This window comes from Hemicordylus capensis, chromosome 11, assembly GCF_027244095.1.
Source record: "Hemicordylus capensis ecotype Gifberg chromosome 11, rHemCap1.1.pri, whole genome shotgun sequence".
In the NCBI taxonomy this organism is placed as follows: Eukaryota; Metazoa; Chordata; class Lepidosauria; order Squamata; family Cordylidae; genus Hemicordylus; species Hemicordylus capensis.
In genome coordinates, this window is record NC_069667.1 from 5,662,777 (window position 1) to 5,883,993 (window position 221,217).

General features: G+C 46.6%; 2 protein-coding genes across 4 annotated transcripts; one reads left to right on the forward strand and one right to left on the reverse strand.

Annotated features, from left to right (window-relative positions):
- Positions 1-541: 541 nt before the first annotated feature.
- On the forward strand, positions 542-120,812 carry AMMECR1 (AMMECR nuclear protein 1). Its single transcript, XM_053273477.1, has 7 exons — positions 542-826; positions 29,269-29,950; positions 72,318-72,428; positions 100,518-100,632; positions 110,633-110,723; positions 113,293-113,389; positions 116,479-120,812. Exons 1-7 carry the CDS (start codon positions 634-636, stop codon positions 116,591-116,593), a joined length of 1,404 nt encoding a protein of 467 aa, XP_053129452.1. The 5' UTR covers positions 542-633; the 3' UTR covers positions 116,594-120,812.
- TMEM164 (transmembrane protein 164) lies at positions 99,187-168,877 on the reverse strand. 3 transcript variants are annotated; one of them, XR_008311583.1, is made up of 8 exons: positions 168,665-168,877; positions 166,624-167,224; positions 146,614-146,663; positions 144,293-144,359; positions 132,055-132,133; positions 129,323-129,423; positions 119,278-119,383; positions 99,187-102,459 (listed from the first exon to the last, which is right to left on the reverse strand). XR_008311583.1 is itself a non-coding variant. In XM_053273478.1 (7 exons), the coding sequence occupies exons 2-7, from the start codon at positions 167,089-167,091 to the stop codon at positions 128,133-128,135; spliced, it is 972 nt and encodes a 323-aa protein (XP_053129453.1). In that variant the 5' UTR covers positions 167,092-167,224; positions 168,665-168,873; the 3' UTR covers positions 122,110-128,132. The 3 variants fall into 3 exon arrangements, 2 of the variants coding, with proteins under 2 accessions (XP_053129453.1, XP_053129454.1); XM_053273478.1 differs by lacking the exons at positions 99,187-102,459; positions 119,278-119,383 and adding an exon at positions 122,110-128,339 and having other exon boundaries at positions 168,665-168,873; XM_053273479.1 differs by lacking the exons at positions 99,187-102,459; positions 119,278-119,383; positions 168,665-168,877 and adding exons at positions 122,110-128,339; positions 168,517-168,637.
- Positions 168,878-221,217: the final 52,340 nt, after the last annotated feature.

The window sequence follows — 221,217 nt, forward strand, 5'->3', positions numbered from 1 at the left end:
GTAGAAAGCAGCTGCCGATGTTCTTGTGGGAGAAGGCTGGGGTTCGCCCGGTGCAGCTGCTCTCCGACTGCCGCTCAGCAGCTGGAGCGCTTTCGCCTTCTGGGCACCAGGACGCGGCTGCTGCGCTGAGATGCCTCGGCGGGGGGGGGAGAACGAGAAGGAGGCACGCAGCCCGCGGCCTCTGTGGGCGCCTCCTCTCTCTCCCGGCCGCGGGGACAAGCGGCGCCGGCCGGCGATCAGGGGCCACCCCCGCAGGGGTGTCGCCATAATTGCGCAGATGGGTGCAAAGAACCTGGGCCCCCAGTTCGGAAGGGCCCCCCGGCTCCACCCGCCTCTATTTCCTTCATCCTCTCCCTCACTCCGGGGGCCACTATACGCCCCCCCACCTCCTCTGGCTACTCCGCCCCGGCACCCCGCCTGCCCAGCGCGCTCCATGGCACGGCCCCCGCCCCGCCTTCCAGCCTCCGCGCATCGCCTTGCGCGCTGCCGCCGCCGCCGCCGCCACTCCTGCTCGGGTTGCAGCCAGCCATTGAGAGCCGGAGCTCTGGCGGGGAGGGGGGGCTCCCGGCTCCCCTCCCCTCCCCCTGGGCTGCCGCTGCTGCTGCGGATGCAAGCGGCGGCGGCGGCGGCAGCATGCTCCAGAAGTGCGCCTACCTGCCCTGCGCCCTCTGCTCCTTCCTCTTCGCCTCGCCCTTCTCCTGCGCCGAGCCCCGCAAGGACCACCTCGCCTGCCGAGCGGCCAACCCGCCGAGCCTGGGCTCGGGCGGCAGCGGCAGCAGCGGCGAGGGCCCCCCGAGCCGGATTGCAGCCTGCCAGCCCCAGCACGGTAAGCAGGACGCGGCGCGCCCGCTGCTCCGCCTCGCCGGGGCCCCCTGCCCTGCCCTGCCGCCTCCCTGGAGAGGACGGTGGCTCCCCGCCTTGGCGTCCCGGGCTTCCAGCGGGCCTGGCAGGCGCTCTCTCGCCCCCCCCCATCTCCACGCCTGGGGGGGTCTTTCCCCAGAGCAGGCCGGTCGGCCTCCAGCCGGCCTGGCGGGGAGCATGCCGCGCTGCTGGGCTCCGATTCAGAGCCCCCCCCGCCCGGCTGCAGGGAGCGCAGGCCACTGCTCTTGCCTTCCTCGGATGCATCGCAAGAAGAAGGTGCCCCCGCCCCAGGCTCCCTCTTGGAGGACCCCAAACCTCCTCTCCACGAGGCCATGAGCCGGGTGGGACCCCTGCCCGGAGGGGCTCTTAGCCCCGGACTTCGGGGCCAAAGTCCAGGACCCCCTGGCGGCCGGCGAATCCTCTTTAGTCTGTCCTGGGGTGTGTGGTGTGTGTCCTCCAGAACCTACGTGTGTTTTTTTTAAAAAGGATGCTTCACTTAGCGGGGCGGGGGGGCTCCTCCTCCAAAGGACTTAGGTGCACCTTTGCCCACCCATTTTGGTCATAGGTTGCCTCTCAGGGGGCGGATGCTCAGAGTGCCTTCTCTCCGGACCTCTCTGGAGTCCCTGTCCTGGATGCTTAAGCCACCCAGTGTTTGGGGAGAGAGGCAGATTCTGCACCCCACCCTCTTTTGCCCTGAGAGAGAGATCGTATTTACCTGAATCCAAGACTAGGTATTGTCCAGGTTCTTTGATGTTAGAAATTGGGTCCTTTGTCTTAAATCCAGATTCCTCTGTATTTCACTGCTTTATTTTCAGGGGCTCATCTTACATCCAGAGTCCTCTACTATTCGGGTAAATACAGTACTTGGCCTCCTAAAGGCCCACACATGTTTGGCCCTGGGTACCATCTCAGCGCCCGCTCGCCCCGCCCCCCATGCTCATAGCAGTAGTGGCTCACTCTAACAAACCGGGGAGGGGGCACCAAAGGAGGCCGCTCGGATTTCGCCTCACCTTCTGGTGCTGTCTGCAGGCTGGCGATTTGCCTGGTAGAGCTGTGCAGTTCACCACACAGCTCTACCTGATGAACAGCCAGCTGGCAGGCAGCGTGGCTCTCGGGCAGGGCGGGAGAGAGAGGAGCTGCCCGGCCTGTCTCCTTGGATACCTCCCTGGCTTGTTAGGATTGGCTTCTCCTGGCTCATAGAGATTTGGGTCTTGCTTCCCTCTCTGGGGTTCCTGTTGATGGTGGTTGAGCAACCCAGTCAGGGGAGAAAGGCGGGTTCTTTCTGGCCTTCCATGCTCTTTTGCCCCAAGAAAGATACTTGGCCTTCCAAATTTATATAGACCATGAGCCAGGCCCACACACTCCCATCTCAGCGGGATGAATGCTCATCGTGATTTCTGGCAACGTCTTGCCCTCCCAAGTCAGTGTCGACTCTGAGCGACCACATAGATAGATTCCCTCCAGGATGATCTGTCTTCAACGTGGCCTTTTAGGTCTCTCAGTGGTGCATCCATTGCTGTCACAATCCAGTCCACACACCCTGCTGCTGGTCATCCTGGGTTTGTGAGCTGTGCGCGCCCCCAATTTTCAGTTGCAAGGTAGGAAGGAAAACCTAGATAGCTTTTCCTCCTACCTTGCTTCCACACAATCACTTCTACTCCTTCTTTATCCCTTTCCCCTAACCATTAGGGTAAAATTGCAGTCGTTTTTGGTTAGGGTAAATGGGAAACACCTATATCAGGCAGCAGCAATATAGGAAGATGCTGAAAGGCATCATCTCATACTGTACAGGAGGAGGCAATGGTCAATCTCCCCCCCCCCCGTATTCTACCTAAGACAACCACAGGGTGCTGTGGGTGCCACGAGTCGAAATCGACTTGACGGCACACTTTACTTGTAAAGGTAGGGTAGGGTAACAATGAACAAATCGTTGTACTTTCTCCGTGGTGTGATCTTTGTGGAACATTCCTTCTGATTGTTGTCATTCCTCTGACAACACTGAAAAAATTGTATTTTAATTTTTGTGCTTTTTGAACTGGTGAAAGCTTTTAAAACACCGTTGCAAATTTGGCCACGGCAGGCTTGATGGTCAAGACAAGAAAAGCGCAAGAACCCCCTGAAAGCTGAAAGTCTTGGAATCATCCGTAGGGGTGTGCACGGAACTGCAGAGCTGCGGTCTGGCACTGTGGCGGGGTGGGTTTTCCTTTAAGGGCGGGGGAAGGGTGGCCACACGCATGCACGTCGGGGAGACGTGAAACTCGCGCCCAATGTGCGTGTGCGCAAAAGGCTCCGTGCAGCCTTTTGCACTCAAGTGGGAGAAGGGGCGGCAGGGAGGTATCCTGCCGCCCCAATTACTACATAGAATGCGCGCGCTGGAGGGGGGAAAGTGGTGGGAGGGGTAAGCAAACCCTCCCCCGCCCTTAAAGGAACCCCCCCCCCACCTGAACCGGCCAGGTCCAGACCGGTCCGGACCAGTCCGGAGGCCTTTAGAATGGCCTCCGGACCGGTCCGGGCCCATCCCTAATCATCTGTGTGCAGAATGAGTTTTGTTTGGGGCGGCAGATATCAAGGCCGTGTCCATGCACGTCCATTCAGAGTGAGGCCCTCCTGATTCAACTTGAGCAGGCTCTAAAATTAACTGAGCAGACATCAAAAACCGTACGAGTGCCCGCATATGCACACGCCTTAGAGGGAACACTGCTTGCAATGCGATCACCTCTTTTTTTTAATCTTTAGGGTTGCAGACCTTGTCAAAAACCACGATAAGCATTTGTTCCCCCAGCTGGTGCATATACTACAGTGTTTTGATGCTTCTTCACAGCAGCATGTGAATTCAGAAACCCAGAAAAAGACATCTTGGGGTAATACGGCCCTTTCACACATTACTCAGAAGCAAACCGAGGTTGTGGATAGTGGCTAATCCTGACTCCTGTTGTGTGTGCCTCTTTGAGATGCATTTGCAAGGATGCACCAGTGGTCATATTCAGACATTATGTTTCCCTAAGATGTCCTGGATGTACACCTTTAAAAGTGTGAATGTGTGAGCAGGCCCTTATAGGAGAGAAACTAGGAGAGTTCTGCCCACTTTTTCTCTACTGTATGTGTTTAGCAAAATCATGAACCCCATTCACATATTAGCCCTGTTCAAACAATATGTTGGGAAAGTGTACAGATGCCTATACACTCGCATGTGTTTTTGTGTGAATGCCTGTATCTGTTTGTTTCAGAAGTGAACGTGGGCACAGGTCCGTCCCCCGGAATTCAGGGCACTTATAAGAAGTAAACTGCCATAGCTGCGTTCAACATAACATGTGAATAAGTGTACCTGTGTATCGCTCTCCATCTGTGTGCACTGTACATGCATACGAGTGTCATAATATGTGAATAGGGTTCATATAATCTGAGTTTAGTATACAGGTACAGATCTGTATACAACAACAAAAAATATTTACATCCCGCTTTTCAACAAAAGGTTGCAAAGTGGTTTACATGGAGAAATAACAAATAAATAAGATGGCTCCCTGTCCCCAAAGGGCTCACAATCTAAAAGGAAACATAAGATAGGCACCAGCAACAGTCACTGGAAGGATGCTGTGCTGGGGACGGATAGGGCCAGTTGCTCTCCCCCTGCTAAATAAAGAGAATCACCACATTAAAAAGGTGCCTCTTTGCCCACTTAGCAGGAGATCTGTACACAGGCAGAGTTATTCACATGTTATGTTGAGCACAGGTCCAACCGTGCATGTATCCTGCATTACGGGCACCTGTATCTGTAATGTCACTTTTCAGATGCACAGTCATTCACACACAAAAATATACAAGACATCTAAATGCAGGTACCACACACTGTCTGCCTAGGGCTCATAAAAAGCTGTGATTCTAATGTTAGATTCTGCTTCCAGTGAAATGCCTGGCTGACCCCAGGATCCTTTCTTCCCCTGAGCCATGTTTGGAAGGGCGGTATATAAATCGAATGAATGAATAAATAAAATAAAATAAAAATAACAGATCCCGCTAGGCCCTTGAAAGCGAACTCTTCAAAGAGTCCTTAGCCCAGATTCAAAAAACATCTGTGATCACAGGATCTTTTTAAACTGGGGTTAACGGCATCTGCATAAACAGGACCCAACACTTTTGTTAGGAGGCAGGAGAAGCCACTTTAGAAGAGAGAGGAAATCAAAGTGGCGAGAGAAGAAATTTGGGGTTGATCCTTTCCCTGCAGCTTCTTTCCTCCACTTTGCTACCCAAAGGCTTCAGAAAGTGAATATACATTTCGAACCTGGTAAAGGGTGAAGTGGCTTTGGGGAAGGAGTGGTTTGAAATGGAGAAATGGTGGCAGAGATACAGAAGGCACTTTCTCCCTTCTAGGTCTCCATTTTAATTTGCCTTCTCCTGAATTGACCTCTTCTTCTTTTTTTTCTTTTTTTTAAAAAAAGGCTTCTGGGTACATTTACAGTACATGTCATGTGCTGTTAGTAAGTTACTCGTTTTATCTTTCTCCCAGGGGCTTTGGGTAGGGAAGGGATTAGAGTTTCTTTCAAATTTTTTAAATGGCTGAGTTTGTATCTCACCAAAGACAGGATAAATACTTTATTTATTTATTTATTTATTTACTTGCTTGCTTGCTTGCTTGCTTACTTTCTTATCTATCAAAGACAGTGCTTCCCAACCTTAGCTCCCCAGATGCTGTTGGACTACAACTCCCATCATCCCCTGCCATAATGGCCATTTGTTTACTTTGCCCACATGGTATAGTGGTTAGAGTGTTGGACTAGGACTGTGGAGATCTGAGTTCAAATCCTCATTCAGTTATGACGCACACTGGGTGACCGTGGCCTCGTCTTCCTCAGCCTAGCCCGCCTCCCAGGATTGTTGTGATGTTAAAATGAGGAGGTTGTGTAGGCTGTCCTGAGTTCCTGGGAGAAAGAATGGGCTTGAAATGTCAGTAATAATAAAATTATAGCCATTGCTGGACTGATTTAAAAGCACAGAGGGTGTTGGGTGTTTGATTCAAGATATGCTAAAATACTGAAACACCAGTAAAGCAGAACTGTGGGTTCCCCCTTGCAGAACCCTGGGAATAGTAGTTCTGTGAGTTCCCCCCTAACCCTGGGAATAGTAGTTTTGTGAGTTCCCCCCTTACCCAGGGAACCCTGGGAATAGAAGTTTTATGAGTTCCTCTTACAGAACCCTGGGAACTGTAGTTTTGTGAAGGTTCTGAAAATCCTCTGATCCAGCTCCATCCTATCAAGCCCTGTGGCACAGCTGTGTCAGTGGTTGTAGTGTAAACGTGTCCTCACTCCATGGGTTTAGGAGCATCCCAGTGCCAACAAATGATCCCATAATCATGGAGGGGTTTAAAAGAAATATGTAGGAACATAGGAAGCTGCCATATTCTGAATCAGACCATAGGTCCATCTAGCTCAGTATTATCTTCACAGACTGGCAGCAGCTTCTCCAAGGTTGCAGGCAGGAATCTCTCTCAGCCCTATCTTGGAGAAGCCAGGGAGGGAACTTGGAACCTTCTGCTCTTCCCAGAGCGGCTCCATCCCCTGAGGAGAATATCTTACAGTGCTCACACATCATCTCCCATTCGTATGCAACCAGGGTAGACCCTGCTTAGCTAATACAAAAGCTACAGTTGCAAAAATTGGCTGAAATACTCTGCAGATGCCTCCTGTATCTGGTGCTTCAAAGCCGATCTGTCTATTTCAGCGCTGATGTCAGAGGAGTGACTTGATGCTAAATGCATCTCTCTGGGATCACCATCATTCTGCTAAAGTGAGCTTCTGAGCGGCTAATGCCAGACAAGCACACAAAACAGAACAGCTCCTTTGCAAAACGCTCAGCGACCAACAAAACTGTAAGACATTAATATCCATCCAGCCTTAGCAAAGTGGGATATCATCAAAGGCATCCATTTAAAAATGGCAGCCAAACCCAGGAGCCCAGATCCGAAATCAGGCCTGCCGGCTGATCTTATAAACAGTTCATCAGCACATTAGTGGGCAACTTTAGTTCACTGTGGGAGGGAAAAAGCAAGGCTTGTGTTTGACGGTGTTTGACTGTTGCATGTAGGATGCTTGCCTAACTGTGTTGTGGAAGATTAATAAGACATCATTCCAGTTTGAATAGCTCTTCAAAAGACAATCGGTTCTGTGCCTGAAACATTCAAGGAACAAATAACTTCCTTCTTGTCACTCTGATCTCAGTCGTTATGGCTGCAAACTATGGAAGATAGTCAGCAGTCTGGTTCACACAATGAGGTCCTGGCACACAGTCAAAAACTGTGTTCTAACCAGGTTTGGGAACTGTGTGTGCTCTCAATTTTCAGTTGTGTGGAAGCAAGGTCAGAGGAAAACCTGGGTAGAGATGATTGTGTGGAAGCAAGATAGGAGGAAGAGCTACCCAGGTTTTCTTCCTACCTTTCTTCCACACAATCACTTCTACCCAGGTTTTTCCTCTTACCTTACTTCCACACAACCAAAAATTGGAAGCATACACAGCTCCCTAATGTGAGTAGAACAGTTTTTGATTGTGTGAATGACCTCAATAGTTTGAATCTTGGTTTAATGTGGGTTACCCACATTCACGTAATTATGTGAACCCATGCCATGGAGAGAATCTCGGATGCATCTTGGGTCACACACCACCTTGGCGTGGGTTCACAGAATCCGCATTAAACCTAGCTTTTCCTCCTCCCTTGCTTCCACACAACCAAAAATTGGGAGCACACACAGCTCCCAAACCTGGATAGAACACCTCTATGTATTTCAGCTCCTTTAACAAATATGTTCAATATGGATGTGGGGTGGTCAGATTTGTATGGCAGATGGCACACATCAAAAAAATCCACCTTCAATTGCTGGATTCTTTATTTTAAAAATCTGTTTAGTGCAACCTAGACAATTTTGCGGTGATTGATGGGAACAGTTGGTTGCTCAAACAATTCCTGCTTGTTTCAAATGCCTGAAAAAGCCGAGTTATTTCAAACTCTGCACTGGATTTTGGATAACCAAGTTCTGGTTCTCTGTTCCTCAGGAAATCTGATGCATTAGTGAGTCATTCCCTTAGAATGTTGAAAGGAACCAGGGTGAAATCTTCGCTCAGGGTGAAAACAGATAGGGAAACCATCACCACTTTGGATCTCCCCTGTGAGGCGAACTGAACATAAGCACTGCCCTCCAAGATTTCAAGAGGCCACGAGAGTGTGGTCACACTCACTTTACAGCGGGGCTAGCAGAAGGTTGCCGGTTCAAATCCCCGCTGGTACTATATTGGGCAGCAGCAATCTAGGAAGATGCTGAAAGGCATCATCTCACACTGTGCGGGAGGAGGCAATGGTCAACCCCTCCTGTATTCTACCAAAGACAACCACAGGGGCTCTGTGGGTGCCAGGAGTCGGAATTGACTTGATGGCACACTTTACCTTTACCTTATCACTTACAGACAATGGGCTGTCCGTATGGCTAAAACTGCCACAGGCAAACTTCCAGACCAGTAGATAAGCAGTAAGCAATGGTCATAGGAACATGGGAAACTGCCATATACTGAGTCAGACCATTGGTCTATCTAGCTCAGTATTGTCTTCACAGACTGGCAGCGGCTTCTACAAGGTTGCAGGCAGGAGTCTCTCTCAGCCCTATTTTGGAGAAGCTGCCAGGGAGGGGACTTGAAACCTTCTGCTCTTCCCAGAGTGGCTCCATCCCCTGAGGGGAAGATCTTCCAGTGCTCACACATCAAGTCTCCCATTCAGATGCAACCAGGGCAGACCCTGCTTAGCTATGGGGACAAGTCATGCTTGCTCCCCCAAGACCAGCTCTCCTCTCCACACTTTATGCAATTATGGCCCTGGGTATTTCAGAGAGCACCTTCTTCGCTATGAGCCCCACCGCCCATTGAAGTCACTTGAGGAGGTCCGTCTCCAGTTGCCGCCAACTCTGGCTGCACAGAGACGGGCCTTCTCAGTTGCTGCCCCGAGATTGTGGAATGCCATCCCTACTAAGATACGAGCCTCCCCATTTCTGGCAATATTTTTAAAACTTCTGAAAACACATCTCTTCAAGCAAGCTTTCTCAGCTTTTTAAAACTTGTTTTTTAATTGTTCTGGCTATTTAATTGTTGTTTTATGCTGTTTTATAATTTTTGTTTTAATTGTTAATTGATTTTAATGATGTTGTTTTAATGTAAATTGCCCTGAGCCTTTTGGAAGGGCGGTATAAAAATTTAATAATAAATAAAAATAAAATTTAGCAGGGGGAGAGTAACTGGCCCTATCCACGCCCAGCACAGGACCTCCAGTGACTGTTGCTGGTGTTTCTCTTATGTTTCTTTTTAGATTGTGAGCCCTTTGGGGACAGGGATCCATCTTATTTATTTATTATTTCTCTGTGTAAACCCCCCTGAGCCATTTTTGGAAGGGCGGTATAGAAATCAATCAAACAAACAAACAAACAAACAAACAAATAAATAAATAATAACTTTTCCCAAAATGCTGCTACAATTACCTGGCAGGAAATAGAGGTTAAAATACAGAACTTGACTGCATTATTTATTTATTTATTTTCATTTTATTTCATTTCTATACTGCCCAAAATGTGCATCTCTAAAGAAATATTATTATCTTTATCTGCTAAAAGAAACCAAATGTAAAATTTGTCAGATCAACCAAGAAGATCCTTTATCGTGGGTGAAATTAGTTTATGGCACAAGCTGTCCTGATCCACATGGGCAAAAATGTTGCTGAACAGGGATATTTTTGTATCTGCCTTCTAATAGGGCCGATGGGAGAGTGTTGAAAGAGAAGGCCCACCGATCTCTGTGCACAATCAATGTACCCAAATATGATTCCGTCTGAAAGCTGGGAATCTGCTTAAGAGCCCTGTAGGATCTAGGCACCTTACTTAAATCACTTTGGATTTCCGTGTCCAAAATCCATTGTTCAAAGATTTCCTTGGTCCTCTCAAAACTGCTCAAAGTGGGTGAAGATTGCCATCAGCATATACTCTCTGTGTGGCTTTTCATCGAATCTTTTGCTATCCCTGGGTTTTGAGAGGGCCAAGGCAATCTTTAAACAACGAATTTACAACCATCCTGTTGTAGAAATCTAAGTTCAGCTTTAGCCAATAAATGATCATGGCCGTACCATTTTTTGCTTAACATGTGCCTAATTTTATTTCACTGCTAGCAAAACTGGTCTTGTAGAAGCAAGCATGAATGGCCTCCATTGCTAAGCAGGGTTTGCCCTGGTTTGCATTTGGATGGGAGACTACATGAGTGAACACTGTCTGCTGTAAGATACTTCCGTGGGAAAGCATCTGCTTTGCATGCAGAAGGTCCCAGGTTCACTTCTTGGAAGCATCTCCAGGTAAGGCTGGGAGAGCTGCTGTGTCAGAGCAGACCATATGGAACGAGAGAGATCAATGGCCTGATTCAGTAGACGGCAGCTTCCTATGTTCCTAACGGCATCTTTTCCTCTGACACTACAATGTATTGAAACACCCTGAGCCATTCTTGGAAGGGTGGTATAGAAATCAATCAATCAATCATTCAAATAAATAAATTAAATTAAATTAAATTAAATGTATTGGGCCAGTTGTACATTTTGTGATGCTTTGACTTTCTTCAGTGATATCCTTCCAGAATGGGCCTCTTCTTCTACATCAATCAATCAATCAAAGTTTATTGTGGTCGTGGACCAATAAGGAGAGCTGGTCTTGTGGCAGCAAGCATGAACTGTCCTCTTTGCTACGCAGGGCCCACCCTGGCTTGCATTTGAATGGGAGACTACATGTAGGAGCACTTAATAGCAATAGCAATAGCAATAGCACTTACATTTATATACCGCTCTATAGCCAGAGCTCTCTAAGCGGTTTACAATGATTTTAGCATATTGCCCCCCAACATTCTGGGTACTCATTTTACCAACCTCGGAAGGATGGAAGGCTGAGTCAACCTTGAGCCCCTGGTCAGGATCGAACTTGTAACCTTCTGATTACAGGGCGGCAGTTTTACCACTGTGCCACCAGGGTTAGGGTTAGCGCCACCAGGATATTCTCCTTAGGGGATGGGGCTGCTCTGGGAAGAGCATCTGCATGCAGACGGTCCCAAGTTCCCTCCCTGGCAGCATCTCCAGATAGGGCTTGGAGAGACTCCTGCCTGCAACCCTGGAGAAGCTGCTGCCAGTCTGGGAAGACAATACTGAGCTAGATGGACCAAGGGTCTGACTCGGTATATGGCAACTTCCTATGTAACCTCCTATGTTACTTATAGGTTGAAAACTAAAATCTCACTTATAAATAGCTTGAATAAATTCTTGGTGCTTCTTACGTGCAGCTACACAGAATTTAGCAACGTTTTGCTGCTGCTTCCTATATTTGTGATGGGATTCTGCTGTTCCACTGACTTGCAGATCTGCTCTACCTGGCTAAGAGTCTCCTGCCACAAATGGAAAAACCAGAATTCTCTGCTACACGATAGTCCTAAGAGACGTACAATGAAAGCCACCCCAGGGACGGTTATGTATATTCGTGGAAAAGCCGACCCCATGTGTGAGCTCAGCTTTGAAGAGATTTCCATCAGCTTAGCCAGAGGAGACTTCCTGTGTTGGCCACTAGAGGGTAGCAAAGCACACGTAGTCAGCCACATCTTCAGATTTGGGCACAGGGGCTGGTTCAACCCGGAATTAAATATAAATATAAATGCTGTCAAGATGTGTGTGTGTGTTCATCTGTTAGTGGAACTGCCGAGTTTGGCAGGGTGTGTGTGTGCCCTCGAGATCCTATAGCAGTTCACACGGTTGTCATCAGAAGTTTGCTAACTGGGAAGGAGAGCTGGTCTTGTGGAAGCAAGCATGACTTGTCCCCATAGCTAAGCAGGGTCTGCCCTGGCTGCATATGAATGGGAGACTTGATGTGTGAGCGCTGCAAGATATTCCCCTCAGGGATGGAGCTGCTCTGGGAAGAGCAGAAGGTTCCAAGTTCCCTCCCTGGCAGCATCCCCAAGACAGGGCTGAGAGAGATTCCTGCCTGCAACCTTGGAGAAGCCGCTGCCAGTCTGTGAAGACAATACCGAGCTAGATGGACCTATGGTCTGACTCAGTATATGGCAGCTTCCTATGTTCCGATGAGTCATGTTGCTCCCCACAGCAAGGCCATCTGGAGGCCAGAACGCAGCCCGGCTTCCCGGAAATCTCTCCATGCACCGTACAAAGAGCACGTTGCATTAGGGGATTCCCCCAAAGCCAGACACTCTAGGAGCCTGGCTCTGTGGCTGCTCAGGCTGCGGGGAGCCCAAGCAGACTCACGACTGGTTACCAGGGTGGAAGGGCATGCGTGCACCTTTCTCCCTTGGTCATAGCCTGAGTACAGAACTCGGGCGATCAGGCCCAAGCCCGTTGCTCCACACAAACGGCCCTGCCCAGATAGGGCTGTGCGAAGCCCAGTAGGGCTGCTCGTGTCAACAGCCTCCGCGTGTTTGGTGGCCAAAAAAGATATGGCTGCTGTGCAACAGTAGAGGTCCAAAATGCCCCCCAAATGGGCCAAACTGGCCCAGGGAGATTGGGGGGGGGGCGACAAGGGGAGAGAGAACCACCGGAGATACCCCCACGGCCGCTGCAACACCCCCAAGGCCACCACAGCGTAAGTCATTTTTAAACCAAATTTAACGCCTCCCACTACCCTCAAGCCAAGCCAAAACTGGCCCAAGAGGTTCGGTTCAACCTTGGACTGAACCAGACCCGGTTCGAGGTTGAGTATCCGAACCGGCCCAGTTCAAGTGCGAACCAGTTCGAATTCGAACCAGTTTGCACACCCCTATAAGAAGCACCGGGGGGGGGGCAGTTGTCCTCTTTCCCCTGCTTGTAGGCTTCCTGAGAGCCCTCGGTTGGCCGCTGCGTTAGGCAGGATGCTGGATTGGATGGGCCTTGGCCTGATCCTGCAGGGCCTTTCTTACGTTCTTAAATGCACACAGAGACCCTCTGCTAACTCCTTTGTGCTTCGATACCCAACTCTCCCCAGTCAGGCAAAAGGGTTGTTTGTACATTCCAGGGACTTTAAGCAGCCGACATGTTTTAGTGCCTCTTTGGTTACCAAACAGTTAAAGAAGCTGGGATGCGCGATCAAACACCTGGCCTGTTCTTTGGTCTTTCCTGCCATTTCATTTAACAAGCTCTGCAGCTGAACTGCAGCCTGGTAGTTCATCCCCTACCACACATATTTAGATATCCAGTCATTATGAATCCATTGGCCATTCTTTTATTATTATTTATTTATGTATTTGATTTCTAGACCGCCCTTCCGAAAATGGCTCAGGGCGGTTTACACAGAGAAATAATAAATAAGTGAGATGGCTCCCTGTCCCCAAAGGGCTCACCATCTAAAAAGAAACCTAAGATAGACACTAGCAACCGTCACTGGAGGTCCTGTGCTGGGGGTGGAGAGGGCCAGTTACTCTCCCCCTGCTAAAAAAAAAGAGAATCACCATGTTAAAAGGTGCCATTTTGCCAAGTTAGCAGGGGTTGCTTTTGTGAAGCAAGGATCATAATGAACATCTGTTATTCATGTGAATGTCAAATTAGACAAATTCATGGAGGACATGTCTATCAATGGCTACTAGTCTGGTGGCTATAGGCCACTTCCAGCCTCAGAGGCACAATACCAGTTGCAGGGGAGCAACAGCAGCAGGAGAGAGGGCAGGCACATACCTCTTGCCTGTGAGCTCCCCAGAGGCATCTGGTGGGCCACTGTGTGAAATAGGATCCTGGACTAGATGGGCTTCCTTGGGCCTGATCCAGCAGGGCTGGTCTTATGTTCTTAAATGGGTGCCCAAAGGAATTTATTCCATGCAGCTTTGCCACTAGTTAGTAGGAGAGACAGAATAAAATGGCAGCCTGAAAACCTGGCTGCCAGGTATTGCCTGGTAACTGTTCATTGGAATGAAAACTCAGCACAATCTCTGCCAGTTTTTCATTCCCGGTGGTGATGGATGAGGTGGAAAATCAAATTCCAGAGGGGTGACAGTCTGTCGCAGGACAACCCAAAACAGAACCTTGTGTTGTCTTAAAGATGTTTGTTGTGGCAGAATGTCAGATGTATGGCTGTCTTAGAGCTAAGGCCTGGTGTGTGTGTGTGTGTGTGTGTGTGTGTGTGTGTGTGTGTGTGTGTGTGTTGTGTGTGTGTGTGTGTGTGTGTGTGTGTGTGTGTGTAAATCTCCTTTGGTTCACACAATCACACGGATGTCAATAACCCACATCAAACCTAGATTTGAACAGTTGTGTGAACCAGGCCACAATGATCATTTACAACAATATGGTAGTTCCTAATGATAGATGCATACTTCCGACAATATGGTTCTTGTAGCATGGATCACGCCAGGAGTCCTGTTCCTTCCACTCTTACATTCAGTTGAAGGTTCTTCACCACCTGGTGTGAGGCTGCATTTATTTGCTCTTCAACAGTCTGTCATCAGTGTGGATTTAATACGGATTGTTCTTTGGGTTGAAACTGTAGTCGGAGAACATAAGTGTTCTCCAGTGTGTTAGGAACAGTCCAAAATATATCTTGGCACTGTGAAAAGGTAGGCTCTGAACTTCCTGCTGCCTAGATGTTCATAAACATGCATTGTCTTCACTGTACCCAAGAGTTAAATTGCACCTATTGATAGAATCATAGAATTTTAAAGTTGGGAGTCTTGGGAGTCTTCTGGCCCACCCACCCCCTACACCCACCCTGCTCAGCAATCACTCTCAAAAGTCCCATCTTCAGGTGGTAGAAGACATTTTCCTCTGGTTTCAAAATCCCTCCATGGGGTTTCTAAATGCAGAATTCTCCAAGCCCATACAAATTGTAGGTAGCCAGGTTGGTCCATAAGAAAAACGCCCAAAGCAACGTTCTGGTAATTCCTTTGCCATTTTGGAACGTAGAAAGATAGGAAACTTCCATATACTGAGTCAGACCATTGGTCTATCTAGCTCAGTATTGTCTTCACGGACTGGCAGCAGCTTCTCCAAGGTTGCAGGCAGGAATCTCTCTCAGCCCTGTCTTGGAGATGCTGCCAGGGAGGGAACTTGGAACCTTCTACTCTTCCCAGAGCGGCTTCATCCCCTGAGGGGAATCTCTGACAGGGCTCACACTTCTAGTCTCCCATTCAAATGCAACCAGGGCAGACTCTGCTTAGCTAAGGGGACAAGTCATGCTTGCTACCACCAGACCAGCTCTCCTCTCATCCGTATGTGTCTATGGATACATTTCATAGAGCATCATTTATTTGCTCTCTGGTTCTGTTGCTTTTCCTAGAATGTTTGGAAAAATCATAGGAACATAGCATGCTGCCTTATAGGGAGTCAGACAATTGGTCTATCTAGCTCAGAATTGTCTACACCAGCAATTCACAACTTTGCCCCTCCAGCTATTTTTGGACTACAACTCCCATAATCCCCAGGTAGGGGTATGCATGGACTGTTTGGTGCAGTTCAGTCTGAATTCAGATTGAACTGCGGGTATGCGGACTGGTTTTGGTCAAACCGATAGGCTGGGCCGGTCGGTTCAATGAACTCGCTCGAACCGGTTTGAAGCAGTTTGCAATTGAACTGCTCGAACTAGTGTGGTTTACAGTGGTCCGGCTCGCAAACGAACCAGTTCTGCACATCCCTGTTCCCAGCCACAGTGGCCAATAGTCAGGGATGATGGGAGTTGTAGTCCAACATCTTCAGGAGGGCCAAAGTTGTGCAGCCTGATCTACACTGACTGGTAGCATCTATCCAAGGTTGTAGGCAGCAGTCTTTCCCAGCCCGACCTGGAGATGCTACCGGGAACTGAAGCTAGGGTCTTATGCATGCAAAGCAGATGTTCGGGCACTGAGCTCTGGCCCCATCCTTCTTCATGAATCTCTTTGGACAAATTAATCCCAAATTGCCACTCCCTGCAGTTTACCTTTTGCTTTATGCCTTCCACGCTGAGCCCCTCTGCTTCCAGAGTTTAGAGACCCTGTTTGAAATAAGCATGTATGGTGCAGGAGAGGAAAAAGCAGAGCATACTAGACGCCTAAGCATGTCTTTTAAGAGTCTAATCAGCCAATTAGGGAGGGAGAGAGGTGGCCATTGACTTTAAATCCCTTGGCACTAAATAAGTATATTTATTGTTTTAATGGGAAGTGGGATCCTGGGCTTGTCTGGAAATAAATGAGTGGTCTGAGCTCTCATTTCTCTCCAACAAGGGCTTACCCCCGCCATATCTATATCTATATATCTATATCACAGTGTCCGTTCCAGGCACTTTATCATTTTACAGCACAGAATAGGTCTCAGGGTGAATTTGAGGTGAACAAAGGAGCCACTAAGCAGGAGCAATGGCAGCATTTGCCACCTGCGAATGGGAGATAAATGAGATCCATTTCTCCCCAGAGCAGGAGCAGCCTCTGTTTGCCGCTTTAAAGCGATCGACTTTGATGTTCTTGCAGAAGGTTTTACAGACAAGGCTCTCCCCAACCACCACCAACAATCCACTCCTGATTGGAGTGTGCCAATCCACATATTTTCTGGATTGAACCCGACCTCCCTGCGGGGGGGGGGGGGGAGGCTATCAGGGACCAGGACAGGCAGGGCTTTGTTTTTCGCCGAAGGGAGGCTGCAAATTCTGGCTTATGGGGTGAAAGAATCCAAAAACTCCGGGGCTTCTGCTTTCTCCAAAGGTGTTGATGGAGGTGCTGATGGCTATGCTAATGGTCCATCTAATCCCTCGAATTAAAATGTTTCCAATCTGCTGCAAAGCAGATTTGCTCTAGGCATAGAGCCATGTGTGAAAAACCTCCTGCTGACTTAATGTGCTTCATGTGTCTTCCGAGCAGCAGCATCAACAAATATTTATATCCTGCTTTTCAACAAAAAGGTTCCAAAGTGGTTTACACAGAGAAATAACAAATAAATAAGATGGACCCCTGTCCCCAAAGGGCTCACAATCCAGAAAGAAACATAAGATAGCCACCAGCAACAGTCACTGGAGGTCCTGTGCTGGGGGTGGAGAGGGCCAGTTACTCTCCCCCTGCTAAATAAAGAGAATCACCTCAAAGCAGGGGCGTATCTAGGGTGGGGCAGGCAGGGCACGTGCCCCGGGTGCCACTTGAAGGGGGCGCCATTTCTTAAAATTAAAAAATTAAAAAACAGGGCCACCAAAAACAAAATGACCACTGGACATGCTCAAATGGCCTCTGTGAGGCCCTAGACCATGCCAGGCCTTGCAGAGGCCATTTGAGCAAGCGTGGTGGCCATTTTGTTTTCAGCGGCTATTTTTTAAAAAACAATTATTTTAAAAAATGACCACCGTACATACTCAAATGGTGCCTGTGAGGCCCTAGAGGCCAGTGGAAAACTTTGCAGACCCCCCACAGCAGATCCCCGAAGGGGCTACAGGTAATTTTTTTAAAAAAATTAATATAATATAGGTCACTGTACACATATTTAGATTGGCACTATGTACAGAGAATCAGGGCTTGTAAATACTGTGCTGAGGTTTATGAGCCAAGATTGTATTCATTTGCTCTTACTTTGCTTCTTGTGATAAGTGAGTTAAATGTGATGTCTTAATAATATGGCTATTAATGGTGAGTTTGTCTTAGAATCAGTGTGAAATCCTTAGTATTAAGGCCCACTGGGAGTTTCTTGCTCTTTCTCTCATTTGAACTGTCTTTCTGAAATACTAGAATATATTCCAAGCAGTGACACAGTTTACTCTGCATATTGTTTAATTATTTTCAGAGTATCTGGTAAAAGTCAAATTCTCAATTTATTTTTAAAACTTATGTAATTGTGATGCTACAATGTATAGCAGAGAATTAGACAGGCACTTCTATTTAGTTTTTCCAAGTATACCTCCGCATAATATTTAGGTATTTCATGAGCCCCAGCATACTGAAATTTGTAGTTTTCCAGCATTTTGTTGGTCTGGCTACGTCCACTGCTAAATAGTTTTTGAAAGATGAAAAGTTTAACGAGCTTGACTTGTATTTTTCAGTTGATATTATGGTAAAGTTATCTGAAAGGTGGGTGTCAGATGTTTGGACAGGGGCGCAATTTCAGTGCTTGCCTTAGGCGTTATTTTCCCTAGATACGCCTCTGCCTCAAAGCTGCCTCTTTGCCCAGTTAGCAGGGATTAGCTAACCAGGAAAGGTGACAGGGGGAGGAGATATAGGTGAAGAAGCTGAAGGAGCCATGGGGTTGCTTAATGAGAAAAGTCTAAGCAACCCAATACTGAAGAACCCGTCCTGGTCGCCTATAGTGCATTTCAGCAACAACAAAACAGCTCTCAAAGAGGTTGAGGAACTTAGGAGCAGTGTTCCTAATTTGGAGGAGAGCTGGTCTGGTGGTAGCAAGCATGACTTGTCCCCTTTGCTAAGCAGGGTCCACCCTGGTTGCATATGAATGGGAGACTAGAAGTGTGAATGGGAAACTAGAAGTGTAAGATATTCCCCTCAGGGGATGGAGCTGCTCTGGGAAGAGCAGAAGGTTCCAAGTTCCCTCCCTGGCAGCATCTCCAAGACAGGGCTGAGAGAGACCTCTGCCTGCAGGCTTGGAGAAGCCTCTGCCACTCTGTGAAGACAATACTGAGCTAAATAGACCAGTGGTCTGACTCAGTATATGGCAGCTTCCGGTGTTCCCTCTAACAGGGAGACCCAGATGTTGTTGACTACAACTCCCATAATCCCCAAGCAAAAGCTATTGCAGCTGGGGATTCTGGGAGCTGTAGTCAGCACAACATCTGGGAATCCCTGTTAGAGGGAACACTGCTTAGGAAGCTGCCTTCTTCCAAGTCAGGCCATTGGTCTATCTAATTTGGTATTGTCTACACTGACTGGTAGCAGTTCTCCGAGGTTCCAGGCAGGAGTCTCTCTCAGCCCCTCATGGAGATGCTGCTGGGATGTGAATCAGGGGCCGGCTTCTGCACACAAAGCAGATGCTGTTCCACTGAGCTATGGCCCTATCCTCAGCATCGGAAGCTGCCTTCTACCGAGTCAGACCATTCTGAGGTCTATCGAGCTCAGTATTGTCCACACTGACTGGCAGGGGGTTCTCCAGGGATTCAGATGCAACTCTCTCCCAGCCCTACCCAGAGATAGATAGATAGATAGATTGATTGATTGATTTAACACATTTGTATACTGCCTAAAACGCAAGTCTCCGGGCGGTTTACAACAAAACAATAAAAACAACAGATAAAAAGATTAAAACATTAGAACCATTGAAATTTTAAATTTTAAAAGCACAATTAAAACAGTATCTTGTTAAAAGCCCGAGTGAACAAATGCGTCTTGGCTGCCCTTTGAAAAGTTGACCGAGATGGGGAGGCTCTTATTTCAGCAGGAATTGTGTTCCAAAGCCTCGGGGTAGCAATGGAGAAGGCCCGTCCCCGAGTAGCCACCAGATAAGCCGGTGGCAACCTCTCCAGATGCACTCAATGGGCGGTGTGGTTCATAGCAAAGCAGACGTTCTCTTAAATAGATGCTGCTGCCAGGGAGATGGTTCTCTGTCCCAAAGGCAGGGGTGGTCCTTTGATGAGCTGAGGTGGGGTGCCTGCCTTGGGTGGCAGATTATTGGAACGCCACCTGGGGGTGGGGGCAAGATACCCCTGCAGCTGCCGTCGAAGCTGCTCAGACTTTGCAAGGAATGCCTCCTTTCCTCACACCGCTTGCAAACCTTGCAAGAAGCACCGGGAGAGAAGAGCAGGCTGCTACTGCGAGAGACCTTCCCTCTTCTCGGTTTGCCTATGCCATTTCAAAGCTTGCCAGGGTTGCTTTGGAGAGGGGACTGGCCCCCACCAGTTGGGTTGCCAACTGTCCCTCATTATGCAGGACGTCCCTCATTTCAGGAGAGAAGAGCTGGTCTGGTGGTAGCAAGCATGACTTGTCCCCTTAGCTAAGCAGGGTCCACCCTGGTTGTATATGAATGGGAGACTAGAAGTGTGAGCACTGTCAGAGATTCCCCTTAGGGGATAATGTGGCCACTCTGGGAAGAGCATCTAGGTTCCAAGTTTCCTCCCTGGCAGCATCTCCAAGATAGGGCTGAGAGAGACTCCTGCCTGCAACCTTGGAGAAGCCGCTGCCAGTCTGGGTAGACAATACTGAGCTAGATGGACCAAGGGTCTGAGTCAGTATTTAGCAGCTCCCTATGTTCCGATGTTGGTCCCTGTAGGGACAGCATTTCCCCCTCATTTTGGTGGCGGGGCATGCAGCTTCTTATTTTGAGACGTTTTGGGTTGAAAAGTGGTATAACTAGAATATGTTCTAAATCCAGCCCTGCTGGATCAGGCCCAAGGAAGCCCATCTAGTCCAGCATCCTGTTTCACACAGTGGCCCACCAGATGCCTCTGGGAAGCCCACAGGCAAGAGGGGAGGGCATGCCCCCTCTCCTGCTGCTGTTGCTTCCCTGCAACTGGGATTGAGAGGCATCATGCCTCTGAGGCTAGAGGTGGCCCACCACCACCAGACTAGTAGCCATTGATAGACTTGCCCTCCACGAATCTGTCTAAGCCCCTTTCAAAGCCATCCAGGCTGGTGGCCATCACCACATCCCATGACAAACAATTCCACAGAATTCCGTGGCACTCTGCCTTGTAGGCTGGGAAATGTGCCTCTAGTTCCTTAAACGCAGCCGTTTTAAGGAACAAGGGGATGATCTTACAAAATGGCAGGTCTTGGGGAGGGATGCTACATGTCAACCACTTCCCAAGCTCCTTGTGCCTTGTAGGGTGGGAAATGTGCCTCTGGCTCCCTATATGCAGAAGTTCTAAAGAGCAAAGGAACACATTCACACACCTTATACAAATCTATGGTGCAGCCACATTTGAAGAACTGCATACAGTTCTCATCACCATACCTTAAGAAGAACATTGTAGGACTGGAAAAGGTGCAGAAGTGGGCAACCAAGATGATCAGGGGCCTGGAGCACCTTCCTTACGAGGCAAGGCTACAACACCTGAGACTTTTTAGTTTGGAAAAGAGGCGACTACTGGGAGGGAGACATGATAGAGATGTATAAGATTATGCATGAAGTAGAGAGAGTGGACACAGAGAAATTTTCCTCCCTCTCTCACAACACTAGAACCAGAGGTCACCCCATGAAACTTGCCAGGAAATTTAGGACCAACAAAAATATGTATTCACACAGTGCAGGATGGAATTTTCTGCCACAGGATGTGGTGATGGCCATTAGCTTGGGTGGCTTTAAAAGGGGCTTAGACAGATTCATGGAGGACAGGTCTATTAATGGTTACTAGTCTGGTGGCTGTGGGCCACCTCTAGCCTCAGAGGCACAATGCCTCTCAATCCCAGTTGCAGGGGAGCAACAGCAGGAGAGAGGCAAGCCCTCCCCTCTTGCCTGTGGGCTTCCCAGAGGCATCTGGTGGGCCACTGTGTGAAACAGCATGCTGGACTAGATAGGCCTTATTGGGCCCGATCCAGCAGGGCTGTTCTTATATTGATATGTTATGGTCTTATTCATTGTGTACCCAGCATTGTATCGAGGGTAGAGGAAAAGCATGCCCCGCCCCGATTGTGGCTAGTACACAATCACTTCCCCCTCCTCCTAGTTCAATTTTTGCCAACTCGGGGCCTTTTCTTGGGAATGTACACGGGGCGTGGAGCCTGGCTGGATGTTCCTGCTACCTGGCTTCTGGCCACGGGAACAAGCCTCTGGTCTTTTCTTGGAGTACAACCCCACCTAGAACAGATTGCCGCCTAGAACACTTGACAGCCCCACCTAGGACAGATTGCCATCTAGAAACACTTTCCTGGCTGGATGAGCCACCTACCAACAGCACCTTCCTTATCCGAATGGAGTGTCAGTAGGTTGGCCCTCATCCAGGCTGTTACAGATCCCAGCACTGATTCAGCACCTCCGCAACCTCACCTGACTCTGATGAACAGGAGAGATTATCGCTAAGTGTCCTCAGCATATTGATGGCTCCTCACCCTAAACCTTGGGATGAGCTGACTCATTGACTTCATGTACGTAGCAACATAGGCAGCTGCCTTATACAGAGTCAGACCATTGGTCCATGGAGCTCGGTATTGCTTGCACTGACAGGCAGCGACTCTCCAAGGTTTGAGGAAGGGGTCTTTCCCAGCCCTACCTGGAGAGGCTTGCCAGTGATTGAACCTGGGACCTTCTGCATGCAAAGCAGATGCTCTGCCACCGAGCGATGCCCTCAGACATATATATGTTAAACAGAAGTAGGTTCTGGTGACTGGAGGGGAGTTGTGGTTTGGGGTACACCTCATGGGAGGAGAGCTGGTCTTGTGGTAGCAAGCATGGCTTGTCCCCTCAGCTAAGCAGGGTCTCCCCTGGTTGCATTTGAATGAGAGACTACATGCGTGAGCACTGTAAGATGTTCCCCTCAGGGGATGGGGCTGCTCTGGGAAGAGCACCAGCCTGCTTGCATGCAGAAAGTTCCCAGTTCCCTCCCTGGCAGCAGCTCCAAGATAGGGCTGAGAGAGACTCCTGCCTGCAACCTTGGAGAAGCCGCTGCCCGTCTGTGAAGACAATACTGAGCTAGATAGACCAATGGTCTGACTCAGTATGTGGCAGCTTCCTATGTTCCTGTGTTAGCTCAGTACATGAATGGAAGGAAACCCCAGCCAAAAATGAGCTAGAAAGCTGCATATCGAGTGGGTGAGACTGTTTCCCTCAATGCCCAGATTCAGGCGAGGAAGGATGCTGTCATCATAGCAGAGGTGAGCCTCGAAACATATAGCATTAAAAGTGCTGCTTTGGCTCGACCATCACAACTCCTCCGAGAATCTTTTAGGCAATATTGTTATCTGGATCATTACAATCTGCCTCCCCACCCCCACCCCGTCCTTTTCCTTTTCCTCCCTGTTGCTGTTTCAGCTACATTTTCTCCTCCCACTTTTCAGTTATTCTGTAGCCCTCGTCTGCTCTGTTTCAACAGCTGCCAGGTTCTGCTCCCCCAAGGCTGTTTCAGCAAGAAATGATTCACAATTTGCTAAATTGGTAGATACTAACATTTTGGAGTCCTTGTGGCAGAAAGTGGGCCAGCCCAGTAAAACAAAAAGTGCCTGCCTCTCCAGTGCATTGCTGTACAGGGTGGCTTACAATAAAAACAAGAAAATACAATGTTAAAAAAAAACCCAACACTTCTGACAACAATTAGAAACAACAATACAAAGGCTAAAATGGATTACAACCGGAAAACCTATTAAAACCAGTTTTAAAATGCCTCTTGGAAGAGGAGTTTTCAAGTTTATTATTTATGTATGTATGTATGTATTTACATTTTATATCCCGCTCTTTCTCCAAGGAGCCCAGAGCGGTACACTACATACTTAGGTTTCTCCCCACAACAACCCTGTAAAGTAGGTTAGGCTGAGAGAGAAGTGACTGGCCCAGAGTCACCCAGCTAGTTTCATGGCTGAATGGGGATTTGAACTCGGGTCTCCCTGGTCCTAGTCCAGCAGTCTAACCACTATACCATGCCAATATTTTAAAATGTTCATCAGGGAGGGAGACTGGCGAAACTCCTCTGAGAGAGCATTTAAAAAACAGGGCCATCACTGACAAGGCCATGTCCTGGTCCCCACTAACCAGATCTGTGTCAGTGGTGAGGCTAAGAGCAGGGTTTGTGAATAGGGAGTGAAGGACCCTGGCAGATTCATTTGGGCGAATGTGGTCTGACAGATACCCCGGTCCCAAACCAGGTAGGACTTTGAAGGTCAAAACCAGCACTTATCTCAGAAGTTAAAGTGTGGATTTTAATTAGGAGTCACTTTTTATGGAAGAACATTCAGAAATGAATGCATTATTATATGCTAGAGTCATATAAAACTAATGATAATTTTACAAATTGACAACACTAACAAAATATTTGCCTGTTTGCGCAAGAGACGCTGTTGTCAGATACCCTAAGAATGATATTACCTTTATTTTCAAGATGTTGAGGTCATTCACACAATCAAAAACTGTGTTCTACCCCGGTTTGGGAGCTGTGTTTGCTCCCAATTTTCAGTTGTGTGGAAACAAGATAGGAGGGAAACCTGGGTAGAAGTGATTGCGTGGAAGCAAGGTAGATGGAAAACATGGCTTTTCCTTCTACTTTGCTGCCACACCTGTATTGTAGGAGCTACACTGGCTGCCAATATGTTTCCGGGCAAAATACAAGGTGTTGGTTATAACCTATAAAGCCCTAAAAAGCTTGGGCCCTGGGTATTTAAGAGAAAATCTTCTTCGTCATGAACCCCACCACCCACTGAGATCATCAGGAGAGGTCCGTCTGCATTTGCCACCGGCTCGTCTGGTGGCCACTCAGGAACGGGCCTTCTCCACTGTTGCCCCGAGGCTTTGGAATGCACTCCCTAGTGAAATAAGAGCTTCCCCATCTCTGACAGCTTTAGAAAATTCTTTAAAGACTCATCTGTTCACCCAGGCTTTTAATTAATATTGTTTTAATGGTTTTAATGCTGTTTTAAAATATTGTTTTAAAATTTTTAAATTGTTGCAATGTTTTAAATTTTTTTTTCTGTTTTAATTAATGTTTTACTTTCTGTTTTTATTTTATTTATTTTATTATTTATTTATTTATTTGATTTATATACCGCCCTTCCAAAATGGCTCAGGGCGGTTTACAATTAAAACAAACCACTAAAACAATAAAAAGCTAAAACAAATTAAAAACAATATAACAACGATCAACAATTTAAAAACATTTTAAAACAGCAATTAAACAATTCCAGTAATTAAAAGCCCCAAAATCGGGTTAGAATTTAAAAACCCTGGAAAGCCAGGGCAAACAAATACGTTTTAAGGGCTCTCCTGAAGGCTAATAAAGAATTCAAATTATGGATTTCCGCAGGGAGCGCATTCCACAGCCCCGGAGCAGCTATAGAGAAGGCCCGCCTCTGAGTCGCCACCAGACGAGCTGGTGGTAACGGGAGACGAACCTCCTCAGATGACCTTAATGTGCGGTGGGGATCATGCAGAAGAAGGTGCTCTCTAAGGTAACTCGGGCCTAAGCCGTTCAGGGCTTTAAAGGTAATCACCAGCACTTTGTATTTTGTCCGGAAACATATCGGCAGCCAGTGCAATTGCTTCAAAATAGGCGTAATATGGTCTCTCCAGGTTACCCCAGCGACCAATCTGGCTGCCGCATTCTGAACTAATTGAAGTTTCCGAACTACGTACAAAGGCAGCCCCACGTAGAGCGCATTGCAATAGTCAAGCCAGGAGGTTACCAGCTGGTGCACCAACCACTGTTTTTTGTTGTAAACCGCCCAAAGACGTAAGTTTTGGGTGGTATAAAAATATGTTAAATAAATAAATAAAATAAGGTGGATGGACTCGATTACAACAGCAATGATTGCACCACTGAGAGAGCGTAAAGGCCAAGTCTTCAGATCATCCTTCAGATGTCTTCAGAACATCCTGGAGAGAATCTATCTATGTGGTCGCTAAGAGTCGACACTGACTTGACGGCACTTAATCAATCAATTATTCATGAAAATGTCACATTCTTAAATTTTTCTACTAATCAGGGTGTCCTGGATTACATATGTGCCAAACTTCAGGTTACTGGCTTGTATGGTGTAACCATTTGGGGGGTTTCAACTCCAAGCCCCCCATTTTGGAGGAGGCAATGGTCAACCCCTCCTGTAATCTACCAAAGACAACCACAGGGCTCTGTGGTCGCCAGGAGTCGAAACCAACTTGATGGCACACACATGTCCACTTCTGCAGACTTTTAGTGAAATCACGGTGTATTTATATTGTTTACAAGTTTACTTTGAAAGTTTCTATCCCACTTTATCTTGTCCAAAGACAACCCAAAGCAAGAAACAACCTTAACAGAACCAAAACAACAAAAACAAACCAAAAGATAAATAGTACCGTAAGAAAACAAACAATAAAATATGGTAGACAATACAACCAGCTGAATTCTCACACAAAAAAGAAGTAGCAAAAGCAGCAGCTCACTCAAATACAGGTAAGATCTATTAAGCCTAAATACTTTCTCTTATTATGGCACCTCATGTACGCCATACAACACCAGAGATTCTGGCTGAATGAAGTTTGGTAGATAGCCTTTAGAAGCAGGACTTATTTACTTCATTCAGCCAGAATCTCTGGTGTTGTATGGCGTACATGAGGTGCCATAATAAGAGAAAGCAGTTGCAGGGGAGTAACGGCAAGAGAGCGGGCGTGCCCTCAACTCCTGTCTGTGGCTTCCAGCGGCATCTGGTGGGCCACTGTGCGAAACAGGATGCTGGACTAGATGGGCCGTGGGCCTGATCCAGCAGGGCTGTTCTTATGTTCTTATGTACTTTCTCCATGATCCAGGTTCTTAAGATTTTGTAATGTTAGAAGCCTGGCTGGCCTCTCTGGATCCTGGCATTTGTCAAAGTTGGTGCCATTGTCCTGCTTCTCAAGGCTATCTACCAAACTCCATTCAGCCAGAATCTCTGGTGTTGTATGGCGTACATGAGGTGCCATAATAAGAGAAAGCGGCCCTGAAGATACCCAGCTCCCATGCCATTAGGACCTTTGTAAAATGTTAGAGGTTTCCTAATTAGCTACTATTCAACCAATCAATAACACCACCTATAAAATATCGTTTTATTCCTTGGAATCATAGTGATTGATTAAATGCCATCAAGTCGGTGTCAACTCTTAGCAACCACATAGATAGATTCTCTCCAGGATGATCGGTCTTCAACTTGGCCTTTAAGGCCTCTCAGTGGTGCATTCATTGCCGTCGTAATCGAGTCCATCCACCTTGCTGCTGGTCGTCGTCTTCTTCTTCTCTTTCCTTCAACATTTCCCAGCATTATGGACTTCTCAAGGGAGCTGGGTCTTCGCATAATGTGTCCAAAGTATGATAGTTTGAGCCTGGTCCTTTGTGCCTCGAGTGAAAATCCTGGATTGATTTGTTCTATGATCCATTTGTTTGTTCTCCTGGCTGTCCATGGTCTCCTCAAAAGTCTTCTCCAGCACCAAAGTTCAAAAGCATCCATGCTTTTTCTGTCTTGCTTCTTCATAGTCCAGCTTTCGCATCCATAGAGTGTCACGGGAAAATCCATTGTCCAAACAATTCTAATCTTTGTAGATATAGACCAGCAGCAAGGTATAGTACAGTGCAATATATTGCAGCTGGGCATGATGGGAGGTGTTGTCCAACAACAGCTGGGAAACCTCAGGCTGACCATAGAGTTGTGCAAGTGGTGGAGGATAAAGTGACAGTTTTCAACCTCTCGTAATCTTAGAACTGCAGGGTTCTAAGCTGTGGATTCAGGTGGGGAAATTGACCAGCATTGAATTCAGGCCATGTAATTGACCAGTAGTGGATTCAGGGAAATTAGAGAAAGTACTTCTTCACACAATGGAATTTTTTGAATTCATGGCCATAGGACATAGTGCTGGCTACTGGCTAAGAAAGCTTTTAAAGTGGGATGGGGCAAAGTCATGAAGGATAGTCCTAGCAAAAAGCTTATAGCTAAGGTAGTTAAATGTTTGGAGAGAATATGCCATTTAACACCAGGTCTCATTTACACAATTGAATCTCGGTTTAATGTGAGGTTATCAACATTAGTGTGATTGTGTGAACCCATGCCAAGGCCGGAATCTCAGCTTCACCTTGAGCCATGAACCACTTTGGCATGGGCTCACACAATCATGCTAATGTCAGTAACCCTCATTCAACCTAGATTTGAACAAGTCTGTGAACCAGGCCAAAGTTTTTGGGAGTGCACCAATGGGGGAAGCCCTTCTTTCTTTGCCTGGGAGTTTCCTGGAAGTATCTGGGTGTTTATTGTGGGAAATACAAAGGTCAGCTACATGGTCCTTTGGCGTGATCCAGTAGGACTCTTCTTAGGGGTGCATGCCCACCTTCCACACACACATCCTATGTGTCACCGTGGTGGTCTTATTAATGTGCAAATGAAATAAGAGAAACACCACTAATAACTGTGTTCCATATCTGAGCCCCTGGCAAAAATTAAACCGTGTTTGATACTTTTAAGATATGATACATTCCTAGCAATCGATGACTGCTGTAAATTCTGACAGGCCACTCTGCTAATATAGGATGGTGCTGCATAGCAGTGGAATAAAGGCAGTTCCCTAAAAATAAGAAAATCGTGCAACACCCAGTAAAAGGCACAGAGGTCTAAATATGTTTTGCTTCTCCGCTCATGTTGCCCAACCCGTTTCAACAGCCAAGCCATAAAGCTTCCAGCAGCTCAGTTGGGAAATGAAAGGATTCCACTGGGGAAGCCTGGGGCCTTATGCACGTTTCCCTGGGAGTAAGACTCCCTGAGAAGTCAGTGGGGCGGCTTCATCAGGAGGTCTGCGTAGGACTGCAAGAAGAGCAAGTTGCAGGGAGCACATCTTAGCCTTCAAAGGTTCTCAGGTTGCCTTTACTGGGAATCAAGCCATCGCCAGCACCTCCACAAACAGATCGCAGTGATTGTTTGGGGTGGTGTGTGTGTGTTCCCCCCCCCGCCAATGTCTGCGTGTTTTTCTGTCTTGCTGACTCAGGCACAGCCTTCTTTCCTCCTCTGCACACACCCCCCCCCCACGCTTCCAAGCCAACTCAGGTCACGTTGTGAGTGATGTTTTCGCAGAGCATCTTCGGCATTCTCCGAGTCAGGGGAGGGCAGCGAACAGAGCGAGTGGGGGCTCAGCCCCCCACCCCTGCGGGTCCCATCCACCCCTCCGCCAGCCAGCGTGCAGGGCAGGCGTGCCGCCCCAGAGTTGCCAGGGCCGTGGTCGTGGGAACCGTCGGCGGGGAGGGAGGAGAAGCCGGTCAGGGGTGGCGCGCGGGGGGGGGGGGGGGAGGCAGACATGCCAAAGGTGCCTCGGTCTCCACGGAACCCACCAGCCCTGCTGAAGGGCTCAGTCACCCGCAGGCAGCCGACTAACGCGCTCTCTTCTCTCTCTCTCTCTCTCTCTCCCCTCGTCCTGCTCCATCATCCCCCCCACCCCCCGTCTGTCAAATCCCTTTCTATCTGCCTATCTAACCCCGGCCATTATCCCCACCCTCTGGGTCCTCTGCGCCCCCCCTTTCCCTGCACCTCTCCCTCCTCCCTCCCCCCTGCTGGTCCCTCTCCTCAAGCGGCTCTCCCTCCTCCCCTCCACTGCATCCCCCTCCCCTCCCCCTCCATTATCCATCCTCTTCCACCTTGTCCTGGCACGACCCCCCCCCCGCCATTCTTTCCTCCTCCCCCTCCCCTTTTCTCTCCCCCATCCCCCCCCCCGTTGTCCATCCATCTCCTGCTCCTGGCTGGCACGACCCCTCCTCCCCCCCCCGTGGCCCTCCCTCCCTCCTCTTCCTCCTTCCACCCATCCCTCCCCCCTTCTCCACTCCCCCCCCCCCGCATCCCCCCCTCCCGCTGTTGCTGCTGCTGCTGCAGGCGGAGGAGGCGCGCCGGGCCCGGCGGCGGGAGGCGGGGCGGGCGGGCGCACGTCGTCGTCGTCGTCGTCCCCCGGCCGGCCGCGCGGCCCCCCCGCCATGGGTCGGAAGCGCTGCTGCGTGGGGGGGGGAGACGGCGGCGGCGGCGGCTCCAAGATGGCGGCGGGTTGCTGCGGGGTGAAGAAGCAGAAGCTCTCCAGCTCCCCTCCGTCGGGCTCGGCAGGCCCGGGCGCCGCCGCGGCGGGGGCAGCAGCGGGCGGAGGCGGCGGAGGGGGGACCCACTGCGGCGGCGGCGGCGGCGGCGGCGGCAGCAGCGGGGGGCCCGGCTCGCTCCCCCCGCCGGCCGGCCCCCGGCTCTTCAACGGCCTGGGGGGGCTGGCGGGGGGGTCCTCGGGCTGCGCCCTCTCGCAGCCGCCGCCGCCGCTGCCGCCGCCCAGCTGCGCCGCCGCCGGAGGAGCGGGAGGGCCCCTGGCCGCCGCCGCCCCCCCCGCCGCCGCCCCGGGACTCGCCAGCCCCGCCGCCGCCGCGCTGCTCTCCTCGCCGGGCGCCGGGCCTGGCGGCGGCGGCGGCTGCAGGAAGATGGTGGTGTCGGCCGAGATGTGCTGCTTCTGCTTCGACGTGCTCTACTGCCACCTCTACGGCTACCAGCCCCCGCGGAGCCCCCGCTTCACCAACGACCCCTAGTGAGTAGTCGGGGGGGGCCCGCGCGTGGGGGGTGGGGGGGTGACCACCTCGGGGGGGGGCGCCGGGCTGGCTGTGTCTGGGGTGTGTGTGTGTGTTGCTCCCCCATATCTGGCTGGGACCCCCCTCGCCCACCATGGCTGATAATGGCAAGTACAGCTGTAGTTCCCCCATGCACACACTTCGCGCCCCCCCCACACTTCACCCTAGAGTGCCTGTGGGAGACAACCCCCCCCTTGAATAAACCTGAAAGTTGCTGCTTCCCATGCACACTTGCATTCCCCCCCCCCCCGCCAAACACACATTTTATCCAGGAGTATTTGTAAATCTCCCACCCCAGCAATAGTTGCTGGAGCTCCCCATGCACATATCCCCGCCCCCCACATACACTTCACCTTAGAGTGCCAGTGGGGGGGGGACCCCCCACCCCCCATGTCTAATAAGCCTTGAAGCTGCTGCTTCCCATGCACACTTGTATTCCCCCCCCCACCAAACACCCATTTCACCTGGGAGTATCTGTGACCACAACCCCCCCTCCATGTCTAGCAATAGTTGTTGAAACTGGAGTTCCCCGTGCCCATATTACCCCCCCACATACACACACACATCACCCTAGAGTGTCTGGGACCCCCTTGCAATGTCTAATAAGTCTTAAAAGCTGCCGTTTCCCATACACACATCACCACCACCCTCATTTCACCCTGGGGTATCTGTGTCACCCCGAGTCTAGCAATAATTATTGAAGCTGAGATTCCCCTTCCTTACTCTCCCCCCCCCCAACCGCTTGCCCTAAACTGTCTGTAACCCTCCATATCTAAAAATTCTCAAGCCTTCAATTTCCCAGGTACTTGTATATTTCCCCCCCACGCACACACACACATTTCAACCTAGAATGTCTACAGATAACCCTGCACACATCTCACAGTAGTGGTTAAAGCTGCAATTCCCCATGCACACATCCCCCCCACACACACTTCACCCTAGAGTGCATGTGGTCCCTCCATTTCTAACAATAATTATTAAAGCTGCCATATCCAATGCACAAGCTTATTTAAACCCCACACTTCAGCCTAGAGCATCTGTGCCCACCCCCCATATCTGTGTGCACCCTGGTGCCTAGTAACAATTTCTTTAAGCAGAAATTCCCTGTGCACACATGTATCCTCCCCTTTGTCCTAGAATATGCCCCCCCACCACCACTCCAATGTCTAATAATAATTATATCTATCAAAACCATAATCCCCTGTGCACACACTTATTTCGGTCTCGAGTGTTGGTGACTTCCCCATCTGCCTGCCCCCTGCATCTAATAATAATTAATACTTATTAAAGCTGCCATCTGCATGCATGTGCTCATTCTCCCCACTTTGCTCTAGAGTGTTTGTGGACCCCTCCATGTCTAATAATGATTAATTTTGATTAAAGCTGCAATCCCCTGTGCACTCACTCTGTCTAGAAGTAAGCTCCCTTGAACATGGCTGGGTTTACTTCCAAGTAAGAGGGCACTGGATTGAGCAGTGCAAGTGCCTCAACTTGCTGGATGCTTGCAAAGTATATATTTTTTCAAAGTACAAAGAACCTTGCCTGCTAGCTTCCAGGCTTTTTTTTTTTTTTAATTTTGCCAAGAAATATCCTGTAACTTCTGGATGTGTTTTTAGGCCACCAGCGCTTGGGCACCCTCCAATTCATGGTGCCTCCTTCAAGCTGTCTGTGTCTAATTCTCCCCTAAATTAGTCTCTTGCCCCATAACGGGCCCCACACTGAAAGATAAGTTCTCTAGTCAGTAGCTTCTTTCTCCATTCTGTTGCCCTTGAGTGTCCAACTACCTCTGAACACACGATCCATTATCATTTCTTTGTGAGCCCCCATGTCTGTTCAAGCTCTAGGGGAAACCTCTACAACCCCCTTGGGCAGATTTCTTGAACAACCCACTCCAAAGCTTCTCACTTTGCTCCACAAGAACACCCCAATAAGACCATATGCTTCTTTACCAGTAGTTTCCCTCCTCCATCCTATTTCTCTAGGGTGCTTTTGCTGCCGTTTCCCAGCTCTGTCCGCAACTTTGGATGAGTGTTCTGGATCCCAGAAGTGCCCCCAGTCTCATCACACCAGGGGACCCCCCCCCGCTCCACTTTTCTAGGACAGCTCCCAGTACCCCATCTCAAATTCTCCCACACCCTGCATGGTTCCCTCTGCAGTCCCTCTTGAAGAAACTGGTTTGCTGGGACTTTTCATTATTACCTTCCTTCTTCCCTTTCCCAACTGTCTGTTTAACTGCATGAGATTTAGCACCCAGCTACCCACTCCTGGATACCCTGTGCCTTGAGGCCACTCTGTGTTTTCCCTGCTCCCCCCCTCCTGCAGCAGTATCCTGCCTTTCCCAGATTTGTATGGCAGCCAGCTCTGTTAGGGCTCAACACACCCTAGCAGGCAAAAATGCATTTCCCAACCCAAGCATCTTCCATAAAGCTAATGTGGGGACTATCAGAGGGGAAAGAGACAGTGGACAGAAATGGTGTGTAACCCTTCTATTTACCCACCAATTTCCCCTTGAGACACCCCCCCTCCGCACCCTTGCAATTTTCCATCTAGGGTTTCCCTGCAATTTTTAAACTAGGATTTCCCTCCAGCTGAGTCCCAAGACAGGAAGTAGGCCCACTAGGGGGAAGAAGTGTCCAGGAGAGGGCAAATTGCAGGATATGAGGCTTTCTAAGTATCCCACCTTCCTTGCTTAAAGTCCCCTACATGGATTTGCTAAGGCAATATACAGTGGCTGTTTTGCTAGCATTCTCTAGTGGATAAAGTTCCCTTTCCTTCTCCCTCCCCGTAAGCTACAGCACACAGATATAGCACCTTTCCAAAGATTCCACCTCAGCAATTTCAAGCAAGCACCTCCACCACTCCTTAAGGGGTGTTTCCTGATCACACTGCAGGTTTCCTCAAGCTGACCTCCCCATCTGCCAGTTCCAGCTTCACCACAGCCTTCTCCACCCATGTGTGCTCAAACTGCTCTAGAATGCTTCTGTTCCCTCACCGCTGGCAGCCAGCACAAATCCCTAGTGGGTATCCCCTTTCAAAATGCATCACTCTCTCTTATTGCTCTTTATATGGGGGCCAGTCCCCTTGGCACAGATTCTTAAGAACCAATCTCAAGAGAATAGCCACTTCCTCACTTTCCAAATTATCTGAGTGTGCTTGGAGCTCCTGACAGTAAGGGCAATCCCCAGATGTTAGTCTTTTAATTTTAAATATTTTGCACGTTTGTTAGGGAGTTAACCCTACCACGCCCAGTCTTCCTTCCAAGTAGACGTGCATAACTAAGACCAGTACGCAAGCTACAATCCAAAGTGAGTACACCCGCAACCCCCTTAGGGGCCCTTGGGATCAGTGTTCCCTCTAAGAGGGATTCCCAGATGTTGTTGACTACAGCTCCCAGAATCCCCAGCTGCAATGGCTTTTGCTTGGGTATTATGGGAGTTGTAGTCAACAGCATCTGGGAATCCCTGTTAGAGGGAACAGTTCTCTGGACCCCTTATGCTCTGAACTTCCTACCTCCTCTTCGTAGCATCCACATCTGTCTGCTAACTTCATTGCAAGAACACTTGCACAAGCTGTTCTGAACAGCTGCCAAATCCTCATGCCAAAGACCACTGTGCAATTCCGTCTGTGAACTGACTAGAGAGAATCTCGTCCAGTGAATCTCCTGGCTTTCAGTTTCATCTGGCTATTGACCAGAGAGAATTTCTGGGCTTTCAGTTTCATCTGAGTATTGGCCAAAGAGAATCTCTGTCCAGTAATCCCTTGTGTGTCCCCTGCCATGTTCTCAGACCCTCCTAGGAGGCTTCTGAGGCTGTCCCTTTATGGTTGCTACTCAGACACCAGTCTCTCTGCTCTGCCACTCCCTGCTAGGGAATATCCTCCTAGTGCTTAGCGAAGCTGCTCCAATTCCCAAGTGGTCCCCTTAGGCTGGGGACACATCCAAGACCACATAAACATGTCAGCTGCTTCATTAACGCCCTGTCTTACAAAAAGGGTCCTTCAAGAATGGTCGAGTCCAGTCTTCCAGTGTGTCCTTGTGGTGAAGGGAGGATTCTAATTTGGATGGCGAAATAAAAATAGGGAATTTGGGAGAAATTCTGCAACAACAAACAGGAGATTGTGTAGCACAGGAACTCCATATTAGCACCTACAAGCATCGGCCTGCATGCAGTGCCTTTTTCATCAGCGCCCCTAGAAGAGCACCTGATTATCTCAATTAGTGATCTTCACTATTTTTCAAGCTGGGGCACTTTGGCAAAAGGCGGCGGGGGGAGGACACTTCAGTGTGAGAGCCATATCCCACTGTGCTGACTAGGGATGTGTACAAACCGGTTCTGAAACCCCGTATTCAAACTGGTTCGAGAGTGTGTGTGTGTGGGGGGGGTCACTTTGCCCACCCACTTCTGGTTTTACACTGACCAGGATGGCAAGAGGCTATACAGCCACCCCGTGCCAGTGGTTTTTGGAGCAGCGCCAGAGGGGGAAGCACGGTTGGGGAGGTCAGGGCACCCTCCCCACACTTCAAAGCGACCCCCACTGCCTCCCAGGTGTGCACAGAACTAGTTCACAGTTCTGTGCACACTAGTTCTGAACTAGTTCTGTGCACACCCCATACAGTACTGCTCTCTAAAAGAGCTGGAGCCCTCTTCCCATGAGCTTAGGAGGAAAGTGCTGGGAAGGGGCCCCCGTATATGCCTTCCAAGATAGTACAGGGGCTCGAGAGGGCTCTGTTTCGGACACTGGGCAAAGCATAGCAATAGCACTTACATTTATATACCGCTCTATAGCCGGAGCTCTCTAAGTGGTTTACAATGATTTAGCATATTGCCCCCAACATTCTGGGTACTCATTTTACCGACCTCGGAAGGATGGAAGGCTGAGTCAACCTTGAGCCCCTGGTCAGGATCGAACTTGCAACCTTCTGGTTACAGGGCGGCAGTTTTACCACTGCGCCACCTGGGGCTCAAAGCATAGCACTGCATGGTAGGAATGCTAATTGCTTCATGGCAGGGGGTGGGAGGGGGGATATGCAGAGTTTTCGGCTTCCACTGTAGCTTCACTGCAGGACCAATAAACAAAATTCATCAGGAGGACACAGTTAGGGGTGATTGGCGGATCTCACTGATGTGCTTGTTGCTTTAAATCAGGGCTGCTCAGCTTTGGCCCTCCTACAGATGTTGGCCTACAATTCCCATAATCCCTGGCTATTGGCCACTGTGGCTGGGGTTTATGGGAGTTGTAGTTCAAAAACAGCGTGGGGGGGGCTATGTTGAGCAGGCCTACTTTGAATAGTATTTTCTCACCCAAGCACCTATGCTGTTGCTTTATGAGCCTCCAGTTTCACACGGACCTCCTAACTTCGACGACGCCCCCTAATATGGCTGCGCTGTATTCCTGTGTACTTTGCCCTGGAAAGCCCTGCCTCATAATCAATTTCTGCACTGCCTCCAGCTGCTGTGGCTTCATCCCTTTGTCAGTAACCACTAGCAGAGATGTGACCTCTGGCTCGCCCTGCTCTGTACCCAAGTGACTGCCACTATTGGTCGGAAACAGGTGGAAACCTCTCACGTGTTTGCTTCTTTAAAACATTCCCAGGGGCCACTTTAACCCCAGAAGGATCTGGCAGTCTCTAGGCTCTGGATGTGTGGGAAGCCTGATGTGACTGTGCTCTCCTTTGTCTGGGTTTTGGAACCTCTGTGGAAACCCTGTAGTGATCTGCTCACTTGCATGGCTGCAAACCCATATCTTTGACACCTTACTCCCCTTCCAGTTTTGTCAGGTTCTTTCCCATGCATCCAGTGCCTCGAATGCTCACGGCCAGGGATCCACAAAGCCCTTAGCTCACCCGCCAGCCATTATCTGTGGTTACCACCAATCCCCTCCGATCTTTTTCTGGCACATAGGCGGAAGGCTTAGGAGAAAAGCGAGTCTTCTGTCATTTGCACGAGGAGATGATAAGAAATGAGGGAAGCCCTCTCCTGCTGCTTAGAAAGGATGTCTGTTGTTTTTGATCTTCTCAAAAATGGCAGTGGAAATGAGATCTCTGGGGAGGAGATCTGTGTGGTGCTGGGTGTCCTGCTCGCCAGAGGGCTGGGAGGTGCTCACCACTGGCGAGGTGGCAAGTGGATTTGTAGATTCCTGCTCTGGGCTGCCTAGATTCCTGCTGGGCTTCCATGGGCACACAGCATGTAGTACTGGGCACAGATTTCAGCTGCCTAAGAGCCTCAAACATTTGTCTTTCTTTACACTTATGGCTGCAAAAATATGCTTGGGAAATGCCTTTTGGAATCTCAGATGCTGGAGCAGTCATGGCATGAGACTCCCACTGACGGTAGGCAGGACCAGAACTTCAATGCCCTTGGCAAATAGAACAGCCACAGAAACTCTAGATCGGGGTAGGCAAGCTTGGTTCTCCAACTGTTGTTGAACGACAACTCTTGGGAGTTGTTGTTCAACAACAGCTGGAGAGCCAAAGTTGCCCACTCTGATCTTGACTGTAGAAGAATGCAAGAGTACTTGGTGACACAAAGGATTAAAACTAAGCATATTGGGAGGGTAAAGTCAATCACAACTTCACCAGTGACACCATATCCACCAAATGAACTCTTCACTGTATAGCCAAGGCTATGCTCTCACTGTTTGCCAAATATCCCATCCATGTCATACGTCTTTGATATCTTTGCTCACAGTGTGTCACACTGATAAAACATGCACCCCCTTTTCACTCTTCTCCACCTCTTCGCAATCTCTGTATATGCATGAAAGACAAGGATTTCAGTTGTTGCCCCTTAAGTATCTCTCTGTATGCTATTGCCTTGGTTTTCACTTGCATCCTTTATAGCACTGAGGAGTAACGAATGCTGCATAAAACTAGGCTAGCTCTTTCTGTGTTCCTTGGAGACTCCTTGGTTTATATTAGCCTGGTCTTACCACTTATGCTGGGATATTCTTCAGTCCCAAGTTTAAATCTAGATGGTCACTGCATGTGTGTGTGTTTGTTCAGAGGTGGATTTGCACTGGAAGTCCTGGAATATGGTTCTTGATGTTTGTAGTGTAGCTCATTACACACTGTGTGATAATCACCTGCTCTCCGCAAAATTCTCAAGAGTGTGTGTGTGAAGGTGCTGCCTTACTGGATCAAACCATTGCGTTGTCTGTACTGGTATTGTCGCTTCTCATTCTCAGTGTCTCTCCAAGGTCTTGGGGAGCAGTATTTATTCTCAGCGCTGCTACTAAGATATTGAGGACTGAATCTGGGACCGTCTGCATGTAGAGCGTGAAGGCCAGTCTTTCTAGTGACGCAAGCTTGGGTCCCTAGATGATGTTGGATTACAACTCCTACCCACAGCCATCCCAAGCCCCATTGTGGCTGGGGATGATGGGAGTTTTAGTTTGATGACATCTAGGGACCCACCGTTAAGAACTAAAGCAAAGAAATAATAAAGCTTTTGGGGAGGTTTTTGACTCTAATATATAATAACTGGGATCCAAGTGTTCTGTATGGTGTTTATGTTCATGCATGCAGACTCTTCAGCTTCCCCTCTTCCAGCAAGAGTCCGTCCCAACCCCTGCCCAATTTGAGAAGGCCCTCTAGAATAGAACCATTTGCTGTGCATGGTGAGGCCGCAGCCCAGGGAAGTATCTTCCCCTCTGTGTGCACATGGGAAGCTCTCTTCACTCATGGAAACCATGGAACTGGAGGCAGTGGGGGTGACATAGATCCTGGCCACTCTCTTTCAATACCTAACCAGCACGCTCTTCGGTCCTACCAAATTTCATCTGAGATTGAATCTTGAAAGACTTCTCTGTGCCTCTTAACTTCACCCTCACCTTTGTGGGCATCAGTCTTGGTAAAGCCTTTTTAACCCCCAAGCTGTACGTGTTCATGGAGGCCACCTTCTGTGTGGATTAAACATTATGGAGGAACAAGAATGAACATATACAAGACGGCTCTATCTCACTGCAAAACTGGATCTTGTGGATTCCCCCTCTCCCCTTTTGTTACTTTGATATGGGTGTGTGTGTGTGTGTGTGTGTGTGTGTGTGTGTGTGTGTGTGTTAGGGCTTTTCCCCAATGTTTTTATGTGGGTGGGGTATGTGTGTGTCACTTCCTAGGTTCTCTTCCAGATTGAATAAACTCTTGCGTGCACACACAGCCATTTAGAAGGAGGATCTGTTTCTCTTCTCCGACTCCACAAAGTGTTCGCATGAAAACTTGAATAGAGTATTTAATTCCAGAAGGGTGACTGTGTTAGTCTGTCACAGTTAAAAACAACAGAGAGTCTTGTGGCACCTTAAAGACTTAACAGATTCATTGTGGGATGTGCTTTTGTGAGCCAGAACCCCTTTGTCAGATGAGTTAACGAGAGAGAGCCGACTTCCACTTCAGTGTTTGATTAATAGGACAGAAATGAATTCCACCCACAAGTTATTTTGTGACTCACGCCCACAGGACAAATTTATCTGTGGAACTGCCTTCACAGTAAGCTGCTTAGTGATTGCTGCATGCAATCAAGTTGTGAGTGTTCGGGGCTCAATGGGGATGGTGGGAGTTAAGCCAATGGGGAGGATTTGACTGTTAAACCTAATATATACGAAGGCAGTTCACATGATCATGAACTGGGCAGGATGCATATTTGGGAGCTGTGCATGCCCACAGATTTGGGTCCCGTGTGAGTTAAAATCTAGGTTGGAGGAGGGGAGAGTGATCGTGTGGGAGGTGAGCACGGGCTGTGATGGCATTGGTAATATGCAGGGTAAAGGTTCTGGGTAGGACGAGGCTGTCGGAGCCTAAGCCCATCTCCCACATGATCATTTCCCCTAGGCCTAGCTTTTTGACTCACACCCATCAGGATCTCACACAGCCCCCAAAACTGGGCAGTTCCTACCCAGTTAATGGTCTTCCTACCGAGTTAATGGTCATGAAAATGGCCCTCCTAACTGGGCTCCAAAGCACTCCGTGTGTTGTGGATGCTCATGCATGGTCTCTTCAGCTCCCCCTTTTTATGACAAGTGCATGGATTTTGTTTGCACGTGGATGTTCAGTCTTGAGTGACTTCACTTTCACGGGGAGGAATGAACCTGAGGTTTCTTCTTTGTGTCACCAGTATTGTTTAACCTAGCAAAATGGTGCTTATTTTGGGGGAAGTGTTTATTTTGGAAAAGTTAAGTAGAATCAGACTGAACCTGTGGCACAAAGCTGATTTAAGGGGACCACACTGTGCTTGTGAAGCTGTGAAGAAGGCTTCTTTCACCATAATGGTATCTGCGGAATGCCTGTCTAGCGGAACCGTTTAAGGCAGCGAGGACATTTGCAACCCTTCAACTTTTGTATGGATAAAATTACTTGCACTTGGTCTGACTTGGGTGCTGATGCCACCATGTCAGTGTCTACTGCTCTGTCGGGTCCTTTCTTGCTTAGGTAGATTTCCATTGGAGAGAGAAACAAGGTTCTTGACCAGGTTTGTACTGTTGGTTGGATTCATGCCATTTCTCGTTGGCCACATCTAGTGTGGAAAAGCTGGCCCTTTTGATCATGGCAGAGGTCTGAGGATGAAATGTGGGCCACTTTTGCAGTGTGTGGTGGATGTCGCATTTGTTGAAAAAGTTGTTTGGCCAACACCCACGCTACGATTTCCAAGAAAGATCATTCATCAGGGCGGTGGGGTGGGGGTGGTGGCACAAGAAACTGCTTTTCAGATTTGAAGCTCTGATCTTACCCTTGGATGACTTCTGGTTTGGCCTTGTTAAAAAATAAATAAATCACAAGTCTCCATGTTGGTCCGTTAGAAAATTCGGAAAGGTACCTATAGTAAATACATTTATTGGGACCAACCAGTGTGACACAGAGACTCAAGCCAGCTTTCAAATTCCCCCAAACTTGAAACATCAAGTTGAATGCTGAGCAAAGCAAAAATGGCATTACACAGGGTAGGAGTCCAGAAGTCTGGCATTTTAACAGCCACATAGGGACTATGATGTTCCTTAAGGTTCTCCTCTTCAATGGCTTCATGGAGCTGGTGCCTGAATGTGTCCAGAGGTTTGGAGGGAAGTGTCAATACAACACACCTGGGTTTGTTGGTTTGGACCCAGGGCAATTGTCTTCCTAAACAATTGTCCTAAGCCTATGGGCTGTTTTATCTGGATGATCAGCTGAAGCTCAATACAGCTAGTACAGAAATGATGATGCTTGGTTGGACCATGTGTTCTAGAGGAGAGCGTGATGACTGTGCTTCAGTGTTATCCCCTGCTAACTGGGCAAAGAGGCACCTTTTTGAAATGACGATTCTCTTTATTTAGCAGGGAGAGAGCAACTGGCCCTATCCACCCCCAGCACAGTATCCCTCCAGTGACTGTTGTGTAGGGACGTGCACAAAATGGATTTTGCGTTCTGTTTCGAGCTCAAAACTAAATGCAGACGCCAAAACGTTTCGTTGAAACAGCAATTGGTTTGGTTTTGATGGAACAAACATCACCAATGTTTCAAGTGTTTTGGCCATAGGGAGCAATGGGGAGGCTCGAAACACCCCCATGGCTAGCTCCTAGGGACATCAAAGTGGGTTGGGTGGTAGGGCACGATGGGTGCTACCTACCACCCAACCCACAAAAGAAATGGTCAAGCAGGCAATTTTAAACACAATTTTAACCTTTCCCCTTCCAAACCCCCATAGGATCGGAAGCTAGTACCAGAAACCCAATCAGCAAGAGAAAAACAAGCCTCCAAAATGGCGCTCGAAACAGCATTCTTTTGTTCTGAGCTTGAAACAAGCCCTTTATTTAAAGGGTGTTTTGTTTCAAGCTTGAAACACTTGAAATGGCCCATTTCGAGGCAAAATGTTTTGACTTCAAAATGTTTTGTACATCCCTACTGTTGCTGGTGTCTGTCTTGTGTTTCTTTTTAGGTTGTGAGCCCTTTGGGGTTAGGGGGCCATTAGATAGATAGATAGTTTCTCTGTGTAAACAGCGTTGGAAGCTTTTGTTGAAATGTGGTATATAAATATTAGTTGTAGTAGTGTTACTCTTTCCCTTTAAAGAAGGGTCACATAACTTTGGCCCTCCTGTGGATGTTGGGCTGCAACTTCCATCATCCCTGACTATGACTGGTGCTGCTGGGAGTTGTAGTCCAAAAGCAGCTGGAGGGGCAGAGTTGTGAAGCCCTGCTTTAAAGAGGACGTTTGGCTTGACTTTTGCTTTGCTTCCGGGTCCTCATGTGGCAATTGTGGCCAGGGTGCTTTCTGTCAAGGGCATCTGATAACCCAGCAGTACCCCCGTCTAGACAAACAGGAGTTTGGCCCCTATTAGCATGCCTTAGTAGCCTGACTCGTGCTCTGTGCCTGGTGGGGTGGCTTACTGAAGACAGTTTTGGAAAGCTGCAACTGCTGCAAAATGTGGCTGTCCAGCTTGTAGCAGGAGAGGGGCTGCAGGGAAGCAGATCACAATAGAAACTGACTGGGAACCATGCTGCGGTTTGTTATTAACTGCCTTTGTTTTTAAGGTTCTGGTTGGTATCTCTTTAAAGTAGTTTTTAGCATTTTTTTTGTTGTTAGCCACTTTGGGATGTTTTGTTACTGCAAGGTGAAATGGAAACAAGAGGAAATTCACTACACTTTCTCTGAAGGGAGGAGAACAGGTCTTGCAGTAGGGAGCATGAATTGTCCCCTTTGCTAAGTGTGGCTCAGTGATATAGGTAAAGTGTGTCGTCGAGTCAGTGTCGACTCCTGGTGCCCACAGAGCCCTCTGGTTGCCTTTGGTAGAAAAGAGGAGGGGTTGACCATTGCCTCCTCCCACACAGTATGAGATGATGCCTTTCAGCATCTTCCTGTATCGCTGCTGCCCGATTATAGGTGTTTCCCATAGTCTGGGGAAACATACCAGCGGGGATTTGAACCGGTCCCATTAGGTGGCTTACTGGTCTTGCGGTAGCGAGCATGAATTTTCCCTGTTGCTAATCAGGGTCCACCCTGGTTTGCATTTGGATGGGAGACTATGCGTGATTGCTGTAAGATATTCCACATAGTGGATGGGGTCATGGCAGTGGAAGAGCATCTGCCAGTCAGAGCTCACGAAACTGAGCTAAAAGGACCACTGGTCCGACTCAGTAGAAGGCAGCTTCCTAAGTTCTTATGTACCTTGTTGGAACCCTTCAACCCAACTGCTCTCTAGCAGGCAATGACTTCCTCCCTTTCCTACTTTAGGGCTGTACTAGCTGGTCTTATGGTAGCAAGCATGAATTGCCCCCTTTGCTAAGCAAAGTCCACCCTGCTTTACATTTGGATGGGTGACTACATGTGAGCACTGCCTGCTGTAAGATATTCCCCTTAGGGGAAGGGGCCATAGCATCACCACCTTTAGGGGAAGGTGGAGCATCTGCTTTGCATGCAGAAGGTCCCCGGTTCACCCCCTGGGATCTCCTGCTAGGGCTGGGAGCCTGAAAGCCCGGAGAGTCGCTGCCAGTCAGTGTAGTAGGGGTGTGCAGAACAATGTGTGGTTGGAGCATTCTGACTTCAAACTGGGCCGTTCTGAGTTCGGAACAGGTGAAGGGCCTGTTCTGAGCTCAGAGTGGAATGGACCCGTTTTGAGTTCGCAACACTCGGACCGTTCATAGTGCCCTTTGGACTCTAAAATGGCACTCTTCTGGCTCTGCGCATGCATGGCAGCCGTTTGCGTGGTCAGCACCACCACTCAAATGGCTGCCACACATATTCCATAAGAGCGCCATTTTGAAGTCCAAAATTACTCTCGGAAGGGTCCAGCAGAACGGGGTTGTCAACCAGCTTGACTGATGGTTCCGGCGGAATGTTCCATGGATCTTGCGTTCCATCCTGAGCTTGGAACAGCCCGTTGGAGTGCAGTATTGAGGACAATACTGAGCTTGGTGGACCCATCATCTGACTAGATGACAACTATCTTCTCTTCCTCTGAAACTGCAATGCCCAGGGCCAGCTGTACGTTTTGTAATGCTGTGACTCTCTGCAGTAGTGTTTGAATGTCGTAACAGAAATAAAATACAAATAAGGTAGGCAAACAAAGTAATAAAATAGCAGATAAGTACATTAAGAAACGCTACATTTGTTCAGCTATTTTCGAAAGGAGCGTAGACGGTAATACTGAAATGGTAAATTGGTTTAAAGAAGAAATAATAAGCTTTGTGGAACATAGCCATAGCTTTGAAGTGGTTAACAGAGTGTACAGTTTGTACTCACGTTCTACTTTTTGATGTGACTTGTGGTTAGTGGAAATAGCAGCAAAATGAGTATGAATTGGGATCTTTTACATACTTATTTGGAAAGAAATTGAGGTTGTGCTTGGGATGAGTGACTGACAACCAGTCTAAATGACTCACTAGTAGTCACGAATAACTTGTCCCATTGATTTCAGTGGGACTACTTGTGAGTCATTTAGTCTGGATGTTGGCCAGTGTAAACAACTAGACTCGAGAAGGGAACAGTTGTGAAAGCTTTGTGTTTGTAATGGCAGTTTTTATGGGTGTCAGTTTTCTTCACCTTCACTTTATTCCATTTTGGATGAAAACTTGCCAAAGTAATGACAAGCCCATTATTATAAATGCACCCTAATCTCTCTTGTAACTTCCAACCTGTTTTCTTTCAAACTTTTCAAAAATCTTTGATAGCGATCTTAAAGTATGTTGCTGTGAGGCTGACTTAAGCTTACTGTTGGCCTGTGTTCTGCATACTTGGTGATGACTTCACTTCCTAGTATGCAGGGACGTATCTCTCTCTTGCACACTGCCCTGTTTGCTTGCCTTTTCATGTGGGTTCTCCTTTCCTCTCTCTGGCGCTTTGTCTCATCTGAGCATTGTTTCTAGGAACCCTGAAGTTGCTTGTGCATGACAGACTTCCGTTGCTGCTTTGCATTCTTTTGTTCTCATGGAGCCCTGTTCTCTAAAGCCAAAGTTGAAAGCAGTTCTGGTGAAATAAGCTAACCTTGACCAGTGTGTATGTGGTGCAATAAACATGTATTTCCAGTACTTTCGAAAATGTTCAGACAACTAAGCAATCTGTGCAAATGTGAAATTTTCCTCTGGCTTGGTTCAGATGATAGTCCAAACCATAGTCTGGAGGAACAAAAATTAACCCTGGGCACCTGCAATGGATTTTGTCTTCATTTCCTGTGCAGAGTTAACTGAAGCTTGCTGTAATGTCCAGCAAACTGAGGTTAGTACTTGCCCTCCAGATCTGAATCCAAAACCCACTTCAAGCTGTGATTTCTAGACTTTGCATTTACTCTAATCCAAGACAAGGTTTCCCCCCAGTTCTTTCCAGTTAAATATAGGGAGTCATCTTGAATTCAGAGTCGTCTTTCTTTCGGGTAGATACAGGTATAATCAATAAATTTTAAAAGGTCATAAACTAAAGGTCTGATAAAACAGGTGTGTGTTCAAAAGTCGCTTGAAACAACCAGAAATCTGGTCCTATATTCAGAGTTGCCTTGTGTTTGAATAAATATGGATACACAAAAACAAAAAACTAACCATAGTTTGCTGATTTGGCTTCTGTGGCAATCTGTTTGATAATAAGCAGGAAACTGTGGGGAGAGTTCTACAGGTCATTCACAACCCATCTGTCCTGATTTGACAGAAAGTTGTGTAAAACGTTACCTAAATGTTTAGGGTCCATATTGACCAGAGCATGCAGCCTCCATGTGTTGTGCACCTTTTACAAGATCCTTCTATTCTGCAGGGTATTCATTTTATATCTGAATTTTTTTTTGCTTGCTTGCTTGTTTATTAAGAGATTTAATATACAACCACATCTACAGACTCGGCAGTGTACAGACAAGAACAGCATCTGAGATTTAAAATTAAAGAGAGAGAGAGAGATTTAAAGGGCAAACACCTGCCTAAATAATTATGTATATACTGCTTTTCAACAACAAAAATTCACAGAGCAGTTTTTACAGAAAAAGAAAAAAAGTAATGATGACCCCCTGTCCCAGAAGTGCTCACAAGCTTAAAGAACAGAGAGAAACACTACCAGCAGCAGCTATTGGGAAAACACTGTTCTGGGGTTGGTTAAGGACAGTTACTCTTCCATTGCCATGTATGAGAGTCACCACTTTAAACGGTGCCTCTTTGCTCAGGTTGCTGGGGTGCTATATTTGCTCAGATTCAGAATGCAGAAGTGGGCACATAACATGAGCTGTGCTCCCCTTTCAGAAGTCTGGAACTAGCTGTCCGTTGTCCAGTGCTTGGGGAAGAAGTTGTATCTCAGGGTTCTTAGCTTCCCCTCAGATCATCCTGTAGCTGGCAGAAATCTGTCCCTGAGAGTCATGCAGCCCTTGGGGATGTGGTTCCAGCAAAAGGAGCAATGATGGGGGAAAGTGATGTTGCCCATTGCTCCTTTCCCCCAGAAGCACTGTGCATCACATAGAAGTATGCATGAGCTTCAGGGAGATATTTCTGCCAATTACGGGGCGATCTGATGGGAAAGTGGGAACCCTCAAATTCACCCTCCTTATTGCACACTGGGTGCAGCCTTAGTGAGGAAGACTGCCGAAACAGATGTGCAAACTCTCATTCCGTGCCCCCTTCGGTACTCCAGATTTGAGCCACTGTCTTCCTGCCCCATCAGGGCTCCCAAAGTGACTCTGAATTATAAATAAGTCTTTTAAAAAACCCAACATTCCAGCAAAAAAAAAAAAGTATAGCAGCAAAGTTAAGATGATGATAGCAGTCTCATAAAGACAGTGATAATCCTGAAAATGTTCCTGGTTTGTCTTTTGCAAGAAGAAAAATGTTCCTTTTTCTTTGTTGTTTCAAGTGCCTGAGGAACGTACCCTTCCCTTTCTTTTGCTGTGCCTGTGCCATTCACTTAATTTTTAAAAATACACTTATTGTGTAATTTTGCTCACAGATATTAAAAGGCTTTATAGAGCTGCTCTACTTGCTTTTTATCATTTGCACATGAATTGGTAAGGATTTAAATATGCTGCCGGTGTGCTCAGCAGGGAATCCTGGCCCTCTCCAAAGAGAGATGGCTGAATGTTTTGGTGCCAAGGAGGGCAAGTATTGGGAGGAACTGCAGAACAAATGTGTGATCAGGCCCTCCTTGAATTAGCTAAAATTCTTGAAGCAAATGAGGGGAAATTAAATCTGTTGGTGGCCTCTCTTTTGAACTTGTGATTTTTTTTTAACCTACAGAATCTTAATAGCTCTAAATCGGCAGCACTGAAAATATCTTAAGTGTGGATACTCCATTAATTGTACCACGGGCACTGTGGAAGTGAAACATGAGCATGAGTTATGGCCTGGAGCCCACCACATTTATGGCCAATTAGGTTAATTAAGCTGGTTTTGATATTAAATTAATTGCCGCCCTCCATCCCATGAGGCTCTTGGTGTGGGACAAATTGGCTGCCCTGAGCTAAGCTGTCTGATTCAATGCTCCGTATTGTAGTTTGCTAATAGATTGCTTTATTTATTTATATATAGTCATTTTCTGGTGAGTATAGTTAAGTGTTGGCACTCTGAAACGATATTTGGAAGTGTTACAGAATATGCAGAGCAACATGACCAATGGTTTGTCAAGGTGAGGGAAAGTGGCGCATGTGAGGAGGCCGTAACCGGGCTGTGCTGGAGCACTGGGCCCAGTCCAGAGAGTTCAGAGGAGCCCCTCTGCCACTGACGTGCCGCCACCTCGGATTACAGATATCTTCTCACTGCCCCATTAAGGTTTTTTTAAAAGGGTAGGTGGGGTTCCCCCCTTTGCTTGTAAAAAGAAATCCTCACTGGATTGCCCTTTACAAGCATGTCCCCTCGAACTGGTTCCATTAGAATCGGGGGCCGGTTCGCCTTTTGGGGGGGTCCAAACTAGTCAAACCGGGCCGGTTCTGTTTGAACCAGGTTTGAATAGATCCGGTTATGCACACCCCTATGAGGCAGTCATCTCGCGAAAGGGAATTGTCTGGACCTAGGCAGTGCTAGGGTGGGAGGCAGCCTGGGAACCTGCTCTCTGCCGCTCTGTATTCCATCACAAACGAGAGGCTAGAAATGTGAAAAATAAAACCATACATTTATTCTGTACTCTGGGCCTTCACACATTTTCTTTGACTGTCAGAGCTGGGCAGTGGACATTTGACACAATTTCCAGACTTTTTGGTGGAAATTGGAAGGTAAATGGGCTTCCTTTTATCCTCTTTACACGTAGCCTACTCAGAACAGAGAGAGGGCTCCTTGGGGCAAATAAAGCTTTTGTTGACTAACTGCACCTCTGAATAGCCTAGCCACCATAGTTAAATTCCTGTGCACCATGGCTTCCTGGTGCCTGGGATTTGGCAAAAGATAAAGTGCGCCATCATGTTGATGTCAACTCCTGGCACCCACAGAGCCCTGTAGTTGTCTTTAGCAGAATACTGGAAGGGTTTACCATTGCCATCCCCCGCACAGTATGAGATGACACCTTTCAGCATCTTCCTATATTGCTTCTACCAGCAGACTCTTGCTCCCTAGGCAAGTTACTTCCCCGCTGCGTGCCACCACCAAAAAGGCCTGCTCTCTAGTAGCCATCTTATCGCCACATAGAACCCCCTTCTGTCCATCTAAACGCATGTGGAAGATGTTTCTTCTTTGTTTTAGATGATCTAACTTGATTTTATTGAGGGGGAAAATAAAAGTAGCACAGGGATTTCAAAAGCAGCAAGAGGCCACCCGCAAATGCAGCAGGAGGAAAGATCAGCAGGAGGAAAGATAGCTTTCCTGCCGCCCTCACTGTTCACAGGGCTCCACCACCTGCTGCAATCTAATTACCTCCACCAAAGCAGACAATGCCAAGCCCAGACAGATGTAGCAACAGATGCTAATCTGGTCTCAAGGCCTCTCCCGGGTGCCTGAAGTCTCTGCATGAGACCTTCCCTATTAGGCTGGTCATAAATGTCTAAGCCTCAATTAAAACCTGTTGGTTTCTTAGCCCTTCCTTTTGAAACTTTCCCAGAACTACATCCATTGATGCTATAAAGCTTAAAGGTTGGCAAGCCATGGATGAGCAAAAGATGTATAGGCTGCATTATAGGCACTGCAGCCTATAATAACTGGCTTGTGTCTCAGTCTCTGATGTAGCAGCGTTTCTGGATTGCGTTGTTCAATTGTGCTGACCAATTTTTCAGCAGTGACCAGTTAAATACCTGCTTTTCTTCTCCTCGCCCCTCTTTTTTTGGTGGCTTCACACAGTGTTTGAAAAAGTCGAAGCACTTCATGTTCACCAGGCAGTTGAAGTAATGAAAACTGTACGTAATTGATAGTTCTGGAGAAAAGCCAAGGGCCAGAAACTCCTTCACTGACGTATGCGAAACCATAGAAGGTATCATCTCTATGCCTTGTTCTGTTGATGTGCTTAGGATAGTCCAAATAGCCGTCAGAAATGTCCTGAAAACAAGCTCTTTGGCTTCTGGACATCTTGACCTTGCAAGAAGTACCTGTGAGGAAACCAACAGTTCCCGTTTCTGAACATGTTTGATTTTATCCAGTAAATAAGGATTGCAGAGATACATTTGTTCAGGCTTTTAAAAAAGGACTCTTAAAGACCTGCCTCTTTAACAGGCAACCATTCTGTTCTGTCTGCTTGATGAAAAACAAGATATATACAGGTGGCCCTCATTATTCGTGGGGGTTCCGTTCTCGCCTGTAGGCACAAAGCGGAAATTGTGAATAATGAAACCTTGGGGTGATCAGAGGTGCTCTTTCCCCTGGACTTTGGGGATGAAGTCCAGGGCCGCCACAGCCCCAAGGGCCCCCCAAATCCTTTTTAATCTGTCCCAGGTGGTGTGGTTGCCCAGTGGAGCATGATGATGTGTAATGTTCAGGGGAGGGGGGCCTCCAAAGGCCTTTAGGTCCAGGCTCCAAAATTATCTAGGTGCACCTCTGGGGGTGATTCACATGATTGCCTGGGGAGGGCGCGGGGGGAAGCTGCTTTTGGAGCAGGGTGGAGGCATCCGGGGCCGGAACCTTTTGTTCCAGCCTCCGGGCATCCTGTGTGTTACATTGGGGACTCCCCCCTCAGACGGGTGCTCTATGCTCCCATCTCTGTTGACTCCTTGGGCTGCATGCAACCTGAGGAGTCGCACAATACCCCGTAAGCCAGGTTCCTTAAGGGGGTTAGGCGGGCAGGGAGTGGAGGGACCTGCGAGGATCCCACCGCTTCTCACAACCAGCCTAACCCTCCTTGGGGCAGCCCTAACCCTCCCCCCCCCCGCCAAAAGGCCAAAAAAGCAAAGGGAGCAGAAATAAGAGAAGAAAAGGAGAGTACCTTATTCTCCAGCAGTGCCTCCCAAACTCCAGAAAAGGGTCGAATATTCACAGCCAAATTCTTTTTTTTTTAAAAAAAGATAAGAGCCACAAAATGGCTCTCTGCTGGAAAATTGCAGCTGGAAATTAAATCAGAAATTATTTTCAGGTCATTTACAGCTACTCAAAACCACAGACAGGCTAATTTCACCTATCTTTCTTCAAACAGATAGTAAAACTTGCTGACCCAGTTGTGGATATGCAAAACCGTGGATACGGAGTCTGCGGAGAATGAGGGCCACCTGTAGAGTGAGGCCTTCGATTTGTGCTCACATTGTGTTCATCATGGTGTACAGAAAGGCAGGAAATTGAGTGTATGTGAGCATTGAAAATGAATATGCATTTGGGGCAGGGAGAAGGAGAGTGGGGTGAGAGGTTCATTCTTTTTAAGCTTCTCCAAGTCCCCATCCTTTTTTTTTTCCCCCCAGCCCAGGCGGGCGGGGCATTGCCTTGGTCAAAACAGAGTGGTAGTTGCCTTGGCCAAAAGTGGTAGCCGGGGTCATCTCTTCTAACCCTGTCCCCTGGTCCCTCAACCTAAATATGCCTTGTCCTCAGGATTTTAACACCTCCCCTCCTAACCCAGAAACCATTTGGAACAGGGTTGACTCCCCACCTGTTGCCTTCTAAACCGGGTTCCTTGGTTTTGGGTGTGTTTGGGCAGTGGAAGGGATCTCCACATATTGGGGGTATTGCTTACCTCCATGGCATTTCTGTTGATGGCGGTTGAGCCACCCAGTGTCAGGGGTTTTAAGAAGGTTTTTCCCCAAGCGAGAGAGACCTGGTCCTCCAAATTTAACGATAATTAAGGAAGCATCTGGACAAGAAGAAGGTTGAGCGTTTGGAAGCTGGAGTTGGTTGCCGGCAGGAGGAGTCACGCTTGTGTGATACTGAAGTCGCAGCACCCAATCTGCTCCTGTATTAATTTCCATGTTAACCGGTGGCCTTGCTGGCCCCATTCCCCATTTCCTTAATGACATAACTGCTCCTGCTCTCGTCCTTTTCTTGTCTTCATGCGGCATTCATGCTGGGGATAAAGTTAATCCTTGCATTGATTCAGCAGCTGTACTATATATCCCATTACAATTTAAGCACAAGGGTTTAGGTTTGCTATTTCAGCATAATCCAAGGTGTTTGGGTACTACAGAGACACACCACGATGGTCTGAAATCTAAACAGTTTGCATCATAATGAGTTAGCTCAACCCAAGTTGTTTCACCCAGTCTCCACAGCATATATATTTATATACAGGAGAACCTTGTTACACGCAGATTCAATATCCATGGTTTCATGTATTCACAGGTGTCTTATTGACAGCCGTTTTCAATATCCGCAGATACAAAAGGGTTAACACCATGCATCCGTGGTTCCTAGAGGGCTGGAAGTGACCGCGGAGGTCATTTCCAGCTGCCATTTTGACTGTGGGAGCCATTTTGTGGCTCATTTTTACAATCTGTGGTTTGGGGGGGCTGTTTGGGGCATTTGGTTGGCATTGCTGGATGCTAGGAGACCCACAGAGCATAGTAGGGCACTTTATTTGGCCCATTTTTGTGGGGGGTTTGTGGGTTTTTTAGTCTGGGAACATAACCCCCGCATTCCCATAGACTCAATCACTGTCCCCGCTAACAGGGATTCCAAGATGTTGTTGACTACAACTCCCAGTATCCCTAGCTGCAATGGCTTTTGCTTCAGGATTATGGAAGTTGTAGCCAACAATATCTGGGAATCCCTGTTAGAGGGAACACTGGACTCAATTACTCAATTTCCATGGTAATATGCAGGAACGGAACCCCCGTGGACAACGAGGTCCATCTGTCTGTCTATGTACTGGGTGGGGTTGCTGTATCTTTTCCAAGACTTGCCGCTGATGTTCCTGTTGGCTGTACTACTAATGCCAAAGACGTTCAGTGGCAGATGGAGCCTTTGTGTATCTTAAACTGAAAGCAGTAATAAGGACGAGGACATCCACTACTTTATTTTTAGCTGGCTAATACAAAACGTAAGCAAGCCTTCTCCTATGTTTTGAAGCCGGTAGCTCCGTGATGTTAGAGCTGTCCTCCTGCCGCCAGTCCTTTCCCCCAGAACCCAGAAATGGCCCAGCGGTAAGAACGCAAGAGCTGCACAGGACCAAGCCAAAGGCACAGCTTGTAATCCTTGTTTCCAGCCAGATGCCTCCAGGAGAGTTGCATGAAGGCAACTTTGCCCACAACTGGGGTTCAGAGATACACTGCTGCTGAACATGGGGGTTCCATTTTGCTGTAGTGGTTAAGGCCAGGCTCCTCCTCCTCATGCATTTTTAAAGGCATCTAACCAAGTGGCCATTGCCATGACTTGTGCCATGAAACAGCGGGATGGCAGATTTTGATTGAATGATTAAGTGCCATCAAGTTGGTATCGACTCTTAGCAACCACATAAATAGATTCTCTGCAGGGTGATCTGTCTTCAACTTGGCCTTTTAGGTCTCTCAGTGCTGCATTTGTTGCTGTTGTAATTGAGTCTGTCCACCTTGCTGCTGGTCGTCCTCTTCTTCTCTTTCCTTCCACTTTTCCCAGCATGATGGACTTCTTGAGGGAGCTGGGTCTTCGCAAAATGTGTCCGATTTTAGTCATCATTAATTTACTTACTTTACATTTATATCCCACTCTTCCTCCAAGGAGTCCAGAGCACTGTACATAGTTGTGTTTATCCTCACAACAACCCTGTGAGGTAGGTGAGGCTGAAAGAAGTGATTGGCCTACAGTCACCCAATGAGCATCATGGCCGGGCGGGGATTTGAGCTCCCACCCTAGTCCAACCACTCCACCATGCTGGCTCTCGATTATACTTCTTGGTGATATCGTGATGAGATCTCTCTCAGTGGTGGCATTTCTGTGGACTATGGTCCTGTTAATCAGTGTCGGTGTGGAGAAATTGTCTTCCTCAGACATTGAAATGTTTTGACAAGAACAATTTCATAAAGAGATCCTTTTTACTTCTTATATATTGTTGTTTGACTATTTTGGAGACAGCAGGTTGAGCTTTATGGGCCACTGTCTTATGACTGAGGTGTGGCCTTCTCTGTTCTGTTGCATCATGGACCAGAAATAAAACTGAACTCCTCCCTGTGACATTTTGACACCTGTGGGCAAACTTGCAAACAGGTACTTTCCTGGTTTTCTGTGGCAAATAAAATTAGACAGGAAGCTTTACCAAAGTCCTTGTTTTTTTCTGTTTTTGTTTTTTTTCTAAACACCAAATTCCTAATATAAGTGAACTAGTAACTTCAGAGATCATTTTTTGCACAGCCAGCTTATGAGTACATCTGGGTCAACTTGGTAAGCTCTGCAGTCTACCCCCATGACAGAAGATCTTTAGCGATTTCCTCCCCTTGCAGGAAGGATCCCAATTCTCCTTTTCTGAAGCAGGGAGAGGTTTGGTTTGTATGTTTGCTTGTAGATTTGCTATAACTGATGCAGTAAATCTCCACTATCAGAAGCACTTAAACGAAGTTGCAAGCCCAGTTCCCTTGTGCTTTAGATCAGAATAAAAATAATCTTGTAAAAAGCTTCTAGAAGGCTTCCCTTTTGGCTGGTTCTGATGCTGTTTTTAGCTTTCCATAGTATAGTGTAATATACTGTAGGAAAAGAAAAGATTGTGCCGCCGAGTCGGTGTCGACTCCTGGCGACCACAGAGCGATGTGGTTTTCTTGGTAGAATACAGGAGAGGTTTACCATTGCCATCTCCTGCACAGTGTGAGATGATGCCTTTCAGCATCTTCCTAGGTCGCTGCTGCCTCATATAGGTGTTTCCCATAGTCTGTGAAACAGACCAGCGGGGATTCGAACTGACAGCCTCTTGCTCCCTAGGCAAGTTGCTTCCCCGCAAGTCAAATTGGAATTAGATTTATTATTTTAGTAGAGGATAAGGATTTTATTCCTGGCTAGGATGGAGATTTGCTTGGGCTGAACCAATTCAGAATTGGTTGCCTGGAGCAATCAATACCTTGCTGTAAATGTGGGGAGGGGAGTGTTGATAGAGATTTGACTCTAGAAGGTCCACATGGAGTCAGGCTCTCTTACTTGGCCCTTTCCTTTGCATTGCATTCTAGTCCCTTTCCTTTGCATGGAATGCCTTATTGCACTTGTTGGAGGCTGTGTTGGCTGAGGATGATGGGAACTGTAGTCCAGCAACGTAGGAACATAGGAAGCTGCCATATACTGAGTCAGACCATTGGTCTATCTAGCTCAGTATTGTCTTCACAGACTGGCAGCGGCTTTTCCAAGGCTGCAGGCAGGAATCTCTCTCAGCTCCATCTTGGCGATGCTGCCAGGGAGGGAACTTGAAACCTTCTGCTCTTCCCAGAGCGGCTCCATCTCCTGAGGGGAATATCTTCCAGTGCTCACACTTAGCTAAGGGGACAAGTCACGCTTGCTACCACAAGACCAGCTCTCTTCTCCCTCAATGTAGGAAAGCAGTCTTTGCATATAGGAAGTGGTCTTGGACTTACCTGTTTGATAAAAGGCCAGGGATTCCATTTTAAGATGTTACAAGTGTTCATTTTAACATATTTGTAGTTCCAGTTCAGATTTCCTTTTACTGGGTTATTTCTGAAGAGACTATAACTAAAATGTAAAATAATAATAATAATTTTTTTAAAAAATTCAAAAAGTCATTTTAATTAACCTGCAGTGCATAAATCTGTGCAGTGATTTTTAAACTCTAGTTTTGTGTTTGCCAGATTGAGGTTTATTGCAGCAATGGAGATCCCCACTCCCACCGCTGAGTGTTCTTAGCCAGAAACACATTTAGCAATTTCTGACCTTTTGTATCTGCAGTGGGTCTGCTTTTTATGTTGGAAAGAGAAAATGCTAATTCTCCAAAGATGGTTAACAAACTTTCAGTCGAAGCCATCTGTGAAGTGCTGTTGACAAGCGTGTGTAACGTGCATCCAGTGATCTCTGCACCAAAATGTAACCGCTTTAATGATGCATCACGAGTACCTACTTCTCTACGAAGTTGTCGGCGTGTTTCAGTGGTTTCTTTCTTTTGCTGTCTTTGATGGATGACTAAATGGGGAATCCATGGAAGATGATGATCAGCCTTTGCGAAATAAATTCTGGATCCTTTTGTATCTAGTGGAACACGGTTATGTTGCAGATAAAGCAGTAGAGGCGTCACAGATGATAAAGGAATTGTAAGCAAAACTGGTGCTTTGAACACGGACTGATCAAATCATACTTCTGAGAATGGATTTCATAGAAGTACAATGCTCCGTTTGCCATAGCACTCCACCACCACCACCACCACCACCACCGACTTGCAGTAAATGTTGTTTTTGTCTATTTAAATCAGGCCTGCTCAATTTAGCCCCCACCCCTGATGTTTTTGAACTACAGCTCCCATAATCCCCAGCCACAGGGGTCAATAGCCAGGGATTCTGGGGATTGTAGGCCAACATCTGCAGGAGGGCCAAAGTTGAGCAGCCCTGATTTAAATGAGTGTGTGTTGTCAGAGGCGCTCTTACCCCTGGATCTCCACAGCGCCAGGGGGCCCCCAAATCCTCTTTTGTCTGTCCTGGGTGGTGTGATCGCCTGGCTGAGCATGATGATGCTTGATTTGCAGGAGAAGTGGGGGGCTCCAAACAGTGTTTTCTCTATTTTTTTTTCATCTGTGTGCGGAATGAGTTTTGTTCTGGGCAGCAGTATCAAGGCAGTGTGTGCACACGTGCATTCAGAGTGGGGCCTTCCTGATTCAACCTGAGCGGGATCTAAAATTAACTGAGTGGACATCAAAAAATGTGTGTGCACACGCACACACACGCACACACACACACGCCTTAGAGGGAACACTGGTTCCAAAGGCCTCTAGGGCCAGGCTCCAAAACTACCTAGGTGCACCTCTGTGTGTTGTGTAACATTCATTTGAAAAATATATAGACAAAACTGGGTCTGTAAACAGATTTGGTTCACGGGAAGCCTTTCTGAAGCCAGGGGTGTCATTAGGGGGCAGCCCATGGGGCACGGACCCCCAAATGAATTACTCAGAGTCCTGAATCTCATCAGCCCCCTCCCTCCTCCATGACCTCTTCCAGAAAAAGAAGCTCAGCTGTGGAGACACCTGCACAGTGCTGGGCAGAGAGCTCCTCCTGGCCTCGCCTAGGCTCTCTGCTGCCTCCACCTTCATAGGTGCTGTAATATAGTATTAGAGACTTTAAAAAACATACATAATTATTCCTGGGATGGGTTTGATTGAGTGATTACCAAAGGGCAGCCGTGGGCCTGGATCTTTTAAGTACCTAGCAACGCCCTTGTCTAAAGCTGTTTTTCTTCCTATGTGCCACATGATTTCTTTTTATAGGGCTACCCATACCTTTTACATGTCAAAGATAAAGCAGCTAGTGGATCCATGGTGCGTCCTTGGGGTTGCGGAGGGAGTGTGCCGTTCCCGTTTCTAGGAGTGTGTTTCAAAACCCTCTAAAAGAAGAAACCTCCCTGTAGTGTGGAAAATATGGGAGGGAAGCAAAAGGCTGAGGGGGCAGGAACTCATCCAGCAAACCCCCTTGAAAAAGATAGTGGAGAGGTGCAGAAGAAGAGGCTTGCCACCAAACCCCAATGTCTTTCGAAAATAATCAGTGCTTGGGGGGAAAGATTCTGGTTGGTTTAGCTCAGTTTTTGGTGCTGCCCCCTGTTTTTCCTGTTTCCCCCTAAAAACAAAGCGCTCCAGTTGAACTCGGAGTTGCTTGATCCAGGGGGTATCGGTGAGGAGGAGTAACTAAAGCTGGACAGGCTTGGCTTTAAGATAGTCAATAAAACTGAATGAAGAGTTCGGAAATGGCTCTTCACAGCATTTGTTATGAGATACTAGCAGTTCCTGTAAATCAGACCAAGGTGGACCGTCAAATCCACACGAAGTGCTTGGTATTCAAGTGGCTGGAGTAATTGCAGGAGCTGTGAAGTGTCTTTGAGATGCTGTTAATCCTGGGAAAGGTTGCCTTTTAAAACTGTAGTAGAAGAGTGTTGGCCCCGCTAGATCAGAACAGCTTTTTGTTCTTAGTCTTCCAGAACCACCCACGCAGTTCTTTGGAGGTGGTCTTGAGTTGGATGGTCTAATGTGCATCAGATGCCTGGAGGTGAACTTGTTCAAGAGCTTTGTGCCTCCTGGTCAGAGGTCATAAGTAATTGCTGGCTATCGCAGTCGTTTTGGAGAGGAAGCCTTCCATCTTATTTGTGTATTTTTATTTTTATATGTAAACCGCCTTGAGAACTTTGGTTGTGTAAATATTTGTGGTAGTAATATATGTATGTACAGACATCTACAGATCACTTTGCCAGCTTGCCAATGGTGAGTGCCCCCAGCTCTCTGGCAAGCAGGAAACCTAGCACCACACTGATCTTTTTCCCAGATGTCTCATTTTCACTGCCATTCTTGAGAAGGTAAGAAACAGCAGTAATCCTTTCTGAGCAACAGGAGAGGGCTTCCCCTGTTTCTTACCACCTCCATCTCCCAGTGCAAATGACAGAAGACCTGCTTCTCTCCTAAGCCTGTGTGTCAGAAAAGGATCTGAGGGCAGAGAGGGGCTTGGTGGTGACCACAAATAAGCACTGGCTAGTGAGCAGAGCCTAAACTTGTGCATCCCTGGTGTTTTTATTTTTTGTTTTAATGTTTATATACCTGCCCTGCCCCTCCAGTACAATACAGCTCAGGGCCTCTTGCAAATAATAGCAGAACAATAAAAGAGATAAAGCAATAAAAGCAGTTTAAAGTTAAAAGCAAAACAGTAAAACAGGTAAAACACCAGACAGTATAACATTGCCGGAAGATCAACTAAAACAGACCCAGTTAAAACTGGATTTCAAAAAATTAAAAGCCCATCAGATACAAGATGCAGTAAAAGGAATTAACAAGCCTCTCTAAACAGATAGGATCGTTTTAAAAAACTGAGAAAGTGAGCATGGTGGAGCTCTTCTGGGAGGGCGTTCGTTCCCACAACCAAGAAGACCCTGTCTGAGAAGTTTGCGTCTCAGGATGCCAGTACTAGAAAGGATGGATGAATGAATGGACATCTGTATATGGGTGGAGGGTGAGGATTTGGTGGGGTGTCTCTTCTGGAAGCCATTTTGCCACTTTTTAAATTCACTTTCCACCAACATCCTTCAGCCTGCCTGTTTTTGTGGGGGGCTCTGGGGTCAGCAGCTAATGACCACTCTCTTGGGAGCAAAGTAGACAACATTCTTCCCCCGCTCAGGTTTGGTACAATTTTTGTACTGCAAGAATCCCTGCGCTACGCAGGGAGTTTAGTCCCTTTTTTAGTTAGTTAAATCAGATTGCAGAATAGATCAGAGCTTCAATTTGCAGGTTACTTGACTGGACTTTACTGAATGTCATGGTGGGCATGTGTGCAATAACATATGCTGGCACTTCCAGTAGTTCTTGGCTCCAAGCAAACTGGTGCAGGTTTATCTTTTGGTAACTTCTTAAAATTTCTAAGCAAGTTGTATTTGGCAAGGCGAGCCTGAATAGTCCTGATAGATTAAGCAGTCTTTTGTAAGCATATTAGTTGCAGTCAGCTTTAAAAGTGTGCAGCTTCCCCAAGCTTTCTTTAATTGCTTTGTGGTGGACAGGAGCAATGATTTAAGCACTTCAGTTTGTTGCAGGGTTTAGAGAGCCCAGTTGAGTTAACAGTTGGAGAGATGCTTTTTTTTTTTTTTTTTAAGTCCATACCAGGCTAAAATAGCAAGCAGGGAGGGTAAGGGTTCCAGGCAGAGTGGGTGCTGGCAGTTAAATATACAATGTGTTTGTGAGCCCTTTGTGAAAGGGTGTTAATGAGAAGGGGGAAGTGAGGAGTGTAGGAAGTAGCTGTTTAATGATTCAGACCCTTGCTCCATCTAGCTTGGCGTTGTCTACACTGACTGGCAGCAGCTCTCCAAGGTTTCAGACAGGAGTCTCTCCCAGCCCTACCTGGAGATGCTGCCAGGGATTGAACCTGGGGCCTTTTGCATGCAAAGCAGAAGCTCTGCCACTGTGCTACTATAGGCCCCATCGTCCAAAGGTAGCAACCTTTGCTTTTGTTAGCTGCTTACATAAGTACATATTTAGCTGCCTTCTACTTAAGGCTGAGCTAGGTGGATCGTTGGCCCATCTAGCTCAGTACTGCCCACACTGACTGGCAGCGACTCTCCAAGGTTTTGTGCAGGAGTCTCAGCCCTACCTGGAGATGTTGTCAGGGATTAAACCTGGGACCTTCTGCATGTGAAGCAGATGCTCTACCACTGAGCTGTGCCCCAGTCCTTTCAACGAGGAATCCTAATAAACTCCCGAGGAACTCTAGAATCCCCCAGAATACAGTTTTAAAAACTGCACTGGGCAAGTCTGAACAGGGCCCCCTTTCAGTTACTTCCGAATTTGGATAGCAATCCCATTGAGCGAAGGTCCCATCCCTATACTTTGGGGAAAGGCTGGAGAGCTAGGTGCAAAAGAGAAGTAAGAGGAGGAGAGGGAAGAGACGTTCAGGGAAGACAGTTTGCATTCCTCCAGCTACAGCAGCACTTGTGGCCCAAGCCAAATGCAGTCCACCAGCTACTCAGCACAGTCTGCTGAGGCTGGTCAAGCCACTGGTGTCTTCCTGTTTGCTTGGGACTGGCAAAACACAGGTGTTTCCAAACATCTGGCCGGTCCCTGACGAACCGGCTGCATTTGGCTTGAGGTGTTGCAGGCCTGAACACTAGGATGCCATTTTCCAAGATTAGTCATGGGGAGGAAAGCTGGTCTTGTGGCAGTGAGCATGAATTGTCCCCTTTGCTAAGCAGGGTGTGACTTGGTTAGCAGGTGGGTGGGAGACTACATGGGAGTGTTTTAAGATATTCCCCTTAGGCAATGGGTCCATAGTTCAGTGGAAGAACATCTACTTGCATGCAGGAGGTCCCAGGTTCCCTCCCTGGGAGCATCTCCAAGATAGAGCTGGGAGAGACTCCTGCCTGCAACCTTGGAGGGCTGCTGCCAGTCTGTGTAGACAATACAGAGCTAGATGGAATAGTGGTCTGTCTCAGCCCAAGGCAGCTTTTATGTAGAAAAATTGGGAGATGGTTCCATAGCTCAGTGGTGCAGCATCTGCTACTTTGCATGCAGGAAGTCCCAGGTTCACTCCCTGGCAGCATCTCCAGGTAGGGCTGGGAAAGGCTCCTGCCTGCAGCCTTGGAGAGCCGCTGCCAGTCAGTGTGGACAGTACTGAGCTAAATGGGCCAGTGATCTGACACGGTTTAAGGCAGCTTTAAAAGTTCCCTTTTAAGGAGGTCAAACAGAACATCATGGTCTCCTCTTGGGAAGGAGGTGAAAGCGAATCGCTCCATCCTCCAAGAGTTAACCCTGTTGACAAAGCTGATGGATAGAAGACAGCCGCCGGGGCTCCCAGCCTGGGACAGCTCCCACGTGATCTTGGAGAGGACAAGGTCCGGCAAGCCGTGGCTCGACCCCCTCCCCCCGGCACCACACTGAGCAAGTGTCCGTGCATAGTTTCGACAAGTTCTGCTCTTGTCACTCACTTGGCATGTGTGAGCAATGCTGTGCCATCGGTCGGTCCCCACATTTCTGCCTCCTCATGTTCAGCGCCACATTCTCAGACTGCTGAAGCAACACTATCCACTGCATTGGTGTTCCGGGTTTGCACAGTGGTATTTGGACACCACTAAATAAAGCAAGCACACTCAGGATTGCAGGAAGGCATTGAGGGGAGGCCCTTTTGGCTGCTTTGCAAGATTTCCGAGGTGGATGGGGATGAGGCGGGCAGGTTTGCTTCCCACAATAGGGGCGCCACGTCGCAGCTGCTCTGCGTGAGCACCTGTTAGTGGAATCTCCAGCCGATCAGACCCGCCCCCCGGTATCTTCCATGCAGCCGCCAACCATGATTGTGAAACTCTGACTTTCCATGCACTAGAAGGGAGACTTTCAACAGCCTTATTCCTCCTTGTTCGCTACTTTATTTACTAAGTTGGTGCTTGAGCCAAGGCAGACGATATGCCAGTTTGAGTCTCCGTGTTTGAATAAATGTGAATGGGGCCAAAGCTCAGTGATCGAGCATCTGCTTGCGTGCAGAAGGTCCCAGGTGCAATCCCTGGCAGCTTCTGGGAAAGAGCCTTGCCTGCAACCTTGAAGAGACGCTGCCAGTGTAGACTATGCCAAGCTAGAGAGACCAGTGGTCTGACTCGGTATAAGGCAGCTTCCTTTGTTCCTAGCCGCTCAGGGCAGGGGTCCTGAACTGGATCAGGGCAGTGGTAAAGGGATGATAGCGAGCATGAATTGTCCCCTTTGCTAAGCAGGGTCCACCCTGGTGTGGAGTTGGGTGAGTGGCTACATTTGAGCACTGTCTGCTGTAAGATATTCCCGGTAGGGGATGGGGCCGTAGCTCAGTGGTAGAGGGTCATGCCGGGGGTCCCGGGTTCACTCCCTGGCAGGATCCCCTGTTAGGGCTGGGAAAGGTGGGCCATGGATCTCACTCTGCACAAGGCACCTGCTTCCTATGTTCTTGGATCTGTGCAGACACTGTTTACATTTTTAGAAAACAAGCATGCAGGCTATAGCCACACCATAGGCATGTAGTCTCACTTGACGCTCACCACAATTGCTTACATTCAGTCTCTCTTGCAAAATAAAACAGCATAAGTTCGACACAGCTTGCATGAATCAAGATCATAAAATTGGGTGGGTGGATGTGCCTGCGGAGTATCTCTCCCTTCTCCTCCTCCTCGCATTGCCACATAATATAATTTGTCATGTAGCTTGCCCTCAGTATTAGCCGTAACCTGGATCTAAGGCCCAGTAATTCAATTTGGTCTGTATAGACGGGAACCAAAGCGCCAGAGCAGTGTGCAGATTCCAGCCGGTGTTGGGTTGCTTATGTTCATCTTGCAAAGGGCACTTACATTTTATTTCTCTGGGCTGAACTTCTTTTAAGAAGAGCTTTTTTTAACATTGGGGATTCAGATATGTTAAATGTATGCAAGCTGGTTGTTTTGTTTTTTGTTTTTAAATAGACCTTGGTTAATAAGATTTTCTCTTTGCTGTATTTTTGGAAGAGGCTCAGTAGCCAATGTGCTATAAATAGGGATTTCAGGCTGTCCTAAAATCTGCTCACTTAACTGCTCTGCGATCTAACAATGTCTGAAAGGATGCACTCCTTGAAGAAGTCGCTTGGTTGGCAGTTTCTTGAGAGAGAAAGAGACAGAGAGGTGAAATGCCCATGTCTAGTCTGCTACTAACCTTTGACCATTTATGTGAAAGAAGCGCAGAACAACCTGTCAGACTCGTTTGGCCCTGCTTTAAAAGCTGTTGCATCAAGTAGTTTTGGAATGTCCCATCCCCAGATAAGAGCTGTGGAAAATGACACCTGGAGATATTCAGAGGCCTGCTTGAAACGCCCACGGTCTGCCAGGTCCCCACTTTCCCTTGGTGCACATGGATTCCATCCTCTGCTTCTTGATTAGTGATAACTGCCCTGCTGTCTGAAATGGGCAACTTTTCATCACTGCTGTCCACAGTCTGCTTCCAAGTTAGGCAAAGCACACCATGGCTGGTGGGAACTATAGTTTGCCCGGCTTGGAGGTTGGTGACCCCTAGGGTTGCCAGGTACAGAAGGTGGGTGGAACAAGTGGAAATCAGTCATTTAGAAAGTGGAAATAGTGGGTGCTATTTGCCAAATGTGTCTCCAAAACGTCTCCACTTGGCATAAAAATCTACATAAAATCTGCAAGTGTTAATTAGTACAATGTGTGCATGCTTTGCTAAAAATAGGATGATTTGAGAATAAATACAGCTCACCACTGTGGAGAAGCCATTGACCTGGAGAGCCATGTGTCTGCTCACTCTGCAGTCTTGGTGCTAAGTTCTCAAGGCGTCTGCTTAACCTTAGGTTTGCCATGAGCCCTTCATCCAACTGCAAGTGGCAGAGTACCTCACAGCTGTTTAGTAAACTGGCCTCCATAACTAGATTGTCTGCACCAGTGTTCCCTCTAACAGGGATTCCCAGACGTTGTTGACTACAACTCCCAGAATCCCCAGCTGCAATGGCTTTTGCTTGGGAATGATGGGAGTTTTCAATGGTTGACTTTTTTGGGCACAACAAACAAAGTGTGACTCATTGCCTTTTTAAAAAGGTTTTAAAAGAACTGTGTAAAATCAAGCAGATCAGCCCTACCCCAAATATGGTGGGCAGATCGAAAAAGGGAAGCCAACCGCACATCTACTAGCCACAGTTTATTACTTGTGATCCTGTGATGTGGTGCTATTTAGGAGATGATCATGTGCATGCCTATGCACCATGTGATTTTCATATCTCTGCTAATTAGGCAAAGAGACAGCTTTCAGCATGGTGATTCTGTTATATTTAACGGGGTGGGTCTACCTTGTGTTTCCTTCTAGACAGTGTGCCTTTTGGGGACAGAGAGCCTTCTTCTATATGAACTGCCTTTTTCATTGAAAAGCGATATATAGATAGTAGCAAGTATGTATGTATTTGGTGGAACATCTTTCATTCTCCTAGGGAAAACGGAGTGCGCAGTCTCTCTGCACTCATCAGAATACTGGCTGTGAATTAAAGAAAAAAGTTGGGCAATTGGCTTTAATTAAAAATTGCACAGAAGGAATCAACTAGCCAAGCAGTCCATGGCAAGAACAACTCAAAACATAAGCATGAAAAGCACAAAGCTGGAGCAACAAGATGCAAACATTGCCCCCGCTCCCATCCTAAACTCTTAATCATACTATATCTTCTGATGGATTTTTGTTATAAGCCACTTTGAAATCCAAACTTGGCTGCAAGACTGGGTATCTATCTATATAATACTCTAAGACGCACCCGTAGCTAATCCCATGCGTGGCATCTCTCGCGAGAGTTCATGAGCAAGTGGGTGGGGGAGAGGAAAGTGGCGGCGGCAGGAAACATAAGGCCAACAAATGGGCAGGCAGGGAGAGAAGGCAGCAGCGGGGGGGGGATAAAGCGAAAGTGGTGGCGGGGGGGCGGAAGAAAGCAGCGGGCAGCTGGAAAAAGGGGCTGGCCAGGTGGCCAGCCAGAGAGAAAAAACATTGGAGGGGGGAAGAGGGAAGAGGAGGGGGAGGGCCGGGAATGAAGGAGGGGGCCGAGTGAGGGAGAACTAGAGGTGCAGATGCTCTGCATCTGGGCCAGCTAGTAAATATAATAAATATTGAAACTGATATTTCATCTATGGCAGCTGGGAAAGTTTCAAGAGTCTGGTTGTTCTGATGCCTAACGGCTTGGTGCAAATAGCTGGGATTAGCTCTGCAGCCTGTAGCTGGCACTTTTTCCGGCCTGGATCGCCTAAGGCTGCTGTTGAATTCTAAAAGAGAGATGAGTTGAAAACCCCATTTTACTTTTCCCCCTTAAAGTGTTTGGGAAAACTGAGGGATTTCCTCTTAGAGAGCATGTGCTAGTAAGGGTGAGGAAGGGAAGACCCCACCAGATGGTTATCAGCATTGCACCATCCAGAGTTCTCTTTCTTGCTCATGCCTAGAGTGTGATGCAATTAAAGATCAATCCGTTTATCAGCCTGGGACAGGTCCATGGAGGGAGGGGATTGGAAGCCCAGCTGCCTTCTCTTTAAATTTGCCTGGCCTTTCCCCTCTCATGTTGCCTTGACTTTCCGTTCCCTACAATAGTGGGATGAGAGCTGGTCTTGTGATAGTGAGCATGAATTGTCCTCTTTGCTAAGCAGGGTCTGCCTTGGTTTGCATTTGGATGGCTGACTACCTATGAGCACTGTAAGATATTCCTCTTAGGGAATAGAAGAGCTTCTGCTTGCAGGCAGAAGGTCCCCGGTTCAGTCCCTGGAAGCATCTCCTGTGGGGGCTGGGAAATACTCCTGTCTGAAACCCTTGGAGATCGGTTGCTAGTCAGTGTAGACCAGAGTTGCACAACCTTGACCCTCCGATAGATGTGTGACTACAACTCTCATAATCCCTGGCTATTGTCCACTGTGACTGGGGATTATGGGAGTTCCACAACAGCTGGAGAGCCAAGGTTGCCTACCTCTGATATCAACCCATTGGACGGGAACAAAATCAGACTTGGGTAACTTTGCGGGGGGGGGGGGGGGGGCTATACATCCCATCATCCTTGGCCTTCAGCCATTGTGCCTGGGGATAATGGGAATTGTACTCCAAAAGCAAGAAGTTATTGAAGACTGGGGTGGGGGTGGAATCATTCGTGATTGCTTTCTAAAAATGCTTCCATTTTTTAACCATGCGTCTCAACATCTGCGCTGAGCATGGCCGGTTGACTTTAATGCCTCCCGGAGCAGAAGAATGTATTGGGCTCTTGCTGCTGGGAGCGTGACGGGTCCTGGATCATTAGCTCTTGCGGCTGCGGACTGATTACTGAAAGAGCGTGCACTTTTCTGGCTTTGCAGAGTTCCTCCAGTGACATTGTGTAAAAGTAGGTCACTGGTACAGTTTATGGAGTTGGTTGTAAAACATTAACGAGGGGGAATGCTTCTGGAGCTGCCTTTCACTCGGCAAGAATAAAGTCCCTATTCACAGCACAACTGTGGAGGTCTGGAATTGCTCGACATTTTGGAACTCGTAGGCTTTTTTAATTTCTTGCTTTCAACTTTACACAGTGATCCAAAGATAGTGATCCCTTCCAAAAGATGTTCCATAAGCATTCAAGACTTTTAAACCTCAGAATATCTTTTTGAAAGGTGAAAAATACCTTTAAAAAAAAAATCCAGTTCTGCCTTATCTATTGTTGTGATACAGAAGGAGGTTTCAGGATTCCATTCCCAAAAGGGCAAAAATACAGGAACATTTTAAAGTAAGATGCATTAGAGAATGCATCTGCCGGGGGGAGGAGGGTAATATCTAGCATTGCCCAGTGTAGTTTTTAAAAGTGTTCTGGGAGACTTAAGAGTTCTGTGGAAACTTTTTAGGGGTTCCTCAATGAAAGGTATGGGGTCGTAGCTCTGAGGTAGGGGATCTGCTTTGCATGCAGATGCATGCAAGGTTCAGTCCCTGATATCTCCAGGTAGGGCTGAGAACACGAGGGCTGTCCCAAAGGTTCTCAGCCTGACCATGAAGGAACCCACCTGTCGAAATTCATAGGGGCTACTTCTCAACATAGTCCTCTATTAAGCACACACTTTGTCCAGCAGTTCTCCAACACCTTTATCCCTTCAGCATAGAAGGACTTGTCCAGAGTGTCAAAATAAGCCTCTACAGCTTGGATGACATCAGCCCCGGAGGGGGAATGGGCACCAGCCAAACGTTTTTTGAGATTAGGGAAGAGATGATAGTCTGCCAGGGAATAAGGCGTGTGCTGAAGCAGTTAGAACCCACAGTCATGGTTTGAGCCATGGTGACAGTTGACGTGCGGCTTGGCGCATTGTCCTAAAGAAAAAACACCCCTTTGGTCAATTTTCCCTGACCAAAGGAAAACACCTTGAAGGTGTTGAAGATTAAACTTGTCTCTCAGTCACCTCACTCAGCAAGTTAGCATAATATTTATTTATTTATTGTTAAATTTATATACCGCCTTTCATTAAAAACAATCCCAAGGCGGGATAATATGCACCGGTCATGGTGTGCCCCTTTTGTAGATAATCCACAAGCACCACCCCCTCCTCATGCCAAAAAACTGTTGCCATGACCTTGCCTGCTTTTGGGGATGGACTTGGCTTTCTTTGGAGTGGGGGAGTCAAGATGCTTCCATTGCTTGGACTGCTGCTCACTCTCAGTGATGAACCCATATTTCATTAACAAATCCATATAGATCAGGCCTGCTCAACATAGGCCCCCCCAGCTGATGTTGAAGACAACTCCCATAATTCCCAGCCACAGTGGCCAATAGCCAGAGATTATGGGAATTGTAGGCCAACGTCTGCAGGAGGGCCGAAGATGAGCACCCCTGATCTAGATTGACCATAAACTACACCAGATTATCCCTTGATGTGTTCTGTCTAATGGGTTTCTGATCTGGTGCGAGATGTTTGGGACACTGTCTTATACTGAATCATACCATTGGTCCATCCGGTGCTCTGTCTACACAGACTGGCAGCAGTTCTCCAAGGTTTGCAGGAAGGAATCTTTTCCATGCCTATTGACCATCCCCTAAGCCTGGGCTGCACAACTTTGGCAGTTGTACCAAACTGGAGTGGTAGTATCTTCCCTGACTATTGGCCAAAGTTGGAGATGGGAGTTGTAGTCCAGCAACAAAGGGCCAAAGCAGTGCAGCCCCTGCTCTAAGCATAGAGGAGTGTGGAGCGGGTTTTAGGGTATAGTTTCAATTTATGTGGAGCAAGCCTGACCAGCATCCTGTGTGAACCAAATGTGTGCCCTACAATGCATTACAGGCCCTTCAATTGAAGGGCGTTCTGTTCCAAACTCGGAACACTCAAAACGGCCCGTTTCAAGGCGGAACGGTCCAATCTCAGAACGTTCTGCACGTCCCTAGTGGGCTGAGAGATGGAAATTGCCCAGGAACATTCCCTGAGCTTCATAGATACCCAAGGATTTGAAGCTAAAGACCTAGATAGGATTTAATACCATACACCCAAGTTCAGTAGCACTGTTGGTTGCAGACTCTAAAAGGTCGGCATCTCGTGGCAAACTTGTGTTAACTTGGAGTTTTCAAATAACCTAATTCTGTACAGTGGTCAACTATCCATATGGATGGAGGCTTATCTCCAGTTTATAAATCTAAATATTTGCATGTATTTATAAACTTACATATTTATTTTCAGTCACTCTCATCATATATGCATGCACTCATCATATGAGCAGCTAAGTAGGAGCAAAAGCAGTAGAAAATAACTGATCACATCAGCCTCATTCAGACGCTATAAAATCGCCCTGCTGTAGCTGTGTGCAGTGGGGCAAAGTTCCGCCCCTGCTATGTCAATCACCTCCGCGCCCCATGGCTCACACTTACAGCAGGGCTTGTCTGAAGAGGGAAGCGCCCGACCTGTGATGGCGGACACTTCCGTGATTGTGAAGCTGGATTGATCCAGCCCCACTGTAAGCATGGATGGCAGGGCACACTGCTGATTGACACAGCAGGGGCGAGACTTCCTCCCCCTTCGTCCTGCTGAGCACAGCTACAGTGGGGCAAATGAGACTATTAAAAATGTGTTGTCTTGTTCTCTCAGGCAACAGCCCAGCTACCCTGTTTCTGCCTGCCACGACAGCAAGGTAGCCACCACTGTGTCTCTTACCAATATCTTCATGCCATATTTGGCTTATCCCAACTTTAAAGAATGTCCCCCCTTAAATGATTGGTGTGTGGGGATCAGAGAACATATGGCTGAGGCTATTGTCATAGATTCCCTTGATTCACCGCTGCAGTCCAGACACGTGAGCATGAATAAGTTTTGTTTCAGACACATGGTGGCTTCCATGGATTTAGAGCACAGATATGAGCATTATCATATCATAATGCTTGGGCATTAGCATTGCTAGGATTGTGGTTTAATTTGCATCATAGATGGGTTGAAATTTTTCCCACCTGTGGAAAATTTTCTGTTTCTAAAAATTCATTGTTTCACTGGTAACAATGAAAGAATGCCAGTGCAATATTTCATTTACTTATTCAGTATATTTATATACTGCTCCACACTCACATCTGTAGGCGCTTTACAACAAACACTACACAAAATTAAAACAGTAAAAGCCGTTTCAGAGCAAATCCATAGTTCTATGCATCTAATTAAAAGCGTCAATGAACAAATATGTTTTGAGAGTCTTTTTAAAAGCTCTCTGACTTGGGGAGGCTCTTATTTCAGCAGGAAGCAGACATGGCAGTTTCAGAGTTATGATTGATGTTTTCCAGGTGATTCTCCCTAGGAACTGCTTGAGAGAGTGACTATACATCTTCTTGATTCCTCAGCAGGAGGGTAATGTGGGGGCAGGGGGCTTTTGCTAGCAATGCCCGCTGACTTCGGAGTCCCATGCCTGGAGCTTTAAGCTGTGCCGAAGTTCATGAGGAAATATTCAAGTTCCTACGTGGTCGTCAAAGTAGTTGCACCACTTCAGCAATTTTTTTTGCAGAATCAAATCTCCTCTCCCTGCCTGGAGAATTACAGTGATGGATGGTTATTAATACATGCAGCGCTCATGTAGTCTGTGCAAAGGCTTTGTGTGTCTGACATCCTGTAGCAGGTTTACAAGACTGAATTCTGCTTTGCATTGGGCTCTGGACTGGAGTGCTTCCTAGATTTCAGCTGGCTGGTTTGCTCCCAGTGAAGTTTCCACGTTGCTCTGAAAGGCCTTGCTCTGCTCATCTTTCCAAAGCAAGGCTGTCTGCCAGCAGCAGCAGCTTTGAATCAGAAGGAGGAGTGTTTTCCTTTGCACAGACTTGTGTGTGTGTTGGTATAATTTTTTCCCTTTCTTCCCTTGTAGAAAATTCACGGTACTGTTTGGCTCTTGGTATTTCTCCGCAGGTAGCAAAGATGAGCTTTGATTAGAGGTCTTTGTGTTTCCCCCAGATTTCTGACAGCTGATGCACATTTTTTTAAATCAAAGTTGTAGATATGCTTCCCTTTCCAAAACATCTGCCTTTTGAGTCCCAAAACATCCCAACATCAGCATGATGTTGTTGACCACACAAATGACGCCTGCCCTGCGCAGATAACCATGTTCATGCTGATGTTACGTAGGGGGTTACTGGGATGTGTGCTGCTATGGACCTAGTCTCCTTTTTCTTAGGTTCCCTTTCGAATTTTCCTAAAAGTGCTCGGACCACACTTTGGGCACATCCCTTTTACAATTTTGACTATTTATACAATCCACTTTAGATAGGCCACTCTCTTGCAAAGTCGCTTTCATAACTAGCTCACCTTTATCTGTGACAAAACAGGACAAACTTCCTTTTGAAGTTCACCTCATAACCTTTCTCTGTAGCATACCTAACTGACATCAGACTGGACTCAAATGTGGGCACAAACATAGCATCCTCAATAGTGGCTTTCACTGTTTCTCCTGTTTGCAGTGTAGACTTGTAGAACCTCTGCCTTCAGCAAACATCTGCTTCCCATCCACTAGAAAAATGGAGACTGTATAATTTGTGTCCAACTTAGTAAATCTTTCTCTTTTTCAAATCAAATTGCTGGTTGCACCTGAATTAATACAGATTCCAGCGTTGCATTTTTTTTTAAACTAGCTCATAAATTCACCTCTGTTTTAGCAGCATATGTTTTATGTTTATCAGACTTATTCTCTCTTTACTTCCATGCATTTTTCTTTCTTTGCCTAGGTGACTCACTTCTCTTGAAAAGTGATATCACCTCCTTTTTAGTTACAAATTTGTTGTTCTGAGGACATTGAGCCTTCATGTGTCTGTGACTCCCACAAACAAAACGCTTTGTTCATTTGATCAATTTTAAAGGCATTTTCTTCACTTGACTTTAGTTGATGCCCTTTGCCTCTGCAAATCAAAGTCTTCCAAGTGGTTTATTACAAACTCAAAACTCAAATAATCTTTGGCTTCTGATACATTTACAATAGGCTCAAAGTACTCTGGAAGACTATTCAATAACAATCCAGTCTGAGCTGTATCAGGCTAAATTACTTGCTAGGCTTGCAGCTGTCGTGGATTCTCCAACATCTCATTTACATGCTTAGACAGATCATCTCCCTCCTTTAGTTTCTTATTACACATTTTTATAACTTGATGCACCTTGGAGACAGCTGACTTTCTTTCCGACAATTTCTTCAGAGTCTCCCACATGCCCTTTGCATGCTGTTCATTTCTTAAATGCACCAATATAGAGTCACTCACCAATGCTTGAATTGTCCCAGGCCTGTCTGTCTTCTCCTTCTCTGACAGGGTGCTCTGATTCCTGCCTGGAATCAGCCCTGCTGAATGGCTTTTTAGGAGCATCTCCATTTTGAAAGACCACCATTCAAAATCTGGACCTTGTAACGTCTCAGTCTCTTTGTAGCACTTATCCTGTCTCTGTCTTTGAGAAAACCGTTTTTTTCTTATTCAGGCTAATTACTTCCTTCACCAGTCTCAGAGCTCTGGGCCCATAACCCTTTTGAAAGGGGTTTGAGGAGAAACAGTGAAACCCTCACACAGCAGACTAAAGAAGATTAACCCAAGAGATTATCTGGAGATAATGAGTTGAGGTTGAGTTCAAAAAAACAAAAAGATTTATTAAGAAACTACTGAGAGAGAAACTTAGAGCAACATACCCAAACATGTACTAGCCTTCAACAACTGAATCTGACTGACTCTAACTGACCAAGAGAGACCTATTAACATCTCATCATGTCTCTAGTGGCCAGAAGAGGTTACTGCCGTGCTAAGAGCAATGCTTTAGAATTCTCACTTCTAACACTATGCTCTTGTACAACACCAGATTTCACATAAATGGTATCTCTTTGAGTTCTAAGTAGGTGAATGAAGGAAGCAAAGGGGGAGAAGGAGTTGAGGGACCCCGACAGAGCAGCTGAAATGGCCAGATTCTAGAATGGATTTGTAAACATGATGGGTTCACTGCAGTGACCAAAGCTATTTGGTCAGAATTGGTAGGTATGTCTGGGTATTGCAACCTTTCTTTAGTGTGTCCTTTTCTCCACCCTATAAAAGCCATATGAACAGAATCACACTGTTCTGGTTGATGTTCTGGATATTATAAAGGAGATAGCAGGGTACATTTTAACATACGATCCCAAAATAGTCCTCATTGGTTATGTCAAAGGGACAGTTCTAGAGGATGACTTAGAGTTGGCTTTTTGCTTATCAGCTACAAGACTCTGTTTTTCATCTTTTTTTGAAATGTTCACATCCACCTTCATTAACAGTTGGTATAAATGTATTTGGTACATCACACTACTTACACAATTAACTTGTTTTAGAAGATCAAAAGTGAATGTGAAAGCTGAAAAATTGGTACAGTGATGGAATTCTGTTTTTTGGGGGGGGGGGATTCAAAATCTAATGATTGGTTAGTTGGTTGTGGTTTTTGGTTGTGACCTTATTTATTGCATTGCATTGCATTTCTATACTGCCCTATCCAAAGGCTCTGGGCAGTGTCTTTGATTTTTTTGTATTATATTTTTTCATTTTAAAAAATCCCTATTCAGTTACGATGCTGAATGTGCATACAGGTGTCTAAATACATGTGCATATGTTTGTGTGAATGACTGCATGTATGTTCACTTTAAAAATGAACTTTGGTACAGGCTGCCACAAATGCAGGTCACAGATTGTGCACCATGTACATAGTGTACATGTACATAATGTGTGAATAGAGCTAATGCGAGAGAGTGGGGTGCAGGAGAATTGGTTTCATCTTGTCTTCAAGGTCTACAGGGAGTCTTGTGTTGACCCCACACATTCTGAGCTCACGGCTCTGTCGTTTTCTCATGAGGAACAATGTAGAAATACTATTGCTGCAGTTGGGCGCTGTGTACTGTCTCACATTCTGTCAATGGTTCTTATAATATTGCATGAGAGATCACAAGAGAATTTGTGAATTCTTCCCCTGCTTTCTTCTTTTATTTGTGTTGCCCATTCTGCCCTTCCACTGATCTCTTTGGGCCGAGGTGTGTGTGTGTGTGTTTGACATATTCACAGCAATATGTGCAATGAACCTTGAGGCGTATGTATATGTATATATATATATATATATATATATATATAATTCTCTAAGATGTACTTGTCATGAATCCCATGTATGGCAACTCTTGTGAGAGTTCACAAGCGAGCTGCTGGGAGGAGCAGAGGAAAGCGGCAGTGGACAGGTGCGCGGGGTGCGGGGGAGAAGACGGTGGCGGCTGGGGGGGAGAAAATGGCAGCGGTGGGAGAGGAGGCGGCAGCAGCCGAGCGGGCTGAGAATGGGTGTGGAGAGCCGAGAAGGAGCGGGGAGAACCAGAGGCACAGATGTTCTGCATCTGGGCCAGCTAGTTTATAGTAATACAGCTAACAGCAGTTCACAGGCACAGTTTGAATATCAAGTGTGTGTACCTGGAAGGAGGAAGGGAGGGAAGGAAGGAGTTGGTACTCAGATCACTGTTAGAACTCATCACTTTTTTTTCCCTCCCCCCCCCCCAACAGCCCACTCTTTGTAACGTGGAAGATTGGTCGCGACAAACGATTGCGTGGATGTATAGGTACCTTTTCTGCCATGAACCTGCATTCAGGACTCAGGGAGTACACGCTTACTAGGTAAGATGCCTGACTTGGCTTTGCATACGTGGGCCTCCATTTCTCCGTTACGTTGCTAAACTGGTCAACAAGAATATTTTAACCACCAATACCCAGCAAGATTGTTCAACTCCTGGTGTTGCCACAAGCTTCTTTCCCCAAAACTTGTAACTAGAGTCCTTTCTCCCCTGCTTCCGTAGTCTCAGATGCTCTGTGCCCTTATTGTTAATTGACTTTTAACTGTCATCGCTTTTTTGTCCAAAAGACAGACAACATTTAGATGTTAAAATGTAACTTGAAAGATGAGAAGGGAGGGCGGAAATCAGCACTGGTGTGTGAATTTTGGGGGGGACATGTTCAAAATTGTCAAAAAGCAGGTATTCTCACCTCTTCTCCAGCAGGTGCTTCCAAACCGCTGCAATTAACTTATTCCTCCAAGTTTCCATTACATGTTAATCTTCAGCTGCACCTTGCTCTTGAGTGGGGAAACGGCTGGATTAGGGAGGTAAGTGATAACCCTTCACTTCCCTGGCACCTCTTGTCACCTGTGACTCACACCTAGACCGAATCAGCTTAGCCATTTTCTCCTCTCTTGTTTTAGCATAGTGGCCAATCAGTACATAAGACAATAGAGTTGATGCTGGCCTTGTGTTCAGTCTCTCCTGGATTTGTCGGTGTGTCTTGTTTGTTTTTTTGAAGAACAGGTGCACCAGATCAGGGGTGGCTAACTTACCTGTTCCTGTGGGCCTCTTGGCCCTCCAAATGGTGGTCCTATATTCTAGCAGAACATGGTCAGTTTGTTTGGTTTTATTTTTACATTCATCTCTTGCCCTTCCACCAAAGAGCCCAGAGCGCTGTACATGGTTATGTTTATCCTCACAATAACCCTGTGAAGTGGTTAGTCTGAGAGAGAAGTGACTATCCCAGGCACCCAGTGAGTCTCATGGCTGAAGGGGGATTTGAACTCAGCTCTTCCTAGTCCAGCACTAACCACGTCACTACGCTGGCTCTCCGTGCTATCCTCCTTGCCCTCTAAGTATGGGCTGTATTGGTCTGTGGTGCTGTAAATGGGGACAATATTGGAACAAGCAAAGGTTGTTCATCCCTTTAATTCCCCTTTGAGTTGGGAAGGTGAAGAGCAGGCTGGGGAATCTCAGATGTGGTGTCTGAAGGTTTGACAGTGGTCCCTAGAAATTCAGATTTATTTCCCCCTTCTGGTCTTAGTCAAGGGCATGCTTATCCTATGAAGTTAACAGTTGACATCTGTTTTCAGTTTTAGTACCCCACATTCTTGCGAATATTAGTTGCTCTCACAACTGCCAGGGTAATCTGCTGCTGAACAGAAGTAACCGGTTAATGAGAATTGAGATTTGGGGTGGCAGAATGGATTTTGCTACGTTAGGCTCTTCGTAAGGCGGGACTCTTGTTTCTAGTTTGTAATTGGATTGAACCATGCAGTTGGTTTGTAACCCGAACTAAAATGAAATTCAAGTATTATTTAAAGTTGTCTTGGTGGAGTGGGTAGTATGATGGCACAGTGCAGAGCAGGGCTGCGCATCCTCAATCTTCCAGCCGCTTTTGGTCTACAACTCCCATAGTCCTCAGCCACAGTGGCCAATAGTTGGGAACGATGGGTATTGCAGTCTAATGTCTGCAGGAGGGCCAAAGTTGTGCAGCCCTGGTGTAGAGTAACTCACCTCTTTGCGTTTATTATGCTGTAAACCGACCTTTCTGGGAAGTCAGGGTGAGTAAGGCAAGAGAAGTATTGCATAAAAATTTGTGTCATTGCATTAATACTGCATTAAAGTTGTATTGTCTGTTTTAATTCTGTAAACCGCCTAGAGATTTTTATACTAGGCAGTATATAAATTCAATAAATAATAATAATAATAAAGACAAGATGCTTCTGGTCCTGCATTTTGTCTTGAGCCAGGTTCCCCTGCAAAGTTCTCAGGCAGGGGGTGAGGGATGATAGGAGTTGTAGTCCAAAACCATCTGGGGACCCCTGGTTTAGAGAAGCACTCTCAGTTTTCTGGGTAAGAATAATGCCTGCTTCAGCTCTTCTGCAGGCAAATCTGGAATTAATGTGGACAACTTTTCCCATAAAAGGACTTGAGATGTTGCCTGTTCATTTGCAGTCTGAAACTGGCAGGCCCTCCGAAGAATGCTCTCTCTTCCCTAATGAGTCCACTCAACCACCTTATTTTCCTTTGTCCTTTATTTGTAGGGGCATCTCAGTACCCTGCACTCCACGGAATCTGGCCACATTTACTATAGCTGGTCATAAACTTCCCCATCCTAAAGCAAGAGAACAGCCAACCCTATTGGAGATATTTTAGTTAGAATCTGAAAAAACCCGGGATCTTTTTAGATAACTTGTGGAATTGACGCCAGAACTCCAGCCACTTGAGAACTCAGTGTTCTCTGTAAGAGATGTGAGATTGTTGTGGGTGGGGATGATGGGAGTTGTTGTCCAACACTTCTGGGTACCCGGATCTGAGAACCCTTGGGTTACAGTGTCTTTTGACTTTGCCTAATTGTTCAGGTGCTAGCTAAAGAAAGCCTAGACGCTCTTCTGAAAAGATCAAGGCTGATGATTGCCATTTCTTCTCTTCCCTTCTCTCTCTTCTGCTATGCCCAATAATATTGCCCTTTGCATAAAGAGGAGAACTGGCCTTCCCAAAACCAGCCAGCTGTGCTGATGTGGTGTTTTTGTTTAAAGGGAAGGGAGAGCAAAGCTAGGTGTGCAGCCTAGAATGTTTTCCCCTAGTTCATGGAGCTAAAGATTGTGATGTGTGATGGAAAATGGGTTCGTTTTAATCTTAGCTGGTGTGGAATTGGTTGAGCAGTCCTATGAACAGCATTCTATGAACGATGTGGAACCGTGTCCTCAGGAACTGGTCACATCTGCTCAAGTTGTAGAGAAGGGCTGAGAATACCCACAGCAAATAATTTTTCTAACTCCGTATTTGATGTGCAATTCATTTTTCATGATGTGGGTAGTTTGGGTGGGCGCTGGTTTTACTGGACCTCACGAATGCAATAGATAGTGCTGTGACGTGCTAGCAGGGAAATATTTCTGATGTATACTGAAACATTTATTATGCTGTGGTAAAGTGTTTGGACTGAATGCAAATACCGTTTAGACCAAATGTATGATTTAAGTAAACCAGTTGAATTTATGCTGTATAGCAATCTAGATTATGAAAACATGCCTTGTGTCTTACAGCTTCTTCAAGAATTTACTGACCTTGGATGCAGTTTACTACATCATTTCAGAACAGGTTGAGAAACTATTTTTCATGTATTGTTCAACAGTCATTCTTAAGATTCTCCAGCCAAGACTTGTATTTCAGCAGGATCTTAATAAGAACCTAAAAACAGCCTGCTGGATCAGGCCCAAGGCCTATCTAGTCCAGCATCCTGTTTCCTGTTTCACACAGTGGCCCACCAGACGCCTCTGAGAAGTCCACAGGCAAGAGCTGAGGGGCATGCCCTCTCTCCTGCTGTTGCTCCCCTGCAAGTGATTTTTAGAGGAATTGTGCCTCTGAGGCTGGCCTATAGCTACCAGACTATTAGCCATTGATAGACCTGTCCTCCATGAATTTATCCAAGCCCTTTTAAAGCCATCCAAGCTAGTGGCCATCACCTCGTCCCGTGGCAGAGAATTCCACAGATGAACTTCCTTTTATTGGTCCTAAATTTACTGTCCTTCAGTTTCATCGTATGTCCCCTGGTTCTAGTGTGTTGAGAGAGGGAGCAAAATTTCTCTGTCCGCTCTCTCCACTCCATGCATAATTTTATACACCTCTATCATGTCTCACCATAGTTGCCTCTTTTCCAAACTAAAAAGTCCCAGATGCTGTAGCCTTGCCTCATAAGGAAGGTGTTCCAGGTCCCTGATCATCTTGGTTGCCCTCTTCTGCACCTTTTCCAGTTCTACAATGTCCTGCTTAAGATACGGTGACCAGAACTGTATGCAGTGCTCCAAATGCGGCCACACCATAGATTTGTATAAGGGCATTATAATATTAGCATTTGCATTTTCCACAGCTGCCATGCACTGAGACAACACTTTCAGTGAGCTGCCCACCACAACCCCTAGATCCCTCTCTTGGTCAGTCACTGACAGCTCAGACCCTCATCAGTGTATATGTGAAGTTCTGGGGTTTTTACCCCAATATGCATCACTTTACACTTGCTTACATTGAATCGCATTTGCCATTTTGTCACCCACTCCCCCAGTTTAGAGAGATCCTTTTGGAGCTCACAGTCTGTTTTAGATTTCACTACCCTAAATAGTTTAGTGTCATCTGAAAATTTGGCCACTTTGCTGCTTACCCCAAGTTCTATAACAAGTTAAAGAGCACTGGTCCCAGTACAGATCCCTGGGGGACCCCATTTCTTACTTCCCTCCATTGTGAAAACTGTCCATTTATTTCTACCCACTGTTTCCTGTCCTTCAACCAGTTGCCAAACCACACATGAGCCTGTCCCCTTATCCCATGACTGGTGAGGAACTTTGTCAAAAGCCTTTTGGAAGTTCAAGTATACTAAGTCAACTGGATCACCTTTATCCACATGCCTGTTGACACTCTCAAAGAACTCCAAAAGGTTAGTGAGGCAGGACTTGCCCTTGCGGAAGCCATGCTGGTTCTCCTCCATCAAGGCCTGTTCTTCTAAAATGTTTAACAATTTTGTCCTTAAGTATGCTTTCCATCAATTTACATGGCACAAAATTAAGCTAACTGGCCTGTAGTTCCCCAGATCCCCCCCTGAATCCCTTTTTGAAAATCGGAATTACATTAGCTACTTTCCGTTCCTCTGGTACAGAGCTTTATTGTAGGGATAAGTGCCATATTTTTGCTAGGAGATCAGCAATTTCACATTTGAGTTGCTTCAGAATTCTTGGGTGGAAGCCATCTGGCCTTGGTGAATTGTTAAACTAAAAATTATCATTTATTTAGAAAAACTGTAACGATGGCTGAGTACCACCCGCTCCCCCACCAAATCTTGATTCAGGATCAGCTTGGGTTAAAAAAGTTGTTTTTACAAAGAAATCAGAAAATTCCTTTGTTCCCAAGCCTGTTTTGAAGTTTGTCCACCGTTCTCTGAATGACGCCATCGGTAGTACAGTGGGGCTTGACTGCTTCCCTGCACCTTCCGTGACCACCACCACTATCACGTAGAGGCCCTCCTGCTTCCCCTTGTCCTTTTACCCACAACTTAATTGGGGAGATCCCTGGGAAATATAATCTCAGGGCTCCTAACCCCCTCACTCACAAGGATCCTGGCACCCAGGAAGGGAGAGGGAAGGAGGCAGCTAAGCCCACCTTCAGCTGGGCCAGATGTTTGGGAGATTTGTGTCCGATTCGGAATGAACATAGTGGGGCCAGTGTTTGGCTAAGAACTGTAGCTGACTGCATTGTCAGTGACAGCTCGTACATTAGCTGAAAAACAGAGCTTAAAGTACCAGAGCCCATGATTTCTCACCTAGCAGCCATGGCAGTATAAAACTGTAGTTTTTTTAACGTGATCCACCCCTGCGCCCAGAACTCTGCCCACTCCAAACCCCTGACTCCGTGCATGCATCTGAAAGTGGTGTCAAACACACTTTGAGGTAGTAGTGCTATCATGTGTGACTGTGTTTGCCATGTTAAAGCAAATGTAAGCATTTTTCTCTTTTAAGAATCCGTCTACCAAGAAGAAGTGTATGGTTCTTAATAGTCCCTGTAATTCTACATTTTATATGTTTCATAAAGCAGAACCAATAAATGAGCCCATGAAGCATAGGAGGAAAGAAGGAAATATCGGTGTGTTCTCTTTGCTTGCATAATGGTTGGATTCACTCTGTGTGTGTGTGTGTGTGTGTGTGTGTGTGTATATGTATATGTATATATATATATATATATATATATATATATATATATATATATATAACCTCTTGCAAACTGTGCGGTGTTCATTTTTTATGCTTGTTAAGTTGCAATGAGTCCATATAATGTTGGAGATTACTCAACCGGGAGAAAGTTTAAAAGGGGGAAGCCAGCATAATTGATGCTTCCAGACCAGTCAAAGTGTGGTTCATTGCAGGATTCCACGGAACTGTCTGAAACTGTTTTGCAGCTTGCATTTTTACACAAAGGCAATCTGTCCTGCTAAATAATATCGCTCCTAGAATGGTGGTAGCAGGCATTTGGGATATGCCGTTGCCTTAACTGTAAGCCTGGTGATCTATGGGAGAAAGTCAACCCTTGCCCTGAAGGTCATGTGGGACCACCATGTTTAGAGGGAATATGTCCCTGAATCCTGGCTTCTGGGGAGCAGCAGCAAGAGAGGCTGAGCTCTGGCATTGGAGGAGAAGTGCTTGCCCAAATGGTCATGACCTCCTTCCCAACAGGCTTACTTGGGTGGGGAGAGAAGTGATCTTAGGGGCCTACCATGAATTGGGGCTGATTGAGCAGGGCTCTTGGCTCCCATATAAGTCCTTAATCCAGGGCCTGGCCTTTGTTGGTACAACGGTCCAGATAGAGCTCCATCCACAGCCATTGGCATCAGCCCTTGCCTGGCTTTTGCTCACCTGCTTCCCAGCTTGTGTCCTGACCCAGCCTCTGATCCGGGGTCTCAGTCTGGCTTTGCTGCCCAACACGGCCTCCTTGCCCCATCAGTCCTGAGCATGGAGACATGCCCTGTTTGTGGACTTGTGGGAGGCATGTGGCTTTCAACGGTGGGATATGGACCCTCCTCCTGAACCAGCCCAAAAGGGCCCTCCTTGTGTTCTTTACTCCTCCTTGCCGCAATGTACTGTATTTACCTGAATCGAAGACTAGGCTTTTTCCAAGTTCGTTGATGTTAGAAACTGGGGGGTGGTGGGTTGTCTTAAATTCAGAGTGCGATTCCTTTTGGGGTAAATCCAGGTATAACCTTAAAAAACCTCTTGTTTTTTAAGGGAGCCGTCTGAAATTCAGGGTTGTCTTCTATTCGGGTAAATATGGGTAGGTGTCATGCTAAAACTGGGTTGGTGCTAACCAGGTTTGTAGAGGGATTGCAGACACCTCATGAAGAAGGAACCTGATTAGTGTTAACCTTGGTTGGTGTCTGTTCAGACTGCAGCACTCAACTTCAGGCAAACGAGCAAGCCCTCTTGAGGGTTTTTATGAAAAAGGCAGGGTTTGGTTTTTAATAACTAACTAACTAAATAAATAAGGGAAGGGTGGAGAGTGAAGACTCTTGAGCTGTGGTTTGCAGGTCGCCAGAGTTGCATTGCCAAATGTTCTACACAGAGTAGTCGTCTGGAGTTCTTACGGTTGTGCAGTGCTTGGGGCCTTTTCTCACGGAGGAAGGCTTGAGAATTTCCCACAGCTCCCCTCCAGCAATGAGCAGGTGCCTGTCTATGCATTCGCACCGTCATTATGCAATAACCACAAGTCAAAGCAAATCCCCGCAGCGCATGCACTTGCTGATCCTTCCTACTTGGCACAAAAGAGATGTGTGCATTGGGAGTGCAGGCAGCAGAGGCATTGGAGGCGCTTCCAGAAAGCGATTGTGGCCGGAAGTGCAGTCCTGTTGTAGCCTGGCCATCCAGATCAAGGAAGCGTGTGGTGCCCTTGTTCTCTGTATGAAATGCCATCTTCATGTTTTTGCCACCAAAAAAGCTTCCCTAGTCAACTGAAAGATCAGTTTGGTTCACCACAGTGGGAGGCATGGCCGCCCTTTTTTCTGATGTTGTGTGGGGGGATCTGAAGAGAAGAACTGGATTGGGAAGACACCTTGAGCATAGGTGAGGAGCTTAGCAAAAAAACCCACGATCGGTAAGTCTTAGGGAGATTTGTTTACATTCATCTCCTACAGGCTAAATCTCCTACTACCTTCATAAGAACAGCCTTGCTGGATCAGGCCCAAGGCCTATCTAGTCCAGCATCCTGTTTCCCAAAGTGGCCCATCAGATGCCCCTGGGAAGACCACAGACAAGTGGTGAGGGCACACCCTCTCTCCTGCTGTTGCTCCCCTGCAACTGGGATTGAGAGGCATCCTGCCTCTGAGGCTGGAGATGACCCATAGCCACCAGACTGGTAGCCATTGATAGACCTGTCCTCCATGAATTTGTCTTAAGCCCCCTTCCTTTCTCTCCTCTGCCTCCATGTAAATTCCTTTTCCATTCCCAAGGCACAAAGCACGTAAATCTCCTCTACTAAGGAGACTGTGTTAAACTGCAGCTGAACTAAAACATCGTTTTTCAGTTGCAAATGGCGCTCCTTCTTGGTCCACTATTCCAATAGGCCTTTTTTCTTACACCGAAATGCATATTAACCTGTTTGAATTAATGTAATTGAAGTATATTTGTAGAAACCCATGGTCAACTTGCATTGTTTAAACTAGAGATGTGCACGGAACTGGTCCAGAGGCCCTTTATGGGCCTCCGAACTGGTTTGACGCAGGGGGGGGAGGGTCTCCCTTTAAGGGTGGGGGAGGGTACATTTATCCCTCCCACCGCTTTTCTCCCACTGGCACTCCGTTATTTGCAAAATCCATGGGGCAGCAGCGTACCTGCCTGCCGCCCCTTCCCCCGTTCTTGGCTGGGATTCGGAGGAAGTATGGGCTGCGTGTGTGTTCGCCGTCACGCCCGCCCCCCGCACACATCGCACGTCACACACACACACGTTGCGTGCGTGATGTGCGCACCTGATGTGTGAGCGCACACACAGCCCATACTTCCGCTGATTTCCGGCCAAGAAGGGAAGGGGCGGCAGGGAGGTACGCTGCCGCCCCATGGATTTTGCAAATAACGGAGTGCCAGTGGGAGGGGTAAGTGCACCTCCCCCGCCCTTGAAGGGAGACACACGCACACCCCACCGTGTCGAACCACACCTCCGCGGTTCCGTGCACACCATGAGTTTAAACTTTGAACTTCCTGCTCCATCAGGTCCCAAATCAATCTGGATCTCCACACTTAGCAGAATAATGGGTTTGTACCACTTGAGACTGCCCATGGGTGAATCCCATTTTGTAATGAGCCCTCACACTCTGGAAATGGAAAATCAGCACTTATCCCTCATGTACTAGATTTTTATTGGCAGGGTAGCTTCGCGGGGTGGGGTTGGGGGGGTGTTATTTTATTTAGGAAATGCTATCTCCAGGCGCAGTCCATTCTACCACGTTGGGTCTCTACCAGCTCATTCTGCTGGATGATGTTGACCCAGACTGACAAAGTGATTGTTCCCTTCCAAACGACTTGGCTACAGCATTCGATCTGAGGCCTTATTATAGTCCAACACAGTGCCTGGTCAGCCTTTTATTTACTTATTTATTTATTATATTGGTATACCACCCCAAACTTCCATCTCTGGGTGGCTTATCAACACAAAACAAATTTAAAATAAGAATTAAAACTTCAAAACAATTTCAAACCACAAGTCTAGTTAAAAGCATGGGTGAATAAATGTGTCTTTAAAGACTTTTTAAAAGTTGTCGGAGATGGGGAGGCTCTTCCTTCATCAGGGAGCACATTCCAGAGTCTCAGGGCGGCCACAGAGAAGGCCCGTCCCTATGTAGCCACCAGACGAGCTGATGGCAACTGCAGACAGACCTCTCCGGATGATCACAATAGGCGATGAGGCTCATGGTGAAGAAGACGTTCTCTTAAGTGCCCTGGGCCTAAGCTGCTTAGGGCTTTAGAGGTTCTAACCAGCACCTTGTATTTTGCCTAGAAACTTATTGGTAGCCACTGCCATTCTTTCAATGCGGGAACAATATGGTCTCTCCAAGATGACCCAGAAACTAACCTGGCTGCCGCATTCTGTACCAACTGCAGTTTCCAGACTACACACAAAAGCGGCACCACATAGAGCACATTGCAGAAGTCAAGTCTGGAGGTTACCAGCACATGTACTACTGAATGTACTACTGTTCTGAGGTCATTTATCTCCAGAAACAGGCGCAGCTGGCATATCAGCCGAAACTGATAGAAAGCACCTCTGGCCACCACCTCAACCTGAGACACCAGGGAGAGGTTTGGATCTAGAAGCACTCCCAGACTATGTACCTGTTACTTCTGGGGAAGTGTGACCCCATCCAGAACCAGCAGGTCAAAATTGTCTCCTGAGTTCCGACCCCACACATTAAGTACCTCCGTCTTATTTAGATTCAGTCTCCATTTGTTATCCCTCACTCAGCCCATCACTGTATCAAAAGCCACCAAGAGATCCAAATGGACCAGCAGAGTCACACACTGTTGATTCCCCATTGGAGATCATCCATCAGGCCGACCAAGGCAGTCTCTACACCATAGCCTGCCCAAAATCCAGTTTGAAATTGATCTAGATCAGGGATTCTCAAACTTGGGTCCTCAGGTGTTATTGGACTTCAACTCCCATAATCCCCAGCCTCAGTGGCCTTTGGTTGGGGATTATGGGAGTTGAAGTCCAATAACATCTGAGGACCCAAGTTTGAGAATCACTGATCTAGATAATCTGTTTCCTTCGGGACTGCCTAGGGCTGGCAGGCCACCACCTTCTCAATTACCAGTCAGTAATATGCTTATGCAAGGATTCCTGACCTTGAGTTCCCAGACATTGTGGGACTACAACCACAGAGAGGCACCTTTCTACATCTTATATTAGCAGGGGGAGAGCAACGGGCCCTATCCAGCCCCAGCACAGCATCCCTCCAGTGGCTGTTGCTGATACCTGCCTTACGTTTCTTTTTAGATTGTGAGCCCTTTGGGGACAGGGAACCAATTTCTCATTGCTATTCTTTCTTTTCTTTTTTTTTAATGTAACCACTTTTGAGAGCTTTTTGTTGAAAAGCAGTATATAAATAGTAATCGTGGTATAAATAACTCCCATCATGCAGTGAATAAGTAAGTTACAATGCCCGCTTGCAAACTCCTGCCACAGCCACTGTCTTCTGGTTACTCTTGAGCAGGTGTCATATTGGAGGCTCTTGAGACGTCCATTTTGTTGATCCGCCCCCCAGACAGACTAGTGTGTGTTCCTTCCTTTGGTATTCTAGGCTCTTGTCAGTTTCTGTTCAGGGAATATAACCCAGGTTTCCTGTTCAGTAATTCCATTTGGATAAAAATGTTGAGAGGAGCACAATGGTTTGTTTTCCAGCAGATAGAAAAGGAGCGTGTGTGTGTATGTGTGATGCTTTTTTGTGTCTGTCAAATGCGTAGGTTTCTGGCTGTAAACAGTTAATTAGCAAACATGGTACCATTTGGCTGGTTTATTTAAAATGAAGTAAATTGCTTCATGTTCAGAGGACATATCCTTTGACTTTTGTAAGGATGGTTGTGTAGCTAATGCCTTAGAAGTGTTTTCTTTGTAAATTGCATTGTGTTTATTTATTTGGTGTATTCTAATATTAGCTATTGCATTTGTTCCCCCTGCAGACTCTGCTCTGTGTTTCCTGATTGGGAATTAAAACAATGTCTGTTCTGCACAATAGATTTTGGAGAAATGTTTTTGTAGAAGTATATTTTTCAGCTTTGATGATGAAGCAGTTGCAGCAGAGTGTATTGCTGGCTATCGTGTGCTCAGCTGAGCACTGTAAACAAATTTCTGCACGACTGCCATGGAAGCATTTGAATGAGCCTGTTAAAAGTCATAAATAGTCAATAAAATATGCAATGCTTGTCTTTAAGGAAACCAATAGATAAGAAGAGCTGGGCATTTTCAGCTTCTGCTGGTGAAACAGCACCATTTAGTTTCGTAATTAGTAGTCTGTGCTCTAAAATTATTGGCCACAATTCTGGTGCTTTTGTTGTTGAATGAATTTTCCACTCTTTGGCATTGGGTTTGCTGTGATAGCTGTAACCAGGCTGCGTTCTTCTTTTTACCTGAGCTCTGTTTCCTCCTGCCAACTAGCCAAAGAAGCACCTTTCACAGTGGTGATTATTTTATATTTATCAGGGGGGAGGAAACTGGCCCTATCCAACCCCAGCAAAGTGTCCCTCCAGTGGCTGTTGTTGGTCTGTGTACCCTGTATTTCTTTTTAGACTATGAGCCCTTTAGGGACAGGAAACCATCTGTCGTCGTCTTCATCGTTATCCTGTGTAAACTGCTTTGAGAACCCTTCTGTTGAAAAGCAATATATAAATAATAGTAGTAAATTGAGAAGGGGGGAAATGTTTCAGGAGCTGGAATGACTGGAGCAGGGTTAGTCCCTACCCAGGAGTGCACGCGTTTAGGTTTTACACACACCTTGCAGCCACCTGTGATTGCTGAAACTATGTCCAAGAGAATCTCTCATCCCTCAGGGACATAGTTTCAGGAGTCATAAGGGGCTGTAGAAGGGGTGGGTGGGTAGGATGGAATAGCTGGAAATTGTGGCCCTCTCATGCGATGCAAAACCCTGGTGTGTGGTTAGTGTGGATGTCAGTCAGTGTTGTGGTGGAGGCAAAACCTTGTTCAGCGGGTGCCTGGTGGAGAAAGACCAGAAGAAGGTAGGCTCCTCATGGAAGAGGGAGCTTAGAACAGTCACTCCTTGTATGTGGAGAAACAGCAATATTCTACCAATGGTCCCTGATCACAGATAGGTGTTTGATTTAGCAGGATAAAAAGAGGTAATGGAGCTCTCTAGCGCCTTCCCCAGTCAGCATGCAGAGTCCTACCTAAAGAGTGGAGAGACTAGAATGGGAGACTAGAAGTGTGAGCACTGGAAGATATTCCTCTCAGGGGATGGAGCCACTCTGGGAAGAGCAGAAGGTTCCCAGTTCCCTCCCTGGCAGCATCTCCAAGACAGGGCTGAGAGAGACTCCTGCCTGCAACCTTGGAGAAGCCGCTGCCAGTCTGTGTAGGCAATACTGAGCTTGATAGACCAGTGGTCTGTTTCAGTATATGGCAGCTTCCTATGTTCCTATGAGTACTTTTTAGCCCAGCTCTCTTCTGATCTCGATCAAGAGCCACAGTAAAATAATCTTTCTTTGTTAGCAAAAGAGTTCCTAAGAGGGAAGTTGGCTTTTTAAGATCTTTTTCTGCGGCAGTTTGGTCACTGAGCTGTGTTTGTGTAGGTGAGAAGTATCCTTGTATCTTGACCTTAAAACAGATTTACTTGATTACAGGTGGCCCTTGTTATCCGCGGGGCTTCCGTTCCAGCTGACAACCATGCATAATGAAGCCACGAGTCAGTGGGAAATGACCGGAAAATCACCAGAAAGACCGGGGGGTGGGAGCAGAAATAAGGCTGGAGCACAGCACTGTACCTTGGCCACCTCAGCTCTCTCACTGTCCTACTCTCTGGGTGCTCCCACAGTGGCCCCCAGGTCCTCTACTCATGTGCAATAATGAAGTTTCCCCACCCCACCGTTGAAGGTTGGTTGGTAGCTTGGCCACAAAGAGGGAGCACAGAGTTGACTCCCGTTCAAGTAAACGCACACTCTGTGTTCATTTTTTAGTTTGAATTTTTAAATTAAAAATTTCATCAAAGTTGAATGTATTAAAGTGATAATCAAGCATCTCACCAGGGCTTCACAATGCGGCAAGCAGCTCTTCAGGAATGGCTCAAGAACAGCTCCCAAGGGCGCCCACAAGCTCGCAAAGGCTCCACAGGGATGACTCCAAAAAGCCTCCAAGGCTCAACAGCAATGGCTCCTCAAGGCTCCTCAAGCGGCCAGATACTATCAAAAATGGCCTTTAGAAGCACACACAAAAATAAAAATCAAGAAATGCAGACACTCCTCCAAACTCCTCTCCCAACCCGCGAGCACATGCAGGAAGCGCATGACTATAGAAGGATGAAACCACACGCCATAAACCGTGGATATGCGAAACCGCGATACGGTTTCGTATGACGAGCCCAGGTCTGAATGAATGGTTTGTTTTGATCGTTGATCAGAATACAGAAAATCAAAAATTAAACAAAGTTATACAAAATCCCAATAAGGAAAAACAAAGGGGGAAAATAACTTTAAATCTGTAATTCAGCTAAAGGTTTCACTAATAACACCACCACTCAAACTCTACATTAAACTGATGAACCAGGTTCTTGCAAACCTTCCCAACTATGCAAAACTTGACAACATGTAAAGAAATTTCATCGGATGCCTCAGCTAAAAGCAAATTAACGAGGTCAGGTCTATATTTCCCGAGTGTGGATAACCAAATCACGGATAACGTTGGCAACCTGTATTAGTTCTGTTAATTTTGGTGGGCATTCACTCCAAAGGCATGCTTAGGATTTAGCTGTTGGCATTACCCCGATGGTAGGGTCTGCAAAGCCTTGGTTTAGAGAAAGTGAGTTATGGGGGAATTTTGCTCAAGAAGCTTGTTGCTTCATGCACAGAATCACAGAAGTACCATATTTACCTGAATAAAAGACAACTGAATTTAAGACTATCCCCTTTAAAAAAATACAGGTTATACTGCATTTACCTGAAAAGAAGAGGACTCTGAATTTAAGGTGACCCCCTGATTTCTAACATCAAATAACCTGGGGGGGGGGACTAGTCTTGGATTCAGGTAAATACGGTAAAGCAAATAGGGTGTTTAATGTTGATTACCTCTTAATTTAGGAAAGTAAAGTTGTGCCATTGAGTCGGTGTCGACTCCTGGCGACCCCAGAGCCATGGGGTTGCCTTTCGTAGAAAACAGGAGGGGTTGACCATTGCTATCTCCTGCACAGTATGAGATGATGCCTTTCAGCATCTTCCTATAGTGCTACTGCCCCATAGTCTAGGAAACATACCAGTAGGCATTCGAACCGGCAACCTCTTACTCCCTACGCAAGAAGATCCAAAATCATGAAGAGCCTTTAAAAAGGGCCTTCCTCTAGGTTCTCCTCTCACTCTCTGCAGTTAGATGTGTGGTGACTGGAAAGAGGGCCAGATTTTCAGTTGTCGCCTCTGAATCTGGAATCCCCTTCCCAGGGAGGCTCACCTGATGCCAGGCTTGGTGTCCCTTCAGCATCAAGCAGGGAGGCCATTCTCTTAACCTACAGTGCAGTAATAGGTGAGTGGCGTATGGAGTAAGTTGGGATGGTTTCCCCTTGTAGATGTCTTGTTCCCTATAACAGGGATTCCCAGGTGCGTATTGGACACATGTTTATACCGCCTCGTACACAAGCCCCTGGGTGGTTCATAATCTAAAAACACAATTAAAGCATTAACAAAATTAAAACCGTTTAAAATTCAGATTAAATGCTCTAAAACTTAAAACTTTAAAACTATAAACTAAAAGCCTGACTAAACAGATATGTTTTCAGGTCCTTCTCTAAAACATCTAGACAAGGGGAGGCCCTAATCTCGCTAGGAAGCTCATTCCAAAGTCCTGGGGCAACCCTAGAAAAGGCCCAGTTTCGAGTCACCAACAACTGGCAACCACAACCAGACCCCTCAGATGATCTTAACAGGCAGAGGGGTTCATGAAGAGGTAGGAGTTGACTACAACTTCCATAATCATCCCCAGCTGCAATGGCCTTTGGCAGGGGATGGTAGGAGTTGCAGTCAACGACATCTGGGAGATCCCTGTTACAGAGAACAATGTTTGCGGGTAGAGGGAACAGCTAGTTTCTTTTTGTTGCCTTCTTTCAAGACGAGGCCCCACACTAGATCCATGCACTTCTGCATTCACAGTATGGCCTCTCTCCCATTTGTCAGCCAGTGTGCTTTTTAGTTCAAAACACAATACCCAGGGAGCACCAGGATTTTCCTTTCCTCTTCTGCCTCAGAACTGCACAGCAGAATTCAGGATGTACACGTTTGTGTTGGGGGAGACATTTTGCTCTCTGGCCCCCCAAGGTAGGCTTTGTGTTTGATGGGGGAGATATTTCCCTCATGTGTTTAGTTTTTGAGAATGTGTGCAGTTGAGTGATTTCTCCGGAAAGGGGGCTGTCATCTCTCGCACACACACACACACACACACACACACACACCCCTCTCCCTCCCATGTGTGTGTCTGCAAAAATGGGAACGGGGAACATTGCCTGTTCTATGAAGAACAGCAGTCTTCCTCCTGAGCAATGAAAGAAGTTGTGGTTTGGCTGCCCTTCTGATAAAGCTGAATTATGGTTATTGCTGCTGGGCCTTCACTAGGAAAATATCGATGGCCAGGACAGCGAGAATTCCCTTGCTGCCTGTTATCAGTGCCGGCCAACTAAAACCTGGCAATGGAAAAATCAATAGATGTCGTTAACGCGCGCTCACACCATGGCTCTAAATGAATGGCTGTCTCCATAATTCTCCCTGTTTCTGTCAAAGCACAGAGGGCCTTTCCCAGAATGGGCAATTGGAGAAGTTAGAGAGAGAGATTTCAGGGCACATCCCAGAAAATGTTATGCCCAGGGCAACAAAAAGGTCTGTAAATAAAGCTTGCCCCATCCAAAGTCTTTCCACCCCAATTTTTTAAAAAAATTCTTTATTTTCCAGAAGTATGCACAAATTAGATGTGAAACATATTCTGGGCCTCTGACTGCTGTAATGAAGCTACATGCTTGACCCTAATAGATGGAAAAAGTAATCTTGCATTTGAAGACATTAGTTCTAGTTCTCATATCCTAACCTGCTGAGATGGGAAAATGGGAAAAGGCTGTTCTAAAGTTTCTGCTCAAGTGTCCTCTCCTATTTGCAGTGACAGTCCCACCTGAATTTCTGGAGGGCAGAGGAGACGCTAGTGTTGACGTTGGACATAAAACATTGCTAACTAGTTGCTTAGCAGCAGTTGTGGCGGAGACTACATTCATTCATTCACATTTGTATCCTGCTCTTCCTCCAAGGAACCCAAAGCAGTGTACATGGTTATGTTTATCCTCACAGCAACCCTGTGAGGTAGGCTAGACTGAGAGGCTGGCCCCAAGTCACCCAATGAGTTTCATGGCTGAATGGCAATTTGAACTCGGGTCTCCCCAGTCCTAGTCCAACACTTGAACCATGCATTGGCACTCTTAAAAGACAAGTCAAGTGTAGTAGTGAGAAGGAGATAATAGGAAGCTGCCTTATACCGAGTCAGACCCTTGGTCCATCTAGTTCAGTATTGTCTGCACAGACTGGCAGCAGCTTCTCCAAGGTTGCAGGCAGGAGTCTATCTCAGCTCCCTCTTGGAGATGCTGCCAGGGAGGGGACTTGGAATCTTCTGCATGCAAGCATTCAGATGCTCTCCCCAGAGCAGCCCCATCCCCTAAGAAGGGGAATCTCTTCCAGTGCTCACACATGTAGTCTCCCATTCAAAGGCAAACCAAGGCACACCCTGCTTAGCAAAGGGGACAATTCATGCTTGCTACCACAAGACCAGCCCTCCTCTGTAACTGGCCATGAACAATCCGTTGAAGTATTTCACTCCCTTCAGACTTCGCGATTCTGCCCAGATTCAGGGCCGAGCTAGAAGTTTGTGCTTGATCATAAAGCTCGGAGATGCCTTTCTGGACAAGTGTACGCACTCAGCAGGGCCGAGGAAGAAAGCTATGCTCTTGTAGGAGGAGGTTTGAATGTTTTTCTGTGGGAGAAATATTTTCCTGTGCATAGACCGCTAGCACTTTATGGAGAGCTCTGCCTACTCCTTACCCACACATCCTGTTTTTCTATGTTTAGGGAGCCTTTCCCCCATCTGGAAAACAGCCAGACAGTCAACTAGTCCCACCTGCCGCATGATGTGATAGTCCAGGAAAAGCCTTGCCACTTGATTCTTCTACTGAATGTGGAAATAAGGCTGTGCCTGGAGATGCTGCCAGGGATTGAACCTGGGGCCTTCTGCAGGGCCAAGCAGGAACTGTGTAGAGCAGGCACACCATGCTAGAAGACGGTTCTCCCCTTCACTTTCTCATGGGAGTGAATGAGTCACCGGCACCTCTGACTCAGCAGACACGCTCTTAAAAATGAAGCAAGCTCCCCCCTCTTCAGAATGATTGTATATGCCACCTTATGTAGCTTTATGCAGATTTGATCAAATTCATTTGACTGAAGCCCCAGTCTGTCTGTCTCTTTGTCAAGTCGATAAGCTGGTTTTGCAGTTTAAAAGCCAGCGTGCCTTTATTCCTGTTTACAGTCCACCCTATCCCCAGGGCTCAGGGAAGGTTACTGTAACCATTGGCAGGAAGCAGTCCCTAATCTTTGCCTTCTCTAGCTTTCAGATCAGCTGGTATTTCAGGTTTTAAGAAATAAAGTGTAGAGTAGGAGAAAAACCAAGTAGTAAATAGTCTTGTGCAGCTGGTAGGAGACGCCTTTTACTTTGCACTGGAAGCCAGTGGCATTTTAAACATGGAGCATAGCAAAAACTGTAGGTTGAGAACGCTGGGGCCCCTGAGCAGAATAAGTCAGGGGTTCCCAACTTCGGGTCTCATGATATTGGACTACAACTCCCATCAACCCCTGCTACAATGGCCTTTGTCCATTGTGGCAGGGGATGATGTCCAGCAACATTGGGGGACTCAAGGTTGAGAACCCCTGGAATAAGTGACACAAGCCATCTCTAGCTACCGCATGAAAAATTGTGTCTGTATGAACTGTGTAACACAGAGGCCGAGGTTTTTTGGTTTTGGTTTGGTTTTGGTTTTTTAAGAGTACACAATTGCCATAAAATTCAGGAGGACAGACGATTAGGATTGGCAGTTGGCCAATTGGAGATCCTTTCTTAGCCGCACGTGTGGCAGATCACAGGATTGTTCCGTTGCAGTGGTTCCAATGCTTCTTGTTGCAGCTAGCTTTACAGTGGTGGTCTACATGGGCAAAACGCTCGATACACTTCATAACTGCCGCCATAATGATGCTTAGCACTTATACAACACTTCAGAGTGTTCAGACTGTTCTGCATACATTATTTTATTGTGAAGCGACCCTGCCAGACAGGTCGGCAGTAATATTCTGATATTGTATATGCCAAGGGTCCTCAAATTTGGGTCCCCAGATAAGAACAGCCCAGCTGGATCAGGCCCAAGGCCCGTCTAGTCCATCATCCTGTTTCGCACAGTGGCCCACCAGATGCTTCTGGAAGCCATGCCCTCTCTCCTGCTGTTACTCCCCTGCAACTGGTACTCAGAGGCATCCTGCCTTGGAGGCTGGAGGTGGCCCCAGTCAACTGGGGACGATGGGAGCTGTAGTCCAACATCTGGGGACAAAGTTTAAGAACCTCTGGCACAGGGTGACGAGTGAGTTCTTGGCACAGACAAGATTCGAGCCAGGAACGTCCTAATTCACAGCACAGCCCTGATTCTGCACCAGCTCTCGGTCGGAAGAACCACCCACTCGCTCCTCTTTGTTTCAGAAATGGGTGTTGCTGTTAGCGGGGCTCCTGCGGAGGCAGGATTTTAGCCGCTTTCTGTCAGATTCCTTGGGCACGGGGAGGCTTTATCAGAAGGGATGGGTGCAGGGTACCGGTTGCAAAGGCGGGGCTGGGACGCCCGGGACTCGTGCGTTCTATTCCTGGCCGTGTCACTGACTCACTCCGAGCAGCTCTCAGAGATGCAGGGTTGGGCTTGCCCTCCCTGGCTGCCCGAGTGAAATGGAGGTGCTTCTTTCCAGTCTTTGTCTAGTGTCACTGTGGAAATCTCTAAAAATTAGGGCTGTTGCTTGATTCGGTCTTAATGGATTCATGGCCGTGTAGTATCGCTTCTCGGCCTTTTGGCTGGGAAAGCATTCTCTACCGCGTCATCTGTTCTTATCAGTTTAATATCTTGCACTTGAGAAGAGTTCTAAAGAAAGAAAAGCATGCTTTGTTTTTAGATGGATGCATTTAGAGCAGGGGTTCTCTAGGGTGGGTCCCCTTGATGTTTTTGGACTCCAGTTCCAGTGGCTGTCTCCAGCTATTAGGCCTGAGGATGATGGGAGTTGTAGTCCGAGGACATCTGGGGGCCCATGTTGGAGAACCCCTGCTCTAAGAGGCATTTCCCCTGCGCCCACACACAGGCAGGGAAGCCTCCTCCCTCCCCCCCCCCCGGTTTTCACACGCAGAGGAAACCGGGCTGGGCTCCCTTAGCCGAGTTTCCTCCACGCGTGTGAATAGCCTCTGTATCTATTTTATGGTTGTGAGCCTCCCCGAGCAGTAGTGTACTGGAAGAGTGGGGTATATTTTAAATAATAATACCAGCTCTGCATGCCCAGTGAATCGGAGGCATCTTTTTAATTGATCAAGATGTATTAAACATTAGGGACATAGGAAGCTGCCTTCTGCTAAGTCAAACCCTTGGTCCATCTAGCTCAGTGCTATCTACACGAGGGCTGCTCCACTTCGGGCCTTCTGCAGGTGTGGGCCTACAACTCCCATAATCCCTGTCTATTGGCCACTGTGGCTGGGGATTATGGGAGTTGTAGTCCAAAAAACAGCTGGAGGGGCAAATTTGAGCAGGCCTGGCAGCGGCTTACACAGACTGGCAGCGGCTTCTCCAAGGCTTCAGGCAGGAGTCTCTCTCAGCCCTATCCGGAGATGCTGCCAGGGAGGGGACTTGGAACCTTCTGCTCTTCCCAGCTCGGCTCCATCCCCCAAGAGGAATATCTTACAGTGTGCACGCATGTAGTCTCCAATCCAAAATGCAAACCAGAGTGGACCCTGCTTAGGAAAGGGGATAATTCATGCTTGCTATCACAAGATCAGCTCTCCTCCTCTGCTTATTATTGGTCAGTGTAACACACACACACACACACACACACAGAGATGGGAGTTGTTATCCAAAACCAGCTGGAGGGCCAAGGTTGTGCATCCCTGCTTTGAGCCAAGGGTTAGGAACATATGAAGCTGCCATATCCTGAGTCAGACCATTGGTCCATCTAGCTCAGTGTTGTCTTCACAGACTGGCAGCAGCTTCTCCAAGGCTTCAGGCAGGAGTCTCTTTCAGCCCTAGCTTGGAGATGCTGCCAGGGAGGGAACTTGGAACCTTCTGCATGCAAGCAGGCAGGGGCTCTTCCCAGAGCAGCCCCACCCCCTAAGGGGAATATCATACAGTGCTCACAGATGTAGTCTCCCATTCAAATGCCAACCTGCTTAGCAAAGGGGACAGTTCATGCTTACTACCACAATACCAGCTGTCCTCCGTTACATTACAACCTGGCCTGCAATTCCACACTAAATTATAATAATTCATCTGGATCTCTTAGTGTACCTGGTCTTGAAGCAAACGCCTTGCATGGCCAACCTGCTGCAAATATATTGGGCAGGTTTATATGACCAATAGAAAGTAAGGTGGCAGGAACCAGAGGTTCTCGGCGAGTATGTGGAGCATAGGAGCATATACTGAGTCAGACCCTTGGTCCCTCTAGCTCAGTATTGTCTACACTGACTGGCAGAAGCTCTCCAAGGCTTCAGGCAGGAGTCTCTCCCAGCCCTACCTGGAGATGCTGCCAGGGACTGAACCTGCTCTGCTGAGATGCTCTTCCTCTGATCTGATCCCCATCCACTAAGGGAAGATCTTTCACCCTCACATGCATTCTTCCATCCAAATGCAAACCAAGGAGGACCCTGCTTAGCAGAGGGGACAACTCATGCTTGCTACGGCAAGACCAGCTCTCCTCTTAGTGCGAGCCACAAGCTGTATGTATTGTGTGTTGTGTGAACCCACTGGTGTCCAGTTCCCCATCTGCACTTCCTTGCCACTCCTTCAGAGCTGTGACCCACCGTTGAAGCTGGGCTGCAGATATCGAGTGGTGGAGGGGAATGTGACTGGCGAACTGGATGCTGGCAGGTTCCGGTGGCATGAGATGCCTGCAACTTGCAGCTTGCGCCAGGAGTGCCCGGAAGCTTCCAATCCCCACCACATTACTTTCCACCGGTCATGTGAACCTACCCATTGTGGGCAGAGCTGGAAACAGATTGACTTCCCCCCACCCCCAGTATCTTGGGAGTTGGTCCTGTTGGTCCTGTCGAATCTATCCCAAAATTGTCGGAGAAAACTTATGGTTGGCCATTTTCAATCCTAGTGCCCTGCCCGTGCTGTCATTTAGAACTGCCTCTGCAAGCCACCTAATGGTGCAGCGGGGAAATGGCTTGACTAGCAAGCCAGAGGTTGCCGGTTCGAATCCCCGCTGGTACTATATTGGGCAGCAGCGATATAGGAAGATGCTGAAAGGTATCATCTCACACTGTGTGGAGAAGGCAATGGTCAACCCCTCCTGTATTCTACCAAAGACAAGCACAGGGCTCTGTGGGCGCCACGAGTCGCCACCGACTCAACAGCACAGCTTTACCTTTACTCCTAGTCTGCATTTAGCATTTTCCCCTGTTCATCTTCCCGGCCCCCAAGCCTCCTCCCCAAAGGTGGAGTTATTTTTTTAAATAGCCATTTGTGTTTGCTAAGCTTTCCAGATGATACCTCATTTTTGAGATACTGCCTTTAGCCTCTTGTGGGGAGGTAGGTGTGTGTGTGTGTGTGTGTGTGTGTGTGTGTGTGTGTGTGTGAGAGAGAGAGAGAGAGAGAGAGAGAGAGATTTATAACATTTGGCATTGTCTGACTTTGTTCTGTAATGTTCAGAACACATTTTTGAACCCAGTAAGAAATACTGTGCCTGATGCTTAATTATGTTTATAATTATAACTCGCTCTCCAGTTTGGATGCAAAGACCTTCTGCTGTTAATAACGCCTGCAGATGATAGCGCCTGGCTCTACTGATGCATGAAACAGACCAGAGCTGTTCTTGATGTGCATCTGTAGGTCTTTTATCGATATTTTAAAGACATATATTTTACCATAGAGGTGCACTAGCGTCAACTATTTAAGAGAGCGCTTTCTCTGTCACTAACCCCACCGCTTACTGAAATCATCTGGGGGAGGTTCAGTTACAGCTGCCACCGGCTCATTTGGTGGTGACCCAGGACCAGGCCTCCTCTGTGGCTGCCCCAGGGCTGTGGAATGGCCTCCCGGTCAATATAAGAGCTTCTCCAGCTCTGGCTGCCTTTTAAAAATTGCTCAAGACACACCTGTTTTCTCAGACGGTTTGTTAAATCCAAGACTAGGTTTTCCCCAAAGTTTTTTTAAATATTCGAAATCAGGAGGTCGCCTTGAATTCAGAGACCTGTTGCTTTTTGAGTAAATGCAAGTATAAGATGTATAGGGTGTAAAACCTCTGCTTTTTAAGGGGTTCATCTTAAATTCAGGGTCGTCTTCAATTTGGGTAACATTAGTATTTTTAACTCTTGTTTTAATTGTGTTTTGTTGTTTTCAGTTACTGTCCATTGCCCTGGGATGTGTGTGTGAGGAGGTTTATACAAAGGATGGATGGATGAATAAACTCCAGTGCCAATAGATCACTGTGTCTTGTGGTTCTGGGGACCTCTTGCATGCACTAGGCTCCTAGTGGATGCAACCTTGGAGAAGCCGCTGCCAGTCTGTGAAGACAATACTGAGCTAGAGAGACCACTGGTCTGTCTCAGTGTGTGGCAGCTTCCTCTGTTCCTGTCCATTGGCATGTGTTCTGTTTACTCACACTTCTCCTACGGCAAACTGGCATTCAGGCCAGTGAAAGAAGAGTCTCTTCTCCCAGTGGGCAGCAGAAGTCTAGGCTTGCTGCTTTCTGCCTCCCCGTGGCTTGTGGTGCTGCTGTGTTGTCATGCTGTGTCAGTTTGCAGTGTGCCTTGCTACCCAGAGAGGAGAGAACAGCAAGAAGGCTCCTGCAGCTGGCTGGCAGCCAACTCAGAAGGGCAACCACGGTGTGTGACGAGAGCAGTGCTGAACTCCTGGTGTTGCAGCAAGCCGCTGAGCCTGGGGCTGGAACGGACTCTTTCATAACCTGGTTTAAAAACAACAACCAGCACCACCCACCCACCCGAGTATGCATGTTGAGATTGGATGGTGACCTCTTGTGACAGAATCTGGGGAAACCAGACTTCTGTAACTCGGCTGTCTGAGACCAGAGAGCAGCACCGTGCCTTCCTCCAGCCCTCTCCCCCAAAGTGGGTGGAGATGATCTCAGTAGCTGCATGGGGGTTCCCAGTTCCTCCCCATCTTTGGCCACCATGGCACTTGGGCTGCCTTGGAGGTGCCTTGCTCTCTTTCCCTGCTCCAAAGCAAGAAAGAGGGGTGTGGGGGGTGCCCCTTAGGGTGCTGCTCAGCCCTGGCACTGCAACTGAGTGGCATCCAGAGGGACATGCTCCACACACCCCTTCCCTACTTTGGAGCAGGAGGCAGGGAAGTCCTTGGCCATTGCTCAGCCAGGCCAGCGTGTGGGGAGCAGCAACCAAAGCTAGCCAGAAATCATGGATTGCTGGGGGAAACCTCAGCTGAGGTCATGCTTAGGGTTGCTGCCTCCATTATTTGGAAGTAAGCCCCAGTGCAGTAAATGGGGCTTAATTTAGAGTAGCTGTGGCTGGATTTCCCCCCTTCCATTTTGTAAGACAGTTAATTTTTGTGATTTCAGAAATTGCATCTGTGCAGCTTGGTTCGACCATACCTTTCTTTTCCTGCCACAATTTCCATTTCATTCACACAGTGGGCTTTTTCCCCATCTAGGGGTTTAAAAAAAAGCCTATCCATCTTTTTATCTATGCATGTGCGCGTGTGAGTGCGTGCGTGCGCAGTCGAGTCGGTGTCGACTCGTGGCAACCATAGAGCCCTGTGGTTGTCTTTGGTAGAATACAGGAGGGGTTGACCATTGCCATCTCCCGCCCAGTACGAGATGATGCCTTTCAGCATCTTCCTTGCTCCCCAGGCAAGTTACTGCCCCGCACACACATGTGAGAATTTGTACGCACAGCAAGTTGTTTTCTCTGCATGTGAATAGTCATTTAATGTTGTTTTTCAAGGAAGAAGGGTGCTTGTTTCTCTGTTTGTGTTCAACAAAAACAATGCAAAAGTTTTGAAATGAATTGCGGTTGGTGTGTGTGTGTGTGTGTGTGTGTGTGTGTGTGTGTGTGTGTGTATGTGTGAGAGAGAGAGAGAGAGAGAAATAAATGTATGCAGCAGGATCTGCATTAATGTGCAAACTTAAGAAGCCGGGTCCTTTCCGTTACCTAAAGGAAATGTTCATGCAAGTGTGCACACAATTGTATCTAGGAAAAACACACTGCCTTGTGCATTTTTAGTACTCACAATCACTCATGGCCACACCTAAACGGGGGAGGGGGGGATGTTCTGAGAAGGAACAGTAGGCAGTAGCATTAGTAAACTGAGCAGGTACAATGGTTTTTAGAAATAAAGTTTTTTAAAAAGTAAAGTGTGCTGTCGAGTCGATGTTGACTCCTGGTGCCCACAGAGCCCTGTGGTTTTCTTTGGTAGGATACAGGAGGGGTTTCCCATTGTCTCCTCCTGTGCAGTATGAGATGATCCCTTTCAGCATCTTCCTATATCGCTGCTGCCCGATAGAGGTGTTTCCCATTATCCGGGAAACATACCAGCAGGGTTTCAAACCAGCAACCTCTGGCTTGCTTGTCAAGTCATCTCTCTTCTTCACCATTAGAAATACAAGGTTTTAAAATGCTGGACTGGAAATGTATCAATGTTTTGTCCTGGTGTGTTCCTGTAGTTTAGTGTGGCAGGCCACCTTCTGACCTTTCTGGTGAAAGGGGAGATACAAATGGTCAGTTCTTCTCTGCAGCCACAATGGCATAAATTGGGTGGAGGAGGGGAGACAGAAATTCTACATTGGAAGCTGCCTTATACCGAGTCAGGCCCTTGGTCCATCTAGCTCCATACTGTCTACACTGACTGGCAACGGCTCTCCAGGGTTCCAGGCTGGAGTCTCTCTGAGCCCTGTCAGGAGATGCTGCCAAGGAGGAAACCTGGGTCATCCTGCATGCAAGCAAGCAGGTGCTCTTCCACTGAGCTATGGCCCCCTCCCCTAAGGGGAATGTCCTACAATGCTCACACATGTGGTCACCCATCCAAATGCAAGCCACGGCGGACCGTGCTGAGCAAAGGGGACAATTCACACGACCAGCTCTCCTCCCCCTGAAGCATCCCAGTAATGCTTAAAACTAGCTGGTACCCAAACAAGAATGGTTTTTAATGAGCAGTTCTAACTATAAAAAAGGAAAGACTGTGCCATCGAGTTGTTGACTCCTGGCGACCACAGAGCCCTGTGGTTTTCTTGGTAGAATACAGGAGGGTTTAAACCATTGCCTCCTCCCACGCAGTGTGAGATGATGCCTTTCAGCATCTTCCTATTTCGCTGCTGCCCAATACAGGTGTTTCTAGGGAACATACCCGTGGAGATTCGAACTGACAGCCTCTTGCTCCCTAGGCAAGTTGCTTCCCCGCTGCACCAGTAGGTGGCTGGTCTTGGCTATGGTGACACAATATTCGTTCGTTCGTTCGTTCATTCATTCCCAAATTCTCAGTGATTTCTTTTTCTGAAGCGGGCAACTCTTATCATGCCAGACTAGAACAGGGGTGGACGTCCAATTCCATGTTATCATCTTTCTGAGCATATTTAAGTATACCAGAATACTTTATTTGCTGTTCACATAAGGTCTCTTACACTGGTGCTGAATGGAGCCAATATGGTTTCCACAGGTTTTGGATGTAATAGCTGGAGGAACTGGAAATGTGCCTGTATATAATATATACTTGCTTTACAAGAAAACCGTCAGGTTTGTAACGGAGCTTGTATGCCTGCTGCAAGGGGAAATCAGAAAACAACTCTGTTGCATTAAATTTTCCTCCTATGCTGAAAAACCAGTCAGCCAGTTTCGTTTGCTCCACAAATATTTCCCTTACTAAATGTGAGAATAGAACTGTCGCTCAGGATTTGCCAAAAATGGTAAATGCTGCAATTCAGATTTTTGAATGTGAGATTTTTCTTCACGATTGGAGGGCTTTAGACATATTGGTGTCTGTGGGCCATTTTTGTTTTAGGTGGCATCACGGGTTTGTAGAATATTAGCATTTGGAAAGGGAGCTGGGTGGGGGCTTCTAGTCCACCCCCAGTGTAGGCTCATAGGAGAACTTTTCTTTATTTTACACATGTATATACTGCCAAAAGTCAAATTTTTAGGTGGTTCACAGTAAAATACAGCACAAAAGTTTTAAAAAAATAATTGAGACATTTTAAATTGGTTTAAAAATTAACTAAAGGCTTGTTTTAAAAGGTGGGTCTTAAGGGTCTTTTTAAAGGAATCTTCTTTGCTGTTTCCTGTCAGTTGTCCTATTAAGCAACAATTATTATTATTATTATTATTTTGAAGAAGGCACATGGGGCAGACTGCCTTGCTGAAGATAAACAGGTCTGGGTCTGGTCAGTGCCTGGATGTGGGAGGCTGCCTTGGGAAGTCATTGGAACTTTTTCTTAATACAAATAAACCCTCCTTCGGTTGCATCACAGAGGAAAATCGAGAGGAAAACATAAGCAATACATTAAAACTGTGGACTTCCTGGAGGCATATGGTTAGCCCTCTCTGGAATGCAAAATAATTTGGGTGTGAAATACTTATGTCAGATATTCTGCATTTCAATATTCAGCATTTCAATATTCAGAATATTAGAAGGTTAAGAATAGGAATATTTGGACATTGTGATATTCTATACTGAAGCGAATTTTCTGGGGGAAGACTGTTATCCCTAGAAATAACTGCACTATACTAATGTTTGTCTTTTTCAATGTCTCCCTCCTGCATACATTTTACTTCATGCTCTTTCTTGAAAGCTGCTGTCAGTATTGACTATTGTGTCCGCTGTTCTCATTCTGTGCTGTGTCGTAGACCTTTGTATTCTTGGTACTGCAGTGGGAATGTTCTGCGGCTGACCATTACCTCAAAGTTCGTAACTTTCTCACCGACTAATCGTATCTCCGTTATACTGAGGACCGTGTGATACGGGGATTTGCGCTGTGTTTTGAGAGTATCCTCAAGTGCTTCTTGCAGCTCTTAAAATTGGCACAACTTCTCTGAACGTGTTCAGTGCTTGCATGGATGCCTCTGCGAAGCCTATTCAGTCTGGGATTTGAAGAACTATCTTCCAACAGGTTTTGCTTCCCTTCTTCTGCCGTCTGTTTTCTCTCGCAGCTCAGCTGCTGTCATGCAGCGGGTCAGTTCACAAAGTAGCTGTCCTGTCCTGCAAGATTGGTTTCTCTCCACATCAGGGGGATGGAAACAAGTTGCTTGAGAAGTGAACAACTTTGGTGTCAGCAGTGTTACGCTGGCCGCTTGGAACGTATTCCGGCCAAATAACCATCCACTTGTGCCCTTTCCCTAGCTTTTTGAGTTCACTGGTTCGGAATAAGATGCTCCAAAATCAGTCTTGTGTTTTTTGTTCTCTTCTCGTTCACAGTGCCCTTAAAGACAGCCGATTCCCCCCAATGACGAGGGATGAGCTGCCACGGCTTTTCTGCTCAGTGTCTCTGCTTACTAACTTTGAAGATGTCTGTGATTATTTAGACTGGGAGGTAAGGAGTCTTTATATCTTCCTTTCATTTCATATACAGAGCTGCAGTTCTGTTAGCACCATCTCTCCATCACCATCTTCTTTTTAAAAGACTGGAATACTTAGCATAGTAGTTTGTTAGTGTCCCAGGATGTCATCTTAGATTAGCTCCTTTGCACTGCAAGGGGATAAAACTGCAAAGGGAAGGTTCTTAATGTCTGGGCTTACTCAATGTAAAAATGAAGTTGTAACACTTCTTTGGAACAGTGTATAACTCCCAAAAGTGCCTAATTAATTAATTAATTAAAATTTTCTTATATGCCACCTACTCTAAAGACTCTAGGCGATGAACAACAATACCAATAGCAATTAATTAAAATAGTAAATATTAATTATAATAATTTAATAATAATAATAATAATAATAATAATTTGTTGTTGTTGTTAAAAGGCCTTTGACTTGGCTACCCCATCAGTTTTCAAAGTAGAGGTTTGCTTTGCCCCTTTCACTCCCCAGGTACAAAATATCCAGTGCCTGCTCACTTTTCTCTCTCTCAGACTCATTTTGCACAGGAGCAGGAAAACAAGCATAGGAACCTATACCAGGGGTTCTCAAGCCTGGGGTCCCCAGATGCTGTAGGAGTACCACTCCCGCCACCCCCATCCACAGTGGCTGGGGATGGTGGGAATTGTAGTTCAACATCTGGGGCCCCACAACTGAGAGTCCCTGGGCTATACCATTTGGGGCTTGCGTGCGGTCACCGTCTCTCATGCAACAAAAGAAAAGAAAAACCCCTGCATGCAGACAGGCTAGCATGGCAGAAAGAAGGGGTCTAGCCTAGACTTGCCTTTTCCTGACATGTTGATTTTCTACCTATGTGAATACATATCATGAAGAAGCATTCCATCATGGGAGTCCCCACCTACGACCTGAAAACGGTACAGGCGTGTTGCCTCAAGACAGCTAGGCCTGAGAGTGAGCTTTAAGTGACTGCGGCTGAAACCTCCTTTAGTCCAGATGGTGCAGGCCACTCAGTGGGAACCCCCTAAATGCCCTTCTGTCTCTTTTATTTCCTTTATATCAGAGGTTATAATGTCTCTGGACTGCAACTCCCATCATCCTGAACCACTGTGGTCTTCAGCCTTTGTGGCTGATGATGATGGGAGTTGTAGTCCAGTGACATCTGGGGACCCAAATTACGGACAACTTACAATGGTTGCCAGGATGCATTTCTTGATAATGCATCTCTCGAATCAATAACGGGTGTGCTAATCAGAAAACATCGCACAAATCCCAGGATCCTGCTTTGACAATCATCAGATCAATCCTGTCGAGCGCAAGGCTTGGCGTTTCCAAATAAATTACCATTTAGGTGTTTCTGTCATGGAGGTTTAGAATGTGTCATCTCTCTGCCACCAGTTTGCTGTCAGTGATGAGCTCACAGGCGGTCTTTACTTGCTTCCGCGAGGGCCTCTTTCCATTGCATCTGCTTTGGGAAGACTTAGTTGTGCAGTTCGGGCTGAAGAGAATAATCACAGATCAGGCAGGACAGCAAGACCTGATTGCCTGAGCCTTTATTCTTTTTTTAAAAAAAAAATCTTGAATGTCAAAAACGTAAACCAAGCCTGAAGCTTCGTAGATATTTCTCCAATGGGGCTTCCTCTTTTCCAGAAATCCTGCTGGCTGTTTCTAAGCTGCAAAAGTAGAAATGTACAGCATGGTGGTTTTGCTGCTTTAAAATATTCATAACGGTCACGGCGTTTTTGCATGCAGCTTCGCAAGCGGTGAACTGGGGTGCTCCGTGTGAATAACCTCTTGCCTACTAACTGCAGTCGACTTGGTGTCCATGCTAAAATCAAGACAATCATTGCAACAGCAGTTAATAGCAGAAAACTGGATATGCTTGGAAACAACTTTTATCATGTTAGCTACCCCAATGCTATTAAGAGTTTTAATACTTGGTAGTGCAGCGTGCCATGAAGACCATTAACTTCTCAAAGCACACACTTTAGATTTCCAGATAGACTCAACGTGGCTTCAGCCCTTATCAAAGAAGCTATTATATTCTGTAATAAGACACTTCTCCATTCCTGTTCTCGTACATTGCCGAACATTATACATTACAACCATAATGTAGGGGGCAATAATATAAGTTGATATAAGTTGCCGTCCAACAGAATTGGGAACCCGCTAAATCCTTTCTGTTGTGACAAGTGCACTTGCTTGTCAGGGAACCAGTTAGTCTGGTTCTGAATTGTGAGAACTCTTCAATAAGGGTGGAGGCCCTCCTTGTGTTTTTTGAAGGAGATGGTCACTCAGTGTCCTTAGGGTGGAACGACACGTGACTGTGGTGAGGCTGCTTTTCCCCCAGCTACGGAGAAAAGGAGCTGAAAATTGCCTGGAAGAGCTTTTGTGAGGGGCAAGGAACAGACAGGTGGGGAGGAGTGGTCCTCACCCTTTATTACGGTCACAGACACAGAGATGATATAACACAGCAGATGAATAACAAATTCCATAGGAGAGAAGCGGTTAAGCACCTCCCTCCTGCCTGTGAATCATTTCCTGTGACACCCCCTCCTTCCAGTTCCCAACCCCTCAGTCATCTTACAAGGCAAGTGTGAGGCTGGGAACTTTGGGTTTTCCTCCTACAGTGTAGTTCTGTCCTAAACATATACTGCTTAAAACAAAGAGCCGGCATCTCTATTCGTTCACTGTTGAAGAAAAATAGACACACACACACACCGCACAGCTGTTTTGTTTCCTCATATTTTGTTTACTAGACATGTGTACCATTTGGCATCAACAAAAGTGATATTTGCTTATTGTATGCCCTCCTTGCTTGGCTAGGTACTTATCCCTAACTGCAACAGTTTGGGAAATGGAGCAACAGAATTCAAAAAGCTTGATAGCCAGAAGGTAGCCAGAGAGTTGGGACGGGGGAGCTACGAACAAACCCTTCCCAGATACCTCCTTCCTTCCTTCCACCCCAGAGGTGATTGATCAGTGTTTATATATTTTACAGTCCACTAGTGTTGTCTAGAAAGGACATCAAAGCTACAACAGAAGGTTCAGCTGGAAGACCCTTCTCCCTATTCCTCACTACTCCAGGGGTCCTCAAACCTGCGTCCCCAGATATTGTTGGACTGCAGCTCCCATAATCCCCAGTCACAATGGTCAAAGGCTGGGGATTATGGAAGCTGTAGTCCAGCAATATCTGGGGACCCAAGTTTGAGAACCCCTGCTTTAGATCAGGACATGATGTTGGCCAGGCGATAGCATCTGATGCAAGAGAAGGAATTTTATTGAAATGTTAGTCCTTAAAAGAATGATGCATCACTGTATTTGCCCCTTACAGTGAGTCAGCTTATGTCATCCGTGTTTCTTTTAAGGGTACTGCAGTTATGCAATGTGAATGGCAAAAAGTCATTGCAAGATGCTGGAATGTGACCTAAAGAGAGAGTGTGGGTCCTTCCATCTGGTATAACTGCTCATTTCGAGATCATCCCGAAAGGTCATCAGCCCGATTAGGAGACCTTACTTCTGTAGGTATGCTGTTGATGACCTTGTGGGAGCTAATTCAGCAATTTGCTGGTGGATGGAAAATGACTTCCAAATTTCGGGTGCTTCCGTGGACCACCACACTCGGGTGGTTTTAATGGACGTGACCGCTTAGGGGTGTGTCTGCATTCTAAGGCAGACGGACAGATCTTCCTTCCATTGAAATATTTCCACCCGGCTGAAGGAATCCTCTTTTCAGTAGGTGCGAAAATCTCTTGGCTGCCGAGATTTTAGGTATGGAAACAAGAGGAGAGGGACAAGTGAATTAGCTGCCATTAGCTCCCGTTTGGTTTTTCAGATTGCTACCATTTCCACCTGTTTACGTATAATTTGCACGTTTTCCGTGTCACTTGCCAAAGGCTCCCTTGAGTGCAACCTTAGGCCTTTCGTTTGTCCGTGGCATGGCTACATGTGTCTTACATTGCTCATCAACTGCACTACCTGGGAGTGGGGGGTTCTTATGGGGACTGGGCATGTTGCCCCTGCACGCCTTTATGAGCAGCATGTTGCCTCCTCCCCCTCCCCGCCGCCAAGACCTGCCTTATTAGCTTTCTCAATGTCTGAGATGTCCGCAAGTGGATGTCTTTCACAGGGGCGGAAGAAATGTCAGCCGGTCAGGGCTGGTCAGGTGTGAGCAAACCATTCCACAGGGCAGCCCTGATGTCCCAGGGGGCACAGCCATGGGGGCAAAATAACCTCTGACCCAGCCTTTCTATCCATGGACATGGACACCACTAATGGGTGGCCATTTACTTCCCCTTACTGGCTCAGATTTCAGCTGCCACAGTAGCTGTATCTCTGGATGGACTGAGTTGGATGTTGGCTCTTCCGCTCAACGGTGTCTCTGGGGGAAACACCTAGATAGTTCTGCGTGGGGCCGTTTACCGATATCTAAACTGGTCTGTACAGATCCAGCCCTGCTTTTGTGTGGTGACTAAATATACATGGAGACTGCTCCCTTATCCCCAGTCCTCACTCTTCTGTTCCTTGGGCAAAAGGAAATCTCCCTTTTCTCTAGTTTTCTCTCGGAACCTCTACCTCGGCTGACCCCTTCCGAGTTGGACTTCTCCCTGCCCACCACAATGCAGCTTGTTCTCTGTCTCGCACTCACATCCCTACCCTTGTCCTTCTGCTCTTAAAATCCAGTTCCGAGCAGTGTAATAGGGAATCCCAGATGCTGTTGACCGCCACTCCCAGCTTCCCCTGCTGCGGTGGCCATTGCAGCTGAGGATGCTGAGAGTTGTAGTCACAGGGAGCACTGGTTGTGTGTCGCTCGCCCTCAGTATTTTGCGTAACTGAGTATATTGTGAAGATGTGCCGCATTGTTGCTTGAGATGTGTTGGGTGAAAATCTGAATTGCTGGGAGGAGGCAGACTCCCCTTGGCCCTGGATCTGAAGCTGCTGAATGCCAGATAAGAGCATGCCTAGGCCAACATGAATGATTGGTTGGTTGGTTTTTATTTACTTTTTAAATTAATACCCCACTCTTCCTCTAAGGAGCCCAGAGTGGTTCACACAGTTGTGTTTATCCTCACAACAACCCTGTGAAGTAGATTAGGCTGAGAGGGAAATCACTGGACCAGTGAGTTTAATGGCTGAGTGAGAATTTGAACTTGGGTCTCCCCGAGTCCAACACTCTAACCACTACACCATGGTGGCGCTACCAGCAGTTTGGAAACATCATTTTATACAGTTGATGTATTTAGTGTATGAAAATGTGGGAGATGGCGGTACTGATGGTGCAGTTCTGTCTATCCCCAAATGGGTTTCCTGTCGTTTTTCCTTTAATGATCTCCAACATTTTTGTCATTGCAAAGCAATTGGGTGGCAGCTCCAGGGTACTGACATGGATTGAGTTTATTGAGCAGTGACAAGTGTGTTGCAAAGCTCAGAATATTACTGTGCAACCTTGGAATTTGCCAGGGGAGTTGGACCTTTTGAATACACCGATGGCTGAAGGAAATAGCAGCTGACAGGAGCAGGCAAACAGAGTTATTTTATATATCCTTGTGCGAAATCTTCCCATGACCTCGCCTCTCGGTTCTTACGTCTGGCAGATAGGCAAAGCACAGGATGATTGTTCAGCAGGAAGTTAGATGATGAAGCTGCGGAGATCTGTTCACCTGAGGCAAAAGTGGTAGGAGATGAACTCTGAGGGGAAAGTGAGTCCGTGGAGAAGGGGCAAGATAAGGACCTCTGTGTGGGGACCACTGAGGGGAGCGGAAGAGAGAAGGAAAGAATTGCTCTAAGGAAGGGGCAGTTAGTAATTTTAATCCCACCCTTCTTCCAGAGGACTCGGGTGGCATGCATGGTCCTCCCAGATCCTCTCAACAAGTCAAGATAAATTAGATTGAAAGGTAGGCTAAGTCTTGAGGTAAATGAGACTGAAAGATGTTGACTTGCACAAGATCAGCTGGTAAACATTTTGTGGCTGAGTGGGACCAACTGGCTCTCAGTTGGACAAGGAGGAAGGACCATGGGAGGGCCATGCTGGAAAGCTCAAAGAGGAGAGGCGATCAAGGACAATGGTGTGCCAGGCCTGCACAACTTAAGGCCCGAGGGCCGGATTCGGCCCGCAGGGACTATTTTACTGGCCCCCAGTTAGCCTGCAGCAACACAGCAGCTGGAAACTGCCTTATAGCTCCATCCTGTGCATGCTTTCTCAGAAATATGCTCCATGGTGTGCCCAATGAGGCTTACTCCCATGTAAGAATGCCTAGCATTGCAGCCTGAAAGCAACAACAATTTAGGGAGAGGAGAGGACTTGGCATTTGTTTGGGGCTGGCATGCACTCTAGGGCCCCCGCTGATTGAGTAGGGACGGAACCTATTCTCTGGTTACTATCTTGATTGAAACTATGGGTCTGTTGACAGGAGGAATAGATCCACAAGTAACAATATTTTTAATTTTAATGTAGTAATGTGCTAAAAATTGACCTCAGCCCCTGCACACCAAGTTGTGGATGGTTCTGGCCCACCAGAGCATTTGAGTTGTACAGCCCTAATCCATGGTATTGGAGACTGCCATCGGATGGTGGAAATGCCTTGAGATTTGGCTTGAAAAAGAGCATAGGGAAGGAACAGTGGGGGTTCTAGGACAGGGGGTAGAGCAACTGGGGATAATGGGAGTTGTAGTGCTCAGCTGGGGAGCCTCAGGCAGGCCACCTCTGGACTTTATACACCAGTGAGAAAATTACTAAATAAGAGAGATTGTAGACGAGGAACAATTTTACAACTGGAGCAAAAAACCGTTACAAGAGCATAATATCCAAAGCCTGCAGTAGTTCACGCTATTGCTTTGCAGTAGGCAGGAATTGGGTGGACAGAGTTGGATCTGAAGGTGTGGTGGACTCCTTCACGCTGATAAACTATCAGTCCAGAAACCCTTTGCGCTGTAACCTTTTGTTCCTCCCTGCTAATCTTGCTCTTGAGGCTTTTATCATCCTGTTGCAGTCATCCCACTCCACCCTGAAAGTCTAAGCTGCAAAAACAAGCAAAGAGAAGAGCGGCAAGATGCTCCGTCTTGTTTTGAGTGGCAAATGGGATGTGTCAGGGCAGTTGAAGCTGCCTCCTCGCCCTGGAACCTGGGGCTGCAAGATGTTCGCCTCCTTGAGACGGAGGGCGCTTTTGCTTGGAGGGTGACATGTGCAAGGGTTGCCGTTCTGATGGGTGGCCTAGGCCAGGAGTGGGCCAGCTTGGGCCTTGCACTGTTGTTGTTGAACTGCAACTCCCAACATCCCCAGCCACAATTAAAAATACCTAATAATAACACATAACAGTTCAGGTTGTCCTACCCCTGGCCTAGGCAAAAAGGGCAGCAGTCCGCCACACCTCATTAACTGTCTTGATTGCATTTTAGGGTCTGGTCACTCGGTTTCTTAAGATTTGTATCTTGTCCCAAGATCCTGTTTACTCCCAAAATGAATTTTAGCTAAGGATTCAAGGTGGGTGCTGCTTTGCCTTCCCCGGCTGTTCATGGCTCTGGCGTTCCCATCCCAGTGGAAGCTTGGCTTGCCCTGTGGCACCAAATACATGTCTTCGCAACAGTCTCTCTTAGGGTCAGAGTTAAATCCAAGATGGTGGGGAGGCTGCCTGGTGATAGAACACACACCAAAACAGGAGGGGCATCCGCTGTTTTGTAGTCTTCCGCTATCATGGTGTAGGGTTGCTGCTTACGAAGAGTACGTGAAGATCTGCAGTCTTGGTCTGTTTGGTTCTCCCAAGCCCTTCTGAGCTCCTAAGGAGCAAGGCTCTTTACTACAACTCTGAATATTTATATACCTCTTTTCAACCAGTGTCCTCAATGCAGCTTACAGATCCAGATGTTGCTGCCAGGACCTTTTTGTCTTTCCTTGATCGGAGAGGCAAATAGAATGGAAACAGTATCCTCTTTGGATACCTCAACATTACCAGAGCATAGCTGTACCCCGGGGTCTGATTGTCTTCTGTGGACTACAAAGATATAATTGGGAAACAGTAGGAGTCCCATTGCTGGCCAGCATTCTCCTGTGCAGAGCTCAGAATTACTGACTTTAAATCAACTGGATCATAAACCACTTTCACACTGAACTGTTCATCCGGGTCTGCATTAATTAACTGGCAGGGTTCCCAGTGGTGGTCCGCAGCTTTAGCCCTGGTCTGTCTGTCTCTGTGGGCCGTGCTTTCAGTAGCTGCAACAGAGGTGCTGTCCTCCACTTTCAGAGCGAGTGCAGATTTGCCAGATTAACCTGGCCGCCATCCTAGTTTAGAAATCTTAGAGGGCAAAATGCTGTTGCAAACATTCAGAAGGGAAGCAGCTCGGGACAAAAATATGAGCATGTCTTACAAGGCCAGGAGTGTTGCATGGCTGTAGTATGTCTATGTATTACCTTTAATTTATTTTGGTAGGCAGTGACTGACACCTGTTCACAAGAGCCAGCAAGCCTTCTAGAGTTGGGTTGGGTTCTCTCTACACACAATATCTCCTGACTCCCCAGAGCATCTCATTGCTTGGATTCATGTGCATAGCACCAGCCACTGTTTCTCCAACGGAGGGTCCCCATTCTCTCTCTCTAGGGCCCACTTCCTGGTGACACTTCTCCATGCAGTTTTATCCCTGGGGTGGTCAGGGAGGTGTATATGAATCAAATGGCTGGTTTATGTGTATGAATGGTCCTTGAGTCACTGCTTATGCTAGTCCTTTCTTAAGTTTCAATACATTTGCATCTGGAAGTTGAGTATGCACTGCTGTTGAGTTTGTCAAGGGTGACAGAGAAGATCGCTCCTTCCCATTCCTGTGAGGGTGTGAAGGCGAACATAACCTTGCCTTTGCATTGCACCTTGAAATACACCTGGGTCTCCTAACTGGGTGTTGGTTGCCTTGATCCCATCCATTTCCTAGTAGTCTCCAGCTTCTGTCTTTCTAGGCAGGCCTAGATGATGGTTCAGTTTAATGTAATTTTTATGGAGTGGGAGATTGCAAGCGGCCCAAAGTTTATCAGGAAGTCCAGCTTAACATTACAAGAATCCACAAGGTGAAGACAGAAAACATTTGGGTATAAAAGGGTGCAATACGACAATTCTGAGATGTCATACTTATCCGAACTAGTTAGTTGTGCTTAAGGACCACTCAGATGAGTGAGACAAGTTAATCCTGGCCAGTGTTCCCTGTAACAGGGTTTCCCAGCTTCCATTGCCCCCAGTTGCACTGGCCTTTTGGGATTATGGGAGTTGTAGTCAACATCATCTAGGGATCTCTGCTACAGGGTACACTAGTCATGACTAAAATGTGTTGCATTAATTTCAACGGGACTTAGTCATAACTAGCTTGATCCAGGTGCTGCCTTCTGTCCATCTCAGGTCAACTGAAAGTGGCCAGTTTTCTAAAGACTTCCATATTATTCATAATTGCTTCAGGTCTCCCACATTTCCCCACCAAAATGTGATCTTGCTTCAACAGTTCATTTGGGGTTTGGGTTGGCTATCCTAGTGGCTTGGGATTGTTGTGCCATGTTTTGCCGTGAGGCATGCTCCATGGGTACCCACTGAAATGACTGCTGCTCCTGGACAACAATAGTATCTGCCCCCATGGGGGTATTGCATGTAAAGAGCACAGTTATCTTCCCTCTGCCCCCCAGTGTATCAGCCACCTTTGACAATGGAACTGGACACACGTATGTTCTGGCAGGAGGCCTTGGATCCAAGCCTTTCCATGGCCTCTCTAGGAGATGCCGATGGATTCCTTACTCTTTCATTGCATCCCAAGTAAGGAGTAGGGATCCCTTTCTTTGGCTTTCCCATTCAAGCCAGCTAGATTTCATGTGAGATTCCACTCCCCCCTTTAAAAAACAAAACAGAAAACGGTAGAAAATGAAGACCTTTTTTCCCTTCTTCAGTGTAGAACGGACTCATTGGACTGTATATCTCTAACCATCTCGTTTTCTTTTCTTCTTTAAATGTTCTAATAAAGCTGCCTGTTTCTTTCAGGTGGGTGTACATGGCATTAGAATAGAATTCATCAATGAAAAAGGATCAAAACGCACCGCCACCTACTTACCGGAGGTTGCAAAGGAGCAAGGTCATTGTTGCACTTTATCTCATATGATCTGGTGAAGACTTTAAACATACCTAGCAACTTAAAATGCAGTATGTGACCTTGCACTGATGTCAGATGATGGACCAATCCTTGAACTGTAAGGGCCGACTCTTCTTTCAGTGCCACTTAATCTATCCGTAGAAAATAAGCCCCTTTATTGCAGTGCTCTTCATTGGCCAGTGATGGGGACCAGTGGAGGCCCCCATCTACCCAAAGTGTGGCCCCTGACTAATTGTCCATTGGGCCCATGTGAAACTTGGCCAAGGTCGAATTCTCTGCACAGTTCCTCTGGCACCATATGGAGGAGACCATTCCCTCCGTGCAGAGCTGTGCTTTGCCCAGTGCCGGGGGTTCCTTTAAGGGAAATGGAGCCCTCTTGAGCCCCGGCACCATCTTGGAAGGTGTTCTGGGAAGTGTCGTCCTTCCCAGTGCTTTCCCCATAAAGCTCTTAAGAGAGGGGAAAGGGGCCTTCTTCCACCACTAAGAAAAGCACCATGCTGTGTGGAGGTCTCCCCCCGCCCCCGTGTAGGGGAAGTGGCTCTTGCATTGAAAGTGTTGTGTGTGTGTTGTTGTTGTTTTAATTTTGCCAAAGTGGACCCCTCTTGAAAAATAGTGAAGATCACTGCTTTATTGGGAACAAATTGTAGCAATCCAGTAATATGCTATAACGAGCTAACTGGCCATCAAGATCAGCAATAACATGCAACCAGTAACAGTACTGGGTGGTTAAAAAGTCCACGTAGCCATAGTAGCTAAAGGCTGCACTGAGAACTCTGTATGGAGAACTCTTTTAAATATGTGGGGTTTAATGTTCATGGCAATAACATGATGCAGTTCCTCTCTTGCCAGGCCATCACTTCTGGTACTTAATCTGCATGAGTTCTGGCTTACAACCATTTGGGAGAAGAGAGAAGACTGTTGCTGCTCGTGCCTCCAGCATTTGAGGGCCTGGGGGTCTTTTTTAAGGAGGCAAACTGATTTGGAAATGTGTCTCATACAGGCACACTAGTTAGCAGGCCAGAAGTGGCAGTGCCTACCTCCCTGTACACTGAGTTGCAAATTAGGGTTTGCTGCCATGGGACGTGTAGAACATGTCATTGGGTCATTGGCCATGACCCAATGGCATAAGAAGCCATCGTAGAGTTGGGGTAAAGACCGAAGTGGCCCGCAACCTGAACTTCCTGTATTGGAGAGGAAGTCGCCGTTGGCCACGAGATACTAGGGACATAGCGTAACCTTGCTTGATTGCTCCCTGTGGCAGACACCTAGTATGTTGGAAGTGAGGGGCAACCAGTTCAGTTTTGGACAGGAAGTGCCAATAAGAACTGTGATTGCGTGTGACTCTAGTCCTGTTTGATCTCTGTGGAAGCCGCATGCTGTTCACATGTCCCACTGCAGCGCAGCAAGAGGCTTCTCCAAGGCAACGGCACGCCTCTCTGGGAGTAGCCCAGCCATGATGTGCACAGACCCATCGCTTGGGGGTGCTCTGTGCCCATAATTGACTCGTCGTATGAGATGAAGGTGCTAATGTCTGTTCGCCAGCAATTCTCAAGCTACCATTGTTTTAATTGTCAATTTCCCACCCACTCCCTTCATTTTTCTTAGCATTCACTGCACTTTTGTGTGTCTACATCTGGGTTTTGGTTTTTTTTAAAGACACATGAAAGATGACCCTCCAACAGGCAATTCCTTGTGTGTCATAGTGGGATTCTTGGGGTAATGGTTCAGCTTCTGTCTTTATACAACTGCCTCTTCTGAGAAACTGGTAATCCCTTAAGATGGCTGGCTGGCTGGATTTAAAAGACACCTGGGTGAAATACTCATGTGTCAATGCTTCTGGAACAAAGTCATGGTTGGTTCAGTTCTCCAAGCACCTGCTGCTGTTCGTAAGCACTGTTGGAGCCAAGAGATGAACAGCCATTGTGCTTGGCTGGCATTCACTGGTCAACTAACATTTATTCTCTATGCATTGTGATAGCACAGCACCTCTCTTAACAATGGATAAGCTATATGTTTGGTCTGAATTCTTTATAGTCATGTGTAAACTACATTCAGTTTGGGGGATCTTTGGTGAGGCCACTTCTGAGCCCTTATTTTTTAACCAATTTGCCATCTGCGCTGTATTTTGAAATGGGAGCAAAGTTAAACAGGGACATGGGCAGATACACTTTCCCTATCTTTTGGTGCTAAGGATTGGGGTTTGTTTGTTTGTTTGTTTATTATTTCTTGTTTGCACAGTCAGACAGGTGTTATTGGGAAACGAAGCCTCTATTCTCACACGGTGGTTGACTTGCTTTAAAGAAAATATAATTTAGGAACCAAACTCTGTGTGCCTTCCTGCAAGGAAGATTTCCCAAATGTGTAATTGGAAGAAATAGTCGATTTTCTTTCTCTGAGCATCGTTCCTAGGAAGAACTCTTAATTCCTCATGCTTAGGTCTGGAGCTGGGTGACTAGCTAATAATGGCAGTTGCAATGGCTTTTGCAATACAGCGTCTGGGTGTGATGTCTGTTTTCTGATACACTTTTGTTTTTCTGGTGAATCTCAACAGGATGGGACCATATTCAGACCATAGATTCCTTATTGAGAAAAGGAGGCTACAAGGCTCCAATTACAAATGATTTCAGGAAAACAATAAAACTGACCAGGTAGGTGGCCATGTGATAGGCTTATGGTCTGCATTTCCCTTGTGTTCTGTTCTGAGATTTGGCATTGCATGACCTGCATTCTGCAGCATCCCCCCCCCCCCCGCCCCACCGCAGGGCAATAACCGCTTCCTTCCCAGCTACATTCTTCAAGAGTCTCCCTTCCTTGTGAGTGGTTCTTCTCGGGGGGGGGTTGCATCTGCCCTCCAGCCTCGCGGGACTTCTGGAGGACATCGAGCTACCCATTGTCTGGGCCTGAAATGCTGAAAGATGCTGAGCTTTTGCTGCTTCAAGATGGCAGCCTGAAAGAACCTCAGACCTCAAGTTCTCCATTTGGCATTTGGCGCAGCCAGTTGCAAGCTCTGGCCTCCAGTTTTAAGACCTCAGTAGCCTTGTGTTTTATGTTGTGGGAATTCCCACCCGGTTGTCTTTTTTCTTTTCTGAAAAAGAAGTGAACTAGCCAGGCTGGATTAATCCACCCATTGTGTAGCATTTGGGTTAGTTCCAAGCTATTTCATTTATGTTCTGCCTATCAAAAAATTCTAGGTGATTTCCCCCTTGAAAATCTTCTGTTGACTTATTGACCCATTGCTTGAGTCTCCAAATGTTGTGAGACTACCACTCCCATCATCCTTTGGCTATTATGGCTGGGGATGATGAGAGTTGTAGTTCAGCATTTGAGGACCCGGGGTTGGGAATCCCTGTGTTAGGGGATCTGCTAGTCCTTCATGGAGAACATAGAGCTGTCCATTGGCAGAATCCACAGAAGAGGCCAGTTGCAGCTGGAGTCGCTTTTCTTTCAGCACGTTCCTATAATAAGAAACGGGGTGGGGAGGCAGGGAGTGGTGTAAATAAAAGTAGTAGCTTTGGGAATTTTCAAAGATAATGGAATGCTGAATTTCCTTCAAGGCTCTTGTATGCAGATTTTGGTCATATGCATTTTCCCCAGAACACGATCATTTGGAAGGCGGTTTGCTAATCTACTTAAATTTGGCTGGTGGAGTTTAAAGAGATGTTCGTAACTCCCACTACGCCATAGTCCAAGAATGAGATAAATTATATCCTGTTGGTCTTGTGCAGTGAACAGTGTTCATGGATAAGGTTTTCGGCCCTTGACCTCATGTGACCCATACTTCAAGGCGCCATCCTAGTGCCTAAGCTTAAGACTTGGGGGAGCAGTGCAGCAGGGGGTTCGGGGGGGGCAGGTTGCCTTATCCCTCTGTCACTGTGAACACCCCCCACTCTTCCTGTCAGCAAGAGGAGAGCTGAGCCAGGAGGTGTTTGGAGAGTGTTTTCCTTTAAAGCAGGCCTGTTGCTTTTGGACTACAACTCCCATCACCCACAGCCACCATGCCCAGTAGTCTGAGGTGATGGGAATTGTAGTCCAACATCTACAGGAGGGCCAGAGTTGTGCAGAGCTGCTCTAGAAAGGCTTGGGCTCTCACCAGTCCTTTTCTGTGGAAATAGATTAAAGCAGGAGGACTTTCTTGGGTCCCTGGGCTTGACATTTTCCTTCCTCCCGTTCTCGCAGCCCTCTGTTTTGCTTTCATTGTATCGCGTCTACGGTATCGTGAAGTACTCTATTGCACCGCCGCACTTCCTATATCTTGTCGCTACTTAGTTCCACAGGCTGCAAAGCGTGCCGTGCTTCCCAGGAAGGACCAGAGCAGTCTTTTCTAGCTGGGCTTCATGGGCCCCGTGCCTTCAGAGGCATCCTCTCTGGCAGAAGACTTTGGAGTGGAATAAATGGAAGGAGGGGTGGGGAGAGACTCTGGCCAACATCCACCCTGATCAGTCATGGCAAAGCACCACTGAAATGGATGGAACTAGTTACTTAGGACTCGCTTGAATCCCATTCATTTCAAAGGGATTCGTCTGGATGTTGCTTTCTGTGCAGGTGTGGCCATTATCAGCAAGTTGCAATGTATTGCAGTGATTGTCACTATTTTTCAGGTGGGATCCACTTTGGCAAAAACCTTCCATGTGAGAGCCATTTCCCACTGTGCCGACCTCCACACAAGATTGTGCTTCTGTACTCTCTCATACTCCCCTCTCGTAAGGGCTCTAGGCGGAAAGCCCTGGGAAGGTCTCTACTTCCCAGCACTCTGTGCATGCCTTCCAAGATGGGGCAGGGGCTCCATTTCCCTTAAAGGAGTCTCTCAGCACTTGGCACAGTCCTCCAGACAAACCGTGCAGAGCCTTCTGCTTTGGCCAAAGCTTCACACAGACCCAATGAACTCCTAGTCAGAGGGCTGCCCTTAGGGTTGATGGAGAACGCTGGTATATTGTATTACTTTTAATTGCGGGGGGTGGGAGATGCAGAATTAAAGAACATGAAGATGCATCCAGACTTGTGTCCATTGGATTTTCTTATTTACCTGGTTTTACCCAAATATCGAAGCAGAAAAGCAGGCGGGGAACTGTGTGCGTCTCCTTAGACCCATTCACACGTTAGGTTCAACACTTGTACAGTGAGTGTACTCGGGTGCAGTCATTCACACGTTACACTGAATGCAAGTCTAGTAGTACGCATGCTATCCATACGATGCATTTGAAGGGCCTGTATTCTGGTTCACTTTTTAAATGAACAGAGGTACAGGTTTTTGAACTTGAACTCCCTTGGGTGTTCGCCTGAACTGGCTCCAATCCTGTGATGCCTCTCCGGCCAACTTGCCAAACCGTCAGGCCTGGGATTTGTGCTACTAGGTGCCGAACTCCACCTGTAGGGTAAGGAAGCTTCATGATTCCAGGACTGTATGCATTACTGGAGGAGCTAGAGTGGAAGAGCGTCAGATCTGAGATGGCCACGGTACAGTGCCATGCTCCATCCTTATTTCTGCTTTTTCCCCTCTCTCTCTCTCCTGGTTTTTTGGATCATTTCCCAGGCTCTAGCACCTAACCCCCTAATTCCCATAGACACAGTGCCTTGTTATTCGCAGTTTCGTTGTGAGGGTTGGAAGCCCTATGAATGATGAGGTCTTGCCTGTACAGCCATTCACACAAAGACACGTCTGTCCACGTGTACAGCGTGATGTCTGAATCGGGCTCTTTTCTTTCAACCCTTCTCTGCTCTGTCTCTCCCACCCCTTTAGGTACCGTAGTGAGAAGATGACTGTGAGCTACACGGAGTACCTTGCCCACCGCCAGCACCACCACTTCCAGAACGGCATTGGGCACCCGCTTCCACCGTACAACCATTATTCCTGACACTGAGCCGCATGACCAGTCCCTCGACCTCTCTACAGACCTCTTCCCAGGAGACCCCGCCCCCTCTTGGTCTAGTTATCTCTATTACTGTACCATTTTATGATGATAGTTTCCGTTGCCATGACGACGCTTCTCCATGGCAGGTTAAGTTCACCATGGCAACGGAGGGAAACGCTGCATCATTACGAAAGAGCCCTTCACACACTCTCTCTCTCTCTCTCTTTATTATTATTATTGAGTCACTGTGGGGTTGTCCTTTTTTTGGCAGCATATAGAACTCTCGGGATTTTTTATACAAAATTTTTAAATTTCTACTTCATTAACATTGAATTATATCAATCAAGGTTTTCTGTGAGACTGTGGATGGAAGGAAAGAAGATAACTCTCTACGGTTTGGACTAGGGAATAAAGCCACGGGAAGCACTCCCTAAAATAAAGCATATCAGGTTTAGGTAAGAAACTAGACCATGAAGGCAGCCTGCATAGGATTGACCATGTAGTTACTCAATATTCCAATTCTAAAAGTTGTTTTCTTTCATGTAGGTAAATACATGAACCTCGGATCCCGTCCTGATAGGCTTGGGAGGGAAATGATGGTAGACAAATTGCTTGATTTTGAATAGAAAGCAGCTATAGAATTTGGAACGAAAGACCACAATCATAGGAAAAGGTTCACTGCAGCCTAAGGATGGGATCTTGGTTCCATTGACTCTGGTAAGGGGTTTCCCCCTGGAATCACTGGAACCGGAGTCTCACCACAGTGCCTGTTCTGGGAAGGGAGCATGGAGTCCACAGGACGGAAGGGTAAGGTACCCCACCCCACTCGCTTCTTAGCCAACAAGAGCTCTATAGATGGAGGACAGAAGCCCTCAGATGCTCTTCTTCACAGTTCCTGTTTAGTTGCGGGGTGGGTGAGAGGGTTATTTGATTGCGCCCCCACAGGGTTGGGCTCCAGGCACCAATGCCTTTCTGGGGCTTCTGAAACAGGCGTTGCTTTTGTAGCCAAAGTGGTTGGCATGTAGCAGCTGATGTATTGGGAAGTCAACAGATCTAGGTATTAGTGCCTTCACTTAGGATACAGGTTTTATAAAAATCATAGGAAGAGAAAAGCACAGACACAGAAATGAGTGTGACTCCAATTTCTCCAAAGAGCTGTGGAGGGTTAGTGTCGTCCTGAGAGCGGAATTCTGTTTTCTGCTCTCTTCCACTCGTATTTTGGTTCTCTAGGTATTGTCAATGTCCCACTTTAGCCCAATTGCTGTTTTAAGAAACGGCAGTGGTGGTGGTGACGAAAGACGACGAAAAATGTGTGTTGGATTTCAGGTGTCTGACTAGTACTAAGCAGGAAGCTGCATTCTAGGATATCGGTTAGTTTTCTGCCTTGTGCAGAAGAGGCAGAGAGATCTACAGTCCAGTTCAGACTCTTGGCAGCTCTAGTAATGAGGATGGGATCCAGAGAAAGGTGGTTGTTGGAAGTTCTGGATAGTTTGGGAGAATGCCGATGGCACTGATACATCCTTGACACCTTTGTTTTGGATGAGCCAAACATATTTGGCAGAAAGCCCAGCCCACTCCATGCAACAGGTGTGGTGGTGATAGACGTACATGGAATTGGCCTTGCATGGGCAAAACCACACTTTGCAGGAAGTGGCACAGAGCTAAGAATACTCTTGAGACTTTTTAGTCCTCTGAATTGTCCTATGGTCAGGGACACACACAGAGCTGGTTCTCACAGAGATCGCTGTCATTCCTTCATCCACAGCATTTAATGTCCAAATATTAACTTTCTGTTTTGATGCCTTAATTTTAAGCGAACAGAAGGCCTGAAAAGACATGTAGCCGACAGAGGGGTGGCAGACGCGGCGGGCAGCCATAGCTTCTATTGAAGTTGTTTGCGGGGTATGTTCTGTTTCCACTTGGAGTGCCAGAAAGTGGATTCGCCTTGAAGCGGAAGCTGCCACCCAACTTTTCATTTTTGCCCCCAAAGGGGAACTTGAGCACAAGCTGAAAGATACTTCTCTGCTGCAAACATGTTGGGGGGGGGGGAACCAGCCAGGGCCATCCACTCCCATCTTTCTCCATTATCTCATTACGGCTCATGCTTCTGGCTGAGCCCATTGTTAGAAGTTTTTTAAGAAAAGATCTATTATATATATAAATATATGTGTATTTAAAGGTGCTAATCAACCTTGAGCAGGTCACGTGACTGGTCATGCGGACTCTAAAATCATATCAGATTTTTTTTAAAATGAAATCCTCAATATATGCAGATGTTATACAGAATTTCTTACCAGTGTAATAATGATATACTGATTAAATAGAATATCCTGCAGGGTTTGAAGGACAAGGTCAGCAATACTTCCCACCACGGCTTGGGGGAGGGGAAAAAAGGATCATTTTGTCTCCTTTTTGTACACAGCATAATGCACAATGTTTTGTTTTTTGTTTTTGGTCTCTTAGTAGCTGTTGCTTGGGGGAAAATCAGTCGTTCAAAGGGGTTATACAAACTGGAAAGGTGTGCTTTAAAAAGAAAAACCTCCAGACCCTTCTGAACCTCTCTTGTATGCTAATTCGTGGAAAGCTCTGACTGTGGTGAGCTTTCGACGGAAGCTTCAGCTGTGTCTTGTCTCGACATATAGACGCGTCGGTTTCTCTGTGGTGCTGTTTTCCCCCCCGGCACCTACCTCTCAGCATGGAAGGGCCGACCACTCAAAGGATTATGTTGATGTCATTGTTGGGCTCGTTGGTACAAACATCTGGTGTACTTCACAGGAACATAGATCTGTTCACCTAAAACGAACCATGAACAGGAGGCTTGAAATCTGTTTTGCAAGTTGTTCCTAAATATGCAAATTAAAACAAGCCTTTTGTGGGGAGGGGTGTATCCATTTCTAAAATACAAGACAGACTCATCTTCCTCGTCGTGAGGACAGGGCGTGGGGCAAGCATTGAGCAGTCTTTTTGCCTTATTTAATTCCAAAAGGCGCTTTTGTTCTAGCTTTAAAAGTTCTCCCGCACCTGTGTGGGAAGGCCAGCTGCAGGACAAGTCTCTCTCCGGTAAATAAAAGAGCGCTCCTGAGCTGTTACACAAACTTCCAGTGGCTGGAGTTCTGTGCAGGGCCCTGTGCAGCCTCACCATTTTCCACTTGGGCTGCACCCACGCCCCATCAGCTGTAAGCGGTTGGCCCGCCTCGGCACACCCCGCTGTTTGTGTATCGGCCTCTTTACTTGTCTTTGAACTGTGCAGGTTCTTGAAACTGTTGTCTGGAGTAGGTTACATCTCTTGTGTGTTTGGACTGAACCAAAGAACCCTCCAGCCAAGCCTAAATGCTGCTCCTAAAGCCTGCCTTCCAGTCCTTCCAAAGTCTCTGCAGGATGAAATGGGTTAACTTTTTTATTTTTGTACAGTTTCTAACTGATTTTTGCTAGTGATGTTAATTGAATTAAGTTTGAGGAGCTTATGCAACTCCTCCCTTGAAATAAACTGGTGACTTTTATGTTTAAATAAAATAATATAGAAACCCAAAGTGTGCCTCTCAGATTTTAAGGGTTTCTGGTTACATTTATTAAGACCAGCAATGATTCTTTATATACAAAGATATGTTTTCCTTGTTTTTTATTACTGTTTTAGAAGAAGAAGAAAATACTTCCTTTTTGCTCTGGATCCAGTATCAAAAATGCTGGTTCAAAAAATGCACTGAGAAACAAAACTTTTGTAACAACTTATGACTGTTTTTATATATATCAAACTTGATTCTTTTCAAAAGATTTGGATCTAGTTTCTAAGTTATTTTAGTGTTTTATATGTTACAAAAATTAATTGTTCACCAGCATAATGAGTTATCTTCGATGCAAAAGGTGATACAGATCGGCCAATGAGCTGCCTGGTGTAGCTTTGTGGCCTTTATTTTTTTCCTTCCTTAGTAACTTGACTATTGATTACAATATTATCACAGATTACCACAAACCTCCTTCCATTAAGACTAGATCCTCCTTCCTTCCATGTTTATTTGCTATTAGTGTGAAGAAACTGTTGATAAAAATGGGCATTTTATAAGTATGGCTTAAAGGTAAAAATGAGGTAAAAGCAAAAAAAAATTATAGAAGGTAACTTGTGGGTCTGTGACATATGGCTGTGGAAAGATATTGTAGTAGTTTTAACACTATTGTTCTTACCTTTTAAATCATTTACCCAATAAAATAAGGAAAAAGAATCACAGCTGCTTGTACTTATGATTTCCTGAAGTGTTTGCCCTGGGACGGTTCACCGAAAACAAACTGCAGTGTCCAAACATTCAGCTGCTACTATTGTGTGAGATGAGAAGCTAGAAAAGTAACTTAAGTTCTTTAGTTTCTTAGTATGGATGGGAATGGCTAGCAAGGGTTTGATGGGAAGTATAGGATGGACTCAGAAGGAGGGCAGAGGGCTGCCCCAAATATTGACGACTGGGTGTGGTAGCTGCCCATGAACAAATCTTAATGCTAAACAGCAGAAAGGCCATTCTTAAACTAGTACAGGAGGATCTTGTTAATCGCAGGTCAAGCACTTGTGATTTTGTGTATCCACAGTTGGCTAATGACCTTGGTATACGTAGTATATGTGGGGGGGAAAGAGGAGAAAAGAATTAAACCCACGTATCTGGGTTAGGGGTGGCCAGAAATGACCTCAGACATTGTTTCCAGCCACCATTTTGTGTCTGGGAGCCATTTTATGGCTCATTTAGTTGAAAACATGGGGCCACACACACACACCGGTTCTCATAGCCCTAATGCCCTGTTATTCGCCAATTCTCTCTCTGCAGGGCTCCCCACAAATTATGGGGTTCTCCTGTATAGCTTTGTGAAATATGAGCATCGGAGGTAGCACGTGCCTGAATGCATTAGTGGGCACCAAGGGAAGAGGTGATTTCCCTCTTCTCTCCCCCCTCCATACTTGGGGGCTTCTGCAACCCTAACCCCCGGTTGGTTGATGCTGGACTGGATGGGCCTCGGCCTGATCCAGCAGGGCTTTTCTTAGGTTCTTATATGCAGAGTACAGCACATCAGTTAAACTCATCAGTATGGATGCAGCACAGATCCTTCCCTCCCCCTTCAACGTTATCCCATCTTTTAAACATTTTTGGTTATTTAATCTCTTGAATATATGGTTTTCCGCCATTGTGGCAGGGGATGATTGGAATTGTAGTCCAATGTCTGGGCCCCCAGGTTGGAGAACCTCTGCAATGGGATTTTTTTCAGAACTTGAAAGTGAAATTTGACTTGGTTTTTGCAGAATGCCATATACTGGTCATCCAACCATACAACTGCAAACATGGCAATTAGGACAAGATCTGGATACTTTAATGTTCAAGGAAAGGTATGCCAGAGGTTACCAAAATACTGCAACGTATTTAGCCTTGGACACACCAAATTGCCTTTTTAAGGTAGTGGCCAAGCTTTTAGCCACCATCTTCCACATGGGCCCAAACATAGAGTGGCACTTAGCACAGAGTAATTAATGCAATGACAAGTTACTCTTACATGCATTAGCATATTTATTCGTTTTAAATTAATCTAGTTGCCTAAAGAACAATTTTATGCAGAGATGAAAGACATTCAAGGACAAGCATACAAAAAATGCCAAGAACCAATTTTGGTTTTTTTAAGAAGTCACTCAACAAATCAAGTTTTTACTACGTTAAGAAGTTTACAAAGTTTAGAACACAAGTGACAGCAAACAGAGCTGTGTGGCCAGTGCCTGGAAGGAGAGAAGAGAAGAGCTGCCAGCTTTGGAGGTGGGCAAACCCACTCCCAGCCCCATCAGTCTTCACTGAAAGAACTGGCACTGAGAAAAAATGCAGGAGGATAAACACAGGGATACAGGTTGACCCTGAAGGATATAAACATAAGTGCGTGGCTTCCATCAAATGGTAAGCAAACAATTTGCAATGGTTTAAAGACTAAAGTAGCAGCGACGTTAAGGGAATTACAATGATCAACACCAGCCTCATTCCTTCTCCACTCCCATTTCTAAGGAGTCCCAAAAATACAGGTTTTACCTGATCCGATTCTGGCCTGTGTTTAGCAGAGAGATCGTAGCAACCCCCAGAAACTTGCAAGTTCTCGGAGAGCACCATTAGAACATGTCCTCAATCTCCTGCTTTGGGGGGGGGGGGCGAGAGAAAGCAAGTCTACCAATACAGTTACTGCAGAAATTAGAAATGGCACTATGTAATTTAAGCTTCACCTCATCCCCACCACACAGGTAATCACAGACATCCAGGAAACTGGCATGTGTCATACAGAGCACTGGCACACCAAGTCAAGTGCGTAATACATTGCAAAGAGATGGTGCTTCAAGAGGAACACAGGTAGGCTGTATAAAACACTGAATTATAAAATAGAGATAATATCAAAACCCTGATGGAGGCTACAGGAGGAGAGTAACAGCTACACTGAGGTACTAAGACGTTAAAGTGCACGAATAAACCCACCCACCCCCAGCCTCCTACCTCTGGTTTTACAAAAGGCAGTATCTGCTGAACAGGCCCCCTACCCAAAAGCCCTAGGGAGTTATGCTAAGACCATGGATAGGAGCAGGATTAGATCTAGTTTGGGGGATTACACATAGGAGCTATTTAATACAAGAGAGCATGGCACAGACTGGGTTCCCACGGAGCCTGCTGTGTAGGTCAAGTGGGTCCCGTGCTACTCGGAGACCCTTTGGAGAACAGCACCTTTGGGGTCAAAGTGGACCCATTTCCTTCGCTTTCTGCCAGCTCCGCTCCTTGGAATGGATTTTTCATTTGAGCTGAAGCTCATTACAAAGGAGCACACAAAAAGTACATTTGGCCTTGCAACCACCACTGCGCACCACCAGCTCATTGAAAGGCATCCCATCTGGATAGGCAACCTTGTTGCCAAACATTTTGTGTTGTACTTTCAGAAGGGAAGCCCCTCTCTAAACAAAGGAGGCATTCCTTAAGACCACTTAAGACAGGGGCTGCGTCTGCCCCGTTGGCATAGAGGGATTAGTTGAGTTCTCCCTAGAGCAGGGCTGCACAACTCCCCCCCCCCACCGCCTCTGCAGGTGTTGGACTACAGCTCCCATCATCCTTGACTACTGGCTTACTGTGGCTGGGGATTATGGGGACGATAGTCCAAAAACAGCTGGAGGGCCCAAGAACCTTGCTCAAGCAAAGACGGGGGATCTTTGCGGCATCAAGAGACCAAAATGGGCTACAGAACACTTACTTGGGAAGCCAACCCAAGTTGTACTGGGAAGAGGCTTCAGCAGGGAAGAGATCTTGTGGAATTCTCTGCCACAAGATGTGGTGACAGCCAACAACCTGGATGGCTTGAAGAGGGGTTTGGATAACTTCATGGAGGAGAGGTCTATCAACGGCTACTAGTCGGAGGGCTGTAGGCCACCTCTAGCCCCAAAGGCAGGAAGCCTCTGAGTACCAGTTTCAACAGCAGGAGGGAGGGTGTGCCCTCAACTCCTGCCTGTGGCTTCCAGCAGCATCTGGTGGTCCACTGTGTGAAACAGGATGCTGGACTAGATGGACCTCCTTGGGCCTGGTCCAGCAGGGCTGTTCTTATGTTCTTATCTTAGTGGAATGATGAAGAATTTTGCCAATTTCCTGGGTATTTCTATGGCTAGTAAAACCAGACTTAGTAGCTGATTGACTAGGATCACCTTGAAACACTTATTCTATATCGACTCAAATCGTAATATTAGTTTACATAATACAAATGAATGAAAGATACAGTTCAGGCACCAACATCCACAATTGTACACAGGAATAGGCCGCAGAGCTTTGAAGGACATTACAGCAAAACGCACCCCAAAAAGGTGCATGGACCCAGCGGAAATGCGATTTAAGTTTAAATGTCTTAAATTGAACCCAGCTTAAAAATGCATGAACTCAGCTTAATTATCCATTCATGGTTGGTTATGGAACATAGAACAGGGGTTATTCAGGTCTATTAAAACTCATCTAGATTGGATAAGACGCCATGTGCTTTTAAATCCATCAAAGCTGTGGTGTTTTGTTTTTAATTAAACTACCCACTTCAGAAGTGGGGAAACACAGGCCTGCCTGAGCAATCCGTCTGAAATTCCTCAGCCATCTCATTCTCAAAAAACAGAACTAGCTGATGCTTTGTGCCGAGTGCCCCAGAGACTGCATCGGCAGGCAGGACTATTTTATTTGTCTTTATTTTTCTGTGTAAACCACTTTGCAAGCTTGGGTTGAAAAGTGGTATGTTAATATGCGTAGTCGTAGCAGAAGAACATGGCACTTTCAGGAGTAACAAGCCACTTTGCAAGAGAGTTCCAAGCCCCTGCCGATGGAGGCAGGAAGGAAGCCCCAACGGTTACCATCATTTGCAAAAGGAAGGAAGATTCGGCCGCTGTGGATGAGCAAGATGGCCAAACTACTCGAGCTAATTCTAAAAGAGTAGTCACTATCTAAAAAGAGTCAAAACATTCATACTTCAGGGTTAATCCTGAATTACTGTACACCGCCTCAGAAAACTATTCCTCCTACCACATTGGATAAGAGATTACAGCCATGCTATTTAGCTAGAAATGTTTGTCATTTGTACACCTCTTTTTGAGCACATATAGGTGGCCCTTGGTATTCCCAGCCATTCCGTTCTCACCTATAGGTGCGAATATAGAAACTGTGAACAACAAAACCTCACCCCTATGGGAATCCAGGGGTTAGATTCTTACACCTAAAAAAAAAAAAAAAGGCCAAAAGGCAAGGAGGAGGCAGAAAAAAAGGATAAAAGTACTGTACCTTGCTCTCCAGGTCTGCAACTCTCCAGAAATGCCCGCCCCAACCCCCAATTCCTGATTTTCAAAAATTAAAAAAAAATCACAGAATTTTATTTATTTTTATGCTGTGGATAAGGAAACCAGGTCTCTTAAGACCCATCTCCAGCCATGCGAAACCGCGGTTCTTGAAACCGTGGGTAATGAGGGCTACCTGTACTGTATTTACCTTAATCCCAGACTAGGTTTTTTCTTTTGATGTTAGAAACCGGGGTTATCATTTAAAGGGGGCCATCTTAAATTCAGAGTCATCTTCAATTCAGGTAAATACGGTAGACATATTTGCGAGAGCAGATTCTCCAGACCACAGACCAGCTATGTACCAGCTGAGTTGCCAGATGTTGCTGGACTCCAACTCCCATCATCCCCAGCCACAATAGTCAAAGGGAGCTGGACGTTTAACAACATCTGGGGACCCACATTTGAGAAGCTCTGCTGTACAGAAAGTTGGGATGTCAACAAGGGCTTCTCCTGCTGATTATGCTCTGCCAAGGGCAAAACTTACACACAAGGTAGCAAAGCACCCTACATAGGAAGCTGCCATATACTGAGTCGGACCCTTGGTCCATCTAGCTCAGTATTGTCTACCCAGACGGGCAGCGGCTTCTCCAAGGTTGCAGGCAGGAGTCTCTCTGCCCTATCCTGGAGATGCTGCCAGGGAGGGAACTTGGAACCTTCTGCTCTTCCCAGAGCGGCTCCATCCCCTAAGTGGAATATCCTACAGTGCTCACATGTAGTTTCCCATTCAAATGCAAACCAGAGCAGACCCTGCTTAGCAAAGGGGACAAGTCATGCTCGCTACCACAAGACCAGCTGTCCTCCCCACAGATGCCAATTCGATTCAGGTTTGGTCAACTAGAACGAAGGACGCAGAAATGCCCCCTATGCTGCCCCTTGCCTAAACAACCCTACCTTCCCTTGCTGGATGTAAATGCTGACCATCAAAGCAAGACCTTCTTCTCAAGGTGTCCAATGGTTGCAGGACGGACAGCACATTTGCTTTGCGCAATTCGCCTGGAGAAAGCATGGCAATGGTTGCACTTTCACACCTAAGGCAATAGAAACCCAAGGAATACAGGGGCAGGGAGAATTGCAGAGTCACTGCAGTCATGCCCTGAAACCATGTGACCATGGTCCACGTCGGAAGGGAATCGAGATTTCACTCCTTTTGAGTCCTCCCCACTGCTCAGGTTTCCCATGTCTACCCCTCTGGTCACCCAGTGGAACCAAGAACCAGCAACTCATGGGAGCAGTTAGGAATGCTGACTAGACCCCACAGCTGGGAGGCCTTCTTCATTTGAAATACGCTTCTGTTTGGAGAGGGCTAGAATTCAGACCAGCCCAAACTGACAACTATTCCTATCAAGTTGCCGCTTGCAGGAGGGGTTTTGCATGTCATAATTCGCCGCTTACCTGGTTACATCCTTATTTCATTGTCACCTTTTTCACCAATCAAATTAACGAGCAATCCCGGACTGAATCCAGAGATGGCGGGGGGGGGGATCCAGAGAGGCTTAGGAAGTCAACTGTAAGCAAGTACATTGTTCTTATTGTTCCCCATTGTTTTAACCAGCAAAAACAGAGCAGAACCATGCTCATGTGCACTGATAATTAGAAGATGCCCAACGAGTCCATTAATCACAATGGGCAGTATGAAAACAGTCTAGCTAAAGACGGCGAGCAATGCACAAAATTAGGGGTGTGCAAGGGACCTTTTTGGCAATTTGGTTCGAATTCGGTTCGAATCCACAAACCCATTTGCTCAAATCCATTCAATCTGGTTCAAGGGGCTATACTTGCCAAGGGGAATCCGGTGAGGATTCCCCTTTACAAGCAAAGGGCCATCCTGCCTTTAAAAGGCTTCTAAGGGTGGCCCGGGGGAGTGGGAGGGCACCTGACCTCTGGCGGCTCCTCGAAACCACGGCACTCTCCCCGGCAGCATGGCAGTTCCAGCCTTGGCACATGCACGGAGGCCATTTGAGTGACTTGCGTGCATGTGCAGAGGCCGGAACTGTACCACTGCCATGCGGGCCACACTGCTAAGGGGAGTGCTGGCATTTAGAGGAGCTGCCAGCCCCAGCAAGGTGCCCTCTCATCACACACACCCGGCTGCCATTAGAAGCCTTTTAAAGGCAGGATTCCCCATTGCTTGTAGAGGGGAATCCTCACCGGATTCCCCTTTACAAGCATAGCCCACCAAACTGGTCCGTAACAGACCGGACCCGGTTTGGTTTCAACTCGCACCGGCCACCTTTTTTTAAGGCCGGTTCGAGTTTGATTTGAACCCGTTCTGCACACCCTTACCCACAATGCAGAACAGACTTCAGTCTATTCAATTTGCTTTATTTCTTTAAATTCTACCAGTATAAAGTATAGCAACCTTGTAAAAACAGTCATGACAAGGAGACAATTCTCCCGCAATGATGTGCCAAAATGTGGGGAGACCCCGAAACTCTGAAGCTCGAAAAGGTACAAAGCAGCAAGATTCTGCTCTCGAGCGCACAGAACGTACAGCAAGTGAACATCCCCCTCTTGGTGGATTAAGGCCACAAGGTTCGCCATTGGCTATGGGCAGTGAGACACAGGAGACGGGGCAGGCCCCGGGGCTTGTAACCAAAGGAACTGCTAAGACATGGTACCGTTCTCATCCCTTTCTCCCCCAGCACAGCCACCAACCCCTTTCTCCTTCCTACAAATGCTTCCCTCCACCGAGAAGCCTTAGTATATTTTCTTAGCAGGGAGCGGTAGCAAATCCACCCAGAACCTGAAGACAGGGATGGCACCGTAGAAGACGACGGTAATGAGTTTCCCGTGAATCATCGTCATGATTGTCTGATGCCCAGAGGCCCAGAGCCTATACCAGGGGCCGTAGAAAGGATCAGAAATGGCAGGACACAGCATGTTGTTCAGATTCACTTCCGTGACCTGGGAGGGGGAGAGCGGGGGGGAAGAAAGCTCACTTCACCAGTTCTTACACGAACCCAACACCCTGCACTTCACTCTCAGACCTCCATTGCTCATGACTGAACTGGATATCAACAGGTTGGCCAGACACAGGTGGACCAAAATGCTGTGCAGGTTTGGGACTCCTGTGTGCACAGTCAGTACCATGGCTTATTTATTTAAAATAATTGCATCCGGCTCCTCTGTGCAATTCTGCCTGGGGAGCTCATAAAAACAATCTCCCCCGCTGGCTAGGCCGAGAGGCCGCTTTTCAAGTGGTGGGCGGCTCTCATATTTAGCAGGAGGAGAGCAACTGGCCCTATCCAACCCCAGAACAGTATGTTGTAGTGGCTGTTTTTGGAGTCTGCGTTTTTAAGATTGTGAGCCCTTTGGGGACAGAGCACCTTCATTTATTTTTCTATGTAAACTGCTTTGAGAACCTTTTTGTTGGAAAATGGTATATAAATATTCTTATTTGTTAATAAAGCAAACAAAACATTACATTAATAAAATTCAGTTAAACACCAGATTCAACTAAAACCAGATTTACCATTAGAAACAAGCAGAGAATAAAAACTAAGATGTCTCTATAAAAAGGTGGGTCTTGGAGCTGCTGCTTAAAACCCCCGAAGGGGAGAACATAGCAGTGCTGTGCAGAAGGGCATTTCAAAGTCAAGGGGCCACAACCAAAAAGGTCCTTTCTCTGGTCCCCACCAACTAGATCTCAGTCAACAGCAAGTCCACAAGCAGGGCCTGAGATGTAAAGTGGAGGGCCCTGGCAGGTTCATATAGGTGGAGATGGAAACTTAAGGCAATTACTAAGTCATTTTAATTCCAATTAGTGCATGCAGCAACTTAACGTGTTCGCCCGTGCTCCAGACTTGTCCCATTTTTCATTTAAAATTGTACAGTGAGTGGGGTAGGCAGATGCTAAGCAGATACAACGACCATCAATATCCACTTACCAGTCCCAGAATTTGTAGAATAGTATAGTGATAGACAAACATCAGCCCCGTGGATAGCAGGGCCCACCAGAAATTGCAGGATGGCTCAGGAGTGTAGACCCCTGTTAGAAAAGCAGACCAGGAAAAATCAGTGTCCCGCTAACTCTGGAACAAGGCACCAAGAAATGAGATTGTGGAATGCTGATCGGTGAAACCAGATGAGGGGCAGAGTGTGCCTGTTCCTCAGGCTGCTATCAGAGACAGGTCCTCAGACAAATCTGCAGGTACGGCCTCTGGAGATGGGATGCTGGAGGCGGCATTTTTATTCATCCCTTCTTATCTCTCCCACTGTGAGCATTTAGATTCTCAGCTCCGTGAGGTTGTAAGAGATTCGAGATGCCCAAAATCCCCTTGCAGTATGGGAATAGATGGGGATCTCGGAACCCTTGCATTAACAAGAACTGTGGGTTCTTTTCGATAGTCTTGGCTGTCAAGACTCTCAGGATCCAAGAAAACACGAGGAGAATGAAGGGGTAAAAATTAATCAAAAGGTTTTATTTCTCACCAGATTCAGGTAGATCTCAGCATACAGCAAAAATACTTCTCTCTCACGAAGCAATCACAAAACTAACAGCTTTGAGACACTAGCAGAATAAAAGATCTTTGCAATCACGATTTCCTATATACTATACCCAAAGGGAATCTCGCCTTGTTCCTCTTTTTGCTAGATGCTAGGTGTTGTCAAATTGATTGATCGATTCCCTTCTTCTCTTCCTCTCATCACGATTCCCCCCTACCTATCTCCATACTGGGGGTTTTGTATCCTTTTCTGATCACCTACACATTAACAACGATTGGATAAAGAAGGGGTCTTGACCATTAATGACCCATGGTTAAACTTGCTCCCTTTGACACTTAATATCATTGGCCAAGGGTGGTACTTACGCAAGGGAACCGAAAAGTACAGGTTCTGGGCAGTACCAATTGTTCTCAAGCGTGATGCTTGTGGTTAGCATACTCTTAATTTTCAGCGAAAATGAGGAAGTTCGCCTTTCACAAAAATTGGGGAAGTTGAGCTCACACTGAGCTGCCTGGCTTTCTGAGATTGAAAGCGGGAGGGGCTGGGGGCTATCCGAAACAGAATGGAAGATGACACTTTGCACTCTGTATAGGCTCTGGAGGTGTGTGCGCCCAACCGTAAAAGGGATATCCACTTTGGACATAGTGTGGGAGATTTGGGAATTCACTTATATGACAGCTTTCGCCCATGGGTTCATGCTAAGGCCAAGGCCTTAACTGTGTCAAACAAATGGACTTCTGTCAAGCATTTATCCAGCATAATATGGCTAACTTATCAAATACAAAAGTGACCCTTACTAGGTCTTACAAGGTCACACTCACACATTCTATTGATGGTCCATCAAAACAGAGTTTGCTTTCTCCCTTCATTCTATAAAGCGTGTTTGCATTGCCAAAGCGGAGACCAATGCTGCCTGGATTCCGTTGCAGCTGGGTTTTTACGGAGGAAAGTGGTCAGACTGAAGTTCACAGCTGTCAGGCCAGCACTAGAGGGCAGCAGAGAGCTGTGAACCACAAGGAGGAGCTCATCCTAAGGGAGTGAACACAATGGGCACCCGCCTGCTGTTTACTCCCAAGTCAGGCTGATGATAATCAGCAGGTCGCAGTGATAGGAACCTAGGCAGCTGCCGTATACTGAGTCAGAACCCTGGTCCATCGAGCTCAGTATTGCCTACACAGACTGGCAGCGGCTTCTCCAAGGTGGCAGGCAGGAGTCTCTCTCAACCTTCTCTGGAAATACAGGAAGATTCTTGCATGCAAATTCTCTTCCCAGAGCGGTCCCATCCCCCTCAGGGGAATATCTTACAGTAATGCTCAGACATGGAGCCTCCCATTCAGATGCAACCAGGGCAGCCCCTGCTTCCCAAAAGGGGACAAGTCACGCTTGCTGCCACAAGACCAGCTCTCCTCCCAGCCTCACAACAAAGGACACCAAGTTAGGTGCACAATGCCACATGGCAGGCATCATTATGCCCACGACTACTGCACCCATTCAACTGGATGCAGTGCCAGATTTAGCATTTGCAACGTGCTGCAGCAGGCAAGGGCCTCCCTTCAGGCGAGGTGTGCATGTGGGTGATCTAACTTGGAATTTTTATGCTGCTAGAACCCTATAGAGAAGAATGTGACAGAAGGGACAGCATTTGCACTAACATTCTCCTTTGGGCTTGAGGAATATCCTGCACACCTTTGCTCCACCAGTTGGCTCTGATACCTGCAGTGATCCTCATCCTCCACCCCCTACTGGGCTTCCAAACCCCCCCCCCCAACCCTGAGGACAATCCCACATGTCACTGTGTTAGCTGGGAAGTGTACACTCAGTAGGACGCTCCAGCCAACCAACATTCCTTGACTAGTGTGTGACAGCAGGAGAGAAAAAGATATCGGAAAATGTACCATGTGTACCAAAGAGGCATGAAGTGGCCTTTATCTACGACAGGCTTTTAATTGCAATTAATTTTAAACTGATCGCTCTCATCCCACGAAACTGCTTTAACTTTTTTATTCTGTGAAATGGTTTTGTTTTTACTCTGTTTTAAAAATTGTTTACACATAATCAGGCAGTATATAAATATGGGAGACAGAGAGAAAAATATAGGCAAGGTGGTTGCAGAACGGCCGTTCTAGATTTCCAACAATCAGCCGGAATACAGCACCTAAAAACCTCGACATACCTCCTTTCCGTAGCAAATAGATGGGGACGATGTATAGCATCACATGTTGGATATAGTAAACCTCCAGTTCAAACGGCAGCTGAGGAAAGAGGGAAAACCAGTGAGGGTACGTTGCATACATTATTGACAGCATCTTCTTGCAACCAGCCACTTGGAGATGAGCACAAAAAGCAACCACAAGACTGTTATTACTCAAGACTGAAAAAGGAAAAAGCCATGGGTATGATAACAGCTAACATTTAAGCATCTTAAAGCTCCATCAGTTTCAAGAGAAGCAATTAACTTTGGCTTTATCATGCCCAATGCTACTGATTATTGATGATAGTCTGTAATCAAAGCATCCTTCTTCCGGAAAGAGTACCATAACCTCCTTTGCATTAAGCAAGAATTGCCTTCAAGCTCACCAGCTGTTTGCAATGCATTTTCTTTTCCATGATAGTGACTACCTTCCTGAAAGGATTTTGTTTTTGAACACACAAGAGAGCCAGCATGCTGTCGTGGTTAGAGTGCTGGACTAGGACCGAGGAGACCCAAGTCAAAATCCTCATTCAGCCATGAAACTCACTGGGTGGCACTAGGCCAGTCACGTCTCTCTCAACCTAACCTACCTCACAGGGTTGTTGTGAGAGCAAACAACCATCATGTACACCGCTCTGGGCCCCTTCGAGGAAGAGCAGAATATAAGCGTAAAAATAAAATGCATACAACAAACATTTCTACAAGCAGATTCATTTATTAACCCAACATGTTGGGGAGCAATGAAGCTTGATGCAGTTTTTTATTAGGAATTGTTGACTGAAAACTGCAGACCCAAAATGCTTCCAGATCAGTTGCACAAGAAATCCAAGTTACTGGTGCTTAAAAGCAGATTCCGCACTGTGCAATCCAATTCAGAGCCGCCACAGATGCCACAGCTGACAGAGCGGCTCAAGCGTTCGAGGATAGCTGGACACAGCTGGCTCCTCCGATTAGGCTCAGCTCCTGCACAGTTGAGGGCAGGGCTGGCTGAAGGCCGTGGGGAAGGCGGAAAGTCGGCAGCAAGAGCAGGTCTCCTTGTGAGCAACCGTGCTCATTCCCACTAGCTGGGCAGAGAAGCAACTTTGAACGTGAAATTTCACAAAAGCAAAGCACCTCTCCCAGTGGATGTTCTTTTGGAACAGGGAACATTTCCTCATATCCTTTGCTATGGAAACTGCAGTGAGAACTTTTTTTGTTGTGGTTGAAAAGGGGTTTATATATTTTAACAACAGCTGCCAGCGTGATGTAGTGGCTGGAGTGTTGGACGAGGACTGGGGAGACCCGAGTTCAAATCCCCGTCCAGCCACGAAACTCACTGGGTGACTGGGCCAGTTACTCAGCCTAACCTACCTCACAGGGTATACCACTCTGGGCTCCTCCAAGGAAGAGCAGGATAGAAATGTCACACACACATACGTATTTTAACAACAATTAATAATCTTGATCCAGAAGCTTTTACGAGCAACAGGGAATACTCTGGACTGTAGGTGCAAAGGTGGTGCTCTGCAGTCCCGTCCCACCCCGGCCAGTGCTGGATCCGAACCCAACACCCTTCAATTTATCCATTCAGGACCCATTGCGAGTTCAAGTTCTGACACTAGCACAGGAAACGTGGGCAAAGCAACTTGGTCCCAAAATGCTCAGCCCAGAAGCCCAAGTGCAAAATCCATCCCTGATCACCATGGGCCTATCCACACATCTACAGGCTGCATGAGCAACGTCAAGGGCAGGCAGCTTCCGTGAATCTAAAAGGCGACTCCTTACACGACTCAAGTGGACTGATAAACATCCAAGCAGGAAAACCCAACACGCAGCTGCAGGTGTGCTTTGGCGGTTTGCTGAAAAGTTCTCATGCAAGACGTTTTCAGAGGGATTCCCCAGTTCTAGATGAAGACGGAAACACAGGCCAATTCGTTCCTCCCAGGCTCTCCCTGATGTCTTAGGCGCCTCTATGGTAGCCAATATGTTGTTGGCAATTATCCAACTGCACAAAGAATCTCTCTGCAAACAACTGCGTCCTAACACCATGCAGAACAAAAACAATCTTTCATGGTATGGAAATTGTTGGCCCTGGAGTCTGGCTTGCCGTGTGAGGCCCTTTCCGGGTTCAACATCACACCACTGGCAACCTCCCTAAACAATATAATTAACACATTAAGCAGCCAACACACCCTCTGTAGGATCTGGAGAAGACAGATACTACATCAAGACAATTAGATGCCACTGCTCAGAACTGACTCAGCTTGCAGAAATGGAAGAGTTGCGTTTATGTTTGTTAATTTCGGGGTTACAGCACGAGGGACAGAAACGAAGGCCTCAGAGGCAAGGCATACCAGCTGAAATATTGTTTACTGAAAGTAGCTCGTTCCCAGGAAGGATACATTTGACTCGTTTTCTTAGTGCACAAGCCTATGCATGTTTACTTGGAAACAAGTCCCACTGTGTTCAATGGGGCATCAATATTTTTGTTTCTGAAAGAGCTGGAAATGCTATAATCTTTAGACGCATATAGCCAGAGGGCCTGTGGGTGAGAGAGAGGTACTAGTAGACTCTGGGTAGCCTGCAAATATATCGCCTTCACAAAATCTGAAGGGGAAAACCTAAATGGGGGTGGGAGTGGGAGAGAACCCTAAACTGCCCCAATATAACTCAATGGAGTGCAATGTTCATAGACCAGGGGACAGTTAACAGACAACTAAGTAAGCAGAGCTAATGGAACTCAGTGGCGCAAAGGAGGGCTTGAACAAAAAGAGCAGGAAATTTCTCAGCTTGAAGAATACTCCCTCAAGTCAGTCACAATCCCTTCTACTTCTGAGGGGAAAAGGTACCTAAAACTTTCACCATGCTAAGGCGCAGGTTCATGTAACATATACACAACAGGGATATACTGCAACATTTTTGCAGTATATATTGTAAACAGTCTCGTTTCCCCCAAGTGTGTTAGGATTGCAGCCTTTCCCAAAGAGACATTTTATTCTAGGCCCAAAGTTGCCTTTCACTAACAAGTCTGTGTCTTTTCCTCACTCAAGGCTTTTATGCAGCCAACAGGCGGCTTGCTGCCTTCATCTCCTTACTACCAACCCTGAAGCACTAACACAGAACTATTTGACCGCTGAAAAGTATTTTAAAGATGTCTGGGCTAGCCAGATAATCTGCAATGTGCACCTATGATTTGCTTAATATTCAGTTTAGTCCTAGACAGAACAGAAACAAGAGCCTCTTTGTAGGTTCAGCTCTAGGCACAAGTTACAGAAACGACAGATTTCTTGAGCCCACTTCTAAATAGAGAGGTTTCACTTCACAAACATTCCTGTTGGTTTGTTTGTTCTTTTAATTCCACCTTGAGCAAATCACAAGAATTGTTCTGCAATCCTGAAGCAATTGCTGCTGATATTATCATCACTTATTCATATTGCTGTGGTTTTGTGGGATACCAAATGATTCATTGATGGCTTCCAGAATAAACTTGGCATCTCCCAAGCCTTATATCCTTGAATTCCTGGAAGGGACCTCTGGTCCTCTATCAAGTTCCCTGGTTTAGCCAATTCCTGGTCACTTTTCTCCCTTTAGAAGCTGCCCAGCTCCCCCTGGGATTATATATGAATGTATACACGTATATACGTAAATGAATTCCAGAATACTGCATTGCCACCTTGGAAACACTTGGGTTGAGATCCCGGTGCTTTCCTAAGAGTCCTGCCTGAAACCTGGGAGAGCCGGTGTGGTTCGGTATAAGGCTGATTCCTATGCAACTCTGAAATATATCAGCTGACAAGAGAGGCAAACAAGAGCTAGAGTGGGAGCAACCGGGGTGATTCACTTAACTACACGTATGACCTGGATTGCCCCTGCTCACTGGGCAAAGAGGCACCTTTTAACGTGGTGATTCTCTTTATTTAGCAGGGGGAGAGTAACTGGCCCTATCCGCCCCCAGCACAGCATCCCTCCAGTGGCTGTTGCTGGTGTCTGTCTTGTGTTTCTTTTTAGACTGTGAGCCCTTTGGGGACAGGGATCCACCCATCTTATGCATTTGTTATTTCTCCATGCAAACCACTCTGAGCCATTTTTGGAAGGGAGGTATTTTTTTACATTTATAAATGGTATAGATATCAAATCAAATAAGTACAAATAATTCCCTTGCCTATGCAAGGAGGTCAGGCTGTTCCAAGCCACACAAGCAGCCAAAGGTTACTGCCACCTGAACTTAGCATTGGCTCTCTCACTCACACATGTTTCGAAATTCTGCAGAAACTCAAAGCAATGCCACAGAGAGGCATGAGTCATGCAGTTGTTTGAGGGGGATATTTTGAAGCTTTGGTGACACTTTGCAAAAAAAAAAAAAACCACCAACCCCCACCCACCCCCACTTCTATTTCCTTCCTTTTTCAAAGGACTCTTGCATGGAAGCAGCCCAGAGCACTTGTGGCCTTTTCAGGCCTGACTCCCTCGCCTGCAAACCGTTGGTGTTTCATTCGTCTCCCAGTTAAGCGCAGCAGCTGCAGTCCCTCCCTCGCTGCAAACAATCAGGGACTTGGTCTGGCTACCGTTTATTGGCCCAAGGAGATGGTTGCACAATTGTTACTGTTCTTACCAGGAAGAGGTTGCAAAACATTTTCCGGAACCTATGAGGGGGATTGTTGCAGAGAACTCCTGAACACAGGGCTTTGGGGGTATTGGGGCCTGGCCACCAAAGAGAGACTTCAACCCTGATCCCGATAAGGAACGTCTGAAGTCACCGCAGTACTGTTGGCCAATATCTGTTTCAGGAAGTTACAGATATGGGGTTTGCCACAGCCAGATGGGGAGATGAGGATTTAGTGCATGCACACACGCGTGCTTAAACTTAAAATAAAATCTCACCCTCAAACTCCCCCAAAAGATCTCAACAAGAACCATTGGCAAAGTCTGCAGAATCGACTTTGCAACTGAATAGGGCGCCTTAACTTATGAAATTGGTATGTTCATACTAGGTAGGGAGGTAACACAGGAAGCAGCTTTATAGCAAGTCCAACCCTTGGTCCATCTAGCTCAGTAGTGTCTACACCAGGCCTGGTCAACTTCGGCCCTGCTGCAGACGTTGGCCTATAACTCCCATAATCCCTGGCTATTGGCTACTGTGGCTAGGGATTATGGGAGTTGTAGGCCAAAAACAGCTGGGGGGCCTAAGTTGAGCAGGCCTGATCTACACACCGACTGGCAGCAGCTCTCCAAGGTTTCAGACAGGAGTCTTTCCCAGCCCCATCTGGAGATCTGCCCTGGACTGAACCTGGGACCTTCTGCATGCAAACACGAAGATGCTCTCCCACTGAGCTACAGCCCCAACCCCACATCTACGGTGCTCACATGTAATCATCCATCTCATCACAAACCAGGGCAGACCCTGCTCGCAAAGGGGACGATTCATGCTCTCAGCCACAAGACCACCTCTCTTCCTCGGTGGTTTTAGGTCAGGGTTTCTTAACCTTGGGCCCCCAGATGTGGTTGGACTACAACTCCCATCATCCCCAGACATGGCCTTTGTGGCTGAGGATGATGGGAGTTGTAGTCCAACCACATCTTGGGGGGCCAAGGTTAAGAAACCCTGGTTTTAGGTCATAACAGACACAGTAATATATAGAGCACAGAAAGCATAGTAGGAACAATAGAAGATCCTATTCATACATAAACACCAAAACACAGTGTTTCAAGAATGAGTAGGAACAATTCAGACTCATGCCCCATGTATGAGGGGAGGAGATGAGAGGCATCCAATTCTGCTTCAAAGCAAACCGTAATTTATTGTTTTGTCTGAATCTGACAAGCTATAGTTTGCACCAAGCCAACCTAAAGCAGCAGGCAACTATGGTTCGGGCAAACCACAGTTTACTGGGTGCCAATGAAATGGCAAAGTATGGTTTAGTAACAAAAAGCCAGTTTAGAAATCTTGGCCAGTAAAGGGAGGTGGGAGTTCATTAGCCCAAGAGAATGAAAGAAAGAGTGGAGGTCTCTGACCCTCTACACACATCTGCTACTCATTAAAGGTGCAATATTCTAGGCTAATGTTACAACAGAAGTATACATCAGAGCCTGACAAGTCTCAGGCGCCAGGGAACCATGGCACCAAGAAATTTAACCATGGTGCCTAGACCAGGATATTCAGAAGCAGAGTTAGTTAATAAAACCTTGATTTGTCCCAGGTAGCCTTGTTTCTGTTTGAAGTATGTTACCTATAAAAGGGGTAAGTAGCATTGAGCATCCTCCTTCACAATGTCTGCTACTAAGTTTGGGAATTTTATCAAGTGTTCGTTGTCTGACTCCTCTAATTTTTTGGTCTGACTCAAAGGAAATTTGTCAAAGCCTGGCACACATTACTCCCTACAAAAATCCACCGATACCCACTTATTCCCAATACGGTTTGCATTATCTAAACTGATTGCAACTCGGCCTTGTTGCCCGTTTAAACATTTCTAGCTCCTGGAAGCCCTGCCACCACGCTGTCCCAGCAAGATGAGAAGAGACAGCAAGCCCCTGACCTCCAGGTATGCTTCTATTTTTGTTGTGTCTGAAGCAGTGCTCCGCGGACACTGTTCTGCAAAAAGAAAGAAGGAGAGCACGCGTGACTGCCTTAAACCCAACAGAATCTGTTAAGGGCAGAGTCTGCTCAGTTCAATGCACAGATTTCATTCCTGCCTCAGAATTTCAATCCAAGTTACATATATCTGCAATCACCTTATAAAATGATGCATGCAGCCAATTCTCTACAAGGAGGAGCCCAATTAGATCTACCAAGTTAGTTCAGTCAGGGAGGAGAGCTGGTCTTGTGGGAGCCAGCATGAATTGTCCCCTTTGCTAAGGAAGGTCAGCCCTGGTTGCATTTGAATGGGAGGCTTGATGTGTGAGCACTGCAAGATATTCCTCATAGGAGAGTGGTCACCAGGCAGCAGGACCAGACCCCCAAGTGTCAAGAGGAATGAGGCAGATATTGCAATTCTAAATGCCAACAAGGAGATGGTGTAACTGAAGGCTGCAAATATTTTGCCTGCACCCCACAGGGCTTCAGGTGACACCTTGTTTATGCCAATCTGTCTGCTGGCTTCCAGACCTCTCAGTGGAAGCAGAATGCCGACGACTCCTGCGGCTTGAAGAAAGCCTTGCACCAAGTTTTGTGATGAAGACAGGTGGCATTTAACGCAGTTGCTTCTACAAGGTGTGACAGCTTCTCCTCTGCCCGCATTAAAGTGATCCAACAGGGAGGGGGAGGAGGATTAGGAAGAAAGGCCAGTTAACAGGTCAAGCACATTCGGTTTTTATCAGCTTTCTGTAGATTAGCCGCTTAAATCACTCAGAGGAAAACTTTTCAGGGAGGAGGTTAGACACACTTTTTGCATTCGCTTGTTTTGTTCAGTGTTTCAGGGGCGTCACTCCAATTGAACAAGGCGGGGTATCTGTTGGACTGCATTCGCCCACTGGAATCTGCCAGCACAACATATTTGAAGACCACCACCACCACCACCACCCCGCCCCACAAATATCCCAGAGTAAAACATAGTGCATTGGGCTGATTTCAGTGGTAGGATATTTCTGAGCCAGGGGAAAGGGGGGGGAAAGAGGGGGAGAGCATACATATGAATGTGTGGGAAATGTGTGCTATTATTTGCATAGGAGGGAGAGAAAGCGTGTGCTGAGAATGATTGCTTTGTTTTTTCACCATGTCCTTACATTTCTTCTGCAGCAAAGACATGGCAGGGGGGAGAGAGAAAGGTGGGGGCCAGGGGGGAATTTTCGCTTTTGTCCCTGGGCTCACTCCAACCTTGCTATGCTCCTGAAGCTTCTCTTATCAACCATGACCAAAATAAAAAATAAAAAATGGTCAGGATGCTGTTCAAGAGGACAGCATATATTATGGAAATAGCTTGTTTACACTCTTTTCTGTCAGTTCAGAGCACATGCTTATTTATAGCTCACCATCCCAGAGGCTTATAATGGGGGGGGGGGCGGGAGAGGCATGATGTCAAAAACGATATCAAGCCTGAATTTCAGGGGCTGACATCCTGATGAAGTGCTAGGGTAACCAGTCCAGGCCCGGTTGCCACTGGCTCGCTTGGTGGCAACCCCAAATCAGACTCTCTCTAGGGTTGGCCCCAGGGCTCTGGAACGCACTCCTGAATGCTCTCAATCTCTGGCGGTTTTTAAACAGCTTTTTGCAAACACACCTGTTTCATCCGGAAAATGTTTACGGTGTTTGCAAAGAGTTGGCAAAAAGGAGGTTTGCAAAAAAGGCAAAGGTTTATGATGTTTTACAGTTTTATGGTAATTTTAATGTGTTTTTACATGATTCTTAGGTCTTGGTGGTTGTTTGGGTTAAATTGTAACCCACCCCAAGATGTTTACATAGGGCGGTTTTACATAGGGAGGTTTTTATATAGGGCAGGATTAAAAAAAATACAATAACTAAATATAGATAGATAGATAAATTAATAACAAGGCCTGCCACAGCTGTGCAAGGGTGCTTGTGGGAGAGGCATGCCCCAAACCAGAATGCAGACTCCACACAACAGCCTAGCATGACTGCAGGCGTCTTTTCTCAAGCATTTCCCTAAGTCAGCCATGGTTTCCCCACTGAAAGTTACTGAAGGAACCCCCCCAAAAAATACAGAGGGGTGGGTTACGTGACCCCCAGCGGCATCTTGCAGACACGAGGCCACCTGAAACAATCTCCTCTTTGAGCTCTCAGGCTGGGGGCACCAGCAGGGATTCCTACCTGGGGAACCACCAAGCCTGAAGCACACCCGAGGTGAACCTTCACATGCTAGGAGAACCATCAAACACATACACCAAATGCCACAGCAACACAGGAAGCTACCATGAACTGAGTCAGACCCTTGGTCCCTCTAGCTCAGTATTGTCTGCACTGACTGGCAGCAGCTCTCCAAGGTTTCAGGCAGGAGTCTCTCCCAGCCCTCTCTGGAGATGCTGCCAGGGAGGGAACCTGGGAGCTTCTGCATGCAAAGCAGATGCTCTGCCACTGAGCTACAGCCCCACCCCTTCAAGGGGAGATCTTGCAGTCACCCATCCAAAAGCAAACCAAAGTGGAGCCTGCTTAGCAAAGGAGACCATTCTTGCTCACTGCCCATAAGACCAGCTCTCCTCACAAGGCACCACGTCCCCTGGTTTAACTGCAGTCCTCAGAAGCCAGCCTGCTTAGAAAGGGCTTTCAGAAACAAGATTTTACAAGAAGAGAATTCCATTGTATGGGGCACTCACCATCTGACTGAGCACACAGATAGTAATATCAAGAGGGCTAATTTTAGTGGCAAATTTCAATGGCTGCTACTCTGGTGGCTATAGGCCACCTCCAGCCTCAGAAGCAGGATGCCGCTAAATCCCAGTTGCAAGGGAGCAACAGCAGGAGAGGGGGCATGCCCTCATCAGCTCTTGCCAGTGGGCTTCTCAGAGGCATCTGGTGGGCCACTGTGTGAAACAGGATGCTGGACCAGACAGGCCTTCGGCCTGATCCAGCAGGGCTGGTCTAATGCTCTTAGGGTTTAATAGAGTCGTTTTCTCTTTTTCACACACTGACACTCCATGTTGGGAAGATGCACCAGCTTTTACGGGTTTTCCAAAATGCACGTGCGTCAGAATAACCTGAAAGCAATTCCTGCGGTCAGACCATTCCTACTGGATTTACTTTTAGCAGCGGTCAGCAAGACTAGCAAAGAGAACAGTTAGTAATTGGCTTTGCAATGATACATTTCACTTCAGGCTCCTCTCAGCCAAAGCCATGATAATCTTGCTAATGAAGATCATCGTTAATCGGGTCTTGGGCTACCCAGCTCTTAATTTTTGAGAAGAAACCATTTCCTTAAGACAGACTGTGCTCTTAAGAAGACGGCAAGGGAAAAAAATTCAGAAAAATTAGTTGGCTTTTTGTTTTGCTTTGTTTTTTAAAACATAGGAAAGTTCCTTTTAACTTTGCTTTCATCAACACAGGAAGGTGTGTTGTTATAAGACCCGTGAAAGGGCCTTCTCGGTTGCTGCCCCACTTCTCTGGAATTCCCTTCCCCTGCAGATTTGTTTAGCTCCTTCCCTGTTGATTTTTAAGTCTCTATTGAAGATTTTTCTTTTTCACCAGGCTTTTGCCCTGTAGTTTACCTATTTGGTTTTTTCTTTTTTGTTAGTTACTTTAGTTTTATTTAGAAAGTAATTTTCATGCTGTCTTGTTTTGCATGTTTTTGTACACCGCCCAGAGTCTTCGGAGTGGGCGATATATCAAACGTTCCAAATAAATAAATACATAAATAAATAAATAAGTGAAGGACAAAAATCAATGCATGCCCAGTATCTCATTACAAAATATTAACTAGAGTGACAACATTTAATCAATTCATTGGTTAGCTAAATGTTTTAAGAAATTAAAAACATGCCCCCATTGCTTGGGCAACTTCTTTTTTAGATGATAGATAGATAGATAGATAATCTACCAAAATCATGAAGCTAAAAGCGAAGAAAATATGGAATATGGGTTTTCTTTTGCTTCAAAGCTCCGAATAATCAATCAACTGAAAGTCATCTGTAGAAAGACAGAAACATAAAAAGCTGCCATCTATAGAGTCAGACCTTTGGTGCATCTTGCTCAGCATTGTCTACACTGACTGGCAGCAGCTCTCCAAGGTTCTAGGCAGGAACCCTTCCCAGCCCTACCTGGAGATGCTGCCAGGGATGGAACCGGGGACCTTCTGCCTGCAAAGCAGATGCTCTGCCACTGAGCTATGGGGCCCATTCCGATGTATCAGTCAGCAGAGGATTCTCTCACCTCCAGTACAATCTCAGCCTCTCAGGTAAGTGCAGTAATAAAACTATGAATCACAGTTAAATTGGGGCTTAACTGATGCACGAGCAAAGTTCTTTAACAGCTGACTGTCATGAACCGTGTGCGGTCAAAGGCAACTACGCGTGGCAGACTCAGCACCGCCAGATAGTGCCATGTGCAGAACTCTACGCCGGCCCTGCTTGGAGTCAGGTGAAGAGATGACGCAGCCCTGCCGAGGCGTCGGGCTCCGTACGGTCCCCCCTGGCTGGACCTCTCTCAGCGGAACAAGAACCTTCTGCATACAGAGCTCTGGCCTTTCCTTCCTCAAGAGATTCCCCTGAAGCTTCCTCACACTGAATCAGAAAAATCATCCCTCTGGCTCAGTACTGTCTACAGGCTTCCTTCGAAGGTGCATGCGCGTGCGCACACACACCAACCCCCGGGCGCCCATGCAACTGTTTCTGGTGGGGGCACAGTTTCTGCTGCATCTGCTGCCACTGCCCAAGGCCCCATTTTCCCGCCCGGGAAGGGACGGGAAGCATTGCCCCATTTCCCCCCCTCTCCCCAGCTGCACTGCCTACTCCCTCCCCACCCACCCCCCCCACACACGCCATGGCTGGGCCTTGGCCGCCTCCTCCCGCTGCTCTAGCCAGAGGACAACGGAGAGAAGAGGACAGGTGACGGCTCCTCCCCCGAGTCCGGGGCAGCCCAGAGAGACCAGAGGTGGGGTTAAAAAAAGTTTCAAAAATGCATTAATTATTTCTGGGGGGCTGGGGGAATTTTTAAAAAATAATTGATTCCTGGAGGGTGGGTGGGTGGGTGTGTTATGTGCGCACACAGCCTTGATAGTGCTGCCCAGAATGAAAAACTCTTCTTGCTCACTGGTGATAAAAAAACTAGAGGGAACACTGATGGTCTATACTGGGAAGAACAATAATTCTGTCCTGGCTGGCAAAGGTCCTTCAGGGTTTCAGAGAGGGATCTTTCCCAGCCCAGCCTGGAGATGCCAGGGATTGAACCTGGGACCTTCTGTGTGCAAAGATGTTCTACCACTGTGGGCAGGTCTATCAGTGGATACTCGTCTGAAGGCTATAGGCCACCTCCAGTCTCAGAGGGAGGATGCCTCGGAGTACCAGTTGCAGGGGAGCAACAGCAGGAGGGAGGAGGGCATGCCCCTCATTTCTTGCCTGCGGGCTTCCCAGCGGCATCTGGTGGGCCACTGTGTGAAACAGGATGCTGGACTGGAGGGGCCTTGGGCCTGATCCAGCAGGGCTGTTCTTATGAGCTACAGCCCTTTCTCATAAAGTCCACTGCAAAGTTCAAATATATCTCCAGGGGAAGAAAAGAGTGTTTATGGAAGGACCCATGGAGGAAACCTCTAAAGAGAACACAGGGAAGATAAACAGGGAGAGAAAGATGGGGTTTGCTCACCAATCGCGTGTTAACCACAGGAAACAGCAAGGCCAGGAGCGCCCCATTCAGCATGTGCATCTGCAACCTAACAAGAGAAGAGCGGAGGGTTCTTTTTATAATGTCGCCCTGTCCACCTGATGCTGTCAGAAACACACTTTGAAACATCTGCCAACAGAGTTAGGACAAATTCAGTGAGCACAGATGGTTTCAGAACATTAGTAAAGTGGGGTGGAGAAATTTCTCTAGTACTATATATTTTTCCCATTTCCAAAAATGCATTCTTTCACAAAATTAATTAGCAACACAAATTGAACTGATACAACAGTAGTCGAACCGAGGTGTTTCACAGTTGTGATTCACTTTTTTTCCCAGGTGACTTTCCCTAAGAAGCATACTTCAGGCACATCTCTCATAGGACTACAGGGATTCATGGAGGTTCATGGAAGAGAGGTCTAGCAATGGCTACCCGTCGGAGGGCTGTGGGCCACCTCCAGCCTCAAAGGTGGAGAGGGCGGCCAGCAGGCGCTCCACTCGAGTCAGGACGCTGGTGTGCGTGTGGCGGCCCTGCCGCTGCCCGGTCCGCGGGGCCTGTGCAATGGCCCTGGTCACCCCACCCTAAGGACAGGCCGAGGGATAATTCATGTTTGCTACCACAAGACTAGCTCTCCCCTCCCCAGAGTCTCAGGCAGAGTGGAGTGGGACAGTCTGGACATTGTTGTCCCCATCTCCTCTTACAGACCCCCGTCCGTCTCAGGACCGTCTGTCCACTCAAAAAGCATTGCAATCTCAGCATTGGCTTTAAGGAGCCCATTAGAGCCCCTGCCGTCCTGTCCAATCCTGTAGCTCTCATGGAGGGTTCTGCTGTTCCCGCAAGAATTTGGTGTCTCCAGCCTTTACCAGTGGCATCCCTGCTACCTTGGCAACTGGGTGAATAATGTTTCAGTAGCTGAAGTCAAAGGCTCAGTGACCGGCAAGACAACTTTTGAGTTGCCATGTCCTAAAATATGTATAAGTAAATATATATCTGGCATGTTAAGTCAGGGCATTTTCCAGAAATCTCATCTCCCTACAGCTAGTAAAACTAGACCAGGTCTCTCTGGTCTAGGAGAGGAGAGCTGGACTTGTGGTAGCAAGCATGACTTGTCCCCATAGCTAAGCAGGGTCCACCCTGGTTGCATATGAAAGGGAGACTAGAAGTGTGAACACTGGAAGAGATTCCCCTCAGGGGATGGAGCCGCTCTGAGAAGAGCAGAAGGTTCCCAGTTCCTTCCCTGGCAGCATCTCCAAGATAGGGCTGAGAGAGAGAGACTCCTGCCTGCAACCTTGGAGAAGCCGCTGCCAGTCTGTGAAGACAATACTGAGCTACATAGACCAATGGTCTGACTCAGTATATGGCAGCTTCCGATGTTCCTCTGGTAAAAGGGTAGTTTAGAAGACGGAACATTTCCTTAACAAATCAGGTACCCGTTGATGGACTGCTAAACTAGGGGTGTACCGAACCGATCCACAATCAAACCAGACTGGACACAGCGAATCGGGCCAGTTCGACTGATTCAACTACAGACCAGACCAGGTGAAAGGACTCCAGTCCACAATCAAACCAGACTGGACCCAGTTTGTCCACACACCGGTTCGCTTACCAGCAGGCCTGCACGTTGCTCCCCCCACTCTCTCGGCAGCAGTGGCATGCACAGAGGTCAGCATGTTGCCATCACTGAGAACGCCACGTGGGCCTACTGGTAGGTGGCTTCTCTTTCATTTTTAAAGGCACCGCTCTCTTGTATCCCCTTTGGAAGCAAAGGGGAACCCTCACTGGATTCCTCTTTACAAGTAGCAAAGCAGTTCAACTTTACAACCGGCAAAGTAGTTCAGTCGGATGGATCGGACCAGCCGGTCGGTTCAACCAAACCGGTTTGCAAACATGGTCCAGTCTTAATTCAATCCAAACTCATACCAATCTGTGCAAACCCCTATTTTAGACTTGTCTGCATCCTGTGTTGCAGGAGGGCTGTGGGGGCCAGATATGCTCTATTGCAGGGGTGGGGGACCTTGGCTCTCCAGCTGTTGTTGAACTAAAACTCCCAACACCCCCAGCCACAATACATAATTTTACGCCATGCCTTTCACCAGACTGCCTCAGGCAGTTTGCAATCTCCAAGTTTAAAATATTTATATGTTACTGTTCAACAACAAAAAGTTATCAAAGCAGTTTATACCACAAAAGGTCCCCTAGAGAGACAAAGAAGTTTGACACTAAAATATGGCTACAGTTCTAAACACATCCGTCACAATAAAACATTTATTTATTATTTACATTTATTTACTTTTAAGGATATTACCTGAAGAGAATCAATGCAAGATGGCAAGGTGGACAGGCAAGGAGAAAAATCTGAAAAACGAAAAAAGAATTCAGTAACTATTTTAAAATCTCCCACAATAGCTTTTTCCAGACATTTCAAAGCCAGACAGAAAGGACACTTATCAGACATGCCACCAATGCCAATTGATACCAATGATTGAATTGATATTGATGGAAAAGCTCACTGAGTTTTAGTCAGTTACTTTAAGAACAAAACAATATTGCAATACTCAACGTGAGAAGTTTTAAACTCAAGATGTAAGCTTGATGAAATCTTAAAGCCATCAGAAAAAAGGGTTCCCTCCAGAAAATGGGAGTTTGGATTAACACAGTATTAACTGGTCAACCTAGATGCAAATTTTCCACTTAAGAATGTGAAATAAATTAGCATATCTTAGCACAAGTTACTAGGTATATTGAAGAGTTCTTAATTGGTATTCAAATAAAAATTACTAATATACCCAGTGTTAGAATGTTGCAAGTCCTTGATGGGGGAAGTGACACATATTTATTTCTTCTTGGTCAGCTGACAAAATAAACTGAAAACTAAAACTTCAACACAGTAATGCGGGGGAAGGGTCTTACAATGTCAAAGTCATAATTGTGCAAAAACTCAAATTTTTACATGTCCCAAAAGCAGCATCACTAGCAATACAGTATAACCAATGTGATGCTAGCAATCATTCTGAAACAAACGCACATCCTAAAACGTTTTTTAAAAATTCTTCCACAAAATTTACTTTTGATATACCAGGCATCAGGGCACGAGAAAGGGGGGGGGGAAGTATCCCCACAGTTTTCCTGGGCCGCAACCAAAGCATTGCTGAATCTGAGATCTGTAACAGATCAGGAAACTAGAAGTTGGAAAGATCAGTCTCTTAGTCATGAGGGAAACCAAATAGATTACCACCTCAGAATTAGGCTGTGGTCACTAGTGATGGTAGTTTTAACTGCATTCTTAGAAGATCAGATTCATAGAAGATATACACATGACCCAAGAGGACCACAGCAGTCCAGCTTAATTAACGCTGCTGTTATTCCAACAGCAGGAATTCTGGCAATTCTGAGTAATTACTGCCGCCTTCACACGTGCTCTGCTAATTACCCTGTGAAATAATTGCTCTAATCAGTCTTTCAGGACCCCTACTGAGTTGGGTGACCTCCTCCCTTCAGCCACCTCATTTGCCCCTTTCAATGTGGCACAACCACCCGTTCATATGTTTAAGTGGACAACCATTTAAGAGAATTTTCTCCTCACTATGAGCCCCATGGCTCCTTGAGATCATCTGGAGGGTCCCTCTACAGTTACCAACAGCTCATCTAGTGGTGCTCCCTACCGAAATAAGAGCCTCCCCATCTCTAACATATTTTAAGAAGTCTCTAAAGATGGATTTATTCACCCAAACTTTTTATCTAGACTTGTGGTTTTAAACTGTTTTGATTTTGGTAATAATTTGCTTTCTGTTGTTGTAAACTGCACTGAGATCTAAGTTTGGGATGGTGTACAAATCCAACAGATCAATAAATAAACCAGTAATTCATATGCTGCTCCCTCCCCAAATATCCAAGGACAAAGCAGCAGCAGGCATTATACATGCTCTCTAAAGTGAGACATCCTGTATGTATTTGTGAGACATCCCAACATGCTCCTTTTTATAAGCCACCCACATCGTGTACCTGAAATGTTCAACACCTACTTGTTTGCTGAGACAGTGAAAGCACAGAGCAATGAGAAAGAAGGACTTCCTATTCAGGAATAGAGGAAGCCACCATATACCAGGTCAGACCATTGGTATTGTCGACACAGACTGGCAGCAGCTTCCCCAAGGTTGAAGGCAGAAATCTAACTCAGCCCTATCTGGAGATGCTGCCAGGGAGGGAACTTGGAACCTCCTGCATGCATGCAAGCAGGCAGGTGCTCTTCCCAGAGCGGCCCCATCTCCTAGGGGGGGAAGATCTTACAGTGCTCAGGCATGTAGTCTCACAACCAAATGCAAACCAGGGTAGATCCTGCTTAGCAAAGGGGACAAGTCATGCTTGCTACCACAAGACCAGCTCCCCTCCAAAGCAGCCAGATTGCACACCAACTCTTGGAAGACAATACAGCAAGAACCGCAGAGAATTCACTATGGAGTCCACAAACACCCGAACTGGGGGCCTGCTTCCTCTGCCTTGCACCTTGTGTGCCCAGCCTCCACCCACAAGCCAAGAAGCTGGGTCCCCGGAAAGCTGGAGATGAAGTATTCCCTCCTCTCTGCTTTCTAGGGTACAACTGGTAGCAGGCAAGCCCTCTCTCCCGACATCACTGCCTTGCAGAGAGCTTGAGGGCACATCTTAGGTCATGCTGAACTTCTGAACTTTGGTGCTCCGTGCAACCGGAGAGCACTCCGACGCCTCTGGCACAGGACCTAGGGTAGCGGAGCAGGTTTCTCACGTGGAGTCACACCGCGCCTGCCTTTTTCATAGGCCAGTGTGACATCACACACACCCCTCCTCTGTGAATGCCAGAAGACTTGGGGGAAGGATCCATGGCAAGAGCCAATAATACCTGGCTATGGAGCTTTGGACCCACTTAAAAAAAAAATGAGCATGCCATTTGTGAATATGGCAAAATGAGACATTCCCCGCAGCCCTCAGTAATGCACAACCCTGTCCTTCTCAGCACATAGTCCTGGGGCCAGGGGGGCGGGATATGCAATGGTCCTGAGAACCTTTCAACCTGGGTTTAGGAACATAGGATGCTGCCATATACCGAGTCAGACCATTGGTCTATCTAGCTCAGTATTGTCTACCCAGACTGGCAGCGGCTTCTCCAAGGTTGCAGGCAGGAATCTCTCTCAGCGCTATCTTGGAGAGGCTGCCAGGGAGGAAACTTGGAACCTTCTGCTCTTCCCAGAGCGGCTCCATCCCCTGAGGGGAATATCTTACAGTACTCACACTTCTAGTCTCCCATTCATATGACCCTGCTTAGCTAAGGAGATAATTCATGCTTGCTACCACAAGACCAGATCTCCTCTTTGAGTACTTACTAATAAATTTGGAGCTAAACATCCATCTTGAATGTTCAACTCGTGGAAGATTACTTAAGCCCCAGTTTCCCAAAATGAGAAGTGGTTGTGTTGCTGGCAGACCGCTTCTCATTTTCAAAACACAGTCATTTTTGTTCCAGATTGCTCAAGGCTCAGAAACAAAATGAAATTGGCAAAAATCAAGTTCACGCTTCCTTTTGTGATTTTCTTCCTTGACCGGATGACTTAGCCACTGGGAGGTGTGAACTACAACCATGCAAATATGCTGAATGTGTTTTATTTGTTTTGCAGCTGGAGGACTGCTGCAAGCAAACAGATATGCAGATATGACTTGGTTTAAGGATGAAAGGCAAAGTAGAGCTTGTCTGCGGGAGCATTTGCTGCAAACAAGTCTAAAGTCAGTGTCGCTAAAATAGCTCCCAAAAGGGGGGGGGCAGCAGAAATAAGAGGTGTACTGCACAGTACCTTGCTTTCCAGCAATCCTGCCCCGCCCCCAAATGATCCAATTTTTGCAAAAAAAGAAAAATGTTTGGTGGGAAAGAGCCAAAAAATGGCTCCGCACTGCCTCCAGGCTGGAAATGACACTGGGGGAGATCTGGTCTTGTGGTCACAAGCATGACTTGTCCCCTTTGCTAAGCAGGTTCCACCCTAGTATGCATTTGAATGGGAGACTACATATAAACACTATAAGATTGTCCCCTTAGGGGATGGGGCTGCTTTGAGAAGAGCACCCGCATGCTTGCATGCAGCAGGTTCCAAGTTCCCTCCCTGGCAGCATCTCCAAGATAGGGCTGAGAGAGATTCCTGCCTGCAACCTTGGAGAAGCCGCTGCCAGTCTCTGAAGACAATACTGAGCTAGATGGACCAAGGGTCTGACTCAGGATATGGCAGATAGGTATGTCCCTACATCATTCCAGTGTGCACAGCAGGCCTGCTCAACTTAGCTCCCTGCCCCTGCTGTTTTTCGACTACCATAATCCCCAGCCACAGAGGCCAATAGCCAGCGATTATGGGGGTTGCAGGACAACATCTGCAGGAGGGCCAAAGTTGAGCAGCCCCGGGGCACAGGAACAGATTAAAATACCTGTTTCTACTTCTGTAGTAATGGAAACCAGGTCCCTATGGCTCAACCACGAATAGCTGAAACCGTGACAGGAGAACCCATAGAAAGTGAGGATCTCCTGTATATCATTATTGACATCAACCGATTGAGGGTGGCACCTCAATCATCAAGTGGAGCAGGAGCCACAAATGCTTCTCCTGAAAGCCTTGCACAATCGTTTCAGATGCCACAAGATGCTTTGCTGTCATTATTCGCAGCTCCTGCTCTCGAGGTTCTCCTGGAAGAGAGTGTGCGTGTTTGTGCACAGAGACCAGGACAGCCTCAGCACTGTGTTGCCAACTAGGCCAACTGCTGTTTCCCAAGACAGATCACAGGAGGGAGGAAATAGGACTCCTTACCCCGTGACACCCACTGACCTGAATACTTGGAGAAGAGACAGACACACAGTGGCCCAGAACTTCTTCTCCTTCGCTTGGAAATTCTGAGCTGAAAGCCAAGCCAAGGTGGTTTTGTAACCGGGTCATTATGTGCTGAGCCAATGTGCTGAATTAAGGCTCTAATGGACCGATACCAACACACACCCACACACACCAGCCACCACTTCGGCACTTGCCCAACTGACTTCTCAAACTATACACAGCAGCTCCTTGGAAAACTGAACACTATTAAGGCAACCCAAAAAAAACAAACCCAAAAGCCAAATGACAACTTCTGTGATTGTAGGGGCAGTGGAAGCTGCCATCTACTGAGTCAGACCCTTGGTCCATCTAGCTCAATATTGTCTACACTGACTGGCAGCAGCTCCTCCAAAGTTGCAGGCAGGAGTCTCGCCCAGCCCTTCCTGGAGATGCTGCCAGGGATTGAACGTGGGACTTTCGGCATGCAGGGCAGAGATGCTCTGCCTGCCACTGAGCAGCTACAGTCCTCATCCCTAACATGTCCTCTTACTTTCAAAGGGACTACACGTATCTTAGAGAGCAAACATGCAGTCACCCATCCAAACCAGGGCAGACCCTGCTTAGGAAAGGGGGCGATTCACGCTCGTTACCACAAAATCAGCTTCTCCTCCTGTTTCAGAAATATTGGTCGACATGTTTTGCAGCTCTAGGTAAGCAGAAGGACAGCATCCTTGCAGAGAGGCTGCAGCATAACTGCGGCCACCCTCAGACCCATTTCTGCAAGGACTTTTGAAGAGGGGGAGAGGCACAAGAAGTCACTTCTCCATCCCTCTCTGCCTGTACTTAAGCTGCTGAGCATGTCTCTGTGCAGGGATGCCGCAGCCCTTCTCCTGCTCTCCTGTGCCTGTGCAAACAGGTGGGCCATTAGGATTTATACTAGGCAAGTTCACACGATCTTTAATAGGGTAGGACAAGCATCCTACCCAAGCTCCGTGCACTCCTGCTTTGCAATCGTGTGCTTTTCATAGGATCATAGGAAGCTGCCATCTACTGAGTCCATCTAGCTCAGTTTTGTCTACACCTGGGCTGCTCAACTTTGGCCCTCCTGAAGGTGTTGGCCTACAATTCCCATTATCCATTGCTATTGGCCACTGTAGCTGGGGATTATGGGAGTTGTAGTCCAAAAACAGCTGGTGGGGGCCTAAGTTGAGCAGGCCTGGTCTACCCAGACCCGCAACGGCTTCTCCAAGGTTGCAGGCAGGAGTCTCTCCCTGTCCTCTCTTGGAGATACTGCCGCTCAGAACAAAATCCATTCCGTACACAGATGGGGAAAAATAGAGTTCAGACTGTGCTGGACTCAGGTAAAACTAGTTTTAGTGAGCTAATGATTTTTGTACTCTCTTTTGAATTCCCGAGTGCCTTTCTTTATTCCCATTTCCCTCTGTTTCCCCCCAAATTCTTTATTCTGTGTCCAACTCTTATTTCTTAATAGATTTCATAGAATTAGAAGTGATTCCGTCTGGTTTTAAAAGGTTCTGGGAGGTTACTTGCCAAACTCTTCTTCCCCCAGTGACTAGTAAGGTAATGCACTACTGTTGGTTTGTTTTTAGATTGATGTATTGACATCTAGAGCCAAGTTTGTTTATTTATTAATTTAAACAAACATTTATATCCCACTTTTTCCTTTGAGGAGCTCAGAGCGGTGGGCATGGCTATGTTTTTATCCTCACAACATGGCCCTGAGTCACCCATGGAGTTTTGTGGTGGGATGGAGATTCGAACTCAGGTCTTCCTAGTCCTAGTCCAGCACTCAAACCACTATGCTCAGTGTTGTGGACTCTGGCTGTACAGTGCCAGTTAAGTCCCAAGCCACAGATCTAGAGTGCTGAAGCCATGTCTGAGCCGGGTCAGTGGCTGTAGATCGGTCTTCAGCTGGTGGCAGCCTACCTTGAAGGAGTAGCGTGCACCTGAACTGGGATCAGAGCAATCTCTCTACTGAGAGTAGATCCCTAGAAAGCACAGAGCAAACCCCCAGTCCATCACAGCATCCCAGGTAATGTTTGCTCACAAAACCAATACCTTCTGTACAAGAGTCAAGGTTCACAGATTAATCAAAGTTTAGACACACAGAATATCAGGCCAATTTCATGGTTGAATCCTCACCACACACAAAAAAACCCCTGCAAAGCCGACAGTGTTATCCAGACAACATTTCAGCTATGCTCTTTGCAGAACCTGCTTTTTATCTAATCCACAGCGTATCCAATAGATACCATTCCACTGAACTGTTTTCAGAGCAAACCGACGTTCTAGAAACATGATCACTGTAGCAGAGATCATTCAGCCTTCAGCAAGTTGAAAGCTACTGGATTAACACAGACTCAGTATATGGATTTGGCGACCCCGGCAGTGTTAAAAGGAAGGTGACGGAGGAAACACTAATACAAATCAACAAAAGAAAAAAGACAAGTGAAACTCTTAAATTATTGAGACATCAACTGTAGTAATGCATTGCCCTATATTCCAAAAATTAAGTGAGCTTAAACTGACAAGCACAACGAAGACGGCTAAGGAATGGGGCCATAGTTCAAAGGCTGAGCATCTGCTTTGCATGCAGAAGGTCCCAGGTTCACTCCCTGGCAGCATCTCCAGGGAGAGCCGGGAGAGACTCCTGCCTGAAACTTTGGAGAGCTGCTGCCAGTCAGTGTAGACAATACTAAGCTAGATGGACCACAGGTCTGACTTGGTCTAAGATGACTTCCTAATATTATTTTCATGGGTTGGCAAATTCATTCCTGCCAACTGCCACATAGAGAACTGAATCATCAGGAGAACCTAAATGGCTCAGTACATGTCACTAATTGAAGGTGCCAAACAAGTTTGTGTTTCTAGTTGCTAAAATTGCAACACACACAGGGATGCCAAGTGGTTGCAATGAAAGAAGATGAGCAAAACATGACTGCCTATTCTGGGATTATTACTCCATTCACTCACTCAGAATGCTCTGTGAAACAAAAAGAGTTTGATCAACACCCAGAAGATGTTACAGCCACTTGGATGCCTTCTGGCAATCCACAATTACCACCCCACCCCACCCCCCACCGCAACTGGGCAAAGAGGCACCTTTCAAAGTGGCCACTCATTTAACGAGCACAGAAAGAGCAAATTTATTTATTCATTCATTCATTTTATATATAGCCCTTCCAAAATGGCTCAGGGCGGTTTACAACAGGATAAAACAATTAAAACCAGTTAATTAAAATCAAGACTATAAAAACAGAATAAAACCAATTAAACATTCCAACAGCTAAAAAACCCTGGAAAACCAGGGCAACCATTTAAAACAGTTTAGAATAGTTTAAAAACCCTGGAAGGCCAGGCCAAACAGATAGGTTTTAAGGGCTCTCCTGAAAGACAGGAATGAACTCAAATGACGGATTTCTGCTGGGAGTGCATTCCACAGCCCAGGAGCAGCTACAGAGAAGGCCCACCTCTAAGTCGCCACCAGACGAACCGGTGGTAACTGGAGACGGACCTCCTCAGATGACCTTAAAGTGAGGTGGGGATCGTGCAGAAGAAGGTGCTCCCTCAGATAACTTAGACCTAAGCCAAATGTCCCCGTTCATCCCTAATCATGGCATGGAAGACATGGACACACTCAAGGGGGCAAAAATGCTGCTTTACATTTGTCAGCATCACCCTGGTTTAAACCATATAGCACAGACAAGCCGTATTTGTTTTGCTTCCGTTTCTACCCAAATGGCCAATGCATCCATTGAAATAAAGCACTCCATCATGGTCTAGCCATTGGTGTAGCTAGGGCACCGGGGGGGCTGTTTTGGGGGGGCCCAGAGGCATTCACCTTGCTTCTGCTCCAGCCACTGTTATCCAGTGCTAGGAAAGCAGGGAGGCTCAGTTCCACTCCTCTCCCTGCTTCCCCACACCCCCAAGCCAGATGGGAGTAGAAAGGGGGCATGCACACTCTGTTCCCACCTGGATCAGGGGCCACTCTGTAGGAAGACATAGGCCGTTGAGTCAATATCACCAGAATTGCATGGGAATATCCGTTGGGAGACTGGAAACAATGTATTAGAATCCTCCCATGAAAAAAGCACAGAAATTGACAGGTTCATCAAAGAAATGACTCTAGATTTATTGATTCAACATATTTATTTATCACCCCAAACAAGTCTCTGGATAGTTTACATTTACAACACCACAACAAAACAAATAAAAAGGTTACAACAATTTAAAATGTTAAAACTATTAAAAACCAAACTATTAAAACAGTATCTAATTAAAAGCCCGAGTGAACAAATGTGTCTTGACTGCCTTTTTAAAAGTTATTAGAGATGGAGGGGGCTCTTATTTCAGCAGGGAGTGTGTTCCAAAGCCTCGGGCAGCAATGGAGAAGGCCCGTCCCCGAGTAGCCACCAGACCAGCTTATGGGATCATTTGCAACTGCAAATGAACCTCTCCTGATGATCTCAATGGGCGGTGTGGTTCCTAGAGAAGAAGATGTTATCTTAAATACCCAGGGCCTAAGCTGTTTTGGGCCTTATAGATTATAATCAAGACCTTATATTTTGCCCAGAAACTTATCGGCAACCAGTGTAGGTTTTTTAAAGACAGGAGCGATATGGTCTCTCTGAGATGACCCAGAGACCAACCTGGCTGCCACATTCTGGACCAACTGCAGTTTCCAGACTACGTACAAAAGCAGCCCCACATAAAATGCATTGCAGCAGTCAAGTCTGGAGGTCTTGACTCCCAGCTGAATTAGGAGAAAGGAGTGCCATTCATTTTATATTGGAAAAGCGATTGGGATCACATGAGGGAAGATTTTTTTGTAATGCCAACTGATTTTTAAGGAGAGAGAACAGCCTTGTAGAATTAAATTGCTTTATTCAAAAATAATGTGACAATTGTGCTTCTGAGTGTGCCAAACACCTGCTTGGTGCATTTATTGTGCTTTCCTTATGGAGTACCTGATGTTTTCCAACTCCCCAAAGCAGACAAAGCAAAACTGAGTACCTTTCACAAGGCCCTCTTGGGATGCTGAGTGAGAGATTAATTAAGCTTCCTGGAAAGCACCCATCCTCCAAATTAGAGAAGAACCATGTTCAACGCAAAAAATAATGTTTCAATAGTTGAGCAGAAACCGAGGCTTTATTCAAATCTGAGTTGTGTTTATGCAGCCTAGGCTAATATTCCTCGCTCATATGTTTCCAAACTAGGACTCATGTGGTAAATACTTCTATATAAAAAATAGTCATCCTGCTCATTAAGTTTTCACACAGCAGCTGTTGCCTGAACCCACACTTGAAAAAGCCAGTGTTAAGCCCAATTTAGATTGATATTTGCAAGACACATGAGCAATGCTACTTGTGAATAATTTTATTAAAAAACCTTTTGCCAAATAATGAACCACAGCCAATCATGTTTCAAACCGGTAGATAAGGAGCAAAAATAAGGATTGTTTTTGCCAAGCAAAAAAGAGAGTGATGCAAGTGTCAGCACAGAAAACTGTTAGCAAGAAGTTTAGCTGCATAAGGAGAGAGGAAGGGATGGGTTGGATAGCTATTGCAAAGACAAAGTAACCAGTGTTGGTGACTGGGTGGATAAAGCAAGGCAAAAGAAAGAATTAAAGATGACACCAAAGTTATGAGCTTGAGAGGTAGAAGGAAAAAGTAGAACTACCAAGCAGAAAAGAAAACATGAAGGGAAAGAATGAGTGAAAGGAAAGTTGAGGCAATTAGCCATGTAGGAAGGGGGACACACAAAGAAGGGGACAACTTAAAGCAAGCAAGCAGAGGCAGAGAAAGCATGCATCGAAGATATCTGGGGAAGCCAGGAGAAAGTCGTCAACTGTAGATTCAACATGGATCCTTTATCACAATACAAAGTTACACCCAAATTGGACCGCTTAGATATTGTCGTTATGTTGCTAGAGCCCAAATTCTAAGACTAACTTCTAGCCTTGCTCCTGCCTACTTCTCCCAGGTTCCTGGCTGTCTGAAAGCTTGTTCCACTGCAGGCTCTAAAGTCCTGGTCCCAATTCTTCATGTCTTTCAAGAAATTGCCCTCAAAAGCTGCAGTGGAACACAGCTTGCATGTTAGGAAGCTGCCGTATACAAGGTCAGACCCTTGGTCCCTCTAGCTCAGTACTGTCTACACACTGACTGGCAGCAGCTCTCCAAGGGTTTCAGGCAGGAGTCTCTCCCAGCCCTACCTGGAGATGCTGCCAGGGATTGAACCTGGGACCTTCTGCATGCAAACATGCAGATGCTCTTCCACTGAGCTCTGGCCCCATCCCCTAAGGGGAATGCCACACAGCACTCACATGTAGTCTCCCATCCAAATGCAAAGCAAGGTAGACCCTGCTTAGCAAAGGAAGTAATTTATGCCTGCTACAACCACAGGGCTCTGTGATCTCCTGGAGTCAAAACTGATGGCACTTTACCTTTTCCACCAGACCACTGCGTAAGTTTGAGAAGATGCTCAAAGCTCCAGGATAAGCCTTCTGAGGCACCAGGGCCACAGATCTAAAAAGGGCCTGAATCTCATATACGGCAATCCCCACACTGAAGGACTTACTGGACACCAGCTTTCTTCCTCTACTCTCTCTCTCATTTGTAAATATGAAAGCATCTCATGTGATTGTCCAGTTCTGCTTGCAGCAGGCATACAGATCATAATCCCAGCTGCGGGGGCCCTTTTCCATGGTCTGGTATAAACAAAATGACTGTAGGTTACATCGCAATTCTACCTACAATTGCAAACTGCACGTTACAAAATACTAACCAAGAAAAATGCAGAGCCGTTTCCAAGCCCTGCTACTTCAGAGGGCACTCCATGCCCATTAGGAATATATTTTTATCCATTTTCCACCCCTGTCAGTCTCACTTCAGAAACAGTCACTGCATACATAATTACATCTGGTCTTTTCATTAATGATTTCAACATATATTTTTATAAACAGCCTGAACCATTAAGAAATGGAACCCGAAGTGGGAACTCTTGTCAGCTTAGATTCCGAGCGCCCCATTATATTGCCACTTACAGCCTTCCCACAAAGATTACAGCCTACAGATGGAAGAAAACATTGACTTGCAAATGACAGACACTTTTAGATATTTTCATGCCTCGGTAACTAACTAACTAGTTAGTGGTTTGAAAATTTACAGACGAGGCGTCATTAAGCAAGCAGTTTCACTCACTGTAGCTTTTGGAAAACAGGAAAGCAATCCACTACTGACAACTGAAAACAGACATTATATACTCCAGAGCACATTCAGACTACAATTCTTCAAGGCTTCTAATTTTGAGAATAAAAGAAAGAACACTTCCACCAAAGACAGCATTTCAGGCTTTGGAAAGAATGCAGCACACCAGGGCTACACAACATTAGCCCTCCTGCTGCTGTTGGACTACAACTCCCATCATGCCTGACTACTGGTCACCGGGGATGATGGGAGTTGTAGTCCAGCAGCCGGAGGGTTGTAGTCGTCCAGCCGTGCAGAACACTGTCACTTGTTCCACAGACCTTTTTGTTTCTGTGTGACGTCTTAACCCACTCTCTCTCTTTCTCTGAATCTAGCCAGTGTGTGAAGATACTTCGTAACTCAAATGTTTGCAAAGGGATTTAAAACCTCCTCTTCCCATTTCATAAGTACAGGAGTACCACATTATCCGCAGGGGTTCCATTCCCACAGTTTACCGTGGATAACAAAACTGTGAATAATGAGGTATTGAGTCAATGGGACTCAGGGGTTAGGTTCCTGGAGGCGTGGAAAAAATGGGCAAAAGCAGCAAGCAAGGGCCCTGGAAACTGAGAAATAATTGCCCTTCTGTGCTCTGTGGGTCTCCAGGCATCCAGCAACACACACACACACACACACACCCAAAGTCCCAAATGCAGGGAAATGAGTGGGTTTTTTCTGTTCGGGCTTTGTTTTGTTTTGTTTTTTTAAACACAAATGAGCCACAAAATGGCTCTGCTTCATAAAAAGGTGTAAAATGACCTCCGAGGTCATTTCCGCCTGTCCTGAACCTGTGGATATGCAGAATTAACACTTTGTTGACCCCTTCCCTCCCCCCCACCCCGCATATGCCAAGATTGGGTGTCAATTACCCAACCGTGAATACACGAAACCATGGGTGTTGGATCAGTGGATAAGGAGGTTTGCCTGTACTGTTGACTGACAGATTATGGATGTTTCAACAAATAAGGTTAAACCTAACACGCCTTTGAACTAAACAGCTAATCTAATGAAAACTATAAGGTCTGCTAGGGCTCAGAGCTATTTTCAAACAATTGCCCAAATATTCCAAGACAGTGCAGTCTAAATTTTCATTAGAATGGTCCATGGTTTGGTTTTTGTAAAAAGGTTTTATATAGTACTTCAAATGTTATTTTAGTAGCGTTTGTAGCATGGAAGTGTTAAGAATAAAATATAATTATAGTTTGCCTTGACTGCCTGAAGTATGCACCTTTTCCATTCTGTACTGCTTACTTCTAATAAGGATTCTTAGGAACATCTAAGTTTCTTGTTCTGTCAAGTCGGTGTCGACTCCTGGCGCCCACAGCGCCCGGTGGTTGTCTTTGGTAGAATACAGGAGGGGTTGACCATTGCCTCCTCCCGCACAGTCTGAGATGATGATGCCTTTCAGCATCTCCCTATATTACTGCTGCCCAATATAGGAGTTGCCCATAGTCTGGGGAACATACCAACGGGGATGCCAACCATCAACCTCTGGCTTGCTAATCAAGTCATTTCCCCACTGCGCTATTAGGTGGCTCATTAAAGGTTCTTAAGACCTTCTAATTTTAATTGTACAGATTAAAGGCAATGTGTTGAGAATCAGATGTCCAAACCTATTCATTTACCACTTGATTTTGGAATGTACAGTTTTTCCACTTAAGAATATTTATATACTGCTGTTCAACCACACAGTAATCAAAGCAGTTTATACAGCCAAAGAGGAATGAGAAAATGGTCCCCTGCCCCCATAGGACTTATCTATGAGTCTAAAAAGAAACACAAAGGAGACCCTTAAGAAGCAGCCACTGAGAGGGGGTTGAGCAGAGATGGACAGGGACATCTGCTATCTCCCTAATAAATATAGAGTGTGCCACTGATTTAAAAAGTGCTTCCTTGCCCAGTTAGCAAGGGCAGTAATAGATAGTCAATTGCCTCCTTACTTGTCTCAATAGGATACATGACTGCGCATTAGAACAATCTGAATCACAGGAGGACAAGGAGAGGCAACCCATAATTTAATCCTAAATGGTACCCAGGACCTGGTGTGAAATTTAAGTGTTATCCAACAGCCTGAACCAAGGCCAATCTCCCTCTGAGGCAGACAGCATTATGAGTTACTGCTGAAACAATGAAACAGCATGCTTTTAAACCCCAAATGTCTGACACGTCCTTGAAGTTTCAGGGCTGAACCGTAAAGCAATTTTCAGAAGGCAACACTGTGGGCAGAATTCTGCTCCTGGCACAAACCAGCGTGAGACTTTGCCTCCCCACGAGAACTCACACCCACCCTTACGCGCCATGCCACAGTAGAGCTTCATTCCCAGGAATCGGGGGCCATGGCACCTAGAAATTTAGCTCCGGCATCCAGATTAAGATACTTGGAGGCAACATTATTTAATAGAATATTTAAGTGTCCCAGGCAGCCTGGGACACTGACACTGAACCTGGGAAATTTAGAACAGAAATTTCTGTTCTAAATTTATTGTAAAGAAGGGATGTGCACGGACTGGTTCAGCACTCCTTTTCTGGAGTGCCGAACAAGTTCGGAAGTCCAGCGTTTGAGCCAGTTTGGGGGGGGGGCTTGAAGGGACAGGGAGGGTGCCCTTACCTGCCCCATCACTTTTTCTCTGCCGGCACCAGGGGCATAAGCACATTGGAGGGGGCCCAGAGACAAGATTTTAAAATGCCCGCCCCCCTCACTGAAGCTCAGCTCATGAAGTAAAGAATTATTAAGTGAGGCTGAATAGTGGTGACAAAAAGCAGAGTAAAATTTATATAAAATATAAAACCTTTGTGCCACAATAGAACTTCATCCTAAATTATTTTTTTGAAAAGTTTTGTAAATTGTGGACAATGCAAGTCATTTAACGGTACCAGAGAACGACATGCTGTTCTGGTAGCTCCAGGTCTTAGCACTCGCATCCATTTTGGAGGATGAATACAACTGAAGGAAGCCCGGGCGGGTGTGTGGCTGGGGCAGTCAGTCATGTGATGTGCCTCCGGGGGGGCAAGGCAGTGGGCCCCCAGACAACGGTCTCCCCTTGCCCTGTTATAGTTACGCCCCTGGCCAGCACTCCCCCAAAAAACAGTTGCCGTGAGGCTGCATTGTACCTCCCTGCAGCCCCGGTCACCATCATACTGGAAGTGGCCAACGCATGCTCAGTGGGGGGGGGAGTGGCAGGGCAGGTAAGGGCCCCTTAAAGCCCCCCCCCCACCTCCCAGGAGTGCACGAACCAGTTCGTGCACATCCCTATTGTAAAGTGGCTAAAAGAGAAGTCCATGTACCCTCTGCTTCCACAATGTCCATCACCAAGTCTGGTAGTTTTCTCCAGTGCCTGTCATCTGACTCCTAAATAAAATTAAATAGTGGTCACAGCCTGCACTACAACATGGCCCGTAGCACGTGTTCTTGGGGGCAACACACACACACACACCACCATTTCCACAAAAGCAAAACTCAGTCCACCACCTCAGAATGGCCACGTGGCATCAAGAGGAGCCAGCTGGCTCATATAGAGCATATGGGCCCTGCTGGATCCAATCAAGGGCAATCTTGTCCAGCATCCTGCTTTCCAGAGTGGTCAACCAGACAGAGTCTGGCCATTGGTCCATCTGGCTCAGTATTGTCTACACAGACTGGCAGCAGCTTCTGCAAGGTTGCAGGGAGGTGTCTCTCCCGGCCCTATTTTGGAGATGCTGCCGGGGAGGGAACAACTTGGAACCTTCTGCATGCAAGCAGACTGGTGCTCTTCCCAGAGAGGCCCCATCCCTTAAGGGGAATATCTTCCAGTGCTCACACATGTAGTCTCCCATTCAAAAGCAGACAAGGGCGGACCCTGCTTAGCAATGGGGACAATCCATGCTTGCTACCACAAGGCCAGCTCTCCTAGTCTAAAACGATGACTCTGGGAAGCCCACCAGCAGGGGAGGAAGGCAAATAGTTCTCTCCTGTCACTGCTCCCCAGCAACTGGTATTCAAAAGGACTCCATCTGAACATGGAGGGTTTCTAATAGCCATCGCGGCTAGCAGCCACTGATGTCCTGGACCTCTGTGGGTTTATCTAATCCCCTTGTCAAGCCATCAGAGTTAGTGGCCACCAGCACACCCTGCATTGATGAATTCCAGAGATTAACTGCATGCTGCATAAAGAACAACCTGCTCACCTGGGGCAAGTAAAAATCACCTCCACTGAAGAGGCAGGTAAGCTTGTGTGAGCTAGGAGGCAATTCGCCCTTTTAGCATCCATATACATTGCAACTGATGCTGCCACCATCACACTTGGGTGCCTTTTTAGACTGTGTGCCCCTATGGAACAGAGAACCATCTCCTCATCTCTTCTAACTAGGCAAAGAGGCACCTTTTTTAACATGGTTATTCACTTTATTTAGCAGGAGGAGAGCAACTGGCCCTGTCCACCCCCAGCACAGCATCCCTCCAGTGGCTGTTGCTGGTGTCTAAAAAAAAAGAGAGAGATAGACACCAGCAACAGCCACTGGAGGGATGATCATAAGCCCTTTGGGGATAGGGAGCCATTTTATTTATCTATGTAAACTGCTTTGGGGGACATTTGTCAAAAAACAGTATATAAATATACATCGTATTTGTAAATATTTGTCGTATTATTTCCTCTTGCTACATAAACCATTTTTGTTTTATTTTTGTTGAAGAGCAGAAAATAAAAGCAATAACAGGACTGTGTTAGACATGGTTTAATATCATACCACTTCATTTGACACTAATGAAACAAATGTCCGTTTCTATATATTTTCCCCCAATATGATGGCCATTGGCTCAATTTTGTTATCGTTATGACTTCTCACATGAGACAGATTTAAAATGATCTGGGCAGGCTTGAATATTGAAACCAGCTAGAATTAAGAACTGATGGGTTGAAATGACTAGGAATCAGATTAAGGTTAGATGTTAGGAAGAATTCCCCAAGTGCTAGAGCTATTTGACAGTGGAACTGTCTGCCTTGTGCAATGACGGGTTCTCCTTTTCTAAAGGTAAAGTTGTGCCGTTGAGTCGTTGTCGACTCCTGGCACCTGCAGAGTGTCTTTGGCAGAATACAGGAGAGGTTTACCATTATTATTTACATTTAATATCCTGCTCTTCCTCCAAGAAGCCCAGAGCAGTGTACTACATACTTAAGTTTCTTGTCACAACAACCCTGTGGAGTAGGTTAGGCTGAGAGAGAAGTGGCTGGCCCAGAGTCACCCAGCTAGTATCATGGCTGAATGGGGATTTGAACTCGGGTGTCTCCCCTGTCCTAGTCCAGCACTCTAGCCACTAAACCACGCTTGCTCTCACACCATTGCCTCCTCCCGTTCAGTATGAGATGATGCCTTTCAGCATCTTCCTATATCTCTGCTGCCCGATATAGATGTTTCCCATAGTCTGGGGAACATAGCAGTGGGGATTCGAACTGGCAACCTCTGGCTTGCTAATCAAGTCATTTCCCCGCTGCACCATTAGGTGGCTCTCCTTTTCTAGGGACTTTCAAACAGAGGCTGGATAGCCAGGGATGCTGAAGCCGTTTACTGCTACAAGCAGAAGGTTGCCGGCAATGAGAAGCCCTCCAAGGCCCCTCTCGGCTCTAAAATACTGTGGTTTTATATCAGTCTTTTAAATAGGTCCACAAAGGTGCTAGCCCACTTGACCACATTTGAGCAGCATTTGGGAAAGAGAGCTGTTTTTGCAGTAACAAGCATGAGTTTCCCCCTCTGCTAAGCAAGCTCCACTTTGGTTCACACTTGGATGGGAGACTATGTGTGAGCGCTGTAAGATAGTCCACTTAAGGGATGGGGCCGTAGCTCAGTGGAAGTACATCTGGTCCCAAGTTCCATCCTTGGCAGCATCTCCAAGTAGGGCTGGGAGAGACTCCTGCCTGAAACCTTGGAGAGCTGCCGCCAGTCAGTGAAGGCAATACTGAGCCACAGGGACCAATTGCTTGACTCAGTATAAGGCAGCTTCCTCCTTTACTTAAAGAGATGTGCACAGAACCGGGCAGGGGAAGTTCAGGGGGGGGTCAGACTTTAAGGATGGGGGAGGGTACATTCACCCCTCCCTCCAGTTTTATTTTGACCAAGGAAGAAACAGGGCAGCAGAGAGATATGCAGCCGCCCCAAAGGAGGCTTTCCAAATGGAGCACTGGTGGGGGGGAAATGGAGGAAAGGGTAACTACACCCTCCCCCACCCTTATAGTCCGACACACACCCCGCAGCCTTCGAACCGGTTCGCAGGCCCTTCAATGGGCCTCCAAACAGGTTCATGCACATTCCTAGTTACTTGTGGTACACAAACCGGAGAACTGGAGGGCAAAAGCCAATGTATCAAGTGTCGTTTCATGAAGTCAATTCTTACTCTCCAGACAGACAAATCTAGTTTAAATCTCTATTTTTCACTGCTTCAACCCCGCCTGGTGTCACCGGCAACACAACTTATTTCACTGATCACAGACTGAGAACTGGTTGTGTTTGTACTTCAAGGTATTTGCTACTCTGTCTCAGCACACATCTGAGGCCTTTTTCACAACACACAATTCTGACCCAGCCCTCACTTCCTCTCTGCAGATGGAAACAAGCTCCGACGAGTATTCAACATGATGTGTGTGTCCCCACCACCACCGCCGTTGTTGTTGTTGTTTTAATCTCCACCCTGAAGAAGAATTCTGTGCAACCTGTACCACATTCTGAACTTTGGTTGACCCTAATTTTTAAAGAACGGGAATTTACACCATTGTGAACCAAAGACAGGAAGCAGACTGAAATGCCTATATATTTAAACTTAAATATCAAAACAAAATATCCTTTAAAGGATTTTCTATTTGAAATACTGCATTTAAAAAAAAAAAAAGGAGGCAGGAAGAATGAACCAGCCTGCTTTCTTTCTCTCAGGTTGGCCAACACAGATCGTTTGAGATATGCACCAGGGTATTCTCAGGGCCTTTAGATGCACCCTGCCCTCTCAAATAGGAGGGCCATGCTGTCAAGCTGTGAGGTAGAGAAATCATGCATTTCTGACTGGAGTGGCATATATGCTCTTGAGGAGGTTGTGCAGTAGCTTTGCCAGAGGCACAATTCAACCCATATTTGCTTATCAGCAGAAGATGACAGGGTTGGACTTACAAGCTGGGCCAACGATGAACCAGGAATGTCACCACTGATGTCATTTGCATAATTTAGTCCAGAAAGGCTCAGCCAGCTTTCTTAGGATACTAGTTTTATTGGGGAAACCAACCCTAAAATTCTCTGTGAAAAGCCAATGTTTCTGCATCTTTAGAACAAAAAACTCGACACTATTTAAAAAAAAAGCAGGATAAACTGAAAGGGCATTCTTTGGGGAAATAAATGGGCTGGTATGCATGTCCATAAAAATGGTCGAATTCTTCCCTGCACAAGGGAGCAGATAATCCTACATTTTATTTCTAGAGTGGAAGGGCCAGGACCCAAGAGAAGGTAGCATCATCTGCTATAACAAATGACCAGCCCTGTGTGGCTGGGGATAGGAACATAGGAAGCTGCCATATACTGAGTCAGACCATTGGTCTATCTAGCTTGGTATTGTCTTCATAGACTGGCAGCGGCTTCTCCAAGTTTGCAGGCAGGAGTCTCTCCCAGTCCCAGCCCTATCTTGGAGATGCTGCCAGGGAGGGAACTTGGAACCTTTTGCTCTTCCCAGAGTGGCTCCATCCCCTGAGGGGAATACCTTGCAATGCTCACACTTCTAGTCTCCCATTCATATGCAACCAGGGCAGACCCTGCTTAGCTAAGGGGACAAGTCATGCTTGCTACCACAAAACCAGCTCTCCATTGTTTGTCCATGGATGTTGCAGACTAACCACAACAAATATTTATATACAAAACAATTGTTTCCAAAGCGGTTTACCCAGAGAAATAATAAATAAATAAGATGGTTCCCTGTCCCCAAAGGGCTCACAATCTAAAAAGAAACCTAAGATGGACACCAGCAAGGACACTGGAGGTACTGTGCAGGGGGCGGTTAGGGCCAGTTGCTCTCCCCCTGCTAAGTATAAGAGACTCACCACTTTAAAAGGCTAGCTAGCCTCGTTGCCTAGTTAGCAGAAGACAAGCACTCTCGGGCTGTTGCCGCCATTCAACAACAAATATTAGTGGTAGACTGCTTCTGAACATGGTGGCCCCAATACGGCCCTTTCTATATCTGGCAGTCCTCCGTTAATCGGCCCAATCCCTTTGAAAGCCAGCCTTCCTTACCTGCATCACGGTGACCACATGGCAGGGATTCAGCAAGTAGATGACAGTCCTGGAAGCAAACTTGAATCCCACTTCCAGTCCAAAAGTGAGGCAGAGCGACACCAGCAGCAGGTTCTTCCCCAGGCTCTCCTCCTTGTGCCGAGAGTGGGCCAAGAGGTCCCCCACCTCCTTGGCATGGCAGCGCCGGATCTTCTGCAGGGACACCGCCACCTCCACGACCCCCACACAGAGGAAGACCAGGCTCTCCGTCAGGCGCTGCTGCCAGGGGAGAAAGGCTGCACACTCGGGGCCCCCGTTGCCTGCAAAGCTGGGGTCCACGCCGCCGTACAGCCAGTCCAGGAGGTTGGAGAAGCTGTACCGACTCATGGCCAAGTCCTGGTTCCCGCCTTCCTCCTCGCGTTGGCTTGGCTGGAGCAGGAAGGGGCTGGAGGAGACCAAAGCTAAGACCCTGGCCGGGTAACGGAGCATGAAACGCAGGTGGCCCTTTCCGGCAGGGTCCGCTCCCTCCCTCCTCAGAGAGGGTGAGGAGGAGCAGAGGAGGAGCAGGAAGGCGGATGCCCAGCAATTCCTTCAGGTGCTCCGAGGAGGAGAAGCCGGCTTCCTGCAGAGCGAAAGAACAGCGCTTGGCATTGCATCAGGGAAACCGGGAGGCGCAGTGTGCAGCAGCAGCAGCAGCAGCAGGGCTCTCTGCAAGGTCTCTCCTCCAGGCAGCAACAGGCCACACTTTGTAACCGGCAGTCACACACACTTGCAGGATGCAGGCTACATTGTGTCCGGAGGAGCTCTGGGACCTGCGGCTGAGAGCGAGAGTCAGCCAGTAAAACACAGAGGGAGGGAGGGAGGGAGGGTGCTAAATTAAGAGTGGCAGGCATGAGGAGGAAAACTACTCCGCGTAGTCCCTTTGGAAGTAAGAGGACATGTAGGGGATGGGGGCCCTGGCTGCTCCATGGCAGGCAGAGCATCTCTGCTCTGCACACAGAAGGTCCCCGGTTCAGTCCCTGGCAGCATCTCCAGGTAGGGCTGGGAGAGACTCCTGCCTGCCACCTTGGAGAGCTGCTGCCGGTCAGTGTAGACAGTACTGAGCTGGATGGACCAAGGGCCCGACTCAGTAAGCAGCAGCTCCCAATATTAGGCAACACCGTCCTTAATTTCAAGGGGGCAACTTTGAGTCGTTCCCCTCCTTTCAGTCAGTGACATGAATTGCAGGAACCAGCACCCCCCTCCCCCCCCAAAAAAAATCCTCAGGCATGCACTTGGCCCACTGCTCCCCGACCCTGCCCCACCCAGGGCCTGCTGCAAGGGCACCCACGCCAGCAGCACCCTACCTGCTCTCCGGGGGGGGGGCTCAGAGCAGGGCTGTGGCTATCAGGGTTGCTGCTGCTGCTGCTGCTGGGTCAAAGGACCTGGCGGGGGCCGCAGCTCCACCCCCTCCCTGGATTCTCCACGATCGCGCTCACCCCGAGGGCGGGGCCGCCAGGGGAGGGGCGAGCACGGCCCCCTCTCCCCCCCCCCCAGCTACGCCCCTGGCTCAGGAGCCTCACGCTTGCAGCAACCCTCCTGACACCCCCCCTGCAAGGTAGGCACGCTCACCCCACCCCCAACTCCTCCCCACACACCCGGAGCCCTGGAAGCTCCCCCCGTTCCTTCCCTTCTCCCCCCCCCCACTCCTCCTCCCCCGAAAGCTGAGGAAGGAGGCAGCCGCGGGCCAGGGGAGGGCTGTCCCCCCGCAGGGCCCACCCCGCGGCCCCCCACCTGCCTCCCGCCCACGCGCCGCTGCAGCCCCCCCCCGCTCCTCCTCCTCTGCCCGCCCCCCACACACCTCCCCCTCCCGGAGCCTTTCCTGGGGGGAAGCCCCCCCTCCCCGCCAGCCCCGGCGCGCGCGCGCCCACACACCAGCTGCGCCCGCTTCCAGCACCTCGAGGCGGGCGGGCGGGTGCAAGGAGCGAGGGGCGGAGCGCGGGGGGGGAGGAGGAGGAGGAGGAGGAGGAAGGGGGGAGGAGGCGGCGGCGGCGGCGGCCCTCCTCCATCTCCACTCACTCACCCCCAGGGCCAGGCAGGCGCCGCTGGCTGGACGAGCAGGAGGGGGGGAGGAGGAAGCGGCCGCCCCCCTTCCTCCGCCGCTGCTCGTGCTCTGCCCCCGTCGCCGCCTCCTCCTGTGCTGCCCGTGCGCCCCTGCCCAGCGCCAGCGCAGCCGCTGCCGCCGCCGCCAGCGGAGCAGCAGCAGCATCGCCCCCGCCCCGCCCGACGTGTCCGCGCCAGGCCCCGCGGGGGGGGGGTTGGGGGCCCCCGATTGGCTGCGCCGCGCCTCCCGCTCCGCCCCCCCCCCCCCGCCCTCCTCGCGCTTGGCCCGGCGGCGGGTGGGGGAGGAGGAGGAGAGGCGCGCTGCTGCCGGGCCGGGCTTCTTCCCACGTGCAGCCCGACACGTCTGTCTCGCGGCTGCTGCCCCCCCCCCCCCCGCCCCCAGCCTGGCATTGGCAACCTCGGCTGGGCAGCCCCCTAGCTGCTGTGTGGAACTCCAGAACCCATCCTCCCCGGATCCCATCAGCGACTACAGCTCCCATCATCCCGCCAGGGCTCGTTTCCTACTTGCTGGGCAGGCTAAGAAGCCAAAGGCTCGGGTCTCGCCTCTTTTCCGACGGGCAGGAGCGGGGTGGCTGTGGTTACTAGCACTGCTTCCTCTTCCCCCATCTCAGGAGACCCCTCATTTGTGCTTGAGTCTCCAGGCTTGGAGATCTCACTCTTGACATGCTCAGGAGCCTCACAGGGGGCCAGGTTCGCTCCTCTCCCCAGCCTGAGAGAGGGTGAGGGAGATAATGAAAAAAATAGGGAAGGGTGAAGCTGGGGGGGGGCATCAGGTGCTGGGGGCCCAGGTTCTTTGAGCCCCTCCACTCAATATTAGCTACACCCCTGGTCATGCCTTTGAAGGGCCTGTATCCAGGTTTACTTTTAAAATGAACACTGGTACAGTCATTCACACAAACACCTGTACGAGTGTACAGACAGCTGTTTCATACAGCACAATGTCTGGATTGGGCTATAATGTCTGAATACATGAATAATATGGATCAGGTGAGCTCTCACCTACATTCTACCGTGGCACAGACCGCGGACACATTGACCACTTCAGGCTCCTTTCTGCATCATCTCAGATGAGGTAATAAACTAGACCGGCCTGTACCTCTGATAAACATGTCTGGCCTCTGCCACATGACTGAATGTCCCTCTGGTACAAAATAACCCCAGGAGAACAGTTGGACCCAGTCTTCCTCTTGAAATGCTGGGTTCCTGCACATGGGTTTTGTTTTTTGACAGCCACATGACTGAAATCTATAGTTTGATGTGGTACAGTCCAGATGTTGGCTTAGTGCTTCAGCTGAAATCGGGCACGGGAGAATAAGATTTATTATTTATTTATTTTACATATTTTTATACCGCCCAAAACTTGCGTCTCTAATGGAGAGGAACTGAGAGAATGAATGACAGGCACCTCAGAGCACTATATGTGGGGCACTCTTTGAGTAATTTAGTGAAATTCCGAATGGTATAAATGCCTCTGAAGGGTCTGCCACTTTGCCATGCATCTGGTATTTAAACCATTTTGTTTAGGGGGGAAACAGCCAATGGTTGAAACGTCCGGGAAAATAAAAAAGGACATTGTGCTTTCAACAGGAGGATAGATGCCTGTTTACTCAGAAGTATGCCCCCCTTTGTGGGGCTTATTTCCAAGAAAGTGTGCAGAAATAACTTGCAGCCAAGTCATTAAAAGGGAAATGTTTTCTGAAACTATTTCAGGAAGTGATTAATTTAAAAGGCAACAATGTCCAGAGAAATTGATATAAATAAAACATCAAACGTTGGTTGTTTTTGTTTGCTGGCTTTGGGGATTTGGGAACCCAGGTGAAACTGACCTGCTCAGTTCAAACTGAAAGGCTTGCTTGGGGGAATTCACAGCAGAGGTGAAACTGACCAGCAGACAAGTTTTGTTTTAGTGTTGCACCAGCTTTCTGGTCCCTATTTGGGGGCTGGGGCTGGTAGAATTGACTTCACAGCTCCTTTCAGTTACTCCAGCGTAATCACTTTAAGTGGCTTCCCGCTTTCTGGGGGGAAGAGAAAAAAGTCGTCTTCTTTTTTTTACACTTCTTTGTTTTGGTATTATACCAGCCTAGTGCAACAGCATTTCTGCACTTTTGCCATCCTACCACATCTGAGGGAATGATTCAAAAGAAAGGGGCTTTGAGGGTGTCCACCAAGAGCCCCTTTCCCCTTCCACGCGGCTTGCAGCCACCAACAACTCATATTTGGGCTGATCGTGGTGCTGTTCTGGAGATAAAATGAGAAACTCCACATATGCTGCCCTGAGTATCTTGGAGGAAAGGCGGGATGCAAATATGGCAATTAATTAATAAATAATGAATCAACTGAAATTTAAGAGGGAAACTGTACAGAGGAAGTGGTCTTATACGGAGTCAGATCATTGGTCCATCTAATCCAGTATTGTCTACACTGACTGGCAGCAGCTCTCCAAGGTTTTAAGCAGGGGTCTCTCCCAGCCCTACCTGGAGATGCTGCCAGGGATTGAACCTGGATCCTTCAGCATGCAAAGCAGATGCTCCGCCTCTGAGCTATGGCCTCATCTCCAAAGGGAATCTGTTGCCACAGATAGCACTCACCTCATGCAGCCATCCATCCAAATGCAAAGCAGGGCAGACCCTGCTTAGCAGAGGGGACCGTTCATGTTCATCCTTGCCAAGCCAGCTCTCCTCCTCCTCCTTGCCAGATGCTTGAGCCCTAACGCTCCTTGTTTTTGACATTAGACATTGGCTCACCAGTGACCAGGACACTTGAATTTTGTCCCCTTGAACAACTTACCCTTTGCAAAATGGTAATTTGGGAGTGCCTGTCAAATGGGAATCTGGACTTGTACTCTGTGGTGGGCATGCATGGGCTAGAATGTGGACTTGCACCAGCTACCTCCTGAATTATGCCTCTGATCACTGGGTGAAAGGGGTAGAACTGCTCTTTCTTAGTCTTATGACTCCCACAAGCCAAGGGGCTGGGGCTGGATGGCTGTTACCAGCATGAACATAGGAAGACAGATGCATAGGGGCATAGTAGTCATTGTAGGGGAAGCAAAGCAAAACCAGTTGGGTGAGAGAGCAGCAAAGCCAGAGGTCTTGAGACGGTTCTTCTGTATTGAAGAACTACAAGGATTTATTGAAAGAAAAGGTTACAAACGAATGTGAAAGAGCCTGCAGCTTAATTTCAGCTGTAGCTCATGGCTGAAGAGACAGACCAAAACAAACAACCATCTCTGGAGAGGCAAAATGGAGACTAGCCCTGGAAGAACAAAGAGGGGAGGAGTCCAGCCCTTTTATCCATGACCCTAACGCCCACCCCCAGTGGCCACGGTGAGACATTGCAGCTGAGAGCTGATGCTGCCAGGGTCCTCGCTCCAACAGTCGTGAGGCTGCAGGCAGCCTGCTAATGGTTTTGTTTTCTGTGCAGTTGCTATGAGAGTTGTCTGCTGCTGCAACGTCATAACGGATGGAAGCATGCCTGGGATGCCACATGGTGACTGGCGCTGTGATTGGCAGCCTGCACAGTTGCCAAGGAGGCCTGCTGCTGCTCTCCTTGGGGGCTGGATCTGTAGCTGCATCAGCATTGCATGTTGCTTTAGACTGGCTAGTAAGACTCAAACGTGTGGTTATTTCCCAGCCCCTTGGCTTGTGGGAGGCGAAAGGATAAAAAGGAAGCCGCTCCAGTCCTTTCTGCCCCGTGGTTAGGAGTCCTTCTTCCAGAGCTGACTGAGGCAAGTTCACATTCCTGCCTGTGCATGTGTGCAACACGGACCACAAATCCATCCTTTCATTAACAGAGAAAGGGGAGAAAGTTCAAGTGTCGTGGACACTGGTGAGCCAGTGTTTAATTTCCTGCCCGCTACCTTGGAGAAGCCGCTGCCAGTCTGTGAAGACAATACTGAGCTAGATAGGCCAATGGTCTGACTCAGTATATGGCAGCTTCCTATGTTAATTTCAAAAATAAGAAGAGATCGGGCTCAAGCCTCTGAAAAGGTTTTCCTCTTAAATTTCAGTTGATTCATAATTGATAATAATAATAATAATTAATAACAATAATAAATAGCTTTATTTGTTGGCCACAGCATAACAAACTGTTCTCCAGGCAGCCATTACGATTATTAATTATATTATGATTAATAATAATACTATTACTACTATTACTACTGTGAATATTTATATACTGCTTTTCAACAAAAGTGCCCAAAGTGGTTTATATCGAGAAATAAAAATAAATAAATAAGATAGCTCCTTGTCTTCAAAGGGCTCACAGTCTAAAAAGAAATGGAAGGTAGACCCCAGCAACAGCCACTGGAGGGGTGCTGTGCTGGGGATGGATAGGGCCAGTTGCTCTCCCCCTGCTCAATAAAGAAAATCAGCACTTTTATTCCTCAGCTAGCAGGGGAATACATCAGCTAGTATGATTAATAGTTATATCAATCAATTAATATGATCATTAATCATATGAGTATCCTGCCTTTCCTCCAAGATGCACGAGGTAGCATATGCTTCTACTACTACTATGGATATTCATATACCTCTTTTCATCCATAGTTCTCCAAGCGGTTTACATAGAAAAACAAACAAAACATAAATATGCTGAGTTTCCCCATCCTATCTTCAGCAACCCCATGACCGGCCCAAATCTCCATTGAACGCGAAGGGGCTTCCATCTATAGATGTACCTTACAGAGCGCCTTCTTCTGTATGATCCCCATCACATGCTGAGGTCTTCTGGAGAGGTCTGTCTCCAGTTGCCACCAGTTAACTGGTGGTAACCTCGGAACTGGGCCTTCTCTGTAGCTGTTCCTGGCCTATGGAATGCACTTCTAGCAGATATCCACAGTTTAGGCTCTCTGTTGCCCTTTATTTTATGATTTATTTTTACATTTATATCCCGCTCTTTCTCCGAGGAGCTCCATGCACATGATTATTTTTATCTTCACAACAACCCTGTGAGGTAGGTTAGGCTGAGAGATACGTGACTGGCCCCAGAGTCACCCAGTGAGTTTCATGGTTGAATGGGGATTCGAACTTGGCTCTTCCGAGTCCTTGTCCAACACTCTAACCACTATCCTGTGCTGCCTCGTCGTATCTCACTTTAAGAGAGCCCTAAAGCCTACTTGTTTGGCCTGGCCTTCCAAGGTTTTTAAATTGTTTGGGGGGTATTTTAAATGGTTTTGAATTGTTTTTAAATGTTTTTTTTAATATTTATTTATTTATTTATTTATTTATTCATTCATTCATTCATTCATTCGATTTCTATACCGCCCTTCTAAAAATGGCTCAGAGTCGTTTACACAGAGAAATAATAAATAAATAAGATGGATCCCTGTCCCCAAAGGGCTCACCATCTAAAAAGAAACTTAAGAGAGACACCAGCAACAGTCACTGGAGGTCCTGTGCTGGGGGTGGATAGGGCCAGTTACTCTCCCTCTGCTAAATAAAGAGAATCACCACATGAAAAGGTGCCTCTTTGCCTAGTTAGCAGGGGTTACTATATTGTTTTGTTTTAGATAGTATTTGTTGTATGTCTTTTTAAACTTGTGCACCACCCAGAGCCCTGGGGTGGGGGCGGTCTATAAATGTAATCAATAAATACATAATATAGAAACAGGCACAGGACTGGGTAGCACACTACAATGGTGCATTGTAGATCCATTGTAGGAAGACAGCTGACGAGGAAGCCATTTCACAGGGAACAACTGAGCAACTCTTGGAGGCTGGGCAACTGAGCTCTCCCGTTTGTGCAGAACAGTTCAGACTTGGCATCAAGATAATTGGGAATGGGATACGATGATAATAGCCTCTAGCAGCAGGCTCGTGGAAAATAAGGTGTCCTCAGAGACAACCCTTGTGGGGATAAACAATATGGCACTGTAGTTAGCAGAAGAGGGACTCCAGCAGATGCTAACACTAGGCAGAAATCTTGGGACCGGTTTTGTGCATCCAGTCGGTTCAGCGACAGGTCAGCTCTTATTTCAGCCAGATATGATGGGCTGCTTCTCATGTGCGTTAATTGGGTCAGTCAAGCACCCTGGCCAAGTTTGGCAACTGTGTGCACTTCTGTTTTCTGATTGTGTGCAAGTACAATATTGACGAAAATCAGAGTGGATCTAAGAAGACCCCCTTTAAAAATACCGGTTAAATTCGGGGTATACCTGTATTTTCCTGAAAAGAAGAAGGCTCTGCATTTAAGACAATCCCCTTAAAAAGCAGAGGTTAAATATGGGTTATACCTGCATTTATTCAAAAGGATCAGGAATCTGAATTTAAGACAGCCCCGATTTCTAACACCAAAGAACTTGGGGTGGGGGGGCTTAGTCTTGCATTCAGGTAGATACAGTAAAAAGCAGGGGGGAGGATAGAGACATGGGGAGAGTGATCATCATCTGCTCACACTAGGTATGAAGGCTGCCTCCAACCATCAGCCATTGAATGAGGTCAGAGGAAAAAGCCCTTCTTCCCAGCAGAAGTCTCACAGATGATGACCACTTCCCTGCTTCCTGCCTTGCTTTATACTCTCACACCATCACAAAATGGGAGCGCACACAGCTCCCAGACACTTGTGAATATCAGCTGGATAGACAGCAGCTTTTCCGACTGTTCCTATGGGCCAGGGACCGTCCCTAATGTCTGACACTTATTCTTATTGAATTGCTCTCCTTAATTTTGCATTTGGGGACTGCCGTGTTGGACGGCAGATTTGCTGCTTCAGGGTCCAACTCTTTCCCCCAAAGTCTCGAGATGTTAAATCCCTGCGTAGGCTTGGGTGGGTGGATGCCTGCATCTTGTTTCTGATCCCCCCACATGAACGTTAAGATGCCCTCTCAGACATGATGCTGTTTCACGTGCTGGCAAGGCTGGAATGGCTGAAAACAGACTGCAAGATTATAGTTACATTGTCTAGAAGGGCACTTCTAGACAATGAGGCGGTTCCCACGATCAGTGGGAGCCGCCTGGGGAGGGGGGGTTGCGGGGAAAGTGGGCTTAGCTCACTCTCCCCACGGACGAGCAGTCAGTCTGCTCCCACCAGGGGCCACATGAGCACACGGGGCATGCTGGAGAGACCCCCGAGCCGGGAGGCTGCTGGTCGGGGGTCTCCCCGTGAGTAGCCACGGCACAGAGCCGCACCGTGGCAACTCACGATCAGAAAAACCAGGTTTGCGGAGCGCTCACTCAGCAAACCCGGTTTAACTGCCGGGCTACTTAAGCAGTTGATCCGCTTAAGAACCACCAGGCTCGCAGCCGAGCCCGGCCGTTCTCACGATGGGAGGAAATCGGGCAGCCTCCGTTAGCCCGATTTCCTCCCATTGTGTAAATAGCCTCCGTGTTTCACCGGTAGGAAACCTTGGCAGCAAAAAGGCTTAATCCACTCCTGGGTCTGACTCAGTATATGGCAGCTTCCTGTGTTCCTATGTCACCCCTGCTAACTGGGCAAAGAGGCACCTTTGAACATGGTGATTCTCTTTACTTAGCAGGGGGAGAGTAACTGGCCCGATCCACCCCTAGCACAGCATCCCTCCAGTGACTGCTGCTGGTGTGTGTCTTATGTTTCTTTTTAGATTGTGAGCCCTTTGGGGACAGGGATCCATCTATTTATTTATTATTTCTCTGTGTAAACCACCCTGAGCCATTTTTGGAAGGGCGGTATAGAAATAAAATATACATATATAAATAAATTAATTAATTAAAATAAAATAAAATAAAATAGTACTCCCCTTATGAATCATTAGCCTTAGATTAATAGAGGAGGTTTCAGACAAATACAAATGTTCCTGTCTCTTACTGCAAATATCAGAACCAAAACATTGTTTCCTGTCTGCAAAGCCTTTCTCCACTTTGGCAAACTTAGAGCCTTTCCGTGAGCCTGAGTAAACATCCATATCTTATGTTAGCAGTGGAGAAGCCCTCAAAGGCAATAGATACCTGGGCATGAGAGGTTTCCCTCTTCACTTTTCCTTTCATCTGCCTGGAGATCACCTCTCTGCATGTTTTTAGTTCTTAAGGTGGGTGGGTGGGTGGGTGTGTGTGTGTGTGTGTGTGTGTGTGTGTCACATGTTAATTATTTGAACTTCCATTGGTTTCAGCAGACTTTAGAATTAGAATAAGCTGGAAAGTCTTACCTAAAGGCGTCACACCTCAAACCAGTTGCTGTGGAAACAAGCTTCAGAAACCAGCAGGATGCCTAGCTAGGGAAGGACCTTTAGGACACCGTGAGTCCCCTAGCAGTATGTCGACCAGGATTCATATCATTTTTTCCATATTTATTGCATACCAACCAAAGTTGCAGGCAAAACTCGAAAAGTATAGAGTAATTGAAAACAAAGGCTCCAAGACACAGGGCAGCAATCCATGAATCATTTGCAAAAAAAATAGCTTTTTAATCGTTTTATAGTTTTCACTGACAGCCTTCACAGACTGAGTGGATTTTAACCACTTAAAGCTTTTCCCATCCTTAACCTCATAGACTGATTGCTTTTATAATCTCTTTTATCCATTTTGCATTCATTTTAAATGTCAGTTCTAGAACTACTCGCTTTAACTGTAGTTTTAAGATAGCTTACCGCAGCTTTATAGCCGTGGATAGCTTTTAGTTTTTATATTACCATCTACTCATCAGCCCCTGTCTTAATAGTTCCGGGAATAGCCTGTTTCGAAGCTGCTTTAATGTTGTTGTGATGTACTCTACTTAATGCTGGTCAAAGACCGTAATAAAGACTGATTGGTTGAAAAATGACACACCAGTATTGTCAGCAGAAGATGCTCTCTCCTTCATAAGAACATAAGAAAAGTCCAGCTGGATCAGGCAGAGGCAGATTAACGTAGTAGCAAATGTAGCATTTGCTATGGGCCCTGCGTTTTTGAGGGCCCTGCATGCCCGGCTTCCAACTGGGAATTAAAGTTAAAACTTTACCTGTTTTATTTGGTCCATGTTAGATAAAATATCCCTTTTCTACTAAATGTGCCTTTTAAGAGAAGGCCCAGCACAGCATCTGTCCAGTGGCTGTTGCTGGTGCCTACCACATTTTTCTTTTTAGAGCGTGAGCCCTTTGGAGACAGAGAAGCATCTATCCACTCTTTATTTTTCTATGTAAACCACTTTGAGAATTTTGATTGAAAAACAGTATATAAATGTTCACTGTTGTTGTAGTAAGTGTGAGTTTGTGGCTTGGTCTCTCATACTCCAAAATATAGCAAATGAAAAAAATTGAATTACTTTACTATGCAAGTAAATAATTTACATTTTAATATTTATGTGCATTTAAAAAAAATTTTTAGGGCCCCTTTATAACATATGCTACAGGCCCCGCGCTGGCTTAATCCGGCCCTGGGATCAGGCCCAAGGAAGCCCATCTAGTCCAGCATCCTGTTTCACACAGTGGCCCACCAGATGCCTCTGGAAGCCATGCCCTCCCTCCTGCTGTTACTCCCCAGCAACTGGTACTCAGAGGCATCCTGTCTTTGAGGCTGGAGGTGGCCTTTAGCCCTCCAAATAGTAGCCGATGATAGACCTCTCCTCCATGAAGTTATCCAAACCCCTCGTAAAGCCATCCAGGTTGTTGGCTGTCACCACACCTTGTGGCAGAGAATTCCACAAGTGGATCACGCGTTGTGTGAAAAAGTACTTCCATTTGTTGGTCCTAGATTTCCTGGCAATCCATTTCATGGAATGACCTGCCATTCCGCCATGTTGAATTCCTTTCTGTCATCCCCCCACCCCTTTAAGGTCAATGAAATGTGATGCTGGAGATGCCTGAATGAATCTCCCATTGTTTTGGCCTAAAAGCAGCCGTGGCATTTGCAGGTTAGATCAGGGCTATCCTGTGGAGGAGGAGGAGGAGGAGGAGGAGGAGGAGGAGGTTTAACCTTCCCCCCACCCCCTGCCTTGTGCCAATTGTATGATACAAACAATCTAATGTGCTATTACATGCAGAGAAGAAAGGACAGAAGCATCCATATTGTGCCTGTATCTTTCCCCGGTGGGGTCGGGGGGAGTGTGTAATGGAGAACGGCCACAGCATGGTAACAACCAGTTATCAGCAATGGATATTTATATGCCGTTTTTCAACAAACATTCCCAAAGCGGTTTATATAGAGAGGGAAGAATAAAGAAGGATCCCTGTCCCCAAAGGGCTTACAGTCTCTCTCTCTCTCTCTCTCTCTCTCTCTCTCTCTCTCTCTCTCTCTCTCTCTCTCTCACACACACACACACACACACACACACACACACACACAAGGGCTAACATTCCTCTTTGCCAATATCCTGTCAAAGTGGGTCTCCATGGCTGCATGTAAGGTAAAGTGTGGCATCGAGTCAGTGTCAACTCTTGGCAACCACAGAGCCCTGTGGTTGTCTTTGGTAGAATGCAGGAGGGGTTGACCATTGCCCTAAGACGATGCCTTTCAGCATCTTCCTGTATCGCTGCTGCCCGATATAGGGGTTTCCCATAGTCTGGGAAACATACCAGCCGGGATTCGAACCAGCAACCTTCGTAGCACACTCAAAAGGAAAGAACAAAGTCAGGACTTGTGCTTTCAAACAACTGCATCAAGATCCAGTGATTAATAGTTTAAAAGAATTCTCTAGATGATGAAACGTTCAGTGATTTGACAAATCAAGACAAATCACACACACACACACACACAATCATTTGTCTTGATGTCAAATCACAGAATATATCATCATCTAAAGAATTCATATATATCATTCATATATATATATGAATGATGTAGCTTGCCAAATGTTAAAAGGGTTTGCACTTGTACTTTAAAAATACATGGAGAAATACATTCATCTTCCAAACCAGAGGCCCAAATGGGAGATAAGTTGTCAACACCATTCAGTGGAGGAGAAAAATAAATGCACTTATTTTCTCAGACGATTGGGAAACTTGCCCTAGGTTACAGAAAAGATCTCTAGTTTTGTTGAGATTTGAAGTTCAGCTGCTGTCCTTATACATTTTCCCATTTCCCATTGAACCGGTGCCGGTAATGTCAACAAGAAGAGCTTTCCCCTTGTCAAACAAAGACCTGGGCTTCATCTGGATGTATTTTTATAGCCAGGCTGTCTGGAGTCATGGCAGTGATGGTGGAGTCCTGCTTCTGGGTCCTGGGGAAATGCTACTGCCTCCCACTATCCAGGCTTGAGAAACGCACGCCAAACGGCACTTGCAAACAGACCAGGAGGAATTGGAGTGGAGAGCCAGCCCTGCACATGAGCATGAACTGTCCCCTTTGCTAAGCAGGGTTTGCCTCGGTTTGCATTTGGGTGGGAGACTACATGTGTGGGCGGTCTCCTTAGGGGATGGGGCTGTAGCTTAGTGGCAGAGCACCTGTTATGCATGAAGGAGGCCAACATCTGTAAGAGGGCCAAAGTTCAATCCCTGACAGCATCTCCAGGGGTGTATTAGATGGCAACTTTACTGTGACTTTCCTCTGGGAGGGTGGGTGAGCGTTCACATAGTGGCCAGATTTACCCCAAAGTCCGTGCTATATTTCAGAGAGCACTTCACACATGATTCAGGTTTCCCCCTCTGCTAGATGATTCATCTAGCCCGATTTATGTCCGGGGTTAAAAAAAAAAAAAAAATCCTCTTTTTGCATCCGAGTATCCATTATGCCCCGAACTTGAAGTAAAGCCCCAAGGTCAACACACTGTAAAGCCTGGTGCCTTAGAAAGCTCCAGGTAAGGCTAAGAAAAATGCCTGCCTGCAGCCTTGGAGAGTCGCTGCCAATCAGTGTAGGCAATACTGAGCTAGATGGACCCAGGGTCTGACTCAGTATACGGCAGCTGCCTAGATTCCAAATCCTTGGGTGGGTGGGAGCTTCTTGCATGCAGAAGGTCCCAGGTTCGATCCCAATCTCCAGGTAGGGCTGGGAGAGACCCATGCCTGGGACCATGGACAACTGCTGCCAGTCGGGTTCAGGAATATCGGGCTAGATCAGGTCTGCTCAACTTTGCCACCCCCTCTGTTTTTGGACTACAACTCCCATAATCCCCAGCCACAGTGGCCAATAGCTAGGGATTATGGGAGTTGTAGGCCAACATCTTCAAGAGGACCGAAGCTGAGCAGCCCTGGGATAGATAGACCATTGGGTGAGCTTGGTATGAAGCAGTCCCTTTAGGGGATAATCTGTAGCAACTCCGAAGAGCATCTGCTTTGCATGCAGAAGGTTCCAGGTTCAACCTCTGGCAGCATCTCTAGAGAGGTCTAAGAAACATACTCTTGGCCTCAAATCTTGGGGAGCTGCTGCCAGTCAGTGTAGACAATACTGAGCTAGATGGATCAATGGTCTGACTCGGTATAAGGGGGCTGCCTATGTTCCTGTGATAATAAAGGTAAAGTGTGCCCTCAAGTTGATTTTGACTCCTGACACCCACAGAGCCCTGGGGTTGTCTTTGGTAGAATACAGGAGGGGTTGACCATTGCTTCCTCCTGTGCAGTCTGAGATGATGCCTTTCAGCATCTTCCTATATCGCTGCTGCCCAACAGAGGTGTTTCCCACAGTCTGGGAAACAGACCAGCAGGGCTTCGAACCGGCAACCTTCTGCTTGTTATTCAAGCATTTCCCCGCTGCGCCACTTAAGGTGGCTCCTGTGATTGTAGCATAAGCAAATATCTAGGAGTGGTTTTAAGGCTGCAGTCCTCTAAGTCTATCTACCTGGGACAGAGATAAGTCGGCAGCAGGGGCATGCTCGATATTACTTCTTTCCTCCTGACGTAAGAATGCAGCATGAGCCCAACTGGAAGAGACCAAAGGTCCATCTAGACCAGGATCATGTTTCCCAGGGGTGTCGTTATAATTGAGCAAATGGGTTCAAAGACCCCGGGCCCCTGAGCTCCCGAGGGGGCCCCTGCCCCCAGCTCCACTCCTCCCTATTTCCATCATTATCTCCCTTGCTCTGAGGGGCCGCCAGCGAGAGGGGTGGATCCAGGCCCACTCGCCCCTAGCTGTGCCCCCCGATGTTTTCTGCGGTGTCTAATCACATGCTTAGAGGAAGCTCACAATCAGGGCCTAATACCTCTCTCTCATGCTGGTGCCGAACAACTAGAATCAAGTGTCATGACAACTCCATGTAGCTGACATGGCTAATAGCTGTTGAGGGAGCTCCTCTCCATGGATTTGTCTAATCCCCTTCCAAAGCTATCTGAGCTACTGCCTATCACCACACCTTACAGCTCTAGATTTCCTCCATTAATTGCGCATTTATAAAATGCATGCAGGAAAGTTGCTAGGGAACTCCCTCCGACGTGCATCTTGGGAACGGGGCCAGTGCTCAGTGGCACAGCACCTGCTTGGCATGCAGAAAGTCACAGGTTCCATCCATAGCATCTCCAGATAAGACTAGGGGAAACTCCTGTCTGGAGCTGCTGCCAGCCAGGGAGAGCTGCTGCCAGCCAGGGAGAGCTGCTGAGAGAGCTGCTGCCAGCCAGGGAGAGCTGCTGCCAGCCAGGGAGAGCTGCTGCCAGCCAGGGTAGACAATCCTGAACTGAATGGACCAGTGTCTGACTCAGTAGACAGCAGCTTCCGATGTTTCTACAATAACATGCAAAGGAAAGATTTATATTTATATTTATATTTATATTTATACCGTCCTCCATCCTAAGACCCCAAGGCAGCTAACAAGAGGCTTCCTATCTGAAGCTGACCTTGCTTCAGTACTCCCTTGGTCTGGTGTGTTTGTCCAGTTGCTTTTCCTGTCTGCTTGGCGTAATCTCTGGCTTATCTTTGACTCCTGATTACTTGCTTGGCTCTTTGGCCTACTGTAGAAATGGCTTGACTCCTGGCTTAGTCCTGAGTCTCAGCACCTGTCCACATCCGCTGGCTGCTGGTCATCTTCCAGGCTTGACCCTCAGTGTATTTTTGGCTCTCTAGGCCTGGTTTCAAACTTGCACTCCTCTAGTGACTGCTGCCCACAGTGAAAACACCTTGACATCAAGTTTTCTTGATTGGCCTTTTGGCCGTAGCATTTGCATTGCAGATATGCATGAGTATCATTTGAGATCCTCTAAGCAGAGATTCTCAGCGTTGGGTCCCCAGATGTTTTTGGACTTCAACTCCCATAATCCCCAACCAAAGGCCACTGGGACTGGGGATTATGGGAGTAGAAGTCCAAAAACATCTGGAGACTCAGCGTTGAGAATCCCTGCTCTAGAATATTTTAACTGAATGGTTACTTACATATTATGTACCAGTACTTCAACTGTGCTTATGAATGCCATTTTAGTGTATAGTTAACATTCACTAAGGTCGCCCTCAGAACCCTTACAGGAGAGCTGGCCTTGTGGTAGCAAGCATGACTTGTACCCTTAGCTAAGCAGGGCCCGCCCTGGTTGCATATGAATGGGAGACTAGAAGTGTGAGCACGGCAAGATATTCCCCCCTCAGGGGATGGAGTCACTGTGGGACGAGCAGAAGGTTCCAAGTTCCTTCCCTGGCAGCATCTTCATGATAGGGCTGAGAGAGATTCCTGCCTGCATCTTTGGAGAAGCCTGTCAGTCTGGGTAGAGAATACTGAGCTAGATAGACCAATAACTCGGTATATGGCAGCTTCCTATGTTCCAATCTATGCAGATCTGCATATTGGGGGATGTCCTCTTCATATGTCTGAATCCTTTGACTGGCCGCTCATTCCTTTGAAAAATGCAAAACAAGGGCCATTTTTTAGGGTTTCCCCAGCATGCATTTTCAGAGCAAGGGTGGGAGGTCCTCAAGCAGGAGGACCCATCCCTGTGAAACCTACTGCTGGTTTGCACAAAGGCTTCCTGTGTCCACTCACACTTGTCCTGAATGTGAAGCCACTTGAGAATTCTGAGCCGATGTTCCTATTAGGAAGGATGGCACTCAGGACACTGTGCCTCTGTGGAGTGTGCCTTTGAATCAGCTGCTGTGTGCTCACACTATGAATGGTTTTGTTACAGGGCGAGCTGATGGCGCGGATGCAGTACGTCCATGATTCAGGCAAGTCGTCCTCACTGAAGGCATCCAGCTGAGGGCGCCCACAGCAGGAATGATGACCAGGGGGCGGGTCTAAAGCTCAGGACCATCTTCTGCTTTGCCCAGGCTCCATTACCAAATTTTAAACTAGGTGTGTATCGGGGCGAAACTATAATAGGGCAAGGGGAGACAGTTGTCTGGGGGCCCACTGCCTTGGGGGGACCCCAGAGGCAAGTCACATGACTGGCTCCCCCAGCCACGCACCCGCCCGGGCTTCCTTCAGTTGTATTCATCCTCCGAAATTGATTTGAGTGTTGAGACCTGGAGCTCCCAGAACAGCATGTCTTGCTCTAGGACCATTCAATGACTTGCATCGTCCACAATTTACAAAACCTTTTTAATAATAATTTAGGATGATGTTCTATTGTGGCACATAGGATAGATAGATAGATAGATAGATAGATAGATAGATAGATAGATAGATAGATAGATAGATAGATAGATATCATGCGCTGAGCTTCAGTGGGGGGCATTTTTAAATCTTGTCTCTGGACCCACTCAAACCTGGTAAGCACAGGAGGCAGGTGCAAGCTCGCAATGCTGCTCCATAGATCTCCATCCCTGCCTGCCAATTCCTTGTCAGAATCTCAGTTAGCAAGTCTGAATACTGTGTCAGATGGTACAGAATGGAATATCAATTCCGAGCACACAACACGAACGTGTGCATAACGCATATCACAGTTTCATGTTTTCAGATCTGAGCAGCTGTATGTGTTAATTACAAGGCAGCAAGCCTGAGATCACATGATGCCTCCCAGACATCGGAGCAGTTACTTCTTTGTCATTTCTGTTCCAGCAGCTGAGTGTGTGTGTGTGGGGGGGTTCACTGCACAAAAAAAGACGATTTTAGTAAAAGAAACCAAAATGCTTGCCAGTGGAAGAAGAAGGTGGGTGGAAAAGCTGGGAGAAAAATGGAGGATTATCAGAGTATTTTCCCCATAAAGCCTTTTTAGCCAAGATTTGCTCTACAGTTACTCTGTTTTACCCACATTAGATCAAACTATATCGGTCTTTCAGGTGTATAATGATATTATAAGGGACCATTTGGAAACAACCAGCCCAAGTGAAAGAGAGGGTTGAAAGCTGAACTTAATTCCAGTCTAAATTTCTTAGGGCTATTTTCTCAACTCCCTGCTGTGTGTCAAATGCTAAGCTGAAGTTGGAAGCCGGCCTGCTAAGCTTGAAGACTTGTGCCTAGAGTGATATTTTCGGTTGAAATTGACCTATTTTCCTTCTGGCTTAGCTACCATAATTTTTAAAGATGAACATCCCTCCGATTGGACACATTTAATCACTGGAAAGTTAAAATTATACGGGTTGTCAACGGAATATTTACTCCCTCTGGTCTCTGATAATGTCAAGGTGATCCTCAAGCAGTGCATTATCGATAGGGAACCCCAGATAGATCTAAGCTGGGCATCAAGTTACGTGTGGTTTAGAGCTGTTAAGCCCTTGCAAAAACCTGCTAAATATCTGTATAATCTGACATACCCAACACAGAGAAGAGCCCTGACATTAGCTTGGCTGGATGTGCTGCCTTCTGTGGTATTAGGGGATAGGTTTAGGAGAGTTATTTGGAGAGACTGTGTCCTTGTGGGGATGGGGAGGTTGAGGCACTTGGTGATGCACGTTTGTATTGTTCCTTCTATTGCGATTTGCATTTTAGATATATTGCTCCTCTCATTTTCAGATTCCCAAATAATTCTGATGAGTATTATATAAACTTATTTCTTTCTGATAAATACAATGATGTCTCTCATTTGGTAGCCAAGTTTTGCACGGCTGTGATTTTAATCTTTAAACCATTTAACCCTGCTGGCTTTAACCTTTAAAGCCCTAAATGGCTTGGGACCAGATTGCCTGAGAGAACGTCTTGCCCCATATGTCCCTACCCATACCTTAAGCTCTTCTTCAGAGGCCCTCCTCCAGGTTCCCCTGCCAAACGAGGTGATGTGGGTGGCTACTTGGGAGAGGGTCTTTTCGGTGGTTGCACCCCATTTATGGAATAGCCTCCCCTTGAGGTTCGCCTGGCTTTGTCATTTTGTTCTTTTAGATGCCAGGTGAAGACCTTTTTGTTCACCCAGGTCTTTTAAATCCTGATTTTCAGATTTGATCTGATTTTTAAATAATTTAATAATGAGTTTTTAAGCTGCTTTGTATTATATTTTGTATTTTCTTTTCACCTTTTTTGTCTGTTATGATTTAATGTATGTGCTTTTATTGTATGTTTTAATCCTCTGTTGAGCCACCCAGAGAACAATTTGTTATGGGGCGCTAACAAAGTTGTTTTTTATTTTTATTTATATCATTATTCTTTATTCACACAGTCAGACAGCTTTGTTTTGACTGGTTTGACTGGTTTGTTTTATCCAGACATCAAGTCCGTCCCAAGGACCTGGGATGCCTGAATTTTATTGTCAATATTGTTGTTGTTGTTATAAATATAATCGCAAAATGTAAGCTGTTTTCAGTCAAGCTGCTTTTTGTAATTGACTGATGGTAATTTCCATGACCCCTATGGTATTGAGGTGCTCTTCAAGGTGTTTTGGAATTGCACCTAGGGCGCCAATTACTACTGGAATTATTTTGGTCTTCTTCTGCCACAGCCTTTCAATTTCGATTTGAAGATCTTTATATTTTGTTATTTTTTCTATTTCTTTTTCTCCTCTTATTATTATTATCTGCACATGGTGTGTTAGAAATAGTTAATTCAGGTTTTATAGTTTGATTCATTTTATTCTATCTTACTTTAATTCTATGTAACAGTTCCTATATGAATACATATATTTGCGTCTGTATGGATATTCACCTTTAAGTTTCCCTTTTATCTGGGTTTGGAGATAGATAGATAGATAGATAGATAGATAGATAGATAGATAGATAGATTTATTTGATCAATGATCGTAATAAACCAAACTGAACTGCTGAACTTAATCATACAGTGAATGTACCATGAGATTTGCTGAAACAGAAAGGTGAAATTTGAAAAGAAGTCTCAATAGATTTTAGAATCCAGTAGACTCCAGAATCCACAATCCAGTGGACTGTGGTCTGGGGCGTGTCTGGATGGGAGGGGAATCACTCAGAGCATGAAATATGGAGATCAGGACAGGAGGGGTGTTTGGGGTGGGTGGGGTTGCAAGAAAAAGGAGTCCGGCTGGGTCAGCTGGGGGAGTTTGTTGGGCTGGGATGATGAGGTGGGAGGTTGATAGGACTCTTTGGCTGGGAGCTGGTTAAGAAAAGCCTGAAAAGTGGTATCAAAGAAGTATGCATTCACCTTTTGCCCTTCCCGTTTCTCCTACCTGCCCCTTTGAGTCCCTACGTCAGTTTGCATCAGAATCGGACCATGTCCACAATGGAAGACGCACCTTTTTAGAGGCTTTTTAATATCTTCTCTTCTGATTTTATCTGGTCAGTTTCTTAGTGTTTAGCTTTCGACTGATAGCTTCTAATTTGTTTTAAAATGGGTTATTTTAATTGTGGTTTTAGCCTGGCCTTTTAACTTTTTAACCTTATTAATTTTTTATCCTGCATTGTATCTATTTTATTAATGTTGCAGGCTGCCCCAAACAGTAGTGCACTGAAAAGGTGGGGTATTAATAATAATAATAATAATAATAATAATAATAATAATAATAATAATATAATCCCCCAGTGAGGCACTACCTTGGTGTGGTTGTGGGGCTTGTGTGCTCTGATGAAGGTGAGAGCTATGCCAGAGGTCCAACCATACTGGACAGGTCTCACCAGAGGAGCCAGACAAAGAGTGCCTCTCCCATCAACAATATGGTGAGACGTAACTGTAATAAATCTATACCGGATCGGTCGTCGCCCGGGTCAACAAGGACCGCGCCAGATGCTATAGTCCCTGGACATCTGGTGGCAAGTGGGCAACAGGACTCAGGATCTTCAGTTTTGCAACCAGGGCTGGAGGTGGCAAGGTTACTGGAAGAAACGTCGCTTAACCGAAAAAAATATACGAAAAATGCCAACAAGGAAATAATGATCTGCTATTACAAGTCTAGTCCAACTAGAGAGGTTATTTAAAAAGAATGTACCAAATTTGGAAAGAGAAGCATCCAGACACAGAAATAACAGAACAAAAGCTAGCAGACCAGAGAAGATTCATAATAAGAAATAAAGTATTCACAGGAGTTGAGCTGGAAGAACTGCAAAGAGCAACACAGGCTCAAGATATGGAAGAAGAATTATCACCAATTGAAGAAGTTGCTCAGGCGCAGGTGGAGGAGGTATTTGAGGATGCCACTGTTGCTGAACAGTTTCAAAATCAAAACCAGGCAACTTCCCCTTTGCCTTCACCTCAAAAACCCAAATGCCGTTTAACAGAAAAGCAACAAGAACTAAAGCAAAAAATAACTGTGCACATGAACCAAACAACCACCAGGGTTTGACTTCCAGCTCTAAAAACAGTTGCCAAAAAACAACTTGCTCAGGCATTAAAAGATGTCAATGCTGCACTTGCAGAAATAACAACCAATAATTTGCAAGAAACAAACCAACTAATGTACAGTGCAGCAACAATAACAACACAAGAGCTTGGATATAAGATCAGTGGACCTGTCAAAAAAGAAAGCAGTACATCACCTAAATGGAAGATTAGATTAGAAAATAAAATCTCCAGGCTTAGATCAGATGCTAGTAAATTGAAAGATATGAAAGACAAGAAGCTGAAGAATGAAAACACCAAACAATATCTGATCCAAAAATACCACCTAGATTCAAGGAGAATTAGAGAAGTCCTGGAAATAATAAAGCAGCAAATAACAGCAGTGTCAAAGAAGATTAGCAGATACGAAGCCAGAATTACACAACACAGGCAGAATCTCCAATTCCAGTCGAATCAGAGACGTTTCTACCAAAGCATAGAAGGAGAAACTGCAAGAAACGTAGAAACACCAAATAAAGAAGAAACAATGCAATTCTGGTGGAAATTATGGGACAATCCAATAGATTGTAATAAAAAAGCAGGCTGGATGAAAGAGGTCAAAAAATGTAACCAGCAAATGCAAGATCTAATAATAACACCAGAATTAATAAGTGAAAGAGCAAAGAAAATTAAAAATTGGACTGCGCCAGGCGACGATGAACTGCATGGCTTTTGGCTTAAACACCTAACAAGCCTTCATAAACAACTATCAAAACAGTTCAATCACATTATGCAAGGCGGTGATATTGAACAATGGCTAACAACTGGGAAAATTCATCTCATCATGAAAGACCCAGCAAAAGGTGCAGTTCCAAGTGATTATAGACCGATAACCTGCCTGCCAACCATGTTCAAATTATTAACTGGAATAATAGCAGATGAAGTGATGCAACACTTATTAACTAACAAACAGCTTCCAGTTGAACAGAAAGGAAATTGCCCGAACACCAGAGGCACAAAAGACCAGCTGCTGATTGACAAAATGATTTTAGAAAATTGCAAGAGAAGAAAAACCAATCTAAGTGTTGCATGGATTGACTACAAGAAAGCCTTCGATTCATTGCCTCACACATGGATACTAAAATGTTTAGAAACAACTGGTGTCAGCAAAAACATTCAGATATTTATTTAAAAAGCAATGAGCATGTGGAGTACACAGTTAACAATCAATGGTGAGGCACTTGGACAGGTTAGCATTAGAAGAGGCATTTTCCAAGGGGACTCACTATCCCCTCTATTGTTTGTAATCGCCATGACCCCACTTTCACAAATACTAAACAAAACAGGCCTCGGATACCAAACATCTAAAACATCAAGTAAAATCAACCATCTGCTGTACATGGACGATCTGAAGTTGTATGGAAAGTCCCAGTCAGAAATTGAATCACTGCTAAACACTGTCCGTATATTCAGTAGCGATATAGCAATGGAGTTTGGACTAGACAAGTGTGCTACATTAATAATGAACAGAGGGAAAATAACAAAAACAGAAGGAATAGAACTGTCAAATGGAAGCAAGATCAAGAACCTGGAAGAGAAAGAACATTACAAATACTTGGGCATTCTCCAGGCTGATAACATCGCACACACTGAAGTTAAAAGAAAAATTGGAAATGAATACATCAGGAGAGTTAGAAAAATCCTCAAGTCCAAACTCAATGGTGGGAACACCATACAAGCCATAAACACCTGGGCTATACCTGTTATCAGATACACTGCAGGAATAATAGACTGGACCCAGGCAGAGCTAGAGACGCTGGATCGTAAGACCAGGAAAATAATGACCATCAATCATGCTCTGCACCTCCGCAGTAATGTCGATAGGCTATACCTCCCTCGCAGCTCAGGCAGAAGAGGAATGCTGCAAGTCCATCAAACAGTAGAGGAGGAGAAAAGAGGCCTTGAAGAATATATCAAGGACAGTGAAGAAGATGCACTTCAAATGGTCAATAACGCGAAACTATTCAACACCAATGAAACAAAGCAGGCCTACAAGAAAGAACAAGTCAAGAACCGAGTAGAAAAATGGAGAAATAAGCCACTGCATGGTCAATATTTGCACAATATAAGTGGAAAATCAGACATCACCAAGACCTGGCAATGGCTTAAGAATGGCAACTTGAAGAAAGAAACAGAGGGTTTAATACTGGCTGCACAAGAACAGGCACTAAGAACAAATGCAATAAGAGCAAAAGTAGAAAAATCCACAACAAACAGCAAGTGCCACCTTTGTAAAGAAGCAGATGAAACTGTGGACCACCTAATCAGCTGTTGTAAAAAGATCGCACAGACTGACTACAAACAAAGGCATGACAAGGTAGCAGGGATAATACACTGGAACATCTGCAAAAAACACAAGCTACCTGTAGCCAAAAATTGGTGGGACCATAAAATTGAAAAAGTTGAAGAAAATGAAGATGTAAAAATATTATGGGACTTCCGACTACAAACAGACAAACATCTGCCACACAATACACCAGATATAACTGTAGTTGAGAAGAAAGAAAAACAAGTTAAAATAATCGACATAGCAATACCAGGGGATAGCAGAAGAGAAGAAAAAGAAATAGAAAAAATCACCAAATACAAAGATCTACAAATTGAAATTGAAAGGCTGTGGCAGGAAAAGACCAAAATAATCCCAATGGTAATTGGTGCCCTGGGTGCAGTTCCAAAAGACCTTGAAGAGCACCTCAACACCAGAGGGGCCACAGAAATCACCATCAGCCAATTACAAAAAGCAGCTTTACTGGGAACAGCCTATATTCTGCGACGATATCTATAACAATTGACAATAAAATTCTGGCATCCCAGGTCCTTGGGAAGGACTCGATGTTTGGATAAAACAAACCAGTCAATAACACCTGTCTGACTGTGTAAACAAGAAATAATAATAATAATAATAATAATAATATAATAAATCATGAAGAAGATTAATTACACATGCACTGAGATCAAGGCTGGCCTGTGATATTTTTGCTGCCTGAAACAGAGCATCAAATGATGTCTGCTCCCCTCAAATTTTCCAAATTCTTCCTTTTGTTCCTTTTCTCTTGGGAAGAGGAAATGCAGGTCTGGGTCGTTTCTCTTTCCTTCCTCCACAGGCCATCTGTGGGGCAGGTGCTGGGAAGGTGCTGTGCCTCCCCTTAGAACTGGCCCACAGTCTGCTGCCTGAAGTGACCCGTTTCGGCAGGGCAAGGGTACACTTAGCTTCTCATCTCCGTCATAGGCTGACCTTGTCGGAGATCAGATAAGCCACAGCTTGGGGTCATTTGTTGATCACATGAAGAGCAGAGTTAGTAGAAATCCTGATGTTCAGTGTTTACATTTTCCAGAGGGCAAATCTGGACAAGCACAGGTTGAATAAGCAGAATTGTTTCTGGTTGGACCTGAACGAGTACTGAGTATATAGATAGGCCAACATCCTGACTGCAGAAGTGGGGGGTGAAGTAGAGTTGCATTCAAGTCAACAGCTATGCTGGCATATGCAGGGCAGAAATTGTAAGTTCCTCCTCCTTCCATAGCTCCCTGGATCATGCTACTGGTGCACGAGCACTTTTTTAGTCAGGATGTTGGCCATACTTTTGGAGGGAGCATGATATTGCTGAAGGAAAACTATACTTACAGATGGAACACGGTACTTACAATACTGTTGATACTTACAGATGGAACACGATAGTGGCGATATACTTATGATACTGCTGATGGAATGCAATAACAATACAGCAGATGGAACATGATACTTAACAATATACTTACCATTCTGCTGATGGTACATGATACAGATGGAACTCTGTAATGCTAATGGAACACGGTACAATATATTTATGATACCGCTAATGGAATATGATCTTTACAGCTGGAACACGATACTGCTGATGGAACACAATACAATATGATATTGCTGATGGAATACGATACGGATGATATGATACGGATGAAGCACAATACAAGCACGGATACGATACGGATGAAGCACAATACAAGGACGGATACGATACGGATGAAGCACAATACTGCTGATGGAACACGATACAGATGGAACACGATAGTTACGATATATTTAAAATACTGCTGATACACAATACAATGCAATACACAATACAGCAGATGGAACATGATACTTTACTTACAATACTGCTGACGGTGCATGATACGGATGTAACACGATAATGCTAATGGAACATGATACCATATATTTACGATGCTGCCGATGGAACATGATATTTACAGATGGAACACAATACTGTTGATGGAAGACAGCAGTCATATCATTAAATAGTGTAATAGTTGCGATATAATTATGATACTGCTGATGGAATACGATACTTAACGGATGGAACACAAGACTGCTGCACTGGAGCTTCCTTAGGATGTTGGCCATAATTTTTTTTTTGCCTCGAAATGTGTGTGATGGGAGAACAGCAGACGAATAAGCTTTAAAGTTTTTTGGTTTTTAAAAGATTCTTATTATGGGACAGAGGAAGTCAAACAGAATAACTTCCCAGCCACCTAATAACTAATTCCTTTCACATTTCATTAGCTCCTCTAACTATTTTGAATTTGCATCTAATTACAGCAATGAGCTGATTGTGTCTGATGCAAATTCTTTCACTCTGGAGCTTAAGTGCTTCACAGAGGCAAGTAACAGTTCCAGATTCTTCCTGTCCATCAGTACAGATTATATGCCTCAGACTCTAAGAGTCTTGATGGGAAAATGCAGAGTTCAGTGAGAATGCTATTTAATCTCTCCCTCTCCTGACAAGGTACCACTTTTAACTGTTCCGGAAGAGGTAGAATAGACTTTATGCTTTTTCAGGCTAATGAACAGACTAAAATGTGTATAAAGAAAAAAAAAACCCACAGACATTGGAGCATTATATCCATATCTCTTAATGTCTACACACAAATGTACAAAGCATAAGAAATGAAAGAGATGGACGTGATCCACTACTATAGGAGTGGAGTGAATTCCAGGATTGCAATGTAGCAATTGAAGGAGACTACCTAATGGCACAGTGGGGAAATGACTTGACTAGCAAGCCAGAGGTTGCCAGTTCGAATCCCCACTGGTCTGTTTCCCAGACTATGGGAAACGCCTCTATTGGGCAGCAGCTATATAGGAAGATGCTGAAAGGCATCATCTCATGGGAGGAGGCAATGGTGAACCCCTCCTGTATTCTACCAAAGACAACCACAGGGCTCTGTGGTCGCCAGGAGCTGACACCGACTTGATGGCACACTTTAGGATAGGATACTGCATGTGCTTCAAACTTATCCTTGCTTGCTCGACATATGTAGCCTCCCCAGTACCTCTTCCCTGAGGTCGGTAGCACTCAGCTGTGTCCTTCGAATAAGCCCAACCTGACATAAGCCCACCAACTCGATGGCACACTTTACCTTTACTTGTTCAAAAGAAATAGATACAACAGAGAAGGAAAGGAGATAGCATAATATGGAAATTGTGCACAGATATCCAAGAGAGTGTGGAGGATACGGTAGAGGTCATCTGGATACAAATACACAGGAACACAGAGAGCGTGCCTTAGAGACCCTTGGTCCATCTAGCTCAGCATTGTCTACACTGACTGGCAGCAGCTTCTCCATAGTTCCAAGCTGGAGTCTCTCCCAGCCCTACTTGGAGATGCTGCCAAGGATTGAACCTGGGACCTTCTGCATGCAAAGCAGATGCTCTACCACTGAGCTACTATGGCCCCATCTCCAAAAAAATGGAGGTGGGGGCACCAGTGCTGTAGCTAGAATCCACTTCAGACCACCATACCAAGGAGAGGATGCAGATGATGTTTTCCTGAAATGCATAAATTGCAGGTGCTTCGAGGAAGCAAGAATAGCAGTGCTGAGGAACTTCAGTTACCCAGAGTATGGGACACACAGACTGCTAAGCAAATTTCTCCCACAAATTCCTGGGAGTGGCTATCCTTTCCTTGACTCTAATCAGTAGGGAGGAGTTGGTCTATGGCATTGAAATAATGGGGATTTGGGGAGGAAGTGACCGTGCAATACTGGAATTCTGGATCTTATGGAAAGCTAAAGGTGAGCATAACAAATGTGTGCCTTGGATTTCAGAGACTGGACTTCCATGGCTAGATAAACTAACATGGAAAATAACCCCAATGAGTTCCTGAAGGAAGGAAGGAATAAAGGTACCGTCACAAAGAACTCCAATGATAGAGAAAAATGGGAAACAACTGAAAAAGCCACTGTGGCTGCTCAGAAAGCTTAGGGGGGAGGAGGAGGAGGAATCACCACCACCACCACCAAGGGCATTAGTCTCTGCCTGAAAACCTCCCAATAAGGAAGACTTATTTTCTTCAACATGTGACAACACTTCCGAGTGTTATCATATCCCCCTCAATTTCCTCTTCTCCAGATGAAACAGAACCAATTCTTTCCATCTTTCCTTACAGGGCTTGTTTTTCAAACCTCTCACCATCCTTCTTCAGATCTCCTACACCCTTCTTAATCCAGATCCTACATCTCCAGATCTACTACATTCTTCTTAAAGAGCAATGCCCAGAAATGGACATAGCATTCCTTACGCAATGTGTAGCACAGAATAAAGTGGAACCATAAACTCGGGTGACCTGGAAACTATGGTTCTGTGAATGCAAATAAAACCCATTTGCCTTTAATAAATAGTTTATTAAGCACTGTTGGAAGAGTAAAATAAGATGTGACAGTATGAACAAGCTAAAAGGCAAAAATCAAGAAGGTGCAAAGTAATATAAGGTAATATAAGGCCCAAGTAATATAAATCTTAGTCAAAGAGGAATACTGAGAAATGCTTTTATTCATTTAATGCGGTGATCCCATGGGCGTATCTAGGGTGGGGCAGGCAGGGTACGTGCCCCGGGCACCACTTGAAGGGGGCACCATTTTTTAAAATTACTTTTTTAAAAAAAATTGCCACCAAAACCAAAATGGCCACTGTGCATGCTCAAATGGCCTCTGTGAGGCCCTAGGCCATGCCAGGCCTCGCAGAGGCCATTTGAGCATGTGCGGTGGCCATTTTGTTTTCAGTGGCCATTTTTAAAAAAACAGTTATTTTAAAAAATGGCCACTGCACATGCTCAGATGGTCCCTGTGAGGCCCTAGAGGCCAGTGGGGGGAGGGGGAACCTTTGCAGACCCCCCGTGGCCTTTAGGAAGCCCCTCAAAGGGGCTACAGGTTTAAAAAAAAAATATATATAAGTCACTGTACACATATTCAGATTGACACTATGTACAGAGAATCAGGGCGTGTGAATACTAAGATGAAGCTTATAAACTAGGATTGTGTTCATTTGCTCTTATTTTGCATCTTGTGATAAGTGAGTTAAATGTGATGTCTTAATAACATGGCTATTAATGGTGAGTTTGTCTGTGAATCAGTGTGAAATCCTTAGTATTAAGCCCCACTGGGAGTTTCTTGCTCTCTCTCACAACTGTCTTTCTCAAATACTAGAACATTTTCTAAGCAGTGACACAGTTTACTCTGCATATCCTTTAATTATTTTCAGAGTATCTGGGGAAAGTCAAATTCTCCATTTATTTTTAAAACTTATGTAATACTGTTGCTACAATGCATAGTAGAGAATTAGACAGGCACTTCTGTTTAGTTTTCCAAGTACACCTCCACATAGTATTTGGGTATTTCATGAGCCCCAGCATACTGAAATTTGTAGTTTTCCAGCATTTCTTGGTCTGGCTACATCCACTGCTAAATAGTTTTTGAAATATTAAAAGATTAATTAACTTGACTTTTATTTTTCAGCTCATATTATGGTAAAGTTATCTGAAAGATGGGTGTCAGATGTTTGGACAGGGGGTTCATTTTCAGTGCTTGCCTTAGGCGCTATTTTCCTTAGATACGCCTCTGGGCAATCCTGCTATTTTTAGAGAGCAGAGGTAGAGACCCAACTTTTATAAGGAATTGCCTATATTATATTTTAATTCCACCTGCTCCTTACTGATACTTTGTGGAGTGTGATGTCCTCTGCTGGTAGGATGTTGTATTAAAAGATTTGTAACTTGTTCTCAGTTCAGTTCAAATCGAACGAGGGGAAAAATGATTGATTCACATTAGGAGCACAGACCTTCTTCTGTTCACTTCTGAGAGTCAGAGTTACAGTCCTCTTTTTCTTTAGGATAGCAACACTGCTACTGACGTGAGGCCAATAATACAGCAAAGGCAGGTAATGGAAGACATGACAGAGGTTAGAGATGTGCAGAACATTTCAAGCTTGAAACGTTCCAACTCGAAACAGGCCGTTTCAAGCTCGAAACTGAACATCCTTCAAATGATTTGTATGATAACAAGCCAACCAAGAAGCAAGGAGATTACAAGCCAGTCGGAGGCCAGTTCCAAAACCAGTCAGCAAGGGGAAAGCAGGTCTCCAAAATGGCACTCAGAACACTCGGAATGTTCCGAGCTCATTCTGTCGGAACAACCAGGTTGTTCCGACAGAACGTTCCGGGCATTTGCATTCTATTCCGAGCTCAGAACGGAACGCAAATCCCGTTTCATGCACATCCCTAATAGAGGCGTATAAAATTATGCACAACGTGGGTAAAGTGGATAGAGAGACATTTTCTCTTTCTCTCATCATATTAGAACCCAGGGTCATCCGTTGAAGTTACATGCTGGGAGACTCAGGGCAGGCAAAAGGAAGTCCTTCTTTACACAACGCGTAATTAAACTGTGGGGGTGATGGCAACCAACCTGGACAGTTTTTAAAGGGGGTGAGACAAATTCATGGAGGAAAGGGCTTTCAAGGGCTACTAGGCTGGCTATAGCAGGATCAGAGGGAGCATGCCCCTGAATGTCAGGGGCTAGGGAGCACCAAGGGAGGGGGTGGTCACAGATCCCCCTTTCTCCCCACTTGTGGGCTTCCTGCTCCATGATGCAAGATACTGCACGGGAAGGGCTTTGGCCTGATCCAGCAGGGCTGCTCTTACGATCCAGCAGGGCTGCACTGGTGCAAATAGATGTTCCCTTCTAATAGGCAGGGGTTAGAACTGGTTACAGAATGGGCTTGTTTTTCCTCCTCGTCCCTTCTTCTCTTTGGCATTGTGTCTAGCAGACTGTAAGGCTACAGGCAGGGCCTGTGTCACTTTTGAATCAATGTACATTGTCTACAGAATTGGAAGGCAGGCAGGAGAGGGGGGAAGAGGAAGAAAGGGCGGGTCTGCATCTGCAGTTGTGCATTCTTGAACTTCCCTATTGGAAGATAGGAAGCTGCCATAGACTGAGTCAGACCATTGGTCTATCTAGCTCAGTACTGTCTTCACAGACTGGCAGTGGCTTCTCCAAGGTTGCAGGCAGGAATCTCTCTCAGCCCTATCTTGGAGATGCTGCCAGGGAGGGAACTTGGAACCTTCTGCTCTTCCCAGAGTGGCTTCATCCCCTGAGGGGAATATCTTGCAGTGCTGCTCACACATCAAGTCTCCCATTCATATGCAACCAGGGCAGACCCTACTTAGCTAAGGGGACAAGCCATGCTTGCTACCACAAGGCCAGCTCTCCTCTCCTCTCTTTTAATGAAAACAGACAGATAATGCTGGCTGCTTCCGGGAGAGGAGAGCTGGTCTTGTGGTAGAAAGCATGACGTGTCCCCCTAGCTAAGCAGGGTCTGCCCTGGTTGCATATGAATGGGAGACTTGATGTGTGAGCACGGCAAGATATTCCCCTCAGGGGATGAAGCCCCTCTGGGAAAGGCAGAAGGTTGCAATCCAAGTTCCCTCCCTGGCTTCTCCAAGACAGGGCTGAGAGAGATTCCTGCCTGCAACCTTGGAGAAGCTGCTGCCAGTCTGGGTAGACAATACTGAGCTAGGTGTACCAAGGGTCTGACTCAGTATATGGCAGCTTCCTATGTTCATATGCAATGACATATTCAGAGGGTGCTTATTAGTACTACTATTACTATGAATATTTATATCCCACTCTTCAACAAAAGTTCTCAAAGCGGTTTACAGAGAAAAATAAATAATACATAATAAACAAGATGCCCCCAAAGGGATCACAGTCTAAAACGAAACATAAGGTTGACCCCATCATCAGCCACTGGAGGGAAGCTGTGCCGGGGCTGGATAGGGCCAGTTGCTCTCCCCCTGCTCAATAAAGAGAATCGCCCCTTTTAGAAGATGCCTCTTTGCTCAGTTAGCAGAGGTTAGAGGAAGTTCATTGGTTAAGTTATTAGTTATTAGAGGAAGTTATTAGAGGAAGTTCATTGGCTGAGTCAGGACATCTTGCACTCTCCAGTCACGCTCTGACACCCAGCCATTACATCCCTGGGCTCCAATCCAGGCAGGCACAGCTGGTGGAGGTTAGAATTCCTCAGCCTCAGCAGGCATCTGCTTATATACTGTACAAAGACAGACAGAGAGAAAGATGGCACTGGTCGGTCTCCATTTAAGGGAGGCAGCATTTACTGTTGCTGCCAAAGAGGTGTCAGCGGTCTTGGTCTTCCCTTTGCCTCCATGGTAGCTTGAAAATGTCTTGGGAGGACGGGGAAGCAATGCCTACAGCAGGAGTTGGTAACCTTGGCTGTTGCTGAACAACACTGGGCGTGATGGGAGTTGTATTTCAACAAGAATTGGAGAGACAAGGTTACTTCCCTCTGCTGTATGCCAGGGTTGCACAACTTTGCCCCTCTGGCTGTTGTTGGTTTTTTTTGGGACTGCAACTCCCATCATCCCCTGCAACAGTGGCCAATAGTCAGGGATGGTGGGAGTTGTAGTCCAACATCTGCAGGAATGGCCGGACTACAACATCTGCAAGATGTGCAGTCCTACTTTAAGCACTGCTTCCCCTTCCCCTGCCAGAACCAAGACCCAATAAATTGTGGCTGGGAGTGAGCGTTGTGGCGTTGTCGTTCAACAACAGCTGGAGAACCAAGGTTGCCTCCCCTGCTAGACATTGCTTCTGCTTACACCTGCATGTCTCACAAGACTACCAAGTGCTGGAATTAAAAGTGTGGTTACCAAACAACTCCCCCCACTCCTGCCCCTACTCTCTACATTCAATCATCCAAAAACGTTTGATTTAAGATGAGAGTTGAGATGGCTCTAAAAAGCATGGAAAAATTTTCACTCGTGCTCTAAAAAAGCATGGAAATGCCAAATCAAGGCACTCATCTTAACTTCCATGCCATATAAGCATAACCCCTGCTAACTGGGCAAAGAGGCACCTTTTACCGTGGTGATTCTCTTTATTTAGCAGGGGGAGAGTAACTGGCCCTATCCACCCCCAGCACAGTACCTCCAGTGACTGTTGCTGGTGTCTATCTAATGTTTCTTTTTAGATTGTGAGCCCTTTGGGGACAGGGAGCCATCTTATTTGTTTGTTATTTCTCTTTGTAAACCACCCTGAGCAATTTTTGGAAGGGTGGTATAGAAATCGAATTATTATTATTATTATTATTATTATTATTATTATTATTATTATTAGGAGCGGAAGTTAAGATGGGTGCCTTAACTTGCGTGCTTTTTAGAGTATTGGAATTTCCATGCTTTTTAGAGTACGAGTGAAATGGAAAGCCATCTTAACGCTCATCTTAACATTCCTCAAAGGTTTTGGGATGCAGAGGTGCACCTAGATAATTTTGGAGCTTGGTCCAAAAGGCCATTGGAGCCCCCCCCCCCCGCAAATGAAGCATCATCATGCTCGGACAGTGACCACACCACCCGGGACAGACTAAAGTGGATTGGCGGGGGGGGCGGCCCAGGGGCCGTGGAGGCCCTGGACTTCGACCCAGAAGTCCAGGGGTAAGAGCACCTCTGCTTGGATGACAGCATCTGCAGATGTTTTGAAAAGGAAAATCTGATGGGACACTGTGGGAAAGGGAAGCTTGACAGTATCTCTTACCCATGCTGGCTAAGTGGAGCCTCCATATTCCTAGGCAGTTTATCTCTGATGTAAAGTGTGTGCTGTTGAGTCGGTATCGACTCTTGGCGCCCACAGAGCCCTGTGGTTGTCTTTGGTAGAATACAGGAGGAGTTTACCATTGCCCCCTCCTGCGCAGTATGAGATGATGCCTTTCAGCAGCTTCCTATATCTCTGCTGCCCGATAAAGGTGTTTCCCATAGTCTGGGGAACTTACCAGCAGGGATTCGAACCGGCAACCTCTGGCTTGCTAGCCAGGATCCTTTCCCCACTGATGTAGAAAGTTCGTATTCAAAAGCAGTCTGTCACTACAGTGTGTGCCCTTGCAAGGACCTATGTTATCTTGTGTGTCCTGACAAGGACCATTGTGGCTGCCTCAGTGGAGGGAGAAAATAACCTTCATCACAGGAAAGGGAGGAGGAAAGGAACATCTGATCCATTTATCTCTAGACCTGCCGCAGTGCTCAGGAGGACCACAAAGTCTCTTGCCAGGACTTGCCACTCCCAACTCTGGCTTCAGAACCCTCAGTGGGCAAACTCAGCATTAAGCATCCTTTGTTGATTTTACCCTGTTATTATGGAGACCTCAGAGGCTAATCACTCAGGAAATACTGGATCGTTTTCCCCCAAAACAATGCAGGATTATGCTGCAGCATATACCTGAATTTTAAAAAACATTTACAAATATTTAAAAAAATTCTAAGATGTATTATCTGTTGGCAAAAAAAAAAAAAGTGTAACAAGCACGGGAGGTGTCTCTTTTTAGGTGTGATATTTAAACTGCTCTATCTCTGCCATTTTAAAAAAAATCTGCACCATATTTGGAGCGGTGGTGTCTCTTATCACCTAGTTGGTGCCTGCAAACGGCCAGGTAGATTTGTCAGGTAGTTTTGGTCTTATGACCAATAGAATGTTCCAGGGCTGGTTATGGTATAATGTTGGAAACTTCTAATCTCATCTATACTGGCACCACCATACCAGTATAATTATATGGCAATGACATGTACTTATCTGTTCAAGTCATCTGCACACTGTCCCTCAACAATCATTTCCAGAGCACCTTCCAAAAGTATCATGAAACATAGTAGCCCAGCAACATAAAGGTAAAGTCTGCCGATGGTGTCGACTCCTGGTGCCCACAGAGCCCTGTGATTTTTCTTTAGTAGCATACAGGAGGGGTTTACCATTGCCTCCTCCCGCGCAGTATGAGATGATGCCTTTCAGCATCTTCCTATATTGCTGCTGCCCGATACAGGTGTTCCCCATAGTCTGGGAAACATACCAGCAGGGATTCGAACCGTCAACTTCTGGCTTGATAATCAAGTCATTTCCCTGCTGCACCATTAGGTGGCTTAGCACAACAACACAGAAAAGAATAAAAGAGCAGCATTAATGCAGTTGCTAAAAACTCGCCCTGTATAGAAAGTGTAGAAACTGACGACACACCGTTTTTAATGATTTTGGGAGAATAAGTATTAATTCATGGCATTCTGCAAGATAATTTTACAAAGGGACTTGGACTAATTTCATGCAGGATGAGGGGTCTATCAATGGCTATTGGTCAGCTGGATGGAACCTCCATATTCAGAGGCAGTCTACCTTCATTTAATTTATTTCACAGTTCTATCCTGCTCTTCTTCTAAGGAGCCCAGAGTGGTGTACATGGTTCTGTTTATCCTCACAACCACCCTGTGTGATGTAGGTTAGCCTGAGAGCTACATGACTGGCCCAGAGTCACCCAGTAAGTGGCATGGCTGAATGGGGATTTGAACTCAGTTCTCCCTGGTCCAGGCTGGCAGGGGAAATTCTCCACTGGTGGCACAGCAGTATGACACTGCTCCCCACCATCTTACATCCCCTAAGGAGCTTCTCAGTGATGGCAATCACTTCTACCTTGTTTCCCCCCTCACTGGATACTGCTGGGATTTCCCCCTGGGAATGTCTCTTCCTGTGCTCTTTCACAACTTTTGCTCAGCTCAATGGAATGTGCACTGGAGAACTTCCTGGTAGATTGGTTCCATATTCCCTGGTGGAAGGAGCAGGTGCCACTTGGATTTTCTGTTTCAGGCATCAAAACATGTGCAATGGTACACAGGAAGCTGCCATATACTAAGTCAGACCCTTGGTCTATCTAGCTCAGTATTGTCTTCACAGACTAGCAAACCTTTTGCCCTTCCCAGAATGGCTCCATCCCCTGAGGGGAATATCTTCCAGTGCTCAAACTTCTAGTCTCCCATTCAAATGTAACCAGGGTGGACCCTGCTTAGCTAAGGGGACAAGTCATGCTTGCTACCACAAGACCAGCTCTCCTCCTAAACCCCCTCCTGTATTCTGCCAAAACATTTGGGACCTGAGCGGCACAGAAGTCTGTGCACCTGTTTTGCTTGCAGCAGTCCAGAGAGTGGAGGAAGAACTCCAAGGCAAAATAAAGGCTGGAATTTTTTTTTTAGCAGGGCTAAGTAGAGCAAGGAGGATGGGAAATCACAAAGAACAGGGCGAGGTCCTTGAAAGACAACCTAATCTGGGTGGATATCAAGAGACTGCAGAGCAGAAGCAGCATCCTCCATATCAGAAGCATACAGACATGGATTGCTGGAGGAGAGATTCTACCCCGCAGGAAGGAAGGAAATCTCCAAGAAGAGTCCTCTTTTGCAAGCTGGAGGTAAGGAAAGAAAACGAGTGGTGGTGGATGGAACTTGGATTGGCAGGCTGGGGAGACCCACAAATGCCACCACGGATATAAATTATCTGAACACAGTTTGATCAGGATCAGAATTCTTTTAATTGGTTTGCTTTGTGGTAAAACAAAGGCAGCAGCCAAAAGCACACTTAAGTTGTGCCGTCGAATCGGTGTTGACTCCTGGTGACCACAGAGCCCTGTGGTTGTCTTTGGTAGAATATGGGAGGGGTTCGCCATGGCCTCCTCCTGCGCAGTCTGAGATGATACCTTTCCACATCTTCCTATATCGCTGCTGCCCGATCGAGGTATTTCCCATAGTCTGGGAAACATACCAGCAGGGATTCGAACCAGCAACCTCTTGCTCCCTAGGCAAGTTACTTCCCCGCTGTGCCATTAGCTGAAATCTCTGGCAATTCTTAAAAAACATCTAAATCTCTATCTTTTAACCAAGCTTTCTCGGCCTTTTAAAATCTGTTGGTTTTTGTTTTGTGATTGATTTTGAATTGTTGAATTGTTTTAACTTTTTATATGTGTTTTAATTGTTTTATGTTAACCGCCCAGAGACAAAAGTTTGGGCGGTATATAAATGTGATGAATAAACAAACAAAGAAACAAACAAACTCCTTTGAAATCGTGAGGAGTTACAGCCAAGTAAGGTAGCCAGAATGAAGCTGCAAAGGGGGGGGGGTCTATCTTACTCTGCCTACTGTATAATTGCAGAAGTGCTAAATAAAATGAACCTGCTAAAAGACTCCGAATTATGCACTTGGTTTTTTCAGGGGTTGCTGGTGGCCAGTGCCATTGGTAGGCCCCAGGAAGCTGTGCACATGAAGTGCAAGTCTGTGAAAGATTAGGACTGGAATTGGAGAGATCGCTGGGGAAGATCCACAGGAGACTCACTCTGGAGGCAAAGTCAGTTACGAAACATATATGAAGCTGCCCTGTACAGAATCAGGCCATTGCTCTTCCCAGAGCAGCCCCGGCCCCTGAGGGGAATATCTTCCAGTGGTCACCCATGTAGTCTCCCATTCAAATGCAAACCAGGGTGGACCCTGCTTAGCAAAGGGGACCATTCATGCTCTCCTCCCAGAGGATGAATTGCCTGCCCCGTCAGCATTCATTTCCTGAAAGAAATGGCCTCAGCCTGGATTTCCAAATCAACAGCAGCATCTTCCCATGGCTGAAGTGTCTCCCCACCACCACTACCAAAAATAGGCTGGGAACTCTCTGCCACTGCATCCTCAAACCAGCATAGGCAGGTCATCCGTACAGGCTGGTCATTGGATCCCGTGAATGAGAAGCCTGCATGGCTCATGGTAAAGTCGGGGGGAGGGGGATCTGCACATCCCGCCTTTTGGGGGCACCAAAATCAAATTTCACCTAGAGCCAAAAACCCTAAAGCTGGCCCTGACTTTATTACAGAGTCCCCTCCAGGGAATCTTATTAGCCCTGAATTAAGGGAAGACACGGGTCGTATTGAGTCCTAACAAGTGGACTAGCAGTCCCTGGTGAGTGGCTCTTCCATTTCCACTAATCTGGAAAAGAGATGCTTTATTTATTTGTATACTGCCCACTAGTCACCTTAAGTGGCGCAGTGGGGAAATGCTTGACTAACAAGCAGAAGGTTGCCAGTTAGAATCCCCGCTGGTAGTATATTGGGCAGCAGCGATATAGGAAGATGCTGAAAGGCATCAGACTGCGTGGGAGGAGGCAACGGTCAACCCCTCCTGGATTCTACCAAAGACAACCACAGGGCTTCTTGGGTGCCAGGAGTCGAAATCGACTCGACAGCACATTTTACTTGATCATACCGCCCACTACCAAAGACTCTAGGCAGTTTGCAACAAGAAAACAACGAAACAAACAAATGGTGAACAGAAGCATGTCAATGACCATTAATTAAACCACACCCGGGGAAGAATCTGCTCTAGAAATATTCTCTTACTTCTATATAATTCATGTTCTAAACAGAGAGAGAAGAAGAACATAAGATTACAGGGTTATTTCTATTATTATAATTATATGTGGTTTTTATTTTGTTGTAAACCACCCAGAGACATATGTTTTGGGTGGTATAAAAATATGTTAAATAAATAGTAAAAAGAAAATAATATATGAAGCATAATTATAATCATTATAATGTATAATTATTTTATCATTTTAAAATTATAAACCTATAATCAGGATTATTTTTGTTAATCCAGTGCCGATCCTTTTCAGGGTGCAGTGTGTGTGTGTGTGTGTGTGTGTGTGTGTGTGTGTGTGTGCAGAGAGAGAAAGAGAGAGTTTGTTTTTTACATTTATATCCTGCTCTTCTTCCATGGAGCCCAGAGCACTATACATGGTTATGTTTGTCCTCACAACAACCCTGTGAGGTGGGATATGCTGAGAGATAAGTGACTGAATGCAGATTTGAACTCCCCCTGGTCCTAGTCCAACACTCTAATCTAGGATGGGAAAACTAGGCCCTCCAGCCGTTGTTGAATTACAACCCCCACCATCACCCCCAACTGCAAATTGTGACTGGGGATGATGGGAGTTGTAGTTCAACAATTGGAGGGCAACGTTAGAGGGCAACTATTCTAACCACTACACCACGCTGTACTCACCAGTTTCAAAGGTGATTGCAAAAAACCAATAAAAACCCCACACACAACCTCCCATAGGCAAAGAGAAACATATCTTGCCCTTCCCAAGTGGCTACTGCATGCTTTGTTGCTGTAGGATATCTCCCCCACTCAGCTACGTTGCTTTTCACTTTTAGAAAACAGGTTAGAGCCTTTTTTTAACCTGCCAGGCATTTGGGAAGTGAGATGGAGTGGTCGTTATTCTTAAGGTTTTATGTAACTCTTAAAGGTGTGGTGTTCTTTTAATGTCTCTGGGTGTTTTTTAAAAATATATATATTTGATGTTATGAGCTGTCTTGGGGGATCTTCACTTGAAAACTGGTTTATGTTAATAAATCAGTTATGTTTACTAATGTAAAGTAAAGGTAAAGTGTGCCGTCAAGTCAATTTCGACTCCTGGCGCCCACAGAGCCCTGTGGTTGTCTTTGGAAGAATACAGGAGGGGTTGGCCATTGCTTCCTCCCACGCAGTATGAACTGATGCCTTTCAGCATCTTCCTGTATCGCTGCTGCCCGATAGAGTAGCAGCGGGGATTCAAACTGGGAACCTTCTGCTTGTTAGTCAAGCATTTCCCCGCTGCGCCACTTAAGGTAGCAGGTTCTTTATCTCTACCCCAAAACAATTAGGGTAAAATTGCAACCTAATTGGAAAAGGTAAAGGTAAAGTGTGCCGTCAAGTTGATTTCGACTCCTGGTGGCCACAGAGCCCTGTGGTTTTCTTTGGTAGAATACAGGAGTGGTTTCCCATTGCCTCCTCCCACACTGTATGAGATTAGTATACATGATGTTAATAAACCTGCTTTATTTGTTTATGCAGAAAGGCAACATGTAATTAAGAACATACATCTGTAAATTGTGCCCTGTAGATCTGGCATCAAAAGAGTTGGCATGGTTGGATACCTATGAAGGCTTAGGTTTCTCCCTGCAGGCTTTAAGGACCTGCAGTTCCAACCTCTAGCGCAAGGTAGGGATGTGCCGAAACGTGATTCCGCACATCTGGGATGCGACATCCCTTTAAAATCGAGGGCTTACCCAGCCCCTTTATTAGTTAGTTTAGTTTAGTTTAGTTTAGTTTAGTTTAGTTGTTTATATGCCGCCTGTCTCCAGTGTATTGCAGTAATCAAGCCTAGAGCTTACTAGAGAGTGCACCAGTTCTGAGATCATTGTCTTTAAGGAACGGACGCAGCTGCCATATCAACCAAAGTTGATAGAAAGCACTTCTGGCCATAACTTCAACCTGAGAAACCAGAGTAAGGCCTGGGCCCAGAAGCACTCCCAAGCCATGTACCCAATCCTTCGGAGGGTGCAACGCCATCTAGAACAGGAAGATCTATCATGGATCCCTCATCCAGTCCATTACTGCCTCTAGGCAGGCATTTAGAGGGGTTATACCATTTCCTGATGATGATGTCATGGAGAAATAGATTTGAGTGTCATCAGCGTATTTATAACACTCTGCTGCAAATATCCTGATGATCTCATCCAGTGGTTTCATGTTAAAAAGCATCAGAGATAGGATGGAGCCCTGAGGGACACCATACAATTGCTCTCATTTCAGAGAGCAACTATTTCCTAGCGACACCATCTGGAATCTACCAAAAAGATAGGAACAGAAACACTGCAGAGCAGTACCAGCTATTCCCAAATCCCCCAAGCGATCCAGAAGGATACCATGGTTGATAGTATCAAAAGCTGCAGAGAGGTCCAAAAGAACCAACAGAGTCAAGCTTGCTCTGTCCATTCCTTAGTGGAAATCATCCATCAGGCAGATCAAGGCTGTCTCCACCCCATAGCCTGCTCTAAAACCAGTTTGAAATGGATCTAGATAATCAGTATCTTCCAGAACTGCCAGAAGTTGATCAGCCACCACCCTCTCAAATACCTTCCCTACCCAAGGGATGTTAGAAACTGGCCTATAATTATCCATCATCGAGGGTAAGCTTCTTAAGTAGAGGTCTCACAATTGCCTCCTTCAAATATGGAGGCATCCTGCCCTCCCTCAGTGAGGCATTTATGATGTCAGCTAGGCCTTCCCTCACAGCCTCCCTGCCAGACATTATAAGCCATGCTGGGCATGGATCTCAAGGGCAAGCGGTAGGCTGAACAGCTCCAGGGAGCCTGTCCACACCCTCAGGAGTCACAAATTGAAACTGATCCATTCTAATTGAACCAGAGGACTTACTGGGCACCCCTACAATCGATCCTGCCATAAACATGGAGTCCAAGTCGGTTAAATTGAGAGAGATTTTATCCGCAAAGAAAAGCATCACAGCGGAATGATGAAAAACCCGAATCTAAATTCAGAGAGGAGGGAATGTGAATTGATCCTCCTTTAATGCAGAGGAGAGCAAGTCCAACCCTGCTCCCCCTCCGATAGCCACCATTGTAGTGATCTGGGCACTCCCCCCAGCTATGCCCGCACACTGGCGGGGCGTCTCTCAGCTACCCCTGCATGATGCTAGCACGCGCATGGCCACTGCACATGCGCCGGGCAGGGCTAGCAAGGTGGAGATGCCAGCTTTGCTTCAGGGGGCACCGCTCCCTGAGCCTGAAGACCCAAGTCTCATCACTTCTGAAAAGCTGTCAGTCCCTGCTAGAACGCAACAGATCAGTAGCTAGTGAGGTTTGGCTGCCCGTGAGAACCAGCAGCCCAGCTCTTAGCCGAGGTAAAGGAGACCTTAACCCGGCTAATGGGACCATGTATCCGTAAGAGCTGTTTGCAGCTCACACTGGCACAGAGATGGACACCTCGAGCGCCCATCCCCAGGAGGAGTCCCCCAGAGCACTGTGGGATTCTCGGAGGCCGGGACGACAAGTCGCAGCCTCAGAGCGATACGGAGCAGCAGGGATCGTTTGGGAGCATGCGCCATGCTCCCACCAGGCAAACACTGGGGTAAAGGCAAGGTTTGGGAAGCCTTCCTTGCACCTGCCTGACTAGTAGGTTGTGTGAATGGCCCCACTGTCTGACTCCCAGGGCTCCTGGTTTCAGCCCCCTGAAGTCAGAAGAAGGGGTGTGCGTGTCTCCAAAACTTATATTGGGTTAAGAGTTCTCCTCGGAATCAAATACCTGAACAGGCTCTTTATTTTCATTCTTTTTCATTCTTTTTCTAAACCAAAAGAGTTTAACACAGAACGAGTATTAGTAGGCAGCTAAACAACCATTTCACACTAAAGAGTACTACATACAGTTGGAGATTTACCAGATTATCAGGCTTAATTAGCATTAGGGTAGCCCTCCTAAGGTGCTCAGTGCAGCTTGCTTGTATTTAACTTTTAAATCTGGTATTAGGAAGAATGGCCTTTTAAAATTACATTGCAAAACAATAATTAGTTTCAAGTCGAGGCTGAAGGTGATCAAGTGATCAGGTTAAACCATTTGTTTATCCCAAATCTCTCCACATGCTTCCTAAACCAACTGTTTGCCAGTGCCAACATTTTCTACCTTGTAAGCTGTTTTGTTTCAGATCCATGTCCTGCATAAAGCTGAAACTGCATGATTATTTTATTATTATTATTGAAATTTTCTTATATACCACCTCCTCCAAAGACTCTAGGCAGTGAACCACAACAATACCAATAACAATTAATTAAATTAAAATAAAATGGCCATAAAAATAAATGGCCATAAAAATAAAAGGGCAAATGCCTAGTGAAACAGAAGGGCTGTAAAGGCAGCCAGAGAGGGGGCTGAATGAATCTGGGGGGAGAAGAGTGTTCCAAAGAAGAGGGGCAGCCACAGAGAAGGCCCTCCTATGGGTCCAGGCACCACACACTATGCCAGGGCCTAGGACAGTAAGGAGGACCAGCTGAGAAGACCTCACAGGTCGGGATACAATTGGTCAAGAGAGGTGATCCCGGAGATATACAGGTGCTAAGCCCATGAAGGTTTTGTAAGTGAGAACCAGCACTTTGAATTGGACCCGGAAGCGAACAGGCAACCAGTGCAGCGACCATAAAAGAGGTGTGACACTATCAAATCTACGGCCCCCCCTGAGGAGGTGGGCCGCTGCATTCTGGACTAGTTGAAGCCTCCGAATCGTTTTCAAAGGCAACCCTAGGTAGAGTGCGTTACAGTAATCCCAATGAGAGGTAACAAAGGCATGAGTTACTGTTGCCAGGGCCTGCCGGTCGAGAAGAGGCCATAAATGGCGAACCAGCTGGAGCTGGGCATAGGCACCCCGGTCACTGAACTGCTGTTCAAGCAGGAGCCGTGAGTCCAGAAGAACCCCAGATCACGAACCGTCTCTCTGAAGGGAAGTGCAACCCCGTCAAGAGATAAACTCACGCACAGCCATTGGCCAGATGGGAGACTGAACAAGAGCGACTCGGTCTTGCAGGGATGGAGTCTGAGCTTGCTTTGGCCCATCCAGGTCCTGACAGCTGGGTAGGATCCCCACTCAGCCATCTGACGCTCTTCCAAGCTCATTCTGTTTCTCCCAATCCTAAGGTAACAGTTCGAAACAACCCACTCCAGCATCTCCAAGCAATGTGCACTGTGCCAGAGCTGGCTACACATTGGCTTTGATAGCTTTGTCAGAGTCTGCGTGGCGACTGGGGGAAGCAGCAGGCCTGGTTATGGTGAGGGCGTCTACTCATCGAGACAGGGGGTGAGCTCTCCCCAACTCGATCCAGATTGGACCCAGAAATTACAAGCAGAAGTGAAGTGAAGTGAATAGTAAGCTGCCTTATACTGAGTCAGACCTTTAGTCCCTGTGGCTCAGTATTGCCTTCACTGACTGGCAGCAGCTTCTCCAAGGTTTCAGGAAGGAGTCTCTCCCGGCCCTACCTGGAGATGCTGCCAGGGATTGAACCCGGGACCTTCTGCATCCAAAGCCGGTGCTCTGCCACTGAGCTATGGCCCCATCCTACTGAGTCAGACCCTTGGTCCATCTAGCTCAGTATTGTCAACACTGACTGACAGCAGCTCTCCAATATTTCAGGTAGGAGTCTCTCCGAGCCCTGCCTGGAGGTGCTGCCAGGCAGTGAACTGGGGAGCCTCTGTTTTCAAGCATGCAGATGCTCTTCCACTGAGCTACGTAAAGGGATATTTTACAGCACACATTGCATTTGATGGTAGTCACCCATCAAATGCAACCCAAGGTGGGCCCAGTTTAGCAAAGGGGACAATTTATGCTCCCTACCACAAAATCAGCAAAACCGAGAATGTTTTTCTCGGGCGGGGAGGAGGGGGACTTCAGAAGAGTTTCTTTTAAAAACTTTTAGAAGGGTTCTAAAAATGGTTATAGATTGTTGGACCCTGCCATGTCCTCTGCGGCGTCCTTCTCCATAAGTCTCCCGACTTCTTCCTTAACCTGATGGCTGCAGCTGCTGGATCCCTGCAGCTGGGTGGCTCCAACGATCCATTCTCTCTCTCTTTCCCCTCAACTCTCCCTTTTTCTCATCTTCCTCCTCCCCAGACCTCTGCAGTTGCTTCAGCAGCAGAGGAAAGAAAGGGGGGACTCAGTCACCCCTCATCCACCCCACCCCTCAGTCTCCTCTCATCCCCAATGCATGCAACACGGCATGTGCAGGGAGCCCTGGGAACACTGCATTTCCCAGGGCTTCCTGCCCACATGGCAGCACTTCATATGCCACAGATTAGGAAAGGAAGGAGAGAAACTGCGGGTTAGTACAAGACCGGCCACACCCCTGCTGAAATTGCCAATGCTGGAGCAGTCACCACAGGAGCTGCACGGCGAGTGGGTGAGTGAGTAGGAGTGAGAGAGGCAAGAGTTCTTCTCTGACTCTCATTAAAAGACAAGCTGGGGAAGAATTCAGGGCCTTAATGCTCACCCTCACATTGGAGGGATTTTATGACCTGCCAGAGTTCAATGTTCCAAGCCTGGAATTCATGGATGTTTATGGAATCTCCACTTAAGAGTGTGCTGGGGAAAGGGAATGATTAGGGCTGCCATATTCAAATCTGGACACCCTAATTTGCAATTTATGCAAATTAACCGATGCACTGTCCAGTTGATTTTTATCTGCTCTCAGTATCTACCAACAATAGTTGGGGAGGATCTTTCATGCCCCATTAAACACCCAGATTTGATGTCCCAACACTTTCTAAGTGTTGGGACATAAACATAAACAGAGCTGACATGGTATAGTGGTTAGAGTGCTGGACTAGGGCCGGGGAGACCCGAGTTCAAATCCCCGTAAAACCATAATACTTGCTGGGTGACTCTGGGCCAGTCACTTCTCTCTCAGCCTAACCTCCTTCACAGGGTTGTCGTGAGGAGAAACTTAAGTATGTAGTACTTCTGGGCTCCTTGGAGGAAGAGCGGGATATAAATTATTATTATTATTATTAATAAATCTACAAGTTCAGTTTTTCATCCTTGTCTCATTAGCCGTGTGCAGTGCTGTCATGGATTCCTCGCCAACTGCAGAATACATGAATATGCTATTTATTGATGAAGATACCCAATCAAAGCTGGTGCTGAGGAGCAGTGCTGAGTGCATTTTCACCACCACTAAATTCTACAATTGACCGTACAAAAGTGGCACTAAGGACCAAGGCTTTCAGAATGCTTGAGTCTTGTCACCATTTACAATTTGAGAACAGGACATGAAATGTATCACCAAAATGACTCATTTTGATTTAGAATTCTAGTATAGGCTGGAAAAGAGCAGGGGGCAAGGAAAATTCATGGTGGCTTAAAGCAAAATAAAAGAGAGAGAGAGAGAGAGAGAGAGAGAGAGAGACTCTATAGAAAATAAGGGAGGACTATGCTAGGTTTGACATATTAATAGCAGCAATAGAACAAAAAAACCCAACAACACCCAATTAAGGTTGAAATTCTATATGCAATTACTTGGGAGAAAATCTGATTGAAACCAATGGTGCTTCCTTCTGAATAGGCATGCATAGGATTGCACTATACAACCCCAAACCTTACAGATTACAACATGCAGGTAGGCAGCTCAATTTGGGTTCTCCTGCTGACAAAAAAACCAAGGCAGCGGTCCTCAGGGAGGCTTACTAATTGGGAACCTCTCCCAGCCAGCGTCCTCTGCTTGGCTTGCCTTCCTCTAAATCCAAAGACTGAGCAGATTAGAATCCTATTTGCACATTTTGCTCCATATCTCAGCTTCTACAAGAGCCAAAGCATAGATTTTTCTTTCTTTTAAAAAAAATGAAAGCTGGGGATCTGGGCTAGCTAATAGGCTAAATGGGTCCCAGGTGACATGCCTTTAATCTGTGAAATACCCAGAAATCCAGGGAGGATGGCATCCCTAATTATAACTCCATGTGAAACAACAGAAGTCTAAATTCAAGCAGTCTAATATATTTTATATTATTTTAATGTGTTCCGTAATTTTAATCAAGGAGAGTTAAATGTTAATAACAGTTCTAAAATGTGCCGGGGGCTTGGCAGCAGTGTTCCCTCTAACAGGGATTCCTAGATGTTGTTGGCTACAGCTCCCAGAATTCCAAGCTGAAATACCTTTTGCTTGGGGATTCTGGGATTTGTAGTCAACAACATCTGGGAATCCCTGTTATAGGGAACACTGCTTGACAGTCATCTCAGTGGCCAGTTGAGGATGGGAGTATATTTGTTTCTTGCTAGGAAACGGCATGTTTTTCTTTACATCTTCCTATAAGAGATCAGGATAGAGACTGAATTTTTAAGAAAGCTGCAACTTCTGAAAAAGAGGCCTCGAATATACCTGAAGGGCCCAGGTCCCCACAGCCCTTCCTCACTGTGGCTATGGCCCCAAACACATCATGGCTTACTTACTTTGCATAATACCAAAGAGTCACTTTATACACTCTTTAAGGCTGTATAGAAAATTCTGCTTCCTGCCTCCTTCAATGCTGCAAACAGAAGATGGAGGCCATCTTCAGACACAAAACGGAACTTCAGGTCCAATGGACCCACGGTTCTGTGCCACCCCCTGCTCTCCCATCCGAATTCGGACATTCAGGACATCTCCCTCTCTGCAGTCTTGATGAGCAGGGGGAACTGGCTGTCTGGGCTTTCTTCTTTACTTACGGGCTGCCCTTGCAGCCAATAGCAGCCAGAGCAAGGGAGGAGATCCCTTCCTCAACTCTGGTTGCAAAGCAATCAGACTGCAGAGTCAGCATTTGGACATAACGCTGGCACCGCAGAACCGGAGGTCCAGGCAGCGGACTTCACTGCAAACAGGAGGCACAAATCTTGGTCAGGGGAAGGAAACCACAGTTCCATTTGGGGGCGAAACTGCAGTTGCACACATTTGGACATGCTTTCCATTGGCTGATTCACCAGATGCATCCATTCCGTGAAGAGAACGATCACAAAACACAGTGGCGAATCAACTGGTGACCTCCAGGCTTGACTATTGCAATGCGCTCTGCGTGGGGTTGCCTTTGTGCGTAGTTCGGAAACTTCAGCTAGTTCAAAATGCAGTAGCCAGATTGGTCTTTGGGGCAACCTGGAGAGACCATATGATTGATTGATTGATTGATTGATTGATTGACTGATTGATTTCTATACCATCCTTCCAAAAATGGCTCAGGGCGGTTATGCCTGTCTTAAAACAGTTGCACTGGCTGCTGATATGTTTCCGGGCAAAATACAAAGTGCTGGTTATTACCTTTAAAGCCCTGAATGGCTACCTTAGAAAGCGCGTTCTTCTGTATTTTTATTTATTTATTTAAAATATTTATATACTGCCCAAAACACAGGTCTCCAGGTAGTTCACAACAAAACAACAAAAACAGATTTTAAAAAACAAAAAATAGATTTTTAAAAACAGATAAAAAGTTGTATGAAAGTTGAATGAAAGTTGTAAAAAGATGTATGATCCCCATTGCATGTTGAGGTCATCTGGATAAGTCCATCTCCAGTTACCACCAGTACGTCTAGTGGCGACTTGGAACTGGGTCTTCTTTGTAGCGGCTCCTGGCCTATGGAATGCACTCTCATCAGATATCTGCAGTTTAGGCTCGCTGTTGGCCTTTAAGAGAGCCCTAAAAACTTACTTGTTTGGTCTGGCCTTCCAAGGTTTGCAAATCGCTTTAAGTATTTTAATTGGATTTAGATAGTTTTGAATTGTTTTAAAATGGTTTTCATATTGTTTTAAGCAGTGTGTTTTAAATGGTGTTTGTTTTTATGTCTTTTTAAGCCTGTTGTGCACTGCCCAGAGCCTTTGGATGGGGCAGTCTATAAATGTAATAAATAAATAAATAAATAAATATGCACATAAGTAAGTAAGTAAAAGCTCTTAAGTCAAGCAGACATACAGCTTGTCTGCTTGATTCCATGCCCTCACCCTGAGATTTTACTCTCCCCCCCCCCAGAGAATGCAGCTTAAAACCTTGAAATGGCAAGTTAAACCTTGAGACCAACAGCTGGAGATTTGCTCTTGTTTGTTCTCTGGTTATCTCTGGTTATCGTCAGCAATATGCATCAAGGAAGCTTGCGAAAGAAAGCTGATCTCAATCGCAATGTGCAAAGAAGAGTCAGTGTCAGTGAGTAAGAGGTTTTTGTGCCGTGCAATAGCGTGGAAAAAGAAAGTCAAGGTTGAAGTTTAAGGCAAGGTCAGGAAACATCACATCTCCCAGCACAGGCACAAGCAGAAAACGTCCCACCCAGCTGGATTAAATGAAAGTCGGATTTTGTGTTTGCTGACAGTGTTGGTAGTGTTTACCCATCATGATCTTTTGAATGGCTAGGGAGTATTTTATTTCTACTTGAGAGTTTGCTATAAGCAGCTTTTGTTCACAGGGTTGGGTTCCAAAGAAACCGCTCAGAACCATAACTATAAGAAACTTTACTTAAAAGTAAGCAGAAGTAAAAGTAAAAAAGTAAATAGAAAAGTAAAAAGTAAAAGTAAGCAGAAACCTTACTTAAAAGTAAGAAAAGGCTTAGCTGAGTTACATGTCTGTTTGGGCAGAGACTAGTCTCTGTCTCTGTGGGAGTCTTTATCTGTGTCTCTCTGTCTTGCTGACACAAAAGAAGGTACACAGAGAATCCATTTATATTTGGAAACCCTGCCCAAATCCACCACTATTATTTATGTCTTTATGTCTTTTTTTGAGGTGAGATTAACCCTTTACTTTCTGGATGGGAATAATCCCACCACCACTGCACTTCCAACAGTTTTATCTTCTCTTAGGGCAGTTTACTTGATCATCAACTGGCTAGGAGACAAGTCCGATCCTGTTTGGGGAGCTGGACACATTTTGAGATGGTGGGTTAGATAAAAACAAGGTCAGAGGCAGGGAGCTGGCTCCTTCGCCAAGCCCCTGAGCACGCCCGACCCAGATTTTGTCCTCAGCAGCATTTCCAGACAGTGGGCTTCACCACTGGTTTACTGCGAGGCTTTACTACAAGTTCAAATTTATCCAAAAAGACTGACACAAAAAGGGGATTTTTAAAAAAACCCATAAATCAGGCTATGCTCTAACGTGCAACAAAAAACCCAAATCGTGCCTGAAGTGCCCCCCCCCCATAGCTCGCAGGGACTTTGGGGTAAATCTGGCTGATCTGTGAACGGACACCCTCCATTCCGGAGTCGAAGGGAGCTTAAAGCCCCATCTGGAAATGCTCCAGCTTCTGAACTAAGTGGGTCAGAAACCATCCTTCCCAGCTAGGACTTGACAGACGATCAAGCTCCCCACCTCAGACGATGCTTTTATTTAACACACGCTTGCAAAAGGGACATGCACCCAGCACCCAGAACTGGGCAGTCCTCCTCTCCTACCCAGTTCATGGCTGTGTGAACTGCCCTGTTCAGTACAATATCTTCCTCTTAGGAATATAGGAAGCTGCCATATACTGAGTCAGACCATTGGTCTATCTAGCTCAGTATTGTCTTCACAGACTGGCAGTGGCTTCTCCAAGGCTGCAGGCAGGAATCTCTCTCAGACCTATCTTGGAGATGCCGCCAGGGAGGGAACCTAGAACCTAGATGCTCTTCCCAGAGCGGCTCCATCCCCTGAGGGGAATCTCTTCCAGGGCTCACACTTCTAGCCTCCCATTCAAATGCAACCAGGGCAGACCCTGCTTAGCTAAGGGGACAAGTCATGCTTGCTCCCACCAGACCAGCTCTCTTGCTCCTTTTCAAATGCGATTCAGCTAAGCCTTGCTGCAAAAGGTTCAACACATCCAGTTCTTGCTTGCTCAAGACACCCAGTTCTTGCAGCCCGCTCTTCCCATCCTTCTTTGGCACCCACGGGGAGAGTCTTTTCATCACGGAGTGCTAGTGAGGAGGCAGGAATTTCTCTCCCTGCCCCACCACCGATGCCATTGTTAAAAAGGGGAAAGAGGGAGAGAAGGATGAGTGTGTGTGTGTGTGTGTGTGTTGGCATTTGGTGCCCTACCTCAGCAACACCAGTAGTGGCTCATCCTAACAAGCCAGGGGGGTGCAAAAGGAGAAGGAGAAGGTTGTTCCTCTCTCTCCTCCCCTGGCTAAGAGCCGTGTTGCCTGCAGGCTGGCATTTGGTTAGGTAGAGCTCTGCAGTTATTAGTTTATGAACAGAATATAAACCAGTGACTGGAGAGGCCTCATAACTGTAATATTTAAATGGGGTTTTTTGTGTGTATACACATATATACTTAAAAACACAAATTTAGATGTTACGGTTAGGGAGACAGGCTACTCCAGTTCAATGGCTCACATCCATACTAAGTCACTCAGAGAATAACGGGAGACGTTTACTTGTCCTGTTAATGGGAATGCTCAGTGCTGATTTTCTGAAGCCTGTCAGTCAGGTGGAGCTGAGCTTCAGCATGGAGCCAGCCAATCCGGAGCAGAAAGAGGAGGGTCCTTGCCTTCTCCATCCCCTTCTACAGTGGACACATCACTGAAGATGCATCAGCGATTATTCCTCATATGGGGAATAAATAGCACAGTTACAGCATGGCTTTCTGGTCTTGTGGTAGCAAGCATGACTTGTCCCCTTTGCTAAGCAGGGTCTACCCTGGCTTGCATTTGAATGGGAGACTACATGTGTGAGTGCTGTAAGATATTCCCCTTATGGGAATATATGGGGCCACTCTGGAAACGGCATCTGAAGGTACCAAGTTGGCAGCATCTCCCTGGCAGCATCTCCAAGAGAGGGCTGAGAGAGACTCCAGCCTGAAACCTTGGAGAAGCTGCTGCCAGTCTGTGTAGACAATACTGAGCTAGATAGACCAAGGGTCTGACTTGGTATAAGGCAGCTTCCTCTGTTCCTAATATGTGATTGGTTTTTAATTACATATTAAAAAGAGTTTTATGTTAATATTTCAACTGTCTTATGTTCTATGTTAAATTTTAAATGGTTTGCATTTTTGATGTAAACCGCCTTGTTGCATTCTGGGATGGGCAGTAGTATATGAACGAAACAAACAAACAAACAAACATGGGAAGACAGGAAGGCTCTGAGTATCCCCGGGAGCCATTCAAGTACGCCTGAGGGTACGAGCACCCCCTGTTGGGAACCCCTGAGCTAAGCTGTCCCCATAACTAAGAGGTGGTTGTGGTTGTCTCTGCTCCATTTTGCCTTTTGAAAGTCTTGTCCAAACATCCAATTGGTTGGTAACGCTCCAGGTTGAAAAACAAAGACATGGCTCTGAGGTTTGTGTTTCATCTTGTTTGCTTCTGATTTCAGTCCCTCCGGGGCTAGGGTGTATCTTTCACCTGGCCTCCCAAGGGCTGGGTAAATTAATAGGTATGTGTCATTTTCATTTGTAGCGCTGAAAACCGTGCCTCCGTCTGTGTAACGAGCATCCAACCGTCGTAAAACACAGGGCCAAATCCAACACAACTCCCATTGATTGCCTTGAAATTACTCTAAAAGGCGCCAGGAGCAGCTCATTTTAAGCAAATTGTGCTAATTAAGCAATGAGTAAGCTTTTTGAGAATCGCCGTTAGTAATGTAATTATTGTAATTACGATGATTTCAAAGCGGCGTTTGCTTTAGCATGGAAGTGAGATTGTGTTATGCTTCTATTATTAGTGTTCTTTGGGAGCCATTGGAGAATGCTTGCAGAGATAATTCCCTGCTGAAGTAACGAGCTAAAGTTGCACAAGGATACAATCGCATTTTGTCAAAGACATAAATATCTGGAAACAATTGCACTATCCTTTTCTCCAACAACTCTCAGTGCAGCAGCACAATGGCCCAGACGGTTGAGGACAGCAATCAGCAGGGGCGTAGCAAGGTTGGAGGGGGCCCAGAGACAAGATTTTAAAATGCCCGCCCCCCTCACTGAAACTCAGTTCATGAAGTAAAGAAATCTTAAATGAGGCTGAATAGTGGTAACAAAAAGCACAGTAATCCTAATTTATTTATTTTTTAAAGGTTTTGTAAATTGTGGACGATGCAAGTCATTGAATGGTACTAGAGAAAGACATGCTGTTCTGGTAGCTCCAAGTCTTAACACTCCCATCAATTTCGGAGGATGGATACAACTGAAGGAAGCCCGGGCGGGTGCGTAGCTGGCAGAGGCGTATCTAGGGAAAATAGTGCCTAGGGCAAGCACTGAAATTGCGCCCCCTGTCCAAACATCTGACACCCATCTTTCAGACAGCTTTACCATAATATCAACTCAAAAATACAAGTCAAGCTCATTAATATTTTAATATTTAAAAAAATATTTAGCAGTGGACATAGCCAGACAAAAAAATGCTGGGAAACTACAAATTTCAGTATGCTGGGGCTCATGAAATACCCAAATACTATGTGGAGGTGTACTTGGAAAACTAAACAGAAGTGCCTGTCTAATTCTCTACTATGCATTGTAGCATAGCTATTACACACATTTTAAAAATAAATGGAGAATTTGACTTTTCCCAGATACTCTGAAAATAATTAAAGGATATGCAGAGTAAACTGTGTCACTACTTGGAATATATTCTAGTATTTCAGAAAGACAGTTAAAATGAGAGAAAGAGAGCAAGAAACTCCCAATGGGCCTTAATACTAAGAATTTCACACTGATTCAAAGACAAACTCACCATTAATAGCCATATTATTAAGACATCACATTTAACTCACTTATCACAAGAAGCAAAGTAAGAGCAAATGAATATAATCCTAGCTCATAAGCTTCAGCTCAGTATTCACAAGCCCTGATTCTCTGTACTTAGTGCCAAACTAAATATGCGTACAGTGACATATTATATTAAAAAAAATTACCTGCAGCCCTTTCAGGGGGGCTTCCTAAAGGCCATGTGTAGGGGGTCTGCAACTGTCCCCCCTCCCCTTGCTGGCCTCTAGGGCCTCTCAGGGACCATTTGCGTATGTGCGGTGGCCGTTTTTCAAAATAATTTTTTTAAATGGCCACTGAAAACAAAATGGTCACCGTGTGTGCTCAAATGGCGTCTGCAAGGCCTGGCATAGCCTAGGGCCTCAAAGAGGCCATTTGAGCATGCATGGTGGCCATTTTGTTTTCAGTAGCTATTTTAATTTTTTTTTTTTTTTTAAGAATGGCGCCCCCTTTCAAGTGGTGCCCGGGGCATGTGCCCTGCCTGCCCCACCCTAGATACACCCCTGGTGGCTGGGGGAAGTCAGTCATGTGACTTCCCTCTGGGGGTCCCCCCAAGGCAGTGGGCCCCCAGACAACTGTCTCCCCTTGCCCTATTATAGTTATGCCCCTGGCAATCAGACGTTTCCTGCTATACTGGTCAGCTATACTGGCCAGCGTGGTGTAGTGGTTAGAGTGCTGGACTAGGACAGGGGAGAGACCCGAGTTCAAATCCCCATTCAGCCATGATACTAGCTGGGTGACTCTGGGCCAGTCACTTCTCTCTCAGCCTAACCTACTTCACAGGCTTGTTGTGAAAGAGAAACTCAAGTATGTAGTACACCGCTCTGGGTGCCTTGGAGGAAGAGCGGCATATAAATGTAATAATAATAATAATAATAATAATAATAATAATAATAATAATAATAATAGTCTTTTAAAATGCTGGTATGACATGCCATTCCGCTGCTGCTGCCTGCTCCTCACAGCCATTCTGTCCCGTGCTGGTCTTCTGATCAGGGAACTTAAAAGATTCATGCCCCAGGCCCACAGCCCTGCTTTTGCTAATTAAAGTCATTCATCCCCCCGCCCCCCTCCCCGCAATTATTTATGTTCTTTAAAGTCTTTAAACAGCAGAGAGAGGGAAGGAGAGCTGGTCTTGTGGTTCGTAAAGTAAAGTGTGCCATCGAGTCGGTGTCGACTCCTGGCACCCACAGAGCCCTGAGGTTGTCTTTGGTAGAATACAGGAGGGGCTGACCATTGTCATCTCCCGCCCAGTATGAGAGGATGCCTTTCAGCATCTTCCTATATTGCTGCTGCCCAATAGAGGTACCAGAGGGGATTCAAACTGGCAACCTCTGGCTTGCTAATCAAGTCATTTCCCCAGGGCACCATTAGCTGGCTGGTCATGTGGTAGCAAGCTTGAATTATCCCCTTTGCTAAGCAGAGCCCACCCTGGTTTGCATCTGAATGGGAGACTACATGTGTGAGTACTGGAAGATATACCCCTTAGGGCAGGGTTTCTCAACGTGTGGGTCCCCAGATGTAATTGGACTTCAAGTCCCATAATTCCCAACCAAAGGCCACTGGGGCTGGGGATTATGGGAGTTGAAGTCCAATACCATCTGGGGACCCACACGTTGAGAAACCCTGCCTTAGGGGATGGGGCTTCTTTGGGAAGAGCATTCGCATGCAGAAGGTTCCCCGTTCCCTCCCTGGCAGCATCTCCAAGAGAGGGCTGAGAGAGACTCCAGCCTGCAATCGTGGAGAAGCCGCTGCCAGTCTGTGTAGACAATACTGAGCTAGATGGACCAATGGCCTGACTCAGTAGAAGGCCGCTTCCTCTGTTCCTAGAGCTAGGTGAGGCCAGGAGCTCTTTCTCCTGCTCCATGCCGGTGTCTCCACTGCTGCATTTCCTTTCTGGAAGAGGTCAGGGA

Bases quoted from the DNA above. Each gene is read 5' to 3' on its own strand.
- TMEM164 (XM_053273478.1), bottom strand. From the start codon at position 167,091: ATGCTCCGTTACCCGGCCAGGGTCTTAGCTTTGGTCTCCTCCAGCCCC. The intron at 132,134-144,292 runs GTGAGCAAACCC...CTCTTTCCTCAG, and splicing joins CTGTGGTTAACACGCGATTG to CTGCCGTTTGAACTGGAGGT. The intron at 128,340-129,322 runs GTAAGTGGATAT...TCCCCCTCCCAG, and splicing joins TTCTACAAATTCTGGGACTG to GTCACGGAAGTGAATCTGAA.
- AMMECR1 (XM_053273477.1), top strand. From the start codon at position 634: ATGCTCCAGAAGTGCGCCTACCTGCCCTGCGCCCTCTGCTCCTTCCTC. The intron at 29,951-72,317 runs GTGAGTAGTCGG...CCCCCCCAACAG, and splicing joins CGCTTCACCAACGACCCCTA to CCCACTCTTTGTAACGTGGA. The intron at 113,390-116,478 runs GTAGGTGGCCAT...CCACCCCTTTAG, and splicing joins AAAACAATAAAACTGACCAG to GTACCGTAGTGAGAAGATGA.